General features: G+C 43.6%; 1 protein-coding gene and 1 long non-coding RNA gene across 6 annotated transcripts; both read right to left on the bottom strand.

The window, feature by feature from the left end:
- Nucleotides 1-2,985: 2,985 nt before the first annotated feature.
- ACVR2B (activin A receptor type 2B) lies at nt 2,986-166,729 on the bottom strand. Of its 4 annotated transcripts, none has more exons than XM_043509700.1 (12): nt 166,491-166,721; nt 32,810-33,017; nt 27,265-27,374; nt 25,651-25,802; nt 24,516-24,659; nt 23,419-23,562; nt 22,354-22,502; nt 13,498-13,612; nt 11,050-11,188; nt 10,163-10,210; nt 5,914-6,044; nt 2,986-3,376 (listed from the first exon to the last, which is right to left on the bottom strand). In XM_043509700.1, exons 1-12 carry the CDS (start codon nt 166,687-166,689, stop codon nt 3,182-3,184), a joined length of 1,734 nt encoding a protein of 577 aa, XP_043365635.1. In that variant the 5' UTR covers nt 166,690-166,721; the 3' UTR covers nt 2,986-3,181. The 4 variants fall into 4 exon arrangements, with proteins under 4 accessions (XP_043365635.1, XP_043365636.1, XP_038248061.1 ...); XM_043509701.1 differs by lacking the exon at nt 166,491-166,721 and adding an exon at nt 165,861-166,267; XM_038392133.2 differs by lacking the exon at nt 10,163-10,210 and having other exon boundaries at nt 166,491-166,729.
- Nucleotides 166,730-199,113: 32,384 nt separating this feature from the next.
- On the bottom strand, nt 199,114-221,625 carry LOC119851899. Of its 2 annotated transcripts, XR_005291448.2 has the most exons (4): nt 220,822-221,625; nt 219,359-219,457; nt 202,422-202,525; nt 199,114-199,238 (listed from the first exon to the last, which is right to left on the bottom strand). It is a non-coding gene; the product is annotated as an uncharacterized LOC119851899 (long non-coding RNA). The 2 variants fall into 2 exon arrangements; XR_005291447.2 differs by lacking the exon at nt 199,114-199,238 and having other exon boundaries at nt 202,275-202,525.
- Between the last annotated feature and the right edge of the window lie 23,890 nt (nt 221,626-245,515).

Raw genomic sequence — 245,515 nt, 5'->3', positions numbered from 1 at the left:
GTAAAGCCAGAGAAGATGCTAGTATCTCACAATCAGTGTTTGGTCAAAGTTGGTATGTCCTTACAGTTTTCTGAAGTAAAATAAGCTACATGTTAAGAGTTTTTGATTATTCTTCCTCAAAAGACACTGTTGAGGAAGAATGTCTAATAGGCTATTGAAAATCATATGGCACTTTCAATAAATACTTTAAAGCTTCTTAAATAAATCAGTTTAAAAAAAAAGCAACTACTGTAACAAGCCTGTTTCATCCATAACACACAATTCTGAAGGAAAAAATCCAGAACAGCACAAAGATCATAATAGTTAAAAGACAGTACAGCTTTTACTTTCCATAACAATCTAGACTGGCTCCCATTTCAGGAAAAAACTACAGTTTATTCAATCTTAAATCTTATCTAGAATCCCACCCCCAAAGCTTGTATCACTCCTTTTCAAAACACTAAACCACATGTATATAAATCTCAGTGCAGAAATGTATTCACAAAGCAAAAGAAAGGCCCCAATCCTGCAAACACTTATGCACATACTTAACTTTAAGTACGTGAATATTGCCACTGACTTCAACAGAACTACTTGCATGGTTCATTTTAAGCACTATGAAAAGGAGTACTTGTGGCCCCTTAGAGACTAACAAATTTATTAGAGCATAAGCTTTCATGAGCTACAGCTCACTTCATCGGATGCATTTAAGCACTATGGCGTTTGTAGCATTGGGGCCAAAGATGTTAACCATGAACTGGGCCATGAACTGTGCCAGAATTTTATTATTTTGCCTGTGTTTTTGTCCAGGTTTTCTGAACAGGGTCACATTAAAAATCAGAAACATCAACATACACAAATACACTTACATGTATGCACATATTAATATGCAAATATACATTCAATAACTTGAAAAACGTATTTAAGATTTTATTTAGACAGACAAATTAAGGCAACTACCTTACTGTCTCTCCAATATCAAGGACTTTATCGAGGTTTTTAAAGCCATGCTTTTGAGAAAAATAATTTTCATCTATTTTTTCCAGACGGTAATTTTGTTTGCTTAATAATTTACACCTAGACCAAGATTCCCTGTGGACATTTTGTCAGTGACAAAAAAAAATCCCAATTTGTTTATAGAATATATATTTTTACATCATAAAAAGGTCATTTGTTTAGGGCAATATTTTGGTATAAAAGCAAATAAAGTTTAAAAGTTCTGTCAATCAAAAGAGGAAAGATAACTTTCAGTCTAGCAAGACATTGATTTTTGTATTGATGTTATATTCTGAGAAAAAGTAAAATTATTTAATAAAAAGATGTACTGTCCTTTCACTGAAACAGACCAAACACAAAATGGAAACAACCTTCACAAACAAGAGTGAATAATGCCCAGATACCTTATATAGGCAGTTATTCTACAACTGTATACAGTTATTTACAATGGTGCTTTATAAAACAAAAAATGGTAGCACTTCCTAAAAGATGTTGGAACTTTTTTCTTTTTTTTTTTCTTCTTTTTTTAAAACTCCCTTGTCATAAAAGCCAACTTACATTAAAATAGACTTACTACAAGACAACACAACTAACAAAATATATAATAAAACTCATACAAATAGAAAATTCTGAGGTATTTCTGGTTTGAGGTGGTCTGTGGTCATGAAGTTTTTTAATTTTTTTTTTTTTCAGTTTAAACCTCGGAAGCCACGTAACGTGTTGTTTGTGTGTGTGTGTGTGTGTGTGTGTGTGTGTGTGTGTGTGTGTTTTATTTTTTAAACATTGCATGTTTTGCAAATTAAAAAAATATTTAAATGTTGAATCAGCAGCATTAGGAACATTCACTGACTAGAGCAAGTTTATGGCATACTAGAATAACGGTATTTTAGAATATGCACCACTTTAAGACAAAAGAGTTTAGTCACATATAAAGAGAAAGCTGAGTCAAAGAAATTGGTATAACAGATTCTATGGTTAACTCTAATGCTGCTCTGTTACCTCCCTATATTCTGCACTTTTACAATTCAAATGATTCTTAGGTGCAACTGTCTGCTACTGGCCCAGGTAATTTTTTCCTCTCCAGTTAAAAAAGAGGCCTTTCTACAGAGCCAGAAATCATACTTTTCTTCTTTTTAACCAATCTGCACTGGTAGCTTGGGCTAAGCAGTTATCCAGCCCTGAGGCCTTATTCCCTGAACTGCTACTGTATTTAAAGCAAGATATAAATGCTTTCAAATCTTCCAATACTTTACAGAGTGCTTCTGAGAATACGCTGCTACTTCTCTCAATTACACTGCTTAAAAGCATCTTTTTCCAACTCTAATCTGGAGTTTTAAAAATATATATATATATACACCTATGGTTTGGTTTTGTTCTTTTAACACCCAAGCCTGAGATACTGGGGGAAGTAAGAACTAGTACCTTGCTTATCCCATTGGCTCTTTGACCCAACTTTCTCCATATGCTGCAGTGATAAATACTCTGCCTCAAAAAAGTTCTTCCCCTCATTAACTGGTTACCTGAGAAGTAGCTCCATAGCAAATGATGTTTCTCCAAATGCTGCAAAGTCCAACTTCACTCTCCCTTTCCCTTATACTAAACACCCCCCTTTAATTTTACCATTAAAGAGTTAACATTCTCTTCCCAGTTTCTTGTGTTTTTCTGTTACAATGACACCCGTTAGATCCGTAAAAGACACATCTGCTGTTTGTTTCTTTTTGAAGCTCACTGTCTAAAAAAAGAAAATAGGGGAAAATAATCCTTTTGAGGAAGGTGTAATCTTATGTAACAGTCTTAAGTTTCCTCCAAAGTTTGCAGCATTGCGTTTTCTAAGATGGTACGTGGTTTTCCTTTATGTCAGAGATGCTCTGCGTTGAAGATAGACGGATAAAGAGAAACCCAGAAAACTGAATTAAAAAAAACACAAACGAAGTGAGTTTGTTGAGGTTCTGAGGTACCTGCACCTTTTCTGCATTCATTAGTCGGCACCTGAATGCTTGCTGAGATGTCTTCTTTTTTTTTTTCTTTTTTTTTTTTAATACAGTAGAGCAATGTGCTGGTAAAATTGATCCAATCCAAAAACAACAACAACAACAACAATAATAATAAAAAGTCAAGATAAAATAGCAGCTGCATTCATGTGTTTGTTGGGTTTTTAAACTTTTTTAAATCCACTGAGTCTGGAAAGACAAAAGTGAACCAGGACTTAGATACTGGACTCTTTGGGTGGCAAGTCCACGTTGGTGACAGATGTCACGATGGAAACGAGGCAGTCCGAGGTAGTGCCGTTTACTGATTTACGGATCTGAGAAATGCGCTCCTCGACACAGCCTGCCGAAAGCCGAGCCTCTGCATCATGGTCCCAGCATTCTTCAATCGTAACACATAGCTGTGCCAAACCCTGTAGAGTCAAGAGGAAACACACATTTAGCAAATGGATTCTCGCTGAAACCTTGTTTTTAGAGGGAAGAGAGAGAGGGGTGGCATGTTGAGCAGCACACAGAGTCTGACAGCAGATGTAAGTGAATTTGAGCACATCTCTTTAACAGAAGATCCTATGGGCTTGTCTTTAAGAATGGTTAGTTTGTGGCAAGACAGTATGTAAATTTACCCCTCACTAGTCTGCTGTGGACCCTGCTGCTGCACACTAAAAGTTTCCTAGTGTGCTTTGAACTACCCTGCTTTAAAACGGGAGCAGATCAAAGCACGCTAGTAAACTCCTCATGCACAGCAGCAGTGTCCACATAGACAATTAGAGCATAGCAGGCTAGCGTGAGGCAGATTTACTCCAAGCCCTTCTATTGTCCCTATGTCAATATTGCCAACCCTAGGTTCTCAAAAATCCTGAGTTAGGCCTCAAAATATTATAAGAGTATTTTAAAAATTTGTGTGGGTTGTTTTTTTTTTTTTTTTTTTTTTAATAATAAACTTAAGTTCTTTGTCTTATAGGTCCTGATTCTTTAGGGTGCACTCGGATCAAGCTTTTTCCCACAAATATGAAGGAAAAATCAAAGCAGAGATTCTCAACTAATCACTTGATTCCAGGAACAGGAATTTTAAGAAAAAGAAAAACAAACACCAAATACTCCAAGACTTGCGATAATAGCATGAGAGTTGGCAACTTTGTTACAAGTACTATAAAACTCATCTTCCTAAAGAAATACTGTTTCATTTGTATGGGAAAATAGTTATATTATGTATTCTCATTATATACTGTGTTATTTTTATAGATATATCAAAATATATAGATATAGATATATATAGTGTGTGTGTGTGTTTCGTCATCCTATAAAATTACTGGATTAAACACCTGATCTTCTGTACAACTAAATGCAGGTTATTAATAATCTGAATTTTATCCCATTTTGAATAATCAGGATTCACACCCATATATTACAACAACTAATGTCCCTGGTTTTGGGGAAATAGAAAGAATTTAAACCACCTGAAACAATGGCAACTATAAAAAGAAAAGGAGGACTTGTGGCACCTTAGAGATTAAAAAATGTATTTGAGCATAAGCTTTCATGAGCTACAGCTCACTTCTTTGGAGGCATCCGATGAAGTGAGCTGTAGCTCACGAAAGCTTATGTTCAAACAAATTTGTTAGTCTCTAAGGTGCCAAAAGTCCTCCTTTTCTTTTTGCAGATACAGACTAACACGGCTACTACTCTGAAAAATGGCAACTATGTGGCTAAAGATAGAGGTATCTAGCTTCTTCGCTAGTGCACGGGGACTGGACAGCTCAGCGACTGAACCTTTTGCCTTTAGGTCATCATTTTTAATTCAGCACAGGTAAGTCATCTAACAGTTCACTGGCTCATGTGCAATGACTTGGAGGTCTCAGTTTAATTAGTGGACAGGTGCCCAAAGCACAAAAGACTCATCACTGCAATTAGCATCTTTGCTGGCATTTCTTCAGAGAGAATGAGGACTGAATGGGCCTGGAGACTGATATACTCTCCTGAACAGGGTTGAGACATGTTGCCTTTCAGAATGTGGAGGAACTTGCACTGCCACTGAATGTGCGTGGGCCTGTTCTATAGGTAAACTGAGGGCTTCGTTTTCGGATGTCAATCTGGCCCATTGCACAAGCACTAAGCCTCAAAAAAAGCTAATGCCAGGGGGCTGGGAATCCTTTTCACTAAATTAATGCTCAAAAAATTATAAAATATTCCATCTCTGCTTACGCTGGTGAAGGGTGAAACAGCTTAAAAAAAAATCAAATCAGTTGATTAAAACCACACTAAAAGAAAGGACAAACTATCCAACAGAATGGGTTTCAGAGTAGCAGCTGTGTTAGTCTGTATCCGCAAAAAGAAAAGGAGTACTTGTGGCACCTTAGAGACTAACAAATTTATTAGAGCATAAGCTTTCGTGAGCTACAGCTCACTTCATCACTGCATAAGTGTCACATGCCCTGGGTTCGATTCCCAATGCTTCCACTGGCCTATTGGCTGACCTTAGGCAAATCACTCAGTTTCCCATCAGTAAAATGGGGACATGATACTGACCCCCCTTTGTAAAGTTCTTTGAGCTCTGCTAGTGAAAAATGGTATATAAGAGCTGCATACTATTATTTTTATCTATGGATTTTTCTTCTTATGGTGATATTCTACATCATACCAATAAAGGGGTTGGGAGGAAGAAGTCAGGGAGAGAGAAGGTGTTAGGGACTGTTTTTAGAGGTGCTCAGCACTTGTAGTTCCCATAGAGTTGTGGATGCTCAGCTCCTTTGAAAAGGCCCAGGAGACTAGAGAAATAAAGTTCATATGTAGTTCAGTTTATGCCTCAAGACAGTTCCATTCTGCCAAACTGTTAAAAGATAATTTCCCTGATGCAAGTGGCTTGAAGTTAACATCCAATGCTCAACTGCATTGCTAATTCCAGTCAGTCATCAGGGGAACCATTTTAATCTGTTAACGAGATGGGACATACAGGGTGTTTCAGCCAGTGATCCTTGAAAGCAGGCCGCATCTTTTTGTGAACCACCACTTCCTGCAGGTCCTCAAGGGATGGATGCTGACCTATCTCCTCTTCAAAAGGCAGCATATACTCATCTACTGGACCTGAGGTACATGGAGAGAACTATGTTAATACAGAGAAGGACTCTATTGAGTAGACTTATCTCTTTACTTAGTCTGAGCTGCAATTCCAAAGCAACAGGAAAAACCCAGTTAAAGCAAAGAATTGCATACTACGCATATCACGTCATTTTATACCAATGTGATTTACAGTCCCCCTTCACAAAACCATTCCGCCCTCACTGCTAGTTGTCAATTCATGAATTTGATACTGATGTCTGCTATGAACCCCAAATCTTGCGCAACACTCCAATTATGCCTTTTTCTTAGTGGAAAATTAGTGCGGCATTTGTAAAAAACTAAGAAAGTTAACACCAAATCCCAGTTGCTTATGTTTGATGTATGACTCCAAATACACACAATGTCCTGGCAGCAGATATTAATGCGCCAGTCACTTCATTTTAGTCACTGACTTGCTAGGTCAAACACCGATGAAATATTTCTCATTTGTTCTTTCATGACTTAGTCTGATCAGAGACTTATGGCAATAAAGCAATAACACAGCCATTTGTTTTCGGTTACTACAATGCAGTGGTGGTCCTGAGAACCGACACTTTCCTGAAGAAGCCAGCCCTGATTAGGTGACAGACAGCCTACATGGCATCATCAATTTAGGTAGCTCTAGCCAGTTGTGCTATTGACAGTATCGTCCATGTAACAATGCACAGCTTGGGAATGTTCGGATAGTTCTTGCAATTCTTTGGTGTTTCAATGGACCTCGACATAAATGACCTAAGATGAAAAGCAGGAATGTAGTAAGGCTAAACATAGCTAGGATCAACCCATAATGTAGGGCCTCAAAAACTGTAACGTATTCAGGCATATGATGAACTCAATTTTTGAGCCACTTTAGGGAATAGGATCTGGAGAAACTTGATCTGGGTTAATTCTGCTTTGAAAAGTGATCAACTGTAACAGGACAGCAACTTTCAGAAATCTAATTCAGGGTTAGAGAGCTAATTACACTGTAGAAGAGTACAGAAGCTTTCGTTTTGACCCTTCTCTGTACAGATAAGTCTTAATCCACACTGGGAGCTGGACCATGCCAAGCACAAATGCATTCTGAAACAATGTCATTCTGTGAGAAAAGGGCTTGAAAACTGCAAAGATGATAGTTTTCCAACAGGAGTAGAGGCACATTTTCTTCTCCAGGGAGAATTTTTAATTGTGCTATAGACTATCTCCAGTTAGCACATACAGAATGATTTCTGAACACTTCAGCTATCACGAGTATTGATGTGAACTGCTCTGAACCATAACAGCATGTGAAAACTTTTCTAAGCAGCAGTGTGGACTACCAATTGTGGCAATAAGTTTGGTTTATTGAAACATCATTTGGCATTTCATAATGCTTGGATGCACTCTTAATAAATAGCACGCCGACTGAATTGAGGAATTTTTTTTTAGGGTTCTCGTGCATTACTGCCTGGTCTGTTTGGACCAAGTCGTGACCTCTTTCAAACTTGACAGTATTTCACATGGGTTCCTTCAAACTGAAGGCCAAAAAAAAAAAAAAAAAAAAAAAAGAGCTGGATAATTTTATCTGCTCATGAACTGTAAACCATCAAGACTACAATATTTAAATATGTGGCTATTACTCTGAAAAGTGACTAAAAAAGTCCATTTAGTTTTTCCCCGTTGATGTGGTGCCAAATCAGTAAAACAAATCTAAATAGTTAGCCCCCAAATAAGCCATCTCTATTGATAAGACAATGCTAATGACCTTCTCACGCATATCCCCACCCCATCAAAAGTATCAGGACTGTTCCAACATGCCTCTAGGGAAAGCCTGAATGAACATTTTCAACATGCTGTGCACATCAATAAACTCTGGCTCCACTGGGGCAGAAACAGAATAAAAGGGGCCTTAGCTGGAGCTACCTGCTGGTAGCCACCTGATATACAAAGCTTGAACTGTTGGCACAAGCATCTGGCTGATCTCAAAATGAGAGAAGGAAAAGGAGGAGAGGTGGTCTCAAAGAACCAAGGAACCGAACCATAGGTCAAAACAAACACTTGAAACTGAACTGGACACTAGTACAGTCTATGGAGCTCAGGTATAAACAGCAGCACTGGTGAACCTGCTACATTTGCAGGCAACTTAGGGTATGTATACATTGCAATTAAACACCTGCACCTGGCCTGTGTCAGCTAACTTGGGGCTAGGGCTGTGGGGCTGTAAAATTGCAGTATAGACATTCAGGCTTGGATTGAAGCCTGGACTCTCAGATCCTGCCACCTCATGAGGTCCCAGAGCTTGGGCTCCAGCCCGAGCCCAAACGTCTACACCACAATTTTACAGCCCCACAGCCAGAGCCTCTCTAGCCCAAATAGCTGACGCATGCCAGCTGCGAGTGTTTAACTACAGTGTAGACATACCCAGTATGAAGGGAAGGTATTTTTGAAGTTTCCAAGGACTCTTCAGGGACAGCCACACAGTAGAGGTCATTGCAGTAAGCCTGGAGGCATTATGGGTTCATTCTTTATTAGCCCCCCATTATTTTCAAATCAGATATGCTCATTTTTACAAGTAACAACATGTTCCTCACAGACACACTAACTCCCAGCCTTACAAACTCAACCTGGACTCATGAGTTGAGCAGGGTTCTTTTTGGTGCATGCACCTCCAACAGTAGAAGGTTCTGCAGGCCAAATGTGCCCTTAGTTACACTTGTGCATAATCAATGTCTTGCAACTGACATTTAATCTGAAGTTACTGCTGAAGTGTGAGTCACACTGCCATTCAGCTCCGTCTCCCAGTGCTGTACGGGCTCTGCATGACCAACAAGACTAAACATTCAGCACTGAAGCCAGCAGACATGGCTCTGAATAAATGCATAGAGCAGATCTGCTGAGTCAGAAGGTGCCTGTAGCAGAGAGGCGTGACCTCCCTTGGAAACTGACAGCGAGGGAGGGCCAGACACCCTCTGGTGGACAGGAACAGGAAGTATAAAAGGCAGGCTCTGTAGCTCAGTTCAGGGGAAGCCACTGAGGGAGGCAGATGCTTCCACCCTGCTGCTGAAGCCTACTGAGGACTTCTGCTGCCCCAAGGACTCATCCTAACTGCCTGAGCCACCAGACATGCCCGATGTTGAGAAGCTGCTGAGATTACCATTTGCAGTGTACCTAGGGGAGACAGAGGACAACCCAGAGATCCAGGTACAGCCCGAGGGAAGGGTAGGAAGTGGCCCATGGACAGCCAGCTATGGTCTGGCTGGGTTGCTGCCTGAGTCCGGTTCAGTGGGTTGCAGCTGGATCCCCGCTGACCCAGTGGCAGACCACTCTGCCACTGTTAAGGCCCTAGGCTGGGATGCAGTGGAGTCGGGTGGGCCTATGTCCCCCTGCCACCTCACCATAGGCCAGAAGGCCTGTGGGAGTGAGTCTGCCTGAGCCCCCTAGACTGTGTTGGGTGCTCACTCCTGCCTGAGGGCTGGAGCCCTAGACTGCTGGTACCCCGCTCTGCTTGAGAGCTGAGGTCCCTGGATTATTCCCCGCTCTGTCCTGCCTGAGGCCTGGAGCCCTAGATTGTGCTTGGTACCCTACCCTGATTGAGGGCCTGGGTTACCAGACTATACCTGGCTCTACCCTGCCTCAGGGTTGGACTGTAGTCTGTGGGTGTCCTGCCCTGTCTCAGGGCATGGGCCCCTGGATTGAGGCCTCAGACTGCTAACTTCCACCTTGTCTAAAACTGTTATTTCAGGGGCATGACAGCCAAGAGGCACAGCCTTCCTCGGAGATTGACAGCGAGGGAGGGCCACACATGCCTACACGTTTACTGTGCCATTTACACATGCACGGACAGTAGAACTGCACTTTGGGTTCAATCCAATGCCATCTGAAGTCAAAGGAAGTCTTTCCATCAACTTTAATGGGAACTGCATCAGGGCCTTTTGAAGGTATATTTAATAAAGGGAGATGGAGGAAATCCAAACGGCTGTTCTGAACCATAGGAGACCTGCATCATGTTCCCATCTCTGTCACGGACCTGCTGTGTGGCCTTGGGCAAGTCGCTTTATCTCTGGGTCACTGTTTCCCCTTCTTCCCCTTGTATGTCATGTTTAGTTAGACAGTAAGCTCTCTGGGGAAAGAGACTAGGCTCTTACCATGTGTATGTACAGGGGTCCCAATTTGATTTGGGTCTCTAGATGTTACTGTAATGCAAACAAGCAATAATATTTGAAACCCTAAGGAATCAGCACGTTGAAAACTGGATGTCAGTTCCATAACCTGCTTCCATACAAAAAGTGAGGGGTTTGAACAGGTAGTTGTGGAGCTGACAGAATGAAATGACTATTTCTGCCTCCCCTCAGTCCTAACATCAGCAGGCAATCTTCTGTACATGGCAAGCCTGTCACCAATGAGTAGATGCACTATTTCCACGACATTTCTTGCTGACAGACTAGAGGCTGCCCCATTTTTCAAGCACTGTTTTGATGAAGGAACATTGAGAAAGTCAGGTGATGCGGGGAAAACAATCTCTTGTGGATAAGGCTTTAATGGCTTAACTCAAGTGCTTAGGTTTTTCTTCTTACAGTGTCGACTGCATTCTCCCCTATACTACACATTGGAGAAGGAAAGAAAGAGCTGATGTATTAGCCTTTCACTTCAGTTCAAAACTTGCTTAGGTAACAAGTGAAAATGAACAGGTCTGAAGACAAACAAGACCCCCCTTCACTGGAGACACACAGTGCACAGGGTGCATTTAATACTTTAAAGTAGGCCCACTGTCAATTGTGGAACTATTCTCTCTTCCCTCATTCGCCAAATTTTTTATTGGGTTCCCAGTCATTATGCAATATAATCTGCACACTGTTAAAAGCACTTTGAACCTTAACTCTGTGAAGTCCACTGTTCAGAGGGAATGACAGTTTGTTGGAAAATCCACATTAGCATCTTAATGAGAAGAACATGCCATTGATTTTATGAAGATGCCACCATTCTCTGGACAACATACCCTTACTGAAGTTGAGCTGGAGATCTTTACACTTACCATCAGCTGCTGTGCACCTGGAGATTAACTCCCACAATACTAGTCCCATTGCATACATGTCTATTCTCAGGAAGGCATCTCGCTGGAAGTTGATCGCCCCCTCTAACACCTCAGGAGCCATGTACCTCCTTGTTCCCACCTACACACCGAAAGAAAAAATGCAACTTAAGTTACAAGAGATAGTTGGGTGTGTAGGAACTACAGCTGTTCCATCAATCTCAAAGCTACTTCTCTGCTAAACTGGCTGTGTACTGACTCCAAACAATATGGGTCCACTCTTTTTAGCATCACTCTTCATTAAAACCATTTTAAGCTCCATGAAAAAGTTGTAAAAAGGCTCCAAGTGTGTGGATATGTATATGTTGATCATTCAATGGACACAAAGGGTTTGAATTAAATGCAATGAAGTCAGATGACTATATCTGAAATTCTGTCATCCATCCACACCACTGCCTCTAGCTATTGCAGCACATACTGTATGTAAAAACAAGTTAATCTTTGGAGACACTCCAAACACCTTAAGTTCAAGTCAGACTCAGTTATTGGATCTCAGTTGGTGGCTTAATGCTCCCTTTATAAATTTAAAAGCGAATGTTGAACTTGTGAAAGGTTTGGTGAATAGAGGTTTGACAGTCCTGGATAGAAGTCTCATTTATCCAGAGGACAGGTGTAACGTGTACACTGCAAGCTTCACCACACTGTTCTGCCAATCTGCCTCAACCATGTTCTGGAGACTACCTCTAAACTTGAGAGAGTAGCTCAGTCTCTTTTACACACCACTGTTAAAAATGTTGTTACTTTTAGTACAAATATCTTTATAGAGGTGCTACAAACACATGTGGTGAATACCAAGTCATGATGATGAGTGAGGAAAGAAGTGGACTGGAGTGGAAGGGGGAAATCACCTGTCCAATGCAGAAGTTAATTTTCTTTTTAATAATTTTTCCCTTTCGGGAATTCCCCATTATAAACTTCCCATCTTGCAAGGGCCTGACTGTGGGACAAAGTCTAAGCACAAAAAGATATAGACGCTATTAAAGAGCTAGAGAGGTGACCAAAATGGTCAGAGCTGTGGCTAGATTTACAGAGATGTTAGGAATAACTAAGGCTACGTTTGTGTCATGGAGAAGTCAGGGAACATTCTCTCCTTCAACCCCGGGCTGAGGGACTGGAGCTGGCAGCCAGCTGGGCCTTGGGAGGGTTCCAGCCACAGGCGACAGCCTCCTGAGGGGGCCCTCCTCAGGGTTCCAGCGACAGGTGACACAGCCTCACACAGGGGAGGAGGGTGCCTTGGGCAAGAACCTGAGATTGTCCTGTTTTCTCTTCGGGAAATATGATCACCCTGCAGCTCCCAGCCGCCATGGGTGGAGGGGACCCACTGGAAGCTTCCAGCTGCTGTGGGCAGATGGGGTACCCCACAGCTCCCAGCCACCCCGATGGCAGGAGAAACCATGGAGCCACAGCAGCAAAAGTCACAGGTCATGGCTTCCGTGAATTTTGTTTATTGCCCGTGACCTGTCCATGACTTTTACTAAAAATAACCGTGACAAAATTTTAGCCTTAGGAATAACTCATTGCTAATTCATAATGGGACAGAGGAAAAGTAGTAGACAGGATTTGAATGGTATATTCAAAAATATACAGGCGTGTAAAGGAAAATTATTGGCTCCTCCTTTAAGCCCACTGGAGAACTCAAGAAGAAATGAAATTTAAAGGTAGCAAATTCAGAACCATTAAAAAAGTAGGTTGGTTTTGTCTGTTTTTAAACACTGTGTAGTCAGCTTGGGAGATTTATTGCTGCTAAAGGTCTCTAGGCAGCTACAATGACTGGAGTTTAAAAAAGAACAATTTTATGACTCAATATTTAATGCTAAAACCAGTGATCAAATCTCATGCTGCAAGGTATAAACTGAATGCCTCCAGGGGTCAGGATGGTCTCCACCTCCATGCTATGCAGCCTTGCATAACTGACTACATGCACTATTGGTTGCAGTAGCAGATAAAGGCTACTGGTGGAGCCAAGTTACCTTAAAAAGGCAGGAAGAAAGTGCCTAGCAGTGCAGAAAATTTAAAGATCAAGTGCCATTCTTCATGGAAAGTGTTTCTGATCACTTCGTTCCCTGATTCAGTATCTGGGATATAAGTAATTTGCAAAAGCAGAAGAACAGTTGGTGGGTGTAATATAAAATATTTAAAAGAGGTAAATCTGGGTCATCCCATACCCTGATCTTTGAGCAAAAACCACCATTAAAGCTAATTTAAAATCAGCAATTAAAAAGGCATTTTGTATTTCTTGCCCCTTCAAATTATCCAAGCTGAGCAAAATAATGCCCTTCTGCAATTTCCTGTCCCCCAGTAACTGTCCCTATATCCTGCATCTGCAGAAACACTTCCCACTCCCAGCAGATGTGGTAAGCCCCACATTTATTTCTAAAAGCTAGTTGTTACCTGTCCATGGGTGTCCCCTGGAGGTTTTCCAGGCTCGAACCGTACAGCCAGTCCAAAATCAGCTAGAACTGCTGTCAAGTCATTCTTCAACAACACATTTTTACTCTTGAAGTCCCTGCAGACAGCCAGGAAACAAGTTTGAGAAAGATTTAGTATGGCACAAATCCCATCACTTTTAAATAAACATGTCAAAACTTGACTGGTTTAATTGCCACGCTCGGGATGAGCTCCATGACCCAGTGAGAATCCAGCATGCTGAAGATGCACCTGTCTTACATCTCTGAGATCACACCTGAATCTATGAAAGCAACAAACAAATTAGAGCCTTCACTGCTCCTGACCATATTTAACAGATTTCCTTCCCTTCCACCATATATTTCTGCGTGTGTGTTTTTACAGAATACTCCAGTTCAAAGATACAAAGAAACTAAGGTAGAGTCAGACTGACACACTGCTTTAAGAGTGGCATTAGGGCATTGCCTACAAACACCCATGCTGGGCCCGATGCTCATACATGCTACACAGAGCGTCATGGAAGCAGATTCCAGCCTTTGCACTGAAGTGAGGCCACTGCTCACATTTCATTGATGATATGGCAGTTGTGTGCCTTTAGCGGCCCACTGTTTGACTGTCAGCCTCTATTCCCCTAACCTGAGGGAAAGGATTGTAGTGATGGTGCCATAGAAAAGGCAGGGTTCCTGTGGTACACAATCAGGGTGTAGGAGGTATGGCTGTTACACTGGTTCCAATAAGATAACAGAAGAGCAGAGAAATAAGAGCAGAAGCAAAAGGCAGCATGGGGGGAGGGTAATTTCAGAAAAGAATCAAAGCAGGATAAGGAAGACAAGGAGAAAGCAGGAGTAAAGGGAAAATTAATGTCAAAATAAAAACAGGGATTGAACTAAAAGGGATCATAACGTATTATTTATAGATACACGCATACACCCCACCCCCCCCAAACATGCCACACATGCACAGAGGTATAAAAAACATGAGACATGAAGGCAGCTCCCACGTTTAAAGTTTCTGCCATTCATGCACTATACAAAAGTCAGCATTTCATACTAATGGGCAAATCCCTCCTCTGCCTGGCATTCTCAGCAATGTCCCCTCAAAGAAGCATTTGAGGGGTGGGGGAGAGCACCCAGATGTGATAAGAGGTTATATTACAAATTGGTTTTGCCAGGACTACCTACAGACTGTTCCCTTGTACATACCATATATACATTTTGTATACACTGGGCTTTAAAAATAAGCATGGAAAACTGATCTCTTACTCCATTCAGAGTCAGCAGTTTCTGTAAAGTCTGACTGCAATTTTAAATTAGAAGAGAGCTTAATCAAGTTAGTTTATTATAAACAACGCACCATCACCGACAAACATACTAGACCCTTTTAATAGTTACTGTATTCATTATGCCCATTAAATGTATGAAGCAAATGTTACATTTATATATTATAATCCTTTGTCATCTTAAAGTAGTAGCCCTTTACAAATCAAGGCCTCCTTGGAAACAAGCTGATGCAAGCTGAATTCAGCTCACTCTTTCTACAGGCTTCAATAATTGTGTATGACGGAGATCTATTGCATTTAATTTTTGAACTCCAGGACCAGCACTATCCTAGAGATATTGACTATACTAGGTGTTGAACCACTAGTCAATGACAGAGTCCAAATTCCCTTTGTAGTGGTTTATTATGGATTGAGTGGCGTTTCAGCCACAAGCCCTTCAAAGCCACGTCCTTACCTTAGTCTTATAGTCAGAACGTGAGTAAAAGACCTAATGAGAAAAACCTCACTCCCTGGCCTTTCCACATTTTCATCAGAAAAGAGATGTTTGTGAATATAATTAAGTTACGGACCTTAGACAGCAGATGGCAATGCCCTGTATGCACCGCATTATAATTTTCCTATATTCTTTCAGTTCACTCAGTGACCTTGCTGAATGCAGGACACTGCTGGCCTGCACACCATAATTAATGAGGTCAGATACAATTGTTTTAAACTAAAAATGATCTGTCAAAATACTTTGGGAAGAAAGGAATCGCTGGACCAGACAGAGGGGTCCACTGCGTTTCTGGGTGTGTCATAAGGCCACATCCAAAGGCAGGCTGAGCTGCTCAACCCCCAAGTCTTGGCCTTCTGAGAAAGGAAATAACTCTTCCTTACCACAGCCACACACAAAGCTGCATGTTCTAGTTCAGGAGTTTCTGGCAAGGTGATTAAGGTGGGGGAAGTGACTTAGCCCACTGTACAGTAAAGAAGTTATTGGAGACATTTCTGCAGTGTAGGATTTGTTATCATAGCATATTCACAACAAAATTTAAAAGAGTGCTTAATTTCTTAAGCAAAGTTGTGCTCTCATGGTTCTACTTCATTGAACTACGACTCCATTTGGCAGAGGAGTTAATTTATGACAAACTCACTAAACCACAATAATACATTGCTCCACCATCTTAAAAAAGTAAAAACGAATGATTAGATGCATACATACAAAAATACACACACACACATACACACACACTTACACTTACTTACTTTTTAGGACGTATTGTGCATCTATCACATTCTCCATGTGCATACAAAGAGGTAAAAACACTTAAAAAACATACATCCAAACTGACCAAGTGGCCAAAAATGTCAAGGAATGACTCCCCTGCCCACAAAAAGAAAAATAATCCTCCACAGAAAGAGCTGCAGGCTTTTGGCTGTCAAAGAGTAAGACAAGATGATCTATACTGATGCGCTTAAATAAAAACAGTCCAATTTTCTGAACAACTGAACATCTGGCGACTTCCACTCAGATCTAAGAAATAGGATTTTAAGGCACAGCCAATCACTGACTTGGCAACGTGACCCAAAGGTCAGCAAGTTATTCAGTCCGACCAGGGAAATGGGGGGAGGATTAAGCTCTAGAGTCAGGAACCTCCACTGAAAATCCCTTCCTACTAGCCTCCTCCCATTTAGATGGGGGGGGCGGTCCATGTAAGTGTCCTAGCTGGTAGGTAACAGAATGCAGCAAGAGAAGAATACTTCTTCCATAGTGCCATTCACACCCATATATATCCCAGAACCCACTGGCAACAAAGAATAAAGATTAATAAAAGTTTATTTTATTATCTGCTCCTATCAAATAAAGTGTGAGTTTTAAATAAGTCAGCACCCTACATTATGAGCGGAGAGCTCACATGTCCAGGGTAAAATGGCATTTGGCTTACAAATGCCTATAAACTATAAACGCATCCCAAGTGCCAGCTCCTGTGGCTAATGGGAGCTGCGGAGCTGGTGCTTGGGGCCGGGGCAGCGTGCGGAGCCCCCTGGCTGACCCTACGCATAGGAGCTGGAGAGGGGACATGCTGTTGCTTCCGGGAGCTGCTTGAGGTAAGCCCCGCCCCAGAGCCCATCCCCTGTTCCCCCTGCTGTCCCAACTGGCTCCCCTTCCAACATGTCTGGGACGCCCCCATGCCGCTTCCTTCAGACCCCTCCTTCCATCTAGCTGTTGTTCCCCCTGTCATGGACCCTGCCCGCTGGGTCTGTCACCCTGTTCCTGGTGGGTTCCAGCCCCCTGCACGACCCTCCTGCCCCCACTCGCTGGCTCTCACATGTGTCACTGGCCTGTTAGGCAGCCCCTTCAGCCTCCTGTGTGTGTGGCTCTTCGCCTTCTGGCTGATGGCCACAGAGCCTCACCCGACTGGGGCTGCTCTTGCTGTCTCCCTCCCTCAGCACACATGCAGGCAGGGACTTGAGCTGGGGGGCTTCCTGATTTGACTAGGCAGCTGGGCCATGGTACTGATCTGGGGTGCTGGCTACTCCCCATTGGCCATGGTCTAGAGCTCCCTGATTGACCAGAGGCCTGGTCAGTCCAAGGATCCCATCTCCTCCTCACGCCCTCCCCCCCAGTATGGGGAGAAGGCACCAGAAAAAACAAACCAACAAAGAAACCCACAAAGTTTTAGTAAAAACAACAAGGAGTCCATTGGCACCTTAAAGACTAAACAGATTTATTTGGGCATAAGCTTTCGTGGGTAAAAAACCACTTCTTCAGATGCATGGAGTGAAAATTACAGATGCAGGCATTATATACTGACACATGAAGAGAAGGGAATTACCTCAAGTTTTAGTAAGGGGCCAACAGTGCCCTTACACATGGGGGAGGGGGACACGTTAAACAGTGCAGAGCCCAGCAGTCCCAGAAGACAGTAGCCCAGAGGCAAATACCAAAAGGCATTTGGTACCCACAAAAAGTGGGGACTCCAGTTCATCTGACACCAAAAGGTCCTTAGAGTACTGGAATTCCTGCACTACCAAGAAGGGATTCGGTGCCAACAGGGTAGCTCAGGCAACAGCTGCTGAAGCAGATAATGCTGACAATTGCACCGCAACGGAAGATGGGCATTGTTGTTTGTTCAGTGCCGACGGTGCTGAACACACCAGTACCAGTGGCTGGACAGACTGCATCAGTACTAACAGTTGGATTAACGGGCACAATGGTAAGCTGGTTTCATGTACTGGTATGAACTACATACGCTGGCCCAGATGCATCAATACCAACAGCTGGGCCAAACTCGCCCTATGATTGCTCTCTGTGCTGGTAGAAAGTACCAGGGCCCTATTGGAGCCATGTCTCTTTTTCTTGGAGCTCCAGGGCTTCACAGCCCTTCCAGTACTAGTGGAGGAGTCCTTGGCATCAGCAGTATCTATGGGGACTGTAGGCTTGGCTGAGCACCAGATCTTTAGAGCTGGCTCCTTGGAGTGAGAATCTGCATTCCTCTTTTTGGGAGTCTTCCCAGAGGCCTCAAAAGTCTTCCCCTCCCTTTTGGGGAAGTCTGCCCCGAGGCAGAAGTGGCACTGGTTCTGTCCAGGGACAGATACGCTGGGGTGGAGTGCGGTGAGAGAGGTGGTGACTCCTGACCTTGTTCTGGATGCAGAGAATGATCTATCATGAACAGTCCCAGCTTGAGCTCCTTGTTCTTCCCTGCCCTAGAGTTGAGTGCCAAGCAGAAGTTACACTTCTGAGGGACATGGGACACCCCCAAGCAATGGACACACTTAAGAGTGGCCATCGCTTACAGGAATAGCCTCTCAGCACGAGAGGCAGCATTTCAAGCATGGCAGGCCAAGAATGCCCAACTAGGAAAACAAGTCTCCCTGGGGGGAAAAGGAAAGTAGAACAAAAACTTCTCACTACATGTACAAACTAACTCACTAACTACACTAACAACTATTAAACTAAGTATCTAAACACTAAGGAATAAAAGAGAAAGGTCGAGGCACGCTCAAGGCAGAGGTTCTCAATCTCCCCCCATCTTTTTTTTTTGAGGCCCCCCCCCACATGCTATAAAAATTCCACGGCCCAGCTATGCCACAACAACGTTTTTTCTGCATATAAAAGCCATGGCCAGCATTAAGGGGAGGCAAGAAGTGCCATAGGGGGCCATGCAGCATACAGCATAACTTCACCTTTCTGCCCTGGACCCCAGCAAGCCTAACGCTGGCCCTGCTTGCTGAACCCCCTGAAACCTGCTCGCAGCCCCCTAGGAGGCCCCAGAGCCCTGGTTGAGAACCACTTCTCTAAGATTCCGTCTCAGGCTGAGGTGACTGAGAAGGAACTGATGCAGTTCACCTACACACCCCCTATATAGCTTTGGTGTCTGACATTAGGAGGCTTAGAGTGCATTCACGGGCTGAATGGACACTGCTAGGTGAAAATCTCCAATCACAGGCTCAAGAGGTTCGTGTGTACCTGAAGCAGAGCATCCAGAGGGACACTACACAAAGAAGAAATAGGGCTACTAGGATGATCCGAGGAATGGAAAACTTGTCTTATGAAAGGAGACTTAAGGAGCTTGGCTTGTTTAGCCTAACTAAAAGAAGGTTGAGGGGAGATATGATTGCTCTCTATAAATATATCAGAGGAATAAATACAGGAGAGGGAGAGGAATTATTTCAGCTCAGCACCAATGTGGACACAAGAACAAATGGGTATAAACTGGCCACCAGGAAGTTTAGACTTGAAATTAGACAAAGGTTTCTAACCATCAGAGGAGTGAAGTTTTGGAATAGCCTTCCAAGGGAAGCAGTGGGGCAAAAGACCTATCTGGTTTTAAGATTCTACTCGATAAGTTTATGGAGGAGATGGTATGATGGAATAATGGGATTTTGGTAAGTAATTGATCTTTAAATATTTAGGGTAAATAGGCCAAATCCCCTGAGATGGGATATTAGATGGATGGGATCTGAGTTACTATAGAAAATTCTTTCCTGGGTATCTGGCTGGTGAATCTTGCCCATATGCTCAGGGTTTAGCTGATCGCCATATTTGGGGTCGGGAAGAAATTTTCCTCCAGGGCAGATTGGAGAGGCCCTGGCGGTTTTTCACCTTCCTCTGTAGCATGGGGCATGGGTGACTTGAGGGAGGCTTCTCTGCTCCTTGAAGTCTTTAAATCATGATTTAAGGACTTCAATAGCTCAGACATAGGTGAGGTTTTTTGTAGGAGTGGGTGGGTGAGATTCTGTGGCCTGCGTTGTGCAGGAGGTCGGACTAGATGATCAGAATGGTCCCTTCTGACCTTAGTATCTATGAATCTAAGAAATGATACTTTGCAGTATTAGAGTCCACTGATTTATACACCAATGCTCTTACTTTAAATTTCCACTAGAGGGCACTATCGCACTGACAAGCAAGGATTGTGATAATTACAACATTAATCCTCCTTTTGTGCCAGAAGCCAATGGTGTTAAGGAGTTAGCTGAAGCTTTTTATGGCAGTAACTCACTCCGACTTAATTGAGAATTCAAGCATTTTAACAGTGCATTGTCCTGTGCTATTCAAAAATATCAACCAACTTGAAACATATTTACTCAGAATTTTTTTTTTTTTTTTTTTTTTTTTTTTTTAAGACAGGGGAAGGACAGTAAAATACACCCCTGCCCTGAAACATGCTTCTTGCTGGTAAAGTTTACACATTGGGAATGAATTTTTTTCCCCTTCCTCTTCCAGTCCCCTGCATCACTTGCTAAATCTATTGTGACACTAATTAACATGGTTCACAGCTTCAAGACTTTTGCATGGCTTTTTCCCTGCCCCACCCCTAGGAATTTCACATATAAATCACTGCATTTATTTTACAGGGATAAGTGTCAAGGAGGCTGAGTTCCCCCACAAGCAACTGAAATGCAGCTGCAGGCTCTTGCACAAGATCACATTTCTCAGAATTCTCTGTTTTGGGGGGCGTGCATACACAGACACTGAACAGAAAACACTTTTTATAACATAAATTTAAGCTTTTCAGATGTAAAAAACAGTCTCCACAAATCAATTATAGACTACTGCAATTGAACTTCATGTTTCAGCTCAAGCTAAAGTGCAGTGCAGTGCAGTGGGTGGAGGAGTATGTCCTGGGACTGCCATGTATATAGCCTTTCACCTGACTTAAATCCTTCCTGAAAACTCACCTATCCTGCGATGCTTGGAGCAAGCAAGACTATACTATCCAAATGTTTATTTTAGAACAAGTTATCCAGAATCATCAAGACATGCAGATGTATAAAGTGAGTATCTGACTGTTGCCATAACCCTCATCCCTCTGCACTCCAGCAATTCGCCCTGCCACCCTAACCTGTATCATGTCTAAAATGTACTGTACACTCTTCGGGGCAGGGATCTTCTCTTCTTGCATCTTTTGTACAGCTCAGGGCAAGCTATGTGATATAAAATAATGAGTAATAGACAGCAGCCATTTCACTTATTCTTTCCTTCTGAACAAAAAGCTCATCTGGAGAGGATAAGACTAAGCATCAAGTTTGAAATAATTATATTCCCTGGAAGCACCGGTTTAAATCCTTGCATAGTCAAGTAGAGATACAGAATATACAAACTACGATACAGTTTATTAATATTATAAGGCCAGAAGGGCCAGTTTTGATCATCTAGTCTAACCTCCTGTAGAACATAGGACTTCCTTGAATTAATTCCTGTTTAAGTACAGCAGATCTTTTAAAACACATCCAATCTTGATTTAAAAAAGTGCCAGAGATGGAGAATCTACCACAACAGTTGATAAACTATTCTAATGGTTAATTACCCTCACTGTTAAAAATTTCCACCTTATTTCTAGTCTGAATTTGTCTAAATTCAAATTCCAACCACTGGATCTTGTTATACTTTTGTCTAGTCTGAAAAGTCCTCTATCATCAAATTTCTATTCTCCATGTAGATACTTAGATTGTGATCAAGGGGTACCCACGTAGACTGTGATCAAGGGGTACCCCTTAAAACCTTCCCTTAGTTAAGATAAACAAATTGAGCTCTTTGAATCTATTATTATAAGGGTTGTTTTCCAATCCTTCCATCATTCTTATGGCTCTCCTCTGAACCCTCTCCAAATTTATCAACATCCTTCTTGAACTGAGGACACCAGAACTGAAAGCAGTATTCCAATGTGTAGATCCTTTGAATAAGGATGAAATCGAGGTCCTGGCTACTCTGTTTGGACATTAAACAGCCTCTGGCGCTTTCAGTGGAGGATTTGTCCCCCCATGTGTTTGGTCTAAATTCTTTTCTTTTACAGTGAGGCTCTGCAGTGAGGTGGCACAGACTACCTATCTGGCTAATACTGTACGTGTATCTTTTGCAAAATACTTTAGGATGAAAGGCATTACTTAAAAGCAAGATCTCCTCCCTCCTCTATTCAACAAAATTGTCACCAGAAGTCCATGTATTTTAGAAAGAGTGGTGGGTGAAGTAATACCTTTTATTGGACCAACTTCTGCTAGTGCAAGGTTCAATTTTTGAAGTTTCACAGAGCTCTTCAGGTCATGAGCTGAAGAACCACAGTTATGCAAAAAGACAATACCTGTGTGCTATGGCAGGTTTGTGTCCTTCCCCTTTACACCACGGGACATCTTCATGTAGGTAGGACAGTCCATGGGCCATCGTTTCCGCAACATGGCAGAGTTCATTCCAGCTGATAATATTCCCCTTCAGGTAATCTGTCAGAGAGCCCTGAGAAATAGATCGTCATATGTTCTTAGAACTTAATCACAGACCTTGGTAAGTGACAGCTGTGCCAAATCATCAGTTTAGAGATTGGTTTTAATGAGTGCTTGAGAAGTCTGAACTTTGATTTGCCAGAAAAACCCACTTGCAAAGAATAAAACAAAAAAGAAGAGAAGAATGTTGGTGAAATACTATCACTTTCCCAGACTCATTACAATACATGAATTTAGAGTATTTGAAATAAAAACTCCTAATGGCTTTAAAAATTAGTTCCACCAGGTCTAGCTACCTCAAGGAAAAACTGGAGCAGCTATACAAGGGGAAAGCCTTAAATGAGAAAAGATCTTACATTCTATTAGCTATCTATGGAAATGACTGACTCCATGAACCTTAGATTAAATACAGGGATAAGATTGCAGCTCAAACCTGGATTTGCACGTTTGTTTTATTTTAAATGTTCTTTATATTTGGCAACTAAAGAAACCCATGAAACAGAGATATGCTGTGAGTTTTAAGTAAATACAGAACTGGTCGGAAAGTGCACAGTAAGGACTGCGACAGTCTGACTGCCAACTCTGAATGCTATCTCTCAGGTTTGCCTACACAGGTGCAAGGTTACTACTGCTTACAAGTGCAAACACTGGCCTTTTCCACTTCTGCTCTGCAGAACAGACTGATTTTCTAAAACCGACAGTTATTCTGAGAAATCTTTAAACCAAGGGTTAGTTTGCCTTTTTTCTTTCAATAAACTGAAATATAGCTCACCCTGGAGAAGTGAGAGATACTCTGGAACAGCTATAAGGGGAACATGACATTCCAAAGTGGCTGTTCAAATGGTAAACATCCATTCCAAATCCTGCACAGTTGCTCCAATAGGCATCAGTCCCTTTAGCCCCCAAATGGAGATGTGGATATATGATACCTTGTCATGGAAAGCTGTGATCAGCCATAGCTCCATCTCCAGGTTTGTTCCTCGCTTCTCTGCTGCAATAAACTGCAAAAGGTTTTCGTGCTTCATGCCAGGGGTGTTGAAGATTTCTCTCTCACTCTGCCAGGATATTTTATCCTAAAGCAGAGGGAAACATGATCAAAGACTACTTCTAAATTAAACCTTCCATTTAAAGCAAATAACTGCCATGACACATTGCATTGCTGATGCTCCTATTAAAGTTATTCTCAGACATTGTAAAAAGGAGTACAGATGCCTTTAAAATTAGGCAATTTTCCAAAATGTCTAGATGCCAGAGTGGGAGAAGACATTCCTATACTCAACCCCTCCCGAAACCACCTTCAGAAAGCTCTGTAGCCTCATTAAAAAAAGTGAAAGCTGACAATATAAAGTCACGATTAAAAAATGTAGCCAAAATTTCTGTGAAAGTAAGTAAAAGAATGAAGCCTATGCAAATACCTACATTTATATTTTAGCTGCAATTGTTAAGATTATCATAAACCGGAATGGATTGTGTAAGTATCCAACTAGTTAGCCACAGATGGTCTGGAGAGAGGATATAGAAATGAAAAACACTAGGAAGAGGAGGATTAAAGGAGAAGGGACTAGGGGAGGAGCACAAAGATTTTTCCAATAATTTTTCTTCAACTGGACATATCTGATTGCTTTGGTCTTTCCATTTGCAATTCTTAGAGTTTTGAATGTTCAAAATGAAATATACAATGTCTCAGCACAGTAATGTTCCCATACAATTAGTCTTCACTTCATTAGGACTGTGGCTTTGTGAGCTGCAAATTACTTGTTATGTTCAGGTCTGGATTCACAGTTTACCCAGGCAACAGTCATGCAAGATCGGGGATTAACATAATCTTTTGTGCGCTCTTTGGGTATTGCACTGCATGCTACCTCCCTGGATTTCTACAACTCTGAACATTTGGACCAAAGTTAAAATGACCTGTAGATTTCAAAATGGAATCGTTTACCCAGCTTGAAACAGCAGCTGCTGCAGGTGGCATTTGCTAATGAGCTAAACATACTGAAAGGCATATGGAGGTCCTTGAACTTCTCACCTGTATGGGGAAGATTTTCACTGCTACATAGTCATTCATCAGCTGAGCCTTCCAGACACAGCCAAAGCGCCCCCTAGCTTTGATCTCCAATAATTGCAAAGGCTTAAGGCCAACCAATGGAGAAGGGGGTGGTGGACCAGGGTCCTAGAAAACAAAAGAAGGATAAAGATGTGGGTTACAAACTGAAGTAAAATAGTGAAGCAAGGGGAAAAACGTATTTTATCTGACTGAAATTTTACTGTTGAAAGTAAGTTATGATTTAGTAGCAGAACAGTGTGAAATTCACATTTTGTTTTGCAGAATTTGTGCATGAAACACTTTGCCATTAGGTGGCATTTCCCACCCTCAAATGTGGTTTATATGAAACGTTAAACTACTTTTTGCATCAAATCATGACAAAAGCTTGAATTTTCTCATGTTTTCAATGCAAAAGCTGTCTTCACTTGGAAAACATTTACACCTTACTGATATCTCCTGCAAAAAACCGCAACGTTCAGTTTTGTTACAAAATAGCAAAGTATACCTAAAATTTCAAATAGTTTTTCACTTTGAATACTTCATACCATTCTAATGAATAGCAAGTAAGCAGGTTTGTCATCCAACCAGGCATAATAGACTTCCATAAAAATAACAGCTGTATAAACTAGTGTTTGTATGAAAGATGCTATTTATAATACAGTGTAGCTTCATGTAGAAGAGTAGTTGGGCTCCTCCAACCCAAATCTGTCTTCCATGTTTGAAAAGCTCATTTGGCATAGGTTCTGTCTAGTCATGCAGGAATAAAAAGGTGTTCAGCACCTCAAACTAAAATTCGGCCATAATATTTTTTTAATTTCATCCCATAGAAAAATATTCGGTTCTTATATCATGTGCTAAGACAGCCATTATGAATTCCAGCATGGTACTGCAACATTTGTTTAATAATTTAACAAAGCAAAGAGAAAGTTCTGCCATCTTAAATTAATAATGTGCCAGTCCAGGACAATCAATCTAAGAGGACTGAAATACTCAAACTGAACAGCTTCTGTACTTTCATAATCACCCGGTAAACTCAGTGAAATTAAGTTTACAAAAGAGGGAAAAAAAAAGTCAACTCTTGCTCTTTAGTTTTCAAGGTATCAGGCTTCTGACTCACCTCATTAATGTCAACGTGCCCATAGGGGGGCTTTCGGTGACGGTACATCCAGAAGGCCAAGAGAATGGCCACTGACAGAACAGCGATTGGAAGCAGAGAGTAAACCAGAATGTTGAGTAGTGAGGGTGTTGGTGGTGGTGGCTCGTATATTACTGTAAGAGGGGAGGGGAACAGTAAGTGAAACAGGATTTTTTATATTTGCAATCGGATTAGCGGCTGTAGTTCCAGACATACACAAGCATTTGCCCTCCCCCAACTCCTTAGCAGAGGACATTTGCTAGTGTGACTCTAGTGCTCTTGTAATGACCAATTTATTAATGACAGGTTTCAGAGTAGCAGCCATGTTAGTCTGCATCCGCAAAAAGAAAAGGAGTACTTGTGGCACCTTAGAGACTAACAAATTTATTTGAGCATAAGCTTTCGTGAGCTACAGCTCACGCTCTAAAGTACCGCATTAGAACATCCAAAAAAAAGTTCCAAGGACCCAAGTAAAGTAGAAAATTGCCTTCTGGAGTTTCTAAGTCTACATGCTTGCCTGCTGTTAACCCCAAAAGATTTTATGTGGGCACGGATGGCAAAGACCCTTCCCCACCACTGCCATTATCTAACAAAGAGGAAGGTTTTCCAGCCATTGCAATAAGATGTCAATTTAAAGTAAAATACTGCAGAAGCCATCAGCAAATGTATTGTCTACACAGTAGTACCAATTCCCCATTCCAATCAGTAAAGCTGGTGAACAAAGAATGGGAAGTCTAAATAGAGCCATGTTGCTTCACTGGAGACACGGAAGAAAGAAGAACGGACAAATATTGATATTTGCCAAATTAAACAAAAAAAATCAGTCAGGAAAGGCTTATTTTGTTATTATGAGGCTATGAAGGGTATTTTAATAACAATAGGTAATAAAAATGTGTAAATAATTAATAACTTTCATAAAGTCCTGGAAAATTTTATAAGGATCTAATAAAATTCTATAGAAATTACTCCGAAAAAATCTATACTGTTCAACAGAGAAAAAGACACTTTCTATAGATTCCTTGAGATCACCCTATAGAAAAAGAGATATATTTTCTATTAAAATTTTATAGGATGGTTTAAAAGACACCTATAGAAAAATTTAATTTAAACTCTAATACTTTTCCATAAAAGAGAACTTGTCCTTTAACTTATATTCACAAATGCTGCAAATCACCACAACTGCATAAACATTCCTTTCTAATCTCCTTAGTCAGCAAAATATACATGAAGTTAGTTAAGAGGGACAGTTTGTCCATACTCATACATTTAACTATATTATTTCTCCTCTTACTAGGCTTCCTTTTGCAATAATCCACCTCAAGCATTCACTGAAAAGAGAATTTAGTCCATGCTAATGATACGCAAGGTTTCTGCACAATTCACTTTACTCAAAACAACAGCATTTTTTTTTAAACATGCTATGTAAAAAAATTTATCTGCTAAAAACTTCCAAAGTTTGTAACCAAAGGGATCCTCAGATTTCTTGCTTGTTGAATACCCAGCAATTCAAGGTCCCTGCAAACCAACAGAAATCAAGGTTTATAAACAGATCCCCCCTCCACCTCCATCCCCACCTCCCCAAAATGAGTCACTTACCTTCTGGACCAGTTACTTCAGGTAAGTGCGTAAATTTCTCATTGCAATAGTTTCCCTCACAGCAGCAGAAAAACACTTGAGGGTTCTCTTCTGTGGCTACACATTCTTGCCTGTATCAGGAATGAGGTAGAGGAACAAAGGGGGAAGAGGAGGGGGAAAAATTAGTGAATTGCTTTATACTGTCCTAGGAAGAGAAGATTTTGCTGCAGTGAAGTTTCTGTTTTTCTCCTCTTTCTGTTGCATTCTGCAGATCTATAGTCTCTTAAGCTAGAAAGTTTTTTGTTTTGTTTTTAAAGGGAATAACCAAGAATGAGACTTCGCTATAGAATTCTAGTTTGCAGCCATTGTATATGAGTGTACAAAGGGGTAAATTAAACCCAGGTAACAGTGAACATTCCAGGACTTTTGGCAGACAGTCAGTGTGCACTTCCTTCGCTTTTCCTACATCTTTAATCACATTTTTTTCCTCACCGGTCCTTTGTCTCCTTCAATGCACTGCATGGACAATGCTCAGGGAAAGAATTGGGTTGTTGTGTAGTGAATGAGACTGATTTGCTCTAGCAGTTAGAAAGTGTGTACAGAATAAAGTAGGGGATTGCAGGAAGAAAAAGGATGGTCTTGTGGCTAAAGCAGGTGAGTGCTGCACATGAGAACTCCATACTACCCGCCTCTGTCATAGAGCTTTTATGAGATATCAAGTAAGTCACACTAATTAAATTGTGGGCAGGTGGCCACTACTTAGGTGTTCGACATTTTCTGGGTGCCCAACTTGAGATATCTGAAGGCTGATCTGTGAAAGGGCTGAGCACTCAACTCCAGCTAAAGCCAATGGGAGCTGTGGATTCTCAACATGTCAGTAAAGTAACGTGATCTAGAGGAATAAGTACAAGGTTGGGAGTCAGGCGGCCCTGAGTCTAATTCTGGCTTTGTCACTGATTCACCGCATGGCCTCAGGCAGTCTCTGTCTTAGTTTTGCCAGCTGTAAAACGGGTAGAATGTTTTCTGATCTTGCAGTGGAGATAGGTTCATTAATGTTTGTGTGGCACTCATACCATAGTGGCAAGCATCCTAGAAAAGACCGTGAAGAAACAAATAATTCCATATTCACTGTAGGCTTTGGACGGTGTGTAATAAATAAGGCTGTGATCTCTAACTGAATGATAAGCATTAAAATACCAAACAGCTGCTCCATTCCCTGAGCGTTCTCTGTCCTGTGCACTGACTGAGGCAGGGATCACATGGGGAAAAAAAAAACAGTATATGATCATGTAATTTAAGACTGTACTGTAATTAATATGCAGAAGTGGATCAAATTAATGTTGCACAGGCAACCTAAATTCTGGCATTTCCTAACTTTGGAGTGTTTGACTTTGCAAATAAAGGAAGTTCTTTTAACATAATATTTTTGGAAGGGGGACCCATTTTAAGGCTGCTTAACTTCAACTCATTAGTAACATTCTGATCCCCATGAATTTCAAAGCCCTTAAAGGCATATTATCCAGGCTCTTCAGCTCACCAGACTATACTTTGGTATTTTATTCTTCACATCTAACTTTAAATCTTGTAACTCAGCAACACTGGATAAAAATCACATTTAAACAGGAAGACAGGGCACTCTAAACTGGAAGGAGGCCAGAAACCCTCCTTGAGCCAGCCCCACTTTTGTAGTTACTGTATCTAACTATATTTCCATTTTATTGGTGTGTCCTCTCTAACAACTACCTGCATTAGTTATCTTACTTGTAACTAATAGAGAGTAAGTCTTATTCATGTACTTAATATAGTTACCTACCTCAAGTAACTATTAGTTCACTTTAAAGAAAGAATTTCCACCTAAACATGAGTACCTGTCTTTTAAATAAATGTAAGTTGTAGTTCTAAATATTCTCAGTTGTCTCTAGTTCAGATAGCACTGCAGTTATCTAGCCATACTGTTTCAATATTTTGTATGTCTTAAAAAGATTCTCATATAGGTATCAAACAAACTTCATCAGTTTTCCATACATCCTCTTTTCTGCCAGGTCAGTGCACAAGATATTCTAATGACTGTTGTAGTGTTCTACTACTCAATTCTCCCCCAGTGCAAGTTGCTACTGTTTACAAACGCCTGCTTTCTTTGTCAGGTTTTTACCCTCTCCAGTATATTATCTGGTTTCAGAATAGCAGCCGTGTTAGTCTGTATTCACAAAAAGAAAAGGACGACTTGTGGCACCTTAGAGACTAACAAATTTATTTGAGCATAAGCTTTCGTGAGCTACAGCTCACGAAAGCTTATGCTCGCTACAGCCCATGAAAGCTTATGCTCAAATAAATGTGTTAGTCGCTAAGGTGCCACAAGTCCCCCTTTTCTTTTTGAGTATATTATCAAGTTACTTAGATTGCAGATTTGTGCTCTATGAACTGTATCAAAAGATTTCCTAAATCCAGCTAAATTTATATGCCTAACTTCCTTCCCTGAAACACACTGAGGAAGTAATAAAACTATCACGGGTCTGACGTTATTACTCTATCTGTGAATCCATGCCAAGCCTCCTCGATTGTGACATCAATAGCACATAGCTAGAAGTAAGGGTGGAGAAGGCTCTTTTAATCCATGGCACTATTTTCAGTGGTTTATTCCTCCATGGGGAAAAAATTAGCTTTTGAGCTGGAATTTCTCATACAAGATCTCAACCAGTAATTTTATTTTATTTTTTAGTTCAAGGAAACATCAGCCATTTGAGTTATCCACGTGATGACGATTCAACAAATTTAAGTAATATTTCCATATACCTTTTCCTGAATTCAGACAACATAAAACATTTCAATTTAATGGCATTAGACTTGAGTATTTGTAGCCTTCAGTGGAGAATGCATGTTTTGCAAAGTCTGTTAGTTAAGAAATTAAGTTAATGAGTGTAAACAGCCTACTCTGCATAGGCAATTCATTATTTCCCTTAATTGGTTCAGAGTGTGCCCAGCTACACAACCCTGAGCAGCTTGTACTTAGCAAGCAGTACAATATAATATAGTGGGAGAAAACTACACTTTTTTCTATAGCTGTAAATGCACATTTCATAGTAATTCACATGCTCTTCAAGTGAATTTTAATACTGCTCCTCCAGCGAGATTATGCACATAAATGAATTGTGCACTGTTGATTTATTTTTAATTTGTACCCTTTTCTACAGCATTAAATGCACATGTGCCATGTTATGGCATATTTGTTGGGTGATCATATAATGAAACACCACTTTAATGCACAAGTACAAGGGGCTTAAATATTGTAATGAGCAGATAAGAATCTATTTAGATTCTTACACCACATCTATGCCATAACAGATTAGATGAGATTAAAGGACAGAGTTAAGATTGCTCTAGGAACCATAACCCTAAATGTCCTGACCTTCGTATCATTAATATCTCAACCTTAGTGTTGCAACAAGGTACCGTTTGGCATATAACATCAACCATTATCTAGGTTACTAAGCAAAAGACACTAGAATTTGATAGAACCTGGAGACTGTCCTTTTTCCAGGAGACACCTCATAGGTAATTAAGTAGCAACATAGCTGCATCCCAACAAGATTGCCCTTGGGAGCCCAGCAGCTTGTGTGTGTGTGTGTGCTGAACACAAAAACCAGTAAAGGCCATGAGGACATTAAAGCAGTTGCATTTGTTTTAAAGGCCTGTTTGTCACATTTTATCATTTCTCCTGGGATCACAGCATAACAGCATGGGGCAACTAAAAGGCCACCATCAAGATACAAACTGAACACTCAAGAAGTGTATAATTAAAACTGACTTGATTAATTAAAATCTTTCTAAAAATTCAAAATGGAGTTTTCACCATTTATGTTGTTTGTTAACACCTGGTATCTCACTCAGCTTGGACCATAAAACTAGACTGGTCAGTTTGTACCTTCTGGTTCTCATGCCACAGGGTTAGTGTGTTATAAGCATATCTTCTCAATTTTGGGCATTTGAACAGGTTTTAAGAGATTGCAACCATCCTTTCTTTCTTTACAACTAGATGGGAGGGGTTGGGAGGCCCAGAAACATTCTTCTGTTGTAATGCAGGATAATAGTATGGAAGCGGTTGAGAACCAGTGCATTACAGCATGGGGGCACTGTGTTATACCATGCACCTGTCACAGTGCTGCTGTATTTGGGAGCATATGCTATAGGCGGAAATCTGGTTATGCTAAACACTTCTGTTTGGAAACAGAAAATGGTAGTGAAATGTTCCTGTTCCTATGAGGATCAGCACTACAATGAATAGAGTCTGGAAGGACTGATTTATTGGATTGGGGGGGGGGGAAGGGGGAGAGAGTAAAATTTAAAGGAATATGGAGCTTGACTATGCAACTACTAGGATGGTGGGTGTAGTGGGAAAATAACCCAGCTACAAATATTTGAAGGAATAAGAGGAATTACTTCTGAGCTATATGGAGAGGCAGAATTGCTAAGAGGAATGGGATAGAGCTAGGAATAATTTCAATGAATAGGACAAACTTTTTGACTTTGGGTCAAATTTGGCCCTGACATAATCCCAGGGATTTCAATAGGGTTGCACAGGAAATAAGTTCAAGTAGAATTTCGTATGAGACCTAAACTCCAGAATGGTCTCTCCCAAGCAGTGGTGGAAACCTCATGTCTTGAAATATTTAAGATCAGACGGGATAAAATAATTAGAAAATATACAGTTGGGAATAATCTATTTTCCTGCAAAAATAGGATTAGTTCTATTTTGGTATTTAAATCATAGAACCAGACCACCATCTTGATGACCCAGTACGTTTTTGCCCATATCTCCGAGTGCTATGATTCTATTATACTACCTTCTAGCTACAATTTTTTTAAACTAAAAAGTATCTTAGGCTCAGAACTAGTGGACAGTGTTCCTTCAAACTTTGAAACTAAGGAAAACTTTTTAAAAATTGCAATTGTTCTCCTTAGATAACATAACATAACATGAGGCAAGACCATATTTTCCTAAAATCCAAGCTCTTTAATGCATCCACACCCTTCACACAGAAGTGCCCATCTCCCCTACAGACGGCACCATACTCCAACACACTTGTACTTCAATGGTGCATCTCCCCCAGTCTCTGCCAAACTAAAATCCTACCCTCAACCCAGCTAGCATGGACAGGGAGTAAAGAAACCCTTTACAATATCATTAAAGCTAGAATATCCCAAACCCTAATACCCCCCAAGATCTGTGTTTTTCTAGACAGCTCCAAATGACTGTTTTCCCTTATGTAGCCAAGTACTCTTGGAAGAACATATTGCTCTTCACTCAATGGTACAGGACACATTTTTCAGAGCATGCCAGAATTGCTGAGCTTTCCTGTAAAAAAAATCCCAAAAGGGCCTTTTGTGTTTTCCATATTGAAAGCAAAGAGTTAAGTGAGAATTTTGAGAGATATACAAGCAATTAAAGCAGGTTAATGAGGTCCAGTTGAATTGGGCTGCTTCTCGACATCACTAATACAATTTGAAAGCCTTTTCCACTTGAAATACAATTTAAATTTGTGTCTCAAGTGATCAGGATAGCTATTACCTGTCATAGCAGTTGAAGTCATCTAACCAGCAGCCTTTCTTCACCAACTCAATGGAGCCAGAGTTGTTTCTCCAAGAAGCATAGCAATGGAGCCGTTTGTCCTTCTCTCCTTCACAGCGTTCCACACCACTCTGATTGGTCTTCTCCAGCTCCCAGTTGGCATTGTAGTAGATGCATTCTCTCGTCTCTGCCTCCCCATAACCTGGCCCTGAGTATCCAAAACCAAAATATGCTTACATGAAACCAAAGTTAAATACATGAAAAGACATTTCCACGTGCTTAGCTGCTGAGCGTCAGTGAGGTGGGTATACTACTTAGTGTGCATGTTTTATCCTTATCTATACTTTATATGGAACACAGCACTGTAACAGCTGATCATATCACATTTAATTAACTCATTTATCTTCCCCACCCCTGTGAGGCAGAGAAGTATTATTCTCATTCTGCAGACAGGGAATTAACCCACAGAGTGGTTATGAGATTTGCTCAAGGTCAGACAGGAAGTCTATGGGAAAACTAAGAATTGAACAGCGATCTCCTTGAGTGTCAATCCAGTGCCTTATCCACAAGATCATCCTAGGAGGAAGTGTAATGTTCAAGTGACGACCAACGACCTGCAGAGAGTTGTGTGGCCTCACCTTCAGTACAGGACTATAGCCCACAAACGCCTAGGTCTGGAACGGACCCTTAATGGAATGGAATGGAACCTTAAACTGAGTGGGCTCCATTTAACTCAAAACAGAGCATTATGAGATATACCTTCTCATTAAGTAGGGGGGATGCTGGAATCTTCTCCTTTACCATGGGAACCTAGTGAAACCCAGGGCCCCTGGAAAGTTGTTACAGGTACTCTTGACATTTCTCTGGTGTAACAATAATGGAAAATTAACATAAGTGCAACCAACATTTCAGTACTATTGGTAGGCCAGAGTACAAAGAAAAGACACTTCCAAAAATCATCATCATCATGCTTAAGTGGAGTAAATGAAATTTTGTATGCCCTAATCATCAAAGGAAGCTAGTGTTTTGCTGGACTGTCATACAGCATAACCACTCCCCTCACCAAGACAGAAACATTCTATCTGAAGGATAAGGTTCCTTTGGGGTCTGAGGAATTATTTGTGATGGGTGAAATTCACCCTGTCCCTCACCTAAATCCCACTTACACAATATTATAGCAAATGAACATTTCTGAGGGTATAAGTGGGACATCAGCCTCAGGCTGGGTCTCTGCACACGGGTGAATTTCATCCAACATGATTCCCCTCTCCCGTCCGCCGTTAAGTTGACTGAGGCATACCCAGTAACTGGGTTGAGTTAAATAAGCCACCATGAACTGATGAAAGCAAGGAATCTCTCATCGTCCTACTGATACTAACTAGAAGCCAAAGTAGTAACAAGGCCTCACCGGAGTCAAAATGAAATGCTGCCAAAAACTGTTACACTGATCCAAAGTACCAAAAGAATTTTTTGAATTGAAAATAGGATCAACTATGAGATGAACAGATCACACTCAGACATGCACAGTCGTATGTCTCAAAAATCCTAGCTTTGTTATAGACATATTCAGTACAAGGTATTTTATAGATTAGCGTTAAAAGTAGGAGGAGAAATCAAATGCAACAAGACACATCAAGAACAGAGTATAAATAGAAACTCCAGAAACATCACCACTGAGCCACAAATAGCAGGCTGCTTTTTAAACGCCTGCTGAGATGCTGAACTATAAACACATTACACACAACCCGGAATAGTTTAAGTTTTCAAATTAGTATTATCCTCTTAGGCTGTAGCCATACCACCACAGGATCACGCAAGTTAAAACAAGGTCAGGTCTGGTCATTACACTTTGACAGGTTGCTTCCAAGGAAAAATCTACGTATTGGCAATTCAGTAAACAACATTGAATCAATCCTCCAGCATGGTGATAAAGGAACAATCGTGCTGCTAGAAGTGTCATTATCTTGCTGAGATGTAAAAATCAAGCTCCTGACTCCTTGTGACCAATGAAAATCTCAATGCACTTTCAGGTTTCAATTCCGCACACTTTACAATTTGCCTTGGGGTGAAGGTACTTAGTCCCCATTACTACAGTATCTGAGCACCGCACAATCGCTAACATTTATCCAAAAAACCACCCCATGAGGTAGGGCAGAGCTTTTATCCCCACTTTACAGATGAAGAACTGAAGCACAGAGAGACTAAGTGACTTGCCCAAGGTCATATAGGAAATCTGTGGCAAAGCAAGGAATTCAACTCGGGTATCCCAAATCCCAGACTAGCATCTTAACCACTGGATCAGCCTTCCTTTCTACAGCCTGTAACCTCCTGATGTGCATTAAATCTTCCTCACTTCCTCTCTGAATTGTTGCAGGGTGAGAAGATTTTCCTCCATTTCACTGGTGGGTGTACATCTGTAGAGAGCTTTGAGAGCGGTCTGCATTCAAGGTGCTATCCCAGTGTAAATTTAGCCTTGTCTACACCAGGAAATTAGCCTATTACTAACAACTGATGCTGAACAAGGTTTTAGTACAAGGATGGACCAGGACAAACCATGGCTTCTGAAATGGTGCGGAACATGGTTTGCTCTGAGCCATTCTTGCAGTTACACCTTGCTATGCACCAAGTCAGCTGCCCTGGTTACGTGACTTGACCCATCGTCAGCACTGGGTAATTACTCTGGTGTGGGGTAGACAGACTGGAGGAACTCTTTGTATTTTTAAGAGGTGTTTAATTCTCCAATACCTCTTCTTTTCCCTCAAGAAGAATGTTTAATCTGTATCATGGGAGAGATTTAAAAGGGTGGGAAACAGCCATAAAGTGGAGCTTCAAAACAAAATTATATTCAAAATGCACACAGGAGAGTTCAATTTTAATAGCACCTGAATTTTTTAATCAGCATTTGCAAATCTCCATCCAAGTCCTCCTCTGACAAGTTGCTTACTATAGTAAAAACCAGCCAAAAATATCCCCACACAAAGAGAAGAGTCAATATTGCTTCTTCTCTACAAAGCCTTTGCATTTGATCTGTTGATATTTACATGACAATTTGTTATAGAATTAAGCCTGTCTCTTAAATATTCAGTGAAATCAGCGGCAAATAATGGAGAATTGTCTTGTGTGCAGGAAAGTAAGGGATGCCTTTTTTCTTTTAAAGCTATGAATGTCTTTGCTTTATTGTAATGTGTAACATGGCTTCCATCTTAAACAGTTGCTGACTGCTCGCTAATATTCAACATAATCTTCTGGTCTTCTCTAGAAAATGATTGCTCAAACAAAGAATGCATAAAGATCAAGAATTCAATAAAATCTTCTCCACAGAACCAAAGAGGGATAATATTCCCCAACTTTCCACTAAGCTTGCTGGAGTGAGATTTTTCTTTCTTCCCTACCCAAACCTCCTAGACAGCAGCCTCACCTAGTGAGCCAAACAGAGGGTTGGTAGCCCCCAATTCTAGTCCCAGCTCAGACAACTCTCTGTATAACCTCGGGTACAAATGCATAACCTTCACTACCCCCTCTGGAAAGTGGGGAGAACATAATGTACAAGGATGTTGTGATGAGTAATGTTTGCAGAGTGCTTTGGAAAGGAAATGTAAAAAGCAGTAGTTGTAGTTCTGGGACCAGAAAGCAGTAGACACTTGAGCATGAGAAATTCTGTAATAAGCTTGGGGCGTGCCCCCCACAGAACATGGGTCTTCTCTGGAGCAAGCTTCAAACTAAGGGTAAGATTTGTTTCCAAAAAAATCTAAATCTACATCCAGCAAATATGCCAAAAACCCTTTGGTGTCTTATCTGCACCACACGTACACCCGAGTTACAGAAAAAACGGATTTTCTTTGTTTTTTAAAAATAGCCCTTAAGGGTAGTTGTCTTAAAGAGACACTTCTTTATAAACTGCCCTGTTTGCAACATACTCTTAGTCCCAAAAAGTCATTTGGCAAGTGTCTTATCCTGCTGTGTTTCTACAGCAACAAGGACTAAGGTGGGACCCTTTTGTTTCTCTCCAGGACAGTCTCAGCAGGCAGTTGCACACCTTTCGAAATGAGTGTTAAATTACCCGCAGCTGCAGTTCAACCTTCTGTAATGGGTTACGTTGAGCCCTAGTCTACACTACAAACTTAGGACAGTATAATTATGTTGCTCAGGGGTGTGGAAAACCCACACGCCTGAGAGATGCAGTTATACTGACCTAGCTCCCAGCATAGGCCCTACTATATCGATGGGAGGGCTTCTCCCATCAACGTAGCTACCACTTCTCAGAGAGGTGGAGTATCTACACGATGGGAGAATCTCTCCCACCAACCTAGGTAAAAAGAAAAGGAGGACTTGTGGCATCTTAGAGACTAACAAATTTATTTGAGCATAAGCTTTTGTGAGCTACAGCTCACTTCATCGGATGGTAGCGTCTTCACGAAGCACTACAGCTGCACCATAGCAGCGCTGTAAGTGTAGACAAGCTCTGTGACAAGTGATGCGAAGTTGGTAGCAAAAACGCATTCTTTGCGGCCTCTGTATTAAAACCACATTAAGGTAAATTGAATGAAGGTGGGGAGGCTTAAACAGGTTGGCAATATCCCTTGAAGGAAGAAAACACCGTGTAGGTGTCACTTCATAGCTTGTGTAGTCCCTTTTAATAACTAAAATGAAAGCTCTATTGAAGGAACATGTTGAGTCAAACTAGAGTGCATAAAAATTAGCACAGTATAATGGGTAATTTACCAAAATTTTGGGCCTGATTTTCAGAACTACAGAGCTTTGGAAATACAAATGCATGCACAACTTATGTATTTGCATGCCTAAATGGCTATTTGTGCATGTAATTTTACATTATAGGATGACCATGCTTGCACACTGAATTGCTGCAGTTGCATGTACCAAATAAGCAATGAAGCATACATATTTGCATATATAATTATGAAAACCAAGCCATGTGTGTCTTACTGGGTTATCTATAACAGATCAGGGAGCCCTTAAAGGAGAGACATAAGCCACCAAGGAAACAAAGACGACCCAGAAAAATGTATGCATAGATTCTTTGGCTTGAATAATACCTCAAATCGTACCAAAGGCCAGCATAGTGGTGAAAATAAATTCTGTATTTGTCCATAAAAATCAAGATCTGTTTAAAAAAAAAAAAAAAAAAAAAAACACTGCCACCACCACGTTTTTCAAAGTCACACCTCTTTCCCCATATAAAAGCTGCAGCACAACCACCACCAAAAATCTCTTAAATGGGGTGGACTTCATTATACACCTAATAGGCCTGGAAAAACACTAAATGAGCACTCAGCCTCACCTCTAAAGGGTCTTGAACCACTTTTACACAGTGCTTCTAAAACTGCTTATTCCCTCACCATAAATGGAAATTAAAGGAACCATCACAAGAGTGAAATGCCTGCAAGATGCATGGAAACTTTAAAAAAACACCATAATACAGGTTAAAACTATAAGTGTAATCCCAATTAAAAAACAAAACAAAAAAATAAGAAACCAAAAAATGCCACCAAGGCTAAACAAATTAAAAGAGGCGCTTAGAAGCAAAAAGGCATCCTTTAAAAATTGGAAGTCAAATCCTAGTAAGGAAAAAGGAAAGAACAAACTCTGGCAAGTCAACTGCATAAGTATACTTAGGTAGGCCAAAAAAGAATTTGAAGAGCAACTAGCAAAAGACAGAAAAACTAACAGCAAAAGAAATTGTAAGTAAATCAGAAGCTGGAAGCCCGCCAAACAGTAGGGCCACGCAGTGCTAAAAGAATACTTAAGGAAGATAAAGCCATTGCAAAGAAGCTAAATGAATTCTTTGCATCAGTCTACACTGCAGAGGATATGAGGGAGATTCCCTCACCTGAGTCATTCTTTATAGGCGACAAATCAGAGGAACTGTCCCAAATTGAGGTGTCAGTAGAGGAGGTTCTGGAACAAATTGATAAATTAAAACAGTAATAAATCACCAGGACCAGATGGTAGTCACTGAGGAGTTCTGAAGTAACTCAAAAAATGAAATTGCAAAACTACTGTCTGTGATGTGTAACCTATTGCTTAAATCAGTCTCTGCAACAGATGACTGCAGATAACTAATATGACGCCTATTTTTAAATAAGGCTCCAGAGGCAATCCTGGCAATTACAGGCCAGTAAACCTAACTTTAGTGGGTTGAAAATGTAGTAAAGAACAGAATTATCAGAAACAGATGAACATAATATGGTGGGGAAGAGTCAACACAGGTTTTGTAAGGGAAATCATGCCTCACCAATCAATTAGAATTCTTTGAGGGGGGTTAAACATCTGGACACAAGTGATCCAGTGGATATAGTGTACTTGGACTTTCAAAAAGTCTTGGACAAAAGCTTAAGCAAAAGTAAGCAATCATGGGATAAGAGGGAAGGTCCTCTCATGGATAAGCAACTGGTTAAAGCATAGGAAACAAAGAATAGAAATAAATGGCCGGTTTTCACAGTGGGGAAGAGGTAAATAATGAAGTTCCCTAAGGACCTCTACCGGGACCAGTGCTGTTCAACATATTCATAAATGACCTGGAAGGGGGGACAGACAGTGAGGTGGCATTATCTGTAGATGATACAAAATTTCTCAAGATAGCTCTTCCCAGTCAACCTTGGACATAACTACAAAGGGATCTCACAAAACTAGGTGACTGGACAACAAAATGGCAGATGAATTTCAATGCTGATAAATGCAAGTCATGCACACTGGAAATCATAATTCCAACTAAACATACAAAATGACGGAGTCTAAATTAGCTGTTACCACTCAAGAAAGAGATATTGGAGTCATTGTGAACAACATTCGGAAAGGGATTAGATAGTAAAACAGAAAATATCATAATGCCATCATATAAATCCATGATACCCCCACATCTTGAATACTGAGAGCAGTTTTGGTCACCTCATCTCAGAAACGATACATTAGAATTGGAAAGAGTACAGAGAAGGGAAACAAAAATGATTATGGGAATGGAACAGCTTCCATAGGAGGAGAGATTAAAAAGACTGGGACTGTTCATCTTAGAAAAGAGATGACTCGGGGAGGCGGGAAGAGATTTGCTAGAAGTTTATAAAATCATGAATGGTGTGGAAAACATGAATCAGAACATTATTTAACCCTTCACATAACACATGAACCAGGGGTCACCCAATGAAATTAATAGGCAGCAGCTTTAAAACAAACGTAAGGAAGTACATCTTCACACAATGCACAATCAACCTTTGGATCATTGCCAGGGGATGTTGTGAAGGCCGAAACTATAAACTGGCTTCAAAAACAACAACAAAAAACTGGGTAAGTTCATGCAGGATAGGTCCATCAATGGCTATTTGCCAACATGGCCAGGGATACAACCCCACACTCTGGGTATCTCCAAACCTCTGACTATTAGAAGCTAAGCCTGGACAACAGGAGATGGATCACTTGATAAATTGTCCTGTTTTGTACATTCCCTCTGAAGCACCGGCCACTGTCAAAAGACAGGATACTGGGCTAGAAAGACCATTTGCCTGACCCACTATGACCATCCTTATGTAGCATAGTGGTTTAATTCTAGTTTTACTCAAAATGTGTATAAATATGTAAAGCAGCAACTTCATGACGACATTTTGAGCTGAACCATTTGCTGCATCCCTGTGGATATAAGGAGTCCCTTGCTTATTTTTTCACCCTATTTATAAAGCCTTTACATTATAGGTGATCCAAAAATAAGTTAACATCTATACACCATGAATTTACCAAACAAAAATCCAGTCTACTGGTATTAGCATCCATCACCAGTGCCCACGCTTCTTCCAGGTTAATAGGCTGGAACAGCAACCTCTGCTTGATCATCCAAGGCCAGAAATGAATCAAACTGGATTGTAAGGCTTCACACCACTTCGAAGTGACATATGTCTTCAGATGGAGGAGCGGACAGGGTCTTGACTATTTCCACTTTAACTTAAAAATAGCTGGTACAACCAAGACTAGCTGAAAGCATTTTTGTTTTTAAGCCATATAAGGTTTATAACTCCCTAAAACCAGAATTCAGTATAAGACTGAGAATACCAGCAACAGAATGTGCAGAAGGAAGATTAGCTTGAGTTCTGTTTTCTGTCAATAGACTAGGTAGTTCCTAAGACAAAAGCTCCGAAGTTTTCTGTCAATCAGTGGCTGTTAAACTATTCTCAATATATATAATATCACCATGGTAACCCATGGTGATGTCATTACAGCCAGCGAGCCTCAAAAGGACAGGAGGCTTTAAGTCATTTTCCTTTAAAATTAAAAAAGGAACTTCATATTAAGAAATGCATCCTCTCTACTCACCAGGGATGACAATAACCAGGGGCTTCTATATTCATAGCATGACTCAGACTTCACTTCTTCCAGACATCTGTGTAGTGCTTACTTCTCCTTCCCCCACTCTTTTTTTCTTTTAAACTTGGGCTCAAGTCAATTAAAGATAACAAGGAAATTATTCAAAAGAATTAGATTATACTATTTTCTCAAACTACTAATATCATGCATTCCTTGAAATATAGGGAATGTATTTTTAACAGACATTAGCAGTAACTTGGGGAAAGGATGCAATAAAGATTTAATTCTTTTGAATAACTTCCTGTCATTTTAAATTGAATAGGGCTTGTTTCTTTCACAAAGTCTAGAAAAAAAGAGCCCATGAAAGACCACAGAAGCCCAGAATTGCTCGAAGTCCATAACACCAGGTAAGTATTCTTGTTTACAGAAAACTGCTCTGACATGGCAACACTATCTGATTTACTGAAATACTGCGCGCACGCACGCACGCACGCACACACACCCACCCCCACCCACCCACCCAACCCCAGCGAGGCTAATCTGTTGGCCCAAAGCAGAGGATCACTCAGAAAAAGGTTTAACGAATTATTGTTTTGCTAGGTAAAACTGATCCAAGAAGGTTTAGTTAGGACATGATCATTAGCACCACTACCCTGCACCAGTAAAAAAGCACTACCAGTAGTCAAACAATTTCTGGAAATGGGCATTTTCAATTTCAGCTCAACTGGTCATTTTGATATTTTGTTTAAAGGAGGGGGATCATATTATTCATCCATTAGTAAATTCTATTTTGTGTAACCTCAGTTAAGGACAAAGCCAAAATGTAATTATTTTTTCCCCTTTACATGGCTAACTATATCTGTCTCCTCAGAAAGGTTTTGGTTCTTTAATAAAAACACCAGGGAGATCAATCAAAAGCATTTAATGCCTTGTTGCTCCTGCAGTTCATGTTTAAATGCACTTTGGGTCACAAACGAGGCAATTTGGAAAGTCAGAGCTCAAACCAGATTAGTAATCACAAAAACCCAGTGGGGGATGTGTGTGTTATATTATTTGCAGTGATGTTGTAGCTGTGTTGGTCCCAGGATATTAGAGAGAGGTGTGAGAGGTAATATCTTATTTTATTGGTCCAATAAAAAATATCTTACCTCACCTACCTTGTCTGTATTATATTAGACAGACAGACCAGTGCTGTATTTAAGAGGACAAAACACCACAAAAGTTAGGAAATTGTGCATCAGAGCAAGGCATGGCCACACAGCACTTATCTCCATATATCTCAATGTGTGGAGTGTGGCACAATTGGGGTTTATTAACATCCTATGGAATGTATGCTTCAGTCTGACCCTTGCCACAGAGTTAATAGGCAAATGCCAACCATTTCTCCATTAACCCTACTCATTAGGAGGTGTCTCTCCACAGTTTCCTTGCTTCATTAAACCAAGACATTGCCTTGCTTAACACATGATTTCTTCAAAAGACCTTTTTTCTCTCCCTGTATCACGGGATTTCAGATAAGTAGCCTTTATAGAGGGCAAGCTGTTGCATAGCACCATGAAATGTCTTTTGAGATATTTCTCTTAAATCTATCTGAAATACACTTTTATATCAGCATTAATTATGAGATTATTATTTCTTTGTATTATCATAGCACTCAGGAGTCCAGTCATACTCCACAATCCCTAGCTGTACAAACACCTAAAAAAGTCTGTTTCTGCCCCCAACTGCTTACAATCTGAGTGGAAGAAAATCTGAGCGTTTAAAAGTGAGGTTTTATATATCCTAAAGACATTTTCTATTAAAGTTAACCAAAGCGAGGAGATCCTTCCAATCAGATGTCATAGATAACTAAAAAGAAAAGGAGTACTTGTGGCACCTTAGAGACTAACAAATTTATTAGAGCATAAGCTTTCGTGAGCTACAGCTCACTTGCATCCGATGCATCGGATGCAAGTGAGCTGTAGCTCACGAAAGCTTATGCTCTAATAAATTTGTTAGTCTCTAAGGTGCCACAAGTACTCCTTTTCTTTTTGCGAATACAGACTAACACGGCTGCTACTCTGAAACCATAGATAACTAAGCGTTCTTTTCCACAATTTCATTGCCCACAACATTCCATCTCCCTGCTCATGACCCCATGCCACCACTGTTTCGAACCCCAGGACAGCCCTGTCAGAGACAGCGCTTCCTTTCCTAGCTCTTCTCCAGGGAGAGTGTAGTCATGTGTTTATAACATGCAATATAGACCTATAACAATGTAGAAAGAAGTCGTCTCTGGTGAATTTGGGATGCATCAGGAGAGGCATTTCCAGTAGGGATAAGGAGGTTTTAGTACAGTTATACAAGGCACTGGTGAGACCTCACCTAGAATACTGTGTGCAGTTCTGGTCTCCCATGTTTAAAAAGGATGAATTCAAACTGGAGCAGGTACAGAGAAGGGCTACTAGGATGATCCGAGGAATGGAAAACTTGTCTTATGAAAGGAGACTTAAGGAGCTTGGCTTGTTTAGCCTAATTAAAAGAAGGTTGAGGGGAGATATGATTGCTCTCTATAAATATATCAGAGGGATAAATATAGGAGAGGGAGAGGAATTATTTAAGCTCAGCACCAATGTGGACACAAGAACAAATGGGTATAAACTGGCCACCAGGAAGTTTAGACTTGAAATCAGACGAAGGTTTTTAACCATCAGAGGAGTGAAGTTTTGGAATAACCTTCCAAGGGAAGCAGTGGGGGCAAAAGATCTATCTGGTTTTAAGATTCTACTCGATAAGTTTATGGAGGAGATGGTATGATGGGATAATGGGATTTTGGTAAGTAATTGATCTTTAAATATTCAGGGTAAATAGGCCAAATCCCCTGAGATGGGATATTAGATGGATGGGATCTGATTTACTATAGAAAATTCTTTCCTGGGTATCTGGCTGGTGAATCTTGCCCATGTGCTCAGGGTTTAGCTGATCGCCATATTTTGGGTCGGGAAGGAATTTTCCTCCAGGGCAGATTGGAGAGGCCCTGGAGGGTTTTTTTTGCCTTCCTCTGTAGCATGGGGCATGGTTGACTGGAGGGAGGCTTCTCTGCTCCTTGAAGTTTTGAACCATGATTTAAGGACTTCAATAGCTCAGACATGGGTGAGGTTTTTCATAGGAGTGGGTGGGTGACATTCTGTGGCCTGCGCTGTGCAGGAGGTCGGACTAGATGATCAGAATGGTCCCTTCTGACCTTAGTATCTATGAATCTATGAACTACCATTGCCAGAAAGCTTCAGTGTATGAACAGCAGACACATTACATTAGCCATGCTATCAGAGGCTCGTTCACCTGCGCATGTACCAATGTGATATATGCCATCATGTGCCAGCAATGCCCCTCTGCCATGTACATTGGCCAAACTGAACAGTCTCTACGTAAAAGAATAAATGGATACAAATCAGACATCAAGAATTATAACATTCAAATACCAGTCGGAGAAGACTTCAATCTCTCTGGTCACTCGATTACAGACTTAAGAGTGGCTATTCTTCAACAAAAAAACTTCAAAAACAGACTCCAATGAGAGACTGCTGAATTGGAATTAATTTGCAAACTGGATTCAATTAACTTAGGCTTGAATAGAGACTGGGAGTGGATGGGTCATTACACAAAGTAAAACTATTTCCCCATGTTATTCCCCCCCCCCCCCCGCCACCTTCCACTGTTCCTCAGACGTTCTTGTCAACTGCTGGAAATGGCCCACCTTGAATATCACTACTAAAGGTTTTCTTCCTCCCCCTCCCCACCCCCACTGGTAATAGCTCATCTTAAGTGATCACTCTCCTTACAGTGTGTATGATAACATCCATTGTTTCATGTTCTCTGTGTATATAAATCTCCCCACTGTACTTTCCACTGAATGCATCCAATGAAGTGAGCTGTAGCTAACGAAAGCTTATGCTCAAATAAATTTGTTAGTGTCTAAGGTGCCACAAGTCCTCCTTTTCTTTTTGAAGTACTGCTGTTCACACAAGCCACACATGGTCCTCTGAGTTCATCAGCAGGGACATTTCAAATATGCCTTCAAATGTGCTGAGTCTACTAAGACTGGGCCCAAAGTGCTTTTCTATAGATTCTGCTTGACATTTCTAAATATCACAATTCCAAATTTAATTCACTGGTAATTGGAAAAACGGTAATGCATGTAAATGGGCAAGAAGATATTGAAGGTCAGGCATCAGGAAACTGTGCCCTTAAAATAGTGTCTCCCAAACTGTGGGGTGCACCCTTTAGGGGGCATGGCTAAACATTCGGGGAGGGTGCAGCAGGTCCTGGACCAGCCCCCATGGGGGGCAGAGAGGAACAACAGGCCAACTCCACTCTGCCCCCAGCTCTGCTCCTGGCCCTGGCCCCTGCCCCAGGCCTGCTCCCAGCCCCCCACTGGGGCTTCCAGGGGACCAGATAAGGGTAAGGGGGGGAGTGAGCAAAAAATTTGGGGACCTCTGCCCTACGAACAAAAGTGTGTCATCTTGTCACCCTCTTGCACTCGAATAACCAAAACTTAAGAGTTGGCAGTGTTTTTGGCAGGATGTACAACAAAGGAAGTAAAACGGTACACTCTCTCTTTAAACTGCTAGGACAGATCATATAAAACATGGTTTTGGAAGTCTGCCATAAATCAAAATCCAAATATTTTGGATTCTCTGTCCTGCCTAAAGGAGATGCAATGGGAGAAACTTGCCAAGATACAAGTAACCTACTACATTGAAAGAAGAGTACTACTTGTGGCACCTTAGAGACCAACAAATTTATTTGAGCATAAGCTTTCATGAGCTTCAGCTCACGAAACCTTTGCTCAAATAAATTTGTTAGTCTCTAAGGTGCCACAAGTACTCCTTTTCTTTTTGACGATACAGACTAACAAGGCTGCTACTCTGAAACCTACTACATTGACAATTTCTTGCAAGTAATGGATATGAAATATATAATGTGAGTGAAATGCACAAGTTCCTCCTAATATTTTAATAGCACTATTTCAACCCAGTCATTTTGTATAAAGTCACTTTGTCAGCAAGTTATCTGGGAAAGTGGGAGGCTCAATGGAAGAGTTATGTTGATGCATCTATGGTAGCTAAAAGGAGATTCTGTATGCTTCGAAGTTAATTTCTCCAAGTTCCTCTCTACTACATTGTGGGATGTAGGGTTTTTTTAACCTTTACTTGCCATCAGGCTGATAAAGGGGAAAAGGATGTCTTGTTAGATCTTTCCAAACGCAAGAGACACCAAATCCCAATTAAAGTCTCAGAGAAAAATTAATTTTCTGGCCTTATGCTATGGCCTCCACTTTGTTCATATCAGAAAATCAAACAGCAAGGCAGCCCCTGTTGAAGAAAGGCAGAAGAAGCTAAATGAGGAGAAGTGCTGCAGATCGAGAATAAAGATAGTAGTTTGCTTGAACAGCATCAGCTTCAGCAGAACACAAGCCTTTATTACTAGGTCCTCACCTGCATAAGCACATACGAGTTTCACCCTATGAGTTTCATCCTAAGGTGAAACTTGCTGTGGCGTGACAGGCCAGAGCATAGTCCTCTGTGTGGCTCTGGCCCTGCAGTAGAGAGGTCAGGTGGTGGATGTTGCTGGTACAAAGGTGTATAGGTTGGAGAAACAGGGCTCATTGCCAACAGTAACTGCAGTAAAGTCACGTTTCTGTTCCAAACCCTCCCCACTCCTTCCACCTTGCATAAAACTCAGAGTCCCCCCCCCCCTTTTTTTTAAAGCACCGTGGGTTTCGAAGTCTTCAATTCAACGTGCACGTGCATTCTGGGGGAGTTTCTCATCATCTGCTTTCACCAGTGGTTGAAACGAGCCCTGAATAGTTCCACCAGATCCTATTCATTGTAAGAGGTTGCTAAAATCATCTGCACAGTTTCTTTTAGGCTGCAAGCAGACTGATATCTGAATCAGACTGTTGGGGTCACAGTTTTTGAGGACCTGATTTTGCTAGTCCTAAACTGAGTTATTGCCCAGTACTCATATGCCCTTCCAATGCCTGACAGCATCCATCAGCAATCGTGGCCAATGCCTTTCCTCTTCTGTCAAGAAAGGAGATTAGTTTATGGCCTGACTAAAACATGCGCCAGGACTCCAAAGTCAGGCTTGTGGCTCATTCTCCCTATTCTCATTACACCAGTTTTGTTCAGGCAGCGAAGTCTTAACTTCCTTCCTTGTACTATCATCATAGACCACTACATTCTATGGAAGCAGGTCCTTTGGTTTATAACTAGAGATTGCAAATGGATGAGCTCACTTGAAGCTGATCTGCAGCCTTTTTCCATGCAGAGTCAATAAGTTACACCAATAATTCTGCAGAGCTTCAATGACGCCTTGAGTTCTAGCAAAACCCATGCTCGGCTGCCTGCAGACTGCTCTGATGGATGCAAAGCCTGTGCGATTTTAGTGGGCTAATCAAGGCACTCTGAGCAAAAAACAAAAAAAATCCTAGCACAATACATGCAGTAGAACATTCCTCACTGCTGCAAGTTTTATTTGAGTAACAAATTGTGGCTTTTAGCCATCAGTCAGATTTTAAAAGCACCATCCTCATCATGATGGTATATTCACAAAGCTTTTGTGCACAGAAAGCTCTATTTCAGGGAGCACGCTGAAAACCAAAATGCTTGTACAGTGCAGAATGCTCTTCTTCAGCTTATAATTAGTGTTTAAATTGATAAATGACAAACATGCACTACATCCCAAACATCAGTTCCTCAGTTCAATCCATTTGAGGGCATTTGGGAACTTCAGAGAATTCACTGGGGCAAGTGACACCTTTTATATTTTGTTCTAGACTTCCGGAGTGCTGTTTCGCTATCAAGAAATAGGAAACCACATACACTGGCTTTTTAAAAGCATCTTCTCCAACTTTCATTGGTATTTCAAGAGTTAATTAGCTTCAGTCAAAGAAAGCAAAGAGGCAGAAGCAGAGAATGAATGAAAAAAGGCACAAAGAAAAGCAACTCTCTAGCCTTTAAGAATGAGCTCTCAAAACTGGATACTCTCATAAAGAACCAACCTTCCACACAAACTTCCTCGTGGCTGGACTTTACAAAAACTAGACAAGCCATTTACAAAACACACTTTGCTTCTCTACAAAAGAAAAAGGACACTAAGCTATCTAAACTACTATATGCCACAAGGGGCCACAACAATGGTTCCCGTAACCCACCCAGCAATATTGTTAATCTATCCAACTATACTCTTAGCCCAGCAGAAGAATCTGTCCTATCTCGGGGCCTCTTCTTTTGCCCCTCCACCCCCACGAACATGATACAGTTCTGTGGTGACCTAGAATCCTATTTTCGACGTCTCAGACTCAAGGAATATTTCCAACACACCTCTGACCAACATATTAACCCACAGAGACCTTCTTGCCAACACTACAAAAAGAAGGATTCTGGGTGGACTCCTCCTGAAGGTCGAAACAGCAGCCTGGATTTCTACATAGACTGCTTCCGCCGACGTGCACGAGCTGAAATAGTGGAAAAGCAGCATCGCTTACCCCATAACCTCAGCCATGCAGAACACAGTGCCATCCACAGCCTCAGAAACAACTCTGACATCATAATCAAAAAGGCTGACAAAGGAGGCACTGTCGTCATCATGAATAGGTCGGAGTATGAACAAGAGGCTACTAGGCAGCTCTCCAACACCACTTTCTACAAGCCATTACCCTCTGATCCCACTGAGAGTTACCAAAAGAAACTACAGCATTTGCTCAAGAAACTCCCTGAAAAAGCACAAGAACAAATCCGCACAGACACACCCCTGGAGCCCCGACCTGGGGTATTCTATCTGCTACCCAAGATCCATAAACCTGGAAATCCTGGATGCCCCATCATCTCAAGCATTGGCACCCTGACAGCAGGATTGTCTGGCTATGTAGACTCCCTCCTCAGGCCCTTCGTTACCAGCACTCCCAGCTATCTTCGAGACATCACTGACTTCCTGAGGAAACTACAATCCATTGGTGATCTTCCTAAAAACACCATCCTAGCCACTATGGATGTAGAAGCCTCTACACCAACATTCCACACAAAGATGGACTACAAGCCATCAGGAACAGTATCCCCGATACTGTCACGGCTAACCTGGTGGCAGAACTTTGTGACTTTGTCCTGACCCATAACTATTTCACATTTGGTGATAATGTATACCTTCAAATCAGCGGCACTGCGATGGGTACCCGCATGGCCCCACAGTATGCCAACATTTTTATGGCTGACTTAGAACAACGCTTCCTCAGCTCTCGTCCCCTAATGCCCCTACTCTACTTGCGCTACATTGATGACATCTTCATCATCTGGACCCATGGAAAAGAAGCTCTTGAGGAATTCCACCATGATTTCAACAATTTCCATCCCACCATCAACCTCAGCCTGGACCAGTCCACACAAGAGATCCACTTCCTGGACACTACGGTGCTAATAAGCGATGGTCACATAAACACCACCCTATATCGGAAACCTACTGACCGCTATTCCTACCTACATGCCTCTAGCTTTCATCCAGATCATACCACTCGATCCATTGTCTACAGCCAAGCGCTACGATATACCCGCATTTGCTCCAACCCCTCAGACAGAGACAAACACCTACAAGATCTCTATCAAGCATTCTTACAACTACAATACCCACCTGCTGAAGTGAAGAAACAGATTGACAGAGCCAGAAGAGTACCCAGAAGTCACCTACTACAGGACAGGCCCAACAAAGAAAACAACAGAACGCCACTAGCCATCACCTTCAGCCCCCAACTAAAACCTCTCCAACGCATCATCAAGGATCTACAACCTATCCTGAAGGACGACCCATCACTCTCACAGAACTTGGGAGACAGACCAGTCCTTGCTTACAGACAGCCCCCCAATCTGAAGCAAATACTCACCAGCAACCACACACCACACAACACAACCACTAACCCAGGAACCTATCCTTGCAACAAAGCCCATTGCCAACTCTGTCCACATATCTATTCAGGGGATACCATCATAGGGCCTAATCACATCAGCCATACTATCAGAGGCTCGTTCACCTGCGCATCTACCAATGTGATATATGCCATCATGTGCCAGCAATGCCCCTCTGCCATGTACATTGGCCAAACTGGACAGTCTCTACGTAAAAGAATGAATGGACACAAATCAGACGTCAAGAATTATAACATTCAAAAACCAGTTGGAGAACACTTCAATCTCTCTGGTCACTCGATCACAGACCTAAGAGTGGCTATCCTTCAACAAAAAAGCTTCAAAAACAGACTCCAACGAGAGACTGCTGAATTGGAATTAATTTGCAAACTGGATACAATTAATTTAGGCTTGAATAGAGACTGGGAATGGATGAGTCATTACACAAAGTAAAACTATTTCCCCAATGGTATTTCTCCCCCCCACCCCACCCCCCACTGTTCCTCTGATATTCTTGTTAACTGCTGGAATTAGCCTACCTTGCTTGTCACCATGAAAGGTTTTCCTCCTTTCCCCCCCTGCTGCTGGTGATGGCTTATCTTAAGTGATCACTCTCCTACAGTGTGTATGATAAACCCATTGTTTCATGTTCTCTGTGTGTGTGTATATAAATCTCTCCTCTGTTTTTTCCACCAAATGCATCCGATGAAGTGAGCTGTAGCTCACGAAAGCTTATGCTCTAATAAATTTGTTAGTCTCTAAGGTGCCACAAGTACTCCTTTTCTCTAGCCTTTGCAATCATACACTGGCCTTAAGCCCTCCAAAGGAAGTCAAGACATTCCTGAAATTCTTCAGAGGATGAGAAGCAAAGCAGTCATATAAGATGCCAATTTCTCCAGCCTTTTGGTTCCTAATGGTAAATCCTATGTGAGTCATTCTGTCAGACCCTTTTGCAATGGAGTTTGCTCCCAAGTGACTATACCACATTTAGAACCTATTTCATGTTTACAGAATTTTACCTTTCTTATTTGGATCTATTGAAACAAGCTTGTAATCAAATGACCTGATGAAGGAATGCAGCACAATCCAAGACCACCATGCAACTTCCAATGATTGTTTCTACTACAATAATGAAAAGCATGAAAAAAGGGCCAGATAATGGCAATGATTTTAAAGACATTTATAAAAGGGTGAAGATCTTTTATATAAAGAGTAAATAAATTAGTTTCCCATATTATCCTTCAGCTTTATTTCATGCACCAACCAGTAGCTGTGTATGGATTCCACTTTGAAATCTATGTGTGTTTGAGTACAAGTACAGTCCAAGAGATTTAAAACTCCACTTGTCTGTCCTAGAGATGGAATTCCATTGAACAACTGAGTTTCTGTACAGAAGACATTCCCTTCCTCTAAAGCTACAGATGTGCATAAAACAATCCAGCCCACGCAGAAGCAACACACACCACACTCAATATGGACAAACGTTTTCTTCCCACATTCCTATCCTGATGTCATATACTCAATAGCCTCCCTTTAGGAAATTGGACACATTGCGCCTTAGCAATTCAACTTTATATTTAAACATTGGTTAGTTCCCATGGTGATTAGATTCCAATATTTCAGAAACACAAAGAAATTTTATAAGGAAAGAATAGGAAATCATCCAGGAACATTTAACTGTACTGAATCTGATAAACCATAGGGCCTGGGTGTCTCTGAAAAGTAAATTTTGCTGCCATTAATAGAGAAATGTGTGAATCATTTGAGCTTTGTTATGGAGGTCCCCCAAATTGCCAACACGGAAGGTGCAACTGTAACTCAGTGCTGAGTGTTACAGGTCCCCCTTTATGTTGATCCATAAAAGATATGAATTGCTTCAGCCCCCAACTTCACCGGCTCGGTTCTTTAGCTCAAGCTATACCACCTCATGCTTTTAGCTCAGGAGAGTCACTGGTTCAATCAACAGTGTGTCAGCCAAGATGTCGGGCTTCACACAATCACACCTCTTTAAAATCTTCTCTGAACGCTTTCAGTGCCCCATAGACCCAACTGTTCCAAACTTCCCCCAGACAAGCCCAAGGGCTGTACCTAATTTGCACAGACTATGCAGCTGCCAACTTCTGTAACAAGGCTAAAGAGTCCGAGCATGCAGGGCTCCCCATGACACACCACCACAGCTGGTTTCACAGCTTGAGCTGGAGCCCCCTTCATTTCTGAGAGAGAGCTGTGAACAAGACCCTCTGTGATGGGACCTTGACACAGGAGCTCAGTTTGAAAAAGCCTGAATCCATGCACCTTCAGGACACACTGCAGTTCTCTTCTATGGAGAGTCCTGAATGAGGCTGACAGCGTGGGTGAGGTGGGATGTCGTTTGGGTTTCATTCTATGTTGGTTATTTTCTGGTTTTGATGCAAGTGATAGCTATTGGCCTATTTCTTATATGCCTGTATTTTTGATTATGCCAAAGGATCTGTGGGCTCAGGGATTTATTTTTCGTATTATTCTGGCATTGAAACAAATGTTGTTGCATCTCCGATTACTTTTATAAAATAGTGTTCCAATACCCTTGCGTTCTCTATTTAAGTGCCTTTATCTAATCACTGCCATTTATCTGGCCTTCTCCATGCCAGGCCATGACTACCTCTTATTATTTTCATTAAAACCTAGTCATTTGAAGTTGCTCTGTTTTATAGTCCTTCATCGGGGCATTTGATAGCCGCTTGGTTTCAATGCAGTTGGAAGAAATGTACATTTCTGTAAGCAAGACCAGTTCCGAGTGCAGTGGCCACTTTGGAACGAGCTGCATTTTAGAAATGACCATCAGAACTTTTGAAGCAATGCTCTCTCAGCAATTCTCACAAGAGATTTACCACTGGGAATAAGCAAGAAACTAACCTGAGTCACTGCAGTAAAGGAACAGGTGCCTACATAACACACAGTATTCTAGAACTGTAGGAGATGTTCCAGCCACCCATGACTTATATTCCATGTAGTGTCCATCAAATCCCTTTCAGATCAGCGGAAAGACTCCCAAGGAGCCCCAATCCAGCAAAGCACCTAAGAAGGGGCATAAATAAGGCTGGATCATTATATATATATATATATATATATATATATATATATATATATATATTTATTTTAAGGTCAGAAGGGACCATTATGATCATCTAGTCTGACCTCCTGCACAATGCAGGCCACAGAATCTCACCCACCCACTCCTGCAATAAACCTCTCACCTACATCTGAGCTATTGAAGTCCTCAAATCATGGTTTAAAGACTTCAAGGTGCAGAGAATCCTCCAGCAAGTGACCTGTGCCCCATGCTGCAGAGGAAGGCGAAAAACCCCCAGGGCCTCTCCCAATCTGCCCTGGAGGAAAATTCCTTCCTGACCCCAAATATGGCAATCAGCTGAACCCTAAGCATGTGGGCAAGATTCACCAGCCAGATGCCCAGGAAAGACTTCTCTGTAGTAACTCAGATCCCACCCCATCCACCATCCCATTGGGCCTATCTACCATAAATAGTTAAAGATCAATTAATTGCCAAAATCATGTTATCCCATCATACCATCTCCTCCATAAACTTATCAAGTTTAATCTTGAAGCCAGATAGATCTTTTACCTCCACTGCTTCCCTTGAAAGGCTGTTCCAGAACTTCATTCCTCTGATGGTTAGAAACCTTCGTCTAATTTCAAGTCTAAACTTCCTGGTGGCCAGTTTATACCCATTTGTTCTTGTGTCCACATTGGTACTGAGCTTAAATAATTCCTTTCCATCCCTGGTATTTATCCCTCTGATATATTTATAGAGAGCAATCATATCTCCCCTCAGCCTTCTTTTGGTTAGGCTAAACAAGCCAAGCTCCTTGAGTCTCCTTTCATAAGACAAGTATTCCATTCCTCGGATCATCCTAGTAGCCCTTCTCTGTACCTGTTCCAGTTTGAATTCATCCTTTTTAAACATGGGAGACCAGAACTGCACAGAGTATTCCAGATGAGGTGTCACCACTGCCTTGTATAACTATACTAACACCTCCTTATCTCTACTGGAAATACCTCGCCTGATGCATCCCAAGACCGCATTAGGTTTTTTCACGGCCATATCACATTGGTGGCTCATAGTCATCCTGTGGTCAACCAATACTCCAAGGTCCTTCTCCTCCTCCATTACTTCTAATTGATGCATCCCCAGCTTATAACTAAAATTCTGTTATTAATCCCTAAATGCATGACCTTACACTTCTCACTATTAAATTTCATCCTATTACTATTACTCTTACTGCAGTTTACAAGGTCATCCAGATCCTCCTGTATGATATCCCGGTCCTTCTCTGAATTGGCAATACCTCCCGGCTTTGTGTCCTCTGCAAACTCCCTTCCAGAGCCTGCACCCCGCACCCCCTCCAACACCCCAATCCCCTGTCCCAGCCAGGAGCTGCCTGCTGCACCCAAACTCCCTCAGAGCTTGAACCCATCACCCCCTCCTACACCCCAACTCCCTGCCCCAGGCTCAGCCCAGAGCCCATTCCCACACTGCAAACCCCTCGGCCCCAGCCCAGAGCCTGCACCCCCTCCCAAACCCCAACCCCAGCCTGGTGAAAGTGAGGGAGGGTGAGGGAGAGCAAGCAACGGAGATAGGGAGGCATGGAGTGAGCAGGATGGGGCTTTGGAGAAGGGTAGATCCTGGTTGCCTTTAGATTCAAAAAGGGATCTTGGGTGTAAAAAGGTTGGAGACCACTGCTCTAAAGAGACAACTAAACATCACTGCAGCAATAATCTCCAGCACCACTTGATAGAGGCACTTCCAGGCTACCAGAGCAAACAAGCGGATCATTGCTTGATGCACCCATGTTTAAAAAAAATGAATATAGTCAGAAATTACGGAGTCTCCAAATCCATATGACAAACTCTGCCAAAACACAATTCTGTGCACTGCTGTCAAGGTTATACCCAGACCAACCCACACAATAAGTGACAAAGATCCATCCCTCTATCTAACTAGAAGATGTCAGCTGGTTAAAGACACAGAGTGATCAATAAAGGAACTCTAAGAAATGTCAAGGTTTTATGATTCAGAAATTATAGGCAGAGCAGATACCCACATTAAAAAAAAATTGCAGGTCTAGCATTGACTGGAAAATGGAAAGTATAGTCCACAAAAATGTGTTGAAACTTTTCATTTTAAAAGATGTTCACTTCTTATATATATATATATATATATATATATATATATATATATATATATATATATATAAAAATAACTTAAAATTTTCAACCAGTTCTTTCCTGAATGTCTTCTTCCCACTAAGTCTTTATGAAAAAAAAGGTCAAGGAGAACAAGAGCTGAAGTGTACTGGCTCATAGGTTACCCGTTTGTGATTGGATGAAGACCCTGGATACCAGAAACTGGTGACTTCCAACTTGACCCTCCTGTAGATCCCCTCCTCTAGAGCAGGGGCTCCCAAACTTGATCCGCGGCCTGCCCAGGGCAAGCCCCTGGCGGGCCGCGAGACGCTTTGTTCACCTGAGCATCCACAGGCACAGCCACTCACAGCTCCCAGTGGCTGCGGCCAGCCACTCCCAGCCAAAGGTCTCCCCCCTGCACCAAAATTTCCATGAAGAAATCACAAAACGAAGAATCTTCTGAAGAGACTCTTGTTAACACTTTGCTCTGTACGAGTGTTTTTTGTTTTTTTTTTTTTAATGTACTCTCCATCACTTGCAATATTTTCTTACAAGTCTGAAGTCAGGGAGTTTTTGTCCTCATCCATATGACAATAACTCGGTCTTTCTTTTAGAACTCCATCAGCTGTGGCCTGCATTGTGCAGGAGGTCAGACTAGATGATCATAATGGTCCTTTCTGACCTTAATATATATGAGTCTATATGAGCAAGACATGGCTGCTTTTGTTTACCTCCCTTTACATGCTGGCCAGAGGGGACACACGCCTGCAAGAACACTGGGAAAGCAGACAGTGACCAGAAAAACTACAGTTGCACACTCCTCTCCTTTCACGGCTTCCCCTCACATAAAAAGACACTGTTACATGCAATGAGAGATGTTAACAGAGGCTGGACGCACACTGTTTATTGGCATGAACACAAATTGAAGGGTTTTATTAGACCCAAATACCTCCCAGAGATAGCTTTTTTTTTTAATTAAAAATTCTTCTCTTATTTCAAAGACAAGACTAGGGTTTTCACTACAAAAGCAGCCTATTGAGCAACAAACACCAGTAAGTTAACTACTAGGTTTCTGTGCCTTTCAGCCAATTTTCATGAACTTTGGTAATGCACTGCAGTTATCCAAGGACAAACAGAAAACTTTTTATAACTTTTTGAACACTACGCTGAATTGCCCATCTGCTTCCAATGTTGTAACATGCATGAACAGATTAATCCTATCAGCCAGATGCAGGACCATGATGCAGAATTCTATGCAGTGTGGCCACAAAGAGGGCTGAAAAAAATGACACACAGCGGCTTTTCAATTGTTAAAGTCTTCTGGGGTAAAGAGATACGAGTTTAGATGGGTTTCTTCACAGGGATTCACATCCCTGTTTAACGCTATTTAACACCAATAATCTCTGCTAGTGCAGCATTCAGAGTCCTTTGAGTTTAGAGACCTGGCAAATACCACCAACTATTCGAGCCTTTTAGGGCAACTTGTGAGCATTGAGATACCCTATTCCCTAAAGTATGCAGAATGGACAATAACGTTTATTAATGTGTACTACCTTCTCCTGAAATGTCAATCATCTCAAGAGTGACCGTCTTCCCCTAGTGACTGGCCCAGAGGACTTAAATCTAAATATTAACCCTTGAGAGTCTATTTCAACTCAAGCAGCATGGGTCTGTATTGGTGAAGCCAGAAATTTTGATTTTCAGTGTGAGAGTACGTACACCCACCGGCTGGCCTGTCTGAAGGTAGCCACACTCATTACACATGTAAACTACCCACAAGTTTTCCTTGCTTGTCTTCTAAAATCTTCAGCCCTAAATGAAAGCATTCCCTTAATTAATCCTATGCACTTATCACTTCTCACCTGTGCAGCAATTGACAAATGTACTATAAAGTGACGCTATTATTTGGTAAGAATTGAACAAATTACGTATCTGCTGTCTATACCAATTTGTCTCAAGCTGGAAAAATCTTATTTTAAAATATTTCTTTAAAACATATGCACTTCAAATGCTTCAGATACAGTTGATAAAATACTGTACTGGATTGTTTTGGTCTCTATTTTTATCTGATATATCAAGGTCAGCTATTTAGCATTACCATTAGCATTTAGATTTATGGAACCAGTCCACTTGGGAGATTGTCTCTTGCCCCAGTTTGCCACCTGAGCTGAGCAGAATTGAAACAACCAGCTGTTGAGATAATGAAGCATCAGCAACTTCTCCATTGACATCCTGTGCCCTGCTGCCCACTATATGCCATAGTTCATCTTGAGCCTATTATAGGGTGTGAAATTTACTGGTAGTGTTGCCATTTTTAAGAATTTTTTTTATGTTGCTGGGCACCACGGTGCCTGCCATATAGAGAAGCAAAATGTCCTGTAGTAATAATTCATAACAAACAGCTCATGAGTGACCTTTACACTAAAGTGGAAAAAGCTGGCAACAGTTACCCAGCTTCTGTAAGAAAATCTAGGCCAAGATTTGCAGAAGTGACTAATGATTTTGGGTGCCCAATGTGAGACATTTTCAAAAGGGCCTGATTTTCAGGAAGTGCTGAGCATCCACCCTCTCAGAACCTGGCCCCTTTAAGGTTTCTCAAATTAGGCATCCAAACTCACTAGTCACATTTAAAAGTCTGGACCAACACAGTGCTCAATTTCCTCCCCATATCCTACAACCTCCTTTGATTCTGGCAGCTCTCTCTTCTGCATACGAGGTGAATAAAACTGTGTCTTCACTGCCAAAAAAGTGTATTTTTACTGTGGGATAACTAACGTGTTGGCTATCCCACTGTAAAATCCTAGTGGACACAAGGAACTGTAGTTTTTAATATGATCAAGTTAGATAAGCTGAACCACAGGCAGGGCTATAGTGCTGACCTTGACCAACTACCTCACCTCAGTCTCTCTGCTAAAGGTTTCTCTGGAGGAGAGACACACAACTGTCCCATTCTAAGGGCTTGTCTACACTTAAAACGCTGCAGTGGTGCAGCTGCACCAATGTGGCACTTCAGTGAAGACTCCACCTACTCTGACAGGAGCGCTTCCCGCGGGACAAAGGTACTCGGTAGCTGTGTCAACAAGAGACGCCTTCTCGTTAACAGAGCAGTGTCTACACCAGGAGTTAGATCTATTTTCCACACCCCTGAGCGACAGTTATGCCGATGTAAGTTACTAGTGTAGGCCAAGCCCAAGAAGGGGTATGGTCTCATCTGGATAGTGGATATGAATATGAAACATCAACATGAGACATAAGCAAGCAAACAAGCTGTAGAATAAACTGCTAAGCATGATGGTTCAAAGCAATGCTGTGAGAGTAAGACAGAAAAATCGAAGTCCATCTACCAGTCAGCAGAATAATGTGTGAAGTAAATATGGCACACAGAAATCAATTTACACTTAATACAATTACAATTCAAATGGCAAAAAAAAACCCAACAAAAATGGAAAAATGTAATTGCCTGTTCTAAAGCAGCATGTGAAATTTTGCTAGGATTGCTGACTCAAACTTCTGATCTGGTTGCTATAACCGGTGACTGGAAAATGACCCCAGATATGTTTATTCTTTAGACAAAGTCCAGTTAAAAATGCATCCAGGCTTGAACAATCTGTGTAACAATGACCTCAAAAACCCAAATACAATATTGCATTATACGCTTTAGGAAATTTCCCAACAGTGTAAAATGTAGCAAATTGTCAGAACTGGGCTTCACTAGATGATTCCCAGCCAGCTCACACTGATTTAAACAGATGCAGCAAAGGCATTTTCTTTTAAAAATAATATTTTGATTTTATACAGCTCTTTTTTTACCATCATTTGCATTCTAGTTCTGCCCAGAGGCTTGCACATAATCGGGGCCCCATTGTGCTAGGCTCCATACAAATGCATTGCACAACAGTCCTTACCCCAAAGAGCCAGGTCTAAACAGAGAAGACAGACAATGGGTGGGGACAGAAAACAGAAGCCCAAAGAGGTGACATATCTTGCCCAAAATCACACAGTGCTCAATGGCAGAGTGGGGAACTGAACCTGTGATTCCTTTTTAGATGAAGAGGCAGGGTGGTCCACTAAAAGTGTCAAGTATCATCATCCCCACATATGGAGAAACTGAAGCAGGGAGAGAAAGTGACTTGCTTGAGATTACACAACAGGTCAGCAGCAGAGCCAAGAGGAGAATTTGAGTCTCCTGACATCCACTGTTGCTCTATCCACTATGTAACACTGCCTGCCTGCCTCTCTCCATCTTTAGGCATTGTACATTCTATCAGATTTGGTCACCTACTAAATATCTCTCCCAAGGAAAATAGATGGGGGATTTGTACATTTGTAAGAGCTAAGTATTTAGTTCAGAACTGGGCCATTTTCCAAGTCAGCAGAATAAGTATTTCTTTACATTTTTAATAAAGGCCTTTTTTAAACCCATGATCTACATAAATGTGATTTAAAAAAAAAAAAAGAGGCAGAAACAAGGCTGCAAGCAGAGCCCTGACATAAGATACTATCCCTGCTAGTACAGACATGTCATTTACTGGAGCCAGCCTCACACACACTGTCTCCAGCCATGGTGCTGGCCCTGATCCCTCACCACTTCAAACCTATGATACTAGACCGTGACTGGGGCTGTGCAGACGCGGACGATAAACTAGGCAGAGTGCCTCAGATTGTCTGCACAGCCAACTGACCCTTTCGCTTCCTAGGAGAAATCTGGGCAGCCAAAACAATTTCACACTTGTATTAAGGGTGTCTAGGAGGTAAGCAGAAAATCTTATTCCTCACAAAAGGGCAGCATGGCTTTCTCAATGCAGGGTCCACTCACAGTGCTACCTTTAGTAAATGGAGAACTGTGGACATGACAATTCTTGCATCCATTTTAAAACCACCTTAAAATAGGGCAATGTTTGGAGTCTCTTGGTCACATTCTGGAGCAAGCAACACAACCCCTGCCAGGATCCTAAGCTTTCAGCAGCTCACTTTTCACATCAGTTGTATATGTGTTTATTCCTAGTTAAGTACCTGAACCTCATCCCCTCCTCTCCTCCCTGCCCACAGTCAGTTTGACTCTGCAATATAATCATTTGTGAACGCTCAGCAACACTAAGAATGAAAGAACAGACCCTGAACTCTATTTCTATTTTATTTTTTATGGTAAGGGCAGATATGGAAGAGTATAACTGCACAGCAAGTCATGCATACGACAAAACATAAAATTGTCTGCATGCATGTGTGCATGAGGCATTCTGCAGCTCTTCCTATAATTAGTCCTTCAAATGCTAGAGCGGAAAGTAATAAATGCAAAGAGGTTCCACTTTGAAATTATTCATCGACTTCCAAATCAAAACAGTTGTCTGTCAGAGGTAAACATGCCATTGCCCCAAGGATATCAAAATGCAAACTGAAAAGTCACTTCAGGAATCTGATAGTCTTTCATTACATTTATATCACCTTATTCATTTTAAGAGGATATATATAAATTAGTCTGTCCTTCCATCCCCCCACACTAGCCCTGTACACTCTTCTGAGCAACTTCAGAACACACTGTACACATCAATGTGCCTCTCTTGAAAGACAGTAGCTTCCCGGCACTGGGCCAATACAGGCAAGTTGTTGCTGCTATTTAGAATTCTCTCTTATTTTCCCTTTCAATTGCCAATCTTAAGAGATCAAAAAATCATGTCAACTCCTTGCTCCCTCTCCCCCCACAAAAAAAGTCAAGATTTTTTTGTATTGATTTCTGAGCTTTCAGGATACACTCACTTTGTATTTTCAAGCTTTTCTCTACATAAATGGAGGTTAGAAACTTACATTTTTGTTAAATGAAAGACGAGATTCCCATGCACCCTCTTCTTGATTCCAACATCTGTCTCTTTAAAAAAATACACCAGAAATCATGAGACTTGTGGTAAAATCATGAGAGCTGGCAACAGTGCATACACATAGAGTTTAGCAGATGACTACTACAGTAGCAGTGATACTGGTTATCACGCTTATGGTCCAAGAGCTCGCAAGACTGCAAGGGAGGAGACAGATTAACATCCTCCAACAGGCATATCAGATTCAAACTGCGCTTTCCTGGGCTATCTGGTTCAATCAGGGTCAGAAAGATATTGCCCCTTTCACTCTGCGGAGTAAAAGAAAATTAATGGAAGGAGCAAGCTGTTTCAGTGGTCTACTTGATCAAGAATGCACACTTAGCCATCCAGCTTCCTAGGTTTAGGTACCTGCTCTAGTGCTGGACCACGACACTACAAGATGGGACCTCTACTAGTGCCCAACTGCCAGGAGGCATAGGGGTATTACAATCACTGCCAGCATCTTGCTATGGCATCTTTTCTCACTGAAAAAGCATTTTCCTTGAAATTGACCAGTGTGTGGCATGAGCTTGTGACATGTCTGTCACAACGTGCATTGGAGGAGGTTTCTGCAGTAGGACTGTCTTCAGAGAACTGTTCCCAACCAGCCAAGTATTAAGTGTTTCCCATCCCCCTCCCCGTCTCACACAGGCTCAGGTAGGAAGGGAGGTGAAATATTTTCAATGTACTTCTACTGTTTGCTTTGCTTCAGCCTCCTGCTGGAAGTTCACCCAAATGAGTTTGACATGTTTCCTTTGTATGTAAAAAGTTGAAGAAATTATCAGTTTTGGTAAAGGTCAACAATGAGGGGGCTAAAAAGAGGAAAGACAGGGATTTCTACTAGAAGTGAAACAGCATGGATGGAGACCCTAAGGAATATCTGGTGGGACTGAGCATTCGGGACATGGAGATAAACATCCTTGAGGTTGAAACAAGGAAGCCTTGTTTCTCTAGGGTAGTTGCCAGGCTCCATCTTGAATTGTTCGGTATTTCAGGAACCGATTCACCTATCTCAAGTTCAGAATCCAGGTAGAATTGTGGCACCTAGGATGATGAGATGTAGCAGCATTATGACTACCCAAGGCACAGGAGATTAAGTGATTTGTCCAAGATTCTATAGGATGCCTGCAGCAGAACTGGGAAATGAACTAAGGTCCTAGACCAGTGCCTCAACCACAAGACATCTTTACTCTCATATTTGAATAAAGTAGGTGCCAACAAGAAACAAGCATCTGGCTGCTGGGAAAGGTAGAACCCCAAGAGTTAAGCAATCACAAGGTAAAAAGCCCTCCCTGCTTCTTCAAAATTAGCTAGAAAGTGTATTTAACTTTGGGTGAGAGGAAATCCACCTGCCACGTCCAATTGGTATCACTTTGTTGTATGAGTCAGAATGTGAAAGTTACTCTCTGGTCACCACAAACAAGACTAGGAGGGGCCTTCCATATGGACTCTCTAATATGTATAAGTAGGGTTACCAGATAGCAAATGAGAAAAAATGGGAAAGGGGTGGGGAGGTAATAGATGCCAATATAAGAAAAAGTCCCAAAAAATGGGACTGTCCCTTTAAAAACGGGACAAATGGTCACCTTATGTATAAGCTACTTGAGAGCTAAGGTTCTTCCCAAATAAAATTTGAGATCAGCAGAAAATTATAATACAGCTTGTATTTTTTTTTTCCGCATTCTACATGCATATTCCTGGCACAGCAATCAAATGGTCTGTCTACATGAGAAAGCTTTTTCTGAATAACCTGAACAAGTGTGAATTTAAAATCAAAATATGACAGATATAATCCCTCCAAGTGGACACCCATTCTGGTGTAAGGGTGCCTTTGCTGGATTAGTTTAGATTCCTTCCCAAGCAACATAAGATCAACACAAAAAAGGCACTCACACTGGAAGAAGAATATTTGCATGTGGGAATATCCCCGTATAACTATCCTGGCGTGTAACTGGTAAAGTTTCCCCTGTGGAAAAGCGCAATACTACTCAAACTTTGATTAATGTTCGTGTATTGAGATTATTATTCTTTAATACTGACAGTATATGTTGCAATACAAGTTTACACTTGTTTCAGTGAACTGGCCACTGGATGTACATTTTCTGATCACAGATATACTTCCTTTAGAGTTTGCAGGAAAGCGCCATTTCCCTCAATTTGTTGCATTTTAAACATACTTCCATAGAAGCATTTGTTACCAGGTGAGACAGAGTACAGATATGCTGGACATTCTAGTAACTCTACTAGAGAATAAATCTTCATGCCCCAAACTAGACTCCACTTGTAACCACTCCTGGTAAAATGATACAGATAGAGCAACAGAAACGATCAGAGGCCCTACAGCACAGCAGAGATTTCATGGTAAGATGGCTGTTAGCTGTCTCTGCCCACATACTAGAGAAAGGAGGTTTGACGGTGAACGGGGAAACCAGGAGGCAATTGGACACCTCTTAGCACCCATTCAGCTGCTGTCCCATTATCACCATCACCCCTTCATGTCACTGAGGTTCACAAAGAGAAGCTCCCCACTTCTTAGGTTGTGCTTTTTTAAAAAATACTGCACCTTTATTTCCAGCCTCCCCAACTCTGTTCTCTCTCAGGCACTCAACTCCCTGTCCCTCTCTAGCTCTATGGAGAATCATATGAAACCTTCCACTTCTAGAACAAAACCTGAACATAACCCTCTTAAAGAGGCAGGAACTCCTTTGGAATCAAAATCAGCTTTAAGCAGCAAAAATGTTGATTCTGTTGCGATTTCCAACCCACATTACCTATAAAGATAAAAATGAAAGCTTTGAATCTGATCTCGCAAACCTTTAGGACCAAGGGCTGCCTCATCGACTTCAGCAGTAGGCACTGGGTTTAGTAGGGTTTACAGGACCAGCATCTAGAGCTTGTCTTCACTGCTTTAAAAACACACACACACACACACACAACCAGTGTTTTTACCTGGGGATAATTAACACATGGGAGCCATCCAAACGTAAACACACAGTGAAGACCAGGCAATATATCCTGAAGTAAACTAGGCAAGATCAACCTCACGTGGGACATAATGATGGGCTGCTGCTGAATAGGGGGGAAAAACACAAAGACAAGAGGAGTGAAAAATAGCAGTGGCTGAAAGCATAACAATACACTGAGTCTGGGCACCGCTGAGCCAGCCACAGGACTCAGCACTGACAAAAATTAAACATTTTTTCTAAAAGGAAAAAGCTACCAGCTATCTTCTCTGATCAGCCTCTGCTTTATGAGAGACTGTTTCTAAACCGCATGCTGATTGAGAGGGGGCTACCCATTTTAACAGGTTTCAGAGTAGCAGCCATGTTAGTCTGTATTCGCAAAAAGAAAAGGAGTACTTGTGGCACCTTAGAGACTAACAAATTTATCTGAGCATAAGCTTTCGTGAGCTACACTCCGATGAAGGTTTCAGAGTAGCAGCCGTGTTAGTCTGTATTTGCAAAAAGAAAAGCAGTACTTGTGGCACCTTAGAGACTAACAAATTTATTAGAGCATAAGCTTTCGTGAGCTACAGCTCACTTCATCGGCTGCATCCGATGAAGTGAGCTGTAGCTCACGAAAGCTTATGCTCTAATAAATTTGTTAGTCTCTAAGGTGCCACAAGTACTGCTTTTCTTCTTACTCCGACGAAGTGAGCTGTAGCTCACGAAAGCTTATGCTCAAATAAATTTGTTAGTCTCTAAGGTGCCACAAGCACTCCTTTTCTTTCTACCCATTTTAGTTAGTGCTCTATAGGAGAGCAGTGTCATACAGCCACTCCACCCTGTGCACACGCACACACACTCCAGGCCACATGCTCTCCCCTACTGAGAGCAGAGCCTGTCCTGCTAATGTAATCCTTCAGCCCTGCCTAGCAACAACAGCATTCAGTGTCCTCACACTGAGATCAATGCCAGCCAACCAGCATCAGCCACTAGCACAATGCAAGCAATGTATACAAGGGGGCCCGGCCAACAAGTGTTGAATTTAAACCCTTAAGTAATTGAAGAGTGAAAGTTTCCCCCCCCTTGACCAAACTTTCAAACACTATCACCATATCACCTGTGCCAAAATCTGTTTTAATACTGATCAAAGGAGACATTTACTGGTTTAGGACTCTTACAAATACATGAGTATTGAGAGAAGAGACTGGGATGGGGGGGGGGGGTTTCCAATCAATCACACTTCTTGCCACCACATGTTTAAAGGAAAACAGCAATGATCATTTATATGCACTGAATTCCCAAAACAGCTTTAGAGTTTACCTGGCACCATTCACTCATTTGTGTGACTCTCAATGGAAGCGGACATTGTACTGATACTCCCAGCAGAGCAAACTAATTTAGGTAGGACAGAATACAGCTCCGAATAACAATGCACCAAAAAAAAAAAAAAAAAAAAGCAGGGGGGAGGGGAAGAGGAGGCAGGAGTGTTATTTATTTTGAAAATGTTGGTTAATTTTGCAATACTTAAGCTACACCAGGTACAAGTGGTCAACTGTCGATCTGATCATGAACTCTTTTATATTCAAGTATTTGTAGCTACTTACTCTCTGCAATTAGAATTGTTTGTATGTCGCACTGTAATTTTCCTTTAAGTGAGGGTGTTTTGTTTTACAGCCTGACTACTGGATTTCTGCAAGTTGCTCACCCTCAGCTGGGAACTAAGTGTGCTATTGCTGCCCCTCCTTCCTGCCTGACATGCATCTGACATATCTACTGCCAAGAATTTTCCACACCATGACTTCCCCCTCAACAGCATGCCACAGAACTGCCAGTTGAAATTTGCTTAGTAGCTATTATTTAAAAGCCATGTGGATTAGAGGAATGGATTTTTATAGCTAGTTTCTTATACCTAAAACTGATCAACTATGCCTAGCAGTACCCTAAACCAGGTAAGCAAATCATTTGAACAGCGAGAAAATTAGTCTAAAGAGCATAACAATAGTACTCCATGCAGTTCTTCCAAATGCAGCATCCAAAGAGGCTCCTGGAGATATAAGAGAACTACTTCTACTGCTAACTAAAGAAACCTTCCTTTTGGCCCAATCAGTAATTAAAATTTATTCTGTGAAGTACAAAGCAGCTTATCTTCTCTATCTAATTCCCTGATGAATAATCAAAGCTGCTGAGGGTTTTGTGTCTTAGCTCAAGGTATGACTCAATGTTGCTCCTGACTCGACTCCCATCAACACACAAAAATCTCTAGCTCGAGTTAAGTGGTGTTTTAAACTTGTGTTAACTAGGCCCATCAGGGGTATGGGTTGAAGCTTATAATGCAGTCGTAGTAATGCAGTAAGGATGCAGCTACATAATACAGCTCAGATCAACAGATTTGGGCTTCCACTATGAACTAAAAATTGCTGTAGGGGCTTGGGCTGGAGCTCAGGCTCTAAAACCTAGCGAAGGTCTTGCAGCCTGGGCTCCAGCCTAGCCCGAATGTTTACAGAGCCCCATGAGCCTGAGTCAGTTGATCCGGGTGCTGAGACTTGCTACCGCAGAGGTGTTTTTTGTTTTTTTAATATGTAGATGTACCTTTGCTGTCAGTCTGCGAGTGTACCCCAGCTTGAGAAACACTATTTTAAGGCATGATCCAGACAGATGTACATCATTGTCCCTGTGAAATCTTTCAAATCAAGTACTAGGCCTTCAGCTGGTTGACTTGCATGGTCATCTGGTGCCTGTTTCCTTGAATTGCTACCCTATTGTGTTTCCAAGTAGTGTGGGCAAATCATGTTTCTTAGCACACAGGCAAAAAGATATGTTCATCATAAATTCTGCTTAAAACAGCATCTCTCTGCCTCTATTTGACCAGGAGAGGGAGTCAATTTTACTAGCTGCAGATAAAACGTACTGGTCACAGTGAAAATGAGAATCACCCTGCACTTCAAAATGAAACTTTTTGAGAGTAAAACATATTTTTCAGATACAAACTTGCTTCACTTAGTCATAAAGTGTTTCTCCCTGCTGGCCTTGTAAAAATGTCATAGTTAATCCAGTCACATCACTCCTTTCTGGCTGTGGACATTTTTGTTAACAAATCAAATTCAAATGAGTAATTTTATCCAGAGAAGATTGAATTGTGAGGGGTTCTGTGTGTCAGCAAAGCAGACTGATTTCTTCAGGGTTCATTCCATGTGGTCAGAAATAGTTTTAAAAACAGCCATGCACCAGCAGCCTTTTTTACCCAGATTTCTTAGAGCAGTTAAAGAACTGCCTTAGACATGTGAGATGCATGGATAGCAGTGGCCAAGTATCCCTAGAAGTGTTTTCTTATGACCATTCTCTATTGTGTCCAAGGAGGATGCTTGATCCCCGAGTGAAGTTGCAGAATTAGGAATGAGAAGCAACAACCAATTCCACCAAACCCACATCATAAGTTTCATGTAGGCTTCTGGAGGAGGAGAGAGGGCACATGGGGTAGTACACCCTGTATACTGCCAATTTAAAATGGATGGGTGAATGGGAAGGACTTTCTTGGAGCTTACCCTTCCTCCTTATGGATTCTTTAATCAATGGGAGGAATCATGAATACGTCCCATACGACTGGGGTCCTCCAAATCTGAACTCGTCTCTCTCTTCCCCAGGAGGGTCCAGTTTGGAAGACGAACAGGATGTGCCTTCTTGCCTGAGCAAGCTACAGAGGCGTTCTTTACTAAAAGAGAACGGGCAATTGCCTGAGCCCTAGCTCAGAGTATTCTTTGGGATCGGATTGGGGGGACCTAGGTGGAGCAAAGAACTTATCGATACAAGCCTCTCCTGGGGAGAGGGGCTGGAGCATGTCCGAGATGGAATGCTGTTCACTATTAATCGTCCTCCAACTCATCTCCACAGAGAGTCATCTTGTTCCATGTACCAAAGTGGGCAGGTGAGGTACCTTTTAAGGAGACCTCCCAGTTCAGGCCTGATTCTGCCTGCTGCTACCCATGCCTTGTCTCCGCAAGTCTGGAATGAGGGGTGCAGGGAACAGACTCATTGAAGAGAGCCTAGTGACCTGTAAAAAAAAGTTGGAAATCAAAGAGGAGATGTCAGCCTAGCTCCCTCTACAACCACCACTGCTACATCACTGGGGGATTGTGAAGGTAAATGCATTAAAAATGGTGAGGTGCTCAGATAACTATGGTAGCAGGTTTCATACTGGATGAATGGATAGATAGGAAACAGGAACCTGCAGTAGGAGAAGAATGTCAATGGGACAGAGACCAAGGCAATCAGGGAATATGTCCAGAGAAGAAAAGAAGCTAGAAGCAGGAAAACATGCAGGGGAAGAGGAGAATGGGATCAGGCAGCAGAGCATATGCCAGGCGAGGGCAGGTGGGTGGGGGAGAGATAGGATGGGAAGATGAATTAAAGGTGCAAAGGAGAACATTAAAAAAAAATGCCCATGCTTTAAATGTTCCAAGCAAGCAATTGCTGTAGCTGTTACAAACATGTAACAAGTTTCAAAAGGAGCCTCAGTCCATGAGATGGTGGATAGGTGTCCATGACAAAATGTCTAGGACAAGATGTAGTCCACACCATGAAACTCTTGCTCTAACCCAAACAATGTTATTTCAATGATGATACAGTATGCAGTAAAGAAATACCGCTTTTCCAGCTCTGAGTATCAGACCAGAGAGACCATCATATTGAATTAGACAGCCTGAATGCTTTAACTTTAGCCTGCATGATTACCCTGCCCAAACAGCAAAGAGCAATGGGATTCCATCAGATAGATATCTGAATCCAGATTAGAGAAACACCTTCTCTCTAATCCCACACTCCCTTTTGCCTCTTGCCTTAAATAGATTTTTTTAAATTAGTAAACCCCAGCACCAGTGACCATTCTCCACTCCATTTATAATCATGGTTACAGTTAGATTGAGGGTCGCTGGCAAACAAAGTCATTAGCAGTCTGGTGTACAATGCCCTGCTAAGAGTACTATTCTGTACATTGTGAAACATGGATAAATCATTAACATACATTTATTTGCAAGAGGAACTCCCTTCCCTATTTATCATATTTTTTGCTGAAACTAATCCACATTCCTCAAATCGATGACTCCATAGAGTCCTACCTCGTCCCTGATCTTTAAGAAACACACATTGGAGCTGTTGTTAAGCTTGCTAACATTGCCAATAAAAGCATAGATAGGACTATCTGCAGATGCACCTCTACAATCAGAGAGTCACAGAATGCAATTTATAGGACTTTAATGCAAACCAAAGAACCTAAAGACTCCCACTGATTGCTCGCTCTGTCTTGTAAAAATATTACAGTACGAGGAATATCAGTTGTAAAGCACCAACACCTACCAGAAGGGCTTAATTCTGTATTTACTAGCAACTGCCATTTTTTAATCAATTTTGATTAAACTCTCCAACATCACTGGAGGAATTAATGCAAAGGCAGCTCATACCCATAATAGAAGAATAAGCCTGCTTAGAAGCAGCACATCTGCTCCTAGCATCCTCAGTGTATTCTTCAAACAACAGAAAGAAAAGCCAACCTCCAGGAGCAATGACCCTCACTTCATTCAAACAGTGCCCCCTGCTCAATTCATGAAAGTTTGCCTTTCCTTTTCAAGTGAAAAGGCAAGAAGAATACTTGGGAAACAAAAAAATCACTTGAAAATGATTCTAACTGTAGGAGGTTGCAAACCACCAAAAAACCTCACAAACTTTATTTAAAAGAAAATTCACAACAAGCTAAGGGGCAGGGGATTTGGTTTTTGGGAACAGGAGAAATATAATTTTTAATCAGTCCTTCCACAAAGAGCCCCAGGGTAAGGAGACTTACAACATTGACATGCTAAAGCATAAACAGACACAGTGACAAAAACCCCCACAACCCCTTAAATGTGCTAATAAGGCTGATCCTTTCTCAAAATCTTTGTTCTCAGGAGGTTTCTGCATTGAGTTCATGTCTTTCGCCAGGAGTGAGGAAAAAACCTCTTCTTATGTGAAAATAAACAATTTTGAATACATTCACTACTTCCTGGGCCCCCCAACCAGTGATACAAATTGGGATTTGGGGCAGTGGGGGAATAGCAGGACAGAGGTGGGGGGAGATGGTTACTGTTGCAATGAAAAGCAGGCCTGGTAGTTTAAAATAGGCTAGACCAGAAACATCAAGGACTCACAGCACCAAGTACAGTGGGATCTTGGTCCTCGCTAGAGCTGCCAGGTGCTGTGTGGTAATAATAATACACATCTCCAGTACTATTAAAATGCCCGAGAGAAGCAGATCATCTATTCATGGTTCTCTTTCTACCTGAGCAAGGACAGCCATGTTTAAGCAGTAAGAAAAGTAGAAATCCTAGGCTGAAAATACCTTTCCTGAGTAAATTACAAGGCTAAACCAGAGACTCCAAAGCTCACACCAAAACTGTCCGCCCAGTAATGTATGAAAGCGATGGACTGACAAGGAAATTGTAGAGACAGTCAAGTCGCTCAATCTCTGTGCCGATGTTAATGCAATATATTCAATATCCTGCTTGAAAGGAGAGATCTTAGTGCTGATATGGATTAAACCACAAACTCAAGCTCGGGCTCCTCCTTCAACATATGTACATGCAAAATGATATGCTAATAAGCCGTAGTAAAATATGTTCTATCCTGCAGCCATATATAAATTAAATTCATTTGAACTTCTGACTCTTAACCTCCGGATGTTCCTGCTTTGGCAGGGAACTGGGGGAAACAGTAACCTCCTGCTGCCACTTCTGAAGCCAGAAGTGCTGGGATCTAAAACTCAAAAGTGGAATATTGGTAGATTCACCGACTCCAACCCCCATGCTGCTGCCGCCAACACCACCACACCTACCCTCCAAAAATAGGCATTTGATAGCTTTGACCTTTAATAGGATACAAAACTACAACTGTACATTTGTGGTCCAATCCTGTATTCCAGCTGGAAATTTGAGCGCACAAGTTATGTGGGATAAGGTCTTTACATGTACACCATGCAAGTTTAAATAGTAAAATAAATGAAACCTTTGCCAAAAAACCTTTCTAGATGGATTATATACCCAACTACTTCTCTACACAGCCCACACACAGCTGCTGACTTGTATCAGGGTTACAGGGTAAAGGAAGAATTCTTTCAGTAATATTTTTAGCTGAATGAGCACTGCACTTATTTTTGAATAAAAACTTCTCCAAAGCTAAACCACCATTACTGAGCATACAGGGCAAACAGTCCATGGGAGAGGTCTCAGGGGAAATCCTTGTGGAGACAGGACATACCCCCCCATCATCTCCCGGGAAACTGGGATTCTCCCAACCCCAGAAAACACTTCAGCCCCCTCCCCTCACTTCTCAAATCTACTGGATCCCTGTTGACCTGCCCTGTGCCTTTGTACCAGCTCTGATGCCCAGTGGCCCAAATCTCAGTTCCCTGGTATTATCTGTATTACAGTAACACCAAGGGACCACAACTGCGAATGGGACCCCACTGTGCTAGTGGTTGTACGGACACAGTAAGACAGTCCCTGCCCTGAAGAGCTTACAGATATCCTGCCAGACCCTTCCAGTGAATGTCGCTGCCACCAGGACACAGAGCCTGGATATGGATATAGGTTTTTTAATATATATATTTTTAACCAAGCTCCAGTTGCTGGAGAGGGGACAAGGAGCACTCCCCGCTGCTCCCAACCACGTTCAGTTACTCCCCTTCCCACAGCCCAGCTTGGGTCCTCAGTGCCAAGCTCTTCAGCTTGGTTCACATCACCCTCTGGTCCAGCTCCAAAACAAATGAATAGCAGGAGAGGTGGAAAGTAGGGCTGGTAGCTTGTAATGGAACTAGCCCATATAAACTCATTTTCTCCTCTCACCTCCTCCCCCGGTTAAGATTCACATGAGAACCTCACATGCAGATTGGAGGATGGCAGACCTGTTTGTTTGTCCCTGTTTACGTGTAAGAACTTCTACCACCATGACTAAACTGAACTCAACGATAAAAACAAGGGACCATAATACACATACAAGATCTGTACAACTTAAATACACCAGTGTGTGTAAAACCCATTTCAACCCCTCAGACAAGTTGGGGGGGGGGGTCTAAACCATCAATTTCAGCAAAGTCCTACTTTTAGTTTAGAAAAAGAATGCATTTCTAGCCATTAGAGTGGCTCAGATAATTGTACTAATGTGAACTGATAGAGCATCCACTTTCCAAGCCTGCAGGCAGCCCAAGTGCCTCCACCCTGACTTAGATCTCTGCCAATGACTTATGGGGTGAAATTGACCCAATGACCAGTTTCACTGCAGCTCACAAAGCTCTGAATAGTAGAAGTTCTCTCTGTTGCAGGTTGGGAAAGCTTGCGCAGCAGCAGCGGTACAGGAGTTGTCAGTCCGTCTGCAGAACCAGGGGAGGCATCACTGCGCTGGTTTATATACAGTTCACATTTTGAATGTTTTTTCTGATCAGAAGCATGTTTTGTTTGTTTGAATGAAATCTTGGCAGAAAACTCCCTACTTGCCATGGTGGAGTTGATTTTTTCAAGCCCGGGTAAAATTACCCATTTGGATGGCATTGTTGGGAAGTAGCAAAAGATGCAATGAACTCAAAATCAGAGTTCACTCTTCAGACATGTGGCCTTTTAAAAAATATTTGACTTGAAAGAAGCCTGAAAGCAGAGTCCCCAGGCCCACACAATTCTAGAAGAAAAGGAAAACTGGGATTCCAAAACAGTGGTGAAATTAACACCCCCATTCAATCAATACAATTTCTCCCAGGCTCAGACAGGCAGTGAACGGGGGGGGGGGAGGGATTTGATTCACTTCCTCCACTAACTCAGTGGGGTCATCTAAGAGCCACAATTCTTCCCTTTCTAACATCCATTTAGAATTCTGATGGAACCAAGGCTCTCTTAAGGACAGGATTTCAGATCATTTGAGCTCATCTCACCCAGAGTCATTGTAATGAATCTGAACTATGCTAAAAGACAAATGAGACCCAGACTCAGTTGCAACAGTTTTTGTCTGAGCTGAATTCCCCTGTCAACCATTTAACAGGTGCATTTAAATTATAATGGGCCTGTTTCTTCTGTTTAATGTTCATATTAGTAGCCTCTAGCAAGAAATGCTTCATTAAAAAAGCTTATCAAAGTGCACTGAGAGTCCTTGGCTCTGAGCTAACACACACACACACACACACCTCTTTCCTTGCATGCCTTTTTTGGCTGTGAAACCAAATCCCTGTTCAACTGAGACAGAGCCAACTTACCCAAAGCCAAAGTTAACTGACACTTCTCCCCCTACATGCTCTGCCCTGTCAAAGTGCCTACAAACTTGAGTGTTTCTATCGGCAGAGCAAACAGAGTTTCATCAGCACTTTCTTGCACTTTCCAAACACAATAGAAAGGTGATAAACTGAAAGGGATTGGATTAAAAAGGACAGATCAACACTGCACTGAGAATTCCCTTTATTTTCACCTCTGGTAGCAAAAGGTGGAAGGCCAAAATTCAATTTATACTGGCTGAAATTCTGTATACTCAAGCAATAACGGATGAAAGGGGAAAGGATCACTCCCTTCATTCATTATGAAGCCAAGTCAGCTGCTTCCAATTCCTGTAACATGCATGTTGTTTATCAAAGAACATACACTGCAAACTTTTAATCACATTAGTCCTTAATAACTAAGTCTACTTTTTTTAAAAAAAGTCAGACAACAAAAGCAGTCCCATAAAGACTCATGAAAGTGCTCAACATTTAAGATCAATGGCATATCTCTTAAATAGCAAGAATAAAACACTCATGCTTCTGGAAGCCATGCATATAAAAATGATCTGTATTAATTCAAAGCATAAAAACAGCTAGATAAAAATCCATTTCAAAGACCTAAGAAATTGATTGCGGGGAAAAATGAAAAATCCAACTATTTAAATTATTGGAGGCATGGGGTTTGTGTCCATTTAAAATAGTCCACCCACTCATGATGGTCTGATCAATTGGCTCCTAGCAAACTAATACAGTAATGAAGAATCTTTTCAATCACTAGAATCAGTAAGTGTAGTTATCACCTGTAAGAAACATGTTTCAGGAAAGGAAATAGTTGCATGATGATAAATTTGAGCAGTCTTATTTTGAAAGTTTAAACCTTCTCTGTAATAGGATGGGCTGGGGCCCTTTAAGGCAGACTTACGGCACAATCCTGCTCAAGTAACATGACCTTCTGGTATTTGTAGTCCAGAAGGACTGACGGGAGCTATAATCTTGGCAGCAATGCATACTGGGAAAGGGTGTGTGGCTGTAACAGAGCTAGAGCTCCCTTTTTCCCCAGTAAGGGAGAGATCAGAGAAAAGGCCAGACCTGTTTTGAATCTCTCTACAAAGAGAAAGCAGTAGTGGCTGGCACATCTCTCCAAGTCGGGCCCTAGAAAGAGCCTGAGCATTACTTAAAGAGGTCTTTTAGACTCTGCTGAGAGATTTGAGAGAGAGATGAAGCCAAGGCAAGATGTACAAGTGGTTATACATAAATGTTATAAGTTTAAATACTAAGATGGATGAATTAGAGTGCTGGTGATTAAATGAGGATATTGATATAAAGGCATCACACAAATTGGTAGAACAAGGATAAATCAGTGGGACACGTAATAGCAGGATACAAAATATATAGGAATGACAGAGTAGGTTGCACTGGTGTGGGAGCGGCACTATATGTGAAAAACCATACAGTGAAATAAAGTAAAAACTTAAATGAATCAAATTGTACCACAGAATCTCTATGGCTAGAAATTCCATGCTTGAACGATAAGTATAGCAGTAGTAATATACTACCGACCCCCTGATCAGGATGGTGACAGTGATTACAAAAGACTCAGAGATTAGAGGCTACAAATGCAGAAAACCCAACAATAATGAGGGATTTAACGATCATGTTGACTGGATATTTGTCATCTCAGCAGGGGAGGCGGACAGTAGCTAGTCCTGGAACCCACAAATGGAGCACTAAATCAAGAATTGTCTCTAAGTGGAGCACAAGGATCTGGTTCAAGAGGTGAATCTAGCTGAACAGCTCAATAATAGCAACCATAATGAAATTAAATTTATTACTGGGGGAGGATGGGAAGATGCCAAAGAAATCCACCACAGTATCATTTAACATCGAAAAGGGGAATTGCAGAAAAAATGAGGAAGCTATTTAAAGGGAAGCTAAAATGCACAGCAACAAAGGTAAAATGCCTGCAAACAGCATGGAGACTATTTTAAAACATCATAAGCAGCTCAAACTAAATGTGTACCACCAATGGGGGGGAGGGGGGAGTAAGAGAACCTAAAAAATTCCACCAGGGCTAAACAGAGTACAATAGGCAGTTAGAGACAAAAAGGCATCCTTAAAAATTGGAAGTCAAATCCTAATGAGTAAAATAGAAAGGAATATAAACTCTGGCAAGTCAAGTGTAAAGGCATAATTAGGCAGGCAAAAAAGAATTTGAAGAGCACCTAAAGATACAAATACTAACAGCTAAATGATTTAAGTACATCAGAAGCAGAAAGCCTGACAAATAATCAGTGGGGCCACTGGATGATCAAGGAGCTAAAGGAGCACTCAAGGAAGTTAAGGCCATTACAGAAAAGCTACATTAATGTTCGTCATCCATCTACACTGCAGATTATGTGAGGGAGATCCCCACACCTGAACCATTCTTTTTAGGTGACAGATCTGAAGAACTGTCCCAGACTGAAGTGTCAGTAGAGGTAGCTTTGGAACAAATTGATAAATTAAACAGTAATAGGTTACCAGGAGCAGATAGTATTTATCAAAAAGAGTTCTTAAGGAACTCAAATGTGAAACTGCTAGCTCTGGTATGTAACCTATCACTTATATCAGCCTTTGTGAGAGATGACTGGCAGACAGCTAATGTGACACCAATTTTTAAAGAAGGCTCCAGAGGCAATCCGGGCAATTACAGGCCAACAGCCTGACTTCAGTATCATGCAAACTAGTTGAAACCATGGTAAAGAACAGAATTGTCAGACAAATAAACAAACACGACGTGCTGGGGAAGAGTCAACATGGTTTTGGTAATAGGAAAATCATGCTTCACCCATCTATTAGAATTCTTTGAGGGCTTTAAAAAGCACATGAACAAGGGTGATCCCCTTGACTTAGTGTACCTAGACTTTCAGAAAGCCTTTCACAAGTCCCTCACTAAAGGCTCTTCAGCAAACTAAGGCTACGTCTACACTGGCACTATCATCCTTAAAACTTTTGTCACTTGGGGTGCGAAAAAACACCCCCCGTGAATGACAAAAGTTTTGACAACGAAAAGCATCAGCGTGGACCGTGCTTCGTCGGCAGGAGCTGCGCTCCCGACAAAGCAGCTACCGCCCCTTGTTGGAGATGGTTTTATTTTGTCGCCGGGAGACCTCTCTCCCGTTGATAAAGAGCGGCTATACAGTGCACCTTACAACAGTGCAGCTGCAGCGGCACAGCCATGACATTGTCAGGTGCACAGTGTAAACATAGCTTAAGGTCCTCTCATGAATCAGTAATGGCTAAAAGCTAGGCAACAAAGAGTAGAAATAAATGGGCAATTTGGAAAGAGGTAAATAGTGGGCTCCTCAAGGATCTGTACTAGAACCTGTGTGGTTCAACATATTCATAAATGATCTAGAAAAGGGGGTGAAGAGTGAGGTGGCAAAATTTGCAAATGATACAACATTATTCAAGATAGCGTGATAAACTCAGACCTGACAGTTCTGGATGGGTGATCCTATTGGGTTCCGGGAAGTGCGCCCACTGCTAAAGGACCCTCCCCCAGCCTTTGGGGAGGATTCACAAGGTCTAGGAGCTCAAATAATTACGGGGACAACCAAAAATGTAATGGGCAGGTGTGAAGGTCATAGGGTCAAACAAGGGAACCTGAAGGGGATACCAAACAGAGAACCCCGCCCACTGCTCCTCGAAGGCATCAAGGGAGCCAGCGGATGCTGCCCAGAGGAACTCTGACCGGATACATGAGCAAAGGCAGGATCGGACTGTGGGGAAATAGGCCCCACAGTCGCAGGACATCCCCCAGCCAACCTCCTCTCCCCAGTCTTATAGATGGCTATTTTGGCCAGTGCTAGGAGGAGGCTGACAAGGAGATCCCGTGGGGGCCACGGATAGGGTGTGTGTATATATGAAAAGGTGAGGGGAAAAGTGCAGCCAGAAATGTAAAAGGATGTTCAGGAGGAGCTGGAACAGGGTTTGCAACCTCGTGCACTCCAGGTATATGTGTGCCAGGGTCTCCCCCACACCGCAAAAGGGACAGGCGTCAGGGATGGGGTGAACTTTTCCAAGTACACGCCCATGCTCGTGGCTCTGTGGAGGAGCCACCAACTAATATCCCCGGTGGGCCTTGGGACTAGGACGGAATATAGGCTGGCCCACCGGGGTGTCTCAACCTCAAAAGATGGCAGTAGGTCCTGCCACTTTGTATTGGGGTGGGACACCAGGGTGAGGAAATGAGGGATGCGAAGCACGAGCGTGTACAGATGTTTCTTTGGCGTGCTCCGGAAGCGAACTGGCTGCAAATCGTGCAGCCAGATTGTGGGATATGGGTGGGACACACGGGGGGGACTCTCAGGGATTGGCCTGATGAAAAGGTCCGGAGGGTGCAGGGTGGGCGGGGACTACCCTCCTGCAGGACCCGGTCGAGGTAAACCTGAGCAGCAGGCAGTAAGGCTGCTCTCACCTACTGAAATACACGCCGGGGAGTATGAAGGACGGAGAGCCCCATGCTCTGAGCGAGCATCAGGGGATCCACCCAGTCTCCCCAGTCGTAGTGCAGGAGGTCCCCGACTCTGGTGACTTCTGCCAGGACCAACTTCTGGCATACTGAGGGGGGACTCTGCCACCTGCACACAAAGTTGGGGATTGTGTAGCATGGGCTCTGCAAGGAGATATAGTAGCTGCCATGGACCTGGTCTTACAATGGTTAAAGCCCTTTTTCCTATTAAATTAAAGAGATTACCTCAGGTTAATTATGGACACCTGTGTCTAATTAAGGGCAGCCTGTGTCCTTTAAAAACCTTTTCCTATGAGAGAGAGGAGGAAGACAAAGGAAGAGAAACAAGCTGCAGAAGGACTGTGTGCAGTGAGGGGAAAAGGCTTCTCTTAGGGAAAGAGCTGCTTTACTCTCTAAGGGGAAATGTTGTGTTTATTACTGTTTGGAGAGGGGACTTTGGTTTCCAGCACAGTTGGACCCAGAGTCGGTAGCTGGTGATTGGTAGCTGGCATAAGAAGAGGCAGTATTCCAGTAGAAAACTTTGTTTAAAGAAGCCTTCAAGCCAACCCTAGGCCTACCGTGTAAATATTGTAAATCAACCAACCTAAGTATTAAACCTCCAGAGGTGAGACTAATTTACCCCAGACCTCCTCAACACCAGAGAGAAAAAACACTGAGCCCTGACGGGACAAAAAAAATTGTGTTGTCACAAAGTCAAGTCCAAAGCATTTCAGAAGGAGTTAAAAAGGGACCTCACTAAACTGGGTGCCTGGGCAACAAAATGGCACATGAAATTCAAGGTTGCAAAGTAGTGCACATTGGAAAACAATGCCAACTATACATACAAAATAATGGGGTCTAAATTAGCTGTTACCACTTAAAAAAAGAGATATTAGAGTCACAGTGGATAGTTTTCTGAAAACATCCACTCAAAGTTAACAGAATGATAGAAACCATTAGGAAAGGGATTGAAAATAAATCATATCAAAGAAAATATCATAATGCCACTATATAAATCCATGGTACGCCCATGCCTTGAATGCTGCACACAGTTCTGGTTACCCCATCTCAGGCAAGTTATATTAAAATTGGAAAAGATACAGAGAAGGGCAACACAACATGGCTGGGGAGACTAAGGCAGCTGGGAGACACAAGGAGTTAGCCAGCTGAGTTCACCAGCCGAGGGAGGGAGGTTTCTGTGTTGTTTTGTGTTTCCTTAGTTTGTCGGTACTCTACAAGAGCTAACCAGCCATTGAAGGAAAATGGCACACGGCCAACACTACTGCTAGCCCTTCCTCTTCCTACAGCTGTTGGGGTCCCGCCAGACAGACATCCTGATCCTGGATGCTTTTCACCCAGGCCCCGACTTACCGGGAATGAGGTCTGCGTATCTCCGCCCACAAAGCTAGCTGGGGGAACCACCCAGTGTGAGAGGGATTTGTTGGCAAAGTCCCTCAGAAAGCAGGGAAGAGAGCCGCAAGAGGACGTGGCTCATCTGCATAGCATCTGAGAGCACGAGGACTTCATCGACAGGATGCAAATGGAGGTATCTGGGATAAAGGATACTAGCTGATTACAGCAGCACTAGAAGAGGAAGGAGAACTGGCTGCTTTGCAAGGAGAAGACTGGTTGCTGGCCACCTTGGACAGTAGACAGTGCTCCATCCCCCCTCCCAACTCCCCAGTCCATGAGGTGAAGAAACCGGGGGGAGCTGATAACAGTCTTCAAATATGTGAAGGGCTGTTATAAAGAGGATGGGGATCAATTGTTCTCCATGTCCACTGAAGGTAGGACAAGAAATAATGGAGCTGACTCTGCAGCAAGGAAGATTTAGGTTAGATATTAGGAAAAACTTTCTAACCATCAAGGTAGTTACGCTCTGCAATAGGCTTCCAAGGGAGGTTGTGGAATCTCCATCACTGGAGGTTTTTAAGAACAGGTTGGGCAAACGCCCATCAGGAACAGTCTAGGTTAACTTAGTTCTGCCATCTCAAGGTCCCTTCCAATCCTACATGCCTGTGATTCTATAACAAATGATTAGGGAATTAAACAGCTCCATACAAGGAGAGGTTTAAAAGATTAGGACTGTTCAGCTTCGAAAAGAGACGACTAAAGGGGAGATGTGGTAGAGGTCTATAAAATCATGCATGGTGTGGATAAGAGACTAAGGAAGTGTTATCTACACTTTCACATAACACAAGAACAAGGGGTCACTGAATGAAATAAATAGGCAGCAATTTAAAACAAACAAAAGGAAGTACTTCTTCACACAACGCACAGTCAACTTGTTGCAAGGGGAAGGCCAAAAGTATATCTGTCTTAAAAAAAAAAATTAGATAAATTCATGGAGGACAAGCCCATCAATGGCTATTAGCCAAGATGGTCAGGGACCCAACCCCATGCTCCGGGAGTCTCTAAACCTCCAACTGCCAGAAGCTGGGATTGGATCGCTTGGTCCTCAGACCACTGGTCTGACCTACTATTACTGTTTTTATGTTCTTAAGATATTTCTTTTATTTCAAGGGTATTTAAGGACTTGGTCTGGGGAATATTTTGGGTGAAGGATTGATCCTGGGCATTGAAGGAGCTTGCAGAAAGCAGAGAGGAAGCAGCTGCCAGGAAGCTGGCGAGAGATTCCAGAGGGATGAAGTCCCTTTTCACTCAGTCCTCAATGAAGTTGGATTGGAGCTGATCAGATTCCCAATGTAGAGTCTGGCAGCAGAGCAGCCATAGATCTGGCCAAACACTGTTCAGTTACCTTTGATCCGTGTACCCAAGCCACTGGGAGAAGTTAGGTATCAGGGGAAACAATGGGGAAAAGGAATTGGACAAGGAGGCAGTTTGCTTAATCTGGGTTTTGTTTGGGGTGGAGGTGGGATGAATTCAATTTGGCCAGAGGGCTAAACCATAGATTCAGGGATACTAAGGTCAGAAGGGACCATTCTGATCATCTAGTCCGACCTCCTGCACAGCGCAGGCCACAGAATCTCACCCACCCACTCCTATGAAAAACCTCACCTATGTCTGAGCTATTGAAGTCCTTAAACCATGGTTTAAAGACTTCAAGGAGCAGAGAAGCCTCCCTCAAGTCACCCATGCCCCATGCTACAGAGGAAGGCGAAAAACCTCCAGGGCCTCTCCAATCTGCCCTGGAGGAAAATTCCTTCCCGACCCCAAATATGGCAATCAGCTAAACCCTGAGCATATGGGCAAGATTCACCAGCCAGATACTACAGAAAATTCTTTCCTGGGTAACTCAGATCCCATCCATCTAATATCCCATCTCAGGGGATTTGGCCTATTTACCCTGAATATTTAAAGATCAATTACTTACCAAAATCCCATTATCCCATCATACCATCTCCTCCATAAACTTATCAAGTAGAATCTTAAAACCAGATAGATCTTTTCCCCCACTGCTTCCCTTGGAAGGCTATTCCAAAACTTCACTCCTCTGATGGTTAAAAACCTTCGTCTGATTTCAAGTCTAAACTTCCTGGTGGCCAGTTTATACCCATTTGTTCTTGTGTCCACATTGGTGCTGAGCTTAAATAATTCCTCTCCCTCTCCTATATTTATCCCTCTGATATATTTATAGAGAGCAATCATATCTCCCCTCAACCTTCTTTTAGTTAGGCTAAACAAGCCAAGCTCCTTAAGTCTCCTTTCATAAGACAAGTTTTCCATTCCTCGGATCATCCTAGTAGCCCTTCTCTGTACCTGCTCCAGTTTGAATTCATCCTTTTTAAACATGGGAGACCAGAACTGCACACAGTATTCTAGGTGAGGTCTCACCAGTGCCTTGTATAACGGTACTAAAACCTCCTTAACCCTACTGGAAATGCCTCTCCTGATGCATCCCAAAACCGCATTAGCTTTTTTCACAGCCATATCACATTGGCAGCTCATAGTCATCCTATGATCAACCAATACTCCAAGGTCCTTCTCCTCTTCCGTTACTTCTAATTGATGCGTTCCCAACTTATAACTAAAATTCTTGTTATTAATCCCTAAATGCATAACCTTACACTTCTCACTATTAAAGTTCATCCTATTACTATTACTCCAGTTTACAAGGTCATCCAGATCCTCCTGTATAATATTCCGATCCTTCTCCGAATTGGCAATACCTCCCAGCTTTGTATCATCTGCAAACTTTATTAGCACACTCCCACTTTTTGTGCCAAGATCAGTAATAAAAAGATTAAATAAGATTGGTCCCAAAACCGATCCCTGAGGAACTCCACTGATAACCTCCCTCCAACCTGACAGTTTGCCTTTCAGTAGGACCCGTTGCATAAGTCTCCCCTTTAACCAATTCCTTATCCACCTTTTGATGTTCATATTGATCCCCATCTTCTCCAATTTAACTAATAATTCCCCATGTGGCATGGTATCAAACGCCTTACTGAAATCTAGGTAAATTAGATCCACTGTATTTCCTTTATCTAAAAAAATCTGTTCTTTTTTGAAAAAGGAGATTAGGTTGGTTTGGCACGATCTACCTTTGTAAAACCATGTTGTATTTTGTCCCATTTACCATTGACTTCAATGTCCTTAACTAATTTCTCCTTCAAAATTTTTTCCAGGACCTTGCATACTACAGATGTCAAACTAACTGGCCTGTAGTTACCCGGATCACTTTTTTTTTTTCCTTTCTTAAAAATAGGAACTATATTAGCAATTCTCCAATCATTCAGTACTACTCCTGAGTTTACAGATTTATTAAAAATTCTTGCTAATGGGCTTGCAATTTCAGGTGCCAATTCCTTTAATATTCTTGGATGAAGATTATCTGGGCCCCCCGATTTAGCCCCATTAAGCTGTTTCAGTTTCGCTTTTACCTCACATATGGTAATATCTACCTCCATATCCTCATTCCCATTTGTCATGCTACCATTATCCCTAAGATCCTCTTTAGCCTTATTAAAGGCTATTTGTTTAGATATTGGGCCATGCCTAGATTATCTTTAACCTCCGCTCCATCCTCAGTGTTTAGCGGCCCCACTTCTTCTTTCTTTGTTTTCTTCTTATTTATATGGCTATAGAACCTTTTACTATTGGTTTTAATTCCCTTTGCAAGGTCCAACTCTACTCGACTTTTAGCCTGTCTCACTTTATCCCTACATGTTCTGACCTCAATTAGGTAGCTTTTCTTGCTGATCCCTCCCATCTTCCACTCCCTGTATGCTTTCTGCTTCTTCTTAATCACCTCTCTAAGATGCTTGGTCTACAACTCCTTCCTATGAATTTTTTCCCCTTTCTTGGGATACAGGCTTCCGATAGCTTCTGCAGCTTTGATTTAAAGTAATCCCAGGCCTCCTCTACCTTTAGATCCATAAGTTCTTCAGTCCAATCCACTTCCCTAACTAATTTCCTTAATTTTTGAAAGTCAGTCCTTTTGAAATCAAAAACCTAGTTGCAGATTTATTTTTGTTAATCCTTCCATTTAGTTTGAACTGAATTAGCTCATGATCACTTGAGCCAAGATTGTCCCCTACAACCATTTCTTCTATGAGGTCCTCGCTACTCACCAAAATTAAATCTAAAATGGCATCCCCTCTAGTCGGTTCAGCAACTACTTGATGAAGGAATCCATCAGCTATCGCATCTAGGAAAAGCTGAGCCCTATTATTATTACTAGCACTGGTCCTCCAGTCTATATCTGGGAAGTTAAAGTCTTCCATGATCACGCAGTTTCCATTAGTATTTACTTTATTAAAAACATTAAAAAGGGCTCTATCCATATCCAAATTAGATCCTGGAGGTCTATAGCACACCCCAAGCACTATCGTAGGAGAGGCTTTACTAGTTTTCTTCCCCAATGTAATTTTTGCCTAGACAGACTCTGTCTTATCCATTGCATCGCTTCTTATTTCTTCACATTCTACCTCATCATTGATATACAATGCTACTCCACCACCTTTACCTTTGTTTCTGTCTTTCCTAAACAGCACATACCTTCAATACCTGTAGTCCAGTCATGACTACTATTCCACCATGTTTCTGTTATCCCTATAATATCTGGTTTCACTTCCTGCACCAGTAGCTCTAGTTCCTCCATTTTGTTACCTAGGCTCCTCGCATTGGTGTACAAACATCTTAATTTTTGCTGTTTGGCCTCACTCACATTTTGTACCCTATTAGGCACAGTCATTCTACAGCCAGTATAACCTATTAGACTAGTATCAGGTCAGGACTGAAGGCAGAGTTGTGTGTTGAAAGCTTGCCTCATCTGCCTGCACTTTATTGGACTTTAGCCAGTGCTATTTACTTCACTTTCAAGAGCACCAGTTTCTCTCTCTCTCTCTCTCTCTCTCTCTCTCTCTCTCTCTCTCTCTCACACACACACACACACACACACAACACATGTTTATAAAGAACAAAAACATCTTTTGTAAAAAAGCAAGCATTTTAAATAATTTTTCCAAGTAAGAAAAGGAGAGACTCTAGAAAAAATTATAGCATAAAGCTCAGCTTGCAGATAAGTGATCACCTTGTCATCTTAATATCCTTATTCTTCTCTTAACCCTCACTGTTAAGCGATCTGCAAGAAAGTATGTTGTCCAAGTCCTCTTGGAGTGCAGCTATAGGAATAGGAGGTTCCACTGCCTCACTTGCGCCATGCAGTGGCTTCTGCATGGCAGCTGTTTCTGATCTCAGTACAACAGCTAATGAATGAGGGACTTCAGGGTTGAAAACTTGCTTAGTCACTTACCTGAATCTGTATAACATTTGGACCTGCCACATATAGGTCAATTTATTATATTTGATGGTGTGTTTTTCCATTCTTTTGTGATCCACACCTTGAAGAGCTACAAGACTCTTATGAATGAATGGTGAGAAAGGAGATCATTCCTACCTCAGTCTTCTCCACAATGCAAGTGTTAGGGGGAGCAGCAGAGGGTAAAATTTCCAAAAGCACCTATGTCTCATTTTCAAAAGTGACTTAGGCACTTAGGTGCTTAAGTCCATTTGATTTGTAATGTGACTTGGGGTCTTAAGGCCCAGTTTTTTAAAGGTATTTAGGCACTGTTACGTTCAGCACAGCAATATGTATGTTTCATTTTCAAAAGACACTTAGGCACTAAACTCCCATTGACAGTCAATTGGATGTAGGCTCAACTGCCTATATTGAAGATAACTCCTAAATCAGTTAGGCGTTGCAATGCTGAGTGCACAAACACCTAAATACTTTTAAAAGTCTGGACCTAAGTGCCTACATTACTTTTGAAAATTGGACATAGACTCCTATGGTCATTCAGGTGCTTTAGAAATTTTTATAACAAAGATGAGATATGGGAGACTGTACATTTGGGGCTTCCCTTCCTCTGTTTGTGTATTCTCCCCCTCGCTGTATACTTAGTTCCTTTGGACAAGGATACAGAACCTTCTGAGACAAAATGATTCAAAGGTATGGAGGAGTTGGTTACTATTTACTAAGGAAAGTGAACATCAAATACAGAGACAAAGCAGCATGTAGTGGGAAAGGAGAAAGGACTCTAAAACATATGAGTATGATGCTTCTACTTCACTTCTGTTCACTCGCATGCTTGCTTGCTCTGTTGAGCATGGCTTTTGCACTGCACAGTGCTCTAATTCTCCTGTCCAGCTATATAGTACTCTTCTTCAGGCATAAAATCCTTTACTACAATAAGCTTGTTATATCTGATTCCAAGAGGAGGTTGATGTCTGTTAGCAGAATCATATTATATTTTAAAAAAGAAAGAAAACATGGCTTATATGTTAGGCTTTCCATTCCTATTTTCCCTTATAATCCTCTTCAACCCATCCGTATCCTCCGGGGGCTCATATTTGGTGTAGTCTCCCTTGACTCTTCCACTTTTCCTATAGGACTAGCCTCTCTTCTCTTCTCCCTTGCCCTTCCACCTTCAGCAAGTACCTGCTGAGCCCCTTCTTCATTTTCCAACTCTGCATACCTATTCCTAAACTCTATTTCTCCTTCACTAGCCCGTCTTTTCCTCTGCCTGGTTCTTTTAGTCACATGCTTCCACTGACCACTTTCCTCATCCAGTCTCCCCTCAAAATTCCCCAGCCCTGCTTCCATCTGTGAGTCTGAGCTTTTCCCTTCAGATACCTCATATCTTTGCTCCATCTTCTGCTCAAACCCCTTCCTAAACTCAACGAGACTTTCCACCTGCATCGCCAAATCTTGGAACTTTTCCTCCATCAGCTCTATCAGACGGCATTTCATGCAGAATAAACTCTTACCGGTTCCCCCCTCCAGGATCATGTACATACCACAGCTTCCACATCCAGTCATCCTCACTGTGTCTTCCACTACAGGAGTCACTCCCACAGCTGCCTCTGTATCTGTTATCGCCTTCCCACCTAAATCCTGTTAATCTGGGAAACACAAGCCACACCAAAAAGACCCCCCCCAGCAAAAGCAAACCCCAAACAAGCACCACAATACAAACTCCCCTTGCAAACTCCCCTGTTTACAGCTCTGTTTGCTAGCTCCTGTGCCGCTGCAGCTGTCTGCAATGGGGAAAAGGAATTGGACAAAGAGGCAGTTTGTTTAATCTGGGTTTTGTTTTGGGTGGAGGTGGGATGAATTCAATTTGGCCAGAGGGCTAAACCATCTTTACCTGAAAGAAAACCGGTGCTGATCAGACTTTCACCACAGGATTAGGTAAGAGCCATGAATGCCTCCCTAACCTGTCTTTCCTTAGCAATTTCTACATCTGTTCCCCTTGAATGCCTCCCTTCCCCCACTCCTTAATTATTCTAAGTCTAACTCCATCACTGCAAGAGTAAAACATAGCTAGGAGACAGGTTGCAGAGTAGCAGCCGTGTTAGTCTGTATTCGCAAAAAGAAAAGGAGTACTTGTGGCACCTTAGAGACTAACAAATTTATTAGAGCATAAGCTTTCGTGAGCTACAGCTCACTTCATCGGAAATGCATCCGATGAAGTGAGCTGTAGCTCACGAAAGCTTATGCTCTAATAAATTTGTTAGTCTCTAAGGTGCCACAAGTACTCCTTTTCTTATAGCTAGGAGAGAGTGTGACTCCATTTTCTTTTACCACAGCTCAAGAATGCTTTCTCAGTACAAAAGTTTCAAACAGATAGCAATCCTATAACCTGATCCACACAGGTGGACCTTACTCTATAAGAGTCCCATGGACCTCACAAGCAAGTAAGGGACCTCCCTTACTCACAAGTGTCAGCATCTGGCCCTTTTACAGAGAAATACACAAAGACACAAAAGATGCAGGGCCAGATTTTCACAAGTGTGCATATGAGGTCAGACATGCTTATGCAAATAGGTCTGCACACACACAAATGAGGAACACGCTAAAGGACAATGTGGAAAATGTGGCACTAAGTGACTTGCCCACGGTCAGAGAACAAGCCATTGGCAAAGCAAAGTGAAACCCAGAAGTCATGACTTCCAGTCTACCGACCATGACTTACTGTCGTATATGATTCTAATGTTTACCAGTTAAACTAGCCCTTCAAGTATACTTATCTGTTTTTATTAAATCCATTAAACCATTAACCTGGACTTTAGGCACAAATTCTTAACGCGAGTGTTAATAAGCATCCCTCATTCATATCCCTTGACAATCCCAAAATACATGAATTGGTTAATAAAGTAGCTATTAATCATACTATTATATGTAACTATATGTTAACAGAACTCTTTCACTTTACAACCACCCAAACTCCTGATATATCAGAAACAATCCTACAAGCTGAAAGTAAACACATTTTCACATTCAGGGGACTACTCTGTCAGGTGCTTCTCAATGTGAGCAAGGCTTCCAAAATCTGGTTCTCATGGCATGTCTACACTAGACAATTTTGGCAAAGCTACTTCAGTTAGGGGTGTGATACTTTGCCAAGTATTATGCCAGTAAAGGCCCTAGCAAAGCTGGAGTTCTATCAGTATAGAACTGGTTAGACCAAAATGCCATGAACGTTAAAGTGCACCAGCAGAGTCTACATGGACCAATTAATGTGCAATATATTAGTGCATATGCCCATAATATGCATTACCCCACCATGTAAACAAGTCCATGGTGCAAGGCCCCACCACAGAAAAGCAGCCAAGCACATACTTAAATCCACCCCTGTTCAGAATAGTACTTTAGCATGCATTTTTAATTAATTAAAGTTAAGTGCAAGCTGCTGAACTCTATTGTGGGGCACACAATTCAAAAACAAAGACAAAGGAAGAGAGGATTGCTGGAATTTTATGGCAAATTGCCCAAGAAAAGGGGGCGAGTCAGCTATTGCCATTATCAAAGACATACCTAGACTATAGCTAAGGCTATATTAGATGAATGTGATTATAAACACATTCTCATTCCAGCGGCAGGTCATACCTGCCTTCTGCCCCAAAGATTAAAAAAAAAATACTAACTCCTCATTTTCAGAATATTTCCCTTATCCTTGGAGGAATGAAGAAGGTTAGGTGCAGCTGGCTTTAAAAGAAAATTCACTGAATCACAGGAGAACAGTTTGCCAATTGAGAAACCTTTTGACACAGTCAACAATACGTACTCAAAACTCTGATGCTATGGCGCTCTCTCTCTCACTCACACACACACACACACACACACACACACACACACACACACACACACACACAGTAGTAAAGGAGACACTGTCAACGAGTTACTTTCAAGTGGAACTTTTCAATTTATCTCCACAAATGCACAAAATCCATTACAGCTAGAGATGAAGTCAAAACACTTAAAGGCAGCGGCTGCATCGCACTGTACAAAGGTCCTTGGGATCTCAGCATTTCCAAGTGTACACAATCACCAGAGATTTGCAGAATGCTGGCCATCAGAGAGCTGACCTGAAAAGCGCTTCTTTCTGCTAAAGGGCATCCCACGCTGCAGACAACAATATATAGATGGTGCGTCTCTCCTCTCTTATTAGGTTATTTTGCTGGCACACTTAAAAAAAATGTAGAAATCCACTTGTGTAACTTTTTTTCCTTTTTTTTCCTTTTTTTTTTTTTTAAGACATGTAAAAGAATGATCTAAACAACTTATTTTAAAGTAGTTCCAAACATGGAAGTTTAGTTTTTCTGTATCTGAATGAATGAATTTGAGAGCTAGACAGTTTGTCCTCTGGCATTAGAAGACTAAGGAAAGAACAACCAACCCTTCTTTACCTTAGCCTAAATATGTCCAATAGTAACATGCAGCCTAATAACTGTAGCTAGTCATTAAAGGCTTCAATGCAGCAAAGCACATGGGTATATCCCATCTTTATTCCAGCAAAGCATTAAAACACAATATGAAGAGAGTTTATATATTATTGGGCTAGGCTAGAACCAAAAGTGCTTCAGTCTTTCGCTGACTTAGGGCCTAAATGAAGAAAAAGGAAAGTTTAATTACATTTCCATAGTTCTAGTCCATCAGTTTTAACTATGGCAAAAAAATTTAAGAGTGGATTTAAAAAATAAAAAGGTTTTAAATCTATCTTTGGGGAACAATTTTGGAAGCCTAGATTACAGCATCTGGAAGTAAAAAAGATACTACTAGGTTTTCTAGTCTAATCTTATTCCAAGCAAAGAATTTCATTGAAAACATTTGGATTTAAACATGCCTCTGCAGAATGTGCAACCAAAATTTTGCAGCCCCTTGCTACTGCAGGAGAACCAGTAAATGAAACTGATCAGTCTATCTTCATTGTTTAACCTCAACAAAGCACAAAAAAATTAAGTGGAAGAGGGGAAATTTATTAAAATAGAAAGTTTTATTTAAAAAAAACACACTAAGCTCAAGTAATATTAGTAGCACTGGTTAAAAAATAAATGAGATTCTAAAGTTTAGAAACATCCCTTTAATCAGCCACATCTCTGTCCCTTTAGTTTTCTCTCAGCAAAAATGACAGATTATGAATTGAGGTTAATTTTGGATAAGAAAGCAAATACAAATACCTGCATGCAGCAGCCTCTTATATGGTCATGTATTCTCAACTAAAAGAAATCTGCTCATTTAAAATGCTGCCGTGAAGATTCTCTAAAGGTGTGGTGGGGTTTGTTTGTTTGTTTTGAAGGGGGCATTACTCAGTTTAATCAATTAAATACTGTTCACTCTTCCCTCAAAAAAGAAGGTAAAAAACTTTTTTTCTGACATATTGAAGCCTTAGGCTTGATCTACACTTGAAAGTTATGTCAGCATAGCTACATCAGTGAGGGGTATGAAAACATGCTGCTGGCCATCCTAACCCCCAGAGTAGACGTAGGTAGCTACATCAACAGAAGAGTGTAACCATCGATGTCGCTACCATCATTTGGGGACATAGTGTTCCCACGTGGGTAGAAAAATCCTTTCAGCTGATGTAGGCTACATCTATGCTACAGGATTATGTCAGCATACTCTCCGTAGCGTAGACATACCCTTAAAGCATCAATCCTCGTTCTTTATAACCAGCTGCAGATCCAACCTGACGTAGACCGCAGAGGATCAAATTCTTTCCCAAAAGCAGCAGCAGCCACCAAATGTGGCTCACATGTTAAATGCAGCCCACAAAGTTTTATTGTTCGGCATCTACAGAGGCGCATCCTGTGGGGAGATCAGGTTCTAGAATGAATTCTCCACATTGACTCAGGCAGAGGCCACTCGTATCTAGATGAAGCGCTGGTTGCTGAGAGTTGTCTCCACAGCTCTGTATCTAAAAGGAGAGCAGTCAAAATCATATGGACTCTCTTGCTCACAGTAAATTGCCACAAGCCTCAGACCTGGTCTACACCACAAAGTTAGGTGGATGCAAGTTGCTTTCCATCAACCTAGTTCTGCATGTGTTTACATTCAAATTGGTCTCTGACCAATGTAAGCGCCCCGTTGCAGCAACGCAATAAAACCACCTCCCCAAAAGTCGTGGTGCCATGGTCAACATACTAAGCTCGAGGCACTGAGAGTATAGAAACTGTATGACCTGTGCCGACCCCAACAGTCATCCAGCAGCTGTCCCACAATGCCTCATTCCCTGGAACAGTGACCACTCTGGTCACAAGAGTGACCTCCACTGCCCACGGGTCAGAAAGACTGAAAGCTACCCTTTTAAGATTCCCGGTGTGTTTTTGAAATGACTGTTCTCAACTGCACACCATGGAGAGCACACCTCAACTCACGCTTGTTGTGATCAACAGCCCAAATGACCATGCCAGCTCCACGCACTAACTCTGCTGCTGGGAGTAGACAGGAAGTATTGATCTCCTGGCCCTGTGGCGAGGAGGGGCTATGCAGGCACAGTTACAGACCAGTTGTACAAACGAGACAGCTATGAACAGATTGCACGGGGGGGTGCAGATGAAGGGGTAGCACAGGGATCAGCAGCAGTGACATGTGAAAGAGAAGGAACTTTGCCAGGGATGACAGCCGAGGGAGTCGACAATTGATTTGGTGCTGAGCCACAGATCTACCACTTCTGCAACAAGCTGTATGCCAAGCTTGGTAGCCCCCCCGCAGACCGCCATAGATACCTTCAAGGAGCTTGACCCAGAGACCCCTGCTGTGAATAGTGAGGGGCAAAGAGGGAGGCGCAGCAAGGGACCCATTTGAGACTCCGCCACAGTCTAGCCAGGACTGCCAGCTGAGCACAGATGAGCCTGAAGAAGGGGAAGGGATATTGGTTAAATATAAGTATGCATTTTTCCTTATAATATTTGAATTTAAAATATTTATAGTTAAATTTATTTCCAGCCCCCAGTTAACAAGATAAAAGGTAGCAGCTTTTCATGGTTTTACTCGTACAAAAGGTGGTAGCTGTACAACAAACAGAGGAAGAGCTGGCATCAGCTTTTCATTCTCCTGTTGGGTTGGGGGAGGGGGGAGAGGCCACAAGGAGCAATTTGTTTATCCTTTTGAGAGATCTCAATTAAACTTTTATGAGGATACTCTGCAATCCTCTCCCCCAAAGATTTCTGGGAATGCCTGCCTTATTTCTTCTTCCATGCTAGGACACTTTCCCATGCCACTCTGTGATGAGTTCAGCTGGCACCACGGCAGTAAACAGGCTAGTGGCATACAAGCCCAGACCGTTTTGGGATGCCAATAGTAGCTGTGCTCTCTATGCCTTTGTTATCTTCAGGAGTGAGATACAGCTAAAATCACCACCATCTGTGGAAAACAGTGCCATATTTAGTGCCATTACCTTATGCTTGTACCAAGGGAATAGGGACCAATATGATATAGAGTCATGCAACAGAAAATCCTTCTCCCTCTTCACTCATGGTGGACCACGCTCAAAATGGCTGGGGCTGGAGAACGGTCCTGTGCCAAGGCACTCTAAAACTCAAGTGTCAACAAGCATTTCTTAGTCAAAGTGTTCATGGGAATAGTGGAAGGGAGTTTTAAAACGTAGCTTTCCCTTTCTGTGGTGACTGTTAATCCAATGATCCATCCATCTGTTTTTATCAGCAGCCTCTAGCATGGCGGCCGTGGGGGTGCCCCCCTCCACACTCACAGAGCGCCTGACCCTGAAGAGGAGTGAAAAGACCACTAAGGAGGACATGTTCTGCAAGATCCTGCAAGCCAATGCTGAATCAGTCCATGAACAGAGAGCTTGGAGTGCCAAAATGACCAACATCATGGAGAAAGACAGACGGGGTTGGAAAAAGGCCCAAAAGTCCTAGCAGGACAAAGAGAAGGAGATGCTCCAGGAAATAATGGGTCTTTTCAAGCAGCAAACACAAATGCTGCAGACCTTGGCTGACCTACAGATTCAAAAAGCCTGGACTTTGCAGGATTTGGAGAACTCTATGGTGACTGCTCCCTACACTCCCCAATATATCACGTGGCATGATGGGGTGCATCCTTACCCCTACCATTCCACAGCAGAGGACAGCAAGTAAAATCATAGCTTCACAAACACTGACCTGTGAGAACCACAGCTTGTGTACCTGTAGCCACAATGGACTACATTTATGCACGCCAGTGGACAAATGCTTACTCCCTTTCTCATTTTAAAGTTCTACCCCATTAATTAATGTTAAAAATTTGTATTACATTGTGCGCAAAAAAACAGAAATTGTTTCTCCTATCCGCGAATGTCACCAACAGCCTTGAATTGTTTTTCCCTATGTCCCTCAGCAAACTGTCCTCAAAGAAACTGTCACATCCCTAGTTGTTGTGGTACTTCCTGCAGCTCTGCAAATACAGAAGAATCTTGCGTCCTGTATTTGCAACATTCATGAGACTCACAAAGAGCTCTGCAGACTCCATGCTTCTATCAGAGATGACAGGCACGGAAAGAGCTATGTGGGTCTGTGGAAATTTTTTATTTAAAAGGAGTGAAAATTATGGGACATGGATGGAATCATGCGATGGAGAAAGTTGCATGCTGGCAATCAGACCCCTAGCTCCCAGAGATCCCTGAATGAGTTATTTCTACCCACAATACGTGAAAATTTCACAAAAAAGACATTGCACTGGACAATAGCACATGGCACACTAGGATACCTGCTCAGGGTGCACTGCACTTTGCATCAAAACAAGCACTCCTGGTGAGCAAGTCCAGCGCTAACACAAGCAGGCAAGTATACACGCGCACAAACTTTAGCAGCTATATGCCAACTGAGTTGACCACAGTTTATAGTGCAAACATGATCTCAGTTCCACTCCTCACTCAGTACTTATTTGAGAGCGTGGTCCTACATTGACTTAAGTTTCTGGGTTATAGTCAAAAGTTCAGAGGATATCCGGGACAAAGAATTACATTAATTCTATTGTTTCTTGGGCAATTCCAGCCATTCAAAGGCAGGGGGATTAGTGCCAATGATCTATAAATTGCGCCTTCAAATAAATGGATTTATTTTGAGTGCAGTAATCTAATCTTCGCATGCTCCTAATAAGCAAATACAACTTTTCCTCCTTAAATCAATACAATCCTTCTAAGAGTCTTCATTTAAAATTATACATAAATCCCTCAAATTCACATTTAAAATTTGTTACGTCACATATCCATTCAGTTATTTATGCAAGCTTTCACCTATTTCCTTTAGTCCTCTGTGCGTATCTACAGACACAAGAGATCAGAAACATTACAGTAGCTTTGAAAATATTATATATCTTATTAAAAGGCGCTAAAGCATTTTATTAAACACTAAATCTGCAGCTCTTATGTTAAACTGAGCTTTTTTTGCTATTAAAGAAGAACATAATACGAAATATCTTGCAGTCAACGTCACTCTTTGTTTGACCATAACTAACCTCAAAGACTCAATAGATTTTCACCAGGCCAATTAAGAGCAATATAGTACTACACTTGATTATTAATTAAATGTTAGTTTCAGCAGTTGACCCACTGTGTGCAAGACTTTATACTATCACTGTGCAATTTTATTAGGATCCTATTAATATAATAGGAATTACATATTTTAATTAGTCAGCCAAAGAGCTAAAGATTCAAGATCTCTTTAGAACTATGCAGGCAACATGTACACTCTATCGCGGGGTGAAAGCGGTGAGGTGGAAATTGTCAAGCATTTCAACTGTGTCATCTTAATCAGCCTTCGGCTTTTCCTACTCTATATGCATTTGACTAACTCAATTAGAATGTGCAAACTAGAATGCATGATTGACCAGATCTTCATGAACCAGCAGCAAGCATTCTATAGATCAATCGTGGCTTATAGACCACAGCTGCAACAGGCTATTACTAAAGACAAGGTAATTGACAAGAAAGACCAGTAGTATATTATTTCATCATAGTAACCTATGTTTCTACTACAACTGATGAAAAATTGAAAGCCTAATGTCACACAGATGTTTGAAATTTCAAAATGTTTTAATTTGAAATTAGCCAACTTTTCACCTTCTTGAATGTTCATGCAGATATTTCAAATTTTCATCCTAATGTTAGTCAAAATCGTTATTGACATTTGGCTTATTGAAGTTTCAATACCATTTAAACAAAAACATTGACTTTTTTAAAAAAGCACAGCACATTCTTTCACAAAAGTAAAAAAAAAAAAATTAATGAGGTTGACAATTTTCCCCCCACAAAATCTGTTTTTTTTTTTTAGAAAGGCCATTTTTGACAAAATAACTTTTTGGATCAGCTCTATTTTCTATTATGTTTCTTGGGTTAAAGAGCTAGGACTACATTATGACTGATCTCATGCAGCTAAGGAGAAGGGGGAAAATGGATAAAGTCACTAGTGTTAAAACACTCCCAATTAATATTAAGTTGTTAAAGATAAGAGTACAATAAACCCCTACTTAGTTTTCAGGTTCAACCCTCTAGGTCAGGTACAGGAAGTTTATTTAATAGAGAACCACTCAGTGAGACTTTGGTTTTATCATTCAAACTTTATTTAAATGGAAGATTATTAGTTAAGCAGTCATGTAATTATCATTCACACTGTTTCATCTTGGAGTGTAAGTACAATTATAGTTTTGTGTATCCATAGGTGATCAGTCCACAGACACCACAGCAAAACATGGCCTTATAAACCTGGAATCTAACTGTACCCTTTTGATGTTAACGGGAACTTTCCTGCAATTTAGCAAGGCTACTCCTTTTATACTCCACTATAATACTAAACAACATTAAAAACTGTCCCTTACCATAATAATATTTCTGCCACCTTCTTATTGGCTCTTTACATTACACATTATTTAAATTAACATCTGTACCAATATCCTTTCCATACTATCAATACATATAGCATTTTAATAAAACATTCACAATTCTTAAACACTCAAAAACGTTGCTGAAACCAGTTATAACATAATGGTATCATAACTGGGGGTCATATCCTTGCTAACTTTTACTTTCCCATAACACTATCTCCAGCTTATCCCTAATTTTCTCACACTAGCAACTTCAATTTCCTATACTCCTCCAGCTAACTCAGGCCCAAAACCTAACTTCTACATATTTCTTAACCTAAACCATCCTAAGGGCTATACTTGGAGTCTTTCCCTTTACTCCCCAGCCATAATCAGAGAAGAGGGCAGATGCTGTGGCCAGGTCTACACTACAAACTTCTGCCAGCAAAGCCACATCAGTCAGGGATCAGACCTCTTCACAGCCCCTAGTTGAGACCCATATTGGTGTAGCTTGTTTCAGTCCTAAGTGTGGGGGCGGTGTTGGTTTCACTGTATTGGTACGAAGCCCAGCTATGCCAGCATAACTGTGTCTACACTAGAAACACATTGCCAGTATAACATACTAGTATTCCTTTACGGTAAAGCGCTCCTAGTGTAGATATAGTCTGTGTAGGTCAGAGCTATCAGTAGCACTTGGCCCTCTCTGCCAAGTGGAGAAACAATGGAACAAAGTGCTGAAACCACAGTCTCATTCCAAATGTATCCAAGTTAACATCTGATTTTTTAAAATTGCTTATGATTCCCCATTTACTCAAACTGGGAAATAATTATATTTACAAAAATGTATACAGAGATATGTAGAGACTTAATTAAGATAGTCTCTCAATATCAGTGCTTATTAATTGAAGGGTAAAATAAGTAAACACCTCACAAGACACCCCTCCTCTTAAAAAGGGGGGACTGAAAGAGCTAATGGCCTGCAAAGTTTATCATCTAAATCAATCTGCGATTTACAGGAGCTCTGAACAATTGCCCAAACCCAGTAAGCTTAGTAGTAGAGATTTTCAAAGCACTTTAAATCCCCTAGACTGCTTTAAAAAAAAAAAATCTCTGTCATTACAGTGCACAGTTATTTTGCACTACTGGACCAAAACTCAAAGCACAAATTTAAACTTGTTTTTATCATGAATGACTTAAATCCTTACAAATATAAACTTATAAACAAAAAGTGCTGACACCCACACACGCCCATTCCCTTCAAGTGCTGCCATGAACTAATATGAACTAATAAATCCCCTCAACCTAAGACGGGAAAAAAAAAGAACCCACTTACAACATTTGTCTCTGGAAGGAGTTCTTGTTGCTAATGTTTTGGTCATATTTCCTGCCCAAGATCCATATGGGAAGTCCCCAGATCTCAGGACATCTTTGGAGGCCCAAAGAATTCAGAGTGGCCAGAAACCCTTAAGGACTAGGGCAGAGGTTCTCAAATTGGGGGTTCTCAAAGGTTATTACATGCGGGATCGTGAGCTGTCAGCTTCCCCCCAAACTCCGCTTCACACTCAGCATTTATAATAGTGCTAAATATTTTTAAGTGTTTTTAGTTTATAAGGTGGGTCGCACTCAGAGGCTTGCTGTGTGAAAGGGGTCAGCAATACAAAAAAGTCTGAGAACCACTAGAATATGGAATGTTTGATTTTTCAGCTCTGTGTCTCACATCCTTATCCCTATGGTATAATGTACAGCTGCACTAGGCTCGCTTGTAAGTGAAGGGCTATGTGCACAAGTGCATCCCTCAAGTGAGCAAAACAGAAGGTCATAACGCTGAAATTAAAGACTAGATAATTCAGGACCACGCTTACAATTAGCTGGTCTCCAAGCTGCTACAAATGGTGGCTGGGATGAAGGAAAGAATCAGGTCACGAGCTACCTCCTGATTATCTCCTCCTTTGGTGGGAGATGAAGAGTCATTGATTTCTATCCAGTCCTGCTGCCGAAGAGTGTGAGGGGCCAGCTTGTGAGTCACAGAGCTTGCATAGGATGTGGAGGACCCAAGCAGTCATTTTTCCTCTGCTTGTACTTAAGGCCAGGCCCCGAGCTAACTGTGTTCAACAAGTTGATGGTTATACCACTGCAGCTGTGCAATGCTGTTAATTCTTTCCTTAAGCCGAATCTTCAGAACTCCAAAGGCTCAGCTTGACCTCTGACCCCAGTGCCCTATGGTTTAAAGCAAGCAGCTGGCCCGCTTTAGCTGGTTCAAGGAAGGTTAAAAACAAACAAAGAACCCCCAGAAAAATCCATTTCAGTGATATTTTAAAATGAAACAGAGACGCAGTTGCCCATAAACTACTCTGTACATGCCATCATTTCCCCTACCAGAGGCACAGTGTATATTAAATCATTACAGTATGCCTTTTCTTGAAAACCACAGTTTCCTTTACTTCAGCCTCCAAAAAGGACAACGCAAAGCTCTGTTCAGTCCTGCGCTACAACAGTTTGCACCACATGGAGTTGTATTTTGGGTTTGTTTGTTTTTTAAATTTTTGAAATAAATCTTTATACCAATTGCTGTAGCTTTCCTCCCAGATTCTCTGGGTACAGAGGGGGAGGGGGGGGGAGAACCATCACACATTCTGCCATGTGTGAAGAGGGATGAAAAGACCTTTATGGCATGTTTACAGCTCCAGGGGAGAGTTGAGAGCTCAGTGGGCGTATTCTGCATAAATCCCATCCCCAGCCAACATTCCAACTTTCCCCTCAGTAAATGCAAGTTCGAACATCCGAGTCCACCAGAAACAAACTCAAGTGCAGTTTCACACTTTACACAGATGAAATATTGTTAGTCAGAACATTTACTTTTGCTAATCCAGAGTCAAAATGTCCATCCACTGAGTCACTGATGAGCCCTCCTCACTAACCAGCTTCCCATTAGTGGAGTTTTCAGAACTTCACCATATTTTAATCACTCAGCAGGAGAAGGTATGAGAGCAGGTTGCTGAGGAACGCTGAGAGACCACCTTATCCCCCAAAGCACCATTCTGGAGAGCTACTGAATAAAACCGACAACAATATAGAACTACCTACATTTAATATATGTGACTTCTTAAACCAAGAAGGTAATTCTGGTTTCTGGTAATTTAGAATAACGCTTTTGACATTCATGTTTGAAACTTTGTTCATTTAAACACAAATGGGTCCCTAATCAGCATTGAATAATAAAGGAAATGAAGTTCTAATGAAGTGTTCAATCAATGTGGACAAGAGTATATTTCCCTCCCCTCTGACCATGTGATTCTGACCACTTCTTCAGGTCACGTTACTTCACATGAAAAACCTCCACTAACCACTAGAATAAAGGTGTCCTGTTGGTTGTTTTTTTTTTTTGTTTTGTTTTTTTAAAGTTGAGTGCATTGGTATTAGAACAGATATCTGAACTATTCACTCATGAATAGCATCTTGCATCTGCCACCTCTCAGCCTTCTCTTAGACTGTAATGAAACAAGGTTAGATTTTGCTACAAAGTCAAATCTGTTACAGAAAAAAGGCTGAACACTTAATCTGATAAAAATCTAGTGTCACCTTACCCTAAACTAGTACAATTTAGTCTTGATTTCCAATGCAATGTACCTGCATCATTCTTCTATAAAGTGTGCATCTTGCCTCTCATGTAGACATATTTCATTTAGAACATTATGGCAACTCAGTCTGAGGCGCCCATAACACTGGGCTTTATGGATCTCTTAAAAATTTCAACCTATACATTTGTTGCTCCCAAGATAGTTTCAAATAGAGCAAAACTTCATTACGATAATGCTGTCAATCTTATGTCTCCAAATAATTACCGGTAACTATGAATCATCATGTTTTGCCCATAGAAAAGAAAGCCTGTAGAATGGTATAGTACAGGCTCCTCTAACCTCATCGCTAGATTTCATTATATACATATAGAAAAGATGTTATGTTACTTTCTCTAAAAATTACAAAAGCAGTAATGAAAAACATTTAGAGATTTGATTAGCTGGGCTGAAACATTTGTATATAGCTCAATTAAAACTGCTGCTATTAGGATGCAAAAGCCTTTAAAGTCAACCTAAGTAGATCCTCTAATAACCTATAAAAATTAATTTCTTTATTCAGATTACACCCATTTTCAGGAGATATTCAAAAGCCTGATCCAAAGCCCAGAAACGTTTATCTTAGATACTTGTCTGGCTCCCATAGTAGCACCTCAAAATCTTTAATGTGCTTAACCTCATAACACCCCTATGAAGTGAGAACAGATGGGGAACTAAGGCACAGAAAGGCTAAGTGATTTGCCCAAGGTCACACAGGAAGTCTTTGGGGGATTTCCAGGCTAGTGCCTAATCACAGAACTATCCTTCCTCATTCAATGGAAAGACTCCTCAATATACCAAGCTGGACTTCACACACAGCAGTGCCATACTCTTCTTAAACTAGAGTGAATTGTTTCTTTATTCTCCCTTTGCAATACTCTTGTAGAGTTGTTTACCCACATCTTTTCAAAAGCCTGTATTTTGCTATGTCTATCACTTCAGAAAACAAGATGATTACTGTCAACCTATTTTTGTCAGTGCACAAGCATTTTCAATTTCATTAAGGAATGTAAATCCTCTGTGGAAAGGTGAATCTTAACCACAGCTGAAAACCAGCAAGGGGCACTCTGCTTTTGGTGAATCCAGGGGCACTGAAATAGGAGGGTAAAGGGAGCCATGCCCCATCCACTTTTAGGCAGGGGCCCCGTTCCTTCTCTTCTCTTCCCCTTGTGGACCCTCCACCTGCCCTGGGGAGGGGGCCCGTGGGGAAGGAACACTGGCCGGGGGCTGGTCTCAACCACCCCTACCGTAGGCAGGTGGAGGGTCTGCGGTGCGGCTCCCTGCGGCTGCCCATGTGGCTCTTACCATGGCCGGGCTGTGGCTCCTCCAGATGGAGCCGGGTCCAGGTAAGAGCCACAAGCCTGTAGGAAGCCACGAACCCTCCTGCCCTGGGAGGTGGACCCATGGGGCAGGAATACAGGCCAGGGGCTACTCTCGACCTCCCCCCACCCTAGGCAGGTGGAGGGTCCATGGCTCTCGGCCCGCTCTGGCTTCCCACTTGGCCAGGGGTGGGGCCTCGGGTGGAAGAGGCAGTGCAGGGGGCCCTGGTTCTTCCCCCCGGCACTTTTGGTCAGGCTCTGTCGCTCTTGGGTGGATCATACACCAAAATCGTGGCTTATTTAGGTCTCTTGGCTAACTATTAATGTTGGATATTTAAAGAACAAAAAAGATATTTTGATTCTAGGTGCTTTTTCATGTTAGGAAATAATTAAATTGAAAAAACACTAGATACAATCAAAACAACAGGCACAAAATGGAGGGAAGCACAACCAATGTAATTAGCCAGATTGGAATTTAGCCACACCACCAGGATCAACACCCTCTACGTCAGGTCATGTGAATCATGCCTTGAGACATTTAATGACAGAAGAAGTGCACACAACTTCACACAAGAAAAAAAAAATGTAGTAACAGAGAACCTGAAGTGCTCCGACTGCCTACTTTTGATAGCAGTGGCACCATCACCAACAAAGGAAAGATTGCAGATAAGAATCCTTTAGACAACAGCACTTCCCTCTATCATCAACGTGCACTGTGTAAGAATGAGAAAAATTAGACCTTGTCTACACTACAGTTTTGTTGATGCAAGTTATGCCGACAATCATAAACCACTATAATTACATCACCTGTGCATGTTCACACAACGCTCCTTCTGTCAGCAGAGCGCATCCACACTTGGTGCTCTAACATCGACAGTGAGAGCAGTACACCGTGGGTAGCTATCCCACTGCGCAACTTGCCACCTTTTGCAGCTAGATATGCAGAAGGGCTGAGTGGATCTCAGCACATCATGGCTGCAGGCTCAATGTCCCATGATTCAGTTTTTTTTGTCCCAGCATTCCATGGGCTTCCGACTGCATTTCATGGCATTTTTCAATGGCCCCAGTTTTACTGTTCGCCAGCCATCTCTGTCCAAAAGGATGGATCCTGCACTGCTTTCTACTGTTGTAGTCACTGTTATGAACACATCAAGGATGGCTATGCAGTATATCATTAGCACCCAATCGGAACAGGAATCAGAGTTGCCTGACATGCTGTGTGCCATGGAAAGAACCACCACCAGATTACTTTCCAGGGCTCTCCTCTCCTGCATCACACAGAGCAGTCAGGATGGGCATGTTGGACACCTCTGGGAGGCCATTTACAGCAACATAACCAAGCATGGTGTCTACACTGACACTCGGTCGATATAACTTTGTGGCAAAAATCTTTTCACCTCTTGTCAAGGTTGTTTTATTTTGCAGGCAAAGCAGGAGAGTTTTGTTGGCAGACGGAGCATTGCAGTGTGTAAACGTCCACTGTTTTGTCGATGAAACCTGACTTTTATCGACAAAACTTTGTAGTGTAGACATGATCTTAGTCAACTAGGTATCTGAAGGGAAGCAGTTTAACAGAGTGAAACCCATATGGTGCTTGGCTCAGTCCACTTAAAACATTTACTCTAGGCTAAAGTTTACCTTGTCTAATAGCTGGGATTTTTGTTAAACTAAGAACTACTTCTATCTGACGTGGCTTACACCTCCCCCACTCCAGCTCGGTGTTCATGCAATCCTTGTACCGGTAACATGAGCACAAAGGGAGAGGTGTGGTCTGATGATGGAACAGCCACAAGTTAAGAGGATTAAATGCTTCAAAAAACTACATTACAACTTTAAAGAAAATGGCAAAAAGTTTATATTTATGGCGAATATAATGCATGCAGGATCCTATTCCATCTCACCAACATAATCACCAATTAGGATTTTAAAATGTTTCTTGATAACCTGGAGATTGATTAGTTACGGTATGGTCCATTACTTGTTTGGGGTAGACTATTTCATTGTAAAACCCTTGCGCATTTCTGAACATGTATGTTTCAGTTTCTGTAAGTTCCAATTCAAGGCTTCTTCACAGCTACCAAAAATGCCAGGAAAATCCATTTTTCAAGTCCACATACACTGCTGGGCCTCTAGGCACTAACCTAACACAAATTAATAAATAACTGTGTATGCAGTTTTGACCCTTCCTAGCAAACTCCAACTAGAGGCTATAAAAAAAACTATAATAGAAATATCTGAGAAATAGTTCAAAATAGAAGTAATTTTGAAGCCATCAAATCCTTGGCACTTATTTGAAGTTAATTTTAGCACTCTAGGTTCTTTTCGTTGAATCAGGTTCTCCTAAGGCATCACCAGCACCACTTTCTGCCATGCCTGTCTGAACAATATCACTAGAACTAAAATGGCACAAAATTAACATGGCACACATTAGATGGATTAAAAACTGGTTTACTGATAGGTCTCAAAATGTAACCTTAAATGGGGAGCCATCATCAAGTAGGTCAGTTTCCAGTGAGGTCATGGAAGGATCAGTTCTCAGCCCTATACTATTTAACATTTTTGTCACTGACCTGAAAGAAAACAAAATCATCACTGAAAGTCTGCAGATAACACAAAAATTGGGTAAGTGGCAAACAACAAAGAGGACTGGGCACCAATTGAGAGAAATCTAGATTGCTTGGTCAACGGGGCCCAAGCAAACAATGTGTGTTTTAATACAACAACAAAAGGTAAATGTATACATCTGGGAACAAAGAACGTAGGCCACACTTCCAGGATAGTGGACTCTATCCTGGGAAGCTGTGACTCTGAAAAAGATTTGGTGGGGTCATGGTGAATAATCAGCTGAACATGAGCTCCCAGTGTGACATTGTGTCCAAGAGAGCTAATTCTATTCTGGATAACCTGGAGAATCGCGCGTACGAGTAGAGAGGTTATTTGAGCTCTGTATTTGGCATTGGTGCGACCGCTGCTGCCCATAATTCAAGAAGGATGTTTATAAATTGGAGAGGGTTCAGAGAAGAGCCAACAGAACGATTACAGGATTAAGAAACATGCCTTCTCATGATTGAGTTCTTTGAGTATATCTACTTAGTTTAAAAAAAAGAGAACATTAAGTGGTGGCTTGCTTACATTCTCAGTCTACTCTATAAATACCTACATGAGGAACAAATATTTAATAATGGGCTCTTCAATCTAGCAGAGAAAGGTATAACGTGATTCAGTGGCTGGAAATAAGACATACACTGTTAATGGTAATTAACCATTAGAACAGTTTACCAAGGATCATGATGGATTCTCCATCACTGACAATTTTTAAATCAAGTTGGATGTTTTGCTAAAAGAAGATCTACTCTAGGGATTTTCGGGGGGGGGAGGGGAGTTCTCTGTCCTGTGCAACGCAGGAGGTCAGACTAGATCATCACAATGGTCTCTTTCTGGCCTTACAATCTATGCATGTGTGTGTCTACATGACCATTCCCCAGGTTACCCCACATTGCAGCTCCACTGGCGGTAGCTGATGGCCCAAGAGCTACCACAAAAAGTGGCTGCCTCCATTTTAATCCCCACTTCAGTGAAACCTGATCTGAGCAGGTCTTCACTATGTAGGGTTTACTATGCTGGCATGTGCTGAGGATGGATGACACCAGAAGGCCAAGCAGTTGCTGTTTGGCAAACTGAAAGTGGACAAGTGTATACAAGGTAGCCAGAAGAAAAGTTTCAAGGACACACTGGAGGATAACATGAAACAATGTAACACTGACATTGACAGCTGAGAGTTGCCACTCAGCAACAGATTGACTACTGCTTGCCAGCCTGAGCTATAACAGGGTTGCCCAGTTTGAGATTAATGGCTGTATGGATCTTGGGGCACAGAGACTGAGTTGTAAGTTGAGTTGTGAGTGGCTGACTCAGCAGGCACAAAGCTACGTACTTCACATGGAAAGGACTGCCACTTGGGCGTCTGCCTTTTTAGCCAAAACCATACTCACAAGATGTCAAACCATTGTCAGCGTCATCTTCGGGCATAAAGGACAACCATCTGCCCCCCAAAAGAGTTTACAGTCTAAGCTCTTCCGCTTGAGCTCAGAGCCATCCAGACCATAAATGCCTCTTGCGTGAATGAGAGAACAGGTTTAATGAGCACTTCCCCACTCTGACCTTGCCCATACTAACAGGGCAAACAGAAGGTGGCCCTAGAGCAGTGGTGGGCAACCTGCAGCCAACAGGCCGCATGCAGCCCCCAGTGGCCCTACTTCGCTGTTCCTAGCCAATGGGAGCTGTGGAAAGTGGTGCCTACAGGCAAACTGGCCCCAGGAACATGCTGGCTGCCACTTCCCACAGCTCCTATTAGCTGGGAACAGAGAGGCACTGAGAGCTGCTGGGGACGGTGCCTGTGGATGGTCAACATCAGCAAAATGTCTTGCAACCCGCAATCAGATTGCCCGGATGGGCTGCAGGTTGCCCACCACTGCCCTAGAGTGAGGGATCAACATAAAGCACAGAAGCAGTGCTTTGTTATGATTCCAGTTAACGAGGTGGCAGTCCCATTACCTTTTGCAAACTCCTTTCTCAGGCTGGCATTTGATCTTTGGCCTCAGTTAATAAAAAAACCCCAACAAGAAAAATTAACTTAAAAAAATAAATAAATAGCAGAAAAGCCATGGGTGGCTTCGTCTCTCACACCAACATTCTTATTTGTGAGCATTAACCTTAACCAGGAAGGGGTCCTAGCCCAAATACCAGAGGTCATGACCTTTACTCAGGTTTTAAACAGGATTCTGTTGACCTTTATCACACAAATTCCACAAATGGAATTTCCTCTCCATCAGCATCAGGTCCCATCCCAACCCCCCAGATTCCTCCTTTTGAAAAGAGCTTTTTAACCATTTAGAAAAAGCTTAATCCTAGAACAATCCTCCATGCTGGTGCATCTTACACTTCACTAAGTAAGATCGAAGCAGCATCAACATTACTGTAGTGCAAAGACAGCTCACATTTGACATTCTCTCTAGTACATAAAATCATAATGTCACAAACCCAAACTGATGTAATTCTGCTGTATCCAGAGAATAAATAAAATATCTATAAAAATAAGTATCAGCATTTCAAAAGGTGGTAGATGCTTTCAGCATCACACAGACATCCACATAAGTCAAATGGATAAAAATAAACCAGGACACAAATACAAAAGGCCTTACACACACACATCCCTTCAAAAAAATATAGGGCAATTACATTTCTGCTAAATGGAGAAAGAGAGAGAGAGAGAGAGAGAGAAAGATAGATTTCTGCAGTTTGAGAGTATCTAATTACACAAAAGAATGTGGTTATAGCTGAAAAGGTATTTAATAAAACAGAAGGAGATTTTTTTTAAAATCCATTAGTTACATTATCTATGGCATATGATGAGTAACATAACTAGCATGATCTTTCAAAAAGCTTTGAGATGAGAACCATCAGATCACATGGATTTTCTGCAGTAGACCACACTGCATTTCAGCAAATTCGGGAAATGGAAGGGTTTTGATAAATTACATTAATTCCCACATCCCAGTACACCACAGCTAAGAATTCCATAAACTTTTAACTACACTAATCTGCCACACAGGAATCACTGACTCATTACCATCTCTAATAAAAACAAATACCTTCCTCATCAGCAAATCAGCATCCTAGATTCCCCAATGTTCTTAAAGACTTTGCTTAGAGTGCTCTCTCATGCTATTCTCAAATAGTTAGCTAATGAGGTAGGATTTCCTAAGTGGTTAATTGTCCTTCTAGCAGAGTACCCCCTTTATCCAGAACATTTAATAAACTTTTTATAACTGGGGAGCGCGGGGGGGGGGGGGGGGGAGGAGAGAGAGAGAGAGAGGCAGAGGCGGAGAAAGAACTAAAGACTTCCTAAATGTTTCTATTCTATGCCCCTGTTTTCAGTAGCTTAGAGTTTATTGGAACATTTACAGCTTTTAGATGCAAAAAGAAAAGGAGTACTTGTGGCACCTTAGAGACTAACAAATTTATTTACATAAGCTTTCGTGAGCTGCACTTCATTGGAATGCAGGGTTGGTCTTTGCGTCAAAGAAAGTTATTTATTTTGAAATTGAACCCCAAATGGCTCAGCCATTCTTGCCTGTGAAGACTTGGAAGACCTTGATTCAATTCCCTACTCTGCCACAGCTTGCCTGTGTGGCCTTATGCAAGTCACTTACCCTCTCTATGGCTTGGTTCCACATGTGTAACATGGGGATAGTAGCACTGCCTCATCTCACAGGGATGCTGTGAGGATATATGCAGTAAAAGCTGTGTTATGCGGTCCTGTATCAACTGGAAAGCTCTAGAAATGCCAGTTTATAATGTTCATACAAAGTCTGGTTTATAGTCCAGTTGGCACAGGGCCAACAGGCTCCCTACCTGACTCTGTGTCGCCGCTTCCAGGGAGCCACAAGTCCCTACTATTCCTAGGCGGAAGCACAGCAGGCAGCTCTGCACGTTGCTTCCACCCACAGGCACCACCTTCACAGATCCCATTGGCTGCAGTTCCCGGCCAATGGCAGCTGTGGAGCCAGTGCTCAGGGCTGGGGTAATGCACAGAGCCGCCTAGCCATGCTTCCGCCTAGGAACAGTAGGGACAGGTCACCACTTGCGGGGAGCCACCCAAGATGAGTGCCCACCAGTTCCAGCACCCCAAAACCCTCCTGTGACCCAACCCCCTGCCCCGAGCCTCCTCCTGCACCCAAACTCCCCCCCAGAGCCCACGCTCCCTCCTGTGCCCCAACCCCCCACTCCCTCCCTAACACAAACTCCCTTCCTCTTAGTTAACCAGAATTTTTCACTTTCCAACATCCCCCACTGCCAGTATATAAAGGCTTTTACTGTACATTAAAGATTGTGAGATAGTAGGTGATGGGAGCTATAAGTACCTTAGAGACAGAAGATAGAAAAAACACCATCTGCAAAAATTTGTGACAGCTCTCCTGCGGAAGAGAAAAATCTGAATTTGATAGGGAAACAGTCTTTATTGAAGAGAAGTGCTTTATGAGTATTCTAGCAAAAATTGGTTTGATTTGACAACAAGCAGCCTTTGGATAATTCACTTTGGACATGCTCAGTTCAACTGGCATGGATGTGAATGCATTTTTAGCAAACTTTCAGAGTAAAGGTAGATTGTTATGTACATATACAGAATAAGGCAGGGCTCTACCTATACATATTTAGATTGTAAGCACTTTGGGGGCAGAGACCTTTTTGTTCTGCATTGTATAGTGCCTAGCACAATGGGGCCCTGAGCCATGACTGGGGCTCCTGGCACCATGGCAATACACAATAATAGGTCTAAGCACCTGAAGCAATTTACCCAGAGGGACAGGGAAATAGGTAGCTCCTTTTCTCTGTCAAAAGGGCTATCAACATAGAAAACAACCTAGTGTTTCAGAGCTGGGTAGTACCAGGATCTCTACTCCTAGGATAGGAGCCAATGACTGGTGAGCAACCAGAGAGACAGGGCAAGACACTGGAGCTATTACAACCCTGCCCCAACTCTCCTAGACATACTACCAGGATGTTTGCAAAAAGAAAAGGAGTACCTGTGGCACCTTAGAGACTAACAAATTTATTAGAGCATAAGCTTTCGTGAGCTACAGCTCACTTCATCGGATGCATTTGGTGGAAAGCTGTAGCTCACGAAAGCTTATGCTCTAATAAATTTGTTAGTCTCTAAGGTGCCAGAAGAACTCCTTTTCTTTTTGCGAATACAGACAAACACGGCTGCTACTCTGAAACCTACCAGGATGTTTGAAGCTAGAAGGAGCATGTCCCTGAAGCAGACAGGGCAGGAGATTGGCAGGAGATTCTTGGGGACTCCCCTCTGAATTAGCCTTCCTTGCTTCAGGAAGCCATGTTCAGTAATGGACAGATGAAGTTCTAGGGAGGAAGAAAACAACTGGCTGGGAGTTGTTTGCCACAGGAAAATATTCCTAAACAGATTCAAATAGTCTCTTATCTCCCTCACTCCTGTGGGAGGAGGTTACCTGACAGCCAGGAGCAGAGCCCCTTTGGTCTTATCTCTGGGCCACACACCAACCACAGAGAGTACTGAACAAGGGAAATCCTTCACAGTACCCTCTCCCTACTGAGCTGCTGCTAGGCTGGTGGGAGGGGAAGGGAGGTGTGGGAAAGAAGCCAGAAAACCCTGCAGAGACAGAAATGCCTCAAATAGGGCAACTGGCCTCTGGATGAAAGTGCATTGATCCAAGCAGAGAAACTAGCAGCTAGCTGAAACAACGAAACCCCAAGAGGAAGCTCTGTGGTGTGGGATTAGAAGTGGAAACCCATCATTTTCAGGACTGACACAGTTGTGGGTACTCACATGGGAGAAATGCATTTTTAATAAGAAAGAGGCAAATGTGACTAAAACCACAAAGACGGGAGGGGGGGAGAGAGAATCAGAAGCAAACAGAATCTCTGAATTTCTGTCTCTTCCATAAGCTTCAGAGCCTGTCACTAAAACCCAACATTACTACTTGGATTTCACCAGCATCTAGAGACCACAAAACAAGATTGGAGCCCCATTGTGCTAGGCACTGTATAGACACATTATGAGAAAGAATCCCTATCCTGGGGAGCATGCAGTCTAAAACAGCCAAGACAAACACAGGGCAGGAGAGGAAACAGGCACACGGTCATACAGAAAGTCAGTGGCACAGCCAAGAACAGAAACCAAGTCTTCTGACTCCTAATCCAATGCACTGTCCACCCAGGCACCCCCGTGGATAGGAAGAAGTCAGTCTCATCACATACTCCTGCTTCCCACACTCCTGCTCTACCACAGAAATATTTTAAAGGCATACATATAATATAGTGTTCAATCTCCAGCACCATATTCCAGCGAATTCTTGTGTGGAAGACACTCATGCTGACCTAAAGTAATTCACAGAGCAACTATATTAAGTCAGTCATTCATTTAAAAAAAAAAAAAAAAAAAAAAAAAAAAAGAGCCAAACAAAAGACACACCTCTAACCAGAGAAAGACCATCTTACTCTCTGCTCTCCTTCCCACGCTACCTCAACACACTCATCTGCTGAAGCAATCCACTGCTTGGCTGTCTGCCAGCTGGAAACCAAAAGGGGCTTTTCCTTTCCTGCTGCTCACCCTCATTCAGGCACTTCTTGCTCGTACACAATGCTATTTATAGCTGCTGGCGAGAAACCAGGCACAACTCAACCGCAGAACCACAGTTTTTTAAAAAAATACACTACGATAATTTTGTTTTTGTTATTGCTTCATAGCAAACACTATCACATGCAAATGAGATTCCAGGAGAGAGAAGAATTGCAGAAGTGTAGTTTGCACTCTATTTTAAGTTAAAAATAACCAAACCAAACACCCCAACCTTACCATAGAGAAGCATCACCTTTTACAACTACTGCATTGTAAGTGTTGCTGACTAGGTAACCCTCTTTGTAAGCAAGTAAGGAGGGTGGGGGGGATCGGTGGGGGGAGAACCACACACACAAAAAATACGGGCAGAAAAATGTCAGGTACAGATTAGAAAAATGTTGCCTTTTTAGTAACTTAAAACCTTTTGATCTCAAGAATCAAAAAAACTCACATTCCACCAACCACCTCTTCCCAGGAAATGAATATGAAAGAATTTGGGGGAAAATAACCCCTATTCTGTTGCGGAGGCAGCTCTCTCACACTCCCTCTTCAAAAACAAAACAAAGGGAATAAAAAGGATGCAGTTTCATTAAAAGACAGGCCTGAAATGTAAGATACAACAATGTTTTTAACATAGGGAGAAAGTATACAAATCATAAGAACAATAAAGCCCAAATCTCCGTGCATTATGCAATGATACCCTTCCACAGTACTTCCCTTTCTGTTCTATACTGTACTTGTTAAGCGCCAGCAGCGTGCATGCAATAAACACAATCTTTGCCCCTGATATCTTACAGCTTGTCTTCATAAAGGAAATTTTACTTGTGTTCAGTCAATTTAAAACACGATATTGGCAGTGACTGACTGCCAGTGCAGACACAGACAGGTCATATTCAGCACCAATGTTACTTAGCTGTGGATCCCAGAGTAGCCAACCCAGTGCAAACCATAACCTAGCATGGGGTGTAAGCTGTTTGGAGCTAGGGCTGACTTTGTTCTGTGTTTGTAAAGTGCCTTACACAATGGGGTCCTGCTCCTAGGTACTACAGTAACACAAAAAACAACTTGACCGGTCGGCACCATAGTGCCCCCTAAATCATAATAGTTAGAAATAGAATGTAATAGGGTGACCATATGTCCCATTTTGGCCAGGACAGTCCCTTTTTCAAGCCCTGGCCTGGCCATCACAACTTTTTTTTTTTTTTGGCAGAACTGGGCATTTGTCCCTTTTGCTCTTGCCAAGCTAGGTGTCGCAGAGGAAGGGGCATGAAGGAGGGCGCAAGCAGCAACGCCAGCCCTGCATGAAAGTAAGGACTTGGAGAGCAGCTCAGGCCGGGCCAGCCCCGCACAAGCAGGCAGCAGGAGGTCTTGGGCCAGCCCCGCATGGGGGTGGCGGGTGGCTAGAGCTGGTCCCAAGGGCTCAGTCCAGTCCCATGTGCAGGGGAGGAGAGAGGGGCCTCATGCCAGCCCCGCATGGGCAGAAGGCAGGGAGGGCTGGGGGTGGAGGCTCACAGGCCCTGGGCCAGCCCCATGTGGTGTTCCATTTTCCCTTTGGGAAAATATAGTCACCCTACAATTTAACCAAACTACACGATTCCCAGTGTAAAAAGGCCTCATAGTGTAAGAGCCTGAGCCTGCCTGTAGTGCTTACAACCAAGATTGGAGCAAGGCTCCTTCACAGTCATAAGCACTGTACCTACCCAGTAGTACATTCACAGGACTGTCCTAGAAGATGGACATAGAGAAGAGGAGCTGCACTGGGACAACACAGAGAAGCAAAGTAATTTATTCCTCATCATTTGTGTCTGTAAAAGCAGGGGCCTAAAGGTGCTGGGATTAAGACAGGATTCCAGGCACAGAAGCCTTGTCTGCTAAGGAAAGCGAATTGAACACAATTTTACAAATGACTTATTTGTTTTTATAATATAAAAGGAACCATGAACCTCTTCACCAACTCAATCCCTATACACTTCATAATGGACTGAAGCAAAATGAGGTCATGCTGTTCAGAGAAGGCCACAACTTTATCTAACACCAATTCTGACCAGTGAAGTAATGTCATGAGCAACAAAAAATACGTGCTACTAATGAAGATGGACATGTCATGAATTAAGACATGAAAGAAAAAAATGTCATAAAGGAAAAATTTTCTAACTATACAGTTAAGCACCGAAACAGGTTACCTAGGGAGGTTCTGCAGTGCCTGGCACTGGAGGTTTTTAAAAACAAGTTAGACAAACGTCAGGGAAGCTCTAGGTATACATGATCCTGCCTCAGCACGGAGGACTGGACAAAATCATCTCTTAAGATTCTTTCCAGCCTTACATTTCTAGGATATCTAGCTCAAGATTTAAAATGAGATTGTGGATCTGTTAACAGGTTCTCCTCACATCAGCAAGCTTGGACTTTTTTTTTGTTTTTTTTTTTTAAGATGAAAGCTCTTTGATTTTGCTGAGACAGGTGTTTCAGATACTGCTTGAAAGCTAATTAAATCATATCTGTAGCTTCAAAGCTAATTAAGTCTTTATTCCCTATTATAAGAGATAATTACAATGCACAATAGGAAACAATTTGACAGATTTTCTGTTAAAATGTCCACTCTGTATAAAAATAAGATAGGGCGGAGATAGTTACATGGGCACTCCCAGCCTACTCTGGTCCACAAAAATTTCTATATTGCTAAAAGCTTTCTTGAGATGGTGGTGGAATCAAAACAGGAATGATGCAAGTCTGCAAGCATCCTTATGGAGAAAAGGAAGAAAAAGAGAAACCCCCAATGGGTTAATGTTTTTTGATACTTAGGTTATTCATTGGGATCCATAATCAAAAGAACATTTCTAGAGTCCAGAAGGACCTGAATGTATATAAACTAATGCATTATACAGGAAGGGAGTGAATTCCTTTCCAGGCTCATTTCCTGTGAAAAGTTTGGTTTCATATGCACTACATTCTTGTTCACTTTCTCCTTTTGCTGTGTTCTCCAACAGGACAAACTTTTTGCAAAGCCTTGAAAAACCTTGAGGAACAACCCTCCCCCGCACACACAATTTTTTTCTTATTCTACAGTTACAGAGACGGTGGGCAAATGGAACAAGATGTTTCTTATCGCTGGTCTCCCCTATTCCCCACAAATTACTCCATACACTTTTGTCATTCCTGCTTTAATTCTGTTTAAGAATCATGCTAGCATAGTGACTTACAGTAACCAGAAAGGGTAAATGAACAAATACACCCCACCAGTCATTACCAATAGTACAGGACCCATTCCCCACAGAACTCTGCGAAATGCTAGTGTTCCCCCCACCCGTTCCCCCTTTCTTTTTCTTATTTCATGGTGTTCAGCCAAAAATACTTATTGCTATCAATTACAGCTGCTGTTTCTACTTGCTCTCAGACAAGGTGGCAGTATAGAGCCTTGAGTGAATGCAAAGTAGTAGTTGCCATTTCAGCACACTAGAGGGAGTGCAGGAAATTGTTAACCATGCTCAGCAGCTGTTTTGAAGCTGGTGTGTAAGACTTCATAAAGGGAAGATGTTCCTGTATCTCTTCCCACATACCCCTGAGTCAAGTGACCAGATGTCCCATTTTTATAAGGACAGTCCCATTTTGGGGGTCTTTTTCTTATATAGGTGCCTATTACTCCTCACCACCTGTGCCGTTTTTTCACAGTTGCTATCTGGTCACCTTACCCCTGAGTTAGAAGTTGGAAGCTCCTGGCCAATCAGTAGTGCGTGCTGTCTGGGATACAAAACTGACAGCCATTCTGAGCACTGGTCAGACCCAGCTCTGCCCTGCAGGGAGAAGACAGAGCTGCTAAGGATAACCCAGATTGAATCTGCGGGTTGGATCGCAATACAATTTCCTGAAATTTTACAGAAGTCAGTGAGATTGAGACCAGGAAAAACACCATAGAGGAAGATTCGCAGACTGGAGGCCAAATGTCTTTAGGAGATGTACTACATCACTGAACCAAAGACAGTGTGTGAGCCCATCAGTTACAGTAATTGCCAAGTTTTCTTTTCTTTCTTATTTGAAGTTGTACAACTGCTCAATAGCGTGGCTAATGAAACAAGTGGTTAACTCTGAGTCAGAGAGAGGAACTCCATAGCATGGAATTAGTAAGTAAATGGACTCATCTCCCCTCTACATAGGTTAAACTAGCAACCTCACCATGCCTCTAATATCTTGCAAATAGTATGGTAAATGGGGGCAGGGACACATTCATACTGCAGTCTGCACCAAAAAAATTAATCTGAACCCCCACAAATTTCAGTAATTACCATTCCACTCTCCCTCATGCTCTACCTTTGGAAACAGCTGAAGAGAGCCTCTCCCAGCTTACCTATGGAAGTGCTGTACATGTTCCCACACTACAGAAATGGCAAAGAGTGAAATCCTACCACCATCCCGAAATGGACAAATGAGGTGGCTTAATCTACTGTGATGGAAAATAGTTTCTGCCTTACCTGGTAATCCCTACAAGGAATTAGTCTAAACTAATCACAGTCTTTTTGCATCCAAACACTTTCCCATTCTTTTCAATCTGTTTTCTATCATCCTTCTTCTAAGCTTTATCCAACCTCTCCACATCAAGACCTGAAAAGCATGCCCTGCTTTGAAAACAGCTGTGCTTTATTATTGTATTTAATGTTAAACAACAGATTGCACTTGCTGCTATAGGTTTGGTAGTTTAAGGTTGTTTCTAGTTCAAAAAACAGGTTACTAAAAACAGGTGTACTGAAACAGACAGATCTGGTGGAGGGCAAGTTTCATCTGCTAAAAGCACCTTTCAGAAACAGCCAGCACTCAGCAGCCATTCATACAAGGAACTTCATACATGAGTGTTCTTCCTTTTGAATGGTAACCTAGCACCGTCCTCTCAGATTTCCTACCACCACTGTATACAGCATTGATTGGCATGCACTACAAGGCTCGCCTTACCAATTTCAGACATAGGATATACAATACTCTGGTTCCAAAGTTATTTTTCATGGGGTGCGGAATGCAACAGGGAAATGGCCATCATTGAGCACACACATAAAAAAAGCATATATATAAATGTGCACATGGGTCATTTTCATTTTTAAAAGTCCATCATTAAAAAAAAAAAATCTTTCCATGATGTATAAGTCAGTGAGGGAGCAGCGTGGGGAACAACAATCAGCTATCTTCTAATCACTCTGACAAAATTCTTCACCATCATATTTGACATGTCCCCTTAGCAAGACACCCTTGAACAGAACCACCAAGAAGCCAGTAGGGAGCCCACATCCTAGGTGAACTCTACAAATTATGGATTCGTTCTCTCTCATGCACCAGCAGAGGGAATAGAGGGTGAGGAAACAATTCACTGACCTCTTCCTCCTCTCTCTGATCAGGACACTGGAGGGAAAAGGTAAATCCTAGCCTAGTTCTTCCCCTTCCCCAGGCTGATACCTGGAGTCCTGCATGTGCATTTAACAGAAAGCAGCTCTGGTGACAAGTGCCTCTGAACAGAGTCAGAGGACAAATTATTCCACCTCACTCCCTTTTAAAGCACATTTCAGAAACAAAAAGGTCAATACACCACCTAATTTGAAAACTGAGATTGTCTGTCACAAACAAATTTTGAAAAGGGGTGGGGAAATGGGCCTAAAAAACAAACATTAACTGTTCAGTATTTGTTTATATATTAATGCATTCCAAGGAAACTAAGCATATTTGACAAGAGAAGGCCCTATGGCAAAGCTTACTCTATCTTTCATGCAGTTTATTGCCATTGTTTTGAATTGGTTTTCAATAAACACAGCTTACAAAGACAATATTTCATGAGTTTACATGGAAGGTTCACAAATCTGTTAATATAAATCCTTCGTATAAGATCTGTTACCTAAATTATTTTAAGATTAGACAAAAAATACTGTGTGTATAAAACAGTATATAAATGGCACTAACAGGAAATAAAATCTTCTTCCCTTCCCTCCAAACTTCTTTTGTAAATTTATTTTATCCAAATTCATATTGTCATAATGTTTTTCCTTATCATGTTCAATGAAATCCAAGCAGGGTTTCCACATTTTTTCCAGCATGAAATTTTGGGCCAGACTGACTTTTCATGTTTCTACAGCTATCATAACACTCACCTCTTACTCTACTGGTAGTTTATTCTTCCATTATCAACACAGAATATAGTTTGTCACCAATAGGACAAACATAAACCAGTATCTAAAATCTTAGAACCTGCTGAAATTTAGGTTCTGGATTGGATTTAGAACCAGAAGAGGGCTGTTTTTTTTTTAATTTGGTCCAGATGTATGACTTAAATCAAGCAAGAACAGCTCTCTCTCAAAAGATTTTGGCAAAGCCTAAATCGAATCTTGCTCCAAACATTGCTTTCCTGGCTTATGTAGTCAATAGTTCTGTTTCCATTGGAATGGTCTCACAATGTCCTCCACCATTTTTACTTACACTCTATTACTAAATAAAGTTTCATACTGGCCCATTCCCATATTTATGTAAAAATCTAACATTTACCCCACACCACCAGCAAGTTTTTTTTCCTCTTATTCTCAGTCAGAATATTTTTAGACTCCAATATAACAAATTCAAAACATAATTAAGGAAGACATATCCTGAAATGCTTCATAACTGAACTGTACTAGCTTACACCATCTGGAGACATAATGGCCAGTATTTTTAAAAGTTAATTACAGTAGTGCCTCAATTTTTGGGTGCTCAACTTGAGACACCCAAGAGGCACGCAATTTTCAGAAAGTGCTAAGTGCCTAACCTCTGAAAATCTGACTCCTCTAACATGTCTTAAAATCAATAATCACTTTTGGGAAAAAACAATGGCCAATGTTTTTTCCAATAGCTTGCTCTTTATGTGCGAAGATTTTCAGTGGGATCTCACCTGGTCAACAACATATTTTTTATATATACATACATACATACACATATATAAAATCACTAGTAGCATTTGAGAAGGTGGTACACTCCAATATTTTTCACTTTTAGTTAATTATTTGTAGTCTCCACTGTTTTATTTATTACACTCACTCAAGCACTTTCACTGTCAACTATTTTCCTTGTCTCATAATGAAAACACTGTTTTCTTTTCCCTCCACTCTGTACTTCCTCTGTTACACTGAAACTGACATATCTGACCTTGTTTATTTCCCTGGTTGGGGCATCAGCATCATTGATTATGTCAGCACAGCTCTAGAAGAAGCAGAAGCGTGTTAAATTGTGTCTCCGTGCCAGCACAGTGCACCCAGTCAAAGGCCCAACATCACACACACAAAATCTTATGTGAGAAATTGCTACGTGTTAACATTCAATATTTCTTAGGAAATTGATAGTGGCAGTTGAAGCAGTTATTGTTTATGTTCTAATTACATCTCCCAAAGCATGAGGCACTGTCCAGGCAGTTAGAAAGATGCAGTCCCTGGCCCAGCCTAAGGTCCTGATCCTGCACAGTGTAACACAGCAGTTTGCCCGAGCACTGCACAATGCAAGGCAGGGCCTAAAACAACAAGCAACATACCACATCCTAAGATACTGAAGGAGGTCAAATCTGAGGCCAGAAGTACCTGATAGCATTCCTTCAACATGAATTGAGCTCTTCAGATTTAAACATCTAGTGCGAATGCAGAGCAAGAAGTAGTTGTATGAAATTTTTAATATGGTTGGCACCTATGCTAGCTGTACAATGTGAGAAAGTGATTTATCATGGGTACGTGGAGTGATGGGTAAGGAAGGATATTGCATACTTAGAGATTTAATGTCTTCTGAAGAGCAGCTCTGTTCATACAAATAGGCATTTTAATACCTTCTCTGGAAGACTGCATTTTAAAAAATGTAAATTAAATATGTATTTTCAGAATGCATCAGGTACACCCAGACACCAAAACCACCTACAGACATAATAAAAAGACCCAGAGACACTAATCAGTACCAGTATCAGCCTCAAAAAGGCAAACTCCAAAATAAAGTCAACACATTCCCCATCACCACGCCCCTCAGGCAAAAGCCTGGAAAAACTGAAGCTTTAAACTGTGCTGTGAATGTCAGACAGATTCTGGCTGGGCAGGATCCCAGTCTAGGGAAGTGAACCCTAGAGTCATGGACCCATCTCCATTCACATTCAAGGCTGATATACAGCAGCTCATACTTTTGTGCCCCTCGTCCAATTCTTGAAACACTACCCAAGTTCCTAGTGGACCACGCATGGAGAGCACCTCTGTTGTAAGGGAAAGAATTTTGGAAATAGGCACTTATTAAAGGGTAACTGGCCATGTTGCACAGCTAGAAGAAGGTGAGGTTCTGGACCATGTACTTGTGTGGGATGTATGGTGAAAGTGCTAGGAAGCTTTGAAAGGAAATACAAGAGCCAGATATTTGCCCTTGGGAGAAAATAGGAAAGGTTGGTTTGAGATTTCAAAGGGTCTGATCAGATGCGCTGCTCAGAGTACATGTCCTCAGCAGTCTAAGAGTTAAAAGCTTTCCAGCCTTTAACAATTTGTTAAATTAAATGTTTGTATTGTTCTAGCTTGTATTGTTTGCTTCGTTTTAATTTGTATTGAGTAACTGCCTGATCTTATCTCTGTAGCCCTGTCCAACCTCTCCCCTTGTGTCTGTCACCCTCACTGATGTCAGATCTGATTTTTAAGCCTTGTCTAAACTAGGCTTTTAAAAGCGTGAGAAGTTGTCTAGCCTGATCTAATTAGCACCTTCTGAAATTCTAATCAAGAGAAAATAAATTTTACTAGAGCAGGAGCTAAACTGATCTAGTTAAACATGCTACTGCATGTTAAATGCAAAATAAATGGGATGAGCCAGGGAAATTTGCTAACTTTCACTCTGCTGTGCAGTAGATTGTTTTCAGTACTTCATGTTGACCTGCCACTGCTGGGTGGGTGGGGGGGAAGGGAGGCATTGGAGTCAGTGCAGGCTCCTGTGGTTCTGTGTAAACTCAGCTTAAAATGTATGTCAAGGAACTTGATCTATTGACATGGCAACTGTGAAAACTCGAGTCCATTTGAAATTTAAAATAGTGTTTCCACCCCTCTATTAATGCCAACAGCAGGGTGGGCCCCACAGCCCTTGTTTCTAAAATGCTTTCGCTAGAAGACATCTCCCCCAACAGAATGCCTCCAGACAACTGTTCTCTTCAAAAGCAGGCAGCACAACTGATTGGGGTTCCATTTTGATGCTAATTAATATTATTCTTTCCTGGAACAGCAGGTGTTCAGCCATGCTTTCCTTAAAAAAAAAAAAAAAAAAAAAAAAAAAAAAAAAAAAAAAAAAAAAAAGGACCCAACTTTCCCCCCCACACCCTGGGCTCCCCACTAGTTCTTACCATTTTCAAACTATGCACATGTTAAAGATGCCTTTGGAGCAATGCACAGACCAGTACTATGCAGTAACACGATGCTATGCTATTGTTAAGTATCAGGAGGTAGCTGTGTTAGTCTGCGTCCACAAAAAACAAGTCCAGTGGCACCTTGAAGACTAACCGATTTATTTGGGCATAAGCTTTCGTGGGAAAAAAAACAAAAAAAACAACACTTCTTCAGATGGGTTTTTTACCCACGAATGCTTATACCCAAATAAATCCGTTAGTCTTTAAGGTGCCACTGGACTCGTTGTTTTTATGCTATTGTTGTGTCAATAGGACTTCTGCTGTAAACATCAAAAGCTACATGGCAAATATGCACAGTGCTTAGTTTCCCAGAAGCATTGACTGCTAAGCCCCTTTAGAACCAAGAGTGATGCGTGCTGAAGAGAAATGCGTGTTACAGTGGGTGGGAGGATTTTGTGACTGATTTTGGTTGAGTTAGGGAGCTGGAGTAATTCAAGGCTTTAACAGTGATCATACTCCAAAAGCAACCTATTCAAACCCTCAGAAGAAGAGAGCTTTATTCTATCAAACTGTGGCCATAAGGAAAATAAAATGGTCACTGTTCAATAATACTTCAAGGTTATGCATGTTATGTAGAATATGTATACAAATAACCAGACAGTAAAATGAGCACAAACTAACCCCAGCACCGTGCCAAGAATAATTCAATTGAGAATGCTATTAAACAAAAGATAATTAGCAAAACATCATAAGATGAAAAGCACTACATTATTTTTACTGCAGTAATGCCCATAGGCCCTGTCATAAATATAAAGGGAAGGGTAAACACCTTTAAATCCCTCCTGGCCAGAGGAAAAACCCTTTCACCTGTAAAGGGATAAGAAGCTAGGATAACCTCGCTGGCACCTGACCAAAATGACCAATGAGGAGACAAGATACTTTCAAAGCTGGAGGGGGGGAACAAACAAAGGTTCTCTGTATGTGATGCTTTTGCAGGGAACAGAAAAGGAATGGAGTCTTAGAACTTAGTAAGTAATCTAGCTAGATATGCGTCAGATTCTGTTTTGTTTAAATGGCTGATAAAATAAGCTGTGCTGAATGGAATGTATATTCCTATTTTTGTGTCTTTTTGTAACTTAAGGTTTAGCCTAGAGGGATTCTCTATGTTTTGAATCTGATTACCCAGTAAGGAATTTACCATCCTGATTTTATAGAGGTGATTCTTTTACTTTTTCTTCAATTTAAAATTCTTCTTTTAAGAACCTGATTGCTTTTTCATTGTTCTTAAGATCCAAGGATTTGGGTCTGTGTTCACCCATGCAAATTGGTGAGGATTTTTATCAATCCTTCCCCAGGAAAGGGTGTGTAGGGTTTGGGAGGATTTTGGGGGGAAAGACATTTCCAAGCAGGCTCTTTCCCTGTTATATATTTGTTAGAAGCTTGGTGGTGGCAGCAATAAAGTCCAAGGGCAAAAGGTAAAATAGTTTGTACCTTGGGGAAGTTTTAACCTAAGCTGATAAAAATAAGCTTAAGGGGTTTTTCATGCAGGTACCCTAGCATTCAGAGTGGGGAAGGAACCTTGACAGGCCCCAATCAGGATCAGATCCCCATTCAAAGTTTCACTGATTCTAAGGCCAGAAGGGACCATTGTGATCATCTAGTCTGACTTTCTGTACAACACAGGTTATAGAACTATCCCAAAAAAATTCCTGCCAGTGGTGCCAGAACCGGGGGAAGGGAATGGGCGGGGGCTATAACCCTCCCACTTTTTGAAAGTGGATGGGCCTGGCCCTTCCACTTTTCACCAGGGGTGGACCCTGCCCCCTTCCTCCTCCTCCTCCTCTCCCCCCCCCCAAGACCCCACACCCTGACCAGGCCAGCATGGAGCCTGGCTGGGGAGGCAGTTGTGGGAGCCACATTGACCCTCCCCCTGCCCAGGGTGCAGGGGAACTGAGAGCAGCCCCTGGCCCATGTCCCCACCCCATGGGCTCCCCACCGGGCCCGGTGGAGGTGGAGGATCTGCAAGTCTGTGCTGGCTCCCCACAGCTGCCCACATAGCTCTCCCCAACCCAGCCCTAGCCAGGTGGTGAGGGGCACCTGGAGCTGCAGCCCAGCCATGGTAAAGAGCCATGCCACAGGCAGCCGTGGGGAGCCGTGGACTCTCCACCTGCCCTGGGCCCCAAGGGCAATGACACAGGCCAGGAGCTGCTCTCAGCACCTCCCCCCCCAGAAGGTAGAGAGTCCACATGGCTCTTATGACCACACTGCAGCTCCAAGCCCCCCGCCAGAGCTGGGTCGGGGAGAGCCACAAAGGCAGCCATGGAGAGCCTGGGTCCCTCAACCTGCCCTGGGCAGAGGGACTGGGGGGTGGGGACATGGACAGGGGGCTGCTTTCAGCCCCACCCCAAATGGGGAGGCAGACTTCCTGCTTGGTTGGCGGCGGGGCCTTGTGGGGATGAGCCTTCCGGGAAGGCTCTGACACCCTTGATTCCTACTGCATAAAAAAAACTTAGAAAATCATGCATATTTTAAAGTTGCCAGTGATGGAGAACCCACCACAATCCTTGGTACATTGTTCCAATGGTTAATTGCTCTCAGTATTAAAAATTTACTCCCTATTTCCAGACATTAGATCATGTTCTAGCTCTCTCTGCTGGATTGACTAGCCCACTATCAAATATTTATTCCTCATATAGGTACTTATAGACTAATCAAGTCATCCCCTAACCTTCTCTTCGTTAAGCTAAATATATTGAGCTCCTTGAGTTGATCACTATAAAGGCATGTTTTCTAATCCTTTAATCGTTCTCATGGCTCTTCTCTGAACCCTTTCCAATGTACCTCTCTACTTCTACTCAAAATTCTCCTCTTTATCCATCCAAGGATCACATTAGCTCTTTTGGCCAGAGTCACACAGGAAGCTCATGTTCAGCCGCTTATCCACCAGGAACCCAAATCCTTTTCAGAGTCACTGCTTCCCAGGATAGAGTCCCCCATCCTGTAAGTATGGCCTATATTCTCTGTTCCAAGATGTATACATTTACATTGAACTGCATGGTGCTAGATGTTGAACACACACATATGAAGACACGGTCCCTGACTCCAGGTTTACAATCTAATTCAAGAAGAATGCAACATGCAAATATTGGGGGAGAATAGGAGAGGGAGAGCAGGGGCAACAGAGACGAGAGCTGGGAGTTCTAGAAGCAAGCAATATGTATAACTTGATTGTTCAGACACATTTGGGCTCGAGTTTTCAAAGGAATCTGCTGAAATTCAATGGTATTTGTGTACTTAGCTCCCCGAGGCTCCTCTGAAACTCAGTATTTCATCTTTCAAAATTAACTATTTGATCAAACCCCACAGGCCCTCTCCCTAACTTATCAGTAGCAGTTTTCTGTAGGCATTAGGACTTATTTGGAGGAGAGGGTAATGGTCCTACAGATCAGCTTAGGTGTGTGAAGATGTCCATGGGAGAAGACAACAAATGGGTGGTTGAGACCGAGAGCGCTGAAGGGAAACTGCTGTTGTGTGTTCACATTGTCAGCAGCCTGCGCAATAGCATGTTCACACTTGTGGCTTTTGCAATTGTATTTGGAGCAGTGGGCTATCCCACAGAGCATCTCTTCCTCTTCTGCCGCTAAGAGTTGTGGGAAGGTGGAGTAGGTTGCAGGGCATCCTGGGTCCTGTCCCAATGCCCCGTGATGCATTGCTTCGCATTCCAGCAATCACTGTGCTTCCAGCCACATTTGGTGCCATCTTTCAACAGTTTGTGTACTTGCCTCTGTGCAGCAATGGTCCCGTTCTCCCCCCGGGACAGCACAGTGGTGCGGGAAAGTTACCCTTAATGGGGCAAGAAACAAAGAAGCTCTGCCAAAGAGCCTGCGGCAGCGGATTGCCCTGTATCTCCATGAGAGTTTCCTGGAGATCTTTGAGGCAGATTCCCGTGAAGTGAGGGAGTTAATCCACACCCTGTTCCGCTGCTCAAACTAGGCATGTGGTGGTATGCGCATCATACAGACAAGCCTGTTTTCTGCAACTCTCTTGCCCCCAACAACTCACTTCAGCAGTTCCCAAAATCAAAGCCATTTACCAGGGGCCTCCTCTCCTGTTTGTGCTTCACCAAGCTCTGACAACTGTGACTGGCTAGCCTCCTCGGGGTAGAGAAGAGCTCCTGGCTGCATGCATCTCTGACCTCTGAGTCATCCTCTGCCTCTAGGTCCCCCTCCCCCTCCACATCCTCGTCCAAGATTTCCTCCTCCTGGCTCAGTCCACTCTCGACTGGCATGCAAGCCACCAAAGTATCCACAGGGGCCTTCGCAGTGGAGGTGGGGTCACCACTGAGTATCACGTCCAGCTCTTTGTAGAACCAGCAGCTCATGGGCGCAGCACCGGAGCAGCAGTTTGCCTCCTGCACCTTGTGGTAGGTATTCTGCAGCTCCTTCACTTTGACTCTGCACTGCAGTGTGTCCCGGTTATGGCCCCTTTCTGTCATGCATCATGAAATCTGTCTGTAGGGATCATAATTCCTACGGCTGGAGCGCAGCTGGGACCGGACAGCCTCCTCTCCCCAAATGCCAATGAGGTCCAGCAGCTCGGCATTGCTCCAAGCAGGGGATCGCCTGGTGCGTGAAACAGTCATGATCACCTGGAAAGATGCACTGTGACGACTGCACGCATCACTGAGCAAACAGGAAGGGGATTTTCAAAATTCCCAAGGAAATTAAGGGGTGAGGCTCATGGTTGGTCACCTGAGGGCAGGATAATACAGTTCAAATCAATGCAAGAACAGGCATTGTGGGACACCTCCCAGATGCCATTCGCAGTGCTGTAATCTACCAGGGTGTCTACACTGGCACCTCGGCGCTGTACCCCCGGCACATAAAGCTGTACGCCTCTCATCAGGTTGTTTTTTTTTTTTACAGGGTGGCAACAGTGCAGTTTCTGTGCACTACACGGCTTGGCAGTGTGTACACCTCGGGAGTTACAATGCAGAAAGCTGCTTTACTGCACAGAAACTTGCCAGCGTAGACAAGGCCTCAATGTGAGTTGTGTGAAAAGTACTTCCTTTTGTTTGTTTTAAACCTGCTGCCTATTAATTTCATTCGGTGACCCCTAGTTCTTGTGTTGTGAGAAGGAGTAAATAACACTTCCTTATTTATTTTCTCCACATCAGTCATGACTCCATAGACCTCTAAAATATCCCCCCTCAGTGATCTCTTTTTCAAGCTGAAAAGCTCCAGTCTTATTAATCTCTCCTCGTATGGCAGCTATTCCATACCCCTAATCATTTTTGTTGCCCTTTTCTGAACCTTTTCCAATTCTAATATATCTTTTTTGAGGGGCGACCACATCTGCATGCAGTATTCAAGATGTAGGCGTACCATGGACTTGTATAGAGTCAATATGATATTTTCCTGTCTTCTTATCTATCCCTTAATGATTCCAACATTCTGTTAGCTTTGACTGCCACTGCACATTGAATGGATGTTTTCAGAGAACTATTCACAATGACTCCAAGATCTCTTTCTTGAGTGGTAATTTAGACCCCTATTATATTATATGTATAGTTGGGATGATGTTTTTCAATGTGCATTACTTTGCATTTATCAACACTGAATTTCATCTGCCATTTTGTTGCCCAGTCACCCGGTTTTATGGGATTCCTTTGTAGCTCTTCGCAGTCTGCTTTGGACTTAACTATCTTGATTAGTTTTGTATGAAACATAAATAAAAAGCCAATGCCTGCCCCAAATTGCTTACCCATCTAGCTTAGTGCAGTTGGATGAAGCAAATAGGAAGGGGAGGTGGAGGATAGAGGTAGGAGCTTTAAAAAAAAAAAAAAAAAAAACACAAAGGAAACCAACAGCCTGCCTTGGTTCAGAGAGCATTAATTATGGCTTGGCACCTGCATCACTAATTAAGAAAAATATGCTGAGGATGCCACATCCAAAGAGGTTTTTCAAATTCTTGAAAAGGGCAACATGTTCATGTCTAGAACAGCTTGGCCTAGAAATCCAGCTGGAGCACAGACAGCCAAACTCAAGAGCTTCTTAGTACAGCTAAATTAGTGCCCTTTGGGATTCATATACTGAGCCCCAGCCACAGCAGTAATATGAAAGTGATTTATCACATTTTATTATTCAATGATTACACCAAAAACCTTTCTTCCTGTCCTCGCAACCACACTTTTATATGACAGAGAGTCACAGGGTGGGGAGAGCTAATCACATATTTCTAACCATAAGACTCTACCAAGAATAATAGATCTTATTCACAACACAAAATGTCAATGCTCAACTCTTCCATAGCACCATCTTTTACTCCATTTGGAGGAAAAAACATCTCAGAAACCACCAGGTTTTTTGAAGTGAGAAGCAAGCTGGAAATGGTTTTAATAAATATATATTGGTAAAATACGAACTATTCACAATATAAAATCCTGTCTTAAACTGACACACAGTACTTCTAAGGTATCACTAAGCTCTGCTATACCAAAATATGATTTCCCCCAGTGTTCAATACACTTCAAGAGGGTGGCAAGAGAGACAAAAGAATAGTAAAAAGCAAACTAGGATCTACATAGAATAAAACTAAATATAGGAAGGTGTTGAGTGCTATAGAATTTTCAGTTGTCATCGTATTGAAAGACCTGTGCAGTCCAATCACCCCTAATTTAGGGCCATTTAAAAGAAAAAAAAAGTACCCTCCCCATACGCTACCTACAAACTAGCCTTTTACTGTAGAAGAACAGTGAATCCCCCACAAAGTCAAAACACTTCTTTAAATATGCTTTCTAAAACTTAATCAGTGACCAAAATATCTGAAGTGCACCATCATACACACTATCCTTACTAGAATGAATTAGTCACATGGTCCAGTTTTAATTGATCCTGACTATAGTTTAAAAAAAAGAGAGAGAGAGAGAGAGACTAAAGTGTGTTTATCTTCTAAACATAAAATTGAAGTGCATAAAATTCCATGTCATCCAACTGTGGCCTGTTTTGTCTTCTGCAGCATTTAGGAACTTCATTTTTTCCCCTCACTGTTGATGCCTGTATGAAAGATAATCTTGAATCAAAACCTACAAAGTGACTAGAAGATTGCAGTTGAAGATTGTAGGATATTCCCTAGTTCATACAATACATCTACTAGTCCCATAATATAAAGATATCATCTCAATGTTCAGATTTTTTAGAGTTCATTTAAAAAAAAAAAAGTAAAAACCATGTTATTTACATTGTCCTTTAAAATCCAAATGGCAAAACCTGTGAGTGTATATTATGGAAGTTTTTACTGTATCATCATCATCTGCACTGAAAGCTGAACCAACCAGAACAGCCAATAGGGAGAACCGTTTACAGCCAAACAGAAACAATTTGCCCTACTTCGGCTGCTTGACAGGAAGAGATATAGGGCCGAGTTCTGTTACCCTGTACCTTGTGTAGTTATTTGCACAAGTATAAAGTGAGTGCAAAATTATCCTAAACCAGGACGATACCATTTTACATTCTCTCTTTACATGAGAGTAAATGATGACTCAAAGTCCATGCCAGAGATAATCAGGCCCGTAATCACTTGTCTACATGGGGACACTTGGGAAAATTAATCCAGAACAACTGTTAAAGTGGATTAGTTAACCACATTAAATCTGAATCAGAATGCCCACACAGAGATTTAAAGTGGTCTTAATTTGATGTAGCTTCCAAATCTGGAACTGAATTGAGCTAAATAAAATTAAAGCCACTTAAATTCTGAATAAGTGTCCACACAGAGGCTTAATGCAGTTTAACTAATCCATTATAAATTCACACTTTGTTATTCCAGATAAACTTTCCTGAGTGCCTCCATATAGACATGCTCTAAAGTCAGCTGTCATTTACATAATCAACTGGACAGTACACAGTAATCAAAACATCAATTCCATGTTCATTCTTACAGCTGCTCAACATGGAAAGTTGGAAATAAAATTTAAGAAGCCATGCACAACTTTGTCAAACTTGGGAGTTTAAAGTCTGGTACTGTACATTGACAAGTGGCCTGATTTTCAAAAATATTGAAAATTTTAGCTTAAGATTTTAAAAGTTAATTTTCAGCTAGTAAAAGTATGATTTTATTCAACATCAATCACCTATTAAATCTTTCTTTAATAGGTGTTTGTTAAAAAGACCAGCACACTATTTCTAGATCACCCCAAAACAGTATGTTTCAGAGTAGCAGCCGTGTTAGTCTGTATTCGCAAAAAGAAAAGGAGTACTTGTGGCACCTTAGAGACTAACAAATTTATTAGAGCATAAGCTTTCGTGAGCTACAGCTCACTTAACTCACGAAAGCTTATGCTCTAATAAATTTGTTAGTCTCTAAGGTGCCACAAGTACTCCTTTTCTTTTTCCAAAACAGTATGTGCAAGAAGTCATTACTTCTATCAGCTAGTTTTTAATCTTGGTACTTAAAAGTAGAGGGTGGGGTCTGTCTGTCAAAAGTGGGCCAGGCATGAGTTGGCTCTTTGTGTACCATATCTTACAGACGTCAAATAAGCAACATCAAACATGCCTAGCTCTTCTTGTACCTACCCAAGGTTTGACAGAAAGTAGCTCAACAGAAAATCAGGCAGCAGGCCACTACAGCTTGGACCAAAAAGACACTGCAAAGATGACTAGATACCTAACCCATCCTGACACTGAAAGCAGCAAAATGACAATGAAGTGGCCACCCATACAAGCCTCTTGAGCTGAAGGAGGTACTCTCCTTTAGAAACAGCTAGACAACTACCACAAAGGGCCGAATGCATCCAGAGGATCCAATACCTCTCTAACTCTAAAGACCTCACTAATACAGGAAGAAATCTACCTGGCAGCACTCCACTTTGAGGTAGGCAGATCCTACTTTGCTGCCTCGAACAGGACCTTCTGGATAAAATATCAGCAACTCCTATTTGCATTTTTACCATTCTGGTTCAAAGAAGATACAATAGTCTTCAATATAGAAGTTTACACATTCCGTAAGGATACTGCCTCCACACTATTTTTAGGACACTTGTGGGTTTTCTTCCCAGGACATGAAAAGTAAATGTTTGAAGAGAATATTACTCACTTTTTCACTGTCTTCCATCACTTTAATGTAACAGGAATTGGAGCAGGTGTGGACCACCGTCTCTCCAATATCTCTTGAATTCATTTCTCCACTGAAAGGAGGTTCTTCCTTTAGCAATGAAACTGAACTCTTACCCAGATATCTGATAAGCAATACTGAATTGCTCTGATAAAAGTCTGACCTACAGTCATAGTTGCAAACTCAAGGCAGATCTCCAATGTGATCTCAATCCAACAGTAACTGGCACAGAAAAGGTATTACTTCAAACCTTGCTTATGTAAGCAGAGGAATAGTCCCGCTATTGTGGGGAACTTTCCTGGCTTCTGCACTATCCCAGTGAAGTGGCCTAGCGAAAGGATCTGAGTCCTCATTCCCACTTCCTTTACCCAGAGGCCTCCCTGCCCTTGAGGACTCCCCTTCCACTCTCCTGTCTGGCAGAGTCCTCGTAACCCCAACAAGGCTGGGCCCAGGATTCCTGGGGGGCTCGACCCCCAACCCTGCTGTGGTCACCTAGGACAGGGGCTAGGGTGTCCCCACTCCAGGGTACTCTCTCTGCACTGGGCACTTCTCTGACCCATTGACCATTACATAAAAGTTAAAGCAAATGCAAGTTATTTAATCAACAATTAATTTTAAAAAGAATAAGGAAAAATGGGAAAGGTTAAAGGAAACACATCAACCCGCTCTGTGGCAGGGAACATCACAAACAGGGTCTCTGGAATGTCCGGGCAGTTCACAGTCTGTTCCTTGTAAGTCCCAGGCCTTCTTCTCAGGCACTGGCTGTGCTGCAGGGATGCTGGGGGTTGGACACTTGCTCTGGTGGTGACCACACGCTCTCAGGTTCTAAGTGGTAGGACCCTTCTACCCAGTGTCGCCCCCGTCCTGTCGGGGTTACAATCCAAGCCTGGCATGCAGAGCCCCTTAGCTGAGGTGTCTCCCTGTGCTGGGCCCACTGCCCAGGGTCCCCGTCGGTTTCCCCAGCTGCTCACCGCACCCAGCTCCGGACTGCTCCAGCCCCAGCTGCACCACTCTGTCTCTGCACTGCTGCTGCTGCTGCTCTGCCTCCAGCTCTCTGGGCCGCTACTTTGGCCCCTCTGGCTCTGGTTGCTACAGCTCTGCTCCCAGGACAGGTCTGCTCTGTAGGCTGCTTCTGTGACTCTGCTCCCAGCACTGACCTGCTTCATATGCTGCTTTTCTGGCCCTGGTTGCTGCAGCTCTCCTCCCAGGGCAAGTCTGCTCTCTTCGGGCTGTGCCTCTGGCTTTGCGGCTGCAGCTCTGCTCCCAGGACAAGGTCCGCTCTCTATGGGCTGCTTTTCTGGTCCCTCTGGATCTGGCACAGCTTTGCTCCCCACCTTACCTTGGGCCCTTGCTTTCTCCTTAGCTTGGCCCCACTCTGTCTGACTCAGGCAAATCCAGCTCACATGAAGAATGGGACCTCGCTGGCCTCCTGACTCTCTGATTAGCCTGCCTATCCTGTCATTCAGGCTAATCTGGAGCATTGGCCTCTCCCCATTGTTCCTGGGGACTATCAGTCTCAGGGTCCTGGTATCTCATAGACCCTACCCCTTTTAGTACTGGGAGCTAGCAACTAAAACTCTAACATTCAGTGGGGGTAAGGGGGCAACAGTCCCCTTATACTTAACTAAGCTGTTTCTAGGGCCAACACTATTGCTTATTGAGCAGAGAAATGCCCATAAAAATAAGGCAATAAACTGCAGAGTTTTACATTTAAAATATCCTTAGACACAAGATAGATGCAAGACCACATCATGCCATCTTTATCCATGCAACTTCTACTGAAGTCAATGGCACTTTGCTTAAGACCAACTGTATTTTGCCGCAGTGCTGTCATACATATGCCCATCCTGTGTTTTATAACTTGCTGATCTTTACATGCTGGTTTTCCTTGTACCATTCCTAGGAGTATTTATTGTGTCCACTTTACACAAAGGTAAACAGCTAGAAAGAGCAAAGTCGTCTTTAAAATGCTTCAAAGCAATTGCTAAATCAAATTGAGCCAGACAATAGAAAGATTATCCCTGGGCCATAAAAAGACACAAGGATGTTTGTTGTGAAACCAGATCAGGCCACACAACCAGGGATCCTTTAAATTGATCCCATGTTTGTTGTCATAATTCCATGGTTGTATTTTGGTTTGTGGGATTTTTAAGTATGGATTTTTTGTTTTAAGAGACTAGAACTCCTTGTCAGGATCCAAAAGCTTCATATCAAAAGATCTATTACTTTTTCTTTGTTCTAGTGAAGCCACAAAGAGGGACCTTTGTTGCAGTACAGTTTAAATTACTCCCATGTAAGTGTGCTGCCACTGCCCTTTATCTAGATACCATGTCTGATCTGCTCAAGTATTTGCAACTATAATTGCAGTTCAGTGGCTGGCCTACCAAGAGGCCATATGCAGTAATACTGTTTACAGCTAATGGAGGATTACTTCTACCTTAAGTGGCAGTACCAGGTCTTGGGTTCTGATATAGCATGTGGTGTCTAGCTGTCAACTGGATGCCTGTACAGTATGTTTGTGGTCATCAACCTATTTTACCATCTTTAATAAACTATAGGTTTCAGAGTAGCAGCCGTGTTAGTCTGTATTCGCTAAAAGAAAAGGAGTACTTGTGGCATCTTAGAGACTAACAAATTTATTTGAGCATAAGCTTTTGTGAGCTACAGCTCACTTCATCGGATGCATCCAATGAAGTGAGCTGTAGCTCACGAAAGCTTATGCTCAAATAAATTTGTTAGTCTCTAAGGTGCCACAAGTACTCCTTTTTTTTTTAAAAATAAACTATAGTGAGTCAACAAAATCCTTTTCTTTGCTCAGTTCTTGGAAATAAGACTCAGATAGTGACCTAGGAAATGACTTAGCAGAAGAACAAGTGTCCCCACTGTCCATTCCTTACAACACAGGAACCAGACAGATTGTTATGAACATTTATTTTCTAACCTACAGGACTAGCCATCTTTAGGATTATCTCCTTAACCTGTTGATGACTAGCCAGAGGTCTGTCAGCTCTTAAACGTATCTTGAGGCAGTTAGATGTTTGAATCTTATATCCTCTTAAGAATCTTTGCTACAATGCTTCTCACCCTGGAAAGGCAAAAGCAGAGTGCATTTCAGATCCCAGCTGTCCATAGCTCAAAGCCCTACTTTGTTACCACACTCCTTACAGCCAGATATTAGGCAGTGAGACTATCCAAGTACAATTTAACGAATTCCTTTTGACATTCTCTTATGCTCTCTCAGTTACAAATACTTTGGAAACTTGACACTGGTTGGAGCACATAGCACCTCACCTAATGAATGTTTTATTGGACTGAATAGCTCAGAGGATTGGAAATGGAATACACAACAAAGACTTGTATCCTTCTGTGTCCCTGGTTCAAACCCCAGCCCCAGTCAGCAGCAGCCAGAAGTAGATATCACCCAATGGTTATTTAGCCATCTGGGTAAAATGGTGGCCTTAAACCAATTCCTAATAGATATGTGTCCATATCACACCACCAGGATTTAATAATAGACTTGGGAAACTGAATTAACATTTCACCACTAGAGATGTTCATGCAGAAGGAGACTGAGACAAATTGACAGATGTCAGGATAGGAAACTGGTGCTGCTTGCTATAGATAAAGGACTTCAGTGCCTGCAAGAGTGCCATGCTGACTGAGTTTACTTAATTTAAAAATTGGATTTACACTACAAACTGTTCAAGAGTTAAGCCAAGTAAGAGGGAGAGCATATGTGTGCACGAGTCTACGAATTTTTCCTCCAGTATCATTCTCAGAAGTTACAAACTCCAACGTTTCTGAAATATGTTGCGTCTCAAGCTGCCACCTGCACATGAGCGATCTATGGAATGCTTAGAAGCCATATGTATGTGCTGATCTATTCAAATGTTTATTTCCTCTTTAAAGCAACACTAGGAATTCAAGTGTTGCTGATGTTGTGTGTGATCACAATGCATCCCAATATTTGAACTCAGGTAATGCCTTCTTTCAAAATTAGAGCCCAAACTGCAGTTTGTTCCCAGGGTACGTGAAACACAAATACAATGCAAATCACAATTTCTTTCAGTGTGTGTGGTTTTTCTCCATGCCGTCCCCAGCCAGAGATTATGAGGCAACAGAACAGCTGCAGAGCTATCATTTTTGTTGGTCCAGTTCCCTGACACACTGAAAACTGTCTCAGTTCTCATCACCATGAATGTTTGTGTAGACTACAGGCTATAAATCTAGCTCTCTTTGTCACATTACTTTCTCCATGTAGCTTAACATCCACATAAAGCTTCTATTTGTGGGTCTTTATTTTTTTTTTAATTGAACCTCACTGTTCTGTGTATAAGCCTTCTACATGAAGTAAGCAGCACCACAATGCATTCCTTAACACTAGCTGACCCGCTAAATAGCTGCTTGTAGTTTGACACTGAAGCAGCTGGGTATTAGATTACAAACTAAAAACAAATGCCAAAGCCTGGATTTAATCACAGAATCATAGGGTTAGAAGGGACTGCAAGGGTCATCTAGTCTAACCTCCAAATGCACAATACATTGATGCCCTACCTCACAGAGCTCCTTGTGTTTAAACAACTGAAGTCAGAAATTAGCTAATCTAATTCACATGTCCAGTCTAAGGATTTGGGGATTGGAACTAAAGAAAGATGGTGTAATCTGTATTTGCAACACTGAAAAATTATGAAGTAAAATTTATGCATGTGCTGAAATAAGTGCAAGTTTGTCACATAACTCTGGGTCCTGAGAGTCCTATTTTTACTGTTCAATAATCGGGGGAGGAGGGGGACCAGAAGCAAAGAAGGAGGCTTCTTCTCTAAAAGCTTGACCAGTGGGGGAGTTGCAAGAGCTACAGCAACAGTGCTATGGAAAGGATTTTCTGCCTTTGACGCAAAGGGTAAACCCCACTGATGTCAGTGGTAAAACTCCTGTTTGACTTAAGTGGGGCTAGGATTTCACCCAAAGATCACAGCTATTTGAGAAGCCTTCAATTTTCTGAACATCTCTTCCTAAAAGAGTTTGCATTGCTCAGGTCAGCAGTTCTCAATGGCCCCGTAAGTACCACAAAAGATATACAAGCCTGTCAGGTGGTACAAGGATTGGTTTATAGTAACAGAACAACAGCCCGCTGTAACCACATGCAGTAAAATTAGGAAGGTGATTTGCCAAGAGCATCTGAGTTTCAGATGTGGTATGCTGGGCCTTAGGCCTTTTGTAAACTAGGGGGGAAAAGTCTGTTCTCATCTGGGTGTTAGTTATCTCGCTGTAAAACCCCCACCTTTTTTGGCATTTGAAGACATAGCCATAGTTTTAACTCGTGTTAGCTGATCCAGGTAAACTTTTGGGGTGTGATGGAGCCTAGGGCTTACCTTGGCCAGCTAAAACAACAATTGCCTTGTCTCCACGAGGACTGTAACACAAGTTAGCCGAACCTGGGTTTAAAATACACTTTGTCCCTTCATGAAAACAGCATTAAAGTCTGAGAACTAGTCACCTAGGAAAAACTACAGAAGGAGTTTCATTCTGGTGCAGTAATAATAGCTACTGAAGTTTGTGACTCATGACCCTGTCATGAACCTCTCAGGAATCCAAGAAATAAAAACCAGTTTCTTACCATCACTTCCAAGCATCATCCCTTACTATTCTCTAACAAAAATGGAGCTGAGAACTGTTGCATTTCCAAAGCTTCCTGAAGCAAGTGTTATTGAAGACAAATCATTTAGGGAGAAATCCTTCACACTGCCTCATGCAGCAGGTCCAGAAGCACTGGAAATATGCAGTAGGGAAATGAAAGGGATTTAAGCTGATTGACAGCCATTTGAAAATTGGTGAGGCAATTGACCATTAGGTTATAAAACTATGCAATAAATCTAAAGAACATGAATTTGGACAGTTAACAGATGGAATAATTGGGGACTGATCTATGATGTAGCTGACAAACAGGTCAAAACAAAATCATTATGACATTGTATGGCAGGGGACAGTCTCCACCGACGCTGATGAATACTGTTACTGATACATCTGGAGAGAGCAATCCAAGGTCTAGTCCTAAGATTCTCTGGCCCAGACAAAACTAAGAAGTGGGGCTGCTTAACACTGAGGATGGAGTGGAGGTTAAAGATAATCTAGGCATGGCCCAATATCTAAACAAATACTTTACCATATCAGAGGTAGAAGCGAAACTGAAACAGCTTAATGGGACTAAATCGGGGGGCCCAGATAATCTTCATCCAAGAATATTAAAGGAATTGGCACCTGAAATTGCAAGCCCATTAGCAAGAATTTTTAATGAATCTGTAAACTCAGGAATAGTACCAAATGATTGGAGAATTGCTAATATAGTTCCTATTTTTAAGAAAGGAAAAAAAAGTGATCCAGGTAACTACAGGTCAGTTAGTTTGACATCTGTAGTATGCAAGGTCCTGGAAAAAATTTTGAAGGAGAAATTAGTTAAGGACATTGAAATCAATGGTAAATGGGACAAAATACAACATGGTTTTACAAAAGGTAGATCGTGCCAAACCAACCTAATCTCCTTTTTTGAAAAAGTAACAGATTTTTTAGATAAAGGAAATGCAGTGGATCTAATTTACCTAGATTTCAGTAAGGCATTTGATACCGTGCCACATGGGAATTATTAGTTAAATTGGAGAAGATGGGGATCAATATGAACATCAAAAGGTGGATAAGGAATTGGTTAAAGGGGAGACTGCAACGGGTCCTACTGAAAGGCGAACTGTCAGGTTGGAGGGAGGTTACCAGTGGAGTTCCTCAGGGATCGGTTTTGGGACCAATCTTATTTAATCTTTTTATTACTGACCTTGGCACAAAAAGTGGGAGTGTGCTAATAAAGTCTGCAGATGATACAAAGCTGGGAGGTATTGCCAATTCGGAGAAGGATCGGGATATTATACAGGAGGATCTGGATGACCTTGTAAACTGGAGTAATAGTAATAGGATGAACATTAACAGTGAGAAGTGTAAGGTTATGCATTTAGGGATTAATAACAAGAATTTTAGTTATAAGTTGGGGACGCATCAATTAGAAGTAACGGAAGAGAAGAAGGACCTTGGAGTATTGGTTGATCATAGGATGGCTATGAGCTGCCAATGTGATATGGCTGTGAAAAAAGCTAATGCAGTTTTGGGATGCATCAGGAGAGGCATTTCCAGTAGGGATAAGGAGGTTTTAGTACCGTTATACAAGGCACTGGTGAGACCTCACCTAGAATACTGTGTGCAGTTCTGGTCTCCCATGTTTAAAAAGGATGAATTCAAACTGGAGCAGGTACAGAGAAGGGCTACTAGGATGATCCGAGGAATGGAAAACTTGTCTTATGAAAGGAGACTTAAGGAGCTTGGCTTGTTTAGCCTAACTAAAAGAAGGTTATGGGGAGATATGATTGCTCTCTATAAATATATCAGAGGGATAAATATAGGAGAGGAATTATTTAAGCTCAGCACCAATGTGGACACAAGAACAAATGGGTATAAACTGGCCACCAGGAAGTTTAGACTTGAAATCAGACGAAGGTTTTTAACCATCAGAGGAGTGAAGTTTTGGAATAACCTTCCAAGGGAAGTAGTGGGGGCAAAAGATCTATCTGGTTTTAAGATTCTACTCGATAAGTTTATGGAGGAGATGGTATGATGGGATAATGCGATTTTGGTAAGTAATTGATCTTTAAATATTCAGGGTAAATAGGCCAAATCCCCTGAGATGGGATATTAGATGGATGGGATCTGAGTTACTATAGAAAATTCTTTCCTGGGTATCTGGCTGGTGAATCTTGCCCATATGCTCAGGGTTTAGCTGATTGCCATATTTGGGGTCGGGAAGGAATTTTCCTCCAGGGCAGATTGGAGAGGCCCTGGAGGTTTTTTGCCTTCCTCTGTAGCCTGGGGCACGGTTGACTTGAGGGAGGCTTCTCTGCTCCTTGAAGTCTTTGAACCATGATTTAAGGACTTCAATAGCTCAGACATGGGTGAGGTTTTTCATAGGAGTGGGTGGGTGAGATTCTGTGGCCTGCGCTGTGCAGGAGGTCGGACTAGATGATCAGAATGGTCGGTCCCTTTTGACCTTAGTATCTATGAATCTAAATAAAGGAAAATACAGCCAAGCCACCTGCATTACTCAGGAGGAAGGGAGTGTGAAATACAATACTCAGCAGCCAAAAGGCCACATCATACAGTCTTTGATGTACGATAACCAGGTTCATGAACGAATGAACCAAGGCTCAAGAAGCTGCTTTTCTTTCAGACCAAAATACAGAGAATCCCCTCAAAAGAAGGGAATCTAATCTCTAAAGGACACCTTTGGCGGGGGAGGCGGGGGGGAAGGAGGGAAGAGAGCTTATAATAGGTCCTAATGTAGGCTTAAATTCGCTTCTGAAATACATCCTTTCAAATTCTGTTGGAGATTTTGGAAGAAGGGAAGTCTGAAAAATAAGAGTCTATTCTTAGTCTGAAGGTAGGGCTGTGGAATAGATCATGATTAGGATAAAAAGGTTTATTTGTTTTTGGGGGGAAAGCAGAATTCACTCGTGGTACATTCAGCCCATTCAGAATCTTCAGCAACTGTTTGCAATGTCCTGGAAAAAAAGATGTTAAACAAAATCAAGAAGAAATGTGCATCTAACATAACCAGATTAAGTCCCATGCCCTAAAGGTGACTTCCCAGATTTTATCAGCTTCTCAGTATATTGGCTGTACACGGCACTGAGTTTTGATCACAGCTTTTTTAAAAAATAAAAAATAAAAAATTTGGTTCCTCCTTATATTCAAACATCCTCAACAACTAGGCATTGCAGCTGAATTCCTTCAGAAACCAAAGGGAGCTTTTCCAGGCCACTAACGGAAAAGGCTGCAGTTGGACTTTGCTACCAAACACGGCAGAGAAGATAGAATAGAGCAGCTGGCTGAGGCTGCAACTGGCTGGGTTGAAGGCAGTGTGGGTGACAGTGTGTAGCAGGCAAGTGTGGCAAGAAAATAAAAACAAAATTCCCCTCTGCTGTGCCTGCTTGATTGAAAGCGCTTTGGAAAGAGGTGATCCATGTTGGAATGGAGGCGCTGGGGGGAGGGAGGGGCGGGAACAGAGGCATCTAAGGAGTGAGTCAGACAGGATTCTCTCACTGCAAACAAAGAAAGGGGAGAGGGGGAAGAGTCATATGCTGAAGGATCCAGTAGTTTGACAACTTGCGTTTTCCTGTGCACTGACAAGAATACAGCTGCAACAAGTGCAAATCTGTAATGGAGATTTCTGCTTGCGACCCCTTCCCCCACTCATCAGAAAAACATCTCAAAAGATATTATCACAACTCTGGTCTTGGGTCAGATCCAGAAAGTTTTGTTTCCACCTGTTGGCTTGGCAGAGTCCTGACTAACCTGCCTGGCTAGAGGTATGTGAGAATGCAGCAAAAATGTGTGGCTCCAAGCTACTACCAATCAGTAGTGTATTTCCAAATGCCTCCCCCAGAAGGCAAATCTTTCTAATTAAGTCACACATGGGAGCAATGCGTTTATTATAAATAGAGAGAATGTGACGGATTTTAGAGAAACAAGGCAGAATCCAAGAGCCTCCTGTTATGACAGGTCTTCAAAAGACTATTAGAGAGAAAGGACACGCACAACCACCACACTTGGGCTACTGTGTGCGTGCCCCCTCCACTCCTCTCCTTTCAGATGCTGTACTAAATCATCTATGTTAATTCTGCTTTTATTTCCTTTCTATCTGGGCCATTCACTAATCACAACTGAATGAAAATGAAAGAGTCAGCACTCTGGAAAAAACAACTGAAAGGAAAACATTCCTAGCCATGAGAGGAAAGTCCACTCCAGCTCCCTCTCTTCTTTCCCCCACAAATGTGTGCCATTTCAGGTCATCTGCCAACTAACACAGGCAGAGAAGCCAGCTGTCAAGCTGTCATTAAAGACATGATCAACCATTTGGACGGCAGAATTTAAGCCATTTCACTGTAATCAACAAAATTAGAAATTTAAAAATCAAAATGTCTAAAGTTTATTAGCTTTGAATTTTAAATTTTTAAATTTAAAAATGTGATTGAGACCGACATGGTCTCTCTCTAATAATTCAAAACACATGTAGGTACATACCACACAGATACTATTAGGTTCTGAAACCTGATTTGGCAGGAAATTGGTGGGGGAGGAATGGTCTATTGTTCCAGAATTCCTGAAACCCCAAACTAGACCAATCTTTGAAAAACTGTTTTGTTTGTAAAAGAGGCGATGCACTCTAGAACTTTTTGCCTCAATAATAAGGGCTTCATCTTCAAAGCTCTTTGCAAACTTTAATCCTCACAACATCCCATAGAGTATGTATATGCAAGCGGGGGAACAGTCCCACTCTTGTGGGGAACTTTCCTGGCTTCTGCACTACCCTGGTGAAGTGGGCTAGCAAAAGGATTTGAGTCGTCGCTCCCACTTCCTTTACTCAGTGGCCTCCCTGCCCTTGAGGACTCCCATTGCACTCTCCTGTCTGGCAGAGTCCTCATAACCCCAACAAGGCTGGGCCCAGGATTCCTGGGGGGCTCGACCCCCAACCCTGCTGTGGTCACCTAGGACAGGGGCTAGGGTGTCCCCACTCCAGGGTACTCTCTCTGCACTGGGCACTTCTCTGACCCATTGACCATTACATAAAAGTTAAAGCAAATGCAAGTTATTTAATCAACAATTAATTTTAAAAAGAATAAGGAAAAATGGGAAAGGTTAAAGGAAACACATCAACCCGCTCTGTGGCAGGGAACATCACAAACAGGGTCTCTGGAATGTCCGGGCAGTTCACAGTCTGTTCCTTGTAAGTCCCAGGCCTTCTTCTCAGGCACTGGCTGTGCTGCAGGGATGCTGGGGGTTGGACACTTGCTCTGGTGGTGACCACACGCTCTCAGGTTCTAAGTGGTAGGACCCTTCTACCCAGTGTCGCCCCCGTCCTGTCGGGGTTACAATCCAAGCCTGGCATGCAGAGCCCCTTAGCTGAGGTGTCTCCCTGTGCTGGGCCCACTGCCCAGGGTCCCCGTCGGTTTCCCCAGCTGCTCACCGCACCCAGCTCCGGACTGCTCCAGCCCCAGCTGCACCACTCTGTCTCTGCACTGCTGCTCTTGCTGCTCTGCCTCCAGCTCTCTGGGCCGCTACTTTGGCCCCTCTGGCTCTGGTTGCTACAGCTCTGCTCCCAAGACAGGTCTGCTCTGTAGGCTGCTTCTGTGACTCTGCTCCCAGCACTGACCTGCTTCCTAGGCTGTTTTTCTGGCCCCTCTGGCTCTGGCCCAGCTCTGCTCCCCAGCTTAGCTTGAGCCCCTGCTTTCTCCTCAGCTTGGCCCCCCGCTATCTGACCCAGGCAAATCCAGCTCACACAGAGGACAGGACCTCCCTGGCCTCCTGACTCCCTGATTAGCCGGCTCACTCTGTCATTCAGGCTGACCTGGAGCACTGGCCTCTCCCCATGGTTCCTGGGGGCTGTCAGTCTCAGGGTCCTGATTCCCATCCGACCCTTCCCCCTTTTTAGTACTGGGAGCGAGCAACTAAAATACCCCCACTGAATGTTAGTAAGGGGGCAGTCCCCTTACATATATGTGTTTTATCCTGATTTTACAAATGGAGAACCCGAAGCCTTTCCCAAACCGTCTGGGCCAGGGCTGGAATTATAGTTTAGTGTTCCAAGAATAGAAGACAGGAACACATGAACTAACACCCTCCTGCCCCCTCCCCTCTTTCAAAAAAAAAAATTTACCGGAAATTAATTTGGGGAATCAAAATTTAGACTCCAATTTTGCTAACATTTACACACATTTAAGTATGTGAGTAGTCTCATTGGCTTCAGTGGGGCTGTTCATGTAAAATGAAGCATCACAGCGTGTGCAGAAGTGAAGGCTTAAGCGGACAATAAAAAAAGTACAAGGATAAAGATCCTCACATAGGAGAGAAATTCAGAAACTTCACTCTCAAGATTAATATGAACCACAGTCTTTAAAAATACAGAAATACTCACGCAACTTTTATATGAATTGTCTCCCTCTTCAAATATGTAAAATGTCAGATAGTACCAGGTCAGCCTCAAATGGGCTCTCCTCCCCACTTTGATTGTCAGCTACTTACACTGCTTACCTTAAAGGACATGCGGGGTGGATCAACTGAGGTGAATTCTAAAAGAACAAAGGTCACATTATTTCTTTCACAGCTGAAAGGCTGCACGTATACACAATAACCTTTGTATTTTCTAGAGGAAATAATTTCTTACTTGAAAAATAAGGTTTCTGTCAGTCACTGCCACCAATCTAGGAGGAACAAGTAAAACAAACAGGTAGAGAAAGCTAATGCATACTGTGGACCTTTCCTTTTTACGTTATGCAGGGATCATCATCTTAATATCAGGCCCCAGAATTATTCATGCTGAATAAAAGTAAAGTATGCTATCAGCAAGTGAGAGAGTAGTATCTAGTGTCTTTGCAAAAATCCACTCAGCAGAGCAAGGGGTATGCAAATACTATATACAGGAGTTGCAGACGCCAGAAATGTTTTTAATTCACCTGAAAATAAGACCATGTCTACACTATAACATCAGTATAACTACGTTGCTCAGGGTTGTAAAAAAATCCACACACATACACAAACCCTCCCAAATGATGCAGTTATATCGACCTAACCCCTGGTGTAGACAGCGCTATTGCCTCTCAGGGAGGTAGATTAATTACACCGACTGTAGAAGCACTTCCATCAGCGTACTACCGTCTTCACTGAGCAGCACTACTGGGCTGAGGCAGCATTTTAAGAGCAGATTTGATAAGACTTGGGAGAAGAGACCAGAAAGGGAAGGTGATGGAGAGAAGAGATCGGAAACAAGATGGTCTGTCACTCTCTTACAAACATCCCTATTATTCCCCTCACAACATATTAATATTAAGCCTCTTTTCAGCAGCTGGGCCCTCCAGACCCCCAAGAGAGAAAGTGTTGTTTTTTTAAAAAGTCCTTATGTGTTATTAATACTGTAGGCTACAGTTATTTTCCACCCTTTGCTCAACTTGGACAATAAAAATAGACTGATCAGTTTCACTTTCAGGTTCCCATCTGCTAGTAGGCATTGCACTGGAATGTGTAGGTTGCAAACACTACAGGAAAATGGCATTTCTTTAAAGTTACTTTTACTTTTTTTAATATTTAGCTTTGTAAAAAAAATATTTTTGTTTGTTTTAACAAAAAACCCCTGTGTTATGGGTGTAACGGACCTGACAGTTTAACTGTATGAAGTTTTGGCAAGTATTTTTAAGATCACAATCTGCTAGAAAAGATCTCAGTATCCCTCTACTTCAACACTGCTAGCTAGTCAGTTGAATCTCTCTCTTTTTTTGTAATGCCTTATGCATTTAAGAGGATACAACTCAAGTGTGTGTGGGGTGGGGGAACAGGACTGCATTTGTGTATCTGCATTTGTGAGTTCTCTCATGCAGCACCTGTAAGCCACAGCTAACACCCATCTGTCCATAAGCTTGCCCACGTGTCCCAGTGAGACACAGGAGGCAGATGGAAGGAACTGCAGTTACCGCTCTGGCAGCCTTGCTGAGAACGCACCCCAGGAGGTGGAGGAAATAAGAAAGGAATGGTTTTGATCAAATTTTCTCTCTACAGCCCTTTGGACACAAGGAGGAGGAGGTGTGTGTAAAGAATTGTAAGTTCTATACATGGTCTGCCCCCAACCAACCATCTACACTTTTTAGAAATAAAAAGAGAGGTCTTTATCAGCCAAGGTTTTAAGGGCTCTGTGCTAATGACTATTAATCTTAGGCTACAAAAAAATCCATCCTTAAAAAAAAGTGCAAGACCAGTGGGACTCCTAAAGGAGAAGGGGGTTCCTTTAGGCTAAGAGGCACTAAAGTTGGCCTCCCCTACCTTAAGGTAGGTGCTGGGAGTCAAGTGAAGGTTGCAATTCAGTGGCAGCCACAATTGGGAGGCGGGGTGGGAGTGACCCAAAAATATGACCTAGCATACCTATGGGGATTCTATGTAGCCATCACCCATATATTTCCCAAGGCCACTCATAAAATCAGAGATATAGACAGGGTTAGAAGGGACCACAAAAGTAAGCTAGTCTAACCCCTTGCTAAGATGCAGGATTTGTTGCGTCTACACCATCCAAGACAAATCGTTATCCCGCCTCCTTTTGAAAACCTGCAGTGAAGGAGCTTCCACGACTTCCCTAGGCAGGTCTGTTCCATTGTTCTACTGTTCTTATAGTTAGGAAGTTTTTCCTAAAATTTAATCTAAATCTGCTATGCTGTAGTTTGAACCCATTGCCTCTTGCCTTGCCCTCTGTGGCAGGAGAGAACAATTTTTCTCTATCTTTTTTGGCAGCCTTTCAAGTATTTGAAGACCACTATCATGTCGTCCCTTAATCTCCTCTTTTCCAAACTAAACATACCCAGTTCCTTCAGCCGTTGCTCATATGGATCGTATTCCATCCCTTTGATCATCTTGTCATTCATCTCTGGATCCTTTCCAGTTTCTCTACAACCTTTCTATGCAGCGGTGACCAAAACTGGTCACAGCATTCCGGCTGAGACCTAACCAGCGTCAAGTAGAATGTAACTATCACCTTCCCTGACTTGCATGCTATGCCTCTGTTATTGCAACCCAAAACTACATTTGTTTTTTTTGCAACAGTATCGCATTGCTGATTCATGTTGAGGCTGTGATCCACCACAACTTCCAGATCCTTCTCAGCCGTGCTGCTGCCACGCCAGTTATTACCCATTCTGTTTGTGCATCCCTAAGTGTGGCACCTTACATTTGTCTTTGTTGAATTTCATTTTGTTGTCTGCCTTTGAATTGTAGCCCATTGTAGGAGTGCTAGCTACAGCTCTGTCCTCCTCTGAACTGCAGGACACCCTTTCTTATATGCTCAAGATATAACCCATGAAACACAGGACCATTCCCACCTTTCCTCTTCAAAGGGGTCTATTTCCCCAAAGCAGCTGCCACAAAAAAGCCCCAAACCGACGGGCAGTCAAGACTACGCCCTTTCTCCAGGTCCAGCTTTTGTCATTGTGACAAATGAGAAAATAGTTATTGAAGAGCATCTGCAGTTATCTCTCAGATACTGTCCTCAGAGCAGCAGAAATGTCACTGGAGAGGGCAAGTTGGAGAAGAGATGGTAGAGAAAACAGGTTCCCCAAAAATACATCTAGACACAACTGACTTGGTTTCCTGTAAGAGTGAAAACCCCTCACCGAGGATGCAAAAAACCAGGATGCCCTCAGAGATGGACAGCAAGCCAGTGAACATGATTAAGACAGGAGTGATACAGTCCTACTACCTGATGCATGAGAGTGATCCAGCAGCTTTCCTGGCAGCTAGCTCTTAAACACCAAAAGGCAACTAAACCCAGTAAATCCTCTAACACTAGCACAAGAGGAAAACCTGTCTGTAAAACAAAGACTTGTGAGGCCGGAGCTACCAAAAACACATGGATTGCCTTTCCATGGTATATCTGACCGTCCACATAATACTGAAGGGCACTTGTTCACATTTTCTTACTTTTGTGGAAAGTAATGGAGCAGGACTGGAAATCTTAACCCTGCTGTGTTTTCACTCCACAAGTAGCAGGTTAAGCTGTGGGGTTAGAGTGCAATCAGGTGAAACAGGCCGCTTGGCAATATGCGTTGAAGCAAAACAAACACAAGTTTTATTTGAAGGAGAACTGCAACAACAGACGAACACTATGAAGAGTAGCAGGTTCACAACTCTAATCCAACACGTGTATTTGACTGCCCACAGTGTTACCATCTCCCTCCATTTTATTGTAAATTTTGCAATACCTGCTGTGGACCAGAGTGCTCCTTGAAGGCTCAGAAACCAGAAAGCAATGACAAAGAACCCCAAAGTTATTTTTTATATAGTCACAATTACTAAACCAATCTCATGATTTTTTTCCTCCAACTCATGATTTGTAAGGCCTGAGTTGCCAATATGGTCCTACTACAAATAAAATCACACATCTTTTGTAGGAGGGGGGGCAGGGATGGGACAAGACAATGACTCGTATTTAACATAGGAATTGCTAGACTGGAACAGACCCGTGGTCTATCTAGTTCATTATCATGTCTCTAACACTGGGCAGTACCAGATGTTTCGCAGGAAGGGGCAAGAAACCATGAAACAAACAGAAAGGATGATAGCTCTCCCACAGGAAAATTTTACTTCTAACTCCCCATAGTTAGAGGTTAATTAAAGCTAAAGCGTTGCTGTGGATGACAAGCCCTAATATCCAAAAGCACAATGGACTGTATCCTCTAGTCGTCAGCCACAATGTCACTGTCAAGGCTGATGGTTTAGTTTGTTTAAGGTTTAAGAGACTGACAGAAGTTTTCATTTAGGTAGAAGACATTTATGTAGCATAGACCAGCGCTTCTCAAACTGTTGGTCGGGACCCCAAAGTGGGTCGCAACCCCATGTTAATGGGGTCACCAGGGCTGACTTAGACTTGCTGAAGCCTGAGGACTTCAGCCCTGGGCAGCAGGGCTCAGGTTACAGGCCCCCAGCCTGGGGCTGAAGCCCTCAGCCTTCGACTTTGGCCTCTCAACCCAGGGCGCTGGGGCTAAGACCTTGGCCCCTCCACCTGTGGTGGCGGGGCTTGGGCACGCTCAGGCTTTGGTCCCCTCTTCTGCGGTTATGTAGTAGTTTTTGTTGTCAGAAGGGGGTCATGGTGCAATGAAGGTTTGAGAACCCCTGGCATAAACCAACATGACTCCAGGCAATAAGGAGCTTGTAATACATTCACATCCTTATACTTTCATTACAGACTTGTAGCCCAAAGATTTTCATAGAATCATTGAAGATTAGGGTTGGAAGAGACCTCAGGAGGTCAACTAGTCCAATCCCCTGCTCAAAGCAGGGCCAACACCAACTAAACAATCCTTGCCAAGGCTTTGTCAAGCCGGGCCTTAAAAACCTCTAAGGATGGAGATCACACCACCTCCTTGGTAACCCATTCCAGTGCTTCACCACCCTCCTAGTGAAATAGTGTTTCCTAATATCCAACCTAGATCTCCCCCACTGCAACTTGAGACCATTGCTTCTTGTTCTGTTATCTGCCACCACCAAGAACAGCTGAACTCCATCCTCTTTGGTACCCCCCTTCAGGTAATTGAAGGCTGCTATCAAATCCCTCCCACTCTTCTCTTCTGCAGACTAAATAACCCCAGTTCCCTCGGCCTCTCCTCATAAATCATGTGCCCCAGCTGCCTAATCATTTTCGTTGCTCTCTGCTGGACTCGCTCCAATTTGTCCACATCCCTTCTGCAGTGGGGGGACCAAAACTGGACACAATACTCCATTTGTGGCTTCACCAGTGCCAATCTGCTGGCAATACTCCTACTAATACAGCTCAATATGCCATTGGCCTTCTTGGCAACAAGGGCACACTGCTGACTCATATCTAGCTTCTTGTCCACTGTAATCCCCAGGTCCTTTTCTGCAGAACTGCAGCTTAGCCAGTTGGTCCCCAGCCTGTAGTGATACAAGGGATTCTTCCTTCCTAAATGCAGAACTCTGCACTTGTCCTTGTTGAACCTCATCGGATTTCTTTTGGCCCAATCCTCCAGTTTGTCTAGGTCAGTCTGGACCCTATCCCTACAATCCATCGTATCTACCTCTCCCCCCCAGTTTAGTGTCATTAACAAACTTGCTGAGGGTGCAATTAATCCCATTATCCAGATCATTAATAAAGATGTTGAACAAAACTGGCCCCAGGATTGACCCCTGGGGCACTCTGCTTGATACCTGCAGCCAGCTAGACATTGAGCCATTGATTAATACTCGTTGAGCCCGACAATCTTGCCAGCTTTCTATCCACCTTATAGTTTCATGCCTTAAAAATAGAGATAGTCATTACAGCTCTTTACAAAAAAAGTATTAATTTTAATACATCTCAGAGAAAACTGATGTGAGTTACTGAAGAGCACATAATCTTCTGTTTCAGTAAAATGTTAACAAGTTTAACAACATGAATGATTCCTGAGGGACAGCACTATAGATAAAGTCCCCCTGCCATACAACTGGCGAAAAAAAGACATCCATTAAATCAGACAGCACTGATGACTTTGGCTCATTTGTTTACACTATGAAATAGCTTTCTGATTTTTTTGTTTGTTTGAAAGTATGATCCCTGTCTAGCGTCACAAAGCAAACTCATGGACCCACTACCAGATAAGGTGTACTTTTCACAAGACTTGCATTTGCAGGTGAAGTTGATACTGCAGTTAACCCTACTCTGCTGTCCAAAGGAAGTTATATTTCCCAAGGACTCATCTGAGTTACACTTCGACTTAAAAGTGCTAGGGGAATATTACATTGGAAGATAAATATGCTGAAGCCAATGACTGTAATCACTGTTTTTCCTAGTTCGCCAATGCTTTATGCTTCTCTTTTGTCAGCTCCTCTCTTGAATTGCACAACAGCCTCAGGGAAACATTATGGTAATGACTGATACATAGACAGTTCCTACAGGACTCCCCAAGTCAAATTCTGATTCTCCAACACCCTCCTACCCCCCACAATGCAGTTAGAGGAAGGATAATCCATGATTCAGGTGCTAGACTGGTTTGGATGCATCCGATGAAGTGAGCTGTAGCTCACGAAAGCTTATGCTCAAATAAATTTGCTAGTCTCTAAGGTGCCACAAGTACTCCTTTTCTTTTTGTGGATACAGACTAATACAGCTACTACTCCGATACCAATCTCACAGAGGTGTTTCAAGGATAAATACATTAGAATAAATTCTGAGGTGCTCAGAATTCAGAGTGGGGGGGGCAGCAGGATATAAAATAGATACTATTTCTCTAAAGTAGTGGTCACCAACCGGTCGATCATGATCTCCGGTGGCACATTGTGGCTGCAGCTAAAGCAGACCCCCTGCCTACCTACCCAGCCCCACGCCACTCCCGGAAGTGGCCAGCGTGGCCCTGGAGGGCAGGGGTCTCCTTCCGTGCGCTGCCTGTCTCTGCAAGCACGATCCCTGCAGCTCTCCTGGCTAATGGGAGCTGCGGGGACAGTGCTTGCAGAGAGGGGCAGCATATGGAACCATGTGCCCCCCACTTCCCCCGCCAGGGGTACCAGGGGCATGTCGGCTCCTTCCAGGAGTGGTGTGGGGCTGGGGAAGGCAGGGATCCTGCCTTAGCTTTGCTGCCCACCAGGAGCCGCCGGAGGTAAGTGTTGTCCGGTGGGAGGATGCACCCCAACCCCCAGCCCTGAGCCCCCTCCCAGAGCAAGCACCCTATACCCCCTCCAGCACCCCAACACTGTGGCCCAGCCTGGAGCCTCCTCCTGCACCCAAACTCAGACTCATATATATTAAGGTCAGAAGGGACCATTATGATCATCTAGTCTGACCTCCTGCACAATGCAGGCCACAGAATCTCACCCACCCACTCCTGCAATAAACCTCTCACCTACGTCTGAGCTATTGAAGTCCTCAAATCATGGTTTAAAGACAAGGTGCAGAGAATCCTCCAGCAAGTGACCTGTGCCCCATGTTGCAGAGGAAGGCGAGGAACCCCCAGGGCCTCTCCCAATCTGCCCTGGAGGAAAATTCCTTCCTGACCCCAAATATGGCAATCAGCTGAACCCTACGCATGTGGGCAAGATTCACCAGCCAGATGCCCAGGAAAGAATTCTCTGTAGTAACTCAGATCCCACCCCATCTACCATCCCATTGGGCCTATCTACCATAAATAGTTAAAGATCAATTAATTGCCAAAATCATGTTATCCCATCATACCATCTCCTCCATAAACTTATCTAGTTTAATCTTGAAGCCAGATAGATCTTTTGCCTCCACTGCTTCCCTTGAAAGGCTGTTCCAGAACTTCATTCCTCTGATGGTTAGAAACCTTCGTCTAATTTCAAGTCTAAACTTCCTGGTGGCCAGTTTATACCCATTTGTTCTTGTGTCCACATTGGTACTGAGCTTAAATAATTCCTTTCCCTCCCTGGTATTTATCCCTCTGATAAATTTATAGAGAGCAATCATATCTCCCCTCAGCCTTCTTTTGGTTAGGCTAAACAAGCCAAGCTCCTTGAGTCTCCTTTCATAAGACAAGTATTCCATTCCTCGGATCATCCTAGTAGCCCTTCTCTGTACCTGTTCCAGTTTGAATTCATCCTTTTTAAACACGGGAGACCAGAACTGCACACAGTATTCCAGATGAGGTGTCACCACTGCCTTGTATAACTATACTATACCTCCTTATCTCTACTGGAAATACCTCGCCTGATGCATCCCAAGACCGCATTAGGTTTTTTCACGGCCATATCACATTGGTGGCTCATAGTCATCCTGTGGTCAACCAATACTCCAAGGTCCTTCTCCTCCTCCATTACTTCTAATTGGTGCATCCTCAGCTTATAACTAAAATTATGTTATTAATCCCTAAATGCATGACCTTACACTTCTCACTATTAAATTTCATCCTATTACTATTACTCTTACTCCAGTTTACAAGATCATCCAGATCCTCCTGTATGATATCCCGGTCCTTCTCTGAATTGGCAATACCTCCCGGCTTTGTGTCCTCTGCAAACTCCCTCCCAGAGCCTGCACCCCGCACCCCCTCCCACACCCCAATCCCCTGTCCCAGCCAGGAGCTGCCTGCTGCACCCAAACTCCCTCAGAGCTTGAACCCATCACCCCCTCCTACACCCCAACTCCCTGCCCCAGGCTCAGCCCAGAGCCCATTCCCACACAGCAAACCCCTCGGCCCCAGCCCAGAGCCTGCACCCCCTCCCAAACCCCAACCCCAGCCTGGTGAAAGTGAGGGAGGGTGAGGGAGAGCAAGCAACGGAGATAGGGAGGCATGGAGTGAGCAGGATGGGGCTTTGGGGAAGGGTAGATCCTGGTTGCCTTTAGATTCAAAAAGGGATCTTGGGTGTAAAAAGGTTGGAGACCACTGCTCTAAAGAGACAACTAAACATCACTGCAGCAATAATCTCCAGCACCACTTGATAGAGGCACTTCCAGGCTACCAGAGCACACAAGCGGATCATTGCTTGATGTACCCATGTTTAAAAAAAATGAATATAGTCAGAAATTACAGAGTCTCCAAATCCACATGACAAACTCTGCCAAAACACAATTCTGTGCACTGCTGTCAAGGTTATACCCAGACCAACCCACACAATAAGTGACAAAGATCCATCCCTCTATCTAACTAGAAGATGTCAGCTGGTTAAAGACACAGAGTGATCAATAAAGGAACTCTAAGAAATGTCTAGGTTTTATGATTCAGAAATTATAGGCAGAGCAGATACCCACATTAAAAAAAAATTGCAGGTCTAGCACTGACTGGAAAATGGAAAGTATAGTCCACAAAAATGTGTTGAAACTTTTCATTTAAAAAGATGTTCACTTCTATATATATATATATATATATATATATATATATATATATAAAAATAACTTAAAATTTTCAACCAGTTCTTTCCTGAATGTCTTCTTCCCACTAAGTCTTTATGAAAAAAAAGGTCAAGGAGAACAAGAGCTGAAGTGTACTGGCTCATAGGTTACCCGTTTGTGATTGGATGAAGACCCTGGATACCAGAAACTGGTGACTTCCAACTTGACCCTCCTGTAGATCCCCTCCTCTAGAGCAGGGGTTCCCAAACTTGATTTGCGGCTTGTTCAGGGTAAGCCCCTGGCGGGCCGCGAGACGCTTTGTTCACCTGAGCATCCACAGGTACGGCCACTCACAGCTCCCAGTGGCTGCGGTTAGCTATTCCCAGCCAATGGTTCTTCCCGCACCACTTCCCACAGCTCCCACTGGCTGGGAAGGGTGAACCACAGCCACTGGGAGCTGCGAGTGGCCATACCGGCGGACACTCAGGTAAACAAAGCATCTTGCAGCCAATGTTCCCTCTAATTTTTGACAGGCGGTGTGTGCAAAAAATTTCTTCTGTGCAAATTTTTGTGCGCGCGGTGTTTCACTGTGTGCGCGGGATTTCGGATCTAGGTGCGCATACACACATGCATAGCTTAAAAGGGATCAGTGCTCGCAGCCCACCAGGGGCTCACCCTGAACAAGCCATGAATCAAGTTTGGGAACCCATGCTCTAGAGGGAGATGGGGGGAGGGGAAAAATCACATCATAGGAAGAATTGCACAGAGAAAAATTTAAGACAGAAAAGCACAAGAACATGGATTAGAATGTTCTACTGCTTTATTAGAGAGCCTAATGATGTCCAAATTATAGCAAAACTCAATTGTGTAACCAGGGAGCCTAGATTTCATCCTTGATAAAGACACAGATTTCTGTCTCACAGGAGATGCCTGTAGTTCACTAACAAAGATGACCTTTATAGGATATGCTTCGAGGCCACAATTAGCTGGAGAAACACTATACTTATTTGGCAACATGAGTTTTTGTACCCTGTGCTAATTTCCTAGTACAATCCTCACCAAGCCCATTGCAACATTCTACCAACAACAAAAGAAACAAGGGAAAAAAAAATAGAAAACCCACTGTTTCCAAACCCAAATTACTCTCAACAATTCAATCCAGTTTTAATTAAGATGATAAAGTTAACTGACCTACTATCTATATCCCACAATGACCAAAACAATAAAAGGTAGTGAATTATAACCCACAAATATATCCTGATTTCATATCCATGAAGCAGCATTCATGAACAGCTGGAATTTTAAGCATTAGCCACTTTTATATCATTCAAACGATACCTTATAAGATAGATCACTGGTAAAAATAGTGACACTCATCAATACAGCATGGTTTTCTTAGACTAACATCTACACAGAAAGATTTGAAAAGGCTACAATTACTCTGACAATGTTTCTACAGCTAGAAGGAATTTGGGGGTTGAAATAAATGGTTTCCTTCTCCCTCTTTGCCCTCTCAAAATCAGCTTTATATATTTGAATCAGAAAGTTGATCAAAGAATGTGCTTGAAATCACGTCTTTAGAAACATATTGTACATCTCTGATGACTCCACTAATTCCCATTAATTCTCATCAATCAGAAATGAAGGAGGGAAAATTCAAAGCCATATTTCACCATTGGAAATTAACGTAAATAGGGCTCAGGCATTTCAGCCGCATCCAACCCTGCTCAGAGCATAGTAACTAACTAATAAGGGAGGGAAGGCATTGGATCAAGGACTGCACATCATGCTTATCCAAAGCAGAACAACAAAAACGATAAGTGGTTTAGAAAATACAACCTATGGGGAAAGGTTGAAAGAATTGGGCATGTTTAATCTAGAGAAAAGAAAGCCGGGGGGGGGGGGGGGGGGAAGAGACACAGTCTTCAAATATATAAACACGTTGTTATAAAGAGGACAGTGATTCATTATTCTCCACATACATCAATATAGGACATGAAGTAATCAGCTTAGTTTGTAGCAAGGGAAATTTTAGTTAAATTTTAGGATAGACTTGTTAACTATTCCTATAGTTAGACTGTTCCAGTGCTTATCTAAAGGTTGTGGAATCCCGGTCAGTGGAAGTATTTAAGAACAGGTTAGACATGCACCTATCAGGGATGGTCTAGTGTTACTTAATCTTGCCTCAGCACTAGATGACCTCTTAAAGTCCCTTCCAGCCCTACATTTCTATGATTACATGCTGACCCAGTCCTAGATTAATCCTGCACTGGGAAACTTGTTCTCATTAAGTAACCTTTCCTGTTGCATCTACACTGGGAAAACATGGACTGAAGTTTTTCAGGGGCAGTAGCCATGGTGTAAGAGCTAATATAGACAGGGCTCAAGTTCTCAAGTTCTTAGATATTTTATCATCTGACCCAGGTGGAAAATTATTTCCATATGCAACTGCATAGCTCAGCAGCCCCCTAAAATGCACAAGGCCACTGGGTACAGAGGAGGGAGATCACCACATTGCATTCCGCTATAAGGTACATTATCTCCCATTATTTTAAATGACAAGTGGATACTGAAGCAAACTTCCAGCAGGTGGAAGAAGGAGAGACTAAAGCCAGCCTTCCTCTTTCTACTGCTCTTGACTCAGTAAATGTTGCAACACTCCATGCCAATCATTAAAACAAATCACTAAAATCCCATTAAAGCAAAGGGACAGCTATACCTAGTACAAAAACCCCTCAAGTAGACAGGCCTGTACTGTGGTGTTATACCAGTGAAACTCAGATGACTTCAAGTTACTTTGAGGTTCAGACGGAGTAAATTAAATCAGAGTCAAGCCCTGTATTAGCACTTGACAAGGATGGAGACGGAGATTAAATAAAAAGAAATCTACATGTCTAAAGTTGGACTCGTGTCTAAAAGCTTCTGTCAGGAAACAAAGCACACAATAAAAGTATCCAAATGCTGCTGAACCATTCAAGTGTTTGAGAAAAATGAATTTACATGTTCTTTAAGGATAAGTACATTTAGTGAAACTTAAAACCTCCCAATTTATTTTTTTATTTAAAAATTACTTACACTCCCAGTTAACTATTAACTTTCCCCACTTATAACTAGCTGTATCTAGGGAAAAAATACAAAATTCAGGTGAGAGGTTTTTTTGTTTTTTTAAATGAGCAAGAGCATTCCAAATGGAGAAAGATAAAATTCCTGTATAATCCTCCACACAGGCTGCTATGAAATAATTTTTTTAATTATTACGCATTGGATGGGCAAATAATATATCCCAATGGACAGAGAGCAGCTGTTACTATAACAGAAAGACATTCATCTTCCATTCTTGGAACCCTGAAATTCTATCAACAATGCCTGTAAAATGACTCATCTTGCTCAGTTTTCAACTAGCTTTCATATACAGAACTATTTTTAGCGAACTTTAGTTTGTCACACTGCACTTCAAAGTTTTATACTTTACTTATTTCAACTGTATTTGTAAGTGACCTGAAATAACTAAACAGTAGTTATCTCTTCAGCATACCTGCATAGTGCATTCACCCCATCAGGGTTCCCTCCCCACTCTGAACTCTAGGGTACAGATGTGGGGACCTGCATGAAAGACTCCCTAAACTTATTTTTACCAGCTTAGGTTAAAAAAAAAACTTTCCCAAGGCACAAATTTCATCTTGTCCTTGAACAGTATACCACCACCACCAAGTGATTTAGAAAAAGAACAAGGAAAGGATCACTTGGAGTTCCTGTTTTCCCAAAATATCCCCCCAAACCCTTACACCCCCTTTCCTGGGGAGTCTTGAGAACAAACAAGATGAGCACAAACCAGCCTTGGATTTTTAAGACCCAAAACACCCAATCAGATTCTTTAAAAACAGAACTTTTTTAGAAGAACAAAAAAAGATAAGAGAACAACTCTGTTAGATCAAAGAATGGAAGATAATCTTACAAGCAGTCAGATTCAAAACACAGAGAATCCTCCTAGGCAAAATTTTAAGCTACAAAAAGACACAAAAACAGGAATATACATTTCCTCCAACACAGCAAATTTCACAAGCCAAAACAAAGAAAACCTAACATTTTCTAGCTACATTACTTAATAACTTTACAGGAGATGGAGGGCTTGCATCCCTGATCTGTTCCCAGCAAAGGTATCACACAGACAGACAAAAGCCTTCTCCCTCTCCAGATTTGAAAGATTCTTGTCCCCTCATTGGGGATTTTGGGTCAGGTGCCAGCCAGGTTACCTGAGCTTCTTAACCCTTTACAGGTAAAAGGACTTTGCCTCTGGCCAGGAGGGATTTTATAGCACTGTATACAGAAAAGTGGTTACTCTTCCCCTCATATTTATGACAACCCCTAAAGTTTACTCTTGTATCAACAGTTCACTGCAGTTACACACTCTTACCATATTTATCTAACAGGAATGGTGATCAATCACTTTTGGGGCTTATAGTTGCCTTTGAAGGGATTCCTTTAGCAGCTACTTATTTTACAAACACAGAATCTGCATTAACAACAAAGAGTCCTTGTGGCACCTTAGAGACTAACAAATTTATTTGGGCATAAGTTTTCATGGGCTAAAACCCACTTCATCAGATGCCTGGAGTGAAAAATACAGTAGGCAGGTATTATATATATTACAGCACATGAAAAGATGGGAGTTGCCTTACCAAGTGGGGGGTCAGTGCTAATGAGGCCAATCCAATCAAGGTGGAGGTGACCTATTCCCAACAGCTGACAACAAGGTGAGAGTATCAGAGGGAAAATTATTTTTTGCAGTGACCCAGCCACTCCAGTCTTTATTCAGGCCTAATTTGATGGTGTCAAATTTGTAAATTAATTCTAGTTCTGCAGTTTCTCACTAAAGTCTGTTTTTGAAGGGTTTTTTTGTTGAAAAATGGACACTTTTCAGTCTCCCAAGACACTCAATAACAGACTTAAGTGCTCTCCTACTGATTTTTGAATCTTACAATCCTTGATGTCTGATTTGTGTCCATTTATTCTTTTCTGTAGAGACTGTCTGGTTTGCCCAATGTACATGGCAGAGGGGCATTGCTGGCACATGATGACTTATCACATTGGTAGATGTGCAAGGTGAACGAGGCCCTCATAGTGTGGCTGATGCAGTTAGGTCCTATGTTGGTGTCCCTTGAATAGATATGCGGATAGAGTCGGCAACAGGGTTTGTTGCAGGGATTGGTTCCTGGGTTATTGTTTTTGTAGTGTGGTGTGTAGTTGTTGGTGAGTATATGCTTCAGGTTGGGGGGGCTGTTTGTAAGCGAGGACTGGCCTGTCTCCCAAAGTCTGTGAGAGTGAGGGATCGTCCTTCAGGATAGGTTATAGATCTTTGATGATGCGCTGGAGAGGTTTTAGTTTGGGGCTGTAGGTGATGGCTAGTGGCGTTCTGTTATTTTCTTTGTTGGGCCTGTCCTGTAGTAGGTGACTTCTGGGTATCCTTCTGGCTCTGTCAATCTGTTTCTTCACTTCCCCAGGTGGCTTATTGTAGTTTTAAAAACGCTTGATAGAGATCCTGTAGGTGTTTTGTCTCTGTCTGAGGGAATCTGAATTGGTGATTGTGCAGGATAGGAAGTTCTATTACCTGCAAAAAAGTTTTTCTACATTTCTTTTATTTTTTATTTCTATTTTTTTTTACTGACCCAGAATATCTAGCGTTTAACTCTGTCCCACCGGGTGAAGGAACACATCCGTATTTATATAACGGTCTATAGAACACTTTTCTGGTTTCCTTAGGCTAAACAGTTCCAGAAGTTGAAAGACATAAGACCAGTATTAGTACACACAACTAAAAATAGCAATATTGGGCCATGTTTTCTGCTGATGTCAACTGACACACATCCATAGCCTCGGTCAGTTTATGCCAGCAGAGAATTATACACACCACCACGTTACCCCACACTTGGTAAGAGGCTTTGGACAAACATCTAGCCACTTTTAGGTCAGGATGGGCAAGCTTCCCTTCCTTACTCTATAAAACGTAGTCCACTATAATAGTCATCCAGCAACACTAAGGACACCTTTTAGCAGTAAAAGGCTACTCTTCACTGCCAGCATCAAGAATCACTTGACTTACAAAGGGCAAGATAACCACTTTGCTTCCAAGAGACCAGTAGGTGAGTGCAATCCGCAATTAAATTTGTGCCATCGGTGATCCCAAGTTTGTCATCTGCACAGACTTCCACAAAGGATTTCTGCTCCATATCTTTACTTTTGAAGAAGTTTTAGGACTCCAGCAAAGCCACCCAGGTCTTCACTCTAGTAGTCGTCATCTTCAAAGAAAGATTAAGCTACAGTTTACACTGGTTAATAAATAATAATGTAATTGCCCAAACTATAGTTTGACTCACAGGACAACCTAAAATGTAAGGCTCAGTACATCTCTGGGCCTGTTTTGTGCTTAGAAGAAAGCAACAGAGTATTTAGTTTCCAAGCATTTTGACGTACCAGATGTATAGTTTTACAGCAGCCACTGTGACGCTGTATAACCGCTCACACTTGTAAAGGACTGCACACTAAGCCAAAAGGAATTTATTCCATGAAACAATATTTTAAAAAGTCTCTGGGATGAAATTATTCCCACTGCTGGAACAAAGCTTTTCCAGGACATAAGACACAGTAATTAAGAAGAACCAATTAAGAAAAGGGATTTTTATTCAAGTCTCTACAGGTCTTTGGATTGGAAGGCCAAATTTTATATTAAAAATTATATACAAGTTTAGACCCAGAATAGCTCCTGGAAACCCCAAACTGAACACAGAGTCCCCCACTGTGCTATACTCACCCATAGTATGAGAGTCCCTGACCCAAAGAGTTTACAGCCTAAATAGAAATGACAGAGAAAAGAACAGAGGAAAACAGAGGCAAAGAGAGGTGAAATGACTTGCCTAGCATCACAACAGTCTATTCATGGCAGAGCAGGGAATTAAACCCAGGATCCCTGAGCCACAATTCAGCATTTTAACCACTGCACCATGCTACCGCTCATCATCTCCATAATCTCTGCCACAATCTGGCTTTTGTCCTATTTTAGAGAAGAGAGAGAGAGAGAGAGAATACACAGTGTGGTAAAAATTCTTTACACGCAAAGGTTTGGGATGGACGCTTTACTCAAAATGGGCACAGCTATAACTACTTTACATGGTCAACCCAAACTGCAGCCAATAAAACCTTTCTGTACATGCCTCATGTTACAGAAAAAAAAATTTAGGATTTTTAAAAATATATTAGGGCTATTTTTCATATCCTTTCAACTGTAAAGCCTTATGCCTTAAATACTGTAAGTTAAAATATACAAGGCGAAGAAAAATGACCTGAGATCACTTTTCCATGCTTGATTTTAAAGCCTATTCCCAGGGAAATAAGTGAATTTAGGGCCACAGTGGGAAGCATGAGGTCTCCTCTCCCCAATGGTATAGCTCTAATTTCTAACCCTGCAGGGTTTAGGTGCTACCATAGTACAAAGCAATAAAATAATAATAGTGATAAAGTGAAAACATTTCTCTGTCAGGTTGATTTTAAGAACTGGTGGCTGTTTGAAGCTTCTTGGGGTTTTGGAACATTAAACCAGGTATCAAGGAGCAAGGATTAGGAGCAGCCAACAGGTGAGGTAATCAAAGGTACATGATAAGCACATTTCTTTCCATGGTTCTACAAGGTGTGAATATATGCAGCATGAGTGTTCTTATATTTTAATGCATCAAGTTAAGTAAAACAGACACCGTGTGTAGGAAATTCCTACACTATATTACACCCCTGTAAGAGAACATGCAATTTAATATCAAAATGAATAACCTTCAAGATACCTATTGTCTCTTCCCTCACTTTCCTGGTTGCACTAATTAAGTGCTACCAGTGCTTGCAAAGAATTCAAGTGTTTCCCTTGACCACAATGCATATTCTAAGACAATTTTATAGAGGAAGAAAAGCTAGCAAGCTATTATAGAAATGGTGTTTATTACCACCAGCCTAAAATTGTTATTTAGTCTCAAATTGCTGATTACTGCCAAACAGATGTGTGAATGACCAAAAATGACTGGAAGACACATTTGGGAACCTATGCTGTATCAGGCATAAGACTACTGTGGCTTGAACAGAGCCTTTTCTATAAAAACAAGTTATTGACATACAGTATGCGCATGTGAGAGCAAGAGAGACCAAGTTCAAACTTCAGTGAAGCAAAGAGCTACCCAATAACAGGCTTAGCTGCAACCTGATACTCCTACTATGAAAAGCCCAAGGACAACTGAATTTCTCAGACCGCACATATAGAAGAATTAGCAATCTTAACCCCTTAACTACTCTGCAGACTTTAAAAATAAGATAAATTTGAGGGATTTAAAAAAGTCTGCTGTCTTTCAGTCAGTCATACCATTGGGGAGGAAAAAAACAAAACCGACTTTAACAAAACACACTTTACGTTTCATTTTAATCCTCCCCACAGCTGAACTCAATGGGACAAAACCATCCCTGAAGTTACACCAGGCATGCATTTGGCTGAGTAGCATTGTTTCAACGCAACTGTAACTTCATTCTTGTCCACAGTTTTAAAGCTTTGTATAAAAATGTCTAATATGATGACAGTCTCAAGCAAATAGTCACAGCAAAAGCTCACAACTGATTACATAATACTGTAGTTGGCAGCCTCTTCCCACACTACAGTCTCCTTACAACTTTAATAATGTAGTATTTAGCTTCCTTTCACAGATAAAGGCCTTGACATCATCTTTGCAATGCTTAAATGTCCTACTTTCAAAGAGGTATCTGTGGAGGCCAGGGCTACTGGGGAGAACCGTAGATGAGAAGACAACCCAAGTAAACAAAAGAACTTGCCATCAGTGCTCAGAAATGAGAAGGAGCACACAGAAACAGCACTACAACGCTTAGCAAATACCAAACCTGAAGTGCACTTACATTATAAAATAGTTTTATAATCCACAAAAAGGGGGGGTGGCTAGTACACAGCACCAGGAATCAGGAATTCTATAGATTGTTCAGATTTGTCACTGGCTTGCTAGTGGCATGAGAATAAATATATGAAAGACAGATGCCCAAATACTATAGTAATAGGGCCCACAAGTACACACAGACAGATAATCATTTCAACAGGTCTTGAATGACTGTAGTGACTCTAAATTTGTTATAGGGAGCATATTACGGTCTTATTTCAGTACCTTCATATTTCTATTTAGTTTATTCTATGTAGGTTCTCAAACCATGCTCATCACCACAGTATCTGGAGTGCCTTCAGTAAGCAATATGACTACACATCTGTCATGAGTTGTTTGTTCTCTCATCCTCTCCTCAGGGAGAGGAACGCATGCAGTGGAGTATCATATTTTGGTAGGTTTAGGGTTTTATTTTTTTTAAATACACTCACCTGTTGGTATTGGTTTATGTTAGAGAAGGCAGGTAAAAGAAGTGTGTCTTGTACTTGGGGAAGAAGGTGTTGAGGTCTGTGATGGTCCTTTGCAACTTGGACAAAATATTTAGTCCGATTTGGGCTAGTCCAGGAGCGGGCAATAATTTTCGCATGGGGGGCCATGCCACAAATTTGGGTAAATCATCATGGGCTGAACATTTCTACTATATTAATAGAGGGGGTGCGAGCTCTGGGAGGGAGTTTGGGTGCAGGAGGGAGCTCCGGGCTGGTGCAGAGTATTGGGGTGCAGGAGAGGGTGAGGGGTGTGGCAAGGAGTTTGGTGCAGGAGGGGGCTCTGGGCTGGGGCAGGGGGTTAGGGTGTGAGGTGCAGGCTCTGGCCAGGAGGTGCTTATCGCAGACGGCTCCCAGCCAGCAGCACAACAGGGTGCTCAAGGAGGCTGCCCTGCCTGCCCTGGTCCCATGCCACTCCCAGAAGCAATGGCAGCCAGCTGCTGCTGGCATGTTTCTGTGCGCCTCTTGGGGGGAGCGGGTCTCCATGCGCTGCCCATGCCCGCAAGCACCACCCCCGCAGCTCCCGGCCAAAGGGACCTGTGAGGATGGTGCTGGGGTGGGGGCAGCATGCAGAGCCACTTCCCCCCACCCCCACCACCCCCCACCAGGGTTATGCAGAGATGTAGCAGTAGCAGCTGGCCGCTTCCGGGAGCAGCGTGGGGCCATGGCAGGCAGGCAGCCTGACTGAGCGCTCCGCTCCACCACAGGATTTTTAGTGGCCTGGACTCCGAGATTGTGAGGATGCTGGACAGAAACGTTAGTCATGGTGGGACGGACAGAAGTGTTAGACGGGCCAGAATTGCCCCTGGGCTAGTCGCTTAATTTCTCTGTGCCTCAGTTCCCCACCCTGCAAAATAAGGATGATACTGAAATAAAATACTTTTCTTCCCCCCTATGTCTGTTTAGCCTGTGAGCTCTCTGGGGCAGGGATATCTTGCTACATGCACAGTACCTAGCAAAACAGGGCCCAGATCTTGACTAAGGCTCCTATGTAACACCGTAATACAAATAACAAATAAATGTGTACCGAAACCATGGTAGGCCCATGCCAAATGCTATAATATAATTAGAAGACCTATCGGGGAAAAAAAACATGAATTTTAAAAAGGTCTAAATATTGGCCAAAGTTTTTATTTTATTGCTACCCAACGTTTTTTAGTTTTGAACAGAAATAGCACTACTATAGTGAAGTAAAGACAAAACTGTGAGAAAAGGACATGTAATTAATGTATAAGACTAAACATATTAACATCTAAGCACAAAACTTGCTAGGTTTGTAGAATGCAAGGACACAGAATGTTTCATCTTTAATTTAGTTTCTGACCCTTTGACTTCAACAGCTCCAAGAAATCTTACAGAGAACATTCAGGGAGAAAAGTGGTGTATATTATTTAATCTACCTCAAAAGGTACAAATGGCTAAACTGCTTCAAATTATTTCTAGTTGAAGTACTAATGAAGAGGGGAGACAAGATATCAGCAAAGCCTTAATGTTTAAGTGGGGGGGGAGGGGAGGGAGCTTGTAGTGGTGAATACTGTTCCACAAATCTCTCACTTGAAGACATCCAGTTTCACTGTTGTGAAAAAATCTCCTCAAGAAGAGACAGGCAAAAAGTCCCTAAGTAGGGACAGAGTAAAGAATGGCCAGTTCTACATTACACAATTCAATTCCAGAGAATTCTATTGGCCAAGCAAGACCTCACACCCTCCTGCTAGTTCTAAAATCAAAGCCTGGGTGGGATGAAAGGGGAAGAGGACACCTCTTTAAAATAGAGATTACACTTTGGGGTTCCTCTTTCCCAGCTTCCCACAAGGTTTTGTTATAGAGTGCAACTGAGCCGGAAATACCGCAGTAGCTCCAAGAAGTTACACCATGCTGCTTCCTGCAGTTAACCAAGAAACTTAAAAACTTTTTTAAATCGTTCATTCCACTGAATGAGAAAAAGAAATGCTGACTTTGAAGCAAATCCCAAACAAACTCCACTGCACTTGGGTTCTGTTTAACAACAGCCTCTTTGTCAATTTATAAATAGTTATACAATTCTTAGAACCCATCTGTAAGGATAAACAACACTCTAAAGAGCTGTTTAGTTTGAGTTTTGATTAATGTGAAGTCCAGCAAGGTAGCTTCTCTTTTCACCACTTTCTTTTTGTTTTGTTTTAAGTACGAGATGTTAGAATTACAGGACTACATCTTCAGTGCTGTTTATTCTGGGTCCCCAACTTGAGAAACTTTGAAGAGGGCTGATCTTCAAAAAGTGCTGACCACCCACTTTCTGAAAATGAGCCCGCACCAAGGTTCTTCTACAAGTTGGGCACACAAAAAATAAAGACATCCAAAACCACTATTCATTTTTAAAACGTTTAGATCAGGTTATTATGCATAATATAAGACAGTTGCCAAGCTGCATTTGGCTGAAAGGTGCTTAGTTTTACATTTGCAAGATATTACTCTGATCATCAGAAGATGATGGGAAACTGTCAGTTAACCAAAGCAGCCGGGTGCCATTCCATGAATGGCCACCTTCTTACCACCACCACCACCGCCACCTCAAGAACTAGAATTTAGTATGCATTTCTGAAGCTAGACTCTGAAACATTAAAGGCCCAGAATTACTGCCTTTAAAAAATTGCACTGACTTTTAAGGAATCTGCAAAATGGGTATTAAGCACCTGCACCATTTTTACTGGTGGGCCTGCCTAGAACAAAATTAATTCTGCATTAGGTAAATTTTGAAAATGCCTCGATTCTTTTAATAAAGTACTTATGTTCTGCTGGGGAACCTATCATAGACAGAGGTGCCCCACAGATTAAAGAAGCCAGACATGTGGAGTAGGCTAATGTTACCCCATTAACGCCTCAAAAATCCTGTTGGATTTGATAGGTTTCAGACTAGCAGCCGTGTTAGTCTGTATTCGCAAAAAGTCCTGCCTTACAAAACTAGAGATGCCCATCACTTATCTGTGTTGGACAGTAGGGGAGGGGAGAAGTAGAGATGGCAACAAAAAAAGAGGTGTGGCTTGTTTCTGTCTTCTGTACCTTCTATTCAGTAGCAGCAGGGGAGACCTAAGACTATGGCATTGCTTAAAATGCAAACAACTGACAAGCATGTCTTTGCTGATCCACACCAGAATGGAGACCAGAGTGGATAGGAGGGTGGTGACAGCTAGGCTGTTGGCAATGCAAGAGCTTTGCTTTAATTGGCTGTTTCTGCTCAGTTGATGAGACAGTAAGAAAAATGTTACTGCCTGGATAGGTTACTCAAAGGCACAAAATTGGCATAAATTTCAGTATATAAGTGCTTTTAGTTGGATGGCAGGGCTGGTACAGACAGTCTCTCACTGTTCTAGTGAAGCTGATTTTCGTTAAACTTTATTAGCAAACAAAACATACTCCAAAGTAACTGCATCCGATGAAGTAAGCTGTAGATCACGAAAGCTTATGCTCAAATAAATTTGTTAGTCTCTAAGGTGCCACAAGTCCTCCTTTTCTTTTTGCATGAACAGAGGTGCTCTAAAATTTTCATTGTTAAAAAAATACAAACTGAATAAGGCACTGAGAGTCAATGTTATAATGTCACTAATCTAGTATATTATACACAAACACACCTTTAACATAAGCATTGTCACAGTTCTGTAGAGAAGAAAACTCTTGATCTCGGGGGCATAATTATCTAGATTTGATTTTTTTAAAAAAATATTCAAGCCACCTGGTTCAAAAGTTTTGTGTTTTTAACGGCAATCGCCATTAACCTTGGACCAGAAGCGTCATTGTGTTTAATTAGTAAGGTAATGAAGCCAATCTTATTCTCTTTTTCAAGCACAAGAGGACAAATACAAGACACTGAAAGAGCAGGCTAGATTTTGCTACATGGTGGTTCTTATTTTGGAACGAGTTTAAATCCTGCAATGTCTCAGAGAAATGTGTATGTAATACGTTTTGCAAAATAAGCCATTTTCCATTTTCTATATTATCTCAATTTCATAGATTAGAACACTATTTCTGAATATTTGGGCTGTAGAAAATTTGCAAACAAAAGGCTAAAAATGAACAATGTTTTCATCAACAAATCTTCAATACTCCAAAATTAAGCACAGAACAGATACTTTTAGAAAGAATAGGAGTCTGTGCTTGTTTTGTTAGCCAGCCAAGGTAGCTCAGAAAATCCATCAACAACGGAGGTTGAGCTATTTTTAAAAAGCCCACCACTTTTCCAGTCCTAAAATACACACACACACACACACACACACACACAAACACACACACACGATACCTCAAGCAACACACATGCTGTGAATCCCCACTAAAAAGCTGCAACTTTGTTCTCTTTTCTGACACAGCTGCCTTAGGAAAAGCTGGCAGACAAGGAGGGTCATAACTGCTCAACAAAAACAAATACTAGATGAAATGTGGAAAAGCCATTACATAAACACGGATTTACAATATTGCTGCTGCTCTAATCTGATGATCACAGACCTTTCAAAATAAATATGATTATATACATTTTCTTTTTTTAATTAAATTTTCAGAAAAAGTCTGTCCTAGGGAGTTGTACCTTTTTATAACATGATACACACAGGAAGCTTACAGGGTCAAAAATTTTAGGCAACTTTGTTTTTCTCCTGTTGATGTTTTTGCCATTGTATGAAATTACAGGAGCAGATTTTAACAACAAAAAGGGGCCATCACACTTTAGAGCCACATGAGCTAAAAAGACCCAAGAAGTACACAGAAAGAAAATAAACTGGCTAAAAAAATCCCTTTTATGCACATAATATAATTTTCCAGCCAGCATTGCTGTTGTGCTTATAATAAACTGAATACCACCGTCCCAGCTATCCTGCTCCTTACAAAATACCTGATCTTGCTCGGCATGGCTATGTAAATACAAGGAAACAAAGCTGTATACAAGTGCCCTATCAATTAGCTACATGTCCTAGCTGGCTTGATTTCCACCACCAATTATTTCTTCTCTGCCCCTTCTCCCCCACACCATCACCTTCAGTATGACTTTAAAATAATTACGCGATGGCATTGTTTAAAATACAAAACGCAGGCAGTGGCACTGCATATTTAATGGGCACTCGGAACAAAGAACCACCACCAGCAGCAAGAACCTTGCGCCTGGTAGATTTCAGCTCGCGCGGTTCCTGGGAGCACATTCCAAAACAAACCCACCCCGACCTCATCCCCTCGAAGAACCGGGGCAGGATCGCCTCCCGGTTTCCAATGGGAAACCATTTAACCAAGGCCTGGGGAAATCTCTTCCTCTTCCCAGTCTCTCCAGATTAAAATAAAAATATTAGAAGGAAGAGGAAACTGCATTCCCACCTAACACACGCAGCAAGCAAAAGGCACAACTGCAGCACCATCCCCCCACTTTAAAACCAGCAGCCTCTCTTGTGATCCTTTATCCACACTCCCCACGCCGCCGCCACACACACACACACACACACACACCAACCACCCTTTCCCTGCTCAGTAATGGATACAACGTAACAAGTTACTACATACAGCCTTCCCCTATCAGGGCACCAGATGTGACTAAATAAAGATCATCTTAGGATCCATTATGTTTGGGGGATATTTGTGGAAGATAAAAAACAAAAAGAAAATCTGCCGTGTGCTAGTGGGAAATCACCCCTTTCCCTTACAAAATGAGCCTCCTTGGAAACGGAGGGAAATGCACCCATGGGGGGAGGGGGTGTCAAGTAACTTTAAGTCTTTGTATTTTGTAATAATCCAATGCTATAGTAGCAACGTTAATGTATGTATCTATACACAAGATTGTGTTGCTGTATGCGATCTGTAACCTAGATCATTGTTTTACCAATCCCCCAAAGGGTGAGCTCTCTTCCTCTCTCCACCCCTCATCAAAACAAGGAGGGAACCACACAACAAAGCAGCCCTGCAAAGCTACGGCTCGCCTCCCAGAAATGGCTCTAGCTAAAAAGCCGCCCCTTTCCCCCTTGACAAAGGGAACACCCCGGCTTTACAATAGCTCAATAGATCTAGCAGAATGGGAATAATTCCAAAACAAGCAGCACACACCCCTGAAACATTTAACTACCCCCCTAAAAACCCACTGTTACAATCACATGCGCTCCCCACCACGCCCCTTTCACCCCAAAAATCCAGCTCTTCAGGCTGAAACAAATGAAACGCATCCCAACGCTTTGGGAGATTCATTTAGTATGGCCTTTTGGTTTTGCCCCTTAGCACGTCCAATGTTTACATTAAGTTCCATCATGGAACACAATGTCCCTATAAAAATGCAAACCCTGCAGATTTGTGCTGAAGTTTTAAAAGGATCACGAAGGAAGATTTAAAAACAAGAACTCTCAAAGGTGGGTCCTTTCGCTCCTCTCTTACAACTTTCTATTATGTCACAAATCAGCCCAAATGAATCATCTCATAAAAATAGCAAAAGCCTATGGGATCATAACATTTCATTAAGAGGGGGTGGGGGTGGAGGAGAGACACGCTTCAACCTACTTTCAGCACCGTTTAACTCTGGCAAGCTAGTTAAAAACGGTCCCTTTCAAAGAACTAAAAGACACAAATCAAGAAGAATCTGTTATGAAAAGGCGAAGAGCGTTTCCCAAGGACTAGTAAAATCACACGAAATTAACATATTAATGGAGAAGAGAAGGGGGAAGGAAATCAAGCCAGTTACACAACGCAGCCTTGCAAACCCCAGAGTAAAAAACACATGGCTCTCTACCTAAAAGACAAAACAGTTACTAACAACCAAAAGGTGTCTTTTTACACTCAACTTGATTCACACACCCCACACAGGCACCCCGCTAACATGCCATTTTGACGAAGTTTCTTAGGAATCTGAGGCCGGAAACATTGTAATTCAATCACACACTCTTTAATTAAAAGGGAACCCAGAGCAGAAATATAATCCATTTGTATCATAACCAACAACGAAAACGGGAAGGTTTCTTAAAAAAAAAAAAAAAAAAAAAAAATCTTAGCAACAATCTTATTTTTTCCATTCGTTACAGTTTCGGGATATTTGAAGGGGAGGGGCAGGTGGTTGCGAATAATTGCATAATTTAATCCTTTTTCAAACGTGAATATAAAACTGTTCAATGGATATAGGCATGAAATTTACTTACCTGCACAGAAAGTTCCACAAAGGAAGGCGAAAGTCAACCACGAAGCAATCATATTCCTTTACTTCCCCCCCCCTTGGGTATCCCCTTCTACCCCCAAGGGGGAAAAATGATCGGGAGAGTGAAGGGGGGGGGTTGGAGGAAAACGAGACTCTCTACCAAAAAACAACCCCCCCCCAAAAAAATAATAAGGCTCCTACAAAATCGAATTTAGTTCCTTCACAGTTGCAACAACGTATCCAGTTCGAGGGGGGGGGGAAGACACACAATTGCAGCGCCAGGACAGCAAGATCGGTGGCCGTCCGGCTCCCGGCTCCTCCTGCTCCGAGCTTTCCAAGAGTTTTCTTTGCCGGGGCTTTTGTGCAAGGAGAAAAGCGTGCACCGCACCGCACCGCACCAACAACTCTCTCTCTCTCTCTCCCACCCCCCACCCCACCCCAGCCCCTTCTGCCTGCCCAGCAGCAGCAGGGACGAGGGACACACACACACACACACACACACACACGCACGCACGCACCGACCCAAACCGACAAACGAACCCCACACACGCGCGATCCCACAGCCGGGCGGCCACCACCAAAGGCAAAGCGGGCGGCGGCAGCAGCAGCGAAACTTTGCAGCAATGTTACCAACCCAGCATCCAGGGAAGCTGCTGAGCAGCTGGAGGCACCAGCCCAGCGGCTGCCGAGGAGGCGGCGGCGGCGGCCCGGGCGGCGGAGACGAGGCTGGGGGAGGAGGAGGAGGAGGAGGAGGAGACGAGGGAGCGGGCTCCGAGGCGGGCAGTGGCGCGCGGGGCTGGCTGCGGCTGAGGCGAGGGTCCGGCGCGAGGCATCGCTCGCGCGGGGGGCGGGCGGCGGCCGGCGCGAGGCAGGGCAGCGGCTGGCTCTGGAGGGGCCATGTACCCAAAACAAAACAAAACAAAAAACAACAACAACAACAACAACAAAAAACCCCAAACCCTGAACCGAGTCCAAAATGGCTTCTGGGGGGGGGGGAGGGGAGGAGGGAGACGCCGAGCTGGAGCCGGCGGCAGGACCCGGATGTTGGATACAAAGGGAGGCTGAGGGGAAGCCCAGCAGCTGACTGAGGGGCGGCGCTGCCCGCCTAGGCGCGAGGCTGAGGCTGGGCAGCGGCAGCCCCCCCCCCCCCCCCGGCTTGGTCCCCTCCTCCCCTTCTGGCTCCTTCAGCCCATCACTTGCCAGCCCAGTGACCCCTTGCATCGCCTTACCTGTGGCTCGGGGCTGGGACCAGATGTTTCAGAGGAAGCTGCCAGGGTGCTGAAGTGGGCATTTAGGAGCTAAGCTGCCCTTAAGGGAAAGTCCTCCCCCCCCCACCCAGTGGAGGTTGGGTTCGGCCCTGAAGCTTTTAGATCTCTTCCAGACTTTGACTGTTGTGGGTAACATCCCCTCTAATATTCCTGTGCACCCTGTGACTGTCCTAGCCTCTCTCTGAATCCAGCTCAGCTCTTCCTCTCGTTGGCTTGTGGCAATGAGTTCCAAAGGCCATTTGTGCCTTTGCTAAAAAACAAAAAGCTTTCTGTACTGCACTGTCACCCTCGTGGACTCTGTCACTCTGGTGGTGTGCAGAAGCAAAGCAGATAATACAGAATCGGTGCTAATAAGCTAGAGATGGGAATTGGGAGCCACAAGAGTTAAAACTGGAGAGGCGCGGCTGATGTGATAGAGGAGGGAGTGAGGTGGACAGTCCCCTTCTACTCCAACATCTGAAAGCGAGAGAATGCAAGAAAGCTGTTTTCTCTGTCAGAAATCATAGAAGATGTTATCAGAAAGTGATGAAGAAAGAGCGTCTGTCCCTGGAAAAATGACGAGATGGCAAACATGCCCTCATTCTATAAAGCAACTGCCACTGAATCAGAATGGACAGTAATGACAAATGGGACACAGCAGATCAAACACAGAGGAAAGCCTTCCTCTGAGAGATATTTAGGGGGGTTGTCTCTGTTGCACTTTGGCAAGACTTAAATAGCTTGTTATAGTAATAAAGTCTTAGGGGGGGAGTTTCAAAAGGTCTCAGCATTGGCCTAACTCTGCTTCTATTGAAGTCAATTGTAAAACACCTATAGACTTCAACAGGAGATAGGCTAATGCTCTGAGCCATTCAAAATCTCATTCTTACTAATTTGGGAAGATGTGCATATTTCAGTTATCTGTATTCCAGTATTGCCTAGGAGCCTCAGTTACAGACCCCAGACCCCTTACACTAGGTGCTGTACAAACACAAAACAAGATGTCCCCTGCTCCAAAGAGCTTACAATCTAAATAGTGTAGTGTAATGGCTGTTTAAATGGGTAGCAGGAAGTTTGAGGCTGGAGGAGTTGGGGAGGATTTTAGACAGAAGCTCTACAGAAAACTGAGAAACAGTATTTTTACCTCATTGTAATCAGAGTCATTGCTCACTGTTAGACGAAAGCAACTTCCTGTGATGCTTTAACATTGTCATAGGACATCAGAAGTTGATTAGTTTTAAGCCAGTGTAAATCAGAGAAAGAGAAGATACTGAAGTTCAGTCCTCCCCAAGACTCTCAGTGTGATAAACTCAGAGCATGCTCAGAGTGGAAGGAGCATTTCACCAGACTGAACAGCAACAAAGCTTAACACAGAGAGCAGTGAAGTGCAGGTCAGCTCATTAATTTATCCAGTGGGGAGTGAAGCTGAATATATTTATAAATCATTTGCCTTTGCTGTAGAAGGAGATAAGGGTAAATATGAATCATTCCTTTAAACGTTTGAGCATTTTGTTTTTAAAAGAAATGTAATACATTAAGCTTTTAACAAAGTGTGGAGGCGCCCTGGGAATGCTTTTATAAGAGTTTTGGGACAGGGACAATCTTTTTGTTCTTTGTTTGTAGAATGCTAGCACAATGGGGTCCTGCTTCACGACTGGCACTCCTAACACCAACTAATAAAGAGCTTCCTAAGAATAAGTAAATGATTGTGACTTTGGTACCAGTAAATAAAAATGCATATGAGATTATACAGTAGTTGTGATTTTACATAAGATACTTTCAGAAAAGTTACAGTGGATGTTTGTGCTAACAGACAATGCACCTGGAACGGCTAGTGAAAATGCAAGTCACCTACCAAGAAAGTAGTGGGAGCAACAGTCCAAGTAGCAAAGAAAAATTCCCACAGAGCAAAGAGAAGTCCATAAAAAATGTCTTAAGGGGTCAGATATCACTGGTCAGATGTGTGGCAAGGGAGACAGGCCAGATGAGGGAGCATGACTCTATGACTCTATGTCTGCACTACAGATACTGATTTAATAATTTTTTTTTAATTGTCAGCTTAACCCCATAGTGTAGATGAAACCTAAACCAACAGAAGGGGGTTTTCTGCCACTGTAAGACACTACTTCCCTGAACAATGTTGGCTACATCGACAGAAGCTTTCTACTTTAACCTGTCCATTCTATATAGAACACGATCCCACAGCAGCTGGTTTAACAGCTTTGCTCTTTTCATTCCAAAAATCTCAAAGCACATGCACAGACATTCCTTAATTAAACTGCATGACCCACCTGGAAGCAAACAGAGGACCAGAGTGGGTGCTTGATTTGCCCAAAGCCACAAGTGAATTAGATTTAGAACCCAGAGATCCTGACTCCTAATCCAGTCCTCTAAACATTTAAACTCTTGTCTCCTTTATTAAATCACAACGGTTCCATTCTCCTTTGGCCAGAAATAGGTGATTCCCAGCAGACCCAATTCTTCACTGTCATGCACTTTCATTCACACTTATGTAAAGTGGGTGTAAAACACTAGCAATAGCATATCACATACACTGACTTTGCACAGGTGCCAGTGACTATCCAAAGCACAACACAATGATGAATAAGATAAGCCCTGGCTTATCTGGTTGGGGAAGAATATTTGTCACACAACCACCACCATGCTGCCTCTTCCTATTGCATTGTTTCATATTTGGATATTTTTCATCATACAAAGTTAAAATGTTTTCTGTACTTGCAACAATTTTTTAAAAATAACATCACATCTCCCAGGAAGGCAGTACTGTCACTGATTACATTTTGATACTGAAATGGTGATAGTGTCACAGCCTTTGCAGCATGACTTTTTTAAACTTTCTGCCATTCACTGGGAATTTTCAAAATATTGGTAAAGAAGGAAAGGATTTAGGCATATTCAGCTAGATGATTCAATGGTGTGCTTTAATCAAGACTTTGTAGCAATAGCATAAACTACAAACTCATTTTAAGCTGTTTTTCCTCATCTAAAGCCAGTGATTTAAAAAACACTTACAAAATAAGGCTCCAGTTGTGCAACTGGATCCACTTAATTAGATCCTTGTGCCTATGCAGAACCCCATAGGCACCAATGTGATCTCATGCAGGCATATGGCTCCACTAGTGCAGTAACAGTTGTCAGATGGAGAGTGCAGTTTGGGTTATTTTTAAATAATTCTTTATACCAGAAACAAAACAAAACCACCAGAACAATCACCAGACCTAAAATAAACTTTTTAGTGGATAAAACAGTTTGACAGTGTGACATGTTCTGTACTAACATTTTCTATCTTTATAGTATGCTGTGACAGTCCTCACTTGAGGGTTGGTTGGTCAGAAAGTGTTCCATAGTGGTCAGGGCTAAGGCCTGTGACCTACAGTGGGGATGTTGGTAGGAGAGTCTGGGCCCTCCAACCCAGGCCCCTTTGAGGGCTATCAGTGCTCTGATAGCTGAGGCTGCTTAAGGCTGCCCTCCCTGGGCTACTTCCTATATGCCTCCCCGCAATTGTCCCAAAGTCACTCTCTGGGTTAAGGTGGGGTGAGGGAGGGACCTTTGGGCAGTTGTCTTAAGGAGAGAGTCTGCTTCCCTCTGCTCTCCTTTGTTAGAGCTGCAAATTGCAGGTCTGCTCTCTTCCCAGGGCTGCCCACCAAATGAGCTGTTCCCCTGCCTTTTAACTCCTCCTCCCATTGGAGCATTTGCAACAGGAGTTGCAGGGTGGCACTGGCTGAGCCCAGAGCAGTTCCAGTTTCCCAGTGTGAGATTTGAACACCCCATCACATATGCACATTGTAAAGGGTGAAGTAATAAAAAGCTAAACTCATGTATTTTAATACCCTCAACACATAAGTGAGACATGTTGGTGCCATGCTCCTACATCTCTCTCTTTAGAATTCAGATGCAGTCCTTGTGAAATTAGGAGTTGTCATTTGTTCAGTGAAAAAAAATAGAGTTCTTTGCTTTAATTTTTCATGCATTCACTAATTTTGATTTATTTATTTTTTATTTCAGTATAGTTTCATTGAAAGGTGCAGGGTTCTGGTGTATCTAAAAATCTGAAAAACTTTGACCATAATGGCCCCATTAAAATGAAGTGCCTGAACTGGCATTGCCTACTTGAGTAAAACTTCCATTATTTGCCATAGGTAATGTATACAGGATGAGGCCTTTAGACTGCAAACTGTTTGAGTGAATGCAGCTTGCTACTAAGTTAGTTTTCACAATGGCTGTTATTTATAGGAAATAACCCTAAAAACTCCCTGCATCCCAACCTTGGTGAATATAGTCTGAAAGACATAGTTTAATAATGCAAACTATTGATTGGAATAAACCTATTATTGTATGTATTTAAAAAGTATTTAAAACTAACCCCTTCCTGATAATATTTACTCAAAATACAAGGTTTCTAAAGTAGTCAACATTTAGGATCTCAGATTCAGCCATAATTAGGCAATTTTAAAAAACTAACGTTAATTAATTAATTTGATAGTAGTTATGGTCCAGTTATAAACCAATGAAAAAAAGAAGGCCCATCAATGAACTCTAAACCTGTAAATGCATAGGGAAGCTAGAAGTCTGTAAAAAGAAAAGAAGTACTTGTGGCACCTTAGAGACTAACAAATTTCTTTGAGCACAAGTTTTCGTGAGCTACAGCTCACTTCAAATGATGCATCCGATGAAGTGAGCTGTAGCTCACGAAAGATTATGCTCAAATAAATTTGTTAGTCTCTAAGGTGCCACAAGTACTCCTTTTCTTTTTGCGAATACAGACAAACACGGCTGCCAATCTGATAGAAGTCTGTAGTGGAAGATAACAAATTATGAATGACCAATATTTTACCAGTGGGAGTTCTGAAAGCTCCTAGTTGTTGGCCTAACTCTGCTCCCATTGAAGTCATTGGAAGTTTTACTGCTGATTTGCATTAACTTTAAGGGGAGCAGAATTAAGCCAGGGCTAAACACTTCTGAAAACCTCACCATACTCTACTAAGGACTCGGTTCTGTAGCCTCATCATCGACAGGCCTCCAGTTGAAGTCAATGGGATTTCTCTATTTGAAGCAGTTCTAAATGGGGGCTTGAGTCTACATTTACTACCGGGAGGAAGGTGAAAAGGCTTCACTCTAAAAAACAAAAACAACCTTTCACAAGCTTGTCTTTTTCTGTGATGGGACTTAATTCGTGTACCACTTGAGTGTTCTTTAACCTTGCAGATAAAGGTGTTACAAGACCCAGTGGCTGGAAGTTGAAGTCAAAGTTCAAACTGGAAATAAAATACACATTTTTAACAGTGTGGGTAATTAACCATTCAAATGTTTACTAAGGGGAGTGGTAAATTCTCTTCCACTTGGAGTCTTTAACTCTGGCCTGCATGTTTTTCGAAAAGATATGCTCTAGTTCAGCTAAACGTTGTTGGGCACAAGATGCAAGACTTTGAAATCCTATATCAAGCCTTCTGACTTTAAAATCTATTAATCTGTCAATTAGTGCCCATAGAGCATGCTAAGATCCTTAGATGTAAGTCTCTATAGAAATGCAGAATATCAGTGGAAGAAGCAGTTGTCCTAGTGCTAAATCATTTCATTTGTACATTTGTCTACATGCCTGTTATGTAAATAAAAGTGTGATAAAGGAAGGAGGAGTGAAAATACAACAGACAGACAATGTTTCTCCCCTAATTGTAATGATAGCCAATGTGCTGTGCTGGGTGGGTCTCGGGGCAGAGAGTTGCAAACCAAGCCAATTTAGGGCTTGTCTTCAATACCAACATTAAAGCGTTGCCACAGCAGCACTTTAACGTGGCTGTGTAGTTGCGGAACCAGCACTGTAAAAAAACCCACCCTCATGAGGGGAGTAACTACCAGTGCTAAGAGCACGGCTACCAGCACTAGTGCACTGTCTACAATGCCACTTTCCAGCACTGAAACTTGCATCGCTCAGGGGGTGTTTTTTTCACACTCCTGAGCAAGAAAGTTTCAGCGCTGTTAAGTAGCAGTGTAGACAAGACCGTAGTCATTGTCACTGAGCCTCTTTGTGAAGCAGCTGGCAGAGGGGAGCAGGGCCAACACGGCCATCTGCACCTCCTCTATGCCAGGGACCTGTTTGGAACAAAGGGCAGGTTAGAGCAGTCTCAAGAACTGCTTTAACTTGTGTGGCTGCTAACAACTGCGTGGGTTGTTACAGCAGCTGGGAAGAGCCAGGGCCTAAGAATACAATAATCCTAGCATTGGAGAACCCTGCTGGGGGTCTGAGGGAGGAGTAGTGTCTACACAGACCTTACATCTATCAAGGACTCCCCCTACTTTCAGAGAATTCAGGCTGCTCTATGGCCAGGGCCAGTAGGTCAGTGATGAATGCAGCTTTCTGAGCTGTGAGCCTGGTTTGGCCACAGGATATCCTGTATGGCCATAAGCAAGTCACATATCCTCTCTGCTTGGCTCTCCCTCACCCGGAAAGAGGGGATAATATTTACTGGCCTTGCATTCATCAGTGCTTTGAAAATGTAATGGCGGTTCATTAAAGTACATACTGTTGGCCACAGCAGTAGAAAACCAATGCCCCATCGCATTACCCCTCACCACTGCCTTCTCTCCTACTGCCCCTCCATGGCTGTACAGTGCAGACAGGCTTCATGGACAGTTTCACTTTTGCTTAAAGAGCTAAACTGGGAGCTATATCACAGTTCGCAAATCAAGTCAAACTGAAAAGCAGCCCTGTCACCTCCCAACAAACATAGGGCAGGCATGGAAACCCAGAGCTCCCTTTTGAAGCCTGTCTGCCTGTGCAGTGCTGCCAGGTGGATACTAAAGAAGAACTGCCACATCCCCACCTCAGCCCAGCCAAAGCACTTTGCTGGCAGCTGGGAGGCTTTGAGGTTTTACTTTCACTAGATTTACCTGTGGTCTCGTGCCTCCCACCGCACTTGAGATATGTACAGAGGGACCCATAAAACATTGCCCTGGAGTGTTTTAATGGTATATTTTTAGCGGTTGTCCCAGATTATTGCCCTTTGTCCCAGATTTCAGTGTTTAGAGCATGAGAAGTATGAGAATGCCCAGTAGGGCCAAGATGGAGAGAGAGAGTGTAAACAGAGTAATGGCTCAAGACTTTGTGCAAAACGTTCTAATTTAACTGCACATAAAAAACAGTTAGGGCCAAGTGCTGGCCTGCAGTATAAATGGTGTGAGGCAGACACATAAAAAGCCTTCAAATGCAACATTATTTTGCTATCATACACTGATGAGCATCACGCCAATCTTATTCAGATTATGCCTACCTTGGGCAGTTTTGCCATTGATTTAGTTGGGAGCAGGATTAGGCATGTGAGTAGTTTATGCAGCAATGGGTATTGCTGAAAACCAAAGACATATGCAACCAAATGTTCAGGCCCCACTGCCAGGCTGTGTCTCAGAATACCCTCTGTGGTTCCTGGCATGGAGGGCCTGTTGAATGGTCTCTTCACAGGAGCTGAAGGAGCCAGAAATAAGACAGTATATATCCACTCCCATGCTTTATCTGTCTGTACATTTCCTGGTAGACATCAGCCCAGATTTAGAGGTCCTTGGGAATGAAATGAAAGCAGAACTACTGAATGGATTTCTGTTTATCTAAATCTTGTAATTCATGTTTTAGCCAGGAATTGCTCAGTGATCAAAAGGTTTCAGTGCTAGAGAGCTGGATATCTCTGAGCTGCCTCCTACCTTTTCTGCTTCCCCAGGCCTGGCCCAAACCTACTATCAGTTCAGAGCTTCCTCCTGCTACATGCCCCCAGCCATGCAGCTGCGAACAGAATTCTAGCTGGGTGAGGCTCCCATTGCCTGCTGCTCACCTACCCAGCTCCTTCCATCACTTCAGCTCCTCCACCTCTTATCTTAATTCCCCATCCTCACACACACTCTGCTTCCCTCCTGCTCCCATGCCTCTGATCCTGTTCTTCATCTGCCAGGAATCACCATTTACTTCTGAGGAAGTGGGGGCTGGGGCAGGGGGAGGGAAGAATCCATAGAAAGAGGCTCAATAATCCAACAAGCCTGGCCTGGGGGCAGGACCTGAGGGCCAAAGAGCTGTAGCCAGGCCCTGGTAAGAGCTGCCTGGGAAACTGTGGGGACCCGCAGACTCTGCACCTGCCCTGGGCGGGAGGCCCATGCAGCGGGGACGGGGCTGGGGGCTGCTCTCAGCCCCCCCCCCCGCCCTGGACAGATGAAGGCTCCACGGCTCCCCACAGTTGCCCCAGCTCCCCGGGCTGCTCTTACCTGGCTTCTCACCTGGCCAGGGGATGAAGGCACTCAGGTAGGAAAAGGAGAGAGGGCCATGGCCCATTGGCCCCCTCCTCCCTGTTCCAGCACCCCTGCCATGAGAGGACAGCTCCTGGGGGAGATACAAATCAAGAAGTGCTGGGAGGGGAAAAAAAATAGAAGATTTATTAAAAAGAATAAATATTAGTGCATCTTCCATAACAAGAATTCAACGCTTTCCCTCCTTTAATTTTGTGTATGATCAAAATTTTAAAAATAAAGAGACTGCTAATATTAATAGAAATGCATCTGAATCCTATAATAGTGGAGGAAATGAAAGATGCAAAGCAACATTATGGTGTTAACAGAGATTTTAATGATTCTGCCTGCAGTTGCTGCTGTTATTACATAGAATGTAGTTCATTAATGAAGGAATGGAGGAACCACAATTTTTATGGCAATTGAATTAAAAGGAAAATTTAATTTTACTTTATTTCTTATGAGTTTGAAATACTTGCAAGTAGCAAGAGTGCAATCTGCCCATGTCCCAGAGCCAAGACTAACTCCCAGGGTGGGGTACACCAGGGCAGTAATAGGGCTGGGTAGCTAACACTAGCTTTGGGTAAGATGAGGGAGAGTTGAGGGTTATGAAGACAATAGGTCAAAGGGAGACCAGATGAATGCAGGTGCCGGGGGAAGGAATTGCCTCAAGTAGTTTATTAGCAATCCCACCACCCATTTAACGAGCTGTGCTTACAGGCCTTGAAAGCAGCCTCATCCCATCCTCTCACACAAAAAGGCCCAGCTCATTCCCTGCAAGGACTCTGGAAAATTTGCAAGTGTGCACTTGCAGAGTTGCTACCACATCATCAGTTAGGGAAGGAAGTTCAGCCCCTCCTACCTCGGGCATGGAGTTTGTCTTCCCACACATGGACATGAACTATTGCCCCCAAACCTCCCCTCAGAGTGGGAGGGAAGTCACAGAATGGAAGACAATGAGTACAATTATGCTGAGTGGGTCAGCGCTATGGGTTCCTGAGTGATGTTGTGGAGCAGTCATTCTCTCCAATGTCACCATCTCTCTCCTCCCCCACTTAGCCTGATTCTCCCAGAGCATCCAGGAAGGAGCTTCCACAGGCAGGGAGGAGACTATGCCATTGAGGCTAGATGCTGTCTCTGGTCATTTCAGATCCAAGTCCCCTTTGCTCATAGTACTGGAGAAGTGTGGCTCAGTAGCTGTAAGTTAGAGCCTAGGAGGAGGTGAGTATTAAAAGGGGGGAAGGGGCATCAGACCATTTCTTAGGGCTTCTTAATAAAATAGAACCCCTGATCCTAATGCAGAAATTATGGAATGAAACTGCACTTTAGTATTTAAATTACAAGGCAAAACAATAAACAGAAAAGATCATTAAACATTATTATATGAGAGTTCTGAGCATCCCCAGGACAATTTAGAATATGTAATTAAGAGTACAATACAATTTATTTTTATATCATGTTCTTTATACAAACCAGAAAATCCTATTACTTACTCAAAAATGCAGAGCAAACTGCAAACAGTAATTTAAGAGATGAAGACAAAGTGGCTATTGAAAAAAGCACGTCTTATACTCCCTCAGATCTGGCAGCAATCGTGGTTTAATATTTTAACTACTGTGATAGGTTATAGTGCTGAAGAAAAGTGCATTAATTACCATGGGGAATCTAAAAAAAAAAATTTAAAAATCTAATTATAAAGAAAGAATAAAATCAGTCTTATTGACTGGGAAACAGATAAAGCCATGTAAAGGGAAATGAAGGAGGCAAAGTTTTAATACACGATTATTAGTCATTTTGATCCGCATTCTCTAGAATCTACAGATCTCTTTGATCCCTTGGAATCTTGATTTAAACCTGGTTATGGGGCTCTCAGTGGTCAGTGATCTTCAGGTGATAAAGACAAGGCATCAAATGCACATGTTAGAAGCAGGTGCTAATTGGTTGCAGTCCAAGGAACTACATCTGGTTTGAATTGGGTCCAAGTTATCCACGTGGAGGCCCACTGGCAGCTTTTGAAGCAGCTGGACCTGAGGGCATTGATGCATTTGTGGACTCTGGCAGGTGTAACAGAGCTGCTGTCTTGATTGGCTCCATTCTTTGTTCTAAGAGTTCCCAGAGGGCAAATGTTCAGTAACTGCTCATCTGCGCCAGATACTTTTGTATACCACAATGTACTCAAGACGTCTCAAAGGCTGGTACGGAAAGGCATGAGATAGTTTGGGATGCAGAACTATGGGCCAGTGCAGGTCTCCATTCATTTCAATGGAGTTGCATCTGCTTACACCAGAGTCTAAATTTGACCATGTCTTGGTTTTGTCAGACTTGAACAGTGCTGTTTGTTGACTTTCCCTAACACCCATGAACACAGCTAGCTGGCCTGGCTGATGCTTGACATGGTAGAAATAGGAGAGATGTGGTTTACAGCCTAGGGGGCCTGCTTGAACCGGAGTTTTAAGTAGCAACAACAGCTGAGAGTGCAAGGATGTTGTGACATTTCCTTCTTGGTGTGAAACTTGACATGATCATCCATGGCTTTGTCCCATCCCAGACTGGATTCTTGGGACTATACAGCACTTGAAGTGAAGAATGCCAGGTGCAGTTCAAAAAGTGTTAGTATTAATCTATAAAAGATATATATTGTTTGGTTCTTGGCTATTTTAGAGACTGCCTCTCTCCTGTTGCTCCAGCCAACCAGCTAGGAACCCCTGGGATGCCCTCACTGACAGTTCTTTGGTTTACATGGCTTGGGGCTGTTGGCAGGGCCAAACCAAAAACCACATCCAAGCATTTTTCGAAAAATACAAAAAAAGCTTTCTTGTCAAAGCTTTTCTTTCCCATTGCTTCAGCACTTAGCCTGGGTGCTCCCCAGAGGAATCCTTTCACAAACATAGCGTAGCTTATTCTCACAATATTTGGTGCTTTTCTTAAAACCCCAGCTCCTGGAGATGTGAATATGTGGGAATGTCAGCTTTTATTTAAAAAAAGAGTAAGTTTCTGGACCTCAAGCTTAAACACGGGAACTCAAAGTGCTCAAAAAAGCCCCAGAAGGCAAATAAAACAAACCCAACATTTTAAAAAAATCTCATTATTTTTAAGCCACTCTCTTGATAGTTGTGATCCTGACTCATGATTTTTTTTAGCACTTGGGGGTGGCAATACTGTAAATTTACAATGGAGTTAGCAACTCTCCCCCAAAGAGCAGTCTGCGCCAAAGTTTTTTTTCAAATGATGTATCATAAATAACTTGCCCTTCATCTAGGAGAGACACTCCCTTCCCTTACATTGGGGAGACACTTGGAGAGAGGATCTCTGTATGTACCCCCACTCACTCTCTTTCACAGTAGGTCTTGCTGGAACCCTGGATAACAACTGCAGCCACCCTGGGAACTACAACTCCCAGCATGCCCTGATGTCTTGGTCTGGTGAGGGAAGCTGTCTGGAAGTATACTTAAAAAGAGAGATGAGTTCCAGCCCGCTCTGCACTTTGGAATTCAAGACTCTGTCCCTGTACAAAGATAGCACTCTAGATTTCTTTTCCCAGCTGTCTCTCTCAGATCACTTCCTCTCCCTCAGTGATTGCATCTGCTGTCTGATAGCTATGCCTTCCAGAAACCCTCAGACAGGATAGTGCTGGGTCAGGAGGCTTCCCTCACTTTAAAAGATAGTATATCCTCTTCCAAGTGCCCTTGACTCTAGAATTTGTTTTCCCCACTGGTCTGGCCTCCCAATGTCATAACCCATTGTGAGATGGGTGTATTTGCCCATGTCTTTGCCAGAAGAGGCCAATTGGGCAAGCCACAATCTCTCTGATGATTTGGGGGAAACCTGTTCCATTTGATGTTGTGTCATTCTAGGCAGTGATGTACTTTGTGTGGCTTTCCACTGTAATGGGCTACACATCTCCTACAAGGTGGGTGTGGTTTGAGTTATAGACTGGCAGAATAGAACTGAAACAAACCATTCTATTGGAAGGTGGTACTGCCTGTCATCTGCTCTAGAGGAGGGAGGTACTGCTGCATTAGGATTTGGTCTCCATTAACAGCTGGTTGGAGTTTGAGACAATGTGTGGTCTTCTAATTCCTTCAGATACCTCGGCTGTTCCAACATGTTTGTGTGGGTGCTGAAAGCAGGTTGACAGGTACACGGTATATACAGACAAACATATAAGTACAGTTGATGTATTTTAGTTTATAGTCATCATCAGTCATAGATTTTTAAGGCCAGAAGGTCAACATTAGGTTGTATAATACAGGCTATAGAATTTCACTTAACTAACCCCATGCTGAGCCTAACCTATCTACATGTAAGAGCAGAGTATTCTTAATTCACGAGTCCAACAGATTTGCCAAGTGTACAAAATCTCCCATCCAAGCCATGGGGAACCTTCCCATCAGGACTGCAGGACTGGGGTCATATTTTGGCTAGAAAAGAAATAATTGAAATCTTTAGGTTTAGCCTCAAAATTATACTTTTTAATAATTTAGTCTTGTGCTGAAAGGCAGGACAAGGCCAAAGCATCATGTCAGTTCTACTTTGATGGCTTCATTGGGACTCACCTGGTGCATTAGCCTTGTGCTGCTCCTGCCGGTGCGTTGAATTTCACACAGCGTGCATTGCTGGAAGGTAAATATATTCCTCTGCACACAGGAATATGATTTGATGAATGTAATAATCTTTTACTCCAAAAACTAATGTTTTAGTGTAGTTATGTTCCAACTGTTAGTGCATGAGATATTCTAAAGAAACTAATCAATAACAAAAGTAAAAGTAGTAGTAAAGCTTAACTGTAAGTTGCTAAATGCATTCTTTTTTCAGCACCAAAAAACCCCAAAACACTCAAGAGATAGCATCCTGTCATTAGTGGACCAGTTTATGATACTCCTTGCAAAGCACACAGATTGTCTCACAAAGGGTGTTGCACAGACAGTGTGTTAGACCTCTGCACAGGGGTTGCCAAGGCAACACCTAACAAAAAATCTTTAAGAAATTGAGGGAAAGATTATGTCTGCCTTCTCAGGGCTGGGCCAAGCACAAGTTTTATTATTTGTGAGGCAGTGCCTAAAGGTACCATACACGAGAGCGGGCCCCCCCCACCTCTGTATTATATACTGTACAAACAAAGTGATTCATAGACTTTCAAGACCAGATGGGACCATTAGGATCATCTAGTCTGAGCTCCTGCATGACACAGACTATTGACCATCATCTAATAATTCTTGCCTCAAGGTCAATAACTTAGTTATTAGTTTACAATCCAACCACAGGCGCCAACTTTCCCCGGCACTGGTGGGTGCTCGTGCCCCCCCAGCCCCGCCCCAACTCCACCCCTTCCCCAAAGTCCCTGCTCCAACTCCGCCCCCTCCCTGCCCCTATTGGACCCCTCCCCAAATCCCCGCCCCGGCCCCACCTCTTCCCTGAGCAGGCTGCATTCCCCCTCCTCCGCCCTCCTTCCCAGCGCTTGTCACGCAAAACAGCTATTTTGCGGCAGCAAGCAAGTGCTGGAAGAGGGGGGAAAATGGGACATGGCACACTCAGGGGAAGAGGAGGAGGAGGTGGAGGCAGAGGTGAGCTAGGGCGGGGGGGGTGGAAGCTGCCCGTGCGTGCAGAGCACCCACCAATTTTTCCTTGTGGATGCTCCAGCCCCAGAGCACCCATGGAGTCTGCACCTATGAATCCAACTAGACAAGAGAGACAACGCATGAGGGGGAAACAGAAGTACTGAGAGATTAAATGACTTGCCCACTGTCACACAGCAGGGTGACAAGACAAAGAACAGACCCACTCCTGAGTCCCTGGCCAGAGCCCTGTTCGCGGGACCACCCTGCCTCTCTTTTTACAGCTCCACAAAAAGGACCAGCACGGTTATAGACCTTTCAGTCACCTGCATGAAGATGAGTGTGGCTGTCAGTAGAGAGGAACCCGTTGTATCCCTGGAGTTCTGGCAGACACTGGGCCTACGTAAGGAGAAGTGCACTTCTGCACTGTCCCCAGTGCAGGGCTGTGCCTTAAAAGGTCTATTATAGCTTGTATCAATTTTGATTGTTGTCATCATGGTGCTGGATCATAGTGCAGTAGCTTCTTTTGAGACAGTCTCATATCATCCAGTGAGATGTTATCAACCTAAAAAAAGTGTATGCTAAAATAATTGATTCATATGCAGAAGTTTATGACATTAAAAAAAAAGACACTAGAGGGATGTGAATGGCAGCTTTTACAGTTTTGTGTATGTACAAATAAGCTTTGCCCATTGTTTCAAAAATTCCATCTCCTGTCTGGTATGATCATTCTCATCTATTTGTAATCCATGTGTGGTGGCATGCATAGAGTTATTACAATGAAAATGTGCATTCTTGTTAATAGGTATAGTTTAAAATAGTTGTTAGCAGAGTATAACCCCTTATTCATTGAAAGTGACATATGGCAAGGCTGCATAATGATTCACTTTGGCTGCTAATTTGTGATCCTCTTCATGGGAAGAAAACCTCACTTTGCAGTCAGGCTTTATTCTTTCTGCAGTGTGTTTTTTTAAGCCAGGCCGTTCTTCAAGTACTCCATAGAAGAGATTTCCTGCTCTCATGGGTGTGTATTCAAAGCTCTTTTCAAATCTACAAGGGCAGGTCACAGTAACAAAAGTTGGAATTATTCAGGCAAAGGTTGGCCATATAGTGGCTCTCTTTTAAGTGAATGTAGTGTTTGTGTAAGGTGGCAGACAGACTGACAGCCCTGGAGACTGAAGCATCACTGTGGACAGGTACAGCATGGGCAATGGAAAGACAAGTTTCCCTAATGCCGCAAAAGTAGCATGGTACAGTTGCTGGCTGACACTTCCACATCAGAGAGTGGTTCTGATGAGGAGGAAACTACATAGACTACAGATTCCTTTAACCTGGCAAAAACTTTGTAGAAACAATCATGGGATTTTACCCATCAAAAGTGGTCAGGACCTTAGTTTTAACTCACATCAGAAAGATAATCTCTCCAACAGTACAGCACCCCTTCTCATTACATTTGGCCATTGGGTTGGAACTGAGTCATGTCTTCACTAGAAAAAAGGAAGTATCATGTTAGCTGACACAAGGTAAAGTCCTACTGAAGACAAGTTAGGCTGTATTTTTATCATGAGTTAGCAGATAATGGTGAACACTAGGCTCCCCTAGTCTTTACCTAAACCTCCAAACATGTGTGAAAGCTTCACTAGTATGTCACCTCATGTTAGCAAATGTGTAAAGATGAGTCCTCTGAGATAGAGTGCCTCCCAGTGAATCAGCCATGTTGCTTCAGTCAGATCCTTAGGATTTCAATAGAGGTCTCCCAACCAAACAGTGACAAGTGCCAACCCAATAGAGCTTGTAAGGGAAGACAGCACAGCTCAAAGTGGTAGGTCTATAGGCATTCATTCATAGCTGCCCCAATATGAAAGTATTTATGCAATAGTCTGATCAAGAGCATACACATAATGCACTGGAGATGGAGTCCTTGTACTTTTTACCCACAGATGGACTAGTACACTTTTCAGATTGGTCTCTCCTGGGGCTAGGTGACAGACACTACCCAGCCAGCCCTTTGACAGAGTCAAGTAACCCATGTGATAAGAGTCAAATCAGACTTGCTTATGATCACAATGAAGAAGTACTGCTCTTCAAGATGTTGCTCTGGATGAAGATGGTCCAGAGAATTTGCCTGTAGTAGACAAAACAGTATCTCTTGAATAAGATGACTCTTTTAGACATGCCAATAAACTGATGACTTTCCTTAGATGTCAGCAGTTTGTTTACTCCATGGTCGCCACTTGCCACCTTGGAGATATTTCAGCAGACAAGAACATCTACATTTATTTTCAGAACATGATAAAAAATAAGCAGTGAACAGTGTATGACCTCATTAGTTTTTCAGAGAGTCGATGGTTCAGTGGGTGTGGCTCATTGTTTCCATTGTTGCGCTGTACATAGTTTACAGTGAATAAAGAGAAAAAAGATTAAAACCTAAGACAGTTGACCATAAGTCTACTGGCAGATGACTGCTTATTTTTATGAATGCTAAAGAGATGTGTAAAACCTGCGTTCATTTTGAACCTGATCCTTATCTCACTGATGTCAATGGTAAAACTCCCATTTACTTCAGTGGTGCAGGATCAGGTCCTTTGAGTGCAAGAGTTTGAGCTCATAAGTGTATGTTTATATTACCCTACATCTTGTAAAACTAGCAACTGAATACACATCAAAGCTGTAGCAGATTCCACAAGATATGCTGCATTGTGTGCTCACATATTTAAGACCTCAATTCAGCAGGACACTTAAAGCCATTTAAAAACATTAGGAAGACAATCATTTAAATAAAAGAGATGTTCATCATTCTTATACAAAAGCTTTTAATCTTCAAAGCGCTTAGCCAACATTAATTACCTGTAATTGACTTTTCTATATAGGTCACCCAAAATGCACTTTTGCATTTCACTTATTTGTTACTGTATCTTGAACAGGATTCTTGAAAGAAAGCTGCACAGCTTCCTGAAAACCCACCTGGGGCCTGATCTTGCAAAGCACCAGGAGCCTCTTGAGAGGTGCTGAACACCCTCATCTTGTGCTGAAGTCTAATATTAAATCAATAGAGAGTCAAGAGAACTCAGCTAGGATCAAACTTCTGAGGAAGTAATTCTCCCCCATCCCCGTTACTAAATTTCAGTGTATAAGGAGTGTCACTTTCCATCCGTTTTAATACTGTTGTACTCATTAGTAATACTCATTCTCATTTACATATAGCTCATTACACCTTATGGTTGCTTCAGTCAAACAAGTTATTGGGCTCAATACAGGACTGAGCGGATGAAATTCTCTGGCCTGTGTTATACAGGAGGTCAGACTAAATGATCACAATGGTCCCTTCTGGCCTTGGAAGCTATGAACCATGCACCCACGTGAAGGCCAATTTACACTGCTAGAGTGGCACACAGGAGCCTTAGTGTTAAAGATGAACTTTTTAACATTTATACATTATTTTATTTAAAACAATGTTGAAGGCCAGATTCTGATTTCCAGGGTAAATCAAGAGTGACGCCTTTGGCTTCAGTGGAGAGATTCCTGATTGATGCCAGTGTGTATAGACAAGATCAGAATCTAAAGTTCTTCTGGTGACTAAACTAGTATCACAGCAGAATGGCAAAAGGTTTACAGTCTCTGACACAGGACTCCTCATTCTGCTGGTGTCATAAATAATTTCTTTTTCCCTAGCAAGTCCATTATTGCCGCTAGCAGAAGGAAGGTCAGAAATGTTCTTTTTTAACTAAAGAAAATTCTAATTCATGGTACTCATGAGGCAAGAGAGGTTTCTTATCATGCAAACTTTCAGAATTCAGCCAAGCAACATGGGGTTTCAGACTTGGCTGCCCCTAGCACTCAGGGCTGATAAAAGAGAATTTGGGAAGAGCTGGTCATGGAAGCACTAACCTTGTGGAACCACTAACCCTAACCAGGAATCAGAAAACTCGCTCAGTTTTCAAGAGGAAAAAATAATCAAGTACTGAAAGACTGAATCATTTATGGGGAACATTTTTTTCCCTAGACAACCAATGATTTGAGGGAAAGCCTCATTACAGATAGAAAACCAACCCCAGCCACTCAGCATGTATAATGGCACCAAAGCAAGTCAGAACTATTGGATATTTCTTCCCAGTACTCACTTTATTTACAAATGTAATATCCCAGAAGGCTGCTCTACATCTCTCCATGATGCATGTAATAACAGCTGCAAGCTATCTACACCCATGTTCAAATACAATAATTTAAAGGTATGATTTTATTGTAATGGCTCATGATCTGGTAGAGTCCCTATCTTCTTTCAACACAGACATGCACATAAGGTTGGTGTCCAAAACTCACCTCCCACTGCCAGGGTTTTCTCTATTCTTAACTTAAGAGTACAAAAATAAGGCATAGCATGAACTTCCTCTTGAGATGGCTGTTTCCAGGGTTATTCCTTTCGAGCCCTCCTATCTCATCCTGCCCCCGTCCCCGTCCCCACTCCTGATTTAAAGACTCTCCATCTTTCAGTATCATGAGTTGCAGATAATAAGACCTGTGGTGTGGCCCTGGATGAATCAGAAAAATAGCCCTGCATCTGCAGGTAGAAGATCAGGTTCTGGGTCCCCATCACAAAGCCCAAGGGGTTGAGTTTTCAAAAATGTGATTTAGAAGCACAAGTCCCAGTGCAAGTCAATGGAATTTACTCTAAGTTCCCAACCAATATCACTTTCCTCATGAAAGCTTATGCTCAAATAAATGTGTTAGTCTCTAAAGTGCCACAAGTACTCCTTTTCTTTTTGCAAATACAGACTAACTTGGCTGCTACTCTGAAACCTTTCCCTGATTAGACGCTGGTTGTATTTTGAAAACATATTCGCAGTTTCATTCTTAAGCTTAATATTCAGTTGGTAGAGTTTTAAATATTTTTGAACCAAGTTTAGTTGGGCTACTCCCATTAAATTTAAGAGTATGCTTAAATACTTTTGCTGGATCGGGCTAGAGTGCTCAGCACCTCCCAGGATCAACTTTTGCCTGTTCATATTTGCCTTTAAACATTCAAAAAAAAATCCCAAAACAAACCTGGAAAGCTAAATGCAGAGTTACTGAGGATGATCGTGGCAGTTTTTGAATGACAAAAGCTTTCAGAAGAAATGTCAAGAGTCTGTAGGCGGCAAGCTTATGTTTCAAGGAGAAACAAGAAGAAAGGAGGAACAATAAATCAGAGATGCAGCTCACGCAGATGTTGTCTTTGAGGTTTCACCTCTTGAAGGCCATGTCCCCCAGCATGCTGAGAGCCACTCCCCTTTGATCAAGCCTATTAATTTCTGTCAAGCAGTGAAAGTGGCAGCGTGTGCTCTGCCATGTGTATCCAAGAGCCATGCAGACATTGCTTTGTTTGACATGTGCTGTGCATTTATGGGGTTAACATCAAACATAGGCTGATTTATAATTTTTAATCAAAAAAGGATTATATTCTAATATATTTTAATAATATAGTCTCTTTGGAGGCTAGGTGATGCAGGGGGTTAATGCACTGACAGCCATTCCTTTCTGAATCTGGGGACCCAGGATAAAGTCTGACTTAGGTCATTTGCACTCTTATAAACTAGTCTCTGGAGATGCTTCTTCCGATCAGAAACTACCATGCAGCATGGTGCAACTGGTTGCTTGCTTTCTGGATACAGGCAGTGCTGGTATTACAGAGCATGAGGTACACCGAAGGAAACACATGGGAAAGCTGGAAATGTCAGCCTATACTATTCTACTGTGGTCATCTTCTCAGTGTGTGGACAAACTCACCTAAGAATTATTAAACTGTTTTAATTTAAGCATTTCCCCTCAAATATGTCAGTTATGAAACTCAGAGCCTTGTATCCAATGGAATTCTAGACAAACTGCCAGAGGTGAGGGGTCGGTTTGTGAGGAACTAGGATTTTGTTAATTTTAATGGAAACTGAGCACACCAAGCAGAAATTAATCCAACTATTGGATTTCCTGGATACCAGATCTCCCATCTAGACAGATAGGTGTTATTCAGAGGACTGTGTAAATAAACTAGACCAGCCAATTATCAATAGGGGATTTTTGAGCATTCTGGTCCCAACAAATGATCATCTTTTTCCCCTCCAATCTATTCTCTGCAAAAGGCTATCCTGGAAGAGAAGTTCTGCATCCCAAGAGACCTAATTAACATTATAAGACTAATGGAGACTAAGTGTAAAGAATTTTTTAAAAGTTCTTTGATTGTAATGCTACTTTATAACCCTCCACTACCAGCTCTGTGTTTGCATTCAGTGCCTGAGACATCCCAGAAGGCATGTGGTGGAGGTCCAGAGGTAGTTACGCTTGCTCTAAAATATTTTCCTGCAATCTTGTATGGCCCTGGTCTATATCCATCTATTCTCTTATCCTCAGACTGTAAGCTCTTTGCAGGCAGGGATGGTCTTTTCTCTGTATATATGTACAGTGCCTAGCACAAGGGGCTCTGATTGATTGATGGTTTTCAGGCATTACCATAATATAAATATTTTTTTTGCCATCCAGTGCTACCAAGGAGGAATGGCAATGACTGGAACCCTACCAGGGAGGCTGACATCAGTCCATTCTTCCTTATCTCAAGAAACATTCACAGGCATTCATCTTAATTAAGAGAAGATTTTCAGACCACAAGCAGATCACATAGGGCTAAGCAAGACCACTTCACTAAGAATTGATCACAAGTCCCAGGCCCATAAGGGAGCAGTCATTATAGATGGCTCTGTTGCAACTGAATACTTTGAAAAATTTCTGCAGGAAACCAGAAGCTGGGCCGACACAGGTGTAAATGGAAAAGGGGCCTATTGTTAGTGTCCTTCAATGTGTTATTCTTGAACTTCCTAGTTACTCCTGGGTTCAGACACATCTAGTACAGGTTGAATGACCTATTCAGTGTGATCCTTTATCCCATCGCATTCTGGCAAGGAGTTCTTCATGAATCACGATAAGTCTTGGAGTTTGAAATTTACTCCCCCTACTCCTAATCCTTCAGGCATGCTATAAAACACGTCTCCTCTCCCCGGTGTATGTGGAAGGAGAGACTTTTCTGTGCACTGCACAGAGGGCTTGTGAGTGAGGCTGGAATGAGTGAGTTTGTTTTTCCTCTTTCCTGGTTTTGTGGAAGCTGCTGGGTTTACTTTTGTTTGTACAAATAGGATTGCATTTAACTAAAGCCTCTGCTTAGTAACTACCAATGCCTCTTCGGATTCCTCTATTAAATGGTAGCTATGCCCCTGGTTTGCTCTCCTGACAAGTACAGAAATGCAGACGATTCCAACAAATCCTTTCTGTTCTCCCTTTCACTGGGCTTAAAAAAATTAAAGGCAGTAACACTAGCACACGCTCAAACAAGTGAATGAACCAACCAGACCATGTACAGAAGAAAATCCTACTGCAAAACATAAGGGGATAACTTCACTGGGAGAATAGAACAAAGACAGTGAAAAACTAATCCATCTAATTATCAAAGACAGACCAAAAAAAAAGTTAAAAGTTTTTGAAAACTAGAATTACAGTATGTATCTGAAACCTTCCTGTGATGACCTGTTACCTCTCGTGAGCACTTCTGTCAGTCGGGTGCAAACCTGCACTCTATCTCTCTGCTCCTGGTGCCCCGTCAGCAAACCCAGTCAGGTGGGTCTTCAGTGTCTCAGGCCTCTGGACACGTCACACACAGTCAACATGTGAACGAACAAACTCCTTTCAAGGTAAAAGTTTCAACAGGGCCTGTCCCTGTGTTGCCCTTGGTAATGTGTTTAGCCCTGTCTTTGGGACAAGTTCTCAGCCCCTTCTGGGTTAGCTTTAAGTCCCTGTCTGCCCTGGTATAGAGCAGTGCCCCGAGGGCTTTCTCCCTGGAGACTCTAAGTCCTACCCTTTACTTGGGCCTCTAAACAAGCCTCATCCCTTTCTTTGGGCTTAGGCCACCTTGACAGTGGGAGGACCCAGGCCTGCCCACTACTCCAGGTCTCAACCCTAGGACCCTATAAATAGCAGCCACGGACTGCTTCCTGTAATTGCTGCTGCTATTTCCTGGGACATTTCCCATGTAGCCACTTCCACTTCACCCCTACCTCAGGGCTGAAGTTTTTTTCTCATGGAATGCCAATATTAACAGAACCCATCTTCTAGCTCTCCCTTAAACTCCAACAAAGAGCACCTTCCTTGCTCCTCTGGTTCCTGCCAGGAACTGCCCTGCTCAGACCCAGCAGCTCCTTTTAACTGAGCCTGCTGTGCTCTGATTGGCAGCTTCCCTGCAACATTTATAGGCAAGCCCAGAGGACCCACCTTCTCTGCTTCTTTCCTGGGCCAGGTTGTGGTAGGACCACAAGGCCTCCAGCAGGGGGCCTCAAAGGGTCTGATACACCCTGGCACATGTCCCAAACCAAAATTTCCAAAAACAAGGCTCATCCAACCTTACAGTAAGAGGAAAAATCTCTCCAAGCCCTATAATTGTAAGAAAAATCCTAACTGTTTTCAGAACCCAGCCTTATAAACAAGAAAATGAGAATCCCAGAGAAAGAACATAGTTTCTTCAGTCCCAATTATGTAAACACCCAAGCGAGTAACTTTATTCATTTCAGTAGTTCCATTTACTTCAATGGGATTATCCATGTGAGCAAAGATCCTCACAGACATAAAAGTTGCAGGGTCAGGACTTTGGACCATAAGCTCTTTACAGGGCCAGATCTATTGCTAATTCTGTACGACACCTAGCACAATGGGGCCCTAATCCTTATCAAAGCCCATGGATACTACAAAATACATCAAATACAATAAGACAATTTCCTCAATTCATCCTGGCCAACACACCAGAGATCTGCAGACCTAAAAGCACAAGGTAGTCCAGCTTGAGCTATAAAGCCAAGGCTGTGTAGCTGGGGTAGGGTTGCAGGTGTCTGGTTTTCGACTGGAACACCCAGTGAAAAAGGGACCCTGGTGGCTCCAGTCAGCATTGCTGACCAGGCCATTAAAAGTCTGGTCAGTGAGGCAGTGGGGACCTGGGGCTAAGGTAGGCTCCCTGCCTGCCCTAGCACTCCGCACTCTGCTCCCACACCAGTGCCAGCTCTGCAGCTCTCATTGGCCAGGAACCGTAACCAATGGGAGCTGCAGGAATGGCGCCTGTGGGTGTGAGGGCAGTGCGCAGAGCCTCTCTGGCTGCCCATGCACCTAGGGGCTGCGCTGCAGGGACATGGCAGCCGCTTCCTAGGAGCACAGTAAGCACCGCTGGGACCCCACACTCCAAACCTTCTCCCACGCCACAACCCCCTGCCCCAGCCTGGAGTCCCCTTCTGCACCCAAACTCCCTCCCAGAGCCCTCCCTTCCTTTCCCTCCCCCGAACCCCCTGCCTCAGCCCTGAGCTCCCTCCTGCACCCCAAACCCATCATCCCTGGCCCCACCCCAGAGCCCACACCCTCACCCGGATCCCTCACCCCCCTCCTTCACCCCAACTCCCTGCCCCAGCCCGGTGAAAGTGGGTGACGGTGGGGCAGAATGAATGACGGAGGAAGGGGAGGATGGAGTGAGTGGGGGCGGGGCCTTGGGGAAGGGCAGGATTATTTAGTTTTGTTCAATTAGAAAGTTGACAATCCTAAGATGGGGTTGTAACAAACTCATGTCCTCTTTGGATCTGACAGGGGGGGATCTCATAACACACTTACCAATGATTACACATTCACCACTTCCAGTTTCTGAAGCTCTTAGGGATTCTTTATGCCCAGTGTTTTGGGCAAACGTAGCTGGCTGTGTGGGTCTAAAACAGCTGCAGAAATCTATGTGACAGCAAGATAGGAACTTTTCTTAAGGCTTGATCATGCATTTAGTGAAGTCAAAGGCAAGAATCACATTGACTAGGATATTGCAGTATTGGGTCCACAATAGAATTAATAAGAGCTGTCAAGCGATTAAAATAATTAATCACCATTAATCGTCACAGGCTATAGAATTGTCCCTGACTTTACAAAGGTTTGCTTTCACCAATATTTTAAGAGTGCCCTGAGACTTCTATAAGACTGAGATTTAGAATTGCTAAGAAGATGTAATAACTGGAAAAACTCCACAGACACCATGGTATTAACATTCTGTTTGTCCCCCTGTTAGAAGAGTCAGATCTGAAGAGTCAACTCTAAAACAGTGGGCGATAACTTAATGAAAAATTGAGCTCTGTGTTTAATTTCCTTTTAAGTTTAGTTGAGCATTCTACAAGATCAAAGAGACTTTGTGGTTTGCAAATGATCTATTATATCAGAGAAACAGATTATAACCCAGGCACAGTTTGGTATTTAAGTAAGTATCCTTTTTTAATACCAATGTTTAAAGTAGGCTAATGAAACTAATGCACAAGTATAATTTTCTATGATACAAGTCTATAATCTAGTTTTACTGTATCAGTCTAACACGAAAAACAGATTATGAATTTAATTCTACTAAAGATTTTACCCGTTTGGAAAATATTCTGAAGATATCATAAAAATATCAATAATAAAATGCTCTCTTAGACTGTAAGCTCTTTGGGGAAGGAACTGCATTTTACCAAGTGTCACTATGAACTTTGCAGGCAACTTGATGTCAAGTTGTCTATGGGAAACTGAGTCAAGGAACAGAAGAGATTTATTACTTTTGATTGGTGCAGGTGACTAATTTAGAAGCATGTGCCTCTTTGCTAGCCTTGTGATGAAGCAATTTTGTTCAGAGAAAGTTTCATTAGGAATCAGAGTTAATTGTGGATGTCATGCTGTCGATGTCTATGTATTATGCTACCACCTCAGATTGGGGCCTTTAAGAAATATTGCCAGAATTGTCAAAGGAGCACAAGGGAGTTAGTTGAAAATCAATAGCTGTTGTGCACTTAATTCCATTAAAGGTCCTTTGAAAATCCAAGCATACATCCGTAATTCATTTCTTTTTAATACATAAAAATGTGCCCCTCGCAAAGCTCTGGCCATTACTTAAAATTGCATAATACAGGGGGGTGGTATATCCTTCCTACAGCTGATGCAGACTCTCTTTTGAGATACTATTAGGCAACGCAAAGCAAACTTATCATCAAAGAAAAGTTAAAGATCTAGAGGGAGATGTGGACTAATGACAAGGTCAGAGACCTGAAAGACAGGAATTGACTTCTAAGCCTGGTTAGAACACTGACTCCTTCTCTAAGAGTCCCCAACTGTAAATAGATAGTTGCCAAGCACCTCAGAAATTCAATTTGGTCACCCCAAATTAGCGTGTTAGTTCCTGCTGATGTACTGTGCTGGTGAATGTGCATTACAGGTCCCCTTCTAAGCCTGATTCACATAGAATATGATTCCATTGCAACTCCAAGTAGAGAGTCCTGTGCCCTTAGCTTAAGCAGTAGCAACTCATGCTTTTAATCCCCTGCTGTTGGTCAAGATGGCAGCCATCACACTGACTTACGTGTTGAATAATACCTTCCTCTGAGTAGCCCCATTGAATTCAGTGAAGTTACTTGCAGAGCCAGTGACTACTCAATAAGTATAAAGGTGGCAGAAATCTGGTCCTAAACAAAAAAACTTCTGTCCTCCTCTCAAATGTGATCTCTGTGTCCCCCATTCTCAATGCTTTGATCAGATCTGATGCAGTTAAGAAAGAAACAGACTGCATTTTCTTGCTTTGCCCATTTTATCCAATACTCTGCAAAGATTTCAGCCAATGGCTTGAGCACCAAACCTTCCCTAACTAGACAGATGATTCTGAAGCCAGGCAGGACTCAAGCCAGAAGCTTGGCTCAGCACATGAGATACAACTAGGAGAACCAGGAGACTGTAGTTTAGATTTATTTTAATTCACTATTAAAGTATGAAAACTGGGTCATCATTTGTAATATAATAGGGATAATAGGATGGGTGCTCATTAATCCAGTTGCCTCACTGGGATAAACTACTTAGCCTTGTTGTTAATCTTCAAATAAATATCCTTTTAATACTCAGCAGACATTCATCTAATACAGGATAACTGTCTTACTGAGGCTAAATGAAATGTATTTTGGTAAACTTAATTTAGCCTGTTACTGGAAAGGAAGGACTACTCTCAACTCCCATGGGGCACAAGCATCGCTTTCCTTCCACCATGAATGCAGATGGCTTTGTATTCTGAAAACTGAAGCTGTCCCTGAAGATATGAAAGCCGTACACACACCTACCTCTTACATGGCACTTTTCATCACTAGATTGCAATGTGCTTTACAGACTAGGTCAGTATCACCACCCTTGTTTTACAAATGGAAATTGAGGCACAGAGAAGTGAAGGGACTTACCAAAGTTTGCACAGCAGGCCAGTGGTGGAACTAATTTTTCAGTTTAGAATTTGCTGCCTTTAATTTGATTGAATGTCCCCTTATTCTTGTGTGATGAGATCGGGGATGAGGGACATGACAGAAATTCCCAACCAACCTTCTCTAGATCTCATTCATTATATCGCATACTTTTATCAGATCATCTCTTATTCATCTCCTTTCTAACATAAACAGTTCCAGTGTTTTTCTTCTCTTTTCAGGAGAGTTTTTTTCCCCATATTCCTAATTATTCTTGCTGTTGTTCTGAACCTCCTGCAACCGTGCAATATCCCTTTGGAGATGGGGTGACCAATACTGCACATGGTATTCCAGATGAGGGCAAATGACCACATTTGTACAATGGCATTATAATATATACTGCCTTTCTTCTCCATCCATTCCTTATGAATCTTAAGATCTTGTTTTGTTTTGAGTGCAGCTGCGCATTGAGCAGAGGTCTTCATTGAGCTGTCCACATGCCCAGGCCCTTTTCCTGAATTGATACTGCTACATGTCAATAAAGGACTCTGTTACGCATATGCAGAAGAGTTTATCCACTGCAAGCAAGCCCCTTTGCAGGGAGGTGTGCTGTAGCGGCTCTCCTCCTCTGAGACCCCCTGCAGACAGCTGCTCTGGCCCTGTGGTGATGTGCCCCCTTCCCATGACTTGGCCCTCCAGCCAGGTCACTTTAGTTCTGCCCCTTCCAAGGAAATCTGAGTCCAACACGTCACTGCTCTAGCAGCATCACGCCAGAGGTTTGGCCCAACTTCAGGCTTTTGGGTCTGCCAGCTTGGATTCCAGGGTCTTCACACACCCCTTCTAGGTGGGCCGATACGGGGACTCAGGCCAGCCCTCAGCTCTAGGTTCCAGCCCAGGCACCCTGTACAAAACTGATTAAGTCTGTTTGTCCAAACCCTCTGCTGTACCCCTCGGCTGCCTCCTACTGAGGTCTGCAGCTAGGCCTTTCTCACAGTCTCATTCCTGGGCTGACTCTTCTGCAGGTCTCGAAACAAAGGGGACCCAAATTAGCTGAAGAACAAAAGAAACAAAAAGGTTCTGCACCAGGCCTACCTGCCCCAAGGCAGCTCTGACACTTAGGAGTCTATATGTAGGCTCTAGCCCCAGCTGATCCTTCTTTCCAAGCAGCTTCAAGGCAGTTAGACTCTGGCCCCAGCCAGGCTTTCCTTCCCAGGTCTAGCTCAAGACTTCGACTCCCTCTCCCACTCAGTCACAGCTGAGCTGGGCTTTTCCTCTTTTATCTCCTCCCTCCAGGCATGACATCTTGCAAAGTTGTAATGAGATGATGCTAGCTGGGCCCACAGGCTCTCATTAACCCCTCCTTAGTCAGTGTGGGGTCGGTCTACCCCCATCAAAGAGAAGTTCAATTTTTTTTCCTCTAATGTGCATCACATTTACTAAACATTGATTAGATTATAAACTCCTTGGGGCAGGGACCATTTCTTTATTCCACATTTATACAACATCTAGCACTAGGGACTCTGATCCAAGACTAAGCTGTAGTAGCACTTAGTAGCCTGATTCTAATAATTTAATCTACCGCTTTGTTGCTCATTCACCCAGCTTGGTTAGGTCCCTCTGAAGTTCCTCACAATCCTAAACAATTGTATAAATTTACAAATTTTGCCACCTCGTTCCTTTTCCAAGTCATTTGTTCCCTTTCTTTAACTTATGTCTACTTGTCTATCTGTCTTTAGACTGAGTTATTTGGGGCAAGGACAACCCCTCTCCAATGTTTAGAAAGTGTCTAGCATATCATAGGCACTACCATACACAAATTATGAATAGCCCCTTTATGTAGTATCCTAGAGAAGTCAATGGGCATACTTGTGGCTAAAGAATGATACAATACAAATAACAGTATTGGAAGCCGGCTCTAAGAGTTTGCCCTAATTAATATTATTACAGCACATACTAAAGGCAATAATTTGCAATTGAAAAGATTATGAATGTAGAATGTTTAATGACATTAACATTAAAATGTGATACATAGTTTATAGAGCCAGCATGAATGCTCGATCAATGAATGTAATGATAGCTAGCGATGGGGTCTGTAATTAAGATTTGATTAATCTCTAAAACTCAGTTTAATTTAGATTAGACTTCTATTGATTTGTATTTCTTCACAATTACATTCTTGGTATAGCAAGCTTCCATGCTGATTATTACACTAGTAGTAAACTTAAAAAGTCTGTCTAATATCTGACAAGTGTGTCACTAAGCAACCTAAAGTAAGCAATTACACATAAAGGAGAGGGCAACCAAATCAGCCTGTGACTAATTTGGTTTGAATGTGCCATGAGAGACAACAGATACAGCAGAGAAGGGAGTGCATGAAACTGTGCTGTTGATTCCTTTTGGATATGCTCCTCCCTTAGTGTAGCATGATAAAAAGCCCAATCCAATGCTTGTTGATGTTAATAGGTGTCTTTAGCATGGATCAGGGAATGCAGAACATGGCTGTGGTATCAAACAAGTTTACTTGCTTACAGACAGTGTCAGGAGTTTGGCACTGCCATTCCCATAAAGGTTTGGTTACAAGAAGTTGATGGAACAAGGACAAAACTAATAGACAGGGGTAGTTCAGTCCAGAGGATAGTCAATCACCTTTGTGTCATAAGGCTAGGATTTCCCAAGGGGCATAAGGGAGTGAGGTGCCTGTGACAGTTATGTTAAAATTACAAGCTAGCTCTTCAAGCTTTTAGGGTTTTCCTGGTCCTGCTTGTAGGCTAGGGGGCTCTGTGAGAATGTGTGATCTGGGCCTTAAGCAGCTATTCGGCAAAAAGTAAGCCTAGAGCTAGGTGGGTTGAGATGAGCCTCTCTGCCTTAGAGAGCAGCCTGCTTTGTCTCTCTCTGTTTTTGGGTTCTTTTGTATTATGGTTCTGAATTCTACAAAAAAGCAGTGTTACTTTGCAACGTTCCATAAAAAGTATTTTATGTTTTTAATCTCTTTGTGTACAATGTGAACATAACAGTGTCCAGCTCCCATTGACTGGCATGTCCCTTATGCCCCACTGAAAATACTAGCCTAACAGCATAAGAGAGGATATAAATCTTAAATTCCCACAAGGAGCCAATATCATAACAGTCATTTCATGGCTTATAAATCAGATCACTAGATTCTTCTTGGAACAAAAAATAATGTTAAGGGCTCAATTTTAGACCGATTGAGAATCCAACTCTGATATTAATAAAATGAAAAGGAGTACTTGTGGCACCTTAGAGACTAACACATTTATTTGAGCATAAGCTTTCGTGAGCTACAGCTCACTTCATCAGATGCGAGCTTATGCTCAAATAAATGTGTTAATCTCTAAGGTGCCACAAGTACTCAGTTTCTTTTTGTGAATACAGACTAACACAGCTGCTACTCTGAAATCTGATATTAGTGGAACTGAAGATGCTTACAACAGGTCTGACTGTTTTCCTTAATGTCAATCGTAAAAAAATAAATACAAAATTATAAGGTGGCTATAAAAAAAATGCAGGAGCAACCTTGGGGTCATTCCTAGGATTTTAAGTAGTTATTGTCATGGGACAGTGGTATGGAAACACAGAAAGAGTCACTTTCTTCAAACACTGAACAAGAACTGTGAGAACAGCATTATCCCTGAAGCTGTCTCTTTCTGCTTAATTACAGAGCTTCTACCTGAACCTTCCCCAGACTCAGCCTCCCCCCTCCCCTGCCCCGAGATTTGAAGCAACAGTACACATCTACAGTTCTAGGAAGTGATTAAGCCACAAAAACTGTGGAGGAGACCCCTATTTATTGGGCACAAGTTACTGTAACATGTCTATACCCTGCCCGATTTGTATGTCGTCACTATTAAATATTATCTCCACTATCCGGACTACAGTAGGCTGGATGATCACATTCAGACATGCTCTGAAAGCTTTCCTTTCTCCAGTATCCTGAAAACTCAACCCCACCCCCCATAAGGCTGTTAAGTATGGTCCTATATCTAATAGGCAGGCAGCTCCTCTTATCCAGGCTCTAAAATTACCACCTGCTAAACAACTCCCCAGATCAAAATGAAAGTCTATAGATGCTATGGAGTTAAGATTCCAATGAACTAACACAGTCAGAATAGAACTGGATTATTAGGAGCATTCATGATGGCTTCATGGTGTGGTTACACTGAAATTCCGCTTTGTGGAGGTATTTGGCTGAATAATTTTTCCAGAACCTATTGCCTAGTGATTAGTAGCTTATCACCCTGACATGGCACATGTAAATGGCCAATTACCCTCCACAGGGTGATCAACATTCTGTACACAAAAGTGTACCCACCAGCAAATAACATTAGGTGCATACATAAGCGTGGCTGGTAATGTGAAGTTGTCAAATCCATTACAGATAAAACAGCTGGGTGTTAGCCTCTCCCTTCTCTCCTGTACTGTAGTGCCTCTGTCTAGTAGTTTCCCTTCCTACCTTACAAGTTGCTTTAACAAGATTCCCAAAACAGGGCTGCAGCTAAAGTCATTGCCCAGGAATGGCGATTCAGTTCTGGGCATGTCTGGCCCAATGGCAAAACAATGAAGCCTGAAATCTCAGATTTAAAAGACCCCTCCTTCCCAACCCTGATGCTCCAATTCTGGGGAAGTAGCAACACTCAGCAAGTTGCACACTCGCCGTTTTGTGTAGCCACATGATCGTTATCAGTGTTACTCTGTACTTCCTCCCCATTCTCCCTCCTATTTGAATTTACTCGTTATATCTTGGATAGCAAGATCTTCAGGGCTGGGACTCTCCTCTTAGATGTTAAGAATGCACTACCACAATACTACAACCAAACACTATTTTCCATCCAAAATGTGAATGCAAGTACACACTCCCCACAGCTACCAGCTCTCTTTGATAGAGAATATAACTTCCAGGAACATTTCAGGATCCAAGACCTCACCTACATTGGGGACTTCCTCTGACTCCAGCAACTGATGACTAGCTGCCGAAGTAGCTGACCCCAGGAAAGTGCCAAGAGTTGACAAGGAAAGCTGTGATTTACTCCAGTTGCGCATACTCTGGTTTCAAGCAGGGGGTCCTCTCCACCAGAGTAAATTGTAGCTTGCTTTGTCTGTGCTAGAGCAACTTCAAAAAACATAGCGACGCATGCCTCCCCATACTGGAAGGGCACAATCTAAAGGGGAGGACAGAGGACTGCCCCATGGATCTCCTCTCTGTCCAATGACCCCACCCCGTCCCTTGTGCCCAGCTCTGGGTCACTATGCTCTCCCCACCCTGGTTACCTGCAAGTGGAGGGAGGGGGCTCTGTCCTTCTCCTGCTGAGCCACCCTCCACCAGCCAAGCCTGACTGGGGAGTGGGATGGAGCCACTTCTCACCTGGCTGAAGGTGACCCCTGTAGATCGCTGCCCTGTGCAGGGCAGCAGCTGCCTGAGAGAGCCTGGCAGGGGAGGTGGCAGTAGGTTGCGCCCTCCCCCCACCTGAGCCCAGCTGCCAGAGACAGGGGCTGAATGAAATGTGCTGGGGGAGAGGGGCTCCGGCTCAGCCAGGCTCTCTCAGACAGCTGCTGCACTGCATGGAGCAGTGACCCAGAGCAGCTGGCATGAGAAGCCACTGGTCCCACCCCCTTCTCTCCCCATCCAGGCCTGGCTGCCAGGGGCCAAGCCTGCCAGGAGGTAGGCGCACTGAGAAGACATAGCCCCTCTCCCTGCCCCTAGGCAGGCCAATCCGGGGGGCCCTTGACCCTACATGCCACCCCTATGCGTCACCTCAGACAACAGTGGTTAGCCAATGATTACCGAATGGCAAGTTATCTATATAGACAAGGCCTTAGAGACCATTCAGGGGAAGTGGCTGAAGCCTGAACTTCTACATTTTGTTCCTTTTTATTACAAAAAGGTTGCCTCTGCTAAAGTGAAGCACATTAAGGCTGTGGCGGACTCTTTAATCTTTGCAGCAGTGTGTAGGGTGAATCATCATCTCTTGGAGAAATCATTCTGGAGAGTCACGTAAACAATATGTCGTATCTAGGTTATAAAATGAGAAGACTGATTACTATAGGTGAGTTAATACAGTGTGTCTGTTTTACTTTATCACTGTTCTAGCGTGCCATGTAATCTGCTACCGTAGTTATAAATTGTAAAAGTGCACCTCTGGAGGAGGAATACTTTTGCCCCCTAGTGAATTATTCCTTTTCATTTGCTCTTTGAAATAACCTCCACTGCCTGTGCAGAGACCCCTGCATGAAGGGGAAAGCAGAACAGGATACATTAATCCATGCAGGGTTAATGCAACCACCGCATATGTAGGAGACCTTCCCGGGGTGGTAGGAGAGGGGTTACTGTGCCCCAGTGCACAGTGGTTACTTGAGAGTGATGATAGGGCAAAAGAGGGATGAGCGGGGGGGACTGGTGGGTGCCCTGCTTTGTAGAGCCACAGGCCTTTCCTCTCATAAAAGTTACTTCAACCCCGAGACTGTGCAGAGGGTCCTACTGACCATTGGCAACAGGTGAGGTTTCATTCCCAGAACTCCCCAGCATTCAGCTTAATTACTCAGGTAGTGAACTGGACTCAGAATTCAAACAAAAACACCATCATTTTCTTCACATTATTAAAGCAAGGAAATTTGGTCACAAAAATAAACTTCTGGGCCCTGATTCTCCACTAGGATTGATCTATGCTCAGATGTAGATTGGTGACTGCAGGGAGTCTGCTTCATCTCCCAGATCTTCAACCATACTGAAAAAGTCAGACCAGCAGTGGCCCTGCTTAAGTTCCACTGCTGGGCTAAGGCCTCAAATGTTCCTGCCCCAGTCATCTTTTTATGTCTCGCAGTTTATGTCTCTGCTTGCCCTTGTATCTGCCATTTAGACCTTGACAGGCCGAGAGTTGTGCACCCAGTAATATGCCAGCATTTCTATTTTATTGTTTGTACTAAAGAATATCTCACTGATAACACCTGCCATACTATCAGCTAACACTCATGCATGTAGTCTACCAAGTTATTTTCCTTAGGGTGCAAGCAAATGTTCCATCTTGAGGAAATGTGCTAAGTGTTGCTGGTTTTGGTTCTGTGCCGAGGGAGCTGTGTGAGCAACAAGAGAGTTTGCTCTGAGCCTTGTGACCTGACTGGAGGAAATTCTTGAAAACAAGATGCTCCCTTGGAACTAGACATTGCTGTTGGGCTGAAATCCTTGTAAGAGTGGATTGCTTGCATGCTGTTTGTGACCACCTCTGCTCCAGGACTGGTAGAGGTGTGTAAATAAAACAAGATACACTTAGAATACACCCAGAATCAGTGTCATTGATTTCTCCTCCACTGGGGGTGCTGACCTGCAAGGCTCTGGACGCCTACCACCACTTGTCAGAGGGGCAACACTGGTGTAAGAAGGGACATTAGGATTGTTGCCCTTTCTTCCGACACCATACTGTTATAAGTTTCCATTACTACAGCAACCCTACCTGAGCTGCCCCTTGAGAATGGTCACCGAGCTGCTGTATTAAATTGTAAACATTGGATCCCATATGCTTTTAAGCTTACTGAGTCTGGGCAGCATCTAGACACTGGCTATGTCTGGCCTTTCAGGCACACTCCTGGGGTAGAGAGTTCAATGTTGGGGCCCCCTTCCTGGGATGTAGGGCCTTAGACCCCAGCTGTTCTGGGGCTCCACAGCCCAAGAACAGTGCTTAGCTTGTTCAGCCTATCCAAATGAAGGCCGAGGGGAGATATGATTACTCTATAAATACATCAGTGGGATAAATACCAGGGAGGGAGAGGAGTTATTTAAGGAAAGGGCCAATGTCAGCACAAGAACAAATGGATACAAACTGGCCATCAATCAGTTTATGCTTGAAATGAGATGGTTTCTAACCAGCAGAAGAGTGAGGTTTTGGAACAGCCTCCCAAGGGGAGTCCTGGGGGCAACACGTCTAATTGGTTTCAAGACTGAGCTTGATAAGTTTATGATCTGAGATTGCCTAGAATGGCATGTGGCCCATCTGCAACTGCTAGTAGTAAATATCTCCAACACCTGGTAATGGGCAGGGGTGAAAGTAAGTTAGAGGACTTACCAGTGCGCTGGAGTCCTGAGCAGGAGGTGTGGCCTCAACTGGAAGAGGTGTGGCCTTAAATCCCCAGGCCCTTTAAATCTTGCAGGCCCTTTAAATCTTGCAGTAGTGGCAGCTGGGAGCCCGGGGCCCTTTAAATCACCCCCAAGCTACCAGCTGCAGAGGCAGCTGGGAACCCTGGTGCTCAGGGGCGATTTAAAGGGCCCAGGGCTCCAGCTGCCACTACCACAGCGGAGCCCTCAGCCCTTTAAATCACTGAGGAGCCCTGGGGGCTCCCGGCTGCCACCGCTACCCCAGGGCTCTGGCAGAGCTTTAAAGGGCCTGGGGCTCCACTGTGGTAGCAGCTGCCAGAGCCCCGAGCCCTTTAAATCCCCGCCAGAGCCCCGCCACCGCTACCCCAGGGCTTTAAATTGCCTTCTGGGAAAGCTGGTCCCAGTACAGTGCACTGTCTCTTACCAGTACGCTGTACTGGGGCGTACTGGCTTACTTTCACCTCTGGTGATGGGACATTAGATAGTAATTCAGAGTCCTCTCTACCGTGAGTTTTCTCCGGTATCTGGCGTGTGGGTCTTACCCTTATGCTCCGGGTCTAACTGATCACCATATTTGGGGTCAGCAAGGAATTTCCCTCCCAGGTTAGATTAGCAAAGACCCTGGGGGGTTTTCACCTTCCTTTGCAACATGGGGGAGGGGGTCATTTGCTGGTTTAAATGAGAGTAAATGGTGGATTCTCTGTTTCTTAAGACTTAATCATGATTTGAGGACTTCTGTAATTCAGCCAGAGGTTCTGGGTCTAGTACAGGAGTGAGTGGGCAAGGTTCTGTGGCCTGCAATATGCAGGAGGCAGACTAGATGATCATGATGGTCCCTTCAGGCCTTAAACATCTATGAGTGCTTCCCCCTCAAACCTCCCCCATAGTTTTTGCACGCCCATGTGGGTATTCTGACAGTTAAAGCAAATGAAACAGACTTTGCAACAACACTTAAACCACTCGCATACTGTACTCAGACACAGCACAAGAAGTCTACAGCTGTATGAAAGAATAACCGAACACCTCTGCACAAGTTTCCTCTTCCATCCTCTGAGTTTTTTGGATCCTTCCAAGGAGTTCAGGATTCTTCTGCCCCCTCTCTCCTCTTACCCAGTCTTGTCTTCTGGTTGTGCTTCCTCCTCTGGAGTCTCCTTCGGATACAGGTCCAGTCCCCTCTATCAGGAGGCACCCCCCACCTGAGCTGCTTCATGTCTCTTATCAAATAGATTCACAAAACAGAAAGGTTAGTATACGTCTGCCAATGTGCAAAACCCAATCATCAATACAAGCTCATGACAAATTTCTATACGATTTCCAGCCTTATATTTGTTTTTATAACTTTGATCCACCCTGTAAGGTACCAAAACACTTCAGTGCAAGGAACCAAGGAGAACAAATGAGGAAGAAAAAACACCCCAAAACCCATTCTAGAAAGGGGTGACTTAAAGTGGTCCAAGTTATTAACTCTGCATTTTCTTCAGTAATCTCCTTATTAAGGAAGGAAGTCAAACTCCAAAACACACACATCTCGGCAACAACAACAATGAAGGTAATGAACACTACCATATAAACCTTGGCTGTTCTCTGCACAACACAGTTACTCAGAACAAAAGCTGAACCGACGCAAAACAAAAAAGGAAGCTACCTACTTTAATGAGAACAGCCACCAGAAAGCTCTCATGGGGCAAGGAGAAGCGCTTATCACCAGGTAGGAAATGAATGATATTTTAAAGTTACAATGTGCATTTGTTACTGTGTTAGAAGGGGGCAAAATTTGAGACAACTGGGCTAGAGACAACAAAATCAAATTCAACAAAGACAAAGGTAAAGTGTCACACTAGAGAAGAAAAACCAAATGCACAAATACAGAATGGCGGAATAACTGGCTTGGCAGCAGCAAGGCTGAGAAGGATCTGGAAGTTGTGGTGGATCACAGCCTCAACATGAGTCTGCAATGTGATGCTGTTCCAGTAAATAAATAAAAATAATAAAAAAGCAAATGCACTTTTAAGTTCCATTAACAGAGGCATAGCATGCAAGTCACAGGAGGGATAGTACCACTACTTGGTGCTTGTCAGGCCTCAGCTGGAGTACTGTGTCCAATTTTGGTCACCACTGTATAGAAAGGATGTAACGAAACTGGAAAGGCCCACAGGCAAATGACAATTTGTTCAAAGGGATGGAATGCGAGCCATATGAGCAAAGGCTGAAGGAACTTTTGGGAAAGGGGGAGCCTATGCAGGAAGGATGGGCTCCACCTAAACCAAAATGGAACCAAATTGCTGGCGCTTAACATTAAAAAGGTCATAGAGCAGTTTTTAAACTAAGGGCTGGGGGAAAGCCAACAGGTGTGAAGGAGCACGTGGTTTGGACAGAGACATCCCTTAGGGGAAGATCTATTAATGGAGATTCTCCATGTCCTAGTAAGGAAGAGCAGATGGAAGATGATAAAATATGGGTAGGATCTGATGAGAAACAGTCAAATGAAAGAGTGTCCCATTCAATTACATCATGTAATGGCAGACAGCTAAAAAGTGGCAAGTTTTTAAAGTGCTTATATACAAAAGCTAAAAGTCTAAATAATAAGATGGGTGAACTAGAGTGCCTCATTTTAAATGAGGACATTGATATAATAGGTGTCAAATATAAAGAGAAGGGTAACCACCTTTCTGTATACAGGGCTATAAAATCCCTCCTGGCCAGAGGCAACATCCTGTTGCCTGTAAAGGGTTACGAAGCTCAGCTAACCTGGCTGGCACCTGACCCAAAGGACCAATAAGGGAACAAGATACTTTCAAATCTTGGTTTCAGAGTAGCAGCCCTGTTAGTCTGTATTCGCAAAAAGAAAAGGAGTACTTGTGGCACCTTAGAGACTAACAAATTTATTAGAGCATAAGCTTTCGTGAGCTACAGCGAAGTGAGCTGTAGCTCACGAAAGCTTATGCTCTAATAAATTTGTTAGTCTCTAAGGTGCCACAAGTACTCCTTTTCAAATCTTGGGAAAGGAAAGGCTTTTGTTTGTACTTAACTCTAGCTATACCCAAGAGTTAGGGGGGAAAAACAAACAAAAACTTGTGAATTTCCCTGCAGGAGGTTAACTACCCTGCCTTTAGGTAGAGAAAACTCCAGCTCAAAAAAGAAAAATCCCTTTGTAAAAAACCTAACACCTCTGTCTCCAGGCAATTAGACAGAAAACCCTCTAGCTGCTCTCAGCTTAAAAAAAACCCCTCTTCAGGTCAGTTCTTTTGGTTCAAAATGATCTCTGGTTCAAAATGATCCCACCACTCTATCATGTCAGGGTTCCTTCCCCACTCTGAACTCTAGGGTACAGATGTGGGGACCCTCATGAAAGACCCCCTAAGCTTATTCTTACCAGCTTAGGTTAAAAACTTCCCCAAGTTGCAAACTTTGCCTTGGTCTTGAACAGTATGCTGCCACCACCAAGCGTTTTAAACAAAGAACAGGGAAAGAGACCACTTGGAGACGTCTTCCCCCAAAATATTCCCCCCCAAGCCCTACACCCGCTTTTCTGGGGAAGGCTTGATAATAATCCTCAACAATTTGTACAGGTGAACACAGACCCAAACCCTTGGACCTTAAGAACAATGAAAAATCAATCAGGTTCTTAAAAGAAGAATTTTAATTAAAGAAAAGGTAAAAATCACCTCTGTAAAATCAGGATGGAAAATATTTTACAGGGTAATCAGATTCAAAACAGAGGATCCCTCTCTGGGCAAAACCTTAAAGTTACAGAAAACAGGAATAAACCTCCCTCTTAACACAGGGAAAATTCACATAAAACAAAAGATAAACTACTCTGCCTTGCCTGGCTGAATTATACTAGTTGCAATATTGGAGACTTGGATTAGGATGGGTTGGAAAAGACGGATTTCTGTCTGGCCTCTCACTCCCAAGAGAGAACAAACACGTAAACAAAGAGCATAAACAAAAGCCTTTCTCCACCCTCTTCCCCCCTCCCTCCTTCCCTCTCTCCCCCCCGATTTGAAAGCGTCTTGTTCCCTTATTGGTCCTTTGGGTCAGATGCCAACCAGGTTAGCTGAGCTTCTTACAGGTAACAGGATGTTGCCTCTGGCCAGGAGGGATTTTATAGCACTGTATACAGAAAGGTGATTACCCTTCCCTTTATATTTACGACAATAGGCACAGAAACTTGGTGGAAAGAGGATAATCAATGGAACACAGTAATACCAGGGTACAAAATATACCAGAAGGACAGAACAGGAGTGGCACTATATGTGAAAGAAAGCATAGACTCAAATGAAGTAAAAATCTTAAATGAACCAAACTGTACCATAGAATCTCTATGGAAAATAATTCCATGCTCTAATAAGAAGAATATAGCAGTAGGGATATATTACCTACCACCTGACCAGGATGGTGATAGTGACTGTGAAATGCTTAGGGAGATTAGAGAGGCTATAAAAATAAAAAACTCAATAAATAATAATAATGGAGGATTTCAACTGTCCCCATATTGACTGGGTATATGTCACCTCAGGACGGGATGCAGAGAAAGTTTCTTGACACCTTAAATGACTGCTTCTTGGAGCAGCTAGTCCTGGAACCCACAAGAGAGGCAATTTTTGATTTAGTCCTCAGTGGAGCACAGGATCTGGTCCAAGAGATGAATATAATTGGACTGCTTGCTAATAGGGACCATAATATAATTAAATTTAACATCCCCGTGGCAGGGAAAACACCACAGCAGCTCAACACTGTAGTATTTCACTTCAGAAAGGGGAACACCACAAAAATGAGGAAGTTAGTTTAACAGAAATTAAAATGTACAGTACCAAAAGTGAAATCCCTGAAAGCTGCATGGACATCTTTTTTGAAGACACCATAATAGAGACTCAATTTAAATGTATACCCCAAATTAAACATAGTAAGAGAACCAAAAAAGAGCCACCATGGCTAAACAACAAAGTAAAAGAAGCAGTGAAAGGCAAAAAGGCATCCTTAAAAAGTGGAAGTTAAACCCTAGTAAACTCTCGTAACTGAAGTATCTTGGAGTCATTGTGGGTAGTTCTCTGAAAGCATCCACTCAATGTGCAGCAGCAGTCAAAAAAGCAAACAGAACATCGGGAATCACTAAGAAAGGGATAGATAATAAGACAGAAAATATCATATTGCCTCTATATAAATCCATGGTACGCCCACATCTTGAATACTGTGAGCAGATGTGGTTGCCCCATCTCCCAAAAGATGTATTGGAATTGGAAAAGGTTCAGAAAAGGGCAACAAAAATGATTAGGGGTATGGAACACCTGCCATATGAGGAGAGATTAATAAAACTGGGACTTTTCAGCTTGGAAAAGAGATGACTAAGGGGGGATATGATACAGGCCTATAAAATAATGACTGGTGTGGCGAAAGTAAATAAGGAAGTGTTATTTACTCCTCAAAACACAAAAACTAGGGGTCACCAAATGAAATTAATAGGCAGCAGGTTTAAAACAAACAAAAGGAAGTATTTTTTCCACAAAATGTAGTCAACCTGTGGAACTCCTTGCCAAAGGATGCTGTGCAGGCCAAGACTATATCAAGGTTAAAAAAAGGTCTATCATTGACTACTAGCCAGGATGGGCAGGGATGGTGTCCATAGCCTCTGTTTGCCAGAAGCTGGGAATGGGTGACAGGGGATGGATCACTTAGATTCATAGATACTAAGGTCAGAAGGGACCACTTTGATCATCTAGTCCGACCTCCTGCACAGCGCAGGCCACAGAATGTCACCCACCACTCCTATGAAAAACCTCACCCATGTCTGAGCTATTGAAGTCCTCAAATCATAGTTCAAAACTTCAAGGAGCAGAGAAGCCTCCCTCCAGTCAACCATGCCCCATGCTACAGAGGAAGGCAAAAAAACCTCCAGGGCCTCTCCAATCTGCCCTGGAGGAAAACTCCCTCCCGACCCCAAACATGGCAATCAGCCAAACCCTGAGCACATGGGCAAGATTCACCAGCCAGATACCCAGGAAAGAATTTTCTATAGTAAATCAGATCCCATCCATCTAATATCCCATCTCAGGGGATTTGACCTATTTACCCTGAATATTTAAAGATCAATTACTTACCAAAATCCCATTATCCCATCATACCATCTCCTCCATAAACTTATCAAGTAGAATCTTAAAACCAGATAGATCTTTTGCCCCCACTGCTTCCCTTGGAAGGTTATTCCAAAACTTCACTCCTCTGATGGTTAAAAACCTTCGTCTGATTTCAAGTCTAAACTTCCTGGTGGCCAGTTTATACCCATTTGTTCTTGTGTCCACATTGGTGCTGAGCTTAAATAATTCCTCTCCCTCTCCTATATTTATCCCTCTGATATATTTATAGAGAGCAATCATATCTCCCCTCAACCTTCTTTTAGTTAGGCTAAACAAGCCAAGCTCCTTAAGTCTCCTTTCATAAGACAAGTTTTCCATTCCTCGGATCATCCTAGTAGCCTTTCTCTGTACCTGCTCCAGTTTGAATTCATCCTTTTTAAACATGGGAGACCAGAACTGCACACAGTATTCTAGGTGAGGTCTCACGAGTGCCTTGTATAACGGTACTAAAACCTCTGTATCCCTACTGGAAATGCCTCTCCTGATGCATCCCAAAACCGCATTAGCTTTTTTCACAGCCATATCACATTGGCAGCTCATAGTCATCCTATGATCAACCAATACTCCAAGGTCCTTCTCCTCTTCCGTTACTTCTAATTGATGCGTCCCCAACTTATAACTAAAATTCTTGTTATTAATCCCTAAATGCATAACCTTACACTTCTCACTATTAAATTTCATCCTATTACTATTACTCCAGTTTACAAGGTCATCCAGATCCTCCTGTATAATATCCCGATCCTTCTCCGAATTGGCAGTACCTCCCAGCTTTGTATCATCTGCAAACTTTATTAGCACACTCCCACTTTTTGTGCCAAGGTCAGTAACAAAAAGATTAAATAAGATTGGTCCCAAAACCGATCCCTGAGGAACTCCACTGGTAACCTCCCTCCAACCTGACAGTTCGCCTTTCAGTAGGACCCGTTGCAGTCTCCCCTTTAACCAATTCCTTATCCACCTTCTGATGTTCATATTGATCCCCATCTTCTCCAATTTAACTAATAATTCCCCATGTGGCACGGTATCAAATGCCTTACTGAAATCTAGGTAAATTAGATCCACTGCATTTCCTTTATCTAAAAAATCTGTTACTTTTTCAAAAAAGGAGATTAGGTTGGTTTGGCACGATCTACCTTTTGTAAAACCATGTTGTATTTTGTCCCATTTACCATTGACTTCAATGTCCTTAACTAATTTCTCCTTCAAAATTTTTTCCAGGACCTTGCATACTACAGATGTCAAACTAACTGGCCTGTAGTTACCTGGATCACTTTTTTTTCCTTTCTTAAAAATAGGAACTATATTAGCAATTCTCCAATCATTCGGTACTATTCCTGAGTTTACAGATTCATTAAAAATTCTTGCTAATGGGCTTGCAATTTCAGGTGCCAATTCCTTTAATATTCTTGGATGAAGATTATCTGGGCCCCCCGATTTAGTCCCATTAAGCTGTTTCAGTTTCGCTTCTACCTCTGATATGGTAATATCTACCTCTATATCCTCCTTCCCATTTGTCATGCTACCATTATCCCCAAGATCCTCTTTAGCCTTATTAAAGACTGAGGCAAAGTATTTGTTTAGATATTGGGCCATGCCTAGATTATCTTTAACCTCCGCTCCATCCTCAGTGTTAAGCGGCCCCACTTCTTCCTTCTTAGTTTTATTCTTATTTATATGGCTATAGAACCTTTTACTATTGGTTTTAATTCCCTTTGCAAGGTCCAACTCTACTCGACTTTTAGCCTCTCTGACTTTATCCCTACATCTTCTGACCTCAATTAGGTAGCTTTCCTTGCTGATCCCTCCCATCTTCCACTCCCTGTATGCTTTCTGCTTCTTCATAATCACCTCTCTAAGATGCTTGCTCATCCAGCTTGGTCTACAACTCCTTCCTATGAATTTTTTCCCCTTTCTTGGGATACAGGCTTCCGATAGCTTCTGCAGTTTTGATTTAAAGTAATCCCAGGCCTCCTCTACCTTTAGATCCATAAGTTCTTCAGTCCAATCCACTTCCCTAACTAATTGCCTTAATTTTTGAAAGTCAGCCCTTTTGAAATCAAAAACCCTAGTTGCAGATTTATTTTTGTTAATCCTTCCATTTAGTTTGAACTGAATTAGCTCATGATCACTTGAGCCAAGATTGTCCCCTACAACCATTTCTTCTATGGGGTCCTCGCTACTCACCAAAATTAAATCTAAAATGGCATCCCCTCTAGTCGGTTCAGCAACTACTTGATGAAGGAATCTATCAGCTATCGCATCTAGGAAAATCTGAGCCCTATTATTATTACTAGCACTGGTCCTCCAGTCTATATCTGGGAAGTTAAAGTCTCCCATGATCACGCAATTTCCATTAGTATTTACTTTATTAAAGACATTAAAAAGGGCTCTATCCATAACCAAATTAGATCCCGGAGGTCTATAGCACACCCCAAGCACTATCGCAGGAGAGGCTTTACTAGTTTTCTTCCCCAATGTAATTTTTGCCCAGACAGACTCTGTCTTATCCATTGCATCGCTTCTTATTTCTTTACATTCTAACTTGATGATTACCTGTTCTGTTCATTCCCACTGGGGCACTTGGCATTGGCCACTGTCAGAAGACAGGATACTGGGCTGGATGGAAATTTGGTCTGAACAAGTATTACTATTTTTATGTTCTTAACTAGGTAGTTTAGTTTGGAAAAGTGTAGATTGATGGGGCACGATAGTGGTCTGCAAATATTTGAAAGATTGCCATAAAAAAAGATGGAGAAAAGTTGTTCTGTCTTGCCACAGAAGGCAGGATAAGAGGCTATGGCAGCATAGCAGATTTAAAATTAAATCTGCAGAAAAACTTCCTAACTATAAGAACAGTAGGACAATGGAACAGATTGCCTAGGGATGCTCCTTCCCTGGAGGTTTTCAAAAGGAGGCTGGAGAACTATCGGTCTTGGATGATTTAGACACAGAAAATCCTGCATGTTGGCAGGACTAGATGACCCTTGCAGTCCCTTCTAACCCTGTGGTTCTATAATTCTATATTATGTCTGGAGATAAATTGTTCTCCTGTCATCCTGGAAGCAGTGGCATAGCTAGGAGTAGAAATTTGGGTGGGCCCCAACTTTCAGGTGGATGGGCAATGACTGTGCTAGCTCATCTTCTCCCCGGACACCATGCTCTCTTCCTAGCCCTGGTGCTCCACCTGCCAAGCTGGGCACATGCATGGGGTGGCTCAGAAAATGGCAAGGCAGAACTGCTGGAACCTAGGTTTCCAAAGGGTGGGCACATAGCTCCGTCCTGCATTTCAGGTGCCCAAGCGATACTCCGGGCTGCTGTGGCAGCACTACACTCCTGGTCAGATTTGGGTGGGCCTGGCTGCTAATTGGGTGGGCAGCAGACCCACCTGTGGCCACGCCCCTGCCTGGAAGTCAGCAGAGACATTGAAGAACAAGAGATGCTCTAGCTATGTGGTCAATCTTCCCAGGAGAAATTAAAATGCAAACTGCAGCATTTTATACTGTTTACAGTCTGGTGCTGGAAGGAAGAGCAAAGCTTAAAAAGAGATCTGCAGTGAGCTAAACTACCAAAGTAGTGCCATAATTATTGCAGAAAGTCAATTGTAATCACTTTGTCCAGATCTCCTGACAGCTCTGGGTTTTGTGGAACTATCCCACTTTGACCCACAAACCCGTGTCCCAGTTGAAGCAACTCTTGTCCCACAGGGCTGGCTGGGCTCAGCTCCCAGATATGGGCATCGCAACCTGTCTCCTGCTGCACAGAGTTATAGCAATGCTCAGGTTTGGCTCAGCCCCCTTGACAGGGAGGTGTCCAGGACAAATATGACCGAGTGTGCTAGCAACCCTGTGCCTCAGGTCACAAGACTGGAGCAAGTAGCTGAGCCCAGGCAGCCCTGCAGGTCAGGAGCTGACCCCTGAGCCTCACCCCAAAAGGGCAGCACCCAACCTTCTCCCACAACCTCCCAGACCTTAGGGCAGAACCCATCCTGCTTTGGCCACATGAAATGTTGGGAGCTATTTCAATTAAAAAAAGCAGAGGAATTATTTTATTTTTAACCTTTCAGAATGAAATACGTGAACTTTCACCCATACAGCAAATGTAACCAAAATTGCATGAACTATATTCAAGTCTGGGAAGTTAGGCTCTTGCAAGATACACCCAGCAGAAAAGTCAATTCAACTTGGCTAGCCCCAATACAATATGTTTACTTCTTGTATGCTGTCGTAACCTTTGGCTGAGCAAGAGTTTACTTCACTACCCCTCTCCTAGTGCTTCAACATAACTCCTACAGAAAAGCACATGAAGACCCAGAATTCAATCATTGAGGATTTTCGGCAACAATTGCATAGGGTCAACCTCTCCACAATCAAGTCCAAAAAGAACAAAAGGAATGAACTTAAAAATTAAGTACCAACTTTATAAAAACTTATAAAGATAAGGAATCATAATAGCCTTGTTATGTAGTAGAAATTAAGTGACTTCAGACAGACATTATCTTCAGTTATGCACAAATAGAACTAAAAAAACCAAACTCTAAACAGGTCAGTCCCTATAGAAACACAATGTGAAGTAACTCGGAGTTCCAAAAGTTTAGGTTGAGTTCAGCCGAGTCTCAGTTAGAGTCTTTGTCAGAGCAGCTGCTAGGCATAAGCAGACTAAACTTAAAGAGGCTGCCTATTAATTATGAGCATGCATTGTGTGTGGAGGGCTCCCCAAAGGGCTAGCACCACCACTGGTCTTTGATCATCAGCTCTACTCAGTCTCCTGAGTCAAAAGCACTACAACTATATCTTCCCTTCTCTTGCTTGCAGAAATCTCCAGTTGGAACCTATCTCCTCTGCTGGACTGTGGAATCACTCAGCTAACTAATTAACCAACCAATCAGTATTAAGCATATAAATAAAAAAGCCTGTTACAAGAAAAAAAATGACAAAACTGGGAATAGCAAAATGTAAATGACTCCTTTCCCTACCATTATGTTCAAATAAGAAAGAGCTGGTGAATCCTAATGGTTAGATAAACTGACTAAAATAATTTGGCTAAAATCAAACATTCAAGGTATATCATTAAAATAAAATAAAAGTTTTCCCTCCTAATTTCCCCCATTTCCATAACAAACACTGCCAGTGCTTCCCTCTTGGGAAGTTAACAAGATCACTAACCTACTGCAAAATGCTCAGAGTTAGGGGGAAAACAACCTGCTTTCTGCTCCTGGGACTCTACTTCTCCCAACCCACGCAGGTCACATGTCCTTTTGCAAAACAGCTGCCCTACTTGCCATCAGTGGAGTCTATTGATCCATTACAGGGAGCCTAATGAGCACGCCCCAACCTCCCACACCCAGTTTGCTTACACTACTCAGACGTTAGATGCCTGTAGGCAACCCATGTTAATGGGGTTGATGAAAAAGGAAACAAAGCTTGCTGCCAGGTAGATGACAGATGAGGAAGACTGCAAGGGGCTCATCTTGCCAGGAGTGTTGAGTGACTCATGACTGGGCAAACCCTGGGGGATGGACAGCTGACTAAGGCAATTGGAGTGGGGGGGCGGGGGGATGACAGGACTATGGTTTTGCCTGAGGGTGCTTCAGCTGTCCCCCAACTGCCTTGCCTTGCCCTGGGGTGTTGCCTATTTTGCCCTGAAAGGGGTTTGCTGAACTACTCTGGGAAGAAGCAACTGGGCTTAGAAACACCAAGGGGGGGGGGGACTTTTCCCACTGATAGTAGCTACTATTGCTGCCACAGAGAGGTTAGCCCCCAGGTGAATTGACTCCCTCACAATCTTGCCACACTCAACTACCTTTAGGCCTGCAATGACTCATCAAGGCACGCAAGTTTCTCTACATTACAGAGTCCACTAGTGTGGAGTAAACTGCACTAGTGACTCCAGGGAAATCCACTCTGGGTGGAATGTTAGTTGTGGGTTGTATGGTATCCACTCTAAATCCCTCTTCCCCTTTCCTTCATATGCTTCCTTTATATTTCCCCTTGTAAATTAAGTGTACATTGATTGTTGGTTCATCCTTTTGGAGGTATCAGAAGAGTGTGTATGTATATACACACACAAGATGTCAGGCAAGTTAAGGGGTAAGTAGCGGGTTGGGGATAGTTTAAAATATGTAGGGAGGTATGGTAGGATGCCTGACTATCTTAAGCAGTCAGGTGGAGGCACCAACAATTAGCAGCTAAGAACCCAGGTTACTGCAGCCCAAGTGGAGGGACTTTGGGTAAGGACTCCTCTCGATGATTAGCTGCCCTTAGGGATATGGGAACATATAAAACCCTCTTACATGTTGAAAGCGTACGAGGCAGGGTGTTGTCCTTGGTAAACGAGGGATACAAACCAAGAAGGCATGCTGTGTGGAAGACTGATGGTCTGTAGGGTGTAGCTGTTTCCTACAAACACCTCTTGTTTAAAAATGTCTGTATAGATCATAGTAAACCCAATGTATCTGCCTTCTGTATTCCTGGGGCTTGCCTCAGTATATAGGAAGGTAGTCCTGAATATTAATTATTGCACTTCTGAGATGGCAATCCACAAATTCATCTGGCTACATGTTCTGCAGATCTAGCAGAAATTCTGACACTGTTTCAGGGAGGTTGGCTCTGCAAATTATTTCAGAAGCTGACATTTCTCTATTCTACTTCTAAACCTTGGTCTAGCTTGCCAACATCCATTCAGCCAAGCCTGTCTTTTAGTTTAGCTACAGTGGGTTTAACTGGATTGGAATAGTGAGAAGTGAACATAGTATACAAAATAATCAAGATAATACAGCAAAAAGGTCCTTGTTTAAGCCCAGCCTCATTTCATTCTTAGGTTCAGTCTCCATACAACTGACCAACTTCAGCTACAACTGCTTCCAATTGACGTCTTTGAACGCTGCATGTTCAAAGCTCTATGCACCGCATAACTTGCCTGCAGAGAGTTCTGAAGGTCTGATTTCTATTAAAGCCTCTTTGTTACCCTGATCCTTTAGTCAATGACCTGCCCTTCACCTAATGACCTTCATGATGCCTCAGATATCACAATAATGAGCTTAGCACAGATATTTATAGATTAATCTAACGCGTTTTCTGTGCAAGTGTAACAAATACTTCCTCATGGGTTACCAGCAGGCTTTGAACAAACTGTGACCATCATATGCCTCTAGACCATTTGAGCTAAGTAGGCTGTAATCCTCTAGTGCAGTGGCTCTCAAACTTTTTTTTTACTGGTGGCCCTTTTCACATAGCAAGCCTGAGTACGACACCCCTCTTATAAATTAAGAAACCTTTTTATATATTTAACACCATTATAAATGCTGGAGGCAATGCGGGGTTTGGGGGGAGGTTGACAGCTCATGACCCCCCATGTAATAACCTCATGACACCCTGAGGGGTCCCGACCCCCAGTTTGAGAACCCCTGCTCTAGTGGACTGGCCGGTGGGGGAGGACGACACAGAACATTCACTTTTCCTCCCCCATACTTCCCTCCCCCACCCAGGAAAGGGCATCTTGAATCCCACTGGACTAGTCCCACGTTGGGCACCACATTGTAACTAGCTCTGCATGGTTGATGAGAAGGAGATAATGTAGGACCTTCTGCACTAAATGCATGAACTTCTGTCGGCTAAGGTAAGGGAGAAACTCCATTAGCAGTGGCAAGCAGTTATTCTGTAGTGGATCAGCCACTAGAAGACACACTTACTTGTGTAACAGACTTACAGATTGTAACCCCAACATTGCACAGGACACAATCTAGGCAAAAATCAATTGCTTAGCAACAGACAAGGTGCATCAGAGGACGTATTACAAAAGGTATTTTCTGTCACAGACATGTTTGGGTCTAAGTATTCAGTAACTTACATAATGAGTGGAAGATGTTCTATTGTATTTTTTAGCCACAAGCAATTTTTCCTGCATGAATTCAGACAAGTTAGAGATAGAAAATATCTATTGGAAAATCTGTTCCATTCATATTCCCTATAACATTTTCTGGTCATTTTTTTTTAGTCTAGCTTTAAATATCTCAAGTGATAGGACTTCTGCTTGGCTACCTCAGAATCCTAGAATATCAGGGTTGGAAGGGACCTCAGGAGGTCAACTAGTCCAACCCCCTGCTCAAAGCAGGACCAATCCCCAACTAAATCATCCCAGCCAGGGCTTTGTCAAGCCTGACCTTAACCTCTAAGGATGGAGATCCCACTGCCTGCCTAGATAACCCATTCCAGTGCTTCACCACCCTCCTAGACAAAAAGTTTTCCCTAATATCCAACCTAAACCTCCCCCATTGCAACTTGAGACCATTACTCCTTGTTCTGACATCTGCCACCACTGAGAACAGCCTAGATCCATCCCTCTTTGGAACCCCTTTCAGGTAGTTGAAAGCAGCCATCAAATCTCCCCTCATTCTTCTCTTCTGCAGACTAAATAATCCCAGTTCCCTCAGCCTCTCCTCAAAATGTCATCCCACAGCCCAATGGATCTGCCCATCAAGAAATTTTTCTGATAGACAGACAGACCACAATGGTGTGAATAGCTGTGTGCACCCAAGTGCTGAGCTGTAATTCCCCCATGTATATGCTGCGGGTGCAAGCTAAAAGACTCCTACTTTGCATTAATACATAGTCCTCTTCAAACAGGACTATAAACATGAACTGGGAGCCTTTTACAAAAAGAAAAGGAGTACTTGTGGCACCTTAGAGACTAACAAATTTATTTGAGCATAAGCTTTCGTGAGCTACAGCTCACTTCATCTGATGAAGTGAGCTGTAGCTCACGAAAGCTTATGCTCAAATTTGTTAGTCTCCAAGGTGCCACAAGTACTCCTTTTCTTTTTGCAAATACAGACTAACATGGCTGCTACTCTGAAACCTGGGAGCCTTTTAGTTTGTAACAGCAGTACCCACACAGGGAAGTTACAGAGAGTATTTTGATGTGCACAGCTATTCACATCCAGGTAGTTTGAACTGCAGGGCAGTGTAGACAAGCCCTTCGTTTCATTCCATTGCTCCTAGTTAAACCTCTTATAAGATACTAAAAAAACTAAACAAACAAACAAACAAACAAACCACTTCTCTATCCTTGACGTTTCACCCTTCAGTATTTGTATGTAGCTATCATGTTCTTTGACAAATTTAGTTCTTTTTATATTACAGTAGCACACAGAGACCCCAATCACAATACTGACATATTAAAAATAAAAATCACTATATATTGGAGCTGGTTGAATTTTTGTGTCACAGCACTGATGAAAAAGAGCTTTTTGGATTGTATGAACATGTTTTCAGAATTTTTTTGCCTCATTTGAAGTTCTGGACTTTTAAATGAAACCATTCAAAACACACACATTTGGAATCTATTTGAAATGAAAAATTCTTATTTTGATCCAAAAATCAAAGTGATTCTTTTGGTTTGGGGGTTCATTGTGACCCCTTCTCTCCCCAAAGGGAAAGGAGTAATAGGAAAATATGCTTTTTTGAAATATTTGAAAATTTGGGGGGAAATTTTGAAAACAAAAGTTTTTCACTGAAACTTTTCCACAGAAAAGTATCCTCATTACCAGTCCTACTGTACACAGAAAAGCTAGATTTTAATCTAACTGATGGAACCTGAGCTGTGGGGACTCCCAGTTGTGGGAAGTCTGCCTGGAGATAAGAGGCCCAGAGCTGACCAGCACAGCTCCAAATGTGGGCTGGGCAGAAGATGCAGGAATCAGTGCATCTCTTGGGATAGAATTTAAATGGATCAGAGACCATGTGGGGGAAGGGGAGGTGTGTATGGTACCCACCTGGGGATGACAGTTGCTTCCAATGCAAAGCATCACAAATGGTCACAGGACTGAAGAGATTAATTTGTGAGGAAATATTAAGTGAGCTTACTATCCATAGCTCTGCTAAAGGATGACCAGGAAGGGACATAACCAGCTACCTATGCCTGAAGGATGTAAACATCAACCTGCCTGTGACAGACATTTTATAACTAATGTGTAACATGTTTCACAGCTGTTTTTGTAAGTGGGGAATAATTTAACAACCTTAAAATTATCTAAATTTGGGTTGGCAACTGAAGCTATGTCTACACTTGAAACACTACAGCATAGAGGCTCACTACAGTGATGGGAGGAGTTTTGCCATCTCCACACACAAGCCACTTCTCCAGGAGGTGGTAGTGGGTCAACGGAAGAATTCTTCTATTGACCTTGTGCTGTCGACCCTGCAGGTTAGGTCAGCATAGCTATATCTCCCAGAGGAGTGGCTTTTTTCACACCCCGAGAGATGTAGATATGCTGATGTAAGTTTTCAGTGCAAGCTAGTCCTGAGAGCCCTTAACTTTTCACAGACATTTGCTATGTATAATGAGCATTTGGTCCCACATGGGTCTTCTGCCATGGAGAGGAGAACCAACCACTTCAACTGAACCTCTTTGGCAGTTCCAGTACAGAGACCAGGTACAGACTGAGCAGAGAGACTAAACTATCTCCAAGCTCCACAGAGGTGGGTCCTTTAGGTCAGGGTTGAAGTACATTGGCTGGCCAATGTGGGAAACCTGCATTTCTGCTTCCTGCTCTATAAATGTCCAATGGATAAAGGATGCACTAAATGGACTTTAAAATGTCTTCCAAAAAGTATCTGAAGGAGTGATCTTGATTTCTTGAGCATCTACAATTTTTAAAAAATACAATAGATTTACCACTTCAGGAAAAGCAGACATCAAATCAAACGCATTCTTGGCATAATTCTATCAAAATCAAGAAAGTTAAACCAGAGATGAATTTGGCCCCATAACATCATCTACCTAATCTAGTCACATCTGTTGCAGGTATTTCAAAGATGCGTATTACCATGGCATCTAAACACGGAACATAATGTAGGTACCACTAGCAATGTCCTAAGGTAACTCATCTCATCTTCCCATAGTTTCATTCTCTGGCCATATGCAGTTATACAGCAACACCGGATAAGGAGAAGATCTCATCTACTTTCCCTAATACTGCTTATAGGCCTTTAGCAAATATAAAACCAATTTTCATATGAAAGTGTCAGAGCTAATTGAAAAGTTATTATTATTTTTTTTTACATTATCTCACGTTGCAGAGAAAAGAATATTCAAGAGAATGCTATAAAGAGGCTGCGAGGAAGAAAGTTTTAAAAAAATAGGCCAAACACAAGGACTTAAAATAACCTGCAGGGTGCCAATTTAAAATGTTAAATGAACACTGGATTTGTTTTCTTCCAGTTGTTATGATCTGCGTACATGGAGAGGAGAAGAGAAATCCTGAAAGAGGGTGAAAGTTGTCAGTACTAAGGAGTTTGGGTGATTCATCTATGTCCAGAACAAGAACTAGGCACTCCTTAAATCCCATCTAAACATTTATGTATCACATAGACTTTGTGCTCACTCCCTGCACAGGAGTGAATAAGCCTCTAATGCGGAGGTTGGTGCCAGATACAAAATGCCTGTTTGCACAAGTGCTGACTTTTCAAAATGCTAGAGGATTCTCAACCCCAGGCCCCACCCCCACTCCACCCCTTCCCCAAAGGCCCCATCCGCCTCTTCCCACCCAGTTCCACTTCCTCCTCCAAGCATGCCAGGTCCTCCCTCCTCTCCCTTCCCACCCCCCCCCCCCAGCCGCCTGCACACCACAAAACAGCTGTTTGAATGGTGCAGAAGGGTGGGGGAGGCACTGATCCGCAGGCAGGAGGCACTGGAAGGGCTGAGAGGGGGGCTGCCAGTGGGTGCTTAGCACCCACCATTTTTTCCCTGTGGTTGCTCTAGCCCCATCCATGGAGTCAGCACCCGTGCCTATTTGGACGTGGATTTAGAACCGCTTGGTGTTTGAGAGTGTGTGATTTTACAGTTTGTGTTCAGTGCATTATGAAGACTGGAGCCACAGGTTAAATTCAGATCCACAATTTCAAATACAGTCCTCACCTCTTTGTTTGGATCAAGAGTTTTGGTTCAGATCCCCAGGATTCAGCCATTATCCTTAGTGAAAATCCTTCCTGATTGTTTGAAACCTATGAAAAATATCTGTGAAGAAAAAACATGCTTTCTGCCTGTACCTATTCTGAAGGTACATAATCATTTGTGGTATTGGGTATATGTAATAGATCTATATATTTTAAGACCAGAAGGGACCATTCTGATCTGGTTTGATTTCCTGCATAACAGTCTATAGAAGCTTATGCAGAGATTCCTTAATCAAGCCCCTAACTTCTGTCTGAGCTACAGCACATCTTTTAGAAGGCAATCCAGTCTTGATTTAAAGACTCCAAGTGATGGCAAATCCACCACGTCCCAAGGAGGGTGTTCCCATGGTTAATTAACCTTGTTGTTAAAAAGGTGCACCTTATTTTTAATCTGAATTTATCTCACATTAGCTTCCAGTCACTGGATCTTGCTTTGTTGGTGCCTGCTAGATTAAAGAGCCCTCTAGTATCAGAAATTTTCTTCTCATATTGGTACTTGTAGACAGTGATCAAGGCACTTCTTAAACTTCTTTGTTAAGCTAACTAAAATAATGTCTTCTGGTTCCCCTCTCGCTTGTCCCTTTATGGCTACAGCTACTGCAAGGAATTATGGGATGCTCTAAATCCCAGAATGCCCCAGTTTTGTGCCATTTAAAGTGCATCTATTTCTTGCTTCCTAAAGTTGGAAGTTATTAAAGATGTGGGTTTTCAGATCTATCTGAAGCAAGGATTTTAGACACATACACACAAGATTCTGCAGGATTCCAAGCTATTTACACTGACATCTTTAAGTTACTGGGGCTGTGGACATTAAAAAAAATAGTTCTCCCCAATGTCTTGAATGGCAGTTTTTTATTTCTGACTGTATTTAAATCATTTAACTCCAAGTACATATTTACTTATGATGGGACAGACTGTGGCCCACCCTACATGCCTGTGCAAGAGGACGAGGAGGTATCTTAATCCCTTCCACCTGCTAACCAGCCCATGGGTGACTTGGCAGGGTGCCACCAGCTGCTGCAGGGCTGTAACATCCCACACACGCAAGTGAGCTGGAGTGGATGGAGAATGCTCTGCCCAGCCAAACACATCAGCCAGTGTGCCTGGGACAAACACTATTCCAAGTCTAGAGTCAATTTGTGACTTAGGCAGCTGACAGCAAAACTGATTCCCAGACTGCTCCTGGGGCAGCACAACGAGAAGCCCTGTACCCCAGGCTTGCACAAGGCATGAGTGAGCTCTTATTAGTTACTGGTTTTGCTTTATACAACAAAGAGGGGGTGGCTTTCAATGCTGGAGATGCTTTGACACAAGTTACTAAAGAGCAGCAAAATACAAAATTGTATCTTATCTTCTCTCCTCAACAGCTAGCAGAACTCAGCCACTACAAAAAAAGTCTCCTCCCCATGCAGTTCTAATGCCTACCTCTCTGCAGCAACTCAAGTGAACACATGCACCGAAGGTCAATAGATTCCAAGGCTATTTCAGATGGGATTTGGAGGGGATTCCAGAGCCAGGGCCCCAATGGAGAACACTAACACCAGCACCTTCTATTTTAAAGCTAGCAGGTTCCAGCCTAGGCTCTTCCACTGACTGCAGCAGTAAGTCATGAAAAGTGGTTTCTTAAGTAAGGACCCAAACCATTTAAGGGACAGGCATGGGGTCCACTCCCTGCTAGTAACACCGCCTCCTGCCTGCCCTTGGTACTGATCAGGTGTCACGCTCTCCTCTGGCAGGGTCTATTCCATCAACCTCTTGCCCTATAGACCCCTCTCACTCCAGGAACCACAGCCTCCTCTTTGTGATTCAGCCCTCCAGCCAGGTCCCTATGTTGGAGGTGGGGAGAAAGGATGCATCAAAGTCTTTCCAGGACAAATTATTCTAGGCAGTCCACTATCCTCTGCCTAGTCTGTGCCACATCCCCAGTGGCTAGTAGGGGAACCCAGGCCTGCTCTCTACTCCAGGTTCCAGCCCATAGGCCCTCTAATCACCAACCAAGGTTTGCACTCTCCTATACTATGCTGTTATTCCCCTGAGCCATCTCCTATCTACCCAGCTTCCCCCTCTGTGTATTTTGCCAGCCTTCCAACACCTTTTGCTCAGGGAGTAACCATAGACTGCCATCTATAGTCCTGAGCACACCTTTCTCTCTCCAGGAAGTGATTACAGCCTGCCTGCAGGCCCCAGCTCCTGGGTTTTATAAAGGCCTCGCCTGCTCATGACCAGCTGAGCCTGCTTCCAATTAGCCACCCCTTTGCAGCCTAAATCTCTCCCCTGCTCACTGCTTAATTGGTTGATTGGGCTTGCCTGGCCTAATTTGGGGAATGCACTCCATCACGGGGACTTAAAGATAACTTCCACCTAGCAATCAATAGGCAGCCAGTGTAGATGATGGAATACAAATGACATGTTCTGCCAGCTGGAAGGACCACTTAATATGTGGATCATCAGAACCTGCAACAGTTTAACTTCCCAGCTTTATTTACCAGCAGGTGAAGGAAGGAAGGAAGGAAGGAAGGAAAGAGAGAGAGAGAGAGAGAGAGAGAGAGAGAGAGAGAGGACTGAAAAACTTCCCTCCTTACTAATAGCATATCTAAAATAGATAAGGTGCTCAGGCAGAGAGAGATGTGTAACTATAGTGCCCCCATGGCCAGCCTGGAGTCAGCTCTGCAGGGACGCAGCAGGGTAACTCCCTTCCATCCCAGGGCACCTGTTCCAACCTCCCCGCCCCCACCTCCAAGTAAACACACACTGGAATAGTGCAATGAATATAGGAATGGGAAATATTCATTTACAGAGGGATGAATGGAGAAAAACAGCAGGGGGAGAAGATGTGGGGGGGGGGCAGCACTAAAACACGGTTACAGCCCACACCAAGCTCCACAGGCCCAGTGGTACCACAATATGAAAGGAGAGATGCTGAGCACTGTGTCTAGCCTCAGAGTTCAGGAGTCCTGGGCGGAGTTCCAGTCCAGCAGTGAGTCTTGGGTATTCCAGGTCATCTTCGGCACCAGGAAACTTCCCCCAACAAACCCCTCCAGTGCCCTTCTCTGCTGCTCTCTGCAAACCCACGCAGAGTAACAACCTCCCCACTTAGCTAGCTATCCCCAGTGCAAGTTCACAAGCCCCAGTACTCATGATCCCATATAGTTCTGGGTGACAGTGATACTGAGTCCGACCTCGGTTCATCCTTCTCATGGTGCCTCTCTTGGCTCATGTCCTGGGACATCCCCAGTTGGCTGTTACCAGACTTCAGGTTGGTTCTTGGCTGCTTCACTATGCAAGGACCTGCTTGCTGTAGGCCGTGGTCTGGAGTACAGACACACACCTTGTCGCTCTCCCTCTCTCCATTCCCTGGAACAAACAGTACTTCCTTTGCCTCCAGAGAAAGTTTTAAAGGGACCATGCTCTCTAAACCCCCAGATGGTTACACTCTCTCCAACCCCAAAGAAATAATCCTTGATGTCCACAGCAAGGTGGGCAACTCTAGGCTGTGGATCCTCAGCAGGAGAACCAGGGCCTCCACTGGTCAGGAGCATCCCTCTGAGTCCAACCCACAGGCCCCCAAGGGGTGGAACAGGTTTCCCAAGATGCAGTTTGCCCCTGTGGTACCCCAGAGTTCTGTAGCCCATGGCGTTATCCCCAAGTGATCAAACATCAGCACATGCCTGGGTTTCCCTTCCCTGGAGGAATGTCTAGGCTGGCTGTCGAGTATTGGCTGAGGTGTCACCAATGAACATGAGAGGCACTGAACATGGATCCTTGAGGCACAAAATCAAGGGTGTCCACGTTTAGGGTGGCCATTCGGGATAGAGAGTTCTGTTCCCATGCCATCCCTTCCTCATTGGGCTCTTGGGAGACCCCTGCAGCTTTGGCCAGTGAGGCCTCTGGGATGCTTGGTGTGGATTCTCCCCCTTCACCGTTCCTTTGTGCAATGACAAAGAGATCCAGTACAGTGGGGGGCTCCCAAACAGGCCATCTGCCATACAGCACTTCAGCCTCATTCTCTGAGGAGCTGGGTATCCAAGCAAACTGGGTAGATCTCTGCCATTGGGACCATGTCCGTCTTATGGGGCTGAGAGGCTCAGAATCCATGGATTGTCCTTATCAGAGAATAATACTTGTTCCACAGCTAACAGATGATTCTGGTGGAGAGTTTTGGTGGAGCTGTGACTGCCCTCCAGGTGTATCCAATATACTGGTATGTCCCCCTGTTTCTCCTCTATCATGTATCAGTGTGACTCCCAATGATCAGCAATTTTGTGTTTTCCTCGTTTTGAGATTCTGGACCAAAACTCGATTGCCAGTCTGGAGCTCCCATTGCCTCACTTACTGGTCATATTGGGCTTTGCTCTGTTGATTCTGAGGAAAATATCTGAGCCATTAGCGATTATGTTTGAAAAGTCATGAAAGACGGGAGACATTCTAAATGACTGGAAAAGGGCAAATATAGTACCAATCTATAAAAAGGGAAATAAGGACAACCCAGGGAATTACAGACCAGTCAGCTTAACTTCTGTACCCGGAAAAATAATGGAGCAAATAATAAAGCAATCAATCTGCAAATATCTAGAAGATAATAAGGTGATAAGTAACAGTCAGCATGGATTTGTCAAGAACAAACCATGTCAAACCAACCTGATAGCTTACCACAAGCTTTGTGGATAGGGGGGAAGTGGTAGATGTGGTAAAGCTTTTGATACTGTCTCACATGACTTTCTCATAAACAAACTAGGGAAATGCAACCCAGATGGAGCTACTATAAGGTGGGTGCATAACTGGTTGGAAAACCATTCCCAGAGAGTAATCAGTGGTTCATAGTCATGCTGGAAGGGCATAATGAGTGGGGTCCCACAGGGCTCAGTTCTGGGCCTGGCTCTGTTGAATATCTTCATCAATGATTTAGATAATGGCATAGAGACTACACTTATAAAATTTGAGGATGATACCAAGCTGGGACCGGTTGCAAGTGCTTTGGAGGATAGGATTAAAATTCAAAATGATCTGGACAAACTGGAGAAATGGTCTGAAGTAAATAGGATGAAATTCAGTAAGGACAAATGCAAAGTACTCCATTTAGGAAGGAACAATCAGTTGCACATATACAAAATGGGAAATGACTGCCTAGGAAGGAGTACTGCAGAAAGGGATCTGGGGGTCATAGTGGACCACAAGCTACATATGAGTCAACAGTGTAAACACTGTTACAAAAAAAACAAACATAATTCTGGGATGTATTAGCATTAGCAGGAGTGTTGTAAGCAAGTCACGAGAAGTAATTCTTCCGCTCTACTCCATGCTGATTAGGTCTCAACTGGAGTATTGTGTCCAGTTCTGGGAGCCACATTTCAGGAAAGATGTGGACAAATTGGAGAAAGTCCAGAGAAGAGCAACAAAAATGATTAAAGGTCTAGAAAACATGGCCTATGAAGGAAGATTGAAAAAAAATGGGTTTGTTTAGTTTGGAAAAGAGAAGATTGAGAGGGAACATGATAATAGTTTTCAAATACATAAAAGGTTGTTACAAAGAGGCAGGGCTGCTGGAACAATTTGTACAGTGGGGGTGCTGAGAGCCATTGAACCAAACTGTAAACCCTGCATATAATGGAAACTACTTCAAGCCAGGGGGTGCTGCAGCACCCCCCCTCCAACTCCTAGTTCCAGCACCTGTGCAAGGAGGAGGGAGAAAAATTGTTCTTCATAACCTCTGAGGATGGGACAAGAAGCAACGGGCTTAAATTGTAGCAAGGGAGGTTTAGGTTGGACATTAGGAAAAACTTCCTGTCAGGGCAGTTAAGCACTGGAATAAATTGGCCAGGGAGGATGTGGAATCTGCATCATTGGAGATTTTTAAAAGCAGGTTAGACAAACACCTGTTAGGGATGGTCTCGATAATACTTAATCCTGCCATGAGTGCAGAGGACTGGACTAGATGACCTCTCGAGGTCCCTTCCAGTCCTATAGATTCTATGATTCTGGTGACCCGAGTTTTGTGTCGCTATCTGATATGCCTCCTTCAGCTGATCCTTTCGGTGAGTCACATACCCCCAGTAAGTTTCCAGGAATGCCCCATTTGAAAACACTCCGAAACAGAGATTAACTGGCAGCCAGGCTTCTCCACTAAACATAAACATGTATGTTGTGTACCCAGCTGCAATTATAGGCATGTACCAGATGCTCCATCTGCCAGCTCCAGTATTTCCCAGAAAGTTGAGCAACATACAGTTGAATCATTCTAGCAGCGGATCCTCTTGTGAATGGTAAGGGGTGGGGTGCGACTTTTATTATCTGGCTCTCAAAATCCTGTCCCTGGTCTGAGCGTAGTCTCACAGGCAGCCCGTGGTGAATGAAGAATTTCTCCCACAGGATTCTGGCAACCATGGAAGCTTTCTGATCTTTGGTGGGGTAAACCTGGGAATAACAAGTAAAATGGTCAGTCACCACCAAGATATTCACAGTACCCCGACGGTCAGGGTCTAATGACAGAAAATCCATAAAGACAAACTCCATGAGTGCTGAACTTGTGATGTTGACAAAAGGAGCTGCCTGCTTAGGCAGAGTCTTTCTCTGGATACACCTGGTGCAGGTATGAACACGAAAGGGTAGATGTGGAATACTGCGTCTAGACTCATAGTTCAGGAAACCTGGGCAGAGTTCTAGTCCGACCATGAATCTTGAGTGCTCCTGGTCATCTTTGGTACCAATAAACTTCCCCCAACAAACCCTTCTGGTGACCTCTTCTGCCGCTCTCTGCAAACCCACACAGATTGACTAACTCCTCACTTAACTAGCTACAACCTCCCACCTTATTCCCAATGCAAAGTCACAAGCCCTGGTACTCACAGCCCCATACAGCTCTGGGTGACAGTCTATACTGGGTCTGGCCCTGGCTTGTCTTTCTTATGGTGCTCCTCCTGGCTCCTGTCCTGGGATGTTCCTTGTCAGTCACTTTGTCCCTCCTGGACCTCGGACGGGTTCTTGCTGCTTTCCCCCACATGAATCATAGAATCATAGAAGATTAGGGTTGGAAGGGACCTCAGGAGGTTATCTAGTCCAACCCCCTGCTCGAAGCAGGACCAACCCCAAGAAAATCATCCCAGCCAGGGCTTTGTCCTGCTCACTGTGGGCCCTCCTATCCAGAGTCCCAGACACACACCACCTGTCGTCCTCCCTCTCTCCACTCTCTGTCCCTGGAACAACCAGCACTTCCTCTGCCTCAGGACAAGGCTTTAAGGGGGCCATGCTCTCTAAACCCCAAGGAGGTTACATATGGAAACCTGAAGGTAGATGATCTTTATATTCCTTGATATTACTACAGTTTACAGTATTATGTCAGTTCACAGTTTTCAAATTAAAGCTGGAAATAAAAGCTTCTAATGCTGGAATTCTGCCTGAATCCAGGACTGGGCTGTGCTTGAGATGCCAGATAGACCTTTAAAAGACCTTGTGTAAGGGCAACGATGCCCCTAAAAAATAAATGTCTCTCTCTGATCTGAGTTTTGTTTTCCTATTGTCTTTCCTAAGCAGCCTGGTAACCCTGCTGCTGCACTGTTTTGCCATGTCCTATTCAGAAGGAAACCTCTTATACAATGGGAGCTTATGGGATCAGGGACAACTGCATGGGTGCTGATGTGTGAGGAAAAGTGTCAGTTGTAAGTCTGGTTTAGAGAAACACAGGATTCTGTTCAAAAACTGGATAGGAGACAGAGAAGAATAGAATCATAGAATCATAGAATATCAGGGTTGGAAGGGACCCCAGAAGGTCATCTAGTCCAAACCCCCTGCTCAAAGCAGGACCAAGTCCCAGTTAAATCATCCTAGCCAGGGCTTTGTCAAGCCTGACCTTAAAAACCTCTAAGGAAGGAGATTCTACCACCTCCCTAGGTAACGCATTCCAGTGTTTCACCACCCTCTTAGTGAAAAAGTTTTTCCTAATATCCAATCTAAACCTCCCCCATTGCAACTTGAGACCATTACTCCTCGTTCTGTCATCTGCTACCATTGAGAACAGTCTAGAGCCATCCTCTTTGAAACCCCCTTTCAGGTAGTTGAAAGCAGCTATCAAATCCCCCCTCATTCTTCTCTTCTGCAGACTAAACAATCCCAGCTCCCTCAGCCTCTCCTCATAAGTCATGTGCTCTAGACCCCTAATCATTTTTGTTGCCCTTCGCTGTACTCTTTCCAATTTATCCACATCCTTCTTGTAGTGTGGGGCCCAAAACTGGACACAGTACTCCAGATGAGGCCTCACCAGTGTCGAATAGAGGGGAACGATCACGTGCCTCGATCTGCTCGCTATGCCCCTACTTATACATCCCAAAATGCCATTGGCCTTCTTGGCAACAAGGGCACACTGCTGACTCATATCCAGCTTCTCGTCCACTGTCACCCCTAGGTCCTTTTCCGCAGAACTGCTGCCGAGCCATTCGGTCCCTAGTCTGTAGCGGTGCATTGGATTCTTCCATCCTAAGTGCAGGACCCTGCACTTATCCTTATTGAACCTCATTAGATTTCTTTTGGCCCAATCTTCCAATTTGTCTAGGTCCTTCTGTATCCTATCCCTCCCCTCCAGCGTATCTACCACTCCTCCCAGTTTAGTATCATCCGCAAATTTGCTGAGAGTGCAATCCACACCATCCTCCAGATCATTTATGAAGATATTGAACAAAACGGGCCCCAGGACCGACCCCTGGGGCACTCCACTTGACACCGGCTGCCAACTAGACATGGAGCCATTGATCACTACCCGTTGAGCCCGACAATCTAGCCAGCTTTCTACCCACCTTATAGTGCATTCATCCAGCCCATACTTCCTTAACTTGCTGACAAGAATGCTGTGGGAGACCGTGTCAAAAGCTTTGCTAAAGTCAAGAAACAATACATCCACTGCTTTCCCTTCATCCACAGAACCAGTAATCTCATCATAAAAGGCGATTAGATTAGTCAGGCATGACCTTCCCTTGGTGAATCCATGCTGACTGTTCCTGATCACTTTCCTCTCCTCTAAGTGCTTCAGGATTGATTCTTTGAGGACCTGCTCCATGATTTTTCCAGGGACTGAGGTGAGGCTGACCGGCCTGTAGTTCCCAGGATCCTCCTTCTTCCCTTTTTTAAAGATGGGCACTACATTAGCCTTTTTCCAGTCATCCGGGACTTCCCCCGTTCGCCACGAGTTTTCAAAGATAATGGCCAAGGGCTCTGCAATCACAGCCGCCAATTCCCTCAGCACTCTCGGATGCAATTCGTCCGGCCCCATGGACTTGTGCACGTCCAGCTTTTCTAAATAGTCCCTAACCACCTCTATCTCTACAGAGGGCTGGCCATCTCTTCCCCATTTTGTGATGCCCAGCACAGCAGTCTGGGAGCTGACCTTGTTAGTGAAAACAGAGGCAAAAAAAGCATTGAGTACATTAGCTTTTTCCACATCCTCTGTCACTAGCTTGCCTCCCTCATTCAGTAAGGGGCCCACACTTTCCTTGGCTTTCTTCTTGTTGCCAACATACCTGAAGAAACCCTTCTTGTTACTCTTGACATCTCTTGCTAGCTGCAGCTCCAGGTGCGATTTGGCCCTCCTGATATCTTTCCTACATGCCCGAGCAATATTTTTATACTCTTCCCTGGTCATATGTCCAACCTTCCACTTCTTGTAAGCTTCTTTTTTATGTTTAAGATCCGCTAGGATTTCACCATTAAGCCAAGCTGGTCGCCTGCCATATTTACTATTCTTTCGACTCATCGGGATGGTTTGTCCCTGTAACCTCAACAGGGATTCCTTGAAATACAGCCAGCTCTCCTGGACTCCCTTCCCTTTCATGTTAGTCCCCCAGGGGATCCTGGCCATCTGTTCCCTGAGGGAGTCAAAGTCTGCTTTCCTGAAGTCCAGGGTCCGTATCCTGCTGCTTACCTTTCTTCCCTGCGTCAGGATCCTGAACTCAACCAACTCATGGTCACTGCCTCCCAGATTCCCATCCACTTTTGCTTCCCCCACTAATTCTACCCGGTTTGTGAGCAGCAGGTCAAGAAAAGCACTCCCCCTAGTTGGCTCCCCTAGCACTTGCACCAGGAAATTGTCCCCTACGCTTTCCAAAAACTTCCTGGATTGTCTATGCACCGCTGTATTGCTCTCCCAGCAGATATCAGGAAAATTAAAGTCACCCATGAGAATCAGGGCATGCGATCTAGTAGCTTCCGTGAGTTGCCGGAAGAAAGCCTCATCCACCTCATCCCCCTGGTCCGGTGGTCTATAGCAGACTCCCACCATGACATCACTCTTGTTGCACACACTTCTAAACTTAATCCAGAGACACTCAGGTTTTTCCACAGTTTCGTACCGGAGCTCTGAGCAGTCATACTGCTCCCTTACATACAGTGCTACTCCCCCACCTTTTCTGCCCTGCCTGTCCTTCCTGAACAGTTTATAACCATCCATGACTGTACTCCAGTCATGTGAGTTATCCCACCAAGTCTCTGTTATTCCAATCACGTCATAATTCCTTGACATCACCAGGACCTCCAGTTCTCCCTGCTTGTTTCCAAGGCTTTGTGCATTTGTATATAAGCACTTGAGATAACCTGTTGATCGCCCCTCATTCCCAGTATGAGGCAGGAGCCCTCCCCTCACAGACATTCCTGCCTGTGCTTCCTCCCGGTATCCCGCTTTCCCACTTACCTCAGGGCTTTGGTCTCCTTCCCCCGGTGAACCTAGTTTAAAGCCCTCCTCACTAGGTTAGCCAGCCTGCTGGCAAAGATGTTCTTCCCTCTCTTCGTAAGATGGAGCCCGTCTCTGCCCAGCACTCCTCCTTCATGGAACACCATCCCATGGTCAAAGAATCCAAAGCCTTCTCTCCGACACCACCTGCGTAGCCATTCGTTGACCTCCACGATTCGACGGTCCCTACCCAGGCCTTTTCCTTCCACGGGGAGGATGGACGAGAACACCACTTGCGCCTCCAACTCCTTTATCCTTCTTCCCAGAGCCACGTAGTCCGCAGTGATCCGCTCAAGGTCATTCTTGGCAGTATCATTGGTGCCCACGTGGAGAAGCAGGAAGGGGTAGCGATCCGAGGGCTTAATGAGTCTCGGCAGTCTCTCCGTCACATCACGAATCTTAGCCCCTGGCAAGCAGCAGACTTCTCGGTTTTCCCGGTCAGGGCGGCAGATAGATGACTCAGTCCCCCGGAGGAGAGAGTCCCCGACCACCACCACCCGCCTTCTCCTCTTGGGAGTGGTGGTCGTGGAACCCCCAACCTCAGGACATCGCATCTCATGCCTCCCAACCAGCGGAGTCTCCTTCTGCTTTCTCCCCCCAGACATATCATCTGGTCCACTCTCCGCAATGGTACCTGTGGAGAGAACATGAAAGCGGTTAGTTACCTGTGTCTGTGTTACTGGAACCCGGACATTCCGCTTACCTCTTCTGGAGGTCACATGTTGCCAAGCTTCTTCACTGGCCTCTTGGCTCCTCTGTGCAACCTGCTCTATATCTTTAGAGCTTTGTGCCCCTAGAAGCCTATCCTGAGTTTGGTCCAGAAAATCCTCAGTCTCTCATATACAACGCAGGGTCGTTGCCTGTTGCTCCAGACCTTCAATCTTCTCTTCCAATATGGAGACCAGCTTGCACTTTGTACAGACAAAGTCGCTTCTGTCCTGTGGAAGAAAGACAAACATGGCACATCCAGTGCAGGTCACAACAGCTGAACCCCCCCCTTCCATATCACCTACCTACTATGAGCTTCCTCAGAGACGTTGGCAAGATGTAAGCCTCACTGGGCTCACTCCAGGCGAACTCCCAGGCAAACTCCTGCTGTGAGCTGCTCTGCTGTCCCCGCTGCTCAGCTGGTTCGCGAGGCTCTGGCTATTTTTAAACAGCCAGGCTTCCCTGACGCAAACACACAGACACCCTAATGCCCGCCCCCTGCAGGCTAGCAGCCAATCAGACACTCACTCAGGCTCTCTCCCTGCCCTCCCAGCAAACACACGCTCGGATACTTCCTCAGCAAGCAAACACACACACTCGGATACTTACCAGTCCCAGGCAAACTCCTGCTGTGAGCTGCTCTGCTGTCCCCGCTGCTCCGCTGGTTCGCTGCCGCTCAGCTGGTTCGCGAGGCTCTGGCTATTTTTAAACAGCCAGGCTTCCCTGACGCAAACAACATGTGCCATAGTTCCCAGGGTAACTCTGAAGTCCACCAGGACTTTGTAAATGGCCTCACTAAGGTCTTGTGTAAAGTGGAAATATGTCCCACCTCCGGCAATCAATCAATGCCCAGTCCCTGGTGTAGCGGCCCCAAGGGCAGACAATGAAAGCCATGAATCCTGCTGACTGCTTACTCTGATTTAACACAGGGGTGTGTTGCAATGGGGAAACTGAGCCTGTGCCTGGCTACACTAAAGGTTGCACCAGAGCAGCTGTCTGCCAGGGGTTGTAGTTTTCCAGTAGCCTATTTCCCAGTCTAGACCAGACAAGCCCTTAACTTCTGATGCTGCAAGGGCTGAACTGCTCCTGCAAAGTGCTGAGTGCTTCCACTTCCACTGATTTCAGCACCACACAGGATCAGGGCCTCAGTCACAAGAGCAGGATGGCAGAGAGGATGTGTGTGTCATAGCCCCCATTTTAGCTGTCCCAGTTGTCAGCTGTGTTCTTGGACAGATCTGTGTTTGGAAGGAAATATTCTGTGGCACTCTGGATGAATACAAAGCTTACATGGCTCCTCAGAGCAACTGTGATTTACCATCTTGGAATAAATGTGTAAAATAGCTTTTGCAGAACAGTAGATGGCTAGCCAACAGGCTGTTTCTTTGTATGTATTTGTGAACAGCAGAAATTGGCATTCATCTCCCCAGGCAGGATTCTAAAATGTATACTGTCCTTTTACTGACTCCTTAATATTTAATATCATGGTAGGCTGAAGTCCGATTTTATGGTTAAAAATGTCAGTTTTCACAGCTGATTGAACTTGTTTAAATGGCAAACAGTTTACTTGTATTGAAAACTATATAAACAGATCAACTTACTTTCTGACATTAAGACAATAGAGTACTTTATCCTCTGAAGTTTTGGGTTTTTTAAAAAACTGAACATTAGCTGAAATGGCTAAGTTTATTTTGCATTTCCTGCCCCCCACCACACCCCATGGCAGATAGATTGTAGCTCATAATAGAAGACTGTGTATCTGGCAGCAAAAATAATATCATAGTCAGCCTAACTACCCTTTCAAAAGTTTTCCATAACTAATTATTATCAGCTACTTGCAAGTCCATTCCATTTTAGCTTTTGTTTCTATTTTTAATGATGAATATAATATACATACAATAAGAAAGGCAGCATCTTCTAAACACACAAATAAATCTTAAGTCTTTAGCGGGATTAAGCAAGTTAAAAACATTGAAATCCAGATGTGTGGAATCAGAGAAATCAGCTTTGTTAGTGCGTTCCTAACTCTGAAACCAATTCAAGTATTCATGGACATGGAGCAACTGGGATTCATTACTACTCAAATTCTTTTCCTCTGTCTCATTTTAAAAATAGCTGCCACATTAAGACAAACAGTTGTGCTTAAAAGTCACATTTTGGTTTACAGATCTGGTTTGGGTATGGGAATGGCTTTGATATGGAAGATACTGTAATGAACTTGCTGTCTCTCTACCGGATACACACCTTTGTCTCCAGAATGAGCAGGAAGGAAAGGACTAGGCAACAACTCACTTTGATAGGGCCAGGGACTCAGGTCAGCATTTAGCCACTAGAGAGCAATGTGTTATCCAAAGTGACTTCCGGAGGGCGGAAAGCTGGTGCATGAGTGTGAGTACCAGGCTTGGGGGTTGCTGTAGAACGAAGTCTGGGTAACAGGCAGCCTGAGAGCTGAGACAAGGAGGGTGGTTAAGCAGCTGAGCAGGTGCACAGGCTGTGGCAGACACAGAGTCATCATCATCAGCAGAAACGGGGAGAGCAGCCTGCAAGTGTGAGTTGTGAGACAATCATTACAGAAGGACAAACGGGAGACAACGCAGAGGGTCTCCGCCACCAGAGCACAGCTGACATATGGCTAATGAAAGTACAGTTTGGCACTTAATTACCTTCCCCAGGGGAGAATGGACTAGAAGAAGCACCCTTGGTACTAGGCTGTAGGAGCCCCGTAGGTCTCTTGTAATCCCTTGTAACCTTCTATTGGACTGTGCCAGTTGGGCAGGATTGGGAACTGCTGTGTTGGTCTTCTAATGTAACCTGTAAGACTTGACCGTAGTGTATTTGCACCCTTTCTTTGAAGAATCAATGAAGGATCTCCTTTTACTGACGAGCCTGTTTAAGTTTTTACTGGGGACCCACCCAAGGCTAAAGTCAGTAGAATCTGGTGCTTGAAGCACCTGCACCGCTTTCCTCCAACTGGTGGCACACAAAACACACTACAAAATATCTTTTAGAAAAAAATCCAATCTTGATTTAAAGATTGCCAGTGATGGTGAATTTATCACAACCCTTGGTAAATTGTTCCAATGGTTACATTTTCCCCAACATTAACATTTACACCTTATTTCCAGTCTGAATTTGTCTAGCTTCAACTTCCAGCCATTGGATCGCTTAGACCTTTCTCTCCTAAATTGTAAAGCCCATTATTAAATATTTGTTCCCATGTAGTTACTTATAGACTAATCAAGTCACCTTAACCTTCTCTTTGTTAAACTAAATAGATTGAGCTCCTTGAGCCTATCACTATAAGGAATGTTTTCAAATCTTCTAGTCTTTCTTGCAGCTCTAAACTCTCTCCAGATTATCAACATCTTCCTGAATTGTGGGCACCAGAACTGGAGAGAGTATTCCAGCAGCAGCCACACTAGTGCCAAATGCAAGGGTAAATAACCTCTCTACTTCTACTTGAGAGTCCCCTGTTTTTGCAACCAAGGATTGCATTGGGACCTCATGTTCAACTGATTATCCAGGACCCCCAAATCTTTTTCCAAGTCATTGCTTCCCAGGATAGAGTCGCACATCCTGTAATTATGATGTACACTATTTGTTCCTAGATGAATACATTTACATTTAGCCATAGTAAAATGCATATTGTTTGCTTACGCTCAGTTTACCAAGCGATCCAGATCGCTTTGACTCAGTGACCCATCCTCTTCATTATTTACCACTCCCCCATTTTTTGGGTCATGTGCACTCTTTATTAGTGATGATTTTATGTTTTATGCTTTCTTCTTGATAAAAATGTTAAATAGCATAGTGCTGGCAACTGATCCCTGGGGAACCCCATTGGAAACACATCTGCTTGATGATAATTCCTCATGTAGTTATATTTTGAGTCCTATAAATTATCCAGCTTTTAATCCATTTAATGCATGCCATGTTAATTTTATATTGTTTTAGTTTTTTTTAAATCAAAATGTCATGCAGTACCAAATCAAATGTCTTAGAACAATCTAAGCATATTATGTCAACACTATTAACCAAACCTTTATTAACCAAACCTGTATCTCATTTAAAAAAAAGATATCAAGTTAGTTTGACAGGATCTATTTTCCATAAACCCATGTTAATTTGCATTAATTACATTGCCCTCCTTTAATTCTTTATTTGTTGAATTCTGCATCAGCTGCTCCACTATCTTGCCCAGGACTGGTATCAGGCTGACAGGCCTATAATTACCAGGTCATGCCATTTACCCTTTTTAAAAATTGGCACAATGTTAGCTGTTTTCCAGTCTTCTGGAACTTCCCCAGTGCTCCAAGACTTGCTGAAAAAAAAATCAACATTAACGGTCCAGTGAGCTTCTCAGACAGCTCTTTTAAAACTCTTGGATGCAAGTTTTCTGGACCTGGTGATTTAAAAATGTCTGACTTTAGTAGCTTCTGTTTACCATCCTCCAGAGATACTAATGGAATGGAAAAGTGTTATTATCACCATATGATAAGACTATATCATCTGTTTTTCCCCAAATACAGAGCAGAAATATGTATTGAATATTTCTGCCTTTTCTACATTATTATTGATAATTCTACCATTTCCATCTGGTAACGGACCAATACCATCATGAGGATTGTTTTTGTTCCTAATATATTTTTTAAAAAAATCCTTCTTATTGTCCTTAACTCAACTAGTCATAGCTTTCTTGTGTCCCTTGGGTTCCCTTATCACTTTTCTACAATTCCTAGCTTCTGATTTATATGCATTTCTATCAACCTCCCCTTTCTTTCCTTTATTATATATTATTTTTATTCTTTTTTGGGGGGAAGGGTGGAGAAGATTAGGTGTTTCCAGTTTTTATACTACAAATAAATAAATAAATTAAATTAAAAAATCCAAACTAATCCCCTTTACAATTTCACCCTGAACTGAAATATCCCTTTGCATGAGTGTCAATCTACAACAAATTTTGTTCTCTTATACTGAGCCCGATGAGTTGCTTTCAGGGACTGTTGCTCATATTTTCTTTGTTACCTACCACATTGCATAGGATCCTACTAGCTATCTATGTGCAGAGCTTCCACTGATCTTAATGGGAGTTCTGCACATGTTGGGCTTGCTGGATTGGGCCTAATTAAAATGATCTATGAAAAAATGTGCAGATTTTAATTTCAGGACCCTCCTTATTGTGACAGTAATTTAGGGTGAGATTTTTCAAAGGCTCCAAAACAATTTGGATAAAAATTAATGGGAGGTGGACATCCTAATCTGCTACCTGGCTCTGAAAATCTCAGCCCTGACAAATAGAGACTTACTAATTATATCATAATTGTATTGACTTTGCTGGAGTTATTCCAGATTTACATCAGTGCAGTTGAGAATAGATTCTAGCTCTGAGCATTTAGCATACCATATAAATGGTTACACATTTATATGGTACTCTGGGTTATTTACTTACTGACTTACTCTGGGTCTTGTCTCCATCATGTCGATATTTCATTCCTATCCTTCTAACACCCCTCTGGCATTTAGATGTATGACCATCCTGTGCTAAATATTTTATTTGCATCCCACGTAGCTGAAACAAATGTATGTTAAATGAGAACTGGTGGCATATTTGAACAAATCTCTCACACAAAGCGCTTCTTGTGTTGAAATGAGAAGTGGTTAGTTTGTTCAGCAGAGCCACAGTACCTGCTGGAATTTAATTTCATAGTGTTACTGGGATTCCTAAAAATGTGCTCATGCAGTGTTCTCAGCACATCCACATGAAACACCAGAACAGATCAGATCAGGAAACCAAAACCCAGTCATGAACTTTCTCCCCTTCTCAACAACCTGTCCACACCTCTCAACCTGACAATGTTGGCACGCAATACATAGCGAATACTCAAAAGGAGGGGGACACACAAAAAAAGATCCATGCTGGCAACTTAAAATGCGGTGGGATGTTTCCTTTAGTGTAAATGATATTTTCTGTAACCTTCATGATTCTTTATTTCTGGTGAGATCGTTTTCAACAATACAGGCGACGTGGGCACAAAATTGGCCTGGAACATAGGTAACTATGATGGGGTGCACAACTCACCACTGGGTGGCACCTCCTCCTGGCCATTCTGGGGATTAGCTCTGCCAGGCCGATGCCCCTTCCTGTGGTTGCACTCCATCAGTCTCTGCCTCTTTCTTTCTCTACAGCACCTCTCTCGTTCCAGGAACTGTAGTTTCCTCCCTCTTCCTGACTCAGTCCTTCATCCAACCCACTAAGTGGTTTCCCCTTTCGGGAAGAGTTCTGCAGTCTTTCTGGTCAAGCGCTGTCAGGCAGCGCTAAGGCCCGCCTCCCTGACTCTGTCGGTCCCACACTGACCCAGGCAGCCCTAAGGCCCGCTTCCCTGACCCTGTCAGTCCCGCAGTGACCCAGGCACCCCTAAGGCCCACCTACCTGACCCTATCAGTCCCACAGTGACCCAGGCAGCCCTAATGTCCGCCTCCCTGACCCTGTCAGTCCCGCAGTGACCCAGGCAGCCCTAAGTCCCGCCACCCTGACCTTTCAGTCCCACAGTGACCCAGGCAGCCCTGAGTCCCGCTTCCCTGAACCTGTCAGTCCTGCAGTGACCCAGGCACCCCTAGGGCCCGCCTCCTTGACCTTGTTGATCCCGCAGTGACCCAGGAGGCCCTAAGGTCCGCTGCCCTGACCCTGTCGGTCCCGCAGTGATCCAAGCAGCCCTAAGGCCCGCCTCCCTGACCCTGTCGATCCCGAAGTGACCCAGGCACCCCTATGGCCCGCCTCCCTGACCTGTGGGTCCCGCAGTGACCCAGGCAGCCCTAGGTCCCACCTCCCTAACCCTCTAGATCCTGCAGTGACCCAGGCACCCCTATGGCCCACCTCCCTGACCCTGTCAGTCCTGCAGTGACCCAGGCACCCCTAGGGCCCGCCTCCCTGACCTGTCAGTCCCACAGTGACGCAGGCAGCCCTAAGGTCCTCCTCCTTGACCCTCTCAGTCCCCCAGTGACCCAGGCAGCCCTAAGGCCCGCTTCCCTAATCCTGTCGATCACGCAGTGACCCAGGCACCCGAGTGCCCGCCTCCCTGACCCTGTCGGTCCCGCACTGACCCAGGCAGCCCTAAGGCCTACATCCCTGAACCGGTCGGTCCCGCAGTGACCCAGGCAACCCTAGGGCCCGCCTCCCTGACCCTGTCAGTCCTGCTGTGACCCAGGCAGCCCTAAGTCCCGCCTCCCTGACCTGTCGGTCCCGCAGTGACCCAAGGAACCCTAAGGCCTGCATCCCTGAACCTCTCGGTCCCGCAGTGACCCAGGCACCCCTAGGGCCCGCTTCCCTGACCCTGTCGTTCCCGCAGTGAACCAGGCACCCCTAGGGCCCGCCTCCCTGACCCTGTCAGTCCCACAGTGACCCAGGCAGCCCTAAGTCCCGCCTCCCTGACCTGTGGGTCCCGCAGTGACCCAGGCAGCCCTAGGTCCCGCCTCCCTAACCCTGTCAGTCCCGCAGTGACCCAGGCAGCCCTAGGGCCCGCTTCCCTGACCCTGTCAGTCCCGCAGTGACCCAGGCAGCCCTAAGGTCCACCTCCCTCACCCTGTCGGTCCCGCACTGACCCAGGCAGCCCTAAGGCCTACATCCCTGAACCTGTCGGTCCCGCAGTGACCCAGGCACCCCTAGGGCCCGCCTCCCTGACCTGTCGGTCCCGTAGTGACCAGGCAGCCCTAGGTCCCTCCTCCCTAACCCTGTCGGTCCAGCAGTGACCCAGGCAGCCCTAGGGCCCGCCTCCCTGACCCTGTCAGTCCTGCAGTGACCCAGGCAGCCCTAAGTCCCGCCTCCCTGACCCTGTCGGTCCCGCAGTGACCCAGGCAGCCCTAAGGCCTTCTTCCCTGAACCTGTCGGTCCCGCAGTGACCCAGGCACCCTAGGGCCCGCCTCCCTGACCTTGTCAGTCCCGCAGTGACATAGGCAGCCCTAAGTCCCACCTCCCTGACCTGTCAGTCCCGCAGTGACCCAGGCAGCCCTAGGGCCCGCCTCCCTAACCCTGTCGGTCCCGCAGTGACCCAGGCACCCCTAGGGCCCGCCTCCCTGACCCTGTCAGTCCTGCAGTGACCCAGGCAGCCCTAGCTCCCTCCTCCCTAACCCTGTCGATCCCGCAGTGACCCAGGCACCCCTAGGGCCCGCCTCCCTGACCTGTGGGTCCCGCAGTAACCCAGGCAGCCCTAGGCCCCACCTCCCTAACCCTGTAGGTCCTGCAGTGACCCAGGCACCCCTAGGACCCGCCTCCCTGACCCTGTCAGTCCTGCAGTGACCCAGGCAGCCCTAAGGTCCACTTCCCTGGCCCTGTCAGTCCCACAGTGACCCAGGCAGCCCTAAGTCCCGCCTCCCTGATCTGTCGGTCCCGCAGTGACCCAGGCAGCCCTAGGTCCCTCCTCCCTAACCCTGTCGGTCCAGCAGTGACCCAGACAGCCCTAGGGCCCGCCTCCCTAACCCTGTCAGTCCTGCAGTGACCCAGGCAGCCATAAGGCCCGCCTCCCTGACCCTATCAGTCCCACAGTGACCCAGGCAACCCTAGGGCCAGCCTCCCTAACCCTGTCAGTACTGCAGTGACCCAGGCAGCCCTAAGGTCCTCCTCCCTGACCCTGTCAGTCACAGAGTGACCCAGGCAGCCCTAAGGCCTGCTTCCCTGACCCTGTCAGTCCCACAGTGACCCAGGCAGCCCTAAGTCCCGCCTCCCTGACCCTGTCAATCCAGCAGTGACCCAGGCAGCCCTAAGTCCCGCCTCCCTGACCTGTGGGTCCCGCAGTGACCCAGGCAGCCCTAGGTCCCGCCTCCCTGACCCTCTCTGTCCCGCAGTGACCCAGGCAGCCCTAAGGCCTTCTTCCCTGAACCTGTCGGTCCCGCAGTGACCCAGGCACCCTAGGGCCCGCCTCCCTGACCTTGTCAGTCCCGCAGTGACATAGGCAGCCCTAGGTCCCTCCTCCCTAACCCTGTCGGTCCAGCAGTGACCCAGGCAGCCCTAGGGCCCGCCTCCCTAACCGTCAGTCCTGCAGTGACCCAGGAAGCCCTAAGTCCCGCCTCCCTGACCCTGTCAGTCCCGCAGTGACCCAGGCACCCCTAGGGCCCGCCTCCCTGACCCTGTCGGTCCCACAGTGACCCAGGCAGCCCTAAGGCCTGCTTCCCTGAACCTGTCGGTCCCGCAGTCACCCAGGCACACCTGGGGCCCGCCTCCCTGACCCTGTTGTCCCGAAGTGACCCAGGAAGCCCTAAGGTTCGCCTCCCTGACCCTGTCGGTCCCGCAGTGATCCAGGCAGCCCTAAGGCCCGCCTCCCTGACCCTGTCGATCCCGCAGTGACCCTGGCGCCCCTAGGGCCCGCCTCCCTGACCCTGTCAGTCCTGCAGTGACCCAGGCACCCCTAGGGCCCGCCTCCCTGACCCTGTTGTCCCGAAGTGACCCAGGAAGCCCTAAGGTCCGCCTCCCTGACCCTGTCGGTCCCGCAGTGATCCAGGCAGCCCTAAGGCCCGCCTCCCTGACCCTGTCGACCCTTCAGTGACCCTGGCGCCCCTAGGGCCCGCCTCCCTGACCTGTGGGTCCCGCAGTGACCCAGGCAGCCCTAGGTCCCACCTCCCTAACCCTGTAGGTCCTGCAGTGACCCAGGTACCCCTAGGGCCCGCCTCCCTGACCCTGTCAGTCCTGCAGTGACCCAGGCAGCCCTAAGGTCCACTTCCCTGAACCTGTCGGTCCCGCAGTGACCCAGGCACCCCTAGGGCCCGCCTCCCTGACCCTGTCAGTCCCACAGTGACCCAGGCAGCCCTAAGTCCCGCCTCACTGATCTGTCGGTCCCGCAGTGACCGAGGCAGCCCTAGGTCCCTCCTCCCTAACCCTGTCGGTCCAGCAGTGACCCAGGCAGCCCTAGGGCTCGCCTCCCTAACCCTGTCAGTCCTGCAGTGACCCAGGAACACCTAAGTCCCGCCTCCCTGACCCTGTCAGTCCCACAGTGACCCAGGCAGCCCTAAGTCCCGCCTCACTGATCTGTCGGTCCCGCAGTGACCGAGGCAGCCGTAGGTCCCTCCTCCCTAACCCTGTCGGTCCAGCAGTGACCCAGGCAGCCCTAGGGCCCGCCTCCCTGACCCTGTCAGTCCCACAGTGGCCCAGGCAGCCCTAAGGTCCTCCTCCCTGACCCTGTCAGTCCCACAGTGACCCAGGCAGCCCTAAGGCCTGCTTCCCTGACCCTGTCGGTCCCGCAGTGACCCAGGCACCCCTAGGGCCCGCTTCCCTGACCCTGTCAGTCCCACAGTGACCCAGGCAGCCCTAAGGTCCTCCTCCTTGACCCTCTCAGTCCCCCAGTGACCTAGGCAGCCCTATGTCCCGCCTCCCTGACCTGTCGGTCCCGCCTCCCTAACCCAGTCAGTCCCGCAGTGACCCAGGCAGCCCTAGGGTCCGCCACCCTAACCCTGTCAGTCCCGCAGTGACCCAGGCACCCTAGGGCCCGCCTTCCTGACCCTGTCAGTCCCACAGTGACCCAGGCAGCCCTAAGGCCCGCCTCCCTGACCCTGTCGATCCCGCAGTGACCCAGGCGCCCCTAGGGCCCGCCTCCCTGACCTGTGGGTCCCGCAGTGACCCAGGCAGCCGTAGGTCCCACCTCCCTAACCCTGTAGGTCCTGCAGTGACCCAGGCACCCCTAGGGCCTGCCTCCCAGACCCTGTCAGTCCTGCAGTGACCCAGGCAGCCCTAAGGTCCACTTCCCTGACCCTGTCGGTCCCGCACTGACCCAGGCAGCCCTAAGGCTTGCATCCTTGAACCTGTCGGTCCCGCAGTGACCCAGGCACCCCTAGGGCCCGCCTCCCTGACCCTGTCAGTCCCACAGTGACCCAGGCAGCCCTAAGTCCCGCCTCCCTGATCTGTTGGTTCCGCAGTGACTCCGGGAGCCCTAGGTCCCTCCTCCCTGACCCTGTCAATCCAGCAGTGACCCAGGCAGCCCTAAGTTCCGCCTCCCTGAGCTATCGGTCCCGCAGTGACCCAAGGAACCCTAAGGCCTGCATCCCTGAACCTCTCGGTCCCGCAATCACCCAGGAACCCCCAGGGCCCGCTTCCCTGACCCTGTCGGTCCCGCAGTGAACCAGGTACCCCTAGGGCCCGTCTCCTTGACCCTGTCAGTCCCACAGTGACCCAGGCAGCCCTAAGTCCCGCCTCCCTGACCTGTCGGTCCCGCAGTGACCCAGGGAACCCTAAGGCCTGCATCCCTGAACCTCTCGGTCCCGCAGTCACCCAGGCACCCCTAGGGCCCGCTTCCCTGACCCTGTCGGTCCTGCAGTGAACCAGGCACCCCTAGGGCCCGCCTTCCTAAATCTGTCAGTCCCGCAGTGACCCAGGCAGCCCTAGGGCCCGCCTCCCTAACCCTGTCAGTCCCGGAATGACCCAGGGAGCCCTAGGGCCCGCCTCCCTAACCCTGTCAGTCCCGCAGTGACCCAGGCAACCCTAGGACCCGCCTCCCTGACCCTGTCAGTCCCACAGTGACCCAGGCAGCCCTAAGGCCCGCTTCCCTAATCCTGTCGATCCCGCAGTGACCCAGGCACCCCTAGCGCCCGCCTCCCTGACCCTCTCGGTCCCGCAGTGACCCAGGCAGCCTTAGGGCCCGCCTCCCTAACCCTGTCAGTCCTGCAGTGACCCAGGAAGCCCTAACTCCCACCTCCCTGACCCTGTCAGTCCTGCACTTACCCAGGCAGCCCTAAGTCCCGCCTCCCTGACCTGTCGGTCCCACAGTGACCCAAGGAACCCTAAGGCCTGCATCCCTGAAGCTCTCGGTCCCGCAGTGACCCAGGCATCCCTAGGGCCCGCTTCCCTGACCCTGTCGGTCCCGCAGTGAACCAGGCACCCCTAGGGCCCGCCTCCCTCACCCTCTCAGTCCCATAGTGACCCAGGCAGCCCTCAGGTCCTCCTCCTTGACCCTCTCAGTCCCCCAGTGACCCAGGCAGCCCTAAGTCCCGCCTCCCTGACCTGTCGGTCCCGCAGTGAACCAGGCATCCCTAGGACCCGCCTCCCTGACCCTGTCAGTCCTGCAGTGACCCAGGCTGCCCTAAGGTCCACCTCCCTCACCCTGTCGGTCCCGCACTGACCCAGGCAGCCCTAAGGCCTATATCCCTGAACCTGTCGGTCCCGCAGTGACCCAGGCACCCCTAGGGCCCGCCTCCCTGACCTGTCGGTCCCGCAGTGACCCAGGCAGCCCTAGGTCCCTCCTCCCTAACCCTGTCGGTCCAGCAGTGACCCAGGCAGCCCTAGGGCCCGCCTCCCTTACCCTCTCAGTCCCATAGTGACCCAGGCAGCCCGAAGGTCCTCCTCCTTGACCCTCTCAGTCCCCCAGTGACCCAGGCAGCCCTAAGTCCCGCCTCCCTGACTCTGTCGGTCCCGCAGTAACCCAGGCAGCCCTAAGGCCTGCTTCCCTGAATCTGTCGGTCCCGCAGTGACCCAGGCACCCTAGGGCCCGCCTCCCTGACCCTTTCAGTCCCGCAGTGACCCAGACAGCCCCAAGCCCCGCCACCCTAACCCTGTCAGTCCTGCAGTGACCCAGGAAGCCCTAAGTCCCGCCTCCCTGACCCTGTCAGTCCCGCAATTACCCAGGCACCCCTAGGGCCCGCCTCCCTGAACCTGTCGGTGCCACAGTGACCCAGGCATCCCTAAGGCCTGCTTCCCTGAACCTGTCGGTCCCGCAGGCACCCAGGCACACCTGGGGCCCGCCTCCCTGACCCTTTTGATCCCGAAGTGACCCAGGAAGCCCTAAGGTCCACCTCCCTGACCCTGTCGGTCCCGCAGTGATCCAGGCAGCCCTAAGGCCCGCCTCCCTGACCCTGTCGATCCCGCAGTGACCAAGGCACCCTACGGCCCACCTCCCTGACCTGTGGGTCCCGCAGTGACCCAGGCAGCCTTAGGTCCCGCCTCCCTAACCCTGTAGGTCCTGCAGTGACCCAGGCACCCTTAGGGCCCGCCTCCCTGACCCTGTCGATCCCGCAGTGACCCAGACACCCCTATGGCCCGCCTCCCTGACCTGTGGGTCCCGCAGTGACCCAGGCAGCCCTAGGTCCCGCCTCCCTGACCCTGTCAGTCCTGCAGTGACCCAGGCAGCCCTAAGGTCAACTTCCCTGACCCTGTCGGTCCCGCACTGACCCAGGCAGCCCTAAGGCCTGCATCCCTGAACCTGTCGGTCCCGCAGTGACCCAGGCAACCCTAGGGCCCACCTCCCTGACCCTGTCAGTCCTGCAGTGACCCAGGCAGCCCTAAGTCCCGCCTCCCTGACCTGTCGGTCCCGCAGTGACCCAGGCAGCCCTAGGTCCCTCCTCCCTAACCCTGTCGGTCCAGCAGTGACCCAGGCAGCCGTAGGGCCCGCCTCCCTGACCCTGTCAGTCCTGCAGTGACCCAGGAAGCCCTAAGTCCCGCCTCCCTGACCCTGTCAGTCCCGCAGTGACCCAGGCACCCCTAGGGCCCGCCTCCCTGACCCTGTCAGTCCTGCAGTGACCCAGGCAGCCCTAAGGTCCTCCTCCTTGACCCTGTCAGTCCCACAGTGACACAGGCAGCCCTAAGTCCCGCCTCCATGACCCTGTCAGTCCCACAGTGACACAGGCAGCCCTAAGTCCCGCCTCCCTAACCCTGTCAGTCCTGCAGTGACCCAGGCAGCTCTAAGGCCCGCCTCCCTGACCCTGTCAGTCCCACAGTGACCCAGGCAACCCTAGGGCCCGCCTCCCTGACCCTGTTGATCCCGCTGTGACCCAGGCACCCCTAGGACCCGCCTCCCTAACCCTGTCGGTCCTGCAATGACCCAGGCACGCCTAGGGCCCGCCTCCCTCACCCTGTCAGTCCCACAGTGACCCAGGGAGCCCTAAGGCCCGCCTCCCTGACCCTGTCAGTCCCACAGTGACCCAGGCAGCTCTATGTCCCGCCTCCCTGATCTGTCAGTCCTGCAGTGACCCAGGCAGCCCTAGGTCCCGCCTCCCTAACCCTGTCAGTCCCGCAGTGAACCAGGGACCCCTAGGGCCCGCCTCCCTTACCCTGTCAGTCCCACAGTGACCCAGGCAGCCCTAAGGTCCGCCTCCCTGACCCTGTCGATCCCGCAGTGACCCAGGCACCCCTAGGGCCCGCCTCCCTCACCTGTGGGTCCCGCAGTGACCCAGGCAGCCCTAGGTCCCGCCTCCCTAACCCTGTCGGTACTGCAGTGACCCAGGCACCCCTAGGGCCCGCCTCCCTGACACTGTCAGTCCTGCAGTGACCCAGGCAGCCCTAAGGTCCACCTCCCTGACCCTGTCGGTCCCGCACTGACCCAGGTAGCCCTAAGTCCCGCCTCCCTGACCTGTCTGTCCCGCAGTGACCCAGGCAGCCCTAGGGCCCGCCTCCCTGACCCTGTCTGTCCTGCAGTGACCCAGGCAGCCCGAAGGCCTGCCTCCCTGACCCTCTCGGTCCCGCGGTGACCCAGGCAGCCCTAAGTCCCGCCTCCCTGACCCTGTCAGTCCCGCAGTGAACCAGGCAACCCTAAGTCCCGCCCCCCTGACCAGTCGGTCCCGCAGTGACCCAGGCAGCCCTAAGACCTGCTTCCCTGAACCTGTCGGTCCCGCAGTGACCCAGGCAGCCCTAAGTCCCGCCTCCCTGACCCTGTCAGTCCCGCAGTGAACCAGGCAACCCTAAGTCCCGCCCCCCTGACCAGTCGGTCCCGCAGTGACCCAGGCAGCCCTAAGACC

The sequence above is a fragment of the Dermochelys coriacea genome, chromosome 2, assembly GCF_009764565.3.
Source record: "Dermochelys coriacea isolate rDerCor1 chromosome 2, rDerCor1.pri.v4, whole genome shotgun sequence".
NCBI lineage: Eukaryota > Metazoa > Chordata > Testudines > Dermochelyidae > Dermochelys > Dermochelys coriacea.
The sequence above is the reverse complement of the archived record's forward strand: the minus strand, read 5'-3'. Positions and strand labels throughout refer to the sequence as shown.

Excerpts from the sequence above, each read along its gene's own strand:
- ACVR2B (XM_043509700.1), bottom strand. The coding sequence starts at position 166,689 with ATGCCTCGCGCCGGACCCTCGCCTCAGCCGCAGCCAGCCCCGCGCGCC. Across the intron at positions 33,018-166,490 it reads GCAGCTTCCCTGGATGCTGG|GGCCAGGTTATGGGGAGGCA; the intron begins GTTGGTAACATT and ends TTGGATACTCAG. Across the intron at positions 24,660-25,650 it reads GGCACGTTGACATTAATGAG|GACCCTGGTCCACCACCCCC; the intron begins GTGAGTCAGAAG and ends TTTGTTTTCTAG.